General features: G+C 37.6%; 27 protein-coding genes, 1 long non-coding RNA gene, 1 other non-coding gene and 5 pseudogenes across 33 annotated transcripts; 20 read left to right on the forward strand and 14 right to left on the reverse strand.

Moving 5' to 3' along the window:
- Positions 1–1,976: 1,976 nt before the first annotated feature.
- Positions 1,977–5,652, forward strand: LOC137708435 (B3 domain-containing protein Os01g0723500). Its single transcript, XM_068447518.2, is given in 7 exon segments — positions 1,977–2,291; positions 2,666–3,140; positions 3,467–3,660; positions 4,147–4,636; positions 4,878–5,044; positions 5,140–5,395; positions 5,398–5,652. Coding segments are annotated over 7 exon segments (1,689 nt in total). The 5' UTR covers positions 1,977–2,213; the 3' UTR covers positions 5,427–5,652.
- Positions 5,653–7,320: 1,668 nt separating this feature from the next.
- On the reverse strand, positions 7,321–9,529 carry LOC137708444 (uncharacterized). The gene is made up of 7 exons (XM_068447529.2): positions 9,314–9,529; positions 9,119–9,188; positions 8,920–8,979; positions 8,620–8,734; positions 8,421–8,536; positions 8,018–8,142; positions 7,321–7,730 (listed from the first exon to the last, which is right to left on the reverse strand). Exons 1-7 carry the CDS (start codon positions 9,388–9,390, stop codon positions 7,592–7,594), a joined length of 702 nt encoding a protein of 233 aa, XP_068303630.1. The 5' UTR covers positions 9,391–9,529; the 3' UTR covers positions 7,321–7,591.
- A 10,180-nt stretch (positions 9,530–19,709) lies between these two features.
- LOC137716241 (putative transcription factor KAN4) lies at positions 19,710–23,511 on the forward strand. The gene is made up of 6 exons (XM_068455669.2): positions 19,710–20,881; positions 21,093–21,169; positions 21,478–21,517; positions 21,799–21,898; positions 22,893–22,995; positions 23,102–23,511. The coding sequence occupies exons 1-6, from the start codon at positions 20,365–20,367 to the stop codon at positions 23,276–23,278; spliced, it is 1,014 nt and encodes a 337-aa protein (XP_068311770.1). The 5' UTR covers positions 19,710–20,364; the 3' UTR covers positions 23,279–23,511.
- A 4,859-nt stretch (positions 23,512–28,370) lies between these two features.
- On the forward strand, positions 28,371–30,302 carry LOC137743793 (cytochrome P450 CYP82D47). Its single transcript, XM_068483734.2, has 2 exons — positions 28,371–29,470; positions 29,591–30,302. Exons 1-2 carry the CDS (start codon positions 28,523–28,525, stop codon positions 30,212–30,214), a joined length of 1,572 nt encoding a protein of 523 aa, XP_068339835.1. The 5' UTR covers positions 28,371–28,522; the 3' UTR covers positions 30,215–30,302.
- Positions 30,303–44,515: 14,213 nt separating this feature from the next.
- On the forward strand, positions 44,516–46,987 carry LOC137747892 (xanthotoxin 5-hydroxylase CYP82C4-like). Its single transcript, XM_068488024.2, has 2 exons — positions 44,516–45,503; positions 46,165–46,987. The coding sequence occupies exons 1-2, from the start codon at positions 44,538–44,540 to the stop codon at positions 46,786–46,788; spliced, it is 1,590 nt and encodes a 529-aa protein (XP_068344125.1). The 5' UTR covers positions 44,516–44,537; the 3' UTR covers positions 46,789–46,987.
- Positions 46,988–48,173: 1,186 nt separating this feature from the next.
- Positions 48,174–49,508, reverse strand: LOC137747998 (uncharacterized; the record flags this gene model as incomplete). The annotated part of the gene is made up of 4 exons (XM_068488115.2): positions 48,174–48,258; positions 48,345–48,687; positions 48,935–49,039; positions 49,187–49,508. Coding segments are annotated over 4 exons (795 nt in total), but the record flags the coding sequence as incomplete, so codon positions are not given.
- Positions 49,509–50,190: 682 nt separating this feature from the next.
- LOC137743930 (cytochrome P450 CYP82D47) lies at positions 50,191–52,160 on the forward strand. Its single transcript, XM_068483863.2, has 2 exons — positions 50,191–51,304; positions 51,412–52,160. Exons 1-2 carry the CDS (start codon positions 50,345–50,347, stop codon positions 52,036–52,038), a joined length of 1,587 nt encoding a protein of 528 aa, XP_068339964.1. The 5' UTR covers positions 50,191–50,344; the 3' UTR covers positions 52,039–52,160.
- Positions 52,161–60,430: 8,270 nt separating this feature from the next.
- On the forward strand, positions 60,431–67,530 carry LOC137728427 (strychnine-10-hydroxylase-like). Its single transcript, XM_068467473.2, has 3 exons — positions 60,431–61,403; positions 63,023–63,471; positions 67,183–67,530. The coding sequence occupies exons 1-3, from the start codon at positions 60,453–60,455 to the stop codon at positions 67,358–67,360; spliced, it is 1,578 nt and encodes a 525-aa protein (XP_068323574.1). The 5' UTR covers positions 60,431–60,452; the 3' UTR covers positions 67,361–67,530.
- A 9,954-nt stretch (positions 67,531–77,484) lies between these two features.
- On the forward strand, positions 77,485–80,980 carry LOC137719647 (strychnine-10-hydroxylase-like). The gene is made up of 2 exons (XM_068458685.2): positions 77,485–78,527; positions 80,225–80,980. The coding sequence occupies exons 1-2, from the start codon at positions 77,577–77,579 to the stop codon at positions 80,846–80,848; spliced, it is 1,575 nt and encodes a 524-aa protein (XP_068314786.1). The 5' UTR covers positions 77,485–77,576; the 3' UTR covers positions 80,849–80,980.
- A 4,674-nt stretch (positions 80,981–85,654) lies between these two features.
- Positions 85,655–86,652, forward strand: LOC137747886 (cytochrome P450 CYP82D47 pseudogene; annotated as a pseudogene).
- Positions 86,653–91,556: 4,904 nt separating this feature from the next.
- LOC137745918 (strychnine-10-hydroxylase) lies at positions 91,557–94,055 on the forward strand. The gene is made up of 2 exons (XM_068485953.2): positions 91,557–92,585; positions 93,356–94,055. Exons 1-2 carry the CDS (start codon positions 91,629–91,631, stop codon positions 93,977–93,979), a joined length of 1,581 nt encoding a protein of 526 aa, XP_068342054.1. The 5' UTR covers positions 91,557–91,628; the 3' UTR covers positions 93,980–94,055.
- Positions 94,056–97,251: 3,196 nt separating this feature from the next.
- LOC137747858 (strychnine-10-hydroxylase pseudogene) lies at positions 97,252–99,467 on the forward strand (annotated as a pseudogene).
- Positions 99,468–100,343: 876 nt separating this feature from the next.
- LOC137747788 (cytochrome P450 CYP82D47-like) lies at positions 100,344–102,490 on the forward strand. The gene is made up of 2 exons (XM_068487936.2): positions 100,344–101,406; positions 101,752–102,490. Exons 1-2 carry the CDS (start codon positions 100,408–100,410, stop codon positions 102,367–102,369), a joined length of 1,617 nt encoding a protein of 538 aa, XP_068344037.2. The 5' UTR covers positions 100,344–100,407; the 3' UTR covers positions 102,370–102,490.
- A 1,038-nt stretch (positions 102,491–103,528) lies between these two features.
- On the forward strand, positions 103,529–105,844 carry LOC137747674 (cytochrome P450 CYP82D47-like). The gene is made up of 2 exons (XM_068487833.2): positions 103,529–104,531; positions 105,024–105,844. The coding sequence occupies exons 1-2, from the start codon at positions 103,551–103,553 to the stop codon at positions 105,660–105,662; spliced, it is 1,620 nt and encodes a 539-aa protein (XP_068343934.1). The 5' UTR covers positions 103,529–103,550; the 3' UTR covers positions 105,663–105,844.
- A 1,108-nt stretch (positions 105,845–106,952) lies between these two features.
- LOC137747642 (putative serine/threonine-protein kinase PBL21) lies at positions 106,953–109,488 on the forward strand (annotated as a pseudogene). Its single transcript, XR_015956161.1, has 6 exons — positions 106,953–107,105; positions 107,365–107,930; positions 108,081–108,238; positions 108,495–108,571; positions 108,713–109,035; positions 109,135–109,488. The product of XR_015956161.1 is annotated as a putative serine/threonine-protein kinase PBL21 (transcript).
- A 449-nt stretch (positions 109,489–109,937) lies between these two features.
- LOC137707575 (protein JINGUBANG pseudogene) lies at positions 109,938–111,860 on the reverse strand (annotated as a pseudogene). The gene has a single exon (XR_015956459.1). The product of XR_015956459.1 is annotated as a protein JINGUBANG pseudogene (transcript).
- A 22,593-nt stretch (positions 111,861–134,453) lies between these two features.
- On the forward strand, positions 134,454–139,323 carry LOC137717719 (wall-associated receptor kinase-like 14). The gene is made up of 3 exons (XM_068457177.2): positions 134,454–135,637; positions 137,688–137,765; positions 137,887–139,323. The coding sequence occupies exons 1-3, from the start codon at positions 134,902–134,904 to the stop codon at positions 139,161–139,163; spliced, it is 2,091 nt and encodes a 696-aa protein (XP_068313278.1). The 5' UTR covers positions 134,454–134,901; the 3' UTR covers positions 139,164–139,323.
- Positions 139,324–141,378: 2,055 nt separating this feature from the next.
- LOC137709300 (allene oxide synthase 1, chloroplastic-like) lies at positions 141,379–143,392 on the reverse strand. Its single transcript, XM_068448389.2, has one exon. The coding sequence runs from the start codon at positions 143,193–143,195 to the stop codon at positions 141,600–141,602; it is 1,596 nt and encodes a 531-aa protein (XP_068304490.1). The 5' UTR covers positions 143,196–143,392; the 3' UTR covers positions 141,379–141,599.
- A 3,533-nt stretch (positions 143,393–146,925) lies between these two features.
- Positions 146,926–149,605, forward strand: LOC137708234 (tRNA-processing ribonuclease BN). Its single transcript, XM_068447271.2, has 5 exons — positions 146,926–147,074; positions 147,189–147,252; positions 147,626–147,952; positions 148,716–149,056; positions 149,175–149,605. The coding sequence occupies exons 1-5, from the start codon at positions 146,994–146,996 to the stop codon at positions 149,391–149,393; spliced, it is 1,032 nt and encodes a 343-aa protein (XP_068303372.1). The 5' UTR covers positions 146,926–146,993; the 3' UTR covers positions 149,394–149,605.
- A 1,655-nt stretch (positions 149,606–151,260) lies between these two features.
- On the forward strand, positions 151,261–152,835 carry LOC137728789 (uncharacterized). Its single transcript, XM_068467558.2, has 5 exons — positions 151,261–151,650; positions 151,764–151,841; positions 151,945–152,044; positions 152,132–152,265; positions 152,363–152,835. The coding sequence occupies exons 1-5, from the start codon at positions 151,288–151,290 to the stop codon at positions 152,600–152,602; spliced, it is 915 nt and encodes a 304-aa protein (XP_068323659.1). The 5' UTR covers positions 151,261–151,287; the 3' UTR covers positions 152,603–152,835.
- A 1,099-nt stretch (positions 152,836–153,934) lies between these two features.
- Positions 153,935–156,379, reverse strand: LOC137735055 (putative E3 ubiquitin-protein ligase ARI8). Its single transcript, XM_068474419.2, has one exon. It carries the CDS (start codon positions 156,192–156,194, stop codon positions 154,626–154,628), a length of 1,569 nt encoding a protein of 522 aa, XP_068330520.1. The 5' UTR covers positions 156,195–156,379; the 3' UTR covers positions 153,935–154,625.
- A 540-nt stretch (positions 156,380–156,919) lies between these two features.
- On the reverse strand, positions 156,920–171,655 carry LOC137735048 (exocyst complex component SEC3A). The gene is made up of 26 exons (XM_068474409.2): positions 171,499–171,655; positions 165,460–165,795; positions 164,528–164,598; positions 164,343–164,423; positions 164,115–164,182; positions 163,915–164,017; positions 163,461–163,606; positions 162,801–162,918; positions 162,182–162,286; positions 161,552–161,653; positions 161,311–161,448; positions 161,008–161,136; positions 160,830–160,910; positions 160,644–160,718; positions 160,111–160,284; positions 159,866–160,007; positions 159,649–159,713; positions 159,291–159,461; positions 159,128–159,207; positions 158,962–159,043; positions 158,546–158,643; positions 158,360–158,468; positions 157,840–157,908; positions 157,517–157,582; positions 157,350–157,439; positions 156,920–157,259 (listed from the first exon to the last, which is right to left on the reverse strand). The coding sequence occupies exons 2-26, from the start codon at positions 165,632–165,634 to the stop codon at positions 157,149–157,151; spliced, it is 2,649 nt and encodes an 882-aa protein (XP_068330510.1). The 5' UTR covers positions 165,635–165,795; positions 171,499–171,655; the 3' UTR covers positions 156,920–157,148.
- Positions 171,656–177,119: 5,464 nt separating this feature from the next.
- Positions 177,120–183,532, reverse strand: LOC148691026 (uncharacterized). The gene is made up of 2 exons (XR_015956761.1): positions 177,477–183,532; positions 177,120–177,187 (listed from the first exon to the last, which is right to left on the reverse strand). It is a non-coding gene; the product is annotated as an uncharacterized LOC148691026 (long non-coding RNA).
- Positions 183,533–186,311: 2,779 nt separating this feature from the next.
- Positions 186,312–189,803, reverse strand: LOC137739654 (putative E3 ubiquitin-protein ligase ARI2). Its single transcript, XM_068479308.2, has 6 exons — positions 189,297–189,803; positions 188,887–188,919; positions 188,504–188,783; positions 187,918–188,398; positions 186,917–187,465; positions 186,312–186,803 (listed from the first exon to the last, which is right to left on the reverse strand). The coding sequence occupies exons 1-6, from the start codon at positions 189,426–189,428 to the stop codon at positions 186,692–186,694; spliced, it is 1,587 nt and encodes a 528-aa protein (XP_068335409.1). The 5' UTR covers positions 189,429–189,803; the 3' UTR covers positions 186,312–186,691.
- Positions 189,804–192,067: 2,264 nt separating this feature from the next.
- Positions 192,068–196,266, reverse strand: LOC137747297 (protein DETOXIFICATION 33-like; annotated as a pseudogene).
- Positions 196,228–198,788, reverse strand: LOC137748707 (F-box/FBD/LRR-repeat protein At1g13570). The gene is made up of 5 exons (XM_068488894.2): positions 198,618–198,788; positions 198,441–198,517; positions 197,078–197,908; positions 196,819–196,974; positions 196,228–196,727 (listed from the first exon to the last, which is right to left on the reverse strand). Exons 2-5 carry the CDS (start codon positions 198,441–198,443, stop codon positions 196,449–196,451), a joined length of 1,269 nt encoding a protein of 422 aa, XP_068344995.1. The 5' UTR covers positions 198,444–198,517; positions 198,618–198,788; the 3' UTR covers positions 196,228–196,448.
- A 4,380-nt stretch (positions 198,789–203,168) lies between these two features.
- Positions 203,169–208,547, forward strand: LOC137708404 (protein DA1). Of its 2 annotated transcripts, none has more exons than XM_068447482.2 (12): positions 203,169–204,065; positions 204,658–204,809; positions 204,937–205,027; positions 205,367–205,601; positions 206,140–206,260; positions 206,352–206,435; positions 206,618–206,737; positions 206,860–207,072; positions 207,432–207,494; positions 207,604–207,722; positions 207,806–207,864; positions 207,979–208,547. In XM_068447482.2, the coding sequence occupies exons 2-12, from the start codon at positions 204,699–204,701 to the stop codon at positions 208,293–208,295; spliced, it is 1,533 nt and encodes a 510-aa protein (XP_068303583.1). In that variant the 5' UTR covers positions 203,169–204,065; positions 204,658–204,698; the 3' UTR covers positions 208,296–208,547. The 2 variants fall into 2 exon arrangements, with proteins under 2 accessions (XP_068303583.1, XP_068303575.1); XM_068447474.2 differs by having other exon boundaries at positions 203,240–204,065; positions 204,684–204,809.
- A 214-nt stretch (positions 208,548–208,761) lies between these two features.
- Positions 208,762–208,958, reverse strand: LOC137720502 (U2 spliceosomal RNA). Its single transcript, XR_011066529.1, has one exon. It is a non-coding gene; the product is annotated as a U2 spliceosomal RNA (small nuclear RNA).
- Positions 208,959–212,207: 3,249 nt separating this feature from the next.
- Positions 212,208–213,947, reverse strand: LOC137711748 (putative galacturonosyltransferase-like 1). The gene has a single exon (XM_068451003.2). It carries the CDS (start codon positions 213,740–213,742, stop codon positions 212,660–212,662), a length of 1,083 nt encoding a protein of 360 aa, XP_068307104.1. The 5' UTR covers positions 213,743–213,947; the 3' UTR covers positions 212,208–212,659.
- Positions 213,948–218,445: 4,498 nt separating this feature from the next.
- LOC137739731 (uncharacterized) lies at positions 218,446–220,187 on the reverse strand. The gene is made up of 2 exons (XM_068479419.2): positions 220,034–220,187; positions 218,446–219,446 (listed from the first exon to the last, which is right to left on the reverse strand). The coding sequence occupies exon 2, from the start codon at positions 219,442–219,444 to the stop codon at positions 218,737–218,739; it is 708 nt and encodes a 235-aa protein (XP_068335520.1). The 5' UTR covers positions 219,445–219,446; positions 220,034–220,187; the 3' UTR covers positions 218,446–218,736.
- Positions 220,188–222,320: 2,133 nt separating this feature from the next.
- On the forward strand, positions 222,321–223,646 carry LOC137714874 (fatty acid elongase 3-like). Its single transcript, XM_068454034.2, has one exon. It carries the CDS (start codon positions 222,522–222,524, stop codon positions 223,422–223,424), a length of 903 nt encoding a protein of 300 aa, XP_068310135.1. The 5' UTR covers positions 222,321–222,521; the 3' UTR covers positions 223,425–223,646.
- Positions 223,647–224,584: 938 nt separating this feature from the next.
- LOC137728025 (putative 1-acyl-sn-glycerol-3-phosphate acyltransferase 4) lies at positions 224,585–228,100 on the forward strand. Of its 2 annotated transcripts, none has more exons than XM_088686435.1 (4): positions 224,585–224,784; positions 226,353–226,955; positions 227,322–227,452; positions 227,580–228,100. In XM_088686435.1, exons 2-4 carry the CDS (start codon positions 226,384–226,386, stop codon positions 228,026–228,028), a joined length of 1,152 nt encoding a protein of 383 aa, XP_088542561.1. In that variant the 5' UTR covers positions 224,585–224,784; positions 226,353–226,383; the 3' UTR covers positions 228,029–228,100. The 2 variants fall into 2 exon arrangements, with proteins under 2 accessions (XP_088542561.1, XP_068323005.1); XM_068466904.2 differs by lacking the exon at positions 224,585–224,784 and adding an exon at positions 225,470–225,796.
- Positions 228,101–230,121: 2,021 nt separating this feature from the next.
- On the forward strand, positions 230,122–231,254 carry LOC137747218 (pathogenesis-related thaumatin-like protein 3.5). The gene is made up of 2 exons (XM_068487288.2): positions 230,122–230,228; positions 230,345–231,254. The coding sequence occupies exons 1-2, from the start codon at positions 230,186–230,188 to the stop codon at positions 231,040–231,042; spliced, it is 741 nt and encodes a 246-aa protein (XP_068343389.1). The 5' UTR covers positions 230,122–230,185; the 3' UTR covers positions 231,043–231,254.
- A 1,431-nt stretch (positions 231,255–232,685) lies between these two features.
- LOC137737785 (uncharacterized) lies at positions 232,686–239,287 on the reverse strand. The gene is made up of 16 exons (XM_068477342.2): positions 238,717–239,287; positions 237,452–237,949; positions 237,055–237,187; positions 236,812–236,925; positions 236,640–236,713; positions 236,492–236,566; positions 235,873–235,965; positions 235,713–235,773; positions 235,110–235,442; positions 234,840–234,966; positions 234,620–234,719; positions 234,367–234,436; positions 234,127–234,279; positions 233,913–234,008; positions 233,368–233,693; positions 232,686–233,256 (listed from the first exon to the last, which is right to left on the reverse strand). The coding sequence occupies exons 1-16, from the start codon at positions 238,777–238,779 to the stop codon at positions 233,011–233,013; spliced, it is 2,562 nt and encodes an 853-aa protein (XP_068333443.1). The 5' UTR covers positions 238,780–239,287; the 3' UTR covers positions 232,686–233,010.
- Positions 239,288–243,793: the final 4,506 nt, after the last annotated feature.

Genomic DNA, 243,793 nt, shown 5'->3' on the forward strand with positions numbered 1-243,793 from the left:
ACCACCTCACAATGGAGTGGCAAACTTGCAATTAAGCCAAGTTTACTACCCTCCTCTAAATGGCCGAATTTAAGGGGATTTATTGGGCTATTTGGGCCTTTGTGAATCATTATTCATTAAGTTGTCATACAACTTAAGTCAATGGACTTGACGTTCGAAGCTCATTGGGCCTTAAGGTCCAAAACTATCCCGAGGTCTTTAACGAACTTATTCGTTTGATTAATTAACATATTAATTAATCCTTGCCATAAATAATTAAACCATTTAATTATTCTTACTCATCTCCGTTGAATCTTCAATCTTTACCTTACACGGTGTACGATCCATTAGGTTCCTTTTAGCGAGGCAGTGGGCGATTCAAACTCTTTCAAATCGATTGTGAATTGGAACTTACTTTCAATTCTCCCGTTAGTGATAATACACTTTTAGGGCTTCCACAAACCATGGTTGACGCCTAGCAGCATGTCATGGTTACCCAAGCTAATCAGAAGAGGTGGAGAACCTATTCAGTTTTAGGATTACAAATGCAATACGGTCTTTCTCTAATACAATATTCTTGACCACATTGTTTGGTTTGATAGTTTATTCATGTCTACTATCCAATGTGAGTCTTGTGCTTATATGATTACCTTGAATGTGATTTGGAACACATTCCAACATCTCATTCATACTCTGGCCAGAGATTCTAAATCATATCATAGAGTATTCTCCCTCAAACAGTTTGAAGGTTAGAGATCCCTTGTTGCGCATTCACTTGCCTCCATGGCTAAGTGGCTTAACCCCAACGATGCCGTGGACACCCTCCTGATGGAGTGACTTTGACATAATCAAAGATTAAGGACCTAACCACAAGACAACTGTGATGCCTCAGGTCAAAAGACTAATTTGCATTATCCCAACCATGAGTTCTCATGTGACATGAATATGAGAACTCTTCGTTGATCGTGTTCAGTGAACTCATTCTCTATTGAGCACCTACATGCTTGTCTTGATGTCACACACACCAATGACTCGAGACTAGTCACTCTCCCTGAGAGAAGACATAGCACGTACTGATCTTAACGGACTGTCAATGCCCAATTGACAATCCTATGATCAGGAACGTTTAGGATGTGTCAACGAAAGAATGGTCTCATGAATCTAACTTCTTTAGATCGCATTCTTCCAATCACATATTCCTTGGACTTATCGTTTAAGCATATAACATTTATATGAGACGGCTCAAACAATAATCTTTGCCCTTAATATTAAACTAGATTAGTTTAACATGTGAAATGTCCATAAAGTATCATCATATGATTGGTTTTAGGGCACATTTCCAACACGTTGATCTCTGGATCGGACGGTATAGATCAAACCACGTCACTAGCTGTTGGATGTCAAATTCAAAATTTTTTGACCATTGGAAATCCAACGGTCTAGAAAACTAGCCGTTGGAAATCCAACGGCCCATAAACAAACACGTGGCCTCCCCCATCAGATCCCTAAGTGCACCTGCGCTGGCGGGTCACCCCCACGTTTTATTGTCGGGACGCGCGTCTATGTGTACGTGTTTCGCATGCGCTTGGCGCAAAAAAAATTTAAACTGGCCTGCGACGTTATGCTGACGTCAGCATGACGTCAAGCAAGTCGTCCTATGGGTTTGTCAATTTTGGGTTGGCCTGGAAACCAGCTTGAGCTGGGTGCCGTCCTATCCACATGGGCTGGAGGGGATTAGTTGGGTGCTGGACCAAAAATGGTGCTGGGTGCCGGCCTACAAGTCCCTGGTGGACTTGCTCTAAACGGATCCAAATTACCACCCAGGTGACGTGGCGCCACTCCATTCGATCAATTCTCGATTGCAAAATTAAGTATATCACTCGTGCGCACCAGATTTTCTGACACCCATTGCACGTGGCATTGTCAGTCAGAGACTTCGCAAAGTCACGCGCCATCAAGGGGCGTGAAACCAAGCTGCACGTCCTCCAACGAGCTCTACTGGCTTTAATTTCGTCTATCTAATTTCCCCAGAATAGAAAAAACAAAAAAATTGAAAAAAAAAAAAAAAAACCCAGTAATTTTATACGAGCACAAATAGCATCTTGAATTTTGTTCCTTTTTGCTTCATTAATTTTAATTCCAAGGGAAAATGTTAGGACCTATTTGGTTGCTCGGAAAATTTCACTGAGATTCTGGTTTCATTCTAGAGTTCGAAACTTGCAGAGCTAATTTCAATGGCAGAGGAAGCTCGGAATGTGAGGAGCCCTCATTTTTTTGCGTTTTATTCTGCTGATTTGAGCTCTGAAAGACTGGTAATTTTGTTCTTCCCTCTTCAGATTCTCCATTATTTTATCTGTTTGGGTAATTTTATTTTCTTCTGGGTTGTTGGGAATTAGGGTTAGTGTGTAACATTTGCTGATTAATGTTAAAGTGAGTGTCTTTGGATTTGGGAATTAGGGTTAGTGCATTAAAGTTGTAAACAGTTAAATTGTTTATTCCATATTGGAATTAGTAATCCTGCAAAAATCTTACTCTGTTAGCAAAACTCTTACTCTGTTACTAGAGAGACTCAAATTGTAAAAAGTTATCATTTTTGTATCTTCAGAGTTTAGCCAAGTTAAAATATTGGTGGGTTAATCTCGGTGTTTATTGAATTTTTGGATGGTGATGCAATGTCATGCTACAGAAAATCCCAGAAAGATTCATGAGACACATGGAAGGCAAAACATCTGGGTTAGTTGCGTTGTTCGGCCCTAGCGGCAGTGCATGGAGTGTTGAATTGATTGAACAGAATGGTGGTTTGTTCTTGCATCATGGGTGGCCGGCATTTGTGAGAGACCATTATGTGGAATGCGGGGACTTCTTGATTTTCAGATACGATGGTGATTTGCGTTTCACCGTGCTAATTTTTGATCAAAGTGCATGTGAGAAAGAGGCTGCATTTCGTTTTGGATACGGCCAAGACTCCAGGAACTTTGAGAAGTATATGTATATGGGACGAAAAAGGGGAAGGGAGGAGGTCGCATCATCTGGCAATAAGCTGGTTGATGGTGCGGTGAAGAAGATTAGAAACAGTTCGTCTCAATTCCGGTCAGAATGCATTAGTGAGGGTCGAAAAGAAGAAACTTGTTCCACAGAAAAAAATCCACATGAGAATCCTGGTAAGAAAACCAACTGATCTGTTGGCTCTTTCCACACAAAGGCAACTTTCTGGTCACCAGATAATTCTGCAGAGCCTGCCCCTTTCTCTTTCTCTCCTTTTCCCTCTTATAGCAAGTTGTTTGTATTACAGATAATTTAACTGTTTTGGAGTGAAAGGACGGAACGAGCCCAAGTTTTCATGTAATAAAATACTAGGCATAAAAATGAAGTTCACGTGCACTAAGCACTAGAATGTCAACACTGAAATAATGAGTTTAACTACGTCTGTGCAAACAAAACTGAATACATAGAGTTGCATTGGTGATATTTTTATTATTGCTTGCAGGTTTGGATGTTGTTTCGTATAAAGCAAAGGCATCGATCCAAAATATGTGTGGAAAAGGAGATGGATTAAATGTTAATGGTAGAGTTTGTATGCAGATGTCATCAGCTCATGAAGTAGCACCATCATTTAGCTCCTCTAACCCTTATTTCGTGAGAATCATAAAAAGTTTCAACATCAGTGGTTCATATACTCTGGTGGGTTCTTCCCTCTGGCTCTGTTGTTGTATCTTTTTCTTCTTATGAGGGATGTTTTGTTTATTGTAACGTATACGTGTTGCATCAAATCACCCTTTTGAGACACTGTCCCATTTTAATTATCTGCTCTTATGCATCCAAAAAATATAGTATTGATTCCAATTTGGCATCAATTCTTTGTCCACAATTCCTCAAACTGTGCAGAATCTTGCTTTAATGTTACTGTTTCCCGATGGAATTAACCACAATCACCCAGAGGTTGTGCACGTGGTTCCTCATTTTGTCGTTCAGGTTTGGGGTTTGGACAATGTCCACGGTATTCTGCTTTTTCTTTTTCACATGGAAGTCTATATGGGATTCAACTGATAGATTTATCAGTGTTAAAGATTTTTGCCTCTTTTTCGTGAATGAACTTTTGAGTGTGTTCACGCATGTGGTTGTGGGTGTGTATGAGTGATTTTTTACTGACTGATTTATGTTTTGCAGAATATCCCATATAAATTTTCAGTGGCACATTTACCAAACTGCAAAGTAAAGATTGTCCTTCAAAATTGGAAAGGAGAAAGTTGGACCGTCAATTCTGTGCCAAGTAATAGAGTGCATACTAGTCACACTCTTTGTGGAGGATGGATGGCGTTTGTTCGTTATAATGACATACAGCTGGGAGATATCTGCACTTTTGAACTTGTGCGTGAGTGTGAATTCCGTGTCCACATTCAAAAGGGAGAAACATCTAGTTGGTTAAGTCCGGGGCTAGCTGTCACTACGCATAAAACTATCAAAGGCTTGTCAAAGAAAATGAAAGGGAACTCTCCCAAAGTCCTTTCAAAGAGTATAAGAGAGATAGCTGATAAACTATCATCAAAGAAGGATCAAGATGCTGCTTTCATTAATGACACAAGGAAATATGGCAGCACATCAAGATCTCTTACTAAAGCTGCACTTGCTCAGTCAAAAGTTGCTAGTAAAAAGTTGGGTAAGCAATCAATTTCTTGCAAAGATGGGGCCATGTGTGCTATCCATGTTTTTTATTGAAATGGCATGAAGTTCATCTAGACTAATATGCTATACTTGTATCTATAAACTTAGGCTAATGTAATTAGATTTTCGACGTGTTTAAGAAACACATGATAATAATATTGCTTAAAGTGATTGATGTCAAGGGCACTTTCATTTTTCTAACTTAAATTGGTTTATGAACCATAAAATGGAGACAGTTAATCGCAGGAAAAAAGTTGTTGAAGATGAACTAGATTCAAAATCAAGTGGTTTGAGAATCAAGTTAACACTTGATGAAGAAAGAATAGCTCAATCTTTCACTTCTTGTTTCCCGAATTTTGTGAAAATCATGAAGAAGTTCAACATCAGTGGATCATATACATTGGTAAGCCTTGTCAATTCACGCACACATTTTTATATTGTTCTTTTGAAGATTGCTTTTGGATGGTTCATACTTATAGACTGGTTATTCTTTTGCAGAAAATCCCATACCAGTTTTCCACAGAATACCTCCCCAACTATAAAACAGAGATTGTGCTTCGAAATTCAAAAGGGGAATGTTGGACTGTGAACTCTGTCCCAGACTCGAAAGGGCGTGTGGTGCATACTTTTTGTGGAGGGTGGATGGCATTTGTACGCGGAAATGACATTAACATTGGAGATGTTTGCATTTTTGAGCTTGTTGGTAAGGATGAAATGCAAGTGCACATTTCCGGTGTTGGTAAAAAGGGATTTGAGGCGGACAAGGAACATCTAATGTAGTATAGCGATTGTGTAATCTACCGGAAATGTACCTTCTTTCTGACACATGATCCAGCTCAACCATCCCTTGTACGTGTTCTGTGGTGAGCTTTCCTATTTGCGTTTTGTTTTTCTCTGATCGTATTCTTCATGTCATGGCGACTTCTAACTAAACATTGGTAAGTGTTGTCATCTTCAACCTAAATCATCCTTTCCTGTTATGAATATGAATGTTAATAGAACTTCACTGAACATCTTTTGTGAGCGTAGGCGCTTCTTCCTTTCCCCCCCGGACACAATCATGTGGTTTGTCATCGCTTTTAATGTGTTTTCCCCTTGGTGAATTCAGTTTGGTATAATGCATGCTGCATTAAAGAGTAAGGTTTCTGCGTTTTTGGTATGGATGGAGAGTAACTGATTTGCTGGTGTAATGGTGTATGCTATACATTTGTTTAGGGTCACTACATTCTCAGGCATTGTTTTTGCTTTTAATTCTCAGTGTCATGGAGAAACTTGTAACGGTAATCGGATTTCACTCTTTAGAGTTTTCATATGATTGGTACGGCACTCTTGATGCAATCGACATGAATGATAGGACAGAGGGGGATATTGTTGGTTGAAAGATGAGATCGATGGTCCTGATTAATGCTTATTTACTCTTAAAGCATAATCGACTTCAGACTGGTTCAAAAGTATATGACAATTTGAATGGTTGCAACAAATAAGATGCCAAAGGAAAGACATGAAAACTAATACAGGCCGAAGAAAATAGACTAAACCAACAAAGTACCCAACACTAACCAAGAAAATTGTAACTAAGCAGGGCACTAAGAACGTTGACAAAGAAAAAAGAGCGTGGCATTAAACTAAGAGGCCCGTTCTTTTTGACCCTGAAGTTCAAGAAAATTGTGGTCATCTATCATTCGATCTTAATCAAACAATAGAGGAGAAAATACCAAAAAATAAATAAATAAATAAAATTGATCACATACCATTGGTTTAAAATCGTCTAGGAGAACAAGTCTGTAAGTGTGCACAGAGAGAACTGCAAGTGTTAATTTAGCAGAAACATCAACTGGATCCGTCTTGTTTAAACCGGAGAAATACATGTTTCATGAAAACGTTGAAGAAATCTAATCGAGGTATCTTGGTCAGTACTTCACACGATTCTGTTTCTGAAACAGTTCTAAAATGTACGTTGTGTTTTTGTTCTTCCATTGGTATTGACGATTTTCCTGGTTGCAGACGATTCTGAAGCATGTAGAGCGTTGCAGGGTTTCCGAGTGGAGAGACTGTAACGCTTCAAGATCTGACCGGGAGATCTGGGCCTGCTCAACTTCATGTCAGGGCAGTTCACCGTGTGCAGATGGCACGGGGATGGTTAGCTTGTGTTAGCACAAACGAGATTTCGCCTGGGGGCGCCATCGTTTTTGAGTTTGTGAAGCGAGGTGTGATGCAACTACATATTTTCAGGGGCAATGCGCTACTCACAGCTCCAGATGTCTCTAATTGAAGCCAATTAACTGCAAATTTGCATTACTTCTTAATGCAGTGGTGGCAACATCTGCTAGCCTGTTTAGGGTTTGAGGTTGCAATTGGATTGTTGTCCTTCTCCGAAAAGAAGGCATTTTTGCAGCCGAACGACTGCGTGACGGAAGACCTCAACGACCATGCTTTTGCAGACACTGTCAAACCCAAATATTTTGAATGGAACCAAAAAACAAACAGATTTCGTGCACCCCGAGCAAGACGGTGACACACCTATGACTAAATTGACACACAGCAACTAGCAATCTGTGGATCAGATCCCAATTTGTAAACACATAAATAGAAAAGACCGTACGACTCTGCAGAATACAATTATATCCATAAAATTCATGGTAAGATGTCAGTGTTCCAACACTCGCTATAGTGGAAATATGCGATATAAAAGTACGTTTATCTCCATCTTCAACCCAAAATCCGGGTGAGTACACCAGTAGAAACTGATATAAAGTTGCAACAAATACGCTGATGCTCTTAGATTGCAAAATCATTAAAGGTCTGTCGATCAAAATTAGATAAAAGAATAATCTCTACATACCAATGATTTAAAATAATAAAACCGAAGGGTAACCATTCGAAGAAACAGAGAACAGAAGATATTCTAATCCTGAAGACCTTTTCTGACTGGTAGTCATATGTTGGGGGGTTATGATTGGTTGTTTCGGGTAGAGGGTCTCTGACAATAAGCGAAGAGCTGCCAACTGATGAGGGCCATCAATAGAGAGGTACCTAGTTCAAACACCACCACATCCGGAAATTGCCAACACAGGCCTCGCCTCAGATAGCTGCATAAACGATAAGTGAGTTAGACAAGGGAGAGAAACTTAAAAAGAGTGCAATCTAGTTGTTACACTTGACAATTGATGAACGGAACCAGCCCTACCAATCAGAATTTGAAAACGAAAGAGAAAGGTAGGTTTAGAATTTGTGGGACATAGAGTTATCACTATTTTTAAGGGAAAGGGAAAGAAATACGTTACCTAGAGTATCAATGTGCCATAACGATGAGTAGATGTTAAAGGCAAAGAATTTTTCAAGCAGTGGTAGAACTAAGAGAAGTTAAGAAGCTGACCTTGTGATAGATGGCATGGTTGCCACAACTCCTGCACATACGTATATTAAAGGAATCATAATCTTAGGCTTGTTTTTCCGAAGCCACATCAAAGATCCAAATGCAGCAAGGGATATACTCAAGACCTGAATAAAGAGAGTGAACAGGAACTGATTAACAAAGATAGGCAAATTTAATCCATTAAAGAAGAAAAAAAATTTGAAGTTATATTAATGAAGTTTGTTAACATAGGACGTATAATTGAAGTATGCCTAACATGAAATCATTATGTCACTTTCAGGCTCCCAAAGTCAAAGGGGATTTTAGCATTCTATATCCACAAACCTATCAACGAGCATTCTGGCCGACCTGTTTGATAAGAAAACTACAATGTAAGAAACAAAGAAACGAAACAATTGAATACCAGATTGGCATTTGCTTCAAGGCCTTGGAGAATGTAATCCCAGGTGAATTCTAGTCCTCTAGCACCCACCCATAGCGGTGCCAATCTATGAAGAACAGAATCAGCAAAAGCCCATCCTGCAAATAGGGAACAAAAAAGCTTCAAAATTGTTCTAAAATGAATCAAAACTTATCATTTTCGTTTTCCACGCGCTACTCACCAAGTCCCACAGCTTGAAATTTATGATTCTGAGAGATATTCCTGTGGGTCAGCTGAGTCAAAGCATAGTAAAGTCCAGCAACGTCTATAAAACCGATTAAAGCTTTCAACAATTCCTGAAACCCGAAAAAAAGCATTAAGAATTTGCTTATTTCAGTCTAAATTTATAATCTTTAAATGCAACACTAGCCAAATTACGATAAAACTTCATCTACAAACATGGGAACCACCATGAACTTCTCGAAAATTGACATTTCTATTCGGAAAGATACATTTCAACTAAAACAAATATAGAAAATACCTGATACGGATCGAAGCTCTCATTGTCAGATACCTTCAGAAAAGTTGCCAAACAAACCAGCTGCAGAACACAGATTTAATAAACAAAAACCATTAGCAGCCATTTCTGTTGAAATTACATCAAATTACTATAATTTTACATAAAATGCGATTTTTCTAATCATATCAGTTGAATTAACCACGAATTAATACTAACGAACCTTCACCAAAGCTGTTCCGAGATAAACCAAAGCTGCTTTGATGGAAGTACCGAGCGTATCGTACTCCGATCTGCACAATTAAATCGCACAATCGAGTTAGGGTTTTGATTTGGGGAAGAAGACGAAGTGAATTGGGTGTGATTTGTGAGAGCGTAAAAGATCCGAACGAAAAAAAGAAGAGTAGGACGGGTGTACAGCGGCGTGGCGGAGTAGTAGACGGCGTGAGGGCCGAACGTCAGGATGGCGCAGTTGAAGAAGTGAAACACCGTCATTTCCTCCGTCTTCTTCTTCCTCCTCTCCTTCTCTCAGTCGAAGACTCTCAGACTTGGACGAAATCTCGCAGTGCGATCTCGATTCTCGACGAGAATTTGGGTGAGTTGAGGACCCGTTCGTTCGGATTTGAGCTTCGATTAACTTCACCCAGGCCCATTTCGTTTATGAGCCTCATTTACCAATTTCAACAGTATACTGGGCCTGACCAATGGAGTACCTGTTAGTGGTAATGGGCCGGCGGACAAACCGAAACATACAGATAACGGACAAAAGGTTGGTGGTTTTTTCATCCAAGAGAGAATATTGGTGGTTTAGGGTACCAATCGCAAGTAGTGGATTGTAATAGTGATTAGCGCATTTTTCTTTATTCTATTTCATTTTGAATTTAACTTTTTTTTTTTTCCTTCTCTGCTTAGTGTAGATCAATATAAAATTTCGCTTCTAATAAATAGAAAAAGATTAAATACCACTTGATATGATGCCAAAGGGCATCATATTAACCGTACATGTGTCAATTGTCCATAACAGATTTGATTGTGCTATTGGGTTTGTTGCTTTATTAGTTGTATTTGTTATAAATAAGGGCTTCTGTAAGAAAAACAATTTCCTTGACACTTGAGTGAAGGTTGAAAGAGATCCTATCACCACTTTGGTCACTATATCCAGATCAAAATTTTACTTTGGTCACTGTTCTTTGAATTTTAACAATTTGGCCATTGTGTTGTTTACTTGTGAGGCAATTAAAGCCCACCTGACTAGATTAAATAAAGGCATGAGGCCATCGAGGAGCTCACATAACATTCTAGAGCATGCCGTAGATATTTACCTCCCAATTACGCATATCAACGCTTATACTAGACGTAAATAACCAAAATGGTTAACGTATAAAAACGCAACGCAATAAAAAATTGAGTCATATGAAAAACACAGAGATCAAAATTGAACTAACATAGGGATCAAAATAGGATTCAAGCCCTTCTTTTAGTTAGGATCACTAATTATTAATTATTCATTTGTATCTCTCATTATTATCAAATGTCAATAAAAACACTAAATTTGTTTTTCGGGAAATAATTGTTATCTTATCAAATAACTACAAACACAAGAATTCGCTCATAGTGGACTCCATATTTCCTATTGAGAAATTGATCTCTTACCAGAAATTCCAGATTCCATGACTCTCTTTTCTGCCAAGGCCTTGACTGTTCACCAATTCTCCCTGACCACACATGGTCCACCATTATCTATAAAACTCTAGCTAGGGTTTATGCCATGACTATATATGCTCCAAAGAGAGAAAAAGATAAATTTTAAAAGAAAATAATTGCAGCCCACACTTGGATGCATGTAATTAATCTACTTATTTACCAGAACACTGCATATGAATGCATTTCTTAGTTGAAAGCTTCCATTTGTTTTCTTTCTTAAGTACCATTTTAAATTTGGTTTTATAATAATTAGGCTCTAATTGTGACCTGTTTTTTCTTCTAATTTATGTCTGATATTCTGCCAATTCAGGAATCATTTGACTGTTCACGTGGCATTTCCGGCCACAACACTGTACACAGTAAACATGAACAACGTCCTATTTCGTTTCTACTCTTTGATGTCTTTCTCACCAGTGTGATTATTATAATATTTAAATCTCTTGATACTAAAAGATAATAATTCAAACACGACCAATTTGATCTAGTGGATGTTTCAGGTTAGTGCCAAATGTGGATATATTGTTGGATGGATGTTGACGTTTAAGGTTGATGAGTTTTTTCCTCTATGCTATAGATGCGAAGCAAGACAATTGCCAGCACAGATGGGACACCCCTAATTCCCATATATATGAGTGTGAGAAAGAGTAAAAAAAAAAAATGGAAATATATGATGGTGCTTTGGAGGTTTGGAACAAATATAGATTAGCTATTTTTAGCAGAGATTGCATTTTACTCTAATCTAGTAAGGATTATATATAGTTACGACATGTTCTTCGTATTTAGGAGGAAAAAAATGAGAGAAACAGTGAAATATACGAGAGATCTTATGTGGTGAATGTATAGTTCTCTGCAATAGTCATGTATTATTTTAGTTCTCTGCAATAATCATGTATTATCTCATTTTGCTACAGTAAAAACGAATTTCATGCTAAGTATATGCTCCTTTATAGGGGTATATATATTTACTACAAATTTAAATTTAATTTGTGTGGTCCAGAGGACAACTATGGGGAAAATGAGGGAGAGACAGTGTCACGGGAATACACAAAGGATCTTTCCCAAGCAAACAAGAAGTTTATTTAATTCCAAAAGGGAAAAGAGAGCTGAGGATTTTAAGCGATTGGGATGTATGATCCCCATATACAACTAAAAGCTCAGCGGAAAACCATCAAATTTTTCATAATTGAAAACAGGACTAAAACGAGGGCTTAAGCTGCAGATGAACTATCACAGGTTCACTGCATGGGAAATGGAATGGAAAATGATGGAAAACTACGTTCGGAATATTAATTGAATGAAAGCGTTCAAAATCGACAGAATGGAAAGGGATTTCTCTTTTTCTTGGAAATTATTTGAAATTGAAATAAGTATATACATTCTTCAAGAAAAAAAAAATCTAAATTTTCATTACCAAGAACAAGAATAACAGGTGCCAAATAGATATTCTCCCGTGACCAACTTCTGGATCTGGAGGAAATTCACACAAAGCACAAATGAATTTAAACCCTATATGGTCGCCACACAAGACCACTAGAACCAGTAGTGTCCCGGAGTATATTTGTCACAAAAAACGATAGGCATGACAAACCTTAACACCTGGGCCGCCCATGAGGGTAGCCTAAGTAGGCGCCCGCCTAGGGACCCCACTTCGGAAGGACCCCCAAAAAAATTTTATATCCTGTAATTAACATATAAATACAAAAAAAGTAAGAAATATCATAATTCATTTGTTAGTGCAGTGAAAATGTTGGCTTCATTTTTCTTTGGGGTGTTGAGTTCCAAACACGAAGCTCTCTTTGCAATCTTTTTTCTTTCAACTTCCCATTCTCTCCATTTCTATCGAATGTTTAAACCAACTTCCCATTCTATCATTTCTATTGAATGTTTAAACCAACTATCATATGGTCTTAAAGATTGTACTTTAAGGTAATGAAAACTTTGAATTTTATATTTTTCTTTTCAATAACTTTTTATTCAATGGATTATTTTAATATTCAATTCGTTACTGTGATGTTGATTTTAGAAGAAAAAAAACACAAGAGAAACAATTGGTGTTAAATTTATTATACTTGTCAATTAAGTTTTATTGTTATTTGCTCACTGGATCATCAAGTTTTATTATTCTTCACTCTCAATCTTAAACTCTTGATTACAAACATTTAGTACATTTGTGTCTAAAAACGTGAATTGTGTAATGTTTAAATAATGTTTGTATATTTATTTTCCTTTGATATTAATTTTTAATGATATTTGATGTGAAAATAGAACTTTTTATGTATTTAGCGAATTTTTTTTTTTATACAAATCAATATACAAAGAACCGGAGATCAGAGAATTTTAGGGCCTAACTTCGAAGGCTCACCTAGGCCCCCGAATTCTCAAGGCCGGCCCTGCTTAACACGGGACCTTTACATAAAGCCACCGCAAAAAGCAAGGCCGCCTCAAATCGCCAAGGTGACACAAACTCACTCTAGGCAGTACAAGCACGAAACATAAATTAAACTGAAAAACCTAAGCTAAAGCCGATGATGTGTCTACGAAGGAGATGCAGGTACAGAGATGGCAAGAGGTGTGGGTAACAGGGAACGTGGGATGTTAGTTTTAGCAAGGACAACACACAGAAGGGTGGGTCGCAGGGGGGTTCCAGCCAAAGCCACTATCGTGGACCTAAACACAACGACAACACCACAAACCATAGCCGTGCATAAATCTGTTGGCACTAGAAACCGTTTTAGAATTTTTTGTCGGCCAGCGTGGGTCACAGTTGTAGCAAGGTCAATAACAGTAGTGTGTGTGGTATAGCGGTTGCCAAGCCAAAGCCACCGACGTGCGACGCTGTTGCCTGCCACCACCACGAACCAAGCAGCGGACGAATAATACTTTCAAGGGAAGCCCCATGAAAGCCCACGCTGCGGAGAGGAAATCGTGCCTTCAGATTTGGGCATCAAACCACCCCGAGCACCCAATCAAACTATTCCCGGGAAAAGCCCTTGGCCAACACCCTCGACAGTTAAGGACAATAAAATTGGCCCATTATCGTTAAGAAAGACAATAATCTGGCTTAACCCAACCAAAAAGAGTGTTGGAGATGTCGTTAGGTCAGGGAAAGGGAGAATGAGAGGACATACAGGATGCAGGAGAGGGGGTGGCGGCAAGAAGGCTGAGGGGAGATGGAAGAAACAAAAGGGGTGAAATAAGGGTGGGAAAAAGATGAGAAGGACTGCCACGGAACAACGGGCCGACGATTGTGTTGTTCCTAAATTTAGGGTTTTTCCAAGAATGCGAGAAAAGGTGCTGAGAGAGAGAGGACGAGTAGGAATGTGTGTATTAGCAAAAAAAATTTAAGAGCTAGAAAGAAACACATGCCAAAAGAATGATGAGCATGAAAACGTTTGTATTAGTTTCTTTTTGTAAATATATTTTCCTAATTAACTGACCTAACTCCTAAATAAATATCTATATCAAACTTAACTTCTAAGGCATGGAATGACATAGAGCTGACTGAAAAATCACACCGAACCATACAAAATAGGGTTAGACCTAATTTAAATACCCAATGGATCTCTACAGAGCTGTTTAGCTACCATCGAGGGTGAAGGTATTGTCCAGCCAATTTTAAAATGCAGAAGAAAGTCTCAAGTTTCAAGAGCTTGCGTAGGCTCTGAGCTCATGCGTTCTTCTTTTATTAATGTTTAATTTTTATTTGTAAATTGGCTTCCCTTTCAGCTCAGCTTGGTAAATCTAGGTAGCTGCCTCTCTGCTTTTGTTTGAAAAAACTTGGCATGAAGTTGCTATTGAATCAGAAGTGTTGGACCAAAAGTGATAAGAAGAACCAGGCCAAATCGAGTTTTCAAATGTTGAACCTTTTAAGTTGTGTTTGACTGCATTATTGTTAGTTTGGAGAATGACTATTGACATCCGTCAGCTTTTCCTTCTTCAGTAGAGCATCTTTTAATTCCTTGATAACGAAAAATGTTCTCAAAGGCATCGGGAAATTTATTCCAATCAGCCAAATTGGCCAGCGATCTTGATGGATGCATCATGCATGCATGCTTGTGTTTAGAGTACCGATAACATTTGTTTCTCTTTTTAGTTTTATAAATAATAAGATATGTACAAATGTTCATAGTGAGACAACAAAAATTTGCTACTGCAATGGAGTTACATGCACAATTAAGTAAATAACTCGTTACAAATATATTGTCGTCGAATTTTAAAGTATGCATTCTAACCCAATAAATTCAAATATTATCTATGACCAAATTAAATCTAATTAATTAGCATTTTTCTATAAATATTCAATATATGCATGCATGCATGTTGATGTGTTGGCATCGTCTTATTCTTTAAATGATGTAATGTCATGGGGCACGTGAGCCTAAACGGCGTTGATTTCGGTGATTCCTTCCTTTCTTTTTTGTCGTTTCATTGATACTCAAAGGAAGAGAAGGAGAAGGTGGCGATGTTCAAATCTCAAAGCAACACATGCTTGTATGGCTGTATCCGAATCTCACGAATCGCCATGAAGAAACTAATATTCTTCTCATAAAAATATGATTCTCCTGATTACTACATACTTTATACGTACAAGTTTAATTACCTCTACTAACAATAAGACAGTAATTAACTCAGTCCTGGTAATTAAAAATGGGTAAGGGTCGGCTTGCCCTGTTTTTTTACTTTCCAAATTTCTAAGAGTAGAGCTATTTTGCTAAGGAACCTTCTAGCTAGCTAGCTCTTAGAATGCCCTTAAATTAAGATAACTAATCCAGATTAACCCTAACCGTAACCCTAACCCTGTTAAGCTTGAACTGTTTGCCAGAATATTACGGTTAGGTTTCATTCACACACTATTGGTCTAGTGCACGTGAAAAGATGAAAACATTAATTAGAAATTTGTATATATAATTTTTATTTTGAGAAGCAAATAAACAGTAAAACAAAAGCAACATATATCTTTACAAGAACATGCATGTCTTGGTAAGCTATAAGTTAAATTTATGTTCAGCTTCTAACTTGGGATGCACTAAAACAGGAATTAACAAAATGCAAGGAATAATTAACACAAGAAGGCATCTCTAAGTAATTAGCAAAGTGTACTATTGCTTGTAGTTTATCTGTCACTTTTCTAAATTAAGGTTTGTCCTGCATATTAAGGCCAACTAGGCATGCAAATCTAAATCATGAATTCAAAGTTCATATTGTTGTTCCTCACTTGTATATCAGTAAAATATGTGGTGTAACATGAATATATTCCATTATTAGTATCTCTCGTCAAACAACATCTATCACGTGATGAGAACAATACTAATAACGAGGAGATATGCCTGATTGTATCAATAATCCCCTTACATATCTGGTCAAGGGAGTGTATATAATATTTGAGGTAGGTGGCGCATGATATGAAAATGAAATATTAGAATGTGCATTATTTTAACGTGGAACCAATTGGGGTCCTTGTCAAAAAGGGACTTAATTAAAAAGTAGGGATATGGTCAGAAGATTAAAATAGGTAATTAATATGAGAGGGTAGGGAGATGGTGTTATGAGACAAACTCATGGAATATAACTCAAGGAATAATATGGCAATGGCCCCAAGCATTTGACAACATTGCAAATGAACCCGTAGAGAGACATGTTGACCGGATATTCCCCTCAATACTTCCAACAAGATGAGGATTGAGGATATATATGTGATCATGATTCATCGAGGTGTGTGTGTGATCATGTACTTTTAATTAAGTTTAATTAATTAATTTAATACTAAAATAATTAGAGAGAAGAAATACAAAATTTTCTGTTCTTCGAGAATCTCGAGCGCATCAGGCGCTGACCGTGGCTTCGAAAACTATTAACAAATGATTAACGTTTTCTAGTCATCTTGTTGTTTCTGTAATCACGATTAATAAACTAATTAAACAAATCGTATAATAAAGAATAGGAAAAGTCATGGGTTTTTGAGTTGAAAGTAATATTATAATATTAAGCATAAAAGACCAATGGAAGAGAACAAACAAAGAGCCCATTGCCCAGACAAAGTCACGTCCATATGTCACGTGACCGGAAGCCATGTTGACGCCGAGGAATATGGTCTCTGAGATGAGTTTTGCGTATTTTTCTAATTTTAATTTTGTGGCATTCCACGCGCGGGTGGGGCTCGACAGATGGGTTTTGGCCAAGGAATACTTGGACACGGAGAGGGAATATTGGGGACGATCGAAGACCGTGTATCGGACAGATACTAGTCCTTGAAATTATCATCCTCACCTTCATCCACTTCCTTGTACACGCTCTCGTTTCCACACGCGCTGGTCCTTGCTTACATTGAAGCACTATATTGTGAAGCACACACTAGGGTTTCACTTCCTTTCCATCTAATTATGATAACGATTTTTTTCCGTGAATATGTCATAACAGCAAATGATTATGTTTTCAATCAATGTTTAATGATCATCATGACATTAAAAAACCAATCAGGTTGTGATTGTTTAATTATTCATATACATTGAATCAATATTAGTTTAATAACAAACTATAGTTAACGTAATACTTATTCATAATGTGCGATGCGCTCTTTAGACGATAATTGAGAAAACGGTACCATTTATGAGGCTATGACATGTACAACGAAAATTGTTAGTCACAAGTATATATAAACAAGAAAATGCACTTTATTTGACACAATGTGACACTCAAAAGGAAATCACATTAATTTTAGAGAAAAAAGACTAGAATCCATTAAAAGCATGAGGAAATATTAAAGATTGGATGAATAATATGAAACATAACAACCCTAACTCATAATAAGTTGGTTACATACCCTATCTCAATTCTCAATCTAAATGGAAACAAAAATGAAAATAACCAAATTTCGAAAGTATCCTTAAAAGTTTTATCTAGTAAACGAAGAAACTTAGTATAAAAAACTTATAGCTCAAGGAAAAACAGTGCTTTAAACGCAAGAACCGTTCTCATCTTCAATCCCAGCTTATTACGGTCTAAATAGGAGCTCAAAATCCAAATTTGCAATGCTTAAATCTTGCTAACAATTTTGCATTTGTCGAACTGTTCTTGAATTCGCTCCATCATGTTTTATGCTTCACTAATGCAATCCTAATAAGGAGGGAGGTGATTGAACTAAAGTACATGTGGAGCGCGTGGCATAAGGAATGTTTGAAAACCTTGAATACTTAGAAATGCATGTGGGTCTGCGACCCTGGTGTCGCCGGACACCCCAGCCACTCTGACACCTCCTCTATGCTTCATCAGAGCGGCCTGAGGTGTGCAAAAGGTGCCACCGCACAAGATCCCTGATTTAGAAGGGTCTCTAAATTTTCATTACATGTATACAAATGTATATAAAATAGATTAGATGCAAAAGACAATCTTATCTGTGGTTATAGCGCTAACGGTTTAGCTCTTCTTCCTTATAGCCCATGTCCTGGATTCAAATCCTTGTGATATTGCTTTGCTATTTTAAGCTTTTGCAAATTTGTAAACTTAAAAAAGGAGATAACAAAAACGCATCCAACGTGTATCGAACTCATGACCTTTAAAGGTAAGGAAAAAAAACCTAGCTGATCAAACAACTTATTTTTGTTGCAATAACTTTAATATTTTAGCTTTATAGATGAAAAAAATTGAAAAAAATAATAATAAAGAAATATAACATTAAAAAAAAATGAAAGGCCTCCATCCAAGTTTTGCTCAGGGCCGATCCTGTGCTTCATACTCATCTTCAATTCAATTCAACTCAACTCATCTATATATGCGCGCGCGTGTGTGCTCATTTATATTCCATTCCCTTCTTCATCATTTCGTTATTTCTAATTAGCTATGATTTAATCATATAGTGAACTAACTAATTAGCTTAATTAAAAAAATAAAGTAGTTAGCTAAGGTATTTGTTCATGGGGTTCGCACGCGTACAACTCGATTATGATCGACAAACTGGTATTGCCCACTTGGACCAGCGACTATATATTGTTCAAATTAAACTGGTTTCAAATATATTATGAGGGAGAATTGGCAGAGGCTGCAGCACCAGATCAGCTGGCAATTAATGTATATATAGTCGGTTTGATTGAGTTGATTAAGTAAGAGTTAGGGTTGGCCTTAGGCCCTTAGCCTTGGAAACAAAAAACTATTGTGCGATACAACCAGTTCATATAGTGAAAAACGAGTTTTACATTGATTATTTTTTGGATAATGCTAGGGAGATCAAAATTTTAAATTAAATTTTGTAAACCAAATGATGTGGATATTGATGAGTACAACAATATATTTTACACTAAGACGAGGTGAAGTTCGGCTAAGCCATGCAATGAGTAACCTAATTTGGTATCGAATTTGCCATCCACGAGATTCGGACCTAAGACCTCTCACTTACAAGTGAAGAGGAATACCACCAAACCATAGTACTAAGTATCTGTTGGATTATTACTTAAGTGTGATTAACGTGCTTATTTCCTATTAATAACACATCATTTAATTTAGAAATTTAGTTTCCCTTAACCTTCATTACTCTTATATATTCTTATTTTCTAGTCAAAACGAATCCACTAGGACTAAGAGAAAAAGGGTTTAGTTTTCGAGTTACGAGCGTCTCGGATCGGAGAATTCAAATCTGAAATCATGAAGTATACTCATATGCATGCCTCAAAACTTTGATCAGAACCAACAAATTGCACCCCGTAATGGAAGCTAAAGATGACCCTCAAGTGGTGATAATACTCACCATCTTATTTATTAATGTTGAATGAATTTAAATTTTGAATTTTAAAATTTTTATTTATTTACTATACATATTTCAAAATTTAAACTCATATACAGTGGTGAGTATCACCATTTCTTGACGGTGGTGAGAAACATATTCCCTTCTATAATTGTTAATTGTCACGTCTGGAAGAAAGAAAACGAATAAGGGCATAGCTGGAGTTTTGAACGGTGGATAATCTAAGGGCTGCAGTACTGGTCAGTCAATCCTCGTTCATGAATAAAATGGAAATATTCTAGTTTAAGGAAAATATTAAAATTCAACGAGAATTATACCTGATAGTAACAAAAAGAGTAAGTAGCGTATTTAAACAGGTCGCGATCCATCCATACATACATAACATCCATCAAAACCTAGAGAGAGAGAGAGAGAGAGAGAGAGAGAGAGAGAGAGAGAGAGAGAGAGTCAATTCCGTTTCCGATATTCCATTGAACAGTGCCCCATTTGTTTTCTCGAATTCCAACCATTCCCTGTCCCTGCAGAAACCTCCATTATATCCCGGCACCTCCTTTTCATTCTCTACCATAAAAAACATAAACCAAAATACCAAAAGACCAGGCTTCTCTCTCTCTCTGGCTCTCTCTAGCTGTAGAAACTGGAAAGCAGGAAAGGTCTCTGATCCCTCTGCACTCTCTCTTAAATACACAACTTCCCCTTTTCACTAACTTTTCCTGCATCCCTTCATCCCAAAAAAACTCTCTCACTTTCTCCATTTCCCTCTCTCTCTCTCTCCCCCTCTCTGACTAGTTGTTTGATCCTACTTAAAAAAGCCTATCTCCGGCTACCTACTTACTAATTTATATGTCTGATCACTTCCTCAACCCCAATGCAAATCATAAGGCACTCATGACCCTATAATTATCATACCTCTCAATCCTTTTTCCTTCATATTATTAATTTCCACATTTCTCCCTCTCTTTCCTGTTTGCTATAGGAATCTCTCTTATTGTTCCTCACCATTGTCACTCATTTTTCTCCCTGTGTACCTCATGAGTCCAAATCCTAGCATGATGAAAAAAATTTCTTTACCCTTGCCTGATCTCTCTTTACAGATCAGCCCTCCATCATCTGCGGATGATCTTCCATACGATATCGGAGTAACGAGAAAAGCACTTTACAGTACAGACAGGAGCTCAGCCACCGACTCCGGCACCAGCGGAAGCGATTTGAGTCAGGAACATGGCTTCTATCACCTTGAAAGGAGTGGCAGTTACAATCGTGCTTCGGCGGTTGAGGAGCCAAAGTTGAGTTTAGGGTTTGATGAAGGGAAAGATCATCATCACCATATGGCTAGTCCTCCTCCACGAGCCCTCCAAATGCCAAGAAACTTCAACAGTAATCATTACTTCAACCACCACCACCCTCAAATCTACGGCCACGAGTTCAAGAGAAGCGCGAGAACGGTTGGTGGTGTGAAAAGAAGCATCAGAGCTCCAAGAATGCGGTGGACTACAACCCTCCATGCCCATTTCGTTCATGCAGTGCAGCTTCTTGGCGGCCATGAAAGTAATCGACAAATCTTTTTAATTTCTACACATTTCTATTTAATTTCCAAGAACAATTAATTACAAGTTATACTGGGAGAAAGTGAATCAAACCCCTTGCAAAAAATTAAGATAAAACCCCTTGAAAACAGTTAATTATTAAAGTTATTTCAATGCTAATTCTTGTTTCTTATGTAATTGGTAAATTAATTAAATTAAAAATATGACTGCAGGAGCAACGCCAAAATCTGTGTTAGAGTTGATGAATGTGAAGGATCTAACCCTTGCTCACGTGAAGAGTCACTTGCAGGTGGGCTATATCATCACTGCTTACTCATGTGTCCTCAATCTTCTTTTAATTGTTTGATTTCAAACATACAAATAATGAAATTGGTCCTTCTTTGTAATTTTTCAAAGAGTTGTTATATCAATGTACCTTTTAACATATTTGTATTTTTACAATATGGGTATGATTCATTTGTAGTGGGGGGTAGAGAACAAAAGGGTGAGGACAAAAAAGCATCTAGGGGGGGTACTTGCAGAAAATGTGGACCTTTTCTAATTTTTCATCTTCTCTAATTTTTTTCTTCTATTTTTCGTTTGGGTGTTTTCATGCAGATGTATAGAACAGTGAAGAGCACTGACAATAAAGGAACAGGTAATTAGATTTTCGATCCGGCCCTCTCATCTTACAAGGACCCATATTATTGTTTATTTATCTTTCCATTATCTCTTTGTTTGGGAGCTTGGGGTGATCTGAGTGGGACTTCGATCACTTGATCCACTGTGTCCTCCCAAACTAAAACAAAAAAAATGGTTGAGGGCCGGGATATAACTGCACTGACGTTCAGTAGTTGTTAGGTAGCCAGTCCACTTGAATTATTTGCTCGGTGTCTGATAAATCCAGGGCATTGGCTCAATCTATTATAAATGTTGCAGGTCATGAAGGGCAAACAGACATGGGTTTGAGTCAAAATCCAGGAATCAATCCAGCACTTCAAGTCAATGGACAATTATCTTGTGAAGCTAATGCTAATAGGTGAGTTCTCTAGTTTTAATTTGTTTTTCTTGTACAAAACACTAAGTTAAGCGTATAAGGTCAGTTTAAGTGGTGATTAAGCACGAAATAGTGAGTTAGAATTAGAATAAATTCATAGTTCAGGTCAGACCAATAAGCAAAATCCTTCGCATTAATTACTTGGTTAATAAGTGGTATTAGTAAATGATTGCAAATGTTAACATACATGCACGAATTTTTACAAGCTAGTACTCTTGGAGATGGAATTTCTTTTGGTCCAACATGGTGGCTGTCTGTCTTTGTTAATGGTGTAGAAAAATATTTATTGCTGAAGTCTCAAAGCACTATGAATTTGATGAACACGGAGTTAATTAGCTAGGGTTTTTATGGGGAATGTAGGTATTACGTCTGTCCTTTAGAACGATCTCCACATCTCACATCCGTTGGATTGTGAATGCGTATTAGATATGATCCCAATGTGTACCAAAAGTCAAGGAAATTCACTGCAAATCTCAACGCTGTTGAAATCCGACGGTTGTGATATTTGACACAAATCACAAAGAATCAAAGACCTTGGATAGATTAGCTAGCTAGGGGTAGGCATGTCCAACCACTTGGCCACATCGATGCATTTTGTTGACTCCATTATGTATGGCAGGGAGAAATAATGCTGTTGTTGCACAGGACGTCTGAGTCCTGCTCTTCTTAGAATCTCAGTTGCTAGATCTCAGTTGCCGGTAACAAAGTGGCTTGACATGCATTTTGTTGATTGCGTTAGGTAGGGCAAAGTCACATTTTCTTACCCATAAAAGTAAAACAGATAAGGGCCTTTAATTTTACAATTATTGTGTATATGTTTTTTCTATAACACAACATATATCGGAAATTACTTTGATTTAAGCAAAGAACGATTTAAACTTAAATTTATGAGAACAAAAATATTGTTCTAACTAACTGACATAAGTCATATTTGTGTGATTATGTTTGATGACTAACAATATAATTTTGTGTGCAGAGGTTTGTGGCCTTCTTTGACGGAGATCACAAATGGGAGCTCTAATTTAAGACATGGACATGGTTTGACATATTCTCATTCTCCACCATCAAATGGCACCAAGGTATGCAAAAATAATCACAATTACTATATCAAAATTTTACAAGAAATTTGTGTATATGTGTGTGTGTGTCTTTATATATAACATTTTATTTATATTTGATATATAGGTGAAAGAAGAGGATTCAGGCCGCCGTCATGTGTATGCTCAAAGCCTGAAGGAAGGGCCGACGCTGGATTGTAGTTCCTTGGCATCGTCGGATATGTACCTTAATCTAGAGTTCACTCTTGGAAGGCCAAGTGCCGAGTGGACTGTGCTCAATAACCTCAACCTTCAAATGACTTGACCGTAGCTAGCTAATTAAGCTTTAAAATTAATCAAGTGTTACTTAATTAAACACTAGAGTTAATATATGTTAATTTGCCTCTTAATTTTTAGGCAGACGTCGAGAAAGAAAATATCTAATGTGCAATATCAATCACTTCATGTAACTTTCGATTCCATGTTTAATTTTGGGAGAAATTAGGTTCACATTCTTCTTTTTGTTACTCCATTAATTAAAATCCTATTCATTTTCAATTTTTTATCAAGGTCCTTGGTATTAATAACATCATTAATTATTTGAATAATAAAATATTTTTATTTTTAAAATATATTCCTTTAGTGTTAAAAATGTTACAATTAGTATATATATATTTATGGCTAAATTTTTTATCATATATTTTTATTTTTAGTTTGTACCTATTTTTAATTTGCAAATATTTTTTAATTTGTACCAATTTTCTTTTCATTTTTTATTTGTACCCATATATTAGTTTCTTTTTGTGCCCATATTTTTTAAAGTTTTATTTGTGTTTGTACCCATGTGTACACTTTCACGTGACATTGTATATTTAATCAATGATAGAAAAATTACATATTGTATATTTATGTTTTATGCCTAAACTATGTATCATATATTTATATTTTTAGTTTGTACCCACTTTTAATTTGCAACATTTTTTTTTTAATTTGTAGTATTTTCTTTTTAGTTTTATTTTGTACCCATGTATTAAAATATTTTTTAAAAATTCATTTGTACTCATAATTTTTTAATCTTTTATATGTACCCTAATTTATTTATAATGTACCCATTCTTCTTTATTAATGTACCACTTTGTTATATGTGAAATGTACCAATTTTTTTTAACACTATGGATATATTCTTTTGCCATTTATTGTTTCTTATTTTTGCATAGTTTTTATTCATTTATTCAATCAAAATGTTTGAATTTTTTTATTGTAACCGTTTCTAATAGTATTAATATGAGGGATTTTAAATTTATAGGATTATAAATCTCATAAAATATCAAACAATTAATGTTAAAACTATAAAAATATAAATATTAATAGTAATATAATGAGGTGTACAAGGTTAAGGGACTTTGATCAAACTTTGAATACTATTAAGGTTTTAATCAAATAATGTTAAGGATTAGAGACCGCATCCAAAGTATCCCTTAATTTTGTCTCTTTTTAACCAGAAACTTAAGAGGGAAATGCATGGTATAACATAAATTATGTAATTTATCCTTAGTTACATGCAACTCTTTGTTGGAGCCCACTCCTAAAATAATGCATCAAATTTTACCTGGACAAGTGATCACTCTAATTAAAGCAATCGAACCTTGACATACTCTCAAGGACATAAGCCGATTATCTAGTCATGGTGCCTTCATACAAGTTGGTTTGGAACTTTTCCTTCTTTACAAGAACACCTCCATGGAATTCGGGGATGGTTACTAGGAGGAGTCTCTATCATGGATTTCTTAGTTGAGTTCGATAAGGTATCATTATAAGATTTTAAGCGCCATGGAGATGGACTACCCTTAAAGTAATTAATAAATAAGAAAGTTGAAGATCCACCATAAAACCAATTGTCCTCACATTCTCACAGTAATGAACCTAAACCAAATATACAATAAGTCATTTATCAAATACTTTTGTTTATTAAAAAAGACCAAGCTAGTCCTAAGGTTGAAAGATGAAGCCAACCCCTAATCTCACCCGAGGCATTTTGTCATACAACCCAACCCCTAATAATATGTGATTAAGTTGGAAAAATATTGGTGATGTTGATGGTGGATAATACTAAACCTAAAAGTTCATCAAGACAATGAGGCTCGCCTAGGTCAACTCACTTCTATCCTTAACGCCTAGCACAATTAATTGTCCTTCCACTCTGCCTATCTTCTTGTGGTGTTATAACTATAAGGGAGACCTCTCTTCGCATACTGACCATCCAGTTAGTTTCACTTATGGGGATAATCTAAGAACATGGGGCGTAAGAGCTGACATTGATTATTAACATGCTTTTCCAACTCATATCTTCCTACCTCTAATCACATGAGTTCTATGTAATTTTGGTGAGGATGTAATTAAGGAGTTGTCCTGCATCAAAGTTCTCAAAAATCTGAGATTTTTAAGCAATTGGGTCACTCATACTCGTTTTGGGGTGGAACCCAGATGATTTCTTTTGGGTGAACGGGTGGAACCCCAGATTAGCTCGTGGTTTCAAAAGCATTATTGATACACTTAAAGCAGTTTGTGAGGATGTTGAGAATTGTTTCAAATCGGAAACATGTTCGGTTTCATAAGTATGTACTTTGTTTCAAATTGGGAGCCTGAATTATCCCAATGTCGGGCCCTGCATGTCAAGTTATATAAGCCGAGAAGAGATCCTCTTCGGATCTCTTCCACTAAGGTCATCGGATCAAGTGATCTGGACCTTTGAAATTTCATCCAATGACTCACCTGTTTTGATACTTTAAAAGCTATAATAATTTTTTACCATTGGATGAAATTTCAAAAGTTCGGATCACTTGATCCAATGGCCTTGGTGGAAGAGATCCGTAGAGAATCTCTTCCCATATAAGCCTACATGATTATATCAACAAAGGGCCCCCATAAGATTTAAAAATGTCTGACCAAAAAGAAATCGTAGTTAAAAGGCCACCGACGACCGAGTGAAAAGATTGAAATGAAGATATGAAGAAAAATAAGCGTGATGGAATAAGTCAATGGAAAATTGTGAAATGCGGTTCCGTGCATGATGCGGCCCCTCTTTTGCTCAGAAAATGGGCATGGAGTCTGGACGAAACTACAGACAGAGATCGAGATTACGATTTCTGAATTAAGCACCACCACCAACGCCAAGTCAGGTGAATTATTGAACTTATGTATGTTCAGTATTATTGACTTTGTTCATCATTTCAGTCTGAATTTTCGCTTCTATCGTTTTCTGATTTCACTCCATTTGGACCTCTATGTTTTCATGAATTTATGTTTAGTTTTGCGGTCGTGAGTTGGGGAGTTTAGTTAGCTTCCGCTATACAGTCTTTGAAAAAATTGCTTTGCTGTAGTCCACGTCCAATTACAAGTAATATCGCATACATGTTGGATATGAATTTGCTTTACTTTGAATCTTGTCACCATTGTACTATCCATAATATGCTCATTTTGCATTGATTTTGGACATTTCACCCTTAAATCTTTTAGAACTTACAATTTTGAAATTAATACTTCAAACTCAATAATTTAAAAGAAAAATAAACACCGGGCTTATTATTTGTCTTTAGAATAGAGAATTTATAACTAAAAATTAATTAAAGCATGACAAGCAGATACATCAGCAATTCTCTTCCTTGTTTAGCTATTGAATGATATTTTATAAACTTATATGGTAGTTGGTTTGTTGCTTTTAATTTACAATTGTATTTTGAGTAGTTTATTGGCACTAACCATTTGCTCTGTTCGATGTTATTATCAATAAATCATTTTCCCACATTCGAATCTCAAATTAAAAATTACTAAGATTTGCTCCCCCTATACATTTTAACACCAATTTGATGGATGGTTTATTTAATAGTTAAGAAGATTGTCCGTAAGCACATGTAAAGTTCTTTTTTTATTTTATTTTTTATTTTTAGGTGAGATTGATACTCTTAACTCGTCTTCTCATGTGTGACGAATTTTTAAGTTTAACACATGGATAACAGAAATTGGAAGACATAGAGCACGTGTGGGTGTCAAGCTTCACACGCGGAACACCTTACTCTAATACCATTAAAAAAATTGAAGTTTCACTATAAAATCAAACTTTGTTAGATGATAAAAGTTCAAAACAAAATGATAAAAGTCTTCACTCAATAAAGTGGTTTAACAGTTTGATTTCCGATCGATCCTGCCAGCTGCACCTATAAGAGCAATTCCATCCATTTCCAAGGGCAAGGGCGAGGGCTTCTCAGTTGCCCTTTAACTTCAGAAACCACCTCGAGCGGGTTAAAAGAAGGATGGCAATTCGTGGGCCACAAAAGCCCGCCCAATTGCCCCTAATCAAGCCCGGCCTTCCGCCAGCCACGTTCTGCTATATGTTATTTCTGGCGCGTGTAATACCGTGCATCTCGGTGAGTGGGCCAACAACTTCTGGTATCGTGCGACTCGCTGCAGCAGCTTCAACTAAAGAACCCAAGAACCTTATGATCTGGACTTTTATTTAACGGTAAAAAAAAAAAAGTGATAAAGTTACGATTATGCCACATGGCACATTGTGGTGCGTCAGATTTTATTATAAGAAAAATCAAACTGTCAGGATTAATCTAACCGCTAAAAATAAAAAAAAAATATAAATATCCAACCACTTTCTTCATTAGCCTTTTATTTTTAATTAATTATATTTGTTGTAAAGCTATACTTTGCTTTGTATTTGAAATTAAATCATTGGAGTTAGGTATGAAATTTTATTTTTTAAAGAATAAACTTACAAAAGTTCACATGTACAAGACATTAAAAAAAAAATTGTGAATATTAATCGCCTTGTCAAATGGGTGGAGTGGGACAAAGACAATTACTTTGCAAAGGGACAATTGCCTTGGCTTGCTTTGTCCTTGCCGTTCTCCAACTAGTATTTAAAATATCAGTATCCGTGAAAATATCAACAAATATATCGATATCAATATTGGTTGCTTTTGATTAAAATAATGAAAATTTAAAATAAAACTTTAAGGTTGTCAAACATTAGTTTGGACGAAATAAGAGTTTCTCAGATATTTAACAGATATGTCAGAAATATCAGTAATATCTATCGATTTTAACCTAAACTTAAAATTCTTCTGATATAAGATAAAGTTTAGACTTCATCCTTTATTTCTATATATGTCTCAAATTTTTTATTTTATTTTATATTTTCTTAGAAATATCGATCATATAAAAGAAATTTTAAATGCTATCTCCATTTGCTCTATGCTTTTCCATATTTTAAATGGTGATCAGCTCTCCACGTGAGTCATCAAAATTTCAGCCACGAATCTTATGTTTCCGTATCTCAAAGTCTAAGTTCGTAGGTAACTGAAGGTAACCATACTACAATAATTGAATATGTCTATTCTGAAGTGATAACTGGTCCTTCCAGAAGTTAATTAGTGAATTGTGATGTGATGTAAAGACATTATTACTGATGGATACAATTTACAAACAAACACTACATTGATAAAGAAGTTGTACGATTAGCCAATCTCCAAAAAGCCACAGATAACTGATCCTTCCAGCAACAATGGAATTCCATCTCCCATACCTAAATACTGCCATAGCTGGAATCCTTGCCATACTTGTGCTTTCCTACTTGATCATAAACAGGAAGTCTAGAGCTGCTGCCTCGCTTCCCAAAGCACCGAAGGTTGTGGGTGGATGGCCTCTGTTAGGGCACATCCACTTGTTGGCAGGACCCGAGCTTCCCCATATACTTTTGGGAGGCTTGGTGGACAAGTATGGACCGGTTTTTTCCATAAATGTGGGCCTCAACTCAGCCCTTGTGGTAAATTGTTGGGAGGCGGCGAAGGAGTGCTTCACCACCAATGACTTGGCTGTTTCCTCCCGTCCCAAAATCGTAGGCGTTGAACACTTGAGCTACAACGGAGCCTTGGTGGCGTATAGCCCCTATGGTCCGTATTGGCGTGAAATACGGAAAATAGCAACCCACGAGCTACTCTCAAACAGCAGGCTGGAGCTGCTCAAACATGTTCGAGTGTCCGAAGTAGAGATGAGCTTGAAAGAGTTGTACAAGCTGTGGATCAAAAGAAAAGGAGGCTCAGGAGAAATTTTGGTGGAGATGAAGGAGTGGTTCGGGGATTTGACACTAAATGTGGTGTTTCGAATGGTTGCTGGAAAGCGTTACTTCAACGTTATGAATGGTAGTTTGAGCGACGAAAAGAAGGCGCGGCGGTGCCAAAACGTCATAAGGGATATGTTTCACTACATGGGATTGTTTGTGTTAGGGGATGCTGTTCCGTGGCTTAGGCGGCTAGATATAGGTGGGCACGAGAAAGCGATGAGAAGAACAGCGAAAGAGCTAGATCGTATTGTTGTGGAATGGTTGGAGGAGCACAAGCAGAGAAGAACTCAAGGCCAAGAGCAGGATTTCATGGATGTAATGCTTTCAATCCTCAATGGAGCAGATGTTGTAGGATTTGACGCTGATACAGTCAATAAAGCGACATGTTTGGTATGTAGATACATATTCTCTAAATTAATTTGAATGATAACATTGAATTCATATCTATAAATTGCAATTATCAGTTTTTAAATTGTATAGAGCATCCTAATTGAAATTATAATGTTTCAGGCCGTGATTGCTGGGGGCAGTGACACACCCATGGTGACTATGACATGGGCACTCTCGCTACTTTTGAACAACCGTCACACCTTGGTGAAAGCTCAAGAAGAACTAGACAAGCATGTTGGGAGAGGAAGGCTAGTGAATGAATCAGACATCAGTAACCTGGAGTACTTGCAAGCCATCTTCAAAGAAACGCTGCGTATGTACCCACCGGCACCACTCTCTGGCATAAGAAAATTCAGCGAGGACTGCACAATAGGAGGATACCATGTCCCAAAGGACACTTGGTTGATGATGAACCTATGGAAGATCCAGAGTGACCCCCGGGTTTGGGTTGATCCGATGGAGTTTAAGCCGGAGAGATTTCTTACCACCCACAAGGATATCGATGTGAAGGGTCACAATTTTCAGCTCATTCCCTTTGGTGGTGGTAGACGAATATGCCCTGGAATGGGTTTTGCTCTTCAAGTCATACAGTTAACCCTGGCTAGTTTTTTGCATGCTTATGACATCTCAACTCCAGAAAATGCAGTTGTTGATATGACTGGGAGCCTGGGGCTATCGAACGTGAAATCCACCCCACTTCGAGTCCTCGTCAAACCTCGCTTATCTGAAAATGTTTATGGATAATAATAATAAACGTCAATAATGCAAACTATATATGATATTTGTGGTGTAAAATGTGACTCATAATGCGTTCTATTTTTTCAGACTTAAACCCATTAATTAGAGTCCAACTAAACAAATTTCCTTAACAAGCTTGATATATCAGTTTTTATAATCTTCGTATTCCTAAAATACCCTCATAGAATGTAACGTGCATTTGGTTTGACTTATGATTAATAATTAATTGTTGCATTTTATTGTTTTCAATGCAATTAAATGTCAACTAACCTATTATTTGATTAGGCTTCTTTTCTCATATTTTTTTTTTTTACCAACAATCACCAAGGGGTAATATAAATAAAAATATTATGGTGTTTTCCGTTTGAAACATAGACAAATAATTTGTGTCAAAAAAATTATATAAAATAATGTATCTATTTTTTTTCTTTTCATAGGAAATAATTTACCTATTTATATGTTAGTACATTTAGAGAATTTATCAATAATAGCCAAAATTTAACACTCAATTTCATAAATATCATTTTTTATAAATTCCTTCAAATATAGCAGAAAAACCACTTAAATAGACTTCAATACCCTTATAATTAAAACCAAATAAACATAAGAGACAACACCCTATTAGATTAGAATTAAGGAAAAATGAGAGGCACATTTCGTGATGTCAAACCAATTGTAAATTGGAAACAAAAAGAAGTCCTCAGTTGAGAAACTCCATGTCACCAAGAAGAGAAGAAAAGAAAGACTTAAAAGAGGAGTACAAGAAACAACGCGAGCAAAAATGTCAAGACCGTAGTAGTACCACCGACAAAAATTCTGATGTCAATGAAAATTCAGAGTCTAAAGCTAAGACGAAACAGAAGAGTAGAGGGTCTATGCTTGGAGGAGTTTGAGTTGCTGTAGACAAAACCAGACCATAGGGAGGTGGTACATGATACAAAGATGTTTGGGGCTTCCATCTTTCCATTTCAAAATATTGAATTCCTAGCTCCCCAAATTATTGCCCAACTCAACATCAAAAAGAGGTTGAAATTTGGGGATGATCTGTAAAACACGGACACGAATATGACAATACGATACAACATGACACGGTGATATGAAAAATCTCTAAAAAGTAGGATACGATACGCGATAGATACAACAATAAATTTAGATAATAATAAACAAAGATAAAAATATAATTTAGAACATATTTTGATAACACGAGATCATTCAAATTCAAGTTCATTTGATTTATTGGAGAAGAAAAGTTGGAATTCTAATTCTCCTGGTATATATAAAAGAAGGATGACAGTTGTATTCATAGTTTCAATTAGAGGTTACTCTTCATAATTCATATTCACTGATTTCAAATAAAGCTTTGTCTCTTATTAATATTTTATTTGAAAGTGTAAAAGTATTCTAAAAGCATGATACTTGTATCCCAAATGTGGGATACGTGTATCTGTCCAGTTAAAGTGTATCCATTAACCATCATATGTATCCAGCAAGTATCCGAGAGTATCCAGCAAGTATCATTTCCGAAAAGTATCGCATACGGGATATGCAACCAAAGTAAAGTATCCGGGCATCATAAGGGAGATGTAGATGAGTCTATGCAATTGTTTTGGTTTTTATGTGTAAATGGGTTTTGGATTTTGAGGGCATTTAGGTCTATTCATGTGAATTTTCTATTATATTTGAAAGATTTTATAAAAAGTGACATTTATGAAAGTGAGTGTTAAATTTTGGCTATTATTGATAAATTCTTGTACATATACTTAGAATAGAAATACTGCAAAAATAATTTACCTACCCCATAGGCGTGATATTGTAAATAAAAAAAATGTATATGATTACTTTGGATATTATAAGTAAATTATATAAGTATTGTTCATATAGGTAAATTAATAACTACATTAGTGAATTAGTACGTACTATAAAAATGCAGATAAATTAGCTTGTAACAAAAGGAATTAGGTAAATTAGTGAGTTTTAAAAATAGAGGTAAATTAGTTTGTATCAAAAGAATGTAGGTAAATTAGTTTGTATTAAAATATAAATAAATTAGTTTGTTTTAAAGGAATTTAGGTAAATTAATTTATATGTAGATAGATTAGTAGTTATAGATATTATTTATATTTGGAATACGTGGTTTTAAAACAGAAGCTCATTGCTCATTGGCATAATTAAAGGTGAGTAATAATAATATTTATTGACATATTTAGAGCATTGTGGCATAAGTTGTAAATATTTTATAAGAATATGTCATTTATTTGTCAACATGGTAGACTATTTGAATTTTGGGTTTTATTTGAATGTTTAATATAAGGTGGGTTTTCGTCTAGACAATAATAGTTATAAGAGTTTATATCTAAAGAATCCTAAAAATTTGGTTATATGTGATGTGTGAATTTAATCAACTAGACAAATGAAGATAGCTATGTATATGTTGACCCTAAAAAACTACCAAGCCTATGTGGCGCACAAGCCGAGTAATTAATAAGCTAACTACGTCCTGGGGCGTAAAATATGTTGATGTCGCGTTGAGCGCGCTGTTGACTTCTTGATCTTGCGACTGCGGCCGAGGAATGAACACGTCTCGACCTTCTGGTTCTAGAGCTTGAAGACAAGGCTGCTAGCTCTGTGAAGTTCAATATTAAATTCGGATTTCAATGTGTTGAACGTGGTAACCTGTAACACCTCACTTCGTCGAGAAGGTTGATGAGATGACATCTACCAACAAGGACTCGAAAATCCTTGTCGACCGAGACTTAGATAAATAACTAGTTACTCTCGAAGCAATGTTGTTTATCCAAACTGAAAGTGCTCCTCAGTTAGATGATTCTACGGCCCCAGTGCTGCCTCGATCGGCTGATTCTACGGCTCCAATGCTGTTTATCCAAATTGAAGATGTGTTGACGGAAAAAAGAAAATAAAAATCTCAAGATGTTTAAAAGGTTTGCGCAAGGTAATTTGTGTATTGAATTGGAGGGGCTCTTTTCGATGCACAAAGTCTTGTATTTATAGGGTTGGTATTTGCTTGGCACGGCTTGATGGTGTTCAAGCGCAACTCAAACTCTAGGAAGAAAGACTGATCGGTATCTATCCTTCCCATTCATGACTTTTCAAACAAAATAAAAACCTATCTTGGCTTATCACATCATATCAGAAGCCTAGCCCACCTAGGCTTCTTATCTCATAATCAAAACTCCATCAATGACCTTTAAACACATCTGACAACATCCATCATCATGTAAAAAGGCCTAGCCTATCTAGGCTTCTTATCTCATCATTATCCAAGACCATCAAACCCTAGGCTACGCCACGTGATAAGAGTCCTAGGCCGATATTTTTCCAACAACCATCCTAAAAATCACTTTCATATTTAATTATCTAATTATGATTTGACAACCACTAATATTTTCACAATATAAGGGTGAAACGATTTCAATTTAAGTATATTTTTACAAAGATGATCAATGAATGGTGTAGAAATCTAGGAAGATTCTCTCAAAAGTGGGATTCTTTATAGACTCTCTGCTACCTCATCTTTGTGAAACAATTCTCGTGCCAACATTATAAAACAATATACCAAAAAGATGAGCTAACAAAGAGTACATGAAGAGTTTCACTTTGAGAGTTGAGAGGATCTCCTTAGCATGTTTCATGAATGGTGACTTAGAAATGGATAATTTGGAGCATAAAATTTCTTTGTGCAATGTTCGACACAAGGAGCATGAAATTTCTATGTGGAAAGTTCAACACAAGTGGTGAGTGCGGACAAAGTTTCTATTTCAATCCACTATGACATGTCTCAAAGAATGGAGCCTACGGTTTCTAGATTCTAATAAATGTTGTCCCGTTTGTTCAAAGAAAATAAATGGTGCCCCGAGAAATTATCATGAATGTCAAATTCGAGATTGAAATAAATGAATTTCAATATATTACGTACAGTTCAATCCACTATGACATATAGCCGGATCACCCTTCAAGTGATAAGATCGAATTGTTTTGGGTGGCTATATACACGGACAATTATCTAGTATACTCTTTTTTTTTTTTTTTTTTGGTTAAAGATATAATGAAATTTAACTACAATTTTTTTATCATACATAAACGGATAGACAGCCCTCCAGTTCTAGAGGTGGATTGTCTGTCGTCTCATTTCCATACTCTCCTCATGCTCTTCTGTGATGTGTGATTACGATTAAACCACGTCAATATTTTATATTAAATTTTTTTTTATAGAAATAATAAAACAAAAAGTAATAGGAATAGAAAATTTTAACGTAATTTAACCGTGATCACACAAACAAGAAAGTATGAGAAAAGTATGAAAATAGAAGGGCAAACAATCCACCTCCTCCAGTTCCTACATAATCTGATTAAAAGGCTGATGTACTGTTTGATGTACCTTAATTTAATTATGCCACGCTCCCAACTTTACCTAGAGACTCTGTATTTAATTTGTTTGCTTGTACGTACAAAAGTACAGAGATTCATGACTGCATGCTCCATGCGAAGAATACTGTGTAACATATACCACCAAATTTAATTATGTCCTCTTCTGCTAAAACTGAGACTTGTCCAATCACAAATTTATGTCGACATTGTGGATGTGAGGATGTTATTGGGGCGAGAGAGGGAGCACAGTGTTAACTACTCTAAAATCTATGAACAGTGAAAGGACGAAGAAGAAGCTCTTAGAGAGAATATAAGAGAATATAAAGTTTTGTATATATTTTCTGATGCCATAAATGGCAGTTTACATTTGAATTTATAGAGCTGAATTTATGATCTTCATTACAATAATACCCTCAAATAACTTCAACCAATCTTACCGTTGTAACTACCTTAACTACCTAGCCACACATTCCAACGGATTATATTTTGTATTACTAAGTAACCATATCATCACAAATGATTATGGTTAATATTCCCCCCTCAAGCTAAGCTACTAGAGCTTAGATTGACTACCTTCAGACACAAGGATTTGAGAGTGAAGCTTCGAAGGAGTTGAGGTTGGTTTGCATGCCTTTGTGCCTGCTTTCTTTAGTAACTCATTTGTATACTTCGATTGACTAACAAATATAGATCCATCTGCATGGTCAAGCCCAACGACTCTTGAAGAAATCCACACAACCGTTCATTAAGATCAAGCCCTGAAGGTCCTTGAAGATCCGTTCATCATCGTTTATCCTAAGATCAAGCCCCGACAGCCCTTTGGATCAACAACATCAACAAATCTGCATCACTGTTCATCCCTAGACTAAGCCCCAACGGCCCTTTGGATCAACAACCCCTCCACATATCTACACCTTACGAGGATAGAATTAGAGGAACAAATTGTAAAAAAGATTGTAACTCCAAAATTAATACAAAATATTATTTTGTAAACGTGTTATTGTCTCATTCATCGTAGAAATATTCGTGTTTACAACATCATCATCATCATCATCTTCTTTCACAAATAGATTTGTGTCAAACATTGAGTATTGTTCATACAAGTAAATTATATGAGTATTGTTCACATAGGTAAATCATATGTGTCCAAACATCCCAATTACTCCTTTCATCCCCAACATCCTCTCCCCATGTCCGTGTCCCATGTTTGCCATTGTTCTCATCATCACCACTCCATTTCAAACATAAGCACAAACACATACAATAATCCAGCAATAATTTACCCATTTGAAAAACAATTTTTTTTTCTTTCCAAATCTAGACAAACAACCAAATTTCACTGTGACCCACTACCAATGACAAAGAATTTAACTAGAACTGGTGTCAGGTTCAAAACACCACGCGAGTGTATTTACTTTCCAAGTTTTACAAATTTCTTTCCATAAGAGTACAGATTTATAAAATTTGGCCAAATGATTGTAAATTTGACCAATAATGGTGGTTTATGTTGTTTAAAATTAACAAGGATGTCCCGAGTTCAAAATACTATGTGTGTTTTTTAAATTTCCAACTTCTACGATTTTTTTAATAAGAGTTTAAATTTATGGAATTTGACTAAATGATCAATAAGTTTAATCATAAACAATGTTTTTGTTGTTTAAAATTAATGAGATGTCCTCAGTTTAAAATGCTATGTGCATGTTTATTCTTTTCAGTTTTTACTAATTTCTGTTTTGTCGTTAATTTCTTTTTAATTACTGGCTAGTACTTATGTGGGTTGCAGTTTTTAAACATTCGTTCCAAGTCTAACCTTCAACAAAGAGTAATGCGTAGGCCAAATTTTTAGACCAAATTTACAAATCATATGACGTGTCACCGATTAGTTTAATTTAGTGCTCATTCATTGCTCGTACATATCAATTAAAAACTCAAAAATATCATTATATTTTAGTCCCATATTGACAAGGATAGTAAATAAGAAAAATACATCACAATTTATATAGAAACACCTTAAAAGTTCAGATAGAAGGAAAAAAAAACTCATCATCTATCTACTTGTAAGCCCGGGAGTTTTTTGGTTCCCTTCTGTCGCTACAAAATAAACTATTTTTTTCGTATTTCCAAATTATTAAGTTTGAAGTGTTTTCCCCTGAGCTTGTCTCAGATTTGAGCTTCATGTCCCTTCTCTACTTCCCTCTCTATCATTTGGCCGTACCTTTCCAAACCCAAACTTCCAACTCCCCTCACTTTTTCCCACTGCCACCCCCACTCATAATACATCCCCACCCCATCTTTTGCTCCAATTTGCGGGCTCCTAGATGAAAATGATTACCATATTCATCTCCCTCCTCCACTTTCCCTTCCCCAACCAGCATGCTCGAATTCCCTCGAGGCCAAGCGTTCTGCAGCATCGATCAAAGTAAGTGTGTTTTACATACTCCTTAACCTCACCTTATATCCATGTGTTATTGTGTTTGTATATATTTGCAGGGATTGGTGAATGAGATTTGAATTCGGTGACTATCTCTTGGTTATACATTTTCGGTGACAAAATTTGGGTGCGGGGTCCTTTTGGTTGCGGGTTTGTTACTTCTGTGCTACAATATCTAGGTCGAATTGACCATTCGGTCGTTTTTTCTAGTGTTGATGCCTCCATGGTTGCTGGCAAGACTTTCGTGGCTGGCGGGGGGCGTTGCGGTTTGTGGTTGGAGATTAGAGATTAAGGTTTTAATTTTTATTTATTTGATTGGACTGTATTTTTAGGTATCTGTTTCTCCTAATGTGTTTTGGGTTATTTTGCCTTTCTTTAGGTTGATGTGTAGCCTCCCTTATGCTTAATGAACTGTTCTTTTCGACAAAAAAAAAAAAAAAAAAAAAAAATTAGGGACGTAACATAGTACTATGGTGGATGCATGTTGAGTAAAACGTGGTCAGTGAAATTAAGTGACTGTCATCTAATTAAGGGAACTTTAACAAAAAAAAAACTATCAGTACTGTTTATTTTAACGAAAAATCACATTTTTATACTAAAAAGTCAATTATGGTACTATTCACTTTAGCCTTTATTTTGTCCTTATCGTTAAAACTCAAAGTTTTTAAACTCTTTTCATTAGTTTTTCTTATAATTAATCCTGAATGCTGTCAGCGTTATGTTGGGATGTTTTCAGCCTGATGTCAACGTAATTATTATTATACTATGATTTTATTAGCAAATTCGTATGGTTCCCCTTTGAAACTTTAAGGGAACAATAATTTTGGCAATTGTCAAACATAATTTCTTGACTTTAGTTACCCTAAAAGTTGGTTTTGTTGCTAGCCAAACAAAACCAGAAACAAACGAACCCCCAATTTTGAATTGCTTTTTTTTTCTGAGCCGTTGCGCTCCTTTAAATTTAGTTCTCTTTTCCCAAATCTTTCAATTTTCAATTTTCCTACAAATTATTTTGAATTCATACCGAAAAATCTGGAGAAATCATTTTCGCTTGCCGATGAGGAAATCTGGGAGCGAACCTCTTTTACTCAGAAAATACACTTGGAAGGGGGACAAACAGTGTAGAAAAAGGTATGTAGGCTAAAAAATATATTTGTTATTGATACGTGAATGTGGAAAAATGGAAGAGAATGTTTATGGAAGAGAATGCTTAATTTTTTTCATTATATTTCTCTACAAGATTACAAGGATATATATACATGATACAAATGTGTAGGTAGGACAAGGTAGCCGTCCTAGTGTGTAGGTAGGACAAGGTAGGACGGCTGTAGAGGACAAGGTAGCCGTCCTAGTGTGTAGGTAGGACAAGGTAGGACGGCTGTAGAGGACAAGGTAGCCGTCCTAGTGTGTAGGTAGGACAAGGTAGGACGGCTGTAGGACGGCTAGTGTGTAGGTAGGACAAGGTAGGACGGCTTGACGGCTGTAGGACGGCTTATTCTTCCAATAATAATATTATATACAATTACACAAGGACTCCAACCATATTCCTTATTTGTCTAACAAACAGAGTCTCTGCGGAGATGATGTTTTCTGAATTAAGCACCACGAATATAGACGAAGTCAGTACTATTCACTTTCTTCATCATTGGCAGGACAATTTTAAAGGGTATCAAGTTATGATATCTGGATTATTGGCAGGACTTAATCGTTTCAAATGATTCAAAATAAACTGGACATTGAACTGCGACGTTTATACGTTGAAGCCTGCAAATTCACCCAACCAAAAAGTTCCATTAAGCATCTCTGCAAAGAAAACGTAAACACACATATCACCTTTCACAAAAACAAAATAACAGTTTACTTTCCCAAACTAACACTTCAGTCGGAAACCTGCGTAAAAAGCTCCAGGTCGCTAGGAATGCATAAATCAACAACAACATGAGAAAGCAGAAAAGCCATGTATTACCAAATATCACCTATATATCAAAACCAGTTGGAATTTATTTTCAGGTTGGCGTTTAAGTAGGGTTTCAAACGTAACCAGTGTCCAACTCATTGCACAGATACTCGAAGACGTCAAAATCCAAGACTGAATTCAGAGAACCAAAACAGGACTTAGTAACTACAGACAACTGCTCCAATAAAATCCAAAATAAAATCTAAAGAACCTGAAATTCAGGCCTTAACTCACGATTAAACATATAATTCACCGACACTACAATAAACAAGGGATAAATTTCAAGAACAGCAGGAAACAGAGAAGGCGGGAGTCAAAGGGAACTCGCTGTGATCTTTACGAAGCACTAGGAAGTCTAGGCAAGAGGGCACCAGAACACCAAGTGAATAGAACACCGAAAGCTATAAATTTGATATGGCACACCATATTCGATTGAGTTTCATGTCATGTCAAATACAATTATACAACCCAACTAAATTGAGAAATCTCAATACGCACTTGCAAACAAGAAGATGACGAACTCAGCCGAACCTTGACATTTGAGTCCTAAATAAAGTTAACCATGTATGAGAGTTCATTTGCCTCATCAGAAGTTAGCAACCGAACACAGAAAGAAAAAGCCTGAAATGTTAAAGGCTTAAACATGGTAGAACTCTAACAGATGTCGAACACGGGTCACCAGACCATCATGAAATTCATGTTTCCCTAGATGCAATACCAATGCTTGTGTTATTTTACATTAAATCTGAATGCTTGTATCTAGATCTAATAACAAAGTAAATGAGATACCAATCATCAAATTATTCTAAAGGAATGACTTGTTGGTTTGTTTCATCAATCATCTCAACACTCCATTAAAATCTAAATACTTTCCTGTACTACATTGTGCGAGATAAAAAACGGTGATCCAAATACTTTGAAATTCTCAGTATTTTAGTTCTAATTTTCCGCGAGATTAACGAAAGTTTAATTTCTTTCATGCCACGAATCGTAGAATGCTATTCACCGCTCTAGACGATGATGAAGGATCATCATCGTTCTGATCCCACTGAATCGGTTTGGCCAAGTTCTGGAAAGGAAATGAATGAGAAGGAGAAGGTATTTTTACGTTGCCCAACGATGTAATGTATTCGCTTGGGAGCCCATTTCATGTTTAAACTTTGGACTTTGGCCCACAATTTTTATTTTTGGACACCCACAATTCAATTTATATACTTCTCTAGACACCTGTATAAATTGATAATATTTTTACATTATCTATAACTTTTTAAATTATTCCTACACAAAAATAAAGAAAAAAAATTTGGCACAACCATCTCAGATTGTCAGTCGATAATCCAACTCAACCCCCTCCCAACCCCTTTATTCTTCTTCTTCCGCCTTTCCTCATTCTTCTGCAGAAGTAGCAAATTCCAGTCCCCACATTGCCCATCACCCTCATCAGTTTTATCAAAATTAATGACAAAATCTATGAAGACCCATTGCATATAGAAATCGATGATAAAAGATATGAAGACTATTGCATATATAAATTTAACTAACTGAGTAACATTGTGGAGAGATTTTTTTATGTGGCTACAATATGTTATACCACATGTCAAAGTATAAGTGGAAATAATTTTTTTTTTTTAAGTCTTCATCCACTTGTATTACAACATGTGACGTACCAACCCGTAAAAATCTAAATACACTGAAAAGTTTCTCGTCAAACCGAAACCAATTTGAGGCTTTATGACATGGAAAGGGATCCTCTCTGGATCCCTTCCACCTAATCCTTCTCATCAAACAATCCAGGCCATTGAAATTTGATCCAACGATTAAAAACACGGCCCCACTTTAAAGTTATAATAACTTTAGTTGTTGCATCAAATTTCAAGGATCTAAATTGTTTGATGAAGAGAATTAGGTGAAAAAGATCCGAAGATCCCTTTCCTTATGACACGAACCAAAAACTAACGAGAGAAATATATAACAATTGTTTAGGGCATATCGGCCTGGTAAACACACACGTCCCTTGCCTTGGGCTTTAAACTAGAGAAGCCTCGACCACCCTAATAAATCATTTACTAGCTTCTTGTCCCACGTTTGGTCTTGTATATTAAATTTAAGGTTTGTATTTTTTTTTTTTTTTTTTTGGTGGTTTTTCACAAAACAAATTAAGAAATTTAAAATTTTCTTATTTATATATCTCTACTAATTAATGAAACCTTCTTTGTTCTATCACCAAAAAAATGATGGGCAATCATGTAATTTCATAGGTCCAAATTTTACTGTTTTTTATCGAAGTTTCACCTACATGTAATGTTAAAATACCTCAAATATTAAAAAAAAAAAAAAAAAAAAACCGAAAACAAAAACCTCCCACTCCCCCCACATTCTCGCTCTCTCTCTCTCTCTCTCTCTCTCTCTCTCTCTCTCTCTCTCTCTCTCCTTCTCATTTTCTAAAAAAATGTGTTCATACACACAAAGTGTGTAGGCAAATGCTAGTTTTTTTTTATTAAAAAAAAACGTTTTTGAAAATAAATTAGAAGTTAAACATAAACCACCCACTACCACTCAATATTACAGTTTGGTGATATTTCTCTTCGCTTATAAGTGAGAGATTCTAGGTCCGAATATCGTGGATGGCGAATTAGATACCAAATTAGGCTGCCCATTAACCACTCACTAACGTGGGGTTTTGTTAATTTTTTTTTCTTTCTAAAGTTTAAAATTTCAAATTCATTCAAAATGTTTTATATTTTAAATTCATTCAATATTAGTATTTGTCGAATTATTTTAATTCCTTTTAGTTCAATTCTAATTTTGAATAATTCTTTAGGGACAATTTATGGTATTTTGGATGTTTCACTATTTTGGGGTACTTCCTTTATATAGATTAGAAAATTAATGTCAAATTTGTTTTTTTTTCCTTAACCTAATGAAGTTTAACATAAGGATAATGTTAGGTAAAACAAATTTTTAGACCAAATATGTAAATTATTTGACATGTCACCAATACGGAATGAACACGTTAATCAACATTTAAGTAATAATTCAATTATCAACAATCATATCTTATCATGAATCATATGTTATGATCGTGAGTGACCCAAATAACTATTACGTTTCTTTCATTGAATAATTGATTCTTAGCACAAGAATTATAAGGTATACATTAGAATCATTATTTTAGTGAATCATAATCATCATTTAAAAGTCTAAAATTGTTGTCAGGCGTTAACTTAAGAATAAAAGAGTGACTGACTGTTACAAGCACATTTCATCCCGTTTTATTATTTAATTCTTTTTTTGGTATTGTTGTTAGATACCATTTAATTAATATGAATAATAAAAAGAGCCACACAAACTTTAAAATACTATTATTCTATTCAAATGCCATGACAAATTCAACTGTATGAGATATCAATACATGATTTACATGAATCCAATCATACAATCAAGGAGAATCAAATATACTGATTGATATTGTTTTCCAAATATATACTGTCCCTTAAGGTGGAGTGTGAATGTCATGAACATCCATCTTGCCAGGAAGATATCGAAATGTAGCTTGCCCAAATGGCTTGGTAAATATGTCAGCTAGTTGTTGTCCGCTAGGGATGTAAGATTTTGTAATAACTCCATAGGGTATCCGTTTACGAACAACATGGCAGTCGATTTCTAGGGCATGGTGCACTTATGAAAAACCGGATTAGCGACTATTTGAAAGGCAACTTGACTATCACAATGTGACTTCTCTGGTCCAAGATGATCAACCCGTAGATTAGCTAATAGAAACTTCATCCATGTAAGCTCAAATGTGGCAGAAGATGTGAGACAATATTCCACTATAGCAAAGGACCGAGAAACACTAGATTGTTTCTTACTCTTTCAAGACACAAGTGCAATTCCAAGGAATATACAATAACTTGTGACGGACCTTCTCGTAATGGGACATCAAGCCCAGTCCGCATCACAATAACCTTTTCTCGATTGTTGCATAAAGAAACTAAAAATATGAACTGGGTATGAAATATTTGCAGGTTTTGCACCAAGTAAACAAGCTTCGTCAAGAATGTCTAGGGTATATTTACGCTGGGAGATGGAAATACCTTAGGAAGACCAAGCCACCTCACGCCAAGAAAATATTTCAAGTGTTCATTATCCTTGATTCGAAAATGAGTTTGAAGGAATTGTTTAAGATCACAAATGGCCACCTCATCATTGCTTGTGGTGATTCTGTATCACACAAAAATCGGGAAGGAAAATCACTATGCATCTTAGTGCCTGAGTAACAGAACTGAGTTTGTTATTGGCGCACAAGCTAATTTGCCTAGCACGACCCCATGTATTGTAGTTGCCTCATTGAAGTGTTCAGGAAACCAATATATCCCCTGGCTGATCGGAGGCATGTAAAGTAAAGGGGTTTGAGACATTAGTGGACATCTCTTTTGATTTTGGGCTTTTTGTTGGTTCGACAACAGTGGCGATGTGGTGTCTATTGAGGTTGCAGAAGCGATGTGGGCAATCAAAGTCATCAGAAACGGTGCCTTGATACCACGTTGATAAGTGCTAATGCTAGGATTAGATACATGGAAGGAATTCTCAATAAATTTCTTTTTATTAATTTTTTTTGGCTTTTTAGCTAAAATGGTCTTTGAGATTGATATAACTCTTTAATTTGGTCTCTGAGATATGAAATTGATAAAAATGGTCCTTAAGTTTGTCTACCATCAATCATTTTGATATTTCCGTGAAAAATCTCTATTAACTAACGATAAAGTGACAAAAATACCTCAAGTTTTGTCAAATCATTTTGGCACATTGTTTATTAAATTGAGTGTATTTTTTTCATTTAGTCCTTATTTAACATAATTTTTTACAGAATGACGAAAATAATTGATGGTGGACAAACTCAGGGACCACTTCTATTGATTTCAAATCTCAGGACCAAAGTGAGGAGTTATGCAAATCTCAGAGATCATTTTGCATTAAAAAAAGCCATTTGCTTTTTCAATGAAGTACAAGTTTATACAATACAAATAGTATTCTAGGAAGTCAACTCTATGAGATATCAATACAGGATTTACACGAAGGGTAATGCTAAGGAGACTAAACTTTTAAACTAAATTTGCAAATCAATGATGTATCACCAATCGAAAATAAGCACATTAATCAACGTTAAGTAGTAATCCAATAATTAATAACCACATTATTTGATTTGCAAATTTGGTTTAAAAATTTGGTCTCCCTATGCAATCAAGGAGAATCAAATATACTAATTGATATTCTAATACTGAATGAGGCAGCGTTCTGTAAAGTTATTCTAATTCGTCACCATTCGAGCATTAGTGGTTATTTACTAGAAAGCTAGAATTAAAGGTTGGAGACTGCTCCAGATAGTAACCAATGCAATAATATTAAGGTTGGAGACTGCTCCAGATAGTAACCAATGCAATAATCGGCATGTTTCATTATGCCTAACCTACTGAAATCCCCAGTGGATTACTTGTATATAAATCAACCTAACAGAGCTTGCTATTTCATTGATTCCTTGCAACATTATTCCAATCATGGATCTTTCTATCCAATTAACTGTCATAAGTTTGCTCGTTTCCCTAATTTTTCTCATTCGCGCATGTCTTAAAAAAAATATGCAAGATTCCAAGTCTAGAGAAGCACCGGAACCCGCCGGTGGATGGCCAATCATAGGCCACCTCCACCTTCTAGGAGGCGGAGACCAGCTTCTTTACCGAACACTTGGGGCAATGGCGGACAAGTACGGCCCAGCCTTCAACATCCGCCTCGGCAGCCGCCGAGCTTTTGTAGTGAGCAGCTGGGAAGTAGCAAAAGACTGTTTCACAGTCAACGACAGGGCACTCGCTTCTCGACCCGCGACGGTGGCCGCCAAGCACATGGGCTACAACTATGCCGTGTTCGGCTTCGCGCCCTACAGCCCATTTTGGCGGGAGATGAGAAGAATCGCAACGCTCGAGCTCCTCTCGAATCGAAGGCTGGATATGCTCAAACATGTCAGGACGTCAGAACTCGACATGGGCATAAAAGAACTGTACAATTTGTGGGTCCAAAACGGAGGTTTACGACCTGCCGTTGTCGAGCTCAATCACTGGTTGGAGGAGCTGACGCTTAACGTGGTGGTTAGGATGGTGGCGGGAAAGCGTTATTTTGGCGCGTCGGCGAAATGCGAAGATGGGGACGAGGCGAGAAGGTGTCAGAAGGCGATTGGGCAGTTTTTTCATCTGATCGGGATTTTTGTGGTGGCAGATGCACTGCCGTTTCTTTGGTGGTTGGATTTGCAGGGGCACGAAAAGGCGATGAAGAAGACCGCGAAAGAGTTGGATGGAATACTCGGAGGGTGGCTGGAGGAGCACCGCCAGAGGAGAGGAGCTTCTCATGGTAAGGCGGAGGATGAAGGAGGTGATGAGGATTTCATTGATGTCATGTTGTCTCTTGAGGAGGAAGGGCAGCTTTCAAATTTTCAGTATAGTTCAGATACTAGCATCAAGTCTACCTGTCTGGTATGGTTTCTTTCTTTTTTTTAAAAAAATCTAGAGAAGCATGACAGTGTTGGTACTGTTTAAAGATAGTTTTTAAAATGCGCTATGAGGAATGTACTAATGCAGTTGCTTGCAAACAGGAAAGAAAATTTTAATTTTTTTCACATTACTACGTAAATTTTGAAAGCTCTAAAGAATTTAGGACTCTAAGGACTGGGAGATGAAAACTGTCTCAGTTCGAAATTGGGCGGGAAAATTGGTTGCCATTTAGAAGTGTGGCACACCACTCAATACTACGGTCTGATGGTATTCTTCTTCACTTGTAAGTAAGATGTCTTAAGTTCGAATCTTATGATTGACGAATTCGGTACCAAATTATATTACCGATTGTATGGCTTAACCGCATTCTCCTCTCATTTTAGTGTAAAATATATTATTGTATTGAAGAAAAGAAAAAAAAAAAAACAAAAAGTGTGGCAAACTTACCACGTAGGCTATTAACTGATGGTGACCCGAGATTTAAGATCATGTTTAAGTGTAACCTCAATATTGTGATATAAATCTCACTCTATTGACACACACTTACCACGTAGTCTATTAACTCATATTTTTTTTATGTTGAAAATTGATTATTTGTCATTTAATTACCTTAATTCAAACAAATTAAACATGGAAATTGTAGGCGCTTATACTTGGTGGGAGTGACACGACAGCAGGAACTCTGACATGGGCAATCTCATTACTCTTAAACAATCCCCATGCCATGAAAAAGGCACAAGAAGAGCTAGACCTCCACGTCAGCACAGAAAGACAGGTTGAAGAATCCGACATCACGAACTTGGTATATCTCCAAGCCATAATCAAGGAAACTCTGCGTCTGTACCCAGCTGGGCCCCTTTTGGGACCCAGAGAAGCTCTGGAAGACTGTACCGTAGCAGGGTACCGCGTGCCAGCCGGCACCCGGCTAGTGGTCAACGTGTGGAAGATTCAAAGGGATCCTAGGGTTTGGGAGAACCCATCTGCTTTTGTTCCTGAGAGGTTCTTGGAAAGCCATAGCCATGTCGACGTCAGAGGCCAACAATTCAATCTGATGCCGTTCGGCTTTGGCAGACGGTCGTGCCCCGGTATGTCGTTTGCCATGCAGGTTCTTCACCTAACGCTTGCTCGACTGCTGCACGGGTTTAAGATTGAAACGGCGTCGGGTCAGGCTATTGATTTGACTGAGAGTCCTGGTCTGACCATTCCGAAAGCAACTCCTTTGGAAGTTCTCCTCAGCCCACGTCTACCTAGTGAACTCTATCTCTAGTCAAAGCGTCCGAACAACAATAAAATTTGAACTGCTTAATTGTTGGTTAATTAAGGAGGTTTAAACAGCTTTTATTTTGATGTAAGATGTGTCTTTTCTTCTTGTCATGCTACAAGCTTTCGAGAGAGGAGAAAATGAATCCAGTAGTGTGGTATGTGGTATGATATTCTAGTGAATATGATCGTTGGTAATTTACTCATATATTTTAGATTCGAAACTATCTCACTTTTTAAGTTATTGACATAATTATAGGCCTTTTTTTTCTTGTTATTATGTTTTGAAAAATATAAAATTAAATTTTATTTAACCAACTAAATTACAAATTCTAATAGTTATAATACGAGCCTTCACATGATAATTTACATAATAATTAAAAATTAAACAGTAGTGTTATACAATATCGGATAAGTTTAAATAGTTACACCCTCCATTGTGATCAAATGGAGAAAGATAATCTCTTCAACCTGATGAACTGAAGAACGTCATTTTATTTCTAAGTGTTTAATTTTTAACACAAATATCTCACCACTTGTATAGTAACATGTGATATAGCACTTCGTGTTCCGAATACCCTAAAAACCTCTCCTATGCCACCTCACATTTTTATCACCATTCTTATTCCGGCTTCGTGACATATTCTGCCAAAAATAAAATGTTACGGAGAATCTAAGGCTGGTTCGATATGGGATACTGAACTGAAACCCTTGTCTCAATTCTCAAACCGAAGTTTTCGGGAATCCCAATTTCGAGACCAATCCCAAACCAGGAATCCTGAAATAGTTTCGGGATTTCGGGACAAATCAGGAATCCTGAAATAGTTTTGGGCTTTTGGGCTAAATTTAACCTTTTGAATATAAAGCCTCAACCTTCCATGTTTCCCCATGAACCAAAAGTTCTCTGCAAGAATGGGAATCCATGTCTTGAGGACAGAAAGTGACTGACAACATAGGGTGGAAGACTAAAAATGGTCTGGAAACCAACTTGGAGGAAGAACAACTTCAAAAAAATTTGAGATTACTAAAACTGTTAAATGTCGTGAGGAAAATCTGTTCTCCACTTATTATAGCTTACCGCGTATAATACTGTGCAATTCAAAAAAAACAAAACCCCAAGAAAGGGCATTCCATTCACCCAAACAGAGACGGCATTATCAAATGTAAACCATATCTATCAGAAAACTCCAGTTATAATGCATTACGATGATGCTTTAGACCAAATATGCTGATATACTTACATATTGAGAAGAGAATAACTTTAAACGAAACATAGTTGGCAATATAATAATTTCCTGACCAAAGGTTTTCTATGATATCGTTCTCAGATTGGATGTTAGACTCGGAAGAAAGATTAATAATAATTCAATGTTACTTGATGAACAACGGAAATTAACTGAAAAAGCTGTCAATTATATATTCTTTGGAGAACTTTTAAGAACCTCAATAGCACTAATACGAAATGTTAACCAATGCCCTCCCTAACATAGAAGTTATGACAAGTAATCAAATCAGGAATGCATTTAACAAGAGAAAAATGAAATGAAATAAAACGACATTTACCCGAGTAGACCCCTGCCTTGCCATGTTCTAGGTGTCATGGTGAAGTTGACTTGAGCACCTTGCCTTACAAGTATTACAGGTATCCCACGGCCCTGATTAGCTTGAGCCTCAGAAGCAAGTTTCTGCAACAAATTATCGCCATTTTCCACACTACCAAATTTAACAATCTGATCTCCAAGCTGCAAACCATCCTCTGCTGCTGGTGATGCATCAGATATCTCACCCACCAACGCAAGGGGTACGCTCACAATCACATCCACATCCATGGCATTGGTAGAACCAGTATGAACATTGGTTGAGGATGCAGATGCAACCACGTTGACAACTGATGCGCTTTGGCCATCTGACATCCATCATCACAGAAACATTAGACAAAAATGCAGGTGTCACATATCTTGATAGATACACAGTACAATATATATTTAGCTCCTATCTGGAAAGGCCAATAAATCTCAGAATTCTCAGTGCACAGGCACTCACTATCAGTACTCACACACACAATACATATCAAAACACGAAACAGATTAAACCGTAGAAATGTAACTTTCCTACCAAAACGATAATATGCATGTCGGGTTTCAAAAACCTACCCGAATCTTTGAGTGATGATTGTTTCGGAGTAACCCTTGCCGAATGCAGAACTTCTATGTTTCGGTTCAATTTCTCGGTAATCTCTTTGTGATCATTTCGCAATTCTGAAATTACAAGCAAGACCACAAAGAAAAAAAAAATACCAACATCAGAACCGCCATTAGAAGCAATAAACAAAGCTCCCCAATTTATTGCGAAATTTGACAAACCATAATCTAGAATTCGAACCCTAAATTAATTCCAAAATTTACCTGATTTGGGGGAGAATCGGTGCACAGTGCACTGGAATCTGGATGAAGAAGTCGAGAGAGAGATCAGAGAGGTGAGCGGCGCCGGTGGCCGTGGCTCTGCCTCTGTGCCGTGAAGGAAGGCTCCTCCACAGTGAGGGTCTGAGGGATGAGATGAGGTCGAGAAAGAGAGCGAGTGACTAAGTGAGGGTGAGGTCGAGGAGGGTGAGGTGAGGTCGAGAGAGAGAGAGAGTGACTGAGTGAGGCTGTGACTGAGGGTAAGGTCGAAGACGACGAGGACGAGGGTGAGGTGAGAGTGACTGAATCTCACTGTCTGAGTGCGGGTTTATTTGGATTCAACGGTTGAGATTAAATCTCAACCAAACGGTTGTTACAATTTTAAATATATATTTAAAATTAAATATATATATATATATATATTTTTCTGTTTGGTTTGGGATTACCAAATTAATGCAAATGTGAAATCAATTCTTGTACCGAAATTTCAGGATCAGTTCGATATTGGGTACCGAAATTTTCGAAATTTTCGATTTAGGATTTTTTCTGCTTGGTTTTGAAATTTTTTCGGTTCGATTTGAAATTTTAAGTTTTTTTTTCCACCGTAGGAGAATCAATGTAAAATCTCACATTGAGGTTGTTTCCGTAATAATTGTCTTGATAGAATACCACAATTTTCTTTCCTGATAAATTTTAGCTTTGGATTAGGATTCTCTTTTTTTTTTTTTTTTTTCCCATTCTCTCCTATTTGAACGGTCATGGTTAAGTCACGTCAACATCTTATATTAATTTTTATAGTAAGAGAAAAATAAAATAAAAGAATGTAAGATGAATGAATGGAAAGAGGAGAGAAGAAAATCTTAGTCTGTTTTTTTGGTAGCGATCAATTGGCAAGTTGCTTCCTCGGGATCAATTATTACAGATCCTTTGGATAAGTGAAAAGTATATCTGAGGCGCAGATTCTCTGAACTATGTTGTACACCCTTAGTCTGTTTTTTTGGTAGCGATCAATTGGCAAGTTGCTTCCTCGGGATCAATTATTACAGATCCTTTGGAGTAAGTGAAAAGTATATCTGAGGCGCAGATTCTCTGAACTATGTTATGGTGTACAATAAGTAAGAATCATTGGAGTGATAGATAACCAAGTAACCCAAGCTACAATTAATGGAGTTTTCTCTCCCATTCCTAAACACTGCCGTAGCTGGACTCTTTGCCATACTTCTATTTTCGTTCTATTTCATACAAAAGTTTAGGGCGGCTACCAATGCCAGGGGTTCCAAACCACCAAAATTGGCAGGTGGGTTGCCTCTGCTAGGTCATCTCGATCTATTCGGAGGATCCCAGCTTCCCCATATAACCTTGGGAGCCCTGGTTGACAAATATGGACCAATCTTCACCATCAAAATTGGCATCCACTCAGCTCTGGTGATAAATACTTGGGAGGCTGCCAAGGAGTGCTTCACCACCAATGACTCGATTGTTTCCTCCCGTCCCGCTACCCTAGGGATTAAGCACTTGAGCTATGACTTTGCTATGTTCGGCTTTAGTCCCTACGGTCCATACTGGCGCGAAATACGCAAACTTGTATCCATCGAGCTACTCTCAAACCGAAGGCTCGAGTTACTCAAAAGCGTTCGAGTATCCGAAGTGGAGATGAGTTTAAAAGAGCTGTACAAGCGATGGACCGAAAGAAAAGATGGTGGATCGTCGGGCGATATTTCGGTGGAGATGAAAAAGTGGTTTGGGGATTTGACTCTAAATGTGGTTTTAAGGATGATTGCCGGAAGGAGAGACTTTAATGTTGTTAATGGCAATTTGAATGATGAGAAAGAGGCAAGAACTTGGCAAAACGCCATGAGGGAGTTCTTTCGGTTGGTGGGAATGTTTGTGTTGGGAGATGCTATTCCTTGGCTTTGGTGGTTGGATTTGGGCGGTCATCAGAAGGCTATGAAACAAACTGCCAAAGCGTTGGACAGTATTGTTATGGGATGGTTGGAGGAGCACAAGCAGAGAAGAGCTAAAGGCCATGATCAGCAAGATTTCATGGGTGTGATGCTCTCAGTCTTTGATGGAGCACATGTTTCAGGCTTCGATACTGATACAGTCATCAAAGCAACATGTTTGGTACTCTAAGATTGTCTCTCTTTAAAAAGTTCAAACTAAATAATTAAATTTTCTCGGTTAAATTTGGTTTTAACTAACCAAGCGAATTATGATTCAATTATTTGTAGGCTTTGATTGCTGGAGGGAGTGACACAACCACGGTGACTCTGATATGGACACTCTCGCTACTTTTGAACAACCGTCACGCTTTGAAGAAAGTTCATGAAGAACTAGACAAGCATGTTGGTAAAGAAAGGCTAGTGAACGAATCAGATATCAGCAATCTTGTCTACCTGCAAGCAACTGTTAAAGAAGCAATGCGTTTATGTCCTGCTGGACCACTCTCTGCCCAAAGGGAATTCACCGAGGACGGCACGGTCGGAGGCTACCATGTTCCGAAAGGCACGTGGCTGTTGGTGAACCTGTGGAAGATCCAAACCGATCCACGGGTTTGGGCTGACCCGATGGAGTTCAAGCCGGAGAGATTTCTCACCACCCATAAAGATATTGATGTTAGGGGTCAGCATTTTGAGCTCATGCCTTTTGGTAGTGGTAGGAGAGCATGCCCTGGTATAACTTTTGGCCTTCAAGCGACGCTTTTGACTCTGGCTGGTTTTCTACATACGTTTGATGTCTCAACTTTGAAAAATGCACCGGTTGATATGACCGGAAGCGTTGGACTTACGAACATGAAACTCACCCCTCTCGATGTCCTCGTTAAACCGCGCTTGTCTCCCCAAATCTTTATGAATTAGTTACCCGTTTAGTATCCTTATACAGTCTGTGCAGTATGTATGTTCCATTTCTAGTCAGCATCTTAATTATTATCTGAATGTCTATCTATTGGAAAAACTTCTGGATATATACGTTTAAGACATATTTGCACATGAGGACATAATTAAATTTTATGGTTTGTGTTGCTCAATATTCCTCGCATGGAGCATGCACTTACTAGTCTCTGTATTTTAGTACGTACAAGCAAACTCTCTTACGTAAATTTCAGTTGTTATTTAGTATTATATACGTACAGTCTTCTTCAATTGTAATAAACCTGAATCTCGTGAATAGTGGGGTTAATATTAATTTATTTCCTCCAACTCTAGTGTAAATATATATGTGTATAACATGAAATAAAAAACTACTAATTTTAGTCATTATATCTTTAACCAAAATTAAAATAAAAGAAATGCTAGAGAGACTCTATTAAATATGGGACTCTATGAAATGTGAGACTGCGCATCTTATGTTTTTTGTATAATTCTATTTGGACCCTATTTTACACTATCGGTTCGAGTAATTGAGGCCGTTGGATGAGTAGAATTTTAGACCGTTGAATGACAAAATGGTTAAAATGATTTTCAATTATTGAAAAATAATATTATGATTTTAATCATGATATTATCTCTTAGTAATATATTAAATTACTATTTGTCTAAATCTCAATTGATTTGGATGATGATGGAATGGGGGTATTTATAAGGCACGACAACAGATAAATATGTATGCAGGTCTATGCCTTTTGATGTTGTGTTGGTTTTGGCCGCGTGAATGTGCTTTTTGAGACTATATTCTGTCTTATTATGCGTGCATGGCTGCACCTGGATCGATGTGGTGGAAATAAAGTTCTAATTGGACTAGGAGACAACCTGAGGGCACAGTTTCTAAAGATAAGGAAGGAAGACATAGGCTTTTCGAATAATGGTGAAGTAGAGTCAGATGATGATGGCATCTAAAAGATAGGCTCCTGCTTATCTTGAAAAAGTCTTTGACTGAAGTTCTAGTTGATGAGTTTGAATTGAAGTCAAATTCTACCCTAGTGGGGAGCTGCGCCAAGCAACATTTGCTTCTATAAATACAATGTAACATGCGACATCTTCAGTTTGGATTAACATCACTATTGCCGTAGAATCAGCTGACCCTGGAGTACCTTCAATTTGGATAAACAGCACTGAATCGAGGCCGACTGGTTACCTATCCAAGTCTCAGCCAAGAAGGATTTTTGAGTTCTTGTTGGCAGAGGTCATCTCATTAGCCTTTTCGGCGAAGTGAGGTGTTATAGATTATTGGGCTCAGCACATTGAACGTCGAGTTGTTTATGATTGGATATTCACAAATAAGTTTTAGAGTTCGGCATTCTGACGGCCGAACGACATTCACCATCAAGACATACATCTCTTTTAAGTAGTTGTGTATGTATAGTTTGGTGTCGATTCAGCGTGCTTACACTCTTACGAATATAATCACCGTGACCAAACCCAGTGCCGACGATCCGTGAACTTCGCAAGACTAGCAACCTTGTCTTCAGGCTCTATAACCTAAAGGCTGAGACGTGTTCCTTCCTCGGCCGCAATCATGAGATCAAAAAGTCAACAACACGCCCAACGAGACATCAACACATTTTACTTCTCGGCCGACGAGTTAGCACACCCCGTACACAACCGAAGGGCGTAGTTAGCTTATTAATTACTCGGCCTGTACGCCACGTAGGCTTGGTAGTTTTTAGGGTCAACAAATTCCTATATCAATATTATAAAACTTTGTGCAAAAAATCAAGGTTCTAAAAGATGCTAAGCGTTAGTCGAACGGTGGGTTAGGGCCTAGGTGATCTAGGTGATTTTATAAAAATTTATTCTACATTATAAAAAATATATATTAAGTTATAAAAATAAAGTAATAATTTAAGATAATTTTGAATGATTAGTATTTTTAAGTAGCATTTTGCCACAATGGTAGAAAGGTATAGAGTCCTTGCATAATAGTGTGGGTTCAAACCTTGTCGTTAGCTAATCTAACAAAATATATCGTTTGACAAAAAAAAAAAAAAGGGAATTGTTATTAGCACTCCAAAAATCTCATTACACACTCCAAACTTCCTATATTATAAAAGAAAAATACATTTGTGAGGATTGTAAAATGAGAATTTTGGAGTGCCAATAACACTTCCAAAAAAAAAAAAATGAATGATTAATAAAAATCTCAGGTAGTGGGTTAGGTGGTTCATAATAAAGGTAAAATTCTAACTGCATGCATCCTTTCCCATTTCATAAAACCCCAGAGGTGTGACCCCTCCCCTCCACCCCAACACTCGCATCACCCAAGAGACTCCCAAAGGAAGGATACCACTTTGACGCATTGAAAATCGAAAACCAAAAACCTTTTTCATTTTTTTTTTTAAGTTCTTTCCTTTTCCTCATTGCCTTCGTGTTTTTTCGTTTCCTCCTCTTATGCTTTTTCTTCTTTTTTTTTTTTATTTTTTATTTTTTTTATTTTTTTTATCTCTTCTCTTCTTTTGTTTGGATAGGAAGATTTCAGAGAACGAGAGTAGTGACAACTAAGAAAGTTGTGGTGCACAAAGACATGGAGTCGAAGCAGGTGAGAAAACTTTTGCGATTATGGGTTATGTTTGGACTTTCTTTCTAAGAAACCATTTCACTTTGACTAGACCGCCGCCTAGACAACTGCATAGACTGCCCAAGCCACCTAGGAGAGCCTAGGTGGGCACCTAACAGCTCCCCGATTTTCCTTAATGTTTCAGACCTAATCTCATCGGCACAACGATAGCTAGCGCCTAGGCAACCTTCTAGGCCAAATTTTAGAACACTGCAAAAGAACATGAAGTGACAGAAAATCTCACTTTGAGAGAGTTTCTCTAATATTTCTCTTAATATGTGATACCATGGAGTATGCTAAATAATTGTCCGTGTATATAGCCACCAAAAACAATTCCATCTTATCACTTGAGGGGGGATCCAGCTATATGTCATAGTGGATTGAACTGTAATATATTGAGATACACTTATTTCAATTTGGAAAATGACATCCATGATAGTTTCTCGGAACACTAAAGCATTTAGTAGAATCTAGAAACCGTGGGTTCCATTCTTTGATACACGTCATGGTGGATTGAACTAGTTAGTAACTACTAACTTTGTCTTGAACAATACCCACATAAATTTTATGTTACCAATTATCCATTTCTAAGTAACCATTCATTGATCATCTTTATAAAGATTCACTCAACTTGAAAATGTGGACATCTCATTGGTTATCAAATTATAGTTAGATAACTAGATGATTTTCAATTTCAATGAGTTCCTTGAAGAGTTGATCTTTCAACGATAACGTAAAAAATGATCGGTCCGATTATGAGAAATATTGGGAATGAGCTTATTAGATGAATGGTTAGCATCGTATTAGGTACACATTTAGCGCTAGATATTTTGTCTGTATATTCTACCATTCAATTCCTTAATACGTGATTATAAGTGCTTTTAGGTTAAAAAATAGTAATTTTACTCAAAACAGTAAGAGAACATGCAACATTCAAAGAGAGTGTCTTGTAATTAAATTCAAAAGCTTCTCAAATCATCAAGAATTGAAATAACAAACTAATTAAGGTCAACTTGATTATTTTACGCATCTCATGTTGGCGAAAGGGCAAGTTCAGTTGCTGCCCAACATATTGGTTTTGACTACGCCGCTTTAACTTGAATTTGCACTCGGAACAATTTGCCTAATTTATTGCAATTTTGGCTAAATAGAGAACAATAAACCAGAGTAGGACCAGATTTGACTGAACAGAATCAAATTCCCTAATTTATTGCCAATTTGGCTAAACGAGACTGGTGTAGTTGAATCGATGGGTTTAGAAGGGAGGTAAAGCTACGTTGAGGGTAAGGCTACACCAAAATTAGAGGCCAGAAAAACCGACTCATTTTTTGTGTGGTTTTACTTTATTAGTGTAATTTTTTTTTTTTAACAAACGATATTATTTACAGTAAGAAGAATGGATGGGCCTAATCTTGCAATGGACTAGTAATAATTTGGTTTAAATTCATTTTTGACAAGAATCGAACATAAAATTTCTCACTTACAAGTGAAGAATACCACTAAACCGTAATAGACTACTTTACTAGTGTGACTTGACATTCTTAAAAATATTTAATCGATCGAAATTAATTGACAGAAAATTTAAGTTATATAAATTTGAAGCTCGCAAACAATTCCTTAACACCCTTTAATTAAACTACAGTAATGGATCTCCCTATCGGGCCTATCACATTCCTAAAGCTCCTTCATAGGCTCGTAGCCGGACTTTTTGCCATACTTGTGTTTTCCTGGTCATAATTAGAGCATCTCCACCAGTTATTTTATTGCCCTTGCAATTGGGTTAAATTGCCTCCAACCCATAAAAACTTCCTCAACCGGTTCAAAATTGAAGAGGCAATTGTAGCAAAGGATTGTGCCCTTGCAAGAATCACACGAGCTTGCGCCCTTTCAATCAGCTGGAGGGTGAGGGTGGGCCCCGCCCATGTGACAGCCCAGCCCAACTACCCACGTGACAACCAATTTGAGCACACTGGCTGCAAACCGTTGGATTTCTAATAGTCCTTTCATCTAGACTGTTAGATTTCCAACGGTTAAAACAAATTAAAAACTTTGTAGCTCGGCCACATGGCGTTTTGTAAGCCTCTGATTTCAATAAATTAAAAAAATTCAACAACCAAGTTAATCCAACTTTAAAAAGTCATAAAAATTATTTAAAATTTTCAAAAACCTTACAAAGTTTATACTATAAAATCTTATAAAATTCAATACGCTTGTAAATTAAATATTTAAATTATCCAAAAATTTATGGTAATATTGATATGTGACGATAAGACGAAGAAAATATTAAAAAAATAAAAAGTATATCTATGAATAGTAATCATCCTTACATTTGCCCTTTCTCTTTCCAAACGGATGGACTTGCACAAAGACAGTTATAGTTTAAAGTGAATAGTAAGGACAATTTCATTGCCTTTGTCCTTCAATTGCCATAACCCTAGACCAATGGCTGTGATGCTTTTAGGGCTACAGCTGCCAATGCCAAAGGTTGCAAACCACCCAAAGTGGCAGGTGGGTGGCCACTAGTAGGAAACCTTCGCCTATTCGGAGGACGGCCCCAGCCTTCCCACATTGCATTGGGTGCCTTGGCGGACAAGTACGGACAGTCTTCACCATCAACATCGGTGTCCACCCCGTCGTGGTCGTTAATTCTTGGGAGGCTGCAAAGGAGTGCTTCACTACCAATGACTTGATTATTTCTTCACGTCCCCAAACAATAGGCGCTGAAATCTTGAGCTTTAACTATGCCATGCTAGGGTTTAGCCCATACGGCGCGAACTGGCATGAGATGTGCAAAATAACAGTCCACGAGCCACTCTCAAGCCGCAGGCAGGAGCTACTTAAACATCTATACAGGTTATGGACCGAAAAAAATAATCATGCTTAGGACAGAGTTTTCTGTGGAGATGAAGCAGTGGCTCAACGACCTAAATATGAACATGATTTTTAAGATATGGTTGCCAGAAAAAGATACTTTAATGTTACGAATGGTAGTTTGAATGATGAAAAAAAGGAACGTCGGTTTCATAAAGCCATGAGGGAACTCTTTCATTATATGGGAATGTTTGTGTTGGGGGATGCTGTTCCATGGCTTAGGTTTTTGGATATTGGTGGGCATGGGAAAGCTATGAAAAAAAATATGCAAAAGTGCTTGATAATATATTTCTAGAAAGGTTAGAGGAGCACAAGCAGAGCAGGACTCAAGGCGGGATGAGCAAGATTTTATAGATGCGATGCATTCAGTCCGGACAAGATGTTGCGCAATATACATCACTGGATGTTGACACCATCATGAAAGCAATAGTTCTGGTACGTATACCATGCAAAATCCTAAATTCACATTGGGATTCTAGAATTGCATTGCAAATTAATTTGAAAAAAGGTGAAATTAGTAAAAAAAAAATTAATAGTATAATGGACAAAATAGTTTATGTATCAGGAAAATTTATTTTTTTGCCCACAATGCTATGGATTGTAAAGTCTTGAAAGGTGTGCAAAAATCATTACTTCTTTTGTATTAAACAATCATATAGGTATCAAACAACTTAACTATGCCTTTGCAGAATATCATTGCTGGAGGCAGTGATACAACAACTATCCTTATGGTGTGCGCAGTCGCATTGTTGTTGGACAACCGCCAGGGTCTGAACAAAGTCCAAGAAGAACTAGATAACTATGTTGGCTAAAGGAAGATCAGTGAATGATTTAGACATCAATAATCTCATGTATCTGCAAGCCTTAAAGAAGCAATGCGGTTAACTGCAACATTCTCAGGTTGCAGGGAATTCACTGAGGACTGCCCTTCCGATTTGGAGGCCCAGAGAGGTGGTTCCACTTAAACTCAAGAACTGTACCCTAGAGGTATAGGAGGTGTCAATAAAAAGCATCAAACTGCATTTGATGGCTTATATGACATTTTAATCCCACAATATTGTCCTTTATATGCTAAATAAATGAGTGAATCTATTGTAAAAAAGACCAAAAAAAATAAAATGCTGCCAAAATTGACAAATCTTGACGTTACTTCCGTTTAGAAGGATTGTGCTGCCATTCACAAATGTATTAGGTGGAACATTGCTGCTGATGAAGTGATACTCTAGTAAATCTTCTACAATTTTTCTCTTTGATAAAGTAAAGCTTCCACTTTTGACTAATGAGCTTGATGCATGCTTTTTCTTCCACTTTTAACAAATGAGTATCACTTTCAGTCCACAAGAATGATTGAAAATAGTAAAATAGAAGAAAATTAAGGTTCCGTAGTGGAATTAATAAAATGTATGAAAAATCTAATTTAATTTTATGTACATGCGAAGGTTCCGGAAATCTTATAGTCCACAAGAATGATTGAAAATAGTAAAATAAAAGAAAATTAAGGTTCCGTAGTGAAATTAATAAAATGTAGAAAAATATAATTTAATTTTATGTACATGCGAAGGTTCGGGAAATGTTATGGTCCACAAGAATGATTGAAAATAGTAAAATAGAAGAAAATTAAGGTTCCGTAGTGGAATTAATAAAATATATGAGAAATACAATTTAATTTTATGTACAGATAAGGTTCGGAAAATGTTCAATATGAAACATTATTTCGCATCCGCAGATTCTACCTTGCCATTATTATAAGAAGGAATGTAATCGTTCATTTTATACAAGACAAATAGTATCTAGCTAATGACCTTATGATGAAATCAAGATCGTTGCACGCATAGTTTGAATCTTCACAGCACTACGGAACATACACTACAGGCAAATTGCACGCATAATTTGTCATATATGGCTGCGGCGCCTTCATTTGGAGAAAGTTTGAGGTTCGATATTCGGACCATGCGTCTCTGCGAACTCCAAATACAAAATTACCACCCCACTTTTCCAATTGTCATGCTAACCTGGCTCACCTTTTGGTCCAATCCTTCACTCACACCAACCCCAATCGCTCCCGCACAGAAGAATCTGCCGCTCACGTGGAATTGTGGCATATATTTTACAATGAGCCACCTGAGCCATATAGTATGTAATTTGAGTTAATTCACGAATATATATTTTTTGATGAATAATTCACGAATATATTGTACATGGAAAATTAAGGTTCCAATTCAATCATAGGATGGCCAAAGAACTTTAGCGTATAGTATAGATTCTATAGTGTATAATTATTCAGATAAATAGAAGGTATTGTGTCACATGCTCAACGAACGTCTGGGAAATCATTAGTGCAGGAGATAGATATATAGGAGATCACAAGCATCTATATAGTAAAATTAATTTTCGATTGAATGAAAAGAAAAATGAGTCAAACGTAATAGAACCTGGTCATCAGTTGAATCATTGTTTGAAATTGAAGATTTTGTTTTGTCATCATATTGGACAAGGAAAACTCATATAATGTTAGGTAGACCAACTTTTTAGATTATATTTGTAAATCACGTGCTTTATTGCCAATAAGAATTGAACACGTTAATCAATACGCAAGTAATAAAACAATCATCAACAACCACGTCATATGATTTATAAAATTTGGTTTAAATAGATGGTCTCTCTAACATTATTCATCTTTTCATTTTATGTTCTACCTTCTGATTGGTCATAAAATTTTCATTTCTCCCATCAATTAATATGCCTTGAGAATAAAAAATTATCCAGTTCAATCAAATCAAAGGCATCTAACGAGCCCATATTTCTCCTATATATATGTATGACAGGGCGCTAATAACACAAATCAACTTAAGCCTTCACCCCAGTTCAATAAAAATTCTGTCTAGATTTCTAATGATTTAGTTGCAGAATGGATTCCCTCCCTTATGCAAACTCCATCGTTGCTGGATTATTCACAATAATCATCGTGTCCTATTACTTATCACGAAGATGGAGAGCTGCCGATTACACGGGCTCCCCACCTGAAGCCAAGGGTGCGTGGCCTATATTGGGTCACCTTCCCTTGTTAGGAGGCTCCACACCTCCTCACATAACTTTGGGAGCCATGGCGGACAAGTACGGACCCATTTTCACCATCCGCATTGGCGTCTATCCGTCGTTGGTGATAAGCAGCAGTGAGATCGCAAAAGAATGCTTCACAACCAATGACTTGAGCCTAAACTCGCGCCCAAAGATGGCGGCTGTAGAGCACATTGGCTACAACTATGCCATGTTTGGGTTCGGACCATCTGGACCCTATTGGCGAGAGATTCGTAAGATCGTCACGTTGGAGTTGCTCTCAATCCGGAAGGTTGAGCTGCTCAAGCACATTCGAGTATTGGAAGTGAATACTTTCTTGGAAGAATTGCACAAAACTTGGAGTACAAGACAAAAGGAGGACTCGAATGATGGAGTGGTTGTAGAGCTGAAGCAATGGTTTGGGGACATGACGCTGAACGTGCTTGTCAGAATGGTGACCGGAAAGCGGTATTCGGTAGCTGCCGATGAGGATGAGAAGAAAGAAGCGCGTAGGGTTCAGAATGCATTGAGGGAGTTTTTTCATTATGCGGGGCTGTTTTTGGTGGGTGATGCGGTTCCTTATCTGCGGTGGTTGGATTTGGGTGGACATGAGAAGGCAATAAAGAAAACTGCGAAGGAATTGGACACCATTGTTACCGAGTGGCTTGAAGAGCATAAGCAGAGGAGAGCAAAAGGTGATGCAAAAGGAGAGCAGGACTTCATAGATGCGATGCTTTCTGTGCTTGATGGTGCAGAACTTGGCGGTTTTGATGCTGATACGATCAACAAAGCCACAAGCTTGGTACATATATAATTCATTAATTTGCATGCAAATAATTAACAGTAAAAGGCTGGACTTAAGACACTATAAACACATTAAGATTTTATTTTTTCAGTTTCATTACATAATTAAGCCAATTGCATGGTCTATAAAAGGAAAACGAAAATAATTAGACAAGAAAATTTCTAAATTTAAAATTTATATTTTAAGATCATATATAATTTTTTACTTTTTAATATTTTGTTGATTTTTGATAACTGTTTTGGATTGTCAATAACAACTCTAATTTTTTTTTTAATTTTAAAATAATCAATAGTATACAATGATTTGACATACTTCTCATATAGACATCATGTAAAAATGGAATTTATAATTACAATACATACTACGGTGGCTATCTAGAATGATTTTTGAGATGATTTCCAATTTTACATACGACTCATGCCGCATATTTGAGTGCTCACCGATATGTACACACAGTACAATTTTGTCTACTTATAAGGTGTGTTTTTTGTATTTGATTATTTTAGAATTAATTAATTTTAGAAACTTAGTTAGACTGTTTTAGAATAAATTAAATTGAACTAATTTATTGAAGTGTTTACCAATATCAAATTAACTTAGAAATAGTGAAAATGCTCTCTTTTTTAATTTTTTTTTTATTCCTTTTTCTTTTTTCATTTCTAGAACTCTTTATCTGTGTTTCTCCCAAGCAAGTCAGTCAAACGTTCCCCCTTTTCTTCCTCTGTTTTCCGCAAGTTGGGCAAGCGTTGCACAGACACTATTGAAATTATCACCACAAAAAAAAATGGAGAATCGCTTTCCAAATCCCCAATTCTCGTGACAAACCCCAACGTCTCTTCCTCCTGATCAATCCCAATTTCGTCTTCTCGAAGCTAGAACAAGTTCAAACTCGCCAATTCGAGTTGGCAGCCACAGCGAGTTTTCCGTCCAACTCCCTCTCTATCTTCCCTTTGTTTTCCAGTCCAAATCCCTTTCTCTCTTCCTTCTGGCACTTTCTCGTCTAACACCCTGGGTGGTTATCGGACTGGGGTGGTAACTATATCTAATATTTTAAGTCGTGCTGGAGCTGCGGTCACTGGAAAAGGTCTGCGGTCGTGTGGAAGACCTCTTTCCATCCTCTTTCGTCCATCTTCTCATTCTTCTTATTTTGTCTTTTTTTTTTATAAAAAAATTAATATAAGATATTAACGTAATTTAATCGTAATTCTTCAAATAGAAGAAGAGAGAAAAAAAAAAAAAAAAAAATGAATCATACTCCCTAACTAATACGCAACTTCCAGTCAGGATTAGCTAACATCAGTTAATGAGGCCCGAAGCCGAGGTGAGTCCAAGATAGCGTTATTAAAGTTAATTATTTACTGCATACAAGACTACACTAACTGTGAGTTCAATTCACTCTGGTAAAAGCTAGTGACAGTATACTGACACACTCTTAGTAATTAAGGTGGGACATATTTTAATGTTTAATATATATCTTCACCTAATTAAGACAGAGACTCAGAAAATTATGAATGTAAAGAAGAAAAATGTGGCCTCACTCTTACGTGTGTGCGTGTGTATGTGTGTCTCTCTTTATATATCCTTCCTAATTAATCAACCAAATATTCCTTGTGCAGAATATGATTGCAGCAGGTAGCGATACCATCATGGTGACATTAACATGGGTAATATCGTTATTGTTGAACAACTCGCACGTTTTGGAAAGAGCTTTAAACGAACTGGACACCAAAATAGGTAGACAAAGAGTTGTGGGTGAGCAAGATATAAACAACTTAGTCTACATTCAAGCTATTATAAAGGAGACGTTACGTTTGTACCCACCAGGACCATTATCAGGGCCGCGTGAGTTCACTGAGGATTGTACCATTGCTGGGTACCATATCAGAAAGGGCACCCGGTTAACCATGAACCTCTGGAAGCTCCAAACTGACCCGAAAAATTGGCCCAATCCATTTGAGTTCAAGCCAGAAAGATTTCTTACCACCCACAAGAAGGTTGATGTGAAGGGTCAACATTTTGAGTTGATTCCATTTGGAAGTGGTAGAAGGGCATGCCCTGGTTTGGCATTTGGCCTTCAAATGGTGCAATTTACGTTGGCTAGTTTTCTACATGCGTTTGAAATCTTGAACCCGTCAAGTACACCAATTGATATGACGGAGAGCTTTGGATTAACCAACAATAAGAGAACTCCACTCAAAGTTCTCATCAAACCTCGTTTGTCTTCTGAACTTTATGGATAATATATATATATATATATATATATATAACATTATATTTGTGATATGAATAGGAGATTTTTGTTGTTATTAATTATATACATTTATGTATTTGTAATCATAAAATCAATAAAAAGAACTGCTAGCAATAATGAATATTCAGGAATGGGCAAGTTGCATTTTCAATTGGACTAAAAAATACTTCTTTATTATATTTTCAAGAATAATGCTAGGAAGATTAGAATTTTAAATCAAATTTACAAATCAAATGATATGTAACTAATATGAAATAAGCATGTTAATTAACACTTAACTAATCATTCAATCATCAACGACCATATTATTTATTTACAAAATTTGGTTTAAAATGGCTCTATTTGGGGCATGTTGGCCCGGTTTTTTGTTTTTCAATTTGTTTGGAAAGAACCCACCCGTTTGCTAGTACACAAACAGGACAAAATAAAATGGTCCATTTCTAGTGTAGACGGCTGCAATTATTATAAAAAGCTAATTTTTACTATTTATTTAATCTAAATTACGTATTAATAAATGAAAAAATCTTAGTTATAAGAGAGTAAAATGACAGTTTAATCTTCTAGTATAAAATAAAATCATAAATAGTAATAAAATTTTTGCACAAATCAAATTTTACTGTTTATTTTTTTCGTCCTTCACTCACAAGTTATCATAAAATTAGAAATTTGTAAAACAAAATTCGCAAAATGCTGCGGATTACTGTCAATGTTGCTCTTTTCGAGCATCACCAGAATCTGGTTGTACTCCTATGTAAGTGGTGCATTTTGGGCCGTCACTAGATGTCGCTTTGTGTTTTGTGTTAGCATCCTTGGTGGCCAGTCTTAGCATGTTGGCAGCTTACTTCTTGTTTGGAAGCTTCATTGTTTTACCTTGGTATTTGTGGCCAAGCGAAAAACCATGTTGGAAAAAGCATATTTCTACCATCTTGTTATAAATAGGTCAAGGTTAGAGAGATAATCTTTTTAATGGTAGGTGCGAGGTAGATGTAAAATGTCACACTAAAACTATAGCACAAGAGGATAACAAATAAAAGATAGAGGAATAGATGATGTTACTGATCTTTTTCTCTCGTTCTCTTCTTCTTATATTTTTCTGTATCTTTTGATTGCAGTCGAGTGCTTTATTTATAGAGCAACTCGTATTACTACATTTGAAATTTACAACACACTTTTGACAATATGATATCCTGCATTCCCAAAGTCAGTTTTCAATCTGTTATGGGAATTGACAATTTTTACGTGTAGTCATAAACAATTCCAATGTTAAAAACCAATCTGTGAGGGCATTGAAAAACTCCACCAAAACACTGTGGGCATTCACTACCCATCAGCATTTTCAACACTCCCCCTTGGATGCCCACATATTAACATGAGTTGCCTCGTTAAAACCTTGCTTGGAAAAACCCAATGGGAAAAAACCATAGCGAAGGAAAAAGAGTACAACTTTTCCTGGATCGTTGATATAGTGTCAAGTATGCTTATGTTGCCTCGTTAAAACCTTGATAGGAAAAACCCAGTGGGAAAAATCCTAATCGAAGGAAAAAGAGTACAACAAGCATGTATCATGGATGCTCCCCCTGATATGTATCTCCCCTTGATTCCGCATTCTCCAAATTTAGCTGTTTGGTAAGTCGACGTAATCTGATGCTTTGCACTAACTTCTGAAACGTACACTTTGGTAGAGATTTGGTGAACAAGTCTGCTAGATTTTCATTCGAACGGATTTATTTGACTTCAATAATTTTAGCCTTCTGAAGCTCATGTGCACTGAAAAACTTTGGAGATATGTGTTTAGTCTTATCGCCCTTGATGAATCCTTCCTTCATTTGGGCAACACATGCTGCATTATCTTCATGGATGACAGTTGGATTGTCTGTCTTCGAAGTTAGACCACATGAATTCCGGATATGATGGATCATTGATCTTAACCAAGAACATTCACGACTTGCTTCATGTAAAGCAAGTATTTCTGAATGATTTGAAGATGTAACAACTAATGTTTGTTTGGTTGAGCGCCATGAGATTGTTGTATCTTCATTCTTAAACACATATCCACTTTGTGAGCAGGCTTTATGCGGATCAGAGAGGAAACCAGCATCTGCATATCCAATAAGGACCTGGTCATTTGTGGAGTTCTTTGAGTAGAAGAGACCCATGTCTGTTGTCCCACGAAGGTATCGCAATACATCTTTGATACCCTTCGAATGGCGAATTGTTTGAGCAGAGCTATACCTTGCTAACAAGTTAACTGAAAAAGTTATATCTGGTCTAGTACATTATGCTAAATACAACAAAACACCTACTACACTCAGATATGATACTTCTAGACCATCATCATCTTCTTTTGGACGGAATGAATCTTTCTTAATGTCCAAAGAACGAACGACCATTGGCGTGCTGAGTGGATAAGCCTTGTCTATACCAAATCGCTTCAGAATTTTTTTCAATGTAAGCTGATTGGTGGACCAAAATTCCACTAGCATAATGCTCGATCTGTAGGCCGAGACAAAATTTTGTTTTTCCAAGGTCTTTCATTTCAAATTCGCGTTTCAGATATTCAGCAATTTTATTGAGCTCTTCAGGAGTTCAAACTAGATTCATATCATCAACATATACTGCCACTATAACGAATCCAAAATTGGATTTCTTGATGAACACACAAGGGCAAATGACATTGTTGATATACCCTTCTTTGATCAAATACTCACTAAAACGATTATACCACATTCGTCCAGATTGTTTCAGCCCATACAATGATCACCTTAATTTGATCGAGAGCATACCTCGTGGTTTGTTACTTGTTTTAGGCAACTTAAGTCATTCTGGAACTTTCATATAGATGTCAGTATCTAATTCTTCATATAGATACGCAGTGTATTTTCGCTTGCCGATGAGGAAATCTGAGAGCGAACCTCTTTTACTCAGAAAATACACTTGGAAGGGGGACAAATAGAGTCTCTGCGGAGATGATGTTTTCTGAATTAAGCACCACTAATATAGACGAAGTCAGTACTATTCACTTTCTTCATCATTGGCAGGACAATTTTAAAGGGTATCAAGTTATGATATCTGGATTATTGGTAGGACTTAATCGTTTCAAATGATTCAAAATAAACTGGACGTTGAACTGCGATGTTTATACTTTGAAGCCTGCAAATTCACCCAACCAAAAAGTTCCATTAAGCATCTCTGCAAAGAAAACGTAAACACACATATCACCTTTCACAAAAACAAAATAACAGTTTACTTTCCCAAACTAACACTTCAGTCAGAAACCTGTGTAAAAAGCTCCAGGTCGCTAGGAAAATCAGTGCATAAATCAACAACAACATGAGAAAGCAGAAAAGCCATGTATTACCAAATATCACCTATATATCAAAACCAGTTGGAATTTAATTTCAGGTTGGCGTTTAAGTAGGGTTTCAAACGTAACCAGTGTCCAACTCATTGCACAGATACTCGACGACGTCAAAATCCAAGACTGAATTCAGAGAACCAAAACAGGACTTCGTAACTACAGACAACTTTTGGCCTTCAAGCGACGCTTTTGACTCTGGCTGGTTTTCTACATGCGTTTGATGTCTTAACTCTGAAAAATGCACCGGTTGATATGACCGGAAGCGTCGGACTTACGAACATGAAACTCGCCCCTCTCAATGTCCTCGTTAAACCGCGCTTGTCTCCCCAAATCTTTATGAATTAGTTACCCGTTTAGTATCCTTATACGGTTTGTGTAGTATGTATGTTCCATTTCTAGTCAGCATCTTAATTATCATCTGAATGTCTATCTATTGGAAAAACTTCTGGATATATACGTTTAAGACATATCTGCAGATGAGGACATAATTAAATTTTGTGGTTTGTGTTACTCAATATTCCTCGCATGGAGCTTGCACTTACTAGTCTGTGTATTTTAGTACGTACAAGCAAACAAATTAAATACGCAATCTCTTATGTAAATTTCAGTTGTTGTTTAGTATTATATACGTACAATCTTCTTTACTTGTAATAGGCCTGAATCTCGTAAGTAGCAGGTTTAATATTAATTTATTTCCTCCAACTCTAGTGTAAATATATGTGTATAACGTGAAATAAAAAAGGGTAAAGTACGAAAAATTACCTTAATTATTGGTGTTACGACACTTTCATACCTCATCTTTTAAAATTGACAATGTCATACCTCATCTTTAGAATTTGGTCCAATATTATACCTTTCATTACTTGACCGTTTACTTTTCAGTTAAATGCTGACGTGACTTGATTCGAAGCCCACTTTATGTTAAAAAGTTAATAAAATATTATTAAAAAATATAAAAAAATTTAATATTTTTAAATATTAAAAGAAAATTAAAAAAAAAAAACCCTCAGTAACCACCCCCGGCGGCCGCACTCGTGCCCGAAGAAGAGGAAGAAGAGGAAGAAGAAGAGGAGGAAGGAGGTCACGAAGGTTTCCTGATCCACCTTAATGGGATCTAGGTTTTATTTGTTTTTTCCCTCCTCCTCCTTCCTCCTCCTTCTTTTGTAGATTCGGATTTTTTTCTTCTTCTTCTTCTTCCTCCTCCTTCTTCCTCCTTCTTTTGTAGATTTGGGATTTTTTTTTTTTTTCTTCTTCTTAATCTTCCTCATTCTTCTTCTTGTGGGTTGTAAATTCGGGTTTTTTTCTTCTTCTTCTTCTTCTTCCTTCTTTTTTTTTCTGGGTTGCAGGAAGGGGACTAGAAGGGAGAAGAAGATGAAGATGAGGCAGAATAGAGAGAAGAGGGGCAGGGGGGAGAAATTTTTCTTAAGTATCGGGAACACCAACTCACTAGCGACAGTTGGTGTTCCAAACCAGAACATCAAACACCTGACCATCTCTCCCTCGAATGACGAACCGCAAACCAAAACCCCAATCTTTCTATCTCTTGCTAGCGTGCTATTTCTCAAATCCAGATATGAGTTTCCTCCGCCTTATCATTATAGGCAATTCGATGAACGGGTTAAATGATTTGATTTTTATTTTTTCTTTATAATTTTCTGGAAAAATGGGTTCAAGGAATTGGAATTGTTGGTTTTTCCAGTTGGACATTTTCTGGAGAATGGATTTGGGTGTCCTCCTGCTTGATTTAAATTGCACAACACCTTTTCCTGAAATTTGTAAATTCCCATTTTGGAGAATGGGTTCAATTATTTGGGATCTTTTTTCCCAATTTCTGGGCAGCAGCTTAGGCTCCTCAAGGAGACAAGGGCTGATATATAGGTACCAAAAAGTAATGGAAAAAAAACCCAGAAAACAAAACCGTGAACCCATTCTAATCAGAATCAAATGAGTTTTCACCTTCAAATGGGAACATAGTTGGTATTACCCCTAGAATTCGAAAAATGAAGTTCCAATCCTTGAACCCATTCTACAGATTACCCCAAATCTGTTGCTTTCGCGGTCCAATCTCTTTAATCAGATCGTGTGGTTGCAATTAAACACGACTTGTACCTTTCTTTTCTCTCTTTCTCCGTTGCTTTGCCTCACAAAGGACGCATATCTAAAACAGTCTCAAATATTAAGGATTAAAACGTATTGAGTTCTGATTCAAATGTTCTGTGTTTAGAACTTGAAGAGAAGAAAAAGAGGAACAAATTCACAACCCAGAATTAGATATGAAATTAAATCAAATTACAAAGTGATAGATGGATTAATTTATTTTTTTCAACTTCCAATTTCAGCCCTGTATAACTTAATTAAACAAAAAAAAAAAAAAAAGTTTACCCAGATGCCGATCCTCTGTGCCCAACAACCCTCACCCCCACCCATCCCCTTTTTGCTTCTCACGGCCTCACCTATTTCTCTTTCTCCCTTTCCCTTACTTTCTCCTTTCATCTTCCTTTATTTTTCTTTCGCCTCCTTTCTTTTACATCGGATAAGGACATACAAGAGGTCAGCGACCTCACTAATTCTTAGATTGGAGTAGCAGATTTAAGAATTGCAATTGCCGTCGACCAACCTGGGTCCCATGCCGAAGTAAGAGAAGGAGAAAACGAGGAAGTAAGTGAGAAGAGACGGGATGTCGCCGATGATTTCGCCGACCGTCACTGGAGGTAGATGGTTGCTGGTATGATGACGGCGTGGAGGGTTTTATGCGTTTGCTGGTCTACGTTACTGAGAGTTTTTCATATTAGGGTTAAATTAGGAATTGTGTTAACATAGGATTAACATTTGGCTATTTTTTTTTTAACTTTTCTTTTAATATTTAAAAAATATTAAATAAATTTTTTTTTTTTTAGTTTTTCATAATATTTTATTAATTTTTTAACATAAAGTGGATCACGAATCAAGCTATATCAGCAGTTAACTGAAAAGTAAACGGCCAAGTAACGGAAGGTTAACATCGGACCAAATTCTAAAGATGAGGTATGACATTGTCAATTTTAAAAGATGAGGTATGAAAGTGTCGTGACATCAATAGTTAATGTAGTTTTTGTACTTTATCCAATAAAAAACTACTAATTTTCGTCATCATATCTTTAACCAAAATTAAAATAAAAGAAATGCTAGAGAGAGACTATTAAATATGAGACTCTATTAAACGTGAGACTCTACGCATCTCATGTTTTTTGTATAATTTGTTTGGATCCTATTTTACACTATCGGCTCGAGTAATCGAGATCGTTGGATGAGCAAAATTTTAGACTATTAAATGACAAAATGGTTAAAGTGATTTTCAATTATTGAGAAATAATATTCTAATTTTAATCATGATATTATCTCTTAGTAATATATTAAATTATTATTTGTCTAAATCTCCATTGATTTGGATGATGATGGAATGGGGGTATTTATAAGGCTCGGCAGCAGATAAATATGTATGCAGGTATATGCCTTTTGATGTTGTGTCACATGAATGTGCTTTTTGAGACCATATTCTATCTTATTATGCGTGCATGGCTGCACCTGGATCAATGCGGTGGAAATAATGTTCTAATTGGACTAGGAGACAACCTGATGGCACAGTTTCTAAAGATAAGGAAGGAAGACATATAGGCTCTTCGAATAATGGTGAAGTAGAGTCAGATGATGATGGCATCTAAAAGATAGGCTCCTGCTTATCTTGAAAAAGTCTTTGACTGAAGCTCTAGTTGATGAGTTTGAATTGAAGTCAAATTCTACACTAGTGGGGAGTTGCGCCAAGCAACATTTGCTTCTATAAATATAGTGAAGGCAACATGTGACATCTTCAGTTTGGATAGACATCATTGTTGTCGTAGAATCAGCCGACCCCGGAGTACCTTCAATTTGGATAAACAACACTGCATCAAGGCCGACTGGTTACCTATCCAAGTCTCGGCCAAGAAGGATTTTTGAGTTCTTGTTGGCAGAGGTCATCTCATTAGCCTTATCGGTAAAGTGAGGTGTTATAGATTATTGGGCTAGGCAAATTGAACACCGAGTTGTTTATGATTGGATATTCACAAGTAAGTTTTAGAGTCCGGCATTCTGACGGCCGAACGATATTCACCATCAAGACATACATCTCTTTTTTTCCTCTTCTTTTGTTTGGATAGGAAGATTTCAGAGAGCGAGAGTAGTGACAGCTAAGAAAGTCGTGGTGCACAAAGACATGGAGTCGAAGCGGTGAGAAAACTTTTGCGATTCTGGGTTCTGTTTGGACTTTCTTTCCAAGAAACCATTTCACTCCGCCTAGACCGTCGCCTAAACAACCGCATAGACTACCCAAGCCGCCTAGGAGAGCCTAGGTGGGCACCTAACAGCTCCCCAATTTTCCTTAATGTTTCGGACCTAATCGCATCGGCACAACGATAGCTAGCGCTTAGTCAACCGTTTAGGCCAATTTTTAAAACACTGCAAAAGAACATGAAGTGACAAAATCTCACTTTGAGAGAGTTTCTCTAATATTTCTCTTATAATAAAAACTTCAATAATATGTGATACCATAGAGTATGCTAAATAATTGTCCGTGTATATAGCCACCAAAAACAATTCCATCTTATCACTTGAGGAGGGATCCAGCTATATTGCATAGTGGATTGAACTGTAATGTGACATCCCACATCGTTCAGGGGAGTGATCCTTATATGTATATTCTCATCCCTAACTAGCACGAGGCCTTTTGGGAGCTCACTGGCTTCGGGTTCCATTGGAACTCCGAAGTTAAGCGAGTAGCGCGCGAGAGCACTCGCATGATGGGTGACCCACTAAGAAGTTCTCGTGTGAGTTCCCAAAAACAAAACCGTATGGGCGTGGTTGGGACCCAAAACGAACAATATCGTGCTACGGTGGTGGAGCGGGCCTGGAATATGGTGGACCTCGGGGCGGGATGTGACATGTAATATATTGAGATATACTTATTTCAATTTGGAAAATGACATCCATGATAGTTTCTCGGAACACTAAAGCATTTAGTAGAATCTAGAAACCGTGGGTTCCATTCTTTGATACATGTCATGGTGGATTGAACTAGTTAGTAACTACTCACTTTGTCTTGAACAATACCCACATAAATTTTATGTTACGAATTATCCATTTCTAAGTAACCATTCATTGATCATCTTTATAAAGATTCACTCAACTTGAAAATGTGAACATCTCATTGGTTATCAAATTATAGTTACATAACTAAATGATTTTCAATTTCAATGAGTTCCTTGAAGAGTTGATCTTTCAACGATAACGTAAAAAATGATCGGTCCAATTATGAGAAATATTGGGAATGAGCTTATTAGATGAATGGTTAGCATCGTATTAGGTACACATTTAGCGCTAGATATTTTGTCTGTATATTCTACCATTCAATTCCTTAATACGTGATTATAAGTGCTTTTAGGTTAAAAAATAGTAATTTTACTCAAAACAGTAAGAGAACATGCAACATTCAAAAAGAGTGTCTTGTAATTAAATTCAAAAGCTTCTCAAATCATCAATAATTGAAATAACAAACCAATTAAGGTCAACTTGATTATTTTACACATCTCATGTTGGCGAAAGGGCAAGTTAAGTTGCTGCCCAACATATTTGTTTTGACTACGCCGCTTTAACTTGAATTTGCACTCGGAACAATTTGCCTAATTTATTGCAATTTTGGCTAAATAGAGAACAATAAATCGGAATAGGACCAGATTTGACTGAATAGAATCAAATTCCCTAATTTATTGCCAATTTGGCTAAACGAGACTAGTGTAGCTGAATCGGTGGGTTTAGAAGGGAGGTAAAGCTACGTTGAGGGTAAGGCTACACCAAAATTAGAGGCCAGAAAAACCGACTTATTTTTTTTGTGGTTTTACTTTATTAGTGTACTTTTTTTTTTTTAACAAACGATATTATTTACAGTAAGAAGAATGGATGGGCCTAATCTCGCAATGGACTAGCAATAATTTGGTTTAAATTCATTTTTGACAAGAATCGAACATAAAATTTCTCACTTACAAGTGAAGAATACCACTAAACCGTAATAGACTACTTTACTAGTGTGACTTGACATTCTTAAAAATATTTAATCGATCGGAATTAATTGACAGAATTTAAGTTATATAAACTCGAAGCTCGCAAACAATTCCTTAACACCCTTTAATTAAGCTACAGTAATGGATCTCCCTATCAGGCCTATCCCATTTCTAAAGCTCCTTCATAGGCTCGTAGCCGGACTCTTTGCCATACTTGTGTTTTCCTGGTCATAATTAGAGCATCTCCACCAGTTATTTTATTGCCCTTGCAATTGGGTTAAATTGCCTCCAACCCATGAAAACTTCCTCAACCGGTTCAAAATTGAAGAGGCAATTGTAGCAAAGGATTGTGCCCTTGCAAGAATCACACGAGCTTACGCCCTTTCAATCAGCTGGAGGGTGAGGGAGGGCCCCACCCATGTGACAGCTCAGCCCAGCCCAGCCCAACGACCCACGTGACAACAAATTTGAGCACACCTGGCTGCAAACCGTTGGATTTCTAATAGTCCTTTCATCTAGACTGTTAGATTTCCAACGGTTAAAACAAATTAAATATTTTGTAGCTCCGCCACATGATGTTTTGTAAGCCTCTGATTTCAATAAATTAAAAAAATTCAACAACCAAGCTAATCCTACTTTAAAAAGTCATAAAAATTATTTAAAATTTTCAAAAACCTTACAAAGTTTATACTATAAAATCTTATAAAATTCAATACGCTTGTAAATTAAATATTTAAAATTATCCAAAAATTTATGGTAATACTGATATGTGACGATAAGACAAAGAAAATATTAAAAAAATAAAAAGTATATCTATGAATAGTAATCGTCCTTACATTTGCCCTTTCTCTTTCCAAACGGATGGACTTGCACAAAGACAGTTACAGTTTAGAGTGAATAGTAAGGACAATTTCATTGCCTTTGTCCTTCAATTGCCATAACCCTAGACCAATGGCTGTGATGCTTTTAGGGCTGCAGCTGCCAATGCCAAAGGTTGCAAGCCACCCAAAGTGGCAGGTGGGTGGCCACTGGTAGGAAACCTTTGCCTATTCGGAGGACGGCCCCAGCCTTCCCACATTGCATTGGGTGCCTTGGCGGACAAGTACGGACAGTCTTCACCATCAACATCGGTGTCCACCCCGTCGTGGTCGTTAATTCTTGGGAGGCTGCAAAGGAGTGCTTCACCACCAATGACTTGATTATTTCTTCACGTCCCCAAACAATAGGCGCTGAAATCTTGAGCTTTAACTATGCCATGCTAGGGTTTAGCCCATACGGCGCGAACTGGCATGAGATGTGCAAAATAACAGTCCACGAGCCACTCTCAAGCCGCAGGCAGGAGCTACTTAAACATCTATACAAGTTATGGACCGAAAAAAATAATCATGCTTAGGACACAGTTTTCTGTGGAGATGAAGCAGTGGCTCAACTACCTAAATATGAACATGATTTTTAGGATATGGTTGCCAGAAAAAGATACTTTAATGTTACGAATGGTAGTTTGAATGATGAAAAAAAGGAATGTCGGTTTCATAAAGCCATGAGGGAACTCTTTCATTATATGGGAATGTTTGTGTTGGGGGATGCTGTTCCATGGCTTAGGTTTTTGGATATTGGTGGGCATGGGAAAGCTATGAAAAAAAAAAATGCAAAAGTGCTTGATAATATAGTTCTAGAAAGGTTAGAGGAACACAAGCAGAGCAGGACTAAAGGCGGGATGAGCAAGATTTTATAGATGCGATGCTTTCAGTCCGGACAGGATGTTGCGCAATATACATCATTGGATTCTGGTACGTATACCACGCAAAATCTTAAGGTACCGTTTGGTACGTGGGACGGGACGGAATAGAGTGGGACAAGGCGTTCCGTCCCACGTTTGGTGCACCTAAAACGGGTGGAACGAGCTGTTCCACGGGATGAGTTTTGGGTGAATTTTCGTTCCACCTCACTCCCTTGGAACGACTCGTTCCATATCCGTGGAACACAAAATTATAACTTCTCCGTCTCCTTCTTCTTCCTCCTTGTTTCCATCCGAGGGCATCTTTGCTCCCGCTCCGTTCCGTTCCGTCCTGTCCCGTTCTGTCCCGTCCCATTCTGTTCCGTCCCGTCCCATTCCGTTCCGTCCCGTCTCGTCTGCATACCAAACGATATATAAATTCACATTGGGATTCTAGAATTGTATTGCAAATTAATTTGAAAAAAAGGTGAAATTAGTAAAAAGAAAAAATTAATAGAATAATGGACAAAATAGTTTATGTATCAGAAAAATTTATTTTTTTGCCCACAATGCTATGGATTGTAAAGTCTTGAAAGGTGTGCAAAAATCGTTACTTCTTTTGTATTAAACAATCATATAGGTATCAAACAACTTAACTATGCCTTTGCAGAATATCATTGCTGGAGGCAGTGACACAACAACTATCCTTATGGTGTGCGCAGTCGCATTGTTGTAGGACAACCGCCAGGCTCTGAACAAAGTCCAAGAAGAACTAGATAACTATGTTGGCTAAGGGAAGATCAGTGAATGATTTAGACACCAATAATCTCATGTATCTGCAAGCCTATATTAAAGAAGCAATGCGGTTAACTGCAACATTCTCAGGCTTCAGGGAATTCACTGAGGATTGCCCTTCCGATTTGGAGGCCCAGAGAGGTGGTTCCACTTAAACTCAAGAACTGTACCCTAGAGGTATAGGAGGTGTCAATAAAAAGCATCAAACTGCATTTGATGGCTTATATGACATTTTAATCCCACAATATTGTCCTTTATATGCTAAATAAATGAGTGAATCTATTGTAAAAAAGACCAAAAAAAATAAAATGCTGCCAAAATTGATAAATCTTGACGTTAGTTCCGTTTAGAAAGATTGTGCTGCCATTCACAAACGTATTAGGTGGAACATTGCTGCTGATGTAGTGATACTCTAGTAAATCTTCTACAATTTTTCTCTTTGGTAAAGTAAAGCTTCCACTTTTGACTAATGAGCTTGATGCATGCTTTTTCTTCCACTTTTAACAAATGAGTATCACTTTCAGTCGACAAGAATGATTGAAAATAGTACAATAGAAGAAAATTAAGGTTCCGTAGTAGAATTAATAAAATGTATGAAAAATATAATTTAATTTTATGTACATGCGAAGGTTCGGGAAATGTTATAGTCCGCAAGAATGATTGAAAATAGTAAAATAGAAGAAAATTAAGGTTCCGTAGTAGAATTAATAAAATGTATGAGAAATACAATTTAATTTTATGTACAGGGAAGGTTCGGAAAATGTTCAATATGAAACATTATTTCGCATCCTCAGATTCTACCTTGCCATTATTATAAGAAGGAATGTAATCGTTCATTTTATACAAGACAAATACTATCTAGCTAATGACCTTGTGATGAAATCAAAATCGTTGCACGCATAGTTTGAATCTTCACAGCGCTACGGAAAATACACTACAGACAAATTGCACGCATAATTTGTCATATATGGCTGCGGCGCCTTCATTTGGAGAAAGTTTGAGGTTCGTTATTCGGACCGTGCGTCTCTGCGAACTCCAAATTCAAAATTACCATCCCACTTTTCCAATTGTCATGCTAACCTGGCTCACCTTTTGGTCCAATCCTTCACTCACACCAACCCCAATCGCTCCCGCACAGAAGAATCTGCCGCTCACGTGGGATTGTGGCATATATTTTACAATGAACCACCTGAGCCATATAGTATGTAATTTGAGTTAATTCACGAATATATATTTTTTGATGAATAGTTCACGAATATATTGTACATGGCAAATTAAGGTTCCAATTCAATCATAGGATGGCCAAAGAACTTTAGCGTATAGTATGGATTCTATAGTGTATAATTGTTCAGATAAATAGAAGGTATTGTGTCACACGCTCAACGAATGTCTAGGAAATCATTAGTGCAGGAGATAGATATATACGAGATCACAAGCATCCATATAGTAAAATTAATTTTCGATTGAATGAAAAGAAATATGAGTCAAACGTAATAGAACCTGGTCATCAATTGAATCATTGTTTGAAATTGAAGATTTTGTTTTGTCATCATATTGGACAAGCAAAACTCATATAATGTGAGGTAGATCAACTTTTTAGACCATATTTGTAAATCACGTGTTATATCGCCAATAAGAATTAAGCACGTTAATCAATACGCAAGTAATAAAACAATTATAAAAAACCACGTCATATGATTTATAAAATTTGATTTAAATAGATGATCTCTCTAACATTATCTACCTTTTAATTTTATGTTCTACCTTCTAATTGATCATAAAATTTTCATTTCTCCCATCAATTAATATGCCTTGAGAATAAAAAATTATCCAGTTCAATCAAATCAAGGGCATCTAACGAGACCATATTTCTTCTATATATATGTATGACAGGGCGCTAATAATACAAATCAACTTAAGCCTTCACCCCAGTTCAATAAAAATTCTGTCTCCAGATTTCTAATGATTTAGTTGCAGAATGGATTCCCTCCCTTATGCAAACTCCATCGCTGCTGGATTATTCACAATAATCATCGTGTCCTATTACTTATCACGAAGATGGAGAGTTGCCGATTACACGGGCTCCCCACCTGAAGCCAAGGGTGCGTGGCCTATATTGGGTCACCTTCCTTTGTTAGGAGGCTCCACACCTCCTCACTTAACTTTGGGAGCCATGGCGGACAAGTACGGACCCATTTTCACCATCCGAATTGGCGTCTATCCGTCGTTGGTGATAAGCAGCAGTGAGATCGCAAAAGAATGCTTCACAACCAATGACTTGAGCTTAAACTCGCGCCCAAAGATGGCGGCTGTAGAGCACATTGGCTACAACTACGCCATGTTTGGGTTCGGACCATCTGGACCCTATTGGCGAGAAATTCGTAAGATCGTCACGTTGGAGTTGCTCTCAATCCGGAAGGTTGAGCTGCTCAAGCACATTCGAGTATTGGAAGTGACTACTTTCTTGGAAGAATTGCACAAAACTTGGAGTACAAGACAAAAGGAGGGCTCGAATGATGGAGTGGTTGTAGAGCTGAAGCAATGGTTTGGGGACATGACGCTGAACGTGCTCGTCAGAATGGTGAACGGAAAGCGGTATTCAGTAGCTGCCGATGAGGATGAGAAGAAAGAAGCGCGTAGGGTTCAGAATGCATTGAGGCAGTTTTTTCATTATGCGGGGCTGTTTTTGGTGGGTGATGCGGTTCCTTATCTGCGGTGGTTCGATTTGGGTGGACATGAGAAGGCAATAAAGAAAATTGCGAAGGAATTGGACACCATTGTTGGCGAGTGGGTTGAAGAGCATAAGCAGAGGAAAGCAAAAGGTGATGCAAAAGGAGAGCAGGACTTCATAGATGCGATGCTTTCTGTGCTTGATGGTGCAGAACTTGGCGGTTTTGATGCTGATACAATCAACAAAGCCACAAGCTTGGTACATATATAATTCATTAATTTGCATGCAAATAATTAACAGTAAAAGGCTGGACTTAAGACACAAGCTGGACTTAAGACACAAGATTTTATTTTTTTACTTTCATTACATAATTAAGCTAATTGCATGGTCTATAAAAGGAAACGAAAATAATTAGCCAAGAAAATTTCTAAATTTAAATTTTATATTCTAAGATCATGTACAAATTTTTACTTTTAACAATATTTTGTGATTTCTGATAACTGTTTTGGATTGTCAATAACAACTCTAATTTTTTTAATTTTAAAATAATCAATAGTATACAATTATTTGACATACTTCTCATATAGACATCATGTAAAAATGGAATTTATAATTACATTACATACTAGGGTAGCTATCTAGAATGATTTTTGAGATGATTTCCAATTTTACATACGACTCATGACGCATATTTGAGTGCTCACCGATATGTACACAGAGTCAATTTTGTCTACTTATAAGGTGTGCTTTTTGTATTTGATTATTTTAGAATTAATAATTTTTATGAACTAAATTAGGCTGTTTTAGAATAAATCAAATTAAACTAACTTAGTGAAATGTTTACCAATACCAAATTAACTTAGAAATAGTAAAAATGCTCTCTTTTTCTTTTCTGTATATATTTATTCCTTTTTCTTTTTTTCATTTCTAGAACTCTTTATCTGTGTTTCTCCCAAGCAAGTCAGTCAAACGTTCCCCTTTTTCTTCCTCTGTTTTCCTCAAGTTGGGCAAGCGTTGCACAGACACTATTGAAATTATCACCACAAAAAAAAATGGAGAATCGCTTTCCAAATCCCCAATTCTCGTGACAAACCCCAACGACTCTTCCTCCTGATCAATCCCAATTTCGTCTTCTCGAAGCTAGAACAAGTTCAAACTCGCCAATTCGAGTTGGCAGCCACAGCGAGTTTTCCGTCCAACTCCCTCTCTATCTTCCCTTTGTTTTCCCGTCCAAGTCCCTTTCTCTCTTCCTTCTGGCTCTTTCTCGTCCAACACCCTGGTTGGTAATCGGACTCTGGGTGGTAACTATATCTAATATTTTAAGTCGTGCTGGAGCTGCGGTCACTGGAAAAGGTCTGCGGTGGTGTGGAAGACCTCTTTCCATCCTCTTTCTTTCGTTCTTTTTCTCATATTTTCTATTTTATCTTTTTCTTTTTATAAAAAAAATTAATATAAAATATTAACATAACTTAATTGTAATCGTTCAAATATAAAAAATAAAAAAAAATAAATAAATAAAAAAAGAAGAAGAGGGATTTAAAAAAAATAAAAATAAAAATCATCATACTCCCTAGCTAATACCCAGCTTTCGGTTAGGATTAGCTAACATCAGTTAACGAGGCCCAAAGCCGAGGTGAGTCCAAGCTATTGTTATTAAAGTTAATTATTTACTGCACTAAGTACAAGACTACACTAACTGTGAGTTCAATTCACTCTAGTAAACGCTAGTGACAGTATACTGACACTCTTAGTAATTAAGGTGGGACATATTTCAATGTTTGATATATATCTTCACCTAAATAAGACAGAGACTCAGAAAATTATGAATGTAAAGAATAAGAATGTGGCCTCACTCTTACGTGTGTGTGTGTGTGTATGTGTGTATGTGTATGTGTATGTGTTTGTGTGTGTCTATATATATATCCTAATTAATCAACCAAATAATCCTTGTGCAGAATATGATTGCAGCAGGTAGCGATACCATCATGGTGACATTGACATGGGCAATATCGTTATTGTTGAACAACTCGCACGTTTTGGAAAGAGCCTTAAACGAACTGGACACCAAAATAGGTAGACAAAGAGTTGTGAGTGAGCAAGATATAAGCAACTTAGTCTACATCCAAGCTATTATAAAGGAGACGTTACGTTTGTACCCACCAGCACCATTATCAGGACCACGTGAATTCACTGAGGATTGCACCATTGCTGGGTACCATATCAGAAAGGGCACCCGGTTAACCATGAACCTCTGGAAGCTTCAAACTGACCCGAAAAATTGGCCCAAGCCATTTGAGTTCAAGCCAGAAAGATTTCTTACCACCCACAAGAAAGTTGATGTGAAGGGTCAACATTTTGAGTTGATTCCGTTTGGAAGTGGTAGAAGGGCATGCCCTGGTTTGGCATTTGGCCTTCAAATGGTGCAATTTACGTTGGCTAGTTTTCTACATGCGTTTGAAATCTTGAACCCGTCAAGTACACCAATTGATATGACGGAGAGCTTTGGATTAACAAACAATAAGAGAACTCCACTCAAAGTTCTCATCAAACCTCGTTTGTCTTCTGAACTTTATGGATAAAATATATATATATATATAACATTATATTTGTGATATGAATAAGAGATTTTTGTTGTTATTAATTATATACATTTATGTATTTGTAATCATAAAATTAATAAAAAAAACTGCTAGCAATAATGAATATTCAGGAATGGGCATGTTGCATTTTCAATTGGACTAAACAATACTTCTTTATTATATTTTCAAGAATAATGCTAGGAAGACTAGAATCTTAAATCAAATTTGCAAATCAAATAATATGTTAGCAATATGAAATAAGCATGTTAATTAACATTTAACTAATAATTCAATTATCAACAACCACATCATTTATTTACAAAATTTGGTTTAAAATGGCTCTATTTGGGGCATGTCGGCCCGGTTTTTTTGTTTTTCAATTTGTTTGGAAAGAACCCGCCCATTTGCTAGTACACAAACAGGAGAAAATAAAATGGTCCATTTCTAGTGTAGACGGCTGCAATTATTATCAAAAAGCTAATTTTTACTATTTATTTAATCTAAATTATGTATTAATAAATAAATAAATCTTAGTTATAAGAGAGTAAAATGACAGTTTAATCTTCTAGTACAAAATAAAATCATAAATAGCAATAAATTTTTCGCCAAATCAAATTTTAGTGTTTATTTTTTTCGTCCTTCACTAACAAGTTATCATAAAATTAGAAATTTGTAAAACAAATTCGCAAAATGCTGCGGATTACCGTCAATGTTGCTCTTTTCGAGCATCACTATAATCTGGTTGTACTCCTATGTAAGTGGTGCGTTTTGGGCCGTCACTAGATGTCGCTTTGTGTTTTGTGTTGGCATCTTTGGTGGCCACAGTCTTAGCATGTTGGCAGCTTACTTCTTGTTTGGAAGCTTCATCGTTTTACCATGGTATTTGTGGCCAGGCGAAAAACCATTTAGGAAAAAGCATATCTCTACTATCTTTAGATATAAGCTCATACAATACTTATTTCTTTGACACAATCCCATATCATTTTAAACATCTAAATAAAACCTAAATTTAAAATAGACTGTCATGTAAACAAAAAAATACTTATTATTTTCAAAATATTTACAATTGTGCCACAACAGCCTAATTATGTTAATGAATTTAATTATCTACCATAATTATGGATAATAAGGGCCTTATTATTACAAAAGTATCTACTTTGTACTTGTCTTACCATCATATGTTTCATTTCTTTTATTTGTTTGACAATCATTGTAGGTAAATTATTTTGCATGTATATATTTGTTTGGATCCGAATTTACACCATCGGCCCGTACAATCAAGGTCGTTGAGTGAGCATAACTTCACACCGTCAGATAAAAAGTAATTCATTTTTTTTTGTTAAAGGATAATATTATGGTGTTTTATCATAATTATCCTTTAATAATAATTTATTAAGAAAGATGAGATGTGTATTTCAGCACAATTCAAATTAATTTGGGTGTTTTGGCGTGTGAATATGTGGGTGGTGGGATTTTGGTGGTGATGTGATAAGCCTAGGCTGTGATGATGACACAAGAAACCTAGGTAGACTAGGCTTTTTGTTTTTGCATGGTGATGGAAGTAAAGGTTTCTGAGGGTTTTCTTAATAAGATCAGAAGTCTACGTGGGATAGGGTTCTGATGTGGTGTAATAAAGCCTAGATAGGCTTTATTTTAGAAGTCACGAAATTTGAAGGCCACGAATCAGATTTCAACGAGTTAGAGTTGCAATTAGACTCTACACAATTATTTAGATGTGCCAAGCAAGTACATCAGTCTTACAAATACAGGTGTCATGGCAACGTAAAGGCCTCCTCCAATTGAACACATAAATTGTCCTGTGCAAACCTCTCAAACATCTTGAGATTTTTTTATTTTCTTTTTTCGCCGACACACAGCACTGTGAAGGTAACCGGCGAACATCTTCAGTTTGGATAAACAGCACTGTTGCCGTAGAATCAGCCGACCGATGAGTACCTTCAGTTTGGATAAACAGCAATGCATCGAGGCCAACTAGTTACCTATCCAAATTTCGGTCGAGAAGGGTTTCCGAATCCTCATTGGGAGAGGTCATCTTATTAGCCTTCTCAGCGAAGTAAGATGTTACGAGTTACGACATTTGGCACATCAAACGCCGAGTGATTTTATGATTGGACACTCACAAGTGAGTTTTAGATTTCGGCATTCTGACGGTCGAACCACATTTACCATCAAGACATTCATCTCCTTTGAGTACTTGTGCCTATATAGTCTAGTGTCGATTTGACGTGCTTAACTCTTACAAATATAATCACTGTGATTGAATCCAACGCCGACAATTTGTGAACTTTGTAGAACTAGCAGCCTTGTCTTCAGGCTCGAGAACCCGAAGGCCGAGACTTGTTCCTTCCTCGGCCGCAATCGCAAGATCAAGAAGTCAGCAATGCGCTCAACGCAACATCAACAAATTTTACTCCTCGGCCGACTAGTTGGCACGCCCCGCATCAACCGAATGACATAGTTAGCTCATTAGTTACTCAGTCTGCGAGCCACGTAGGCTTTGTAATTTTTAGGATCAACAGTATTAGGCATATTTTGTTATAATTATATATAGTCATGCAAATAATTTATCTATATTTTTATGTAAATTATAGGTAAGTAATTAATTTTTGGATCAATTGGCTAAAAAAATTATTTATTTTGTAAGTAAATTATTTTTCATGTGATATTACATATATACTAGCCACATTTTGTTATTATTATATGATGTGTGCAATCAATCAACTTTCTTTGATTTTGTAGGTAAATTGTTTTATTTATTTTTTTTCAAAATATAGATATTTAATTAATTTTTAATAAAAAAATATTTATTTATTTATTTATAGGTAAATTATTTTACATGTATTATTAGATAATTTACCAGGAACTTATATTGTTATTATATATATATGTTGTGCAAAATAATTTACCGTATATTATATTTAAAATATTGATAATTTTGAGTAAAATAACTTTTTTTTTTTAATAATTGTAGGAGATATTGTGACATTCCACATCGTCCAGGGGAGTGGATCCTGTAAGTCTTATATGTATATTCACATCTCTACCTAGCATGAGGCCTTTTGGGAGCTCACTGGCTTCGGCTTCCATCAGAACTCCAAAGTTAAACGAGTTCGTGCGACAGCAATCCCATGATGCGTGACCCACTGGGAAGTTCTCGTGTGAGTTCCCAGAAACAAAACTGTGAGGGCATGGCCGGGGCCCAAAGCGGACAATATTATGCTACAGTGGAGTCGAGCCCGATATGTGGTGGGGGCTCAGGCCGAGATGTGACAATTTGGTATCAGAGCCAATCCCTGGCCGAATGTGTGCCGACGAGGACATCGAGCCCCTAAGGAAGGGTGAATCGTGACATCCCACATCGCCCAGGAGAGTGGATCCTGTAAGTCTTATATGTATATTCCTATCTCTACCTAGCACGAAGCCTTTTGGGAGCTCATTGGCTTCAGCTTCCATTGGAACTCCGAAGTTAAGCGAGTTTGCGCGAGAGCAATCTCATGATGGGTGACCCACTGGGAAGTTCTCGTGTGAGTTCCGAGAAACAAAACTGTAAGGGCGTGGTCGGGCCCAAAGCGAACAATATCGTGCTATGGTGGAGCCGAGCCCGACATGTGATGGGGACTTGGGCCGGAACATGACATATATTAATTTACTTGTTAGCATCATGTAATTTTTGTTATTAAATGCATAGGAATCATGACATTTATTATTATTTTTTTTTTCCAAACCCGTATAAGGTATATGAAGACATTCAATTGAATGAGATAATGTAAAATAAATGTATATAGTAAGTGAGAAATCCAAAATCAGTGTTATTAGGGGTAATAAGACATACAAAAATACAAATTTTGCCAGTCAAACTTAATTATGGATATTGCTTAGTTGGAGCCTAATTATTGGTTTTTTTTAGTGAAATTTACTGTGATGGGTTTTAGTTGAAGAAAATTGAATTATGAGGAATGTATTCATATTGCTTTAATTATTCACAATATGAACAGTATTCACAATATCAACAGTGAATGCTATGTGATAGTTTTTATCACAATAAGAACACTGAATTTTCCCTCTTTGTGTCTGATGGGCTTGTGTAGCAGGTTCCCTGTTATAACTTATTTGTTATATTTATAGCATGTGAATTAATGTTATTACGAATAAGCTAGGGATACTCTGCATCAGTAAATATTTCTCCACGTACTGCGGCATAGGATTCGTTTAATTAGTCCCATCAGGAATTGCATCACCCTTTCTTTTTCATCTCCATCATTGATCTTTTTCAATCCCCCACAAGTGCAGGTTGGAGATTCATTGTAGGATGGTAATGTTTCGTGTAGTAAACTGAGATTGATTGTTGCTCCTGTCTATGTTTGGTGATTTCCCTTTGGATCTGGTAGATGCGCGAATCGTTTCCCTGTGAGTAGCGATTTCGCAAGTCTGCCCATACATCTGCCGCTGATGTGTAATAAGAAACGCTGGTCGCGATGTCATCATGTACGGAGTTCAGAATCCAAGCAAGGACCATGTTGTTGCATCTTTGCCATGACGTAAACTGCTTGACAGTTTCAGATGCAGGTTCAATGGTTCCATCAACCAAACTGAGTTTGTTCTTCGCGCTCAAGCTAAGTCGCATAGCACGACTCCATGTATTGTAGTTCACGTGTTGTGGAAACCAAGATATTCACATGCTGATCGGAGGAATGTAAACTAAAAGGGTTTGACTCACCAATAAACAGCTCTTAACAGGGTAGTTAGGATGGTGGCAGGAAAGCGTTATTTTGGCTCATCGGCGAAATGCGAAGATGGGGAGGGACGAGGCGATGTCGGAAGGCGATTGGGCAGTTTTTTCAACTGATTGGGATTTTTGTGGTGGCAGATGCACTGCCGTTTCTTTGGTGGTTGGATTTGCAGGGGCACAAAAAGGCGATGAAGAAGACGGCGAAAGAATTGTATCAAATACTCGGAGGGTGGCTGGAGGAGCACCGCCAGAGGAGAGGAGCTTCTCATGGTAAGGCGGAGGATGAAGGAGGTGATGAGGATACTAGCATCAACTCCACCTGTCTGATATGTTATCTTTCTTTTTCTTAAAAAAAAAAAACTGAAGAAACACAACACTGCGCTAGTTGGTACTGTTTAGAGTTAGTTTTAAAAACACTTTGAGGAATGTACTAATGTAGTTGCTTGCAAATGGGAATCCAAATTACAACGTAAATTGGGCAGGAAAGTAATGATTGGATGGGGGTGTGTCTGGTTGCCATTTAGAAGTATGGCACACTTACCACGTAGGCTATTAACTGATGATAACAGGTAGTTGAGATTTATCATGTTTAAGTGTGATTTCAATATTGTGATTATGAATCTCGTCTTATTTGCAGTCCACGAATTACGTACTTCAATACTTAAATAATTACAAATTCATGTTACCAGACTCGGAAGTAATTAACTCATACATTTATGTTAAAAATTGATCATTTCTCATTTCTCATTTTTACCTTAATTCAAACAAAATTAAACACATGGAAATTGTAGGCGCTTATACCATAGCAAGGTACCGCGTGCCAGCTGGCACCCGGCTAGTGGTCACTGTGTGGAAGATTCATAGGAATCCTAGGGTTTGGGAGAACACAACTGCTTTTGTTCCTAAGAGGTTCTTGGAAAGCTATAGGCACATAGACGTTCGAGGGCAACAATTAAAGCTGATGTTGTTTGGCTCTAGCAGACGGTGGTGCCCTGGTGTGTCGTTTGCCATGCAAGTTCTTCACCTAACGCTTGCTCGTCTGCTGCACTTTTAAATTGAAACTGCGCCGGCTCAGACTATTTATTTGACTGAGAGACTGAGAGACTGAGAGTCCTGGTTTGAACATTCCAAAAGTAACTCCTTTCTCCTCAGCTCACGTCTACCTGGTGAACTCTTATCTCTGGTCAATTGTCTGAACAAGAATAAAAGTTGAACTGCTTAATTGGTTAATTAAGGAGGTTTAATTAGCTTTTATTTTGTTGTAATATGAGTCTTTTCTTTTTGTCATGGTACAGGCCATTATTGAGAGGAGAAATCGAATTCAGTAGTACATGTGCAAGAGTGGCTTGTGATCGAATATTTTAGTGAATATAATATTTGTTTTTACTTATGCATTTTGAATTAAAAAATATCTCATCCCTTAAATTATTATAATATTTTTAAATTCTTGTAGTCGAATATTTTAGTGGATAAAGTCTTTGTTTTTACCTTTGCATTCCGAATTCAAAACTCTCATCCCGTAAAGTATTAAAATAGTTTTGAACTTTTCTCATCTTCTTCTTAATAATAATATTAAAATAAAGTGTAAGATTGAATTTTCGTAAAATATGTTGTCCTTAACATCTATTTATACTATCTCTTTAATAGAGATATGATCCACATACGATGGCAGACCTTACTTTTATTACATAAATAATACAAATGATGGTCTAAATGGATCATAAGTATAGCAATACTTATTTTCTTAACCAAACTGAGTTGTCAGTTTTGGTGCTGTAATATGAACTTCAAATGGTTGTTAACATAATAAAAGAAAAATATTAAATAGCTAGTAGTGATATTATCGGATAAGTTTAAATATTTACACCCTCCATTATGATCAAATGGGGGAAGATAATATCTTCAACCTAATGATGAACTGAACGTCATTCCGACAAGCATGCACCATGGCCCATGGGGAACCTATTCAACCGTGATGTGCTTTTTCTCGATCGGAGCAGTGACTTTTCTCAGCCGCGTACAAAAGTCTTTGCTAAACATAATTTTCTTTCCTGATAAGAACATTTAACGTAAAGTACTGGTACAGTGATCAATTATTTCATTTTGTTTTTTTCTTCTGGTAGTGATCAATTTGCAGTTTGCTTCCCAGGCATCAATAATTACAAATCCATTTGCTTTCTATGACAGTAACAGCTTATAGAATTTGAATTATTAATGTGTTTAATGTTATCTGTATATTTTAACTAAAAATCTATCAATCTTTAATTATAAATTATCTTAAACAAAACAGAATTTCTTTGGCAAGCGACAAACCTATATACGAAAGTTGACCTAGATGTAGAAATCTCTAAACTATGTTATCGTGTACACTAAATAAGAGCTTTGTAGTGACAGATATCTCGGTCGGAGCAATGACTTTCTCAGCCACGTACAAAAGTCCTTGATAAACACAATTTTCTTTCCCGATGAGAACATTTAACGTAAAGTAGTGGTACAGTGATCAATTATTATTATTTCATTTTGTTTTTTTTTTTCTGGTAGTGATCAATTAGCAGTTTGCTTCCCAGGCATCAATAATTACAAATCCATTTGCTTTCTATGACAGTAACAGCTTATAGAATTTGAATTTTTAATGTGTTTAATGTTATCTATATACTTTAACTAAAATCTAACAATCTTCTGGTTCAAAAAAAAAAATCTAACAATCTTTAATTATAAATTCTCTTAAACAAAACAGAATTTATTTGGCAAGCGACAAACCTATATACGAAAGTTGACCTAGGTGTCCCATTAAGAAATCTCTAAGATATGTTATCGTGTACACTAAATAAGAGCTTTGTAGTGATTGATATCTCAGCCTTAGTGGCTTAATCCAAGCTACAATTAGTGAACCTGTGGAAGATCCGTTCCGACCCAACGGTTTGGTCTGACCCGGCGGAGTTTAAGCCGGAAAGGTTTCTCACAAGCCATAAGGATGTTGATGTCAAGGGTCGGCATTTTGAGCTCATGCGTTTTGGTAGTGGGAGAAGAGTATGCCCTGGCATAAATTTTGGCCTTCAGATGACGCTTTTAACTCTGGCTAGTTTCCTGCATGTGTTTGAGATCTCTGCAATACATCCGCGAACCATTGATATGAGCGGAAGCTTTGGAGTTTTTGACGCGAAATCTACCCCACTTGAAATCCCCCGTCAAACCACGCTTGCCTCCATATCTTTATGAATAGAATTGGTCACGCCATAAGCATAATAAAATAAGATAGTCGCACCATAACGCCTAACAAAAGTAAAATATTACACACCCGGCATATTGTAATTAAGGTGACAAGGGCCAGTCGTGAAACTTTCTCCTTCCCTAAGTTACTCTAATTGTTATTGGGGAAGCCCATGATTTCTCTCTGAAATAAGTTGTTTAATTCTGCTTGCTTTCTAAAATAAGTTGTTTGATTGTGTACAAGAGTTGCTGCTTTCTCGCCTGCTTGCTCTCTGAAATAAACTTGCAGTTTGCTTCTTCATTTTTTTGTTTGTTCACTGACCAATGCATATTTCTTTTAGTTGTCTCTTTTTATTGACTTGGTGCCACTACCAAAGACATTTGCATTAAAAAAGATCTGTTATATGCAACTTTATATAATCAGTTTTAGAATATGTATTTGAATGCATGATGATTTGGTGTTTAAATAATTTAGTATTCGGAACTGTAAACCGGTAAGAACCGAATCGGAACTGATGTAGACTGAACGGTACGATTTTACTAATAAATTTAAGTAGAACCGCATCGAACCAAACTGTTGATATTTTCTGATTTCGATTCCGATTTAGGAATGGAACCGCACTGTACCCACCCCTAGGTACAGTAAAGCTTCCACTTTTGACTACTGAGCATGATGCATGCTTTTTCTTCCACCACATACTATAGATGACAAGAAAAAATTGAAGATAACGAAAGGATCTTTAATATCCAGTTATGATGGAACCGCACTGTATCCACCCCTAGGTACAGTAAAGCTTCCACTTTTGACTACTGAGGATGATGCATGCTGTTTCTTCCACCACATACTATAGATGACAAGAAAAAATTGAAGATAACGAAAGGATCTTTAATCTCCACTTATGGTGGTGTTTTGTGTGACTATTCAGTTGCCTAGTTTGCACAGCACTTTTTCTTTACTTTTTTTGTCTTTTTGGCTGTTTATTCTTGGAACAATACTTGGTTACTTAAAGAATATGAGTATGAACTCTTATTTAAAATTCTTAATATTGTAGCAAATGCATAGACGGTGCGCAATGCTTTTACCAATACCGTTCATTTGTTTTTAAATAGTTTGATGACTAAACGACCTTAATTTTAATTGATTTTTTGCAGAGACAGATCTTTAAAAAAAATTTCCACCCCACTTAAAAACCATTTTGTCCCCTTTTTTTTTATTTGAAAACGAAAAGATTTTGCTTTGTTTGAAAACAAATTTAAAAAAAAAAAATAAAAAAAACGAAAAACGCACCCATGGTGGAGGTAGTGGCGGAGGGGGACTGCCACCGTCGCCGGCACCATGGGCAGGAATGTCCCAAACCTGACACATCATATATACCGAGGCAACAAGTGATGATGTGTGGGATTGTCATCCCTAGACCGATGGATGCCAACTGCTTGACATGCCTAGATGGCTTGACAAGCAAGTAGCATCATCCCCTATATAGCATACACAAAATTCTATAAATTAACAACGAATAATTTTGAAAAATTTTAAAGAAGAATTCCTATTCATCTCCGAATATTTAAGTATTGGTTTTTTTTCTTCTAATGGCCCCGTTTTGGGTTTTTAATGAATATCACTTTTCAGCAAAAATAAAAATCTCTACTGCTTAACCGATGAGGACCTATAGTCATAGGGCATTAGGCCAATTCTTGCTGTTATAATCTTGATGCTGCCTTATCAGACATGGGAAGGTAAATACTATCTAATTACTTTGGGATAAGTCAAGAACGTTGAATGTTCTGAGTGTATTAGGTTTGAGTCTTTACATATCTCCAAAAGTATGAAAATTAAGTATATTGACTAGAAGCTAATGGATACAAGTTTGTTGATTATTCAACAAGATAGAATTCTATTTGATACTAATTAAACTACGTTTAAGTTTGTTGATTATTCAACGAGATATAATTTTATCTGATACTGATTAAACTGCGTTTAAGTTTGAATCTTCAGAGCAAACATTCACTATGGAAAATATGCTACAGACAAATTGCACGCATAGTTTGTCATACATGGCTGCTGTTAAAGGTGACAAATTAATTTATTAAGTTAATGTAGGTACCTATAAAGACTCGTTTAAATTGATATCATTAGAATGTAGAGATGAGATTCGTAATGACGACGATGGTATAAAGTGAAATCAAATTAAATGTTTAACTAGTACCCATTAATAAGTCATAGGGCATTAGGCTTATTCATGCTGTTATAATCTCGATGCTGCCTTGTTAGGCATGGGAAGTAATCATTCATTTCATAAAAGGTAAATACTATCTAATTATTTTGTGATGAATACTAATTATTTTGTGACGAATCAAGAACGTTGAATGTTCTTAGTGTATTAGGTTTGACTCTTTACATATCTCCAAAATCTGAAAATTAAGTATATTGACTAGAAGCTAATGGATACAAGTTTGTGGATTATTCATCGAGATAGAATTCTATTTGAAACTGATTAAATTACGTTTAAGTTTGTTGATTATTCAACGAGATATAATTTTATCTGATATTAATTAAACTGCGTTTAAGTTTGAATCTTCAGAACAAAAACTCACTATGAAAAATATGCTATAGACAAATTGCAAGCATAGTTTGTCATGCATGGTTGCGGTTAAAGGTGACAAATTAATTTATTAAGTTGATGTGGGTACCAATGATAGGTATCAAACGGGCCCATATTACTCCTATATATATATATGTATGGCGCTAATAACACAAATCACTCCACCAAGTTCAATAAAAATCCATTTTGTCTCTAGCTTTCTAATGGTTTAGTTGCAATAATGGATTCTCTCCCTTATGCAAACTCTATCACTGCTGGTTTATTCACAATAATCATCGTGTCATATTACTTATCACGAAGATGGAGAGCTGCCAATCACAAGGGCAAATTATCACCACCTGAAGCCAAGGGTGCATGGCCTATATTGGGTCACCTTCCTTTGTTAGGAGGCTCCACACCTCCTCACATAACTTTGGGAGCCATGGCGGACAAGTATGGACCTCTTTACACTATCCGCCTTGGCGTCTATCCGTCATTGGTGATAAGCAGCAGCGAGATTGCAAAAGAATGCTTCACAACCAATGACTTGAGCTTAAATTCACGCCCAAAGATGGCAGTTGTTGACCACATTGGCTACAACTACGCCATGTTTGGGTTCGCACCATCTGGGCCCTATTGGCGAGAAATTCGCAAGATCACCACCTTGGAGTTGCTCTCAAACCGGAGGGTTGAGCTGCTCAAGCACATTCGAGTCTCGGAAGTGACTACTTTCTTGAAAGAATTGCACAAAACTTGGAGTACAAGACAAAAGGAGGGCTCGAATGATGGAGTGGTGGTAGAGCTGAAGCAATGGTTTGGGGACATGACGCTGAACGTGATTGTTAGAATGGTGGCCGGAAAGAGGTATTCAGTAGCTGCCGATGAGGATGAGAAGAAAGAAGCGCTCAGGGTTCAGAATGCATTGAGGGAGTTTTTTAACTTTGTGGGACTGTTTTTGGTGGGTGACGCGGTTCCTTATCTGCGGTGGTTGGATTTGGGTGGGCATGAGAAGGCAATGAAGAAAACTGCAAAGGAATTGGACGCCATGGTTGGAGAGTGGGTTGAAGAGCATAAGCAGAGGAGAGCAAAAGGTGGTGCAAAAGGAGAGCAGGACTTCATAGATGCGATGCTTTCTGTGCTTGATGGTGCAGACCTTGGCGGTTTTGATGCTGATACGATCAACAAAGCCACAAGCTTGGTAAATATATATAATTCATTAATTTGCATGCAACTAATCAACCATAAAAGACTGGAGTTAGACACCAAACACATTAAGATTTTATTTTTACCTTCATTACTTAATTAAGCTAATTGCATGGTCTATAAAAGAAAATGAAAATCTAAACAAGAAATTTTATGTATATTCTAAAATCATGTACAATTTCTTACTATTAACAATGTACTGTCAATTGCTGAGAACTGTTTTGGATTGTCCTCATTAATTGTGTTGGTAGTGTGAGGAGGGACGCTTTAGCATTCGGTGCGGCGTCTTAGTTTCTGTTACCTCCTTGCACTACCCATTCCTAGTACTGTCTATTTGCCTCTTTGTAGGCCTTCCTGTTTCTCTTCAGCATCTTTGCCCGGGTGTTATTTATCCTGTCTTCAAAAAAAATAAAAATAAATAAATGATATAGTGATTAATAGTACAATGATTTTGACATATTTCTCATATAGACATCATGTAAAAATGGAATTTATAATTACTTTCACTACATATTGGGGTGGCTATCTAGAATGAATTTTAAGGTGATTTCCAATTTTATAATATTTGAGTGCTCACCAATGTGTACAAACAGTATAAGTTTGTGTACTTAGTAGTTAAGGTGGGACATATTTTAACATTTTAATGTATATTTTCACCTAAATAAGATAAAGACAAGAAAATCATCAATGTAAAATTGTACAGATGTAACCTCACTCTTAAGAATTTATATATCCTAATTAATCAATCAAATATTCCTTGAGCAGAATATGATTGCAGGAGGTAGTGATACCACCATGGTGACATTAACGTGGGCAATATCATTATTGGTGAACAACCCTCACGTTCTGAAAAGAGCCCTAAACGAACTGGACACGAAAATAGGCAGACAAAGAGTTGTGAGTGAAGAAGATATAAGCAACTTGGTCTACATCCAAGCTATTGTAAAGGAGACATTACGTTTATACCCAGCAGCACCATTATCCGGGCCACGTGAATTCACTGAGGATTGCACCATTGCTGGGTACCATATTCAAAAGGGCACCCGGTTGATCATGAACCTCTGGAAGCTTCAAACAGACCCGAAAAATTGGTCCGATCCATTCGAGTTCAAGCCAGAGAGATTTCTTTCCACCCATAAGGATGTTGATGTGAGGGGTCATCATTTTGAGTTGATTCCATTTGGAAGTGGTAGAAGAGCATGCCCTGGTTTGGCATTTGGCCTTCAAGTGGTGCAATTTATGTTGGCTAGTTTTCTACATGCTTTTGAAATCTCGAACCCATCTAGTGCACCAATTGATATGACGGAGAGCTTTGGGCTGACCAACATGAAGGCAACTCCACTCAAAGTTCTTATCAAACCTCGCTTGTCTTTTGAATTTTATAAATAAAAGAAGAAAATATATAATATTATTTGTATGAAGAAGAGATTTTCGTTGTTATTGATTATATACAGTTATTTGTCCATCTCTATGGTCATAAAATCAATACAGATGTTATGAGTATTTGGGAATGGGCATATTACGCAGAGTATATTGACTTTCCCTTGTAACACTGGCAATAAAAAAGTAAACCAAAATAGTAAAATACCTCTTTATTACATTTTTTATTGGGCTCTATGTTGGGCCTATTGCATTCGGCTTTTTTGTTTTTCAAAAGAACCCACCCATTCGCCAGTACACAAATAGGACAAAATAAATTGGTCCATTCCTAGACTCCCAGTCCAATTTATGTGATTAGGTCTCAACCGTTTATAAAAAATAGAATTCTTTCATTTCCTTTTTCTTTTCTTAAAAAAAAAAAAAAAAAAAAAAAAAACTCTTTCTCACAACAAAACCTTTCTAGACTCCAAGTCCCTCCCCATGACAACTTTGACCCTCTATCTCTATCACATCCCAGACCAGCTCCGCCGTAACACGTTATTGTCCACTTTGAGTCTCGGCCACGCCCTCACGGTTTTGTTTCTAGGAACTCACGCAAGAACTTCTCAATGGGTCACCCATCCTAGGAATGCTCTTGCCCAAACTCACTTAACTTTGGAGTTCCAATGGAATCCGAAGCCACTGAGTCTCCAAAAGGTCTCGTGCTATATGGAGGTGGACATGTACATATAAGGCACATCACCCCCTCTCCGTTGGTTGATGTGGGATGTTACAATCCACCTCTTTAGGGGCTCGACGTCTTTGTTGGCACACTCGCACCACACAGCAGAGTGGCTTTGATACCATTATGCCACATCCTATACTGGCTCCGCCGTAGCACGATATCGTTCACTTTGGGCCCCGGTCACACCCTCACGGTTTTGTTTCTGGGAACTCACGCGAGAACTTCCTAGTGGGTCACCCATCATGGGAATGCTTTTGCCCAAACTCACTTAACTTCGGAGTTCCAATGGAGTCTGAAGCCAGTAAGTGCCCAAAAGACATCGTGCTATATAGAGGTGGGCATGTACATATAAGGCACATCACACCCTCTCCGTTGGTCGATGTGGGATGTTACAAACTCTCTATTTCTTGTCCAGCGACATCCCACCACACCTTCAAATTCATCTTCTTTAGTCACCTCGCATAGTCAAATTCATTGCCCAATTTCATCTTTCACCTTCAGCTCGAACAAACTCTCTCTCCCCTCGACCCTCCATTACCCATTCCGCCATCAGGTAGCCGTCGACCACCTTTCTGGCTTCACCCTCTCACAAATCGACGAAAATCGCTTTGTTTCAGTTGTCGACGTAGAGCTCCATCAATTCTCAATTAATTCTCTCAATTCGACTGTCAATGTTCAAGATTTAGGGTTTTTTTATTTTCAAATTAGGGGATAAATTAGGGTTTTTTTATTTTTGATTTGGGGATCAATTTTCTTATATTGCACATTAAAAATGTTGTTGTAAAATTTATCCATTTCGTATATTTGAAAGTCTTGTAGTCCCTTAAATTGATGACCTGCTATATGTGAGACTTTTTCTAGGTTAACGTGTACTTGCACAAGTTGGAATAAATAGTGTGATTGGTCGAGAGACTTTTTCTAAGTTTGAAAGTCATATTCCCTTACGTTGATGATGTGCTATATGTGAGACTTTTCCTAGGTCGGCGTATACTTGCACACATGTTAAAACAAATGGTGCGGTTGTCGTTTTGGGACACAAAATAATAATTTAAAAAAAAAGATAAAGAAAAAAAAGCTTTATCTGAATTATTTTATTTTATTTTTAATTATGATAAAAAACAATGGCATGTGGCATCTAATTTGTATTAATGTTTAATCAAAAGATAATGCTAGAGAGATTAAATTTACAAACTAAATGATGTGTCACCAATAGGAATAAATAAGTTTATCAACGTTTAAGTAATAAATCAATCATCAACTTTCATATCCTTTAGTTTTTAAAACTTTGTTTACAAATTTAGTTTACATAGCATTATCTTTAATCAAAAGTCAACATTGATCAAAATTTAAAAAAAAAAAACCAAAAGTCAACAATTTGTACATGTTTGAACTAGCACTTAGGAAAACGAGACACCTGCCTTGTAACAGCAAATGAGCCAATTTATTAAAGAGTAATGTTGTTCATACCATCTTTTTATATCACATTTTTATACAATCTTAGATGATATTTGATGTGAACAGCTATATTATTTGAAAAATTTGCAAAACACAAGGAAAGGAAGGAGAATCCTCGTATACCACAATCATCATTTAATTAACTAGTTTTTCTTAATTATGAATTTATTAAATAATGAACTAAATTTAAAAATCTGATTAATTCAAATGAAATGGCTGTCCACATCAAATGCCACCTAAGATGGTATAAAAATATGATACAAAAACATGGTATGAATATCATTATTATTTATTAAAAGCAAAGGAAATAAACATCATCAAAAAATATGTTGACAATTATAGACGTTGAAGGTCCACTTCTGCTTTAGCTGCTTTTATAGAAGTTGGAGGTCCACTTCTTAAGCTGCTTTGTTAAAAATTTATGGGGATAAGCCTTTTTTTTTTTTTTAATTATTAAGGAGAAGAGAAGCGTTTGAAATTATTAAAATAATTTTCAATTGAAGGTCATCTTTACAAAAAAAATTCATTTTCATAGGAGATTGTTTCGTCATAAATATTGTTTAGTTATACGAATGTATTCAGAATTCTTCAATTCCAGTGTTCAAGTATGGTTCTTTACAACATGCACTACCAGACAAACTAGCCGTTTCAATAGAACTTGGTTAATATTGTCCTCCTATTTTGATTGAGGTTTTCTTCGGATTCCTCTCTCACAATCTATCGGGATCAATCAAATCAATTTACATTATTACATTTAATGTACTCGTTTCCATTTTTAGCACAATGAAAAATCATTTCATAAATAGAAGGTCACAACAACTATATCATAAAATTTATTTTCCATTGAATGAAAAGACATATGATACAATTGATCATTAGAATACAACATCATCATCAATTGGATCACTGATTAAAACCCAAGATTCTGTTTTATTAACATACGTGGACAGGAGGAAAGCTAAGACCTTTAAATCCTATCATCTAGCTTTTAGTTGGTTAGTTTTTTCTTTTCTCCCATCGATATGTCTTGAAAATAAAGAATTGTTCATTTCAATCCAAACATAGGGTATTAAACGAGCCCATATTACTCCTATATATATGCATGACAGGGCGCTAATAACACAAAAAGTTGCAATAATGGATTCTCTCCCTTATGCAAACTCTATCACTGCTGGATTATTCACAATAATCATCGTGTATTACTTATCACGAAGATGGAGAGCTGCCAATTACAAGGGCAAATTATCACCACCTGAAGCCAAGGGTGGATGGCCTATATTTGGTCACCTTCATTTGTTTGGAGGCTCCACACCTCCTCACATAACTTTGGGAGCCATGGCGGACAAGTATGGACCCTTTTCGCTGTCTGCCTTGGCGTCCATCCGTCGTTGGTGATGAGCAGCAGTGAGATCGCAAAAGAATGCTACACAACCAATGACTTGGGCCTAAACTCGCGCCCAAAGATGGCGGCTCTAGACCACATTAGCTACAACTACGCCATGTTTAGGTTCGGACCATCTGGACCCTATTGGCCAGAAGTTTGCAAGATCGTCACCTTGGAGTTGCTCTCAATCCGGAAGGTTGAGCTGCTCAAGCACATTCGAGTATCGGAAGTGACTACTTTCTTGAAAGAATTGCACGAACTTTGGAGTACAAAGAAAAAGGAGGGCTCGAAAGATGGAGTGGTTATAGAGCTGAAGCAATGGTTTGGGGACATGACACTGAACGTGATTCTTACAATGGTGGCTGGAAAGCGGTATTCAGTAGCTGACGATGGGGATGAGAAGAAAGAAGCGCGTAGGGTTCAGACTGCATTGAGGGAGTTTTTTTATTATCTGGGCATGTTTTTGGTGGGTGATGCGGTTCCGTATCTGCGGTGGTTGGATTTGGGTGGACATGAGAAGGCAATGAAGAAAATTGCAAAGGAATTGAACGCCATAGCTGGAGAGTGGGTTGAAGAGCATAAGCAGAGGAGAGCAAAAGGTGATGCAAAAGGAGAGCAGGATTTTATAGATGTGTTGCTTTCTGTGCTTGATGGTGCAGACCTTGACGGTTTTGATGCTGATACGATCAACAAGGCCACAAGCTTGGTACATATATATAATTCATTAATTTTTGCATGCAAATAACTAACCATAAAAGGCTGGAGTTAGACACTGTAAACACATTAAGACTATAAAATGAAACTGAAAACATTAGACAGTAAATTTTTTGAAAATATATGATTTTTCCATTTTATATATAACTCATGCAACATATTTGAGTGCTCACCAATGGGTGAAGGTATAGATCATCTTTTTAGACAATATTTGTAGAACACATGATGTGGCAGTTGATGGTTAAATTTTTTCTTCAAATCTTTAAAAATGAAATCTAACCATCAACCGTCGTATCATTTGATTCACAAAATATGATTTCAAAATATAGCTATTCTAACATTTTCCGCTCACCAATATATACAAAATTACAAACAGTACAATTTTGTCTACTTAGTAGTTAAGGTGGAACATATTTTTTAATATATATTTTCACCTAAATAAGATAAAAACTCAGAAATTATCAATGTAAAGAATAAGAATGTATAGATGTAGCCTCACTCTTAAGTTTATATCCTAATCAATCAACCAAATATTCCGTGGGCAGAACGTTATTGCAGAAGGTGGCGATGCCACCATGGTGACATTGACGTGGGCAATATCGTTATTGTTTAACAACCCGCATGTTCTGGGAAGAGCCCTAAACGAATTGGACACCAAAATAGGCAGAGAAAGAGTTGTGACTGAGGAAGAGATAAAAAAGTTGGTCTACATCCAAGCTATTGTAAAGGAGATGTTACGTTTGTACCCAGTAGGACCATTATCAGGGCCACGTGAATTCAATGAAGATTGCACCATTGCTGGGTACCGTATTCCAAAGGGCACCCGGTTGATCGCCAACCTCTAGAAGCTCCAAACTGACCCAAAAAATTGGCTCGAGCCATTCGAGTTCAAGCCAGAGAGATTTTTTACGACCCACAAGGATGTTGATTTGAGGGGTCAGCATTTTGAGTTGATTCCATTTGGAAGTGGTAGAAGAGCATGCCCTGGTTTGGCATTTGGCCTTCAAATGGTGCAATTTACGTTGGCTAGTTTCCTACATGCCTTTGAAATCTCGTCGAGTGCACCAATTGATATGACAGAGAGCTTTGGAATGATCAACATTAAAACAACTCCACTGAAAATTCTCATCAAACCTGGCTTGTCCTCTAAACTTTATGGATTAAAAAAAAAAAAGGAAATATATAGTATTATGGTCGATATGAAAAAGAGGATGTGTTGATAATATGAACAAGGAGAGATTCTTGGTATCTGTTGTTGCATCTCTCCCTCGTCATGTTTGTTGCAATAATATATAAAACTGTTATATTGTAAAATACAAAATATATTTCTGTGCATCCTACATACATCTAGCTACTTGTTACCGAGGAATTAGTATCCTCTTCCTTTTCATTTATTTAAAGTAATAATAAGGCTCTTCTTTTGTGAAACTTTGCAACCTACATCTGCTGTTTAAATTAAATGAGTACAATTTCTATTTTTTATTAAGAGCACCAAACACTAGTTTAATTTAGTTTAGTTTTAGAATGTGGATAATTGTATTAACATTTGTGCTTCTTTTTTTGGTCAAAGTATATTAACATTTGTTCCTTAGCTTTGCTATTATCTTATAGATAAGAAATACTTTTCCTGAATAAGAACATACATAAAACGAAAAAGATAACCTAGCTCATTAATCAAGTTAATTTGAACAATTTGTTTCCTTCATCCCTTGATTTCGTACATAATGTTTTAACAATGTTATTTAGATACACAAAATTAACTTTAACTGCCAGCAACTTTTGATATAAGTAGATTTCAAATACAATGTATAGGGACTTAAAAAATCTGCACATCATAAAATCAAGAAATATTAAGGATATACAGTTACTTTCCTGTAAAAGTAAAGGATACGCAATTAAACACGTGTTCATGGTCCCACAACATGCAACAATCAACCTGTACAATTGGCGTACATGCATTAGTGTTGCGCTAAATTATGCGCACAGAGGACACTTCGCAAACATGCATGCTGCCGTTTTTGACAACACCAGAAAGTAAATGTTCTCTTTCATCATCTTTATAAGAATCCTGTCTCAATTTCTGTGAATTCATTCCTCCCCACCAACTCTCTCAAGTTAAAAGAAATTTTTAGTTGCGACGAGAACATAATTCATCCTCCAATGTTACTGATGGAGTTCCCTATTCCATATCCCGTTTCTTTCCTAATTATCCTTTTGACATCTCTGCTATTGATCACAGTTAGGAGGTTTAGAGCTGCTGCTGCTGCCAATGCCAAGGGTCCTAAACCACCTAAAGCGGCGGGCGGGTGGCCTCTAACAGGTCACCTTCACCTATTCAGAGCTCCCCAGCTTCCTCCCCATATAACCTTGGGAGCCTTGGCTGAAAAGTACGGACCAATCTTCACCGTCAATATTGGCAGCCGCACCGCTCTGGTGGTAAGTAGTTCGGAGGTTGCCAAGGAGTGCTACACCACCAATGACTGGGCTATTTCTTCACGTGCCCAAACTATAGGCGCTGAAATCTTGAGCTACAATAATGCCATGCCAGGGTTTAGCCCTTACGGTGACTACTGGCGTGAGATGCGCAAAATAATAGTCCAAGAGGTACTCTCAAACCGCAGGCTGGAGTTACTTAAACATGTCCGAGAATCTGAAATAGAGCTGGCCGCAAAAGAGCTGTACAAGGTATGGACCAAAAGAAAAGATTATTCAAAGGACAATGGCTATTCCGGACAACTTTTGGTGGAATTGAAGCAGTGGCTCAGCGACTTATCTCTAAACGTGATGTTTCGTATGGTTGCCGGAAAGAGATACTTTAACCTCACGAATATTGGTAATCTGAGTGATGAGAAAGGCGAACGTCGATGTTACAAGGCCTTGAGGAATCTCTTCCGCTATATGGGGATGTTTGTGTTGGGGGATGCTTTTCCATGGCTTAGGTTTTTGGATTTTGGCGGGCATGAGAAGGCTATGAAAAAAAATGCAAAAGAGCTTGATGATATGGCTATGGATTGGTTGGAGGAGCACAAGCAGAATAGAACTCAAGACGATCGAGATCATCAAGATTTCATGGATGTGATGCTTTCAGTCCTCGACGGACAAGGTGTCTTGCAACAAGCACCCTTTGATGTCGATACCATCATGAGAGCAACCGTTGTGGTATGTACTATGTGCATGTTTTATTTATATTCACATCGCCATTTTATTTTATTGATTAGTAAACAAAAGAACAAGAAAAAAAGAAAAATCACAACATTCCATCTTTTTAATAGAAATATAACCCATTAATACAAGTAGGTCTCACCTCCATATTAAAGTAATACAATATGGTGTAACAAATGTACTCTCCCTATGCCATATTCTCCTCAAATTTCATTATTCACAGTATACTTTTCTTCTCAATTTTGCATAGATATACCATATACTCTTAAGGACACATTTGAGACATTTATGTGCTCAATGAGTTATTTATTAGTTTCAAGAAAATTAACTATGATTTGGCAGAATTTGATTGCTGGAGGCAGTGACACAACCTCTTTGCTCATGGGATTCACAGTCTCATTTTTACTGACCAACCCCCAAGCTCTAAAGAAAGTCCGGAAAGAACTAGACGAGCATGTTGGCAAAGGAAGACTAGTGAATGATTCAGATATCAACAATCTCGTATACCTGCAAGCCACTATGAAAGAAGTGTTGCGTTTAACTTCAACATTCCCAGGCTTTAGGGAATTCACTGATGAGTGCACTGTAGGAGGCTACTATGTTCCAAAGGGCACGTGGCTGCTAGTGAACCTGTGGAAGATCCACACTGACCCGCGGGTTTGGGCCGACCCAACTATGTTCAAGCCGGAGAGGTTTCTCACTAGCCATAAGGATGTTGACGTTAAGGGTCAGCATTTTGAGCTTATGCCTGTGGGTAGTGGTAGAAGAGTGTGCCCTGGCGTAAACTTTGGCCAGCAACTGTCGCTTTTGACCCTGGCGAGTTTTCTGCATGCGTTTGAGATTTCAGCTGCAGCAAATGCAACATTTGATACGAGCGAAACCTTTGGAGTTTCCAACGTGAAATCTACCCTACTTGAAGTCTTCATCAAACCGCGTCTGTCTCCAAATCTTTATACATAAATATATAAAGATTGGGCCAGCTCGAGAAATTTCTCTTTTATGAATAAACCAGTAATGGTAACCTTGTCGAAATGATATTGACAAGTATTAAGGAGGACCAAATGACTATTATATCTCTTAATATTAAATGAATTTCATATATAATTTGCTATTTTTTTTATCGGACGTATATAATTCGGTATAATAACAAAGAGTGATGTAGATTTTTTTTTATCAAAAAATAGATTTTGTTAGATTAGATATTGACGGTGTTTGAACACAGGCCGTCATGCAGAAGAAATTTTTAGTTGTGACGAAAACACGGGTGGTACACCACGTATTTTTATATAAGTGGTGGGAAATTCTATTTTTTAAGTTATTAACTTTTTAACACACATATCCCACCATTTATATAACGACACATGGTATATCATTCCGTGTGACGGTCACTTTGAAAAATCTCTCGTCATGCAGAGACTCAACACCTTTTCACCGCTCCACTCCAGTAAAGGGCCACTTACAAAAGTAGTTAACTACAGCAGAAGATCCCAACCAGCTCAAAACTGTACCCATAATCTGTGTCCCATTAATTAAGCCAATATGCATTTACCAAATAATTTCACCGGAGCAAAAGGACAATTATAGCATATATAAAAGAAAAATTACAATTCAATCAAAATTTAACCATTTGTAATTTCCTTCATCCATTGATTCACTATCACAATTGCAGGACAACAAAAAAATCTGGAGGTTAATAAACAGTGCATATAAAAATTCCTATTAGCAATGCCCAGGAAGCAAAACTGCAAAAATACTATAAATCAAAGATAGATAATTACCAGATTTGATGGCCTGGCCAGTACTTGGGATCTTCTTCATGTTGTGGGCTTTGTGGCTGCTGCCGTAGCGGTCCACAGATGATCACAACTCATGATTAGCTTTCCTTGGGACGGTTACGAGTCCAGGAACATCCAGAATTCGACAATAAATAAGAAGGGATACAGAGTTAAACGTGAAAAGCATGAAGGTGGACAATTGGCGCGCATGCATCCAACTAAGAGGACACTTCGCACACATGCAGGGTTTTGATTAATTTTATGAGATCAGCACTCAGCTTTCGTGTTAATTTCCTCATCATATAAGGATTTCTATCTCAATTTCTGTGATTTCCTCCCTCACCAACTCTCTCAACTCTTCCTCCAATGGCGATGGAGTTCCCTCTCCCATATCTCGTTTCTTTAATTGTTCTTTTGACATCTCTGCTTTTGATATCAAAAAAAATTCAGAAGAAAAACCTAACCCTAAAAAGTGGGCCACCGGAGGCGCCAGGATCATGGCCGGTAATAGGGCACATCGCGGTCATAGGAAGAGGGCCGCAACCGCCCCACGTAATCTTGGGCAACATGGCGGACAAATATGGACCGATCTTCACTATCAATCTGGGCCAGCACAAAGCTCTCATTGTGAGCAGTTGGGAGATGGCTAAACAGTTCTTCACAACAAATGACAAGGTGTTCGCCACTCGCCCGAAGCACTTGGCGGGGAAGCTTTTGGGGTACAATTATTCCATGTTTGGGTTCAGTCCCTACGGCCCTTACTGGCGCCACGTGCGGAAGATAGCCACGGTGGAGCTACTCTCGAACCACCGCTTGGAGCTGCTCAGACACGTCCGCGAATCGGAGGTGAATGCTTGTACGAAAGAATTATATGATGAGTGGGAGCGAAACGGAGGGGAATCGGATTGGGTTTTGGTGGAGATGAATAGGTGGTTTGCAGACGTGACTTTGAACATCATGTACAGGGTGGTTGTGGGGAAGCGGTTTCTTGGGGCGGCGACAGTGGAGGAGAAGGAAGAAAACGAGAGGTGCCGAAAGGCGTTGAGGGATTTTTTGAGATTGAGTAGTGAATTTGTGGTGTCGGATAAAATTCCGTTTCTGAAGTGGCTTGATTTTGGAGGGATTGGGAAGGCCATGAAGGCGACGGCTAAAGATCTTGACGTTGCGCTTCAGGGATGGTTGGAAGAGCACAAGCAAAAGAGGAATTCTAGGTCTGAGTTAAATTCTGGGAATGTGAAGGATGAGCGTGACTTCATGGACACGATGCTTTCCGTCCTTGGTGATGTCAGTGCAGAAGGGCTTCCGAGTACAACTATTGCTGATACAACCATCAAAGCTACTTGTCTGGTATGTGTCTCTCTATGTCAACTTCTTATATATATATATATATATATATATGGGTAAGGATCCATAGCACTACATTTTAGACACAACTTTAGACATGAATTTTTAACCATTTGATTGGGGCATTAATGGCCAAGATTAAACCTCAGCCCATAGAAAAGTTTTCTATTAATTAGTTGTAGCTCATGCCCTATTATGTCTTCGTGGTTTAGTTGCAAGCTGCAACTATATATGAACTGATATCCTACTCAACGGGATTTGTAGCTCCAACAATTTCAAGATGTCAAGTGTAGCCGGGCTTAGATGGTTATGTACATTCACTTTACAACTAAGATCTGTGTTGCGTATTCAAACTTGTAGATCATTCGCTCTGCAACCAAGCCGTGAATTAGGCTCTTATATCGCATGTACTGAAAAAGCGATATCTTGTGTAAAGCAATATGTGGGTCCAGAACTCATATTATATGTTAGGATTAACTTTTGTGCTAATTTCAGGCTGCTATTCTAGGAGGGACGGATCCCACAACAGCCGTATTAACATGGGTTCTTTCTTTACTATTGAACAACCGTGAAGCCTTGAAGAAGGCTCAAGAAGAATTAGACAATCAGGTTGGGAGGGACAGGCAAGTTAAGGAATCAGACGTTAAGAACTTAGTCTATCTCCAAGCAATCATCAAAGAAACGCTGCGTTTATACCCTCCTTCGCCACTCTCAATACCACATGAATGCATCGAAGACTGCAACGTAGGTAGCGGTACTAACTACCATGTCAAAACAGGCACTCGTCTTCTTGTCAATATTTGGAAGATTCATCGGAATCCAAACGTGTGGCTCGATCCTTTCCGATTCCAACCAGAAAGGTTCCTCACAACTCACAAGGATTTTGATGTTAGGGGACAAAATTTTGAGTTCATACCATTTGGAAGTGGTAGGAGAATGTGCCCTGGAGTGTCTCTAGGTCTTCAAGTTGTGCAACTTACACTGGCTCAGCTCCTTCATGGTTTTGAAATTGCAACTCCATCAGATGAACCTGTTGATATGACTGAGAGTTCTGGAGTAACCAACATGAAAGCCACCCCGCTGGAGGTCCTCCTCACCCCTCGCCTTCCTGCCAAACTTTATGAAATTAATTAATTAATATTGTTGACCCTATGATAAAACAATATATATTTCGAACAAATATATGTGTTTGTCTCAATAAAGGAATATATTTCATATACAAGAAGATAAGAAGCTATATTGTATTAGTGTTGGACTTCTTTGTATGTGGTATAATATTTTAGTGGATATATAGGACATGTTGGGTTGCCATCATACATTTCGGGTTTGAAATTCTTTCTTGTAAATTATTATAATAGTTTATAACCTTCTGCCTGCTGGAGGACAATACCGAAATTAAGTAATAACATATAAAAAAACAAATTGATACTTTATTTACAAAATATACTTGCAATACAAAAATGAAACAGTAACCAATTAATTGCAGAAAATAATATAAATAACACTAACTTGATTGACAGATAGAGGTTAGCAGTGCTAAGTCCTTCGGACAAAATTTTCATCCCACTCTTGTGCTTGTGGTTCTATGACGTATGCCCGATCAAGATACAACTATCTAATTTTACAACCTACACCGAACTATAGAATTCTGGCAAATTACTTCTGTGTGTTTACTCTCTTGGAAACTTTTGTATGGGAGATAAAGAAAAGAAGAAGATGATTCTACGTTGAAAATGAGTGTTTCATACCATTTCAAATACCTCTTGAATGTATCTAAAAGTAACATCTCTTTCACCTCAGTAGTGTCTCTTAATCAGGACGTTTTTAATATTAATTAAAAAATTAATTCGAAAATGAGTGTTTCATACCATTTCAAATACCTCTTGAATGTATCTAAAAGTAACATCTCTTTCACCTCAGTAGTGTCTCTTAATCAGGACGTTTTTAATATTAATTAAAAAATTAATTCAAAATTAAAATTAATTAGTATTCACGTGGCGTCCAATCTCACCAATTATCGGCCGTTTTAATAGGCAACTTAATGGAAGTGTGAAATACTTCCAAAATTATAACTTTAAAGACTGAGACGAAAAAAAACTTTATGTATGAAATATTTTAAACCAAAAAACTTTAGGATAATAAATTGAGATTCACCCTTTATATTATATCAACTGTTGATGCTTGATAATTTGCATTGCTCAATCAGGGTCTGTTAACCAGGGTTAGCGTTAGCGTGTTATACGATCCGCCTCGAACTCCCAAGTTTTTCTAACGAACAGAAGAAAGTCACACACAGGGTCCAACTCCAACCTACTGCACTTCGCACTTTCTACAACTTTGAAAAATAAATCCAGATAACTCAGCAGGAAGGGGCACTGACTCGGGAGGAAGCAATCAATCGTCAGAGAAGACGGCACCGCGAATATGGGCGGAGGCGCCGATAAAGTAATATTGGCGGTGAAAGCGGAGAAGGTGATTTCGAAAACGGCATTGGCCTGGGCGCTAACTCACGTCGGCCACCCCGGCGACTGCGTGACATTGCTTGCTGTCTTCTCCGCCATTAAAACCGGTAATTCGGTTTGTAAATTGTAAATAAACCTTAGTTCTGCTACTCAATTTGTGTTGCTAACGTTGAATTTGTACGAGGCACAGGAGAAGGTTCGTCAAAGTTATGACACACTGAATTCTCTGTTTCTTGTATATGAACCGAATCCTCTTTACGAAGGATCACAAAGATGAGACTGCAGATTAAATGATTTGTAGGATCCGTACCAAGAAGTCGAGACAATTGAAGAGAGGCTTGTAAATCTTTCTAAACCTCGAATGTCATCTGTAGTTACTACTCAAGACTGTCTTTTGGATCTCCCAAAATTACGTTGTTGATCATGGAAAACCCCCAACTCCCCAAAATAGTAAAAATGACTGCGAATATGCACGATTTGATCAAGATATAAGGAAAGAAAAATATGAACTGAAGGAAACCCCTAAGAAAGGCTACCTCATTAACTCTAGCATCAGGGATGCTGTTTCTCTGGGCAGAACCTCCTCAACGCTTCCCCCATTATGCTCTCTATGCCAACACAAAACACCGGTCTTTGGCAATCCTCCGAAGCAGTTCTCTTACAAAGAGTTGGAGGATGCTACAGACGCATTCTCAGATATTAACCTCTTGGAAGAAGGAGGTTTTGGTGTGGTGCACAGGGGAGTGTTAAGAGACGGTCAAGTTGTTGCTGTGAAGCAGTTGAAGTTTGGTGGATGCTGACTTCTGCAGAGAAGTGCGAGTATTGAGTTGCGCACAACAGGGGAACGTTGTGTTGCTGATCGGGTATTGCATTGAAGGCAATGCAAGGGTATTGATTTACGAGTACATCCGCTACAACTCGTTGGATTTCCGTTTACATGGTGTGCACTTTTGTTACTTCATGCTTTTGATTTCGAACATATCCACAGCTCTTTTCAATCTCGCAGACTTGACATTCTCTTTGTATAAATATACTGTCTTCAGCTTTATGGACTCAGTTTTCTCATGGTCTTATTTTGTTTGAATGACAGGGAAAAGAACCCTTCTGGATTGCGAATCAAGGCTAAAGATAGCAACAGGAGCAGCCCGTGGTTTAAGATATCTGCACGAAGATTGTAGAGTGGGATGTATAGTACACAGAGACCTTCGGCCCAACAATATCCTTTTAACCCACGATTTTGAACCTCTGGTACTTAAAACTGATCCTGGAATTTTAAAGCATATACTTCAACAACAACGTTCCCTTTCCCGTGAGAGGTCCTATTTCTTAATTTAGTATTTCATCCATGATATCCAACGGTCACAAATTTGTTCGCATTTCCTGTGTGCAATCAAACTTTTAATCTTCTGTTATCGTTCTTAGAATATGTTTACATTTTAGTACATCTGTACTAATTGGAACGTGCTCAGATGCTTTACAGTTTACACGTTTGTTATTTGGTTAGGTTGCGGATTTCGGGCTTGCTAGATTGTACTCTGAATGGGAGATGAGCAGTGAGGACCGTGTGATTGGAACTTCACGGTACTTTCTCGTTTCTCCCCGTCCTACTTGCTATAGGCCCTAGATTTCTTTTGTACAAAAGCAATGCAATTATATCTGCATAATGAAAGAAAAAAAGAAAAGGAAGTGATTCCATCTGATCAAGCTCAATGTGATCTGCAGGTATCTGGCACCGGAGTATGTGGATGGCGGGCAAATTACACATAAAGTTGATGTGTACGCATATGGAATAGTTCTGTTAGAGCTTATGACCGGTCGAAGAATCACTGAACTACAACATGCCAAGGGACATTGTTATTTAGAAGAATGGCTCCACCCCCTGGCTACATTAGAGCCACACCACATCTTACCAAATCATTATCAGTTACTGGATCCAGACTTGGCCTCCTATGAAAATCCTGACTTTCCCAATCAACTACAGGCAATGGCTCGTGCTGCTTCTCTGTCTGCGCCGAGATCCTGACTCTAGACCCCCAGTGTCAAAGGTTCGTTAATATCCTGGCTTAGTTACCAACTCTGTTCCAAATTAATATCCGTTTCGGGGGATAAAGTTGTATGAGTTCAAATTGTGTGGCTTTGTACAGGTGCTGAGAGTGCTAGAAGGAGGAGATCCAGTTGTTCCTCTGGGCCTAGACGTGAACACAGCCAGCAGTAGAAGTGGCCATTCGCATGGCCTAAGCTCGCCGCAACCTGAAGCTAGGGGAAGCCATTCTCGTGCATTATCACATCGAAAATGGATTGTCTTTTGGGTTATGGTTTTTTTTCTATACAAGCGATATTGCGGGAGGAAAATCAAAATTAGGGCCTCGAGTGCAGTTTTGAAGCTCTTTAAGACTTAATCAACCGAACCGAACGAGTTTACAAGTCCCTTGCAGGGGTTATGACGAGAATTCGACGATTTGTATTGCACTTTGCAGTTTTCATGACAGATTGACAGATTTTTTACTTCCATCGTTGTTTTGAGTTACAATATAAAGTTTGTAAAGTTCTTTTACGTGTATATCAGAGTAACAAATTTGTTTGCACAACTTTAATTACAGTAAAGATATATATTTACTTGATTGTTTGCCAAGTCTTTTAGTTCTACGATTTTGCTTCCCGTCAAACATACTCAAAAGAACCGGCCACATTTATTTTTGTCACTGAAAGTCTAGCTTCACAAAATATTAATCCGAAAGACGAGGGACCAATGATTTTGAAAAAATTTTAAGATCGTTTGCGGTGAATCGTCTATTTATTTATCTAATAATCAAAGTGAGTGAACAAGAAAGTACATCGTAAAATCATCTTTAATCGTTTAAAGCTTAACTTTTTAGATTTAAATCTTATATTCAAATCACTCATGTGAAATCATCCATAACATGCAAATCACGTCTTTCTTGAGAGATTAACAAAGAAATGGAGTGAAATTAATTTATTTCTCACATATATTCCCTTCATCGCACACTCCAATCCTTTCATCTCTTACTCTTCTCAGTCAACGCCAATAATCAACGATCCAAATTCCAAACATGAAGATTAAAAAAAAAATTAAAAAAAAAACTCCAAATGTTCACTCCTCCAGGTGTCATTCTCTCCACGCTAGCGAAGAAAACCATCTTCATCGGACACGTGGCGCAGTTCAATTGCCCAATAAGACCGAAAACCAATCGGGATCGTAAATAATCAGAACCTCCTGTTGTGGCTGCTGCCCCGACCAGCCGACGACGAATAACTCCCATCCGACGGAATCGAAACCGCATCGGACCCAGTGCGCGGGTGACCCATCGCTCCCAGCTCCGGCGCCTGCTCCGACACCCCCCACACCTTCACCGACTTATCCAGACTCCCGCTGTACACAATCCACCGCTGCTCGTTCGCTTTACTCGCATTTACATCCTTGTCCTGCTCCACCGACAGGCACTTCACCGGCCCCGTGTGCCCCGCCAGAACCGACAGGCAAGTGTGGATCGTGCCCTCCCTCCGCCACACGCAAATCGTCTTGTCCGCCGACCCGCTGAACACCAAGTTCCCCGCCGCCGCCAAACAGAGCACCGCCAGCTTATGCCCCTTCAGCACGCCGCCGTGAGACAGGTGCTTCTCCCGTTCCCAGAAATTTACCAACCCGTCTGACGACCCGCAGTAGATAATCGACCCCGACGCGCTGGCTGCGAGCGCCGTCACCGCGCTCTCCTGCTTCAGCAGTGTTTGCGCCAGAGTGTGCTTGATGATCTTCCCGCTCTGCTCCCTCTTCCAAACTTTAACCGTCCCGTCCGCCGCTCCCGTGTACACCATCCCCTCCACGCTCGCGACAACGGAATTCACCGCGTCGTCGTGGGCATGGATTGATTCGATGCATTTTGAGGTTTCAATTCGCCACACTTTTAGTGTCCTGTCCCATGATGCTGAGTAGAGAAGCTTCTTGTCCTCGCTGAGGCTCAGGCACGAAATGGCGTCGGAGTGCTTGATCCAGAGCGTCTTCTGCCGCCGCACCTGAACGTAATTGCTGGGTTTAACGGAGTATTTGAAGATATCCATCATCGTGGGCAGAGTCCCTGCGCGTTTGTGCACGCTTGGGTCTTTTGATGATACCCGCCAGACCCGGATCTTTCCGTCTTGGTGACCCGTGAAGAGCTTGTCGCCTGAGATGACGATAGCTTTCACAAGTCCGCTGTTCGATTTGAATCCGCTGAATTCTTTAAGATTCTTCCAAACTCGGATGTTCTTGCTGTCCGAACCGGTGTACAGCAGGTCTCCTTTGGCCGCGAGGGAGTAGATATGGCCTTCCTCGCGGAGGAGAGACCCAATTAGGCCGTTCTGGGGGACGTTGGATTCCTCGAACGGTTGCCAGGGTGACTTGGAGAAGGGGGAACTGGAGGTGTTGTTCCAGGGAGACATTGTCATCGGAGAGCACTCTCCACTCATTCGGCTCGAGTCGACAGAGCATGCCGGGCCGAGGGCGGATGCGCTGCTGTTCCGCGCTGGGTATTCTACGTTGAGGTCGGTCACCATGCCGGCTGTGGCGGAGATGTTGGGGGCGGAATGCGTGTAGTTTCCAAATTTACCCCGATGTACAGACTCTGTCTCCGCGAACATCCCGCCGTGATTCACTTCAAGGGAAATTTTATTCAAACTCAATTGTTTTCTCAATTTTAATCACCCGCATCCGCGAAACTGATTAATATTAAAATGGAATTTAAATCAAGCCAAACAAAAAGATTATGAAGATTTTAAGATCTGATTTTAGAAAGATGTGGTTGTTAATTAATGGTGGGAGGAGAAAATGGAGAGAGGTGGCCAACTGCTTAAAGAATGTGAGCAATTTACGAAATGAACAACAAAAGGCGGGAGATGAGAGCAGCGGACTATATAAACATAAATAGGGATTTCAGCACCGTTGTGATTTTGACACGTGTGGGGTGGATACGTAGGTGTTGCGTGACGAAGGTTTTTGCGCGTCCCGGAGAATCCGGGTCGGACGCTCAGAATAGCGAGTAAGTGTGTGTGTTTGGTAATTGGGATTGGCTGTGATGATTATACGGTTGGGGTTGGACTTGGGTGGTATCTGTATATTTGCTATATTTGGGTGCTTTATTAGGTTGTTTTTCTTGGCGTTTTAGGGTTTTTTTCACTTATATATTATGGGAATTTTTATGCTCACCACCCTCAAATGATGGTAATGCTCATCTTCCTATTTATTATCGTTGTATGAGTTAAACTTTCGAGATCTGTGTAGTGGATAAACATAAATCTCAAAATTGAAACTTAGCCGATTTAGGGTGATGAGCATTACCACCACTTAGGGTGGTAAGCATTACCACCGTTTAGGGTGGTGAGCTAATAAACACCCATATATTATAGTGCACTTTTACTGAATGGTCTAAAGAGAAATGATAAGGAGACTCTCTCAAAAATAGGACTCTTCAAGGACTCTCTATCACCTCATATTTTTGCATAATATTTTATATATTGGCACAGGAATTAACATTAAACTGTGAGGTGACATATAGTCCATGAAGAGTCCTACTTTAAGAAAGTCTTCTTAACATTTCTCATGGTCTAAATCCAATGTAAAATGGTTGTTTATGATACATAATTTTGTCATAATTAAGCACACACCGTCCTTTAATTACCATCCTTCGCTTGCCAAAGGAAGAAAACATGTATAGATTAGAAAGGGCACCGCCCTTGAAAATGGAAATAAACTAGGGTAGATTGCAAGTGAGCTAAAGTCCTTGCTAGTTGGAGGATTGAGATAATGAGTTAGGTATTATACTAAACTTAGCGTTAATGAGGAGTTGTAATTGTAATAGACTTGAATTTTGATTGAATTCTCTTAAAATCTTAGAGGGAAAGACTAAATATGTTAAGGCTTAAATTAAACTATGAGATCTCTCCAACTATTCTAAAATCTATCACTTTTTGAAATTTGTATAGACTTCTTTTGATCCTGATTGAATATAATTAGTGGCAGAGTCAAAATTTTAACATAAAAGAGACCCAAAAGTCTCAATGTAAAACACTCTTCTAATTTTACAAAAATTATTGTCGTGTGGTGAGCAATATATCACCGTCGTTTGGATCTACTATGTTGTCATTTTCATCATCCTCTTTATTAAACCTAAACTCCATGCCTTTATAACTTTCTTCATCCTCAAAGCTCATGAGCAACAAATTGCTTGAACTCTACCAATCTCAAATCAAACCCGCTTAAAAAAATTAAACAAAAAACTTCAAATTGAGGCCCTAAACCTATAAAAAAAAACCTTGAAAATTATAAACATAATACGTTTTCTGCGTGAAAAAAAAAAGTTGTCATAATGGACTTGGGACTTCGTGGTCCCTTCATGACTTTTATATTTAAAATTCTGATTCAATCACAAAATCTTTTGAGGACCCTAGTGTAATGTTTTTGTAGGCAATCAAATGTAGCCAAGGTTTCGTGGCACTCGGATGTTGGTCATTGCATTTGTCTTCCTTAATTTTTTTTTAAAAATATTAATATCGTGTTATATTTAAATATGTAACGACATTTTAACTGAGACATGTGATAAAAGCAATAGTTGCTTCATATATGATCATAATTTCTTGGAGGAAAATGCCAGTGACCGTCTTCTAACTGCAAATATGTTATACTTTTACTACCGACCATGAAAAGTGCAATACTATTTTACTGTTGGTGGCAAGCATGCATATGCTGCTAGAATGTCAGCGTACGTAGATATATAGTGGACTTCCTTTACTTTAAAGTTAAAATTTAAAAAAAGGCATGCACTAACTTGCAGGCAGTTGGAAGTTGGAACGATGATGTCCATTTTCTCTATTTTGCATGAACATGGATGGTGATATCTAACAAAGAATTAAACAACCATTTTAGTAATTAATTTCAGTTTCGTATTTTATATGCATTGTTTTGAGTTCGATTCTTGACGACAATGAATCACACTATAATGGTCAAAAAGAAGTTGCAATGTTTATATGAGTTTTTCCGAATCTTCAAAGATGTACCGAATGGCAAAGTCACCAACTGATCTCTTTTTTTAACTATTTTAGTAAAAAAGATAAACAAATATCAATCATTGACATCCAATTAAAAGAAATCATCTCCATTAACGAACCACAATACTATAACCAAACCATGGGCACACATGCACAGTCCAATAATCTTATGCAAATGTGAATGTAGGGAAAGGGCAAAGCTCAAGCTTGTGGAATAGGCTCCATCTTGGTCCACCATTAAACTTAAAAATGCGATGTTAGGGCACATTCATGAAAGTGATCGATTTGTCGCAACAATATTGAGCCATTGACAATTCTGATTATCATGAACGATGCATATTGACAAAGAATCGACACATCATCATTGGGTAGTACTACAAGCAATCAACAAAAATTTATCATTTCATGGTGCCGTAAAGTCTGAAGAACAAGTATCGTATTAATATATCGCTTCTAATTATCACATCCAAGCAATATTTCCTAGCTTGGTTGCACTCAAACGTCATTGCTTAGTTTGGATCCATTAACTGTTGATCATATATATATAATAATAATAATCTCTACTAATTAATGAAACCCTCTTTGTCAACTAAAAGAGGGTGAAAAGACAATTTAGTCTTTTATCACACAAAAAAAAATGATGGGTAACAATGTAATTTCACATGTCCAAATTTTACCCTTTTTTATTGAAGCCTCACATACCGGTGATATTAAACTACCTCCAATATTAAAATAAAATAAAATAAAAAACCTCCAACTCCCCCACGTTCTCTCTCCCTCTCTGATTCTCATTTTCTAAAAAAATATGTTCATACACACAAATGTGTAGGTAAATGCTAGTAATAATAAACGAATCTCATTAGGAACCTTTAAAAGTCATCTTAACCTAAAGGGCTAAATATAGCTCTGTCCATATTTATAGCCCTACAAGAAGTTATTTTTTAATCAACAGTATCAGACCATATTTATATATCATTTTCAACCTAAGGTCTTAGGTTCGATTCTCGCTCAAAGTGAATTTGAACCACATTATCATGGCTCGTCTATTGTGATATTTAGTCCACTCCTTAAGTGTATATCTAACATATGTTAAAAAAATAAAATAAAATAAAATAAACGTAATTCCTTATTAATTATCAACTTTAAATTTACTCTTTAGTTGTATTGGTGAAACTTTAGATAAAATGAAAATATATAAAACCCCAACCAGAGGGGAAAAACATCATTTTCTTTTAAAAGCCGACTGAAGAACCAGTCTTTCTTCTTTCTTCAGCCTGCCATACCAAATGCCCAAATATTTCCACGCCACATAAATCAACCAAGTTTCCAAAATTCCCAAAACTCAATTGAATTCAAATGAATCTCTTGCTTCTGTATTTTACTGAAGGAATGTCCAAGACAAAGAACTGGGAAGAGTAGAGAGTACGAAAGAGAGAGAGAGAGAGAGAGAGAAGGAAGACAATTGAAAAGAAAGAAGAGAGAGACGGGAAAATAAAAGTGGAGCCCAATAAAATTACCCCGGGGCTACCGGGCTTGCTATGTTTGGCTAGCATGATGGTCTTTGGTCCGCTGACAAGGATTTAACCCGGTGCTGATTAGGATTTGGCTTGGTTGTTGGAGACGGGTTTTTAACATATTCCGGCTATTTTTTAGCTTTTGATCTTTAATCCTCTCCATTAGTGACAACTTAACGTCTCATCCAATTGCCCCAATTGTTAGGGCGTTAAAGCTCACCTTATAAAATCTTAAAAATAACAAGGAAATTGGTTTGAAATGTAGAGGTCGAATCGAATACTTTTCTTTCTTTTGTCCCAAAACTATAGGATAATAAATCAGAGGAGCTGCTGATCACCATAAAGAATAGGGTAAACCACAAAAAAAACAAGAAGCCATAGCCTTCCATATGGTTCAACAAGTGTGAGTCATTCGATATGCGACGATGTCGTCCTTGCTCCGTCGTTGAAATTTCTTGGCAAGACAATAAATGGTGGAGAAAAGTAGCATTTTATTTTACCACTATGAAATCAAGTGGAACATGACGACAAGATGATCAGTTAATGAAAGAACCCTAGTTCCTTGTTTGTACGTGAAGGTCCGAAGAAACCCTAGTTTTCTGATGATGGCAAACGGCCAAGAAACCTTTCGGAAAGAAATTGTAATGGAAGCTGGTAGTTTACTAATTTGTTAGGGTTCGGCAAAGACCGTTGCTTTCCGTTTGAGGCCGTAGTCGCTTACGAATTCATTGAACCGGTTCTTACCCAGAAGAGAAAGTGATTTGACCCGACCAAAAAAGGTTCAAACTGCAAACCTGGATTAATCCGTGATAACATGATGCAGATCTTTCATTATACGTATGGCACGGCCATTCATACTGTAACACGTGTGAGACCAAGTACCGAGGAGAAAGGGTCTTCTTCCCATATGCCACGTATACGGTTTCGGTATTTCTGTCGCTTTCTGAAATTCTGTGGTTTTGGGCACTGGTTTTGAATTATTGGGGGACTTGGAATTCAAGCATGCGCTGTATAGTATATATGCAAACCCTAGGACCGTTTACTGAGCAATATGTTGGGAGGCCACGTATTTGCAACTTCCTTACAAGCATAATGCTATAAAACATGGTGTATAGTGTATGAGGTAGTGACGACATTGCCTACATTCTCGTCAATGTGGTGTTGTGTAAGTGAAATTATGTCGTTTAGCCAACTTCAACGTATTTTCAAATTTGAATAACGAATATTGGTTCACAATCAAATAATAAATGTGTTTGCGATTGATTCAAATATTTTACAATTTTCCCTAGCACAAGTGAAAGCTAAGTAAATTTTGTGATTTTACTTATAACACATTGCATGCTTTGTAATTTTCAAGCTGATTTTACATAGGATAGTACCATCCACACATCTGTTTTGTTTCTCATAAACCTCTCTCAATTTCTCAATCATCGGATAAATGAATTGAAGAAAATCAATAACAAAAAATTAATAAAATATATGAGAAATAAAAATTAATATGTGAATAGCATTTTCCTTGTACGTTATGCTTTTTTATTTTGTTATTGTTCTAACTCTTTGTGGTAGTGGGATGCACGTATACGAAACAACACTGTTTTTTTTCTTCTCTTTCAATGTACCTAGCCTACTTATTTCTACCCACCAATGAACAAGATTGTTGGCGTTAATTATTTGTCTACAATGTATTAATGTGTGTATTTTTATATTGTATAAAATAATCAATTTCTTTGAAGTGCTCAGCCGCCAATCGACACTTGTCCTTCTAAGGCACTAGTTATGAAGCTTCTCACTAATTCTGATTAAATCGTTTAACTGCAATCTCAGTTAATTAAGAATATTTTCTCGCTCTCAAGTTTGAATTTTCTCTCTTTATATTTCTCAAACCCACATTTTAGATTCACAGTCAAAAAGAACATTTCCAAAAAATAAGGATATGTGATGAAACTTTATCACCATCACATGATCAGAGTACAGAAACAAAGGTTTTTTCTTCTCTTCTCTTTTCCCATGTTACGACATGCATGTACGTAATTGATTTTCCATATTTAAGAACTCATAATGCTCTAATATGGTTTAGCCATGTTTCTTATACTCCAACTGGAACTAATCACTGTAGACATCGAAATTTCAGTAAAACAAATGTTCACCAATGCATTAAAGTTTTGACGTGTCAAGGCATACATGGCATACGCCACGTGTTGTACAAATTGTACACATGGTGTGTGACTCAACAAAATAGGAAGAAATACCCTTGAAGGATTAAACAAGTTTTTCTTCTCATTTTTGGCAATGACAAGGCAAGTACATTTCAATCCATTGAGGATCAAAACAAGTTTTTCTTCTCATGTTGGGCAATGACAAGGCAAGCACACTTCAATCCATTACGGATCAAAGTAAGTTTTTCTCATTTGGGCAATGACAAAGCATACACATTTCAAGTTTAAAATGGTGTGAAGTGGGAAATTAGGCCATAAGTTAGACCACTTCAAGTTTAAAATGGTATTAAGTGGGAAATTAGGCCATAAGTTACACCACTTCAAGTTTAAAATGGTATTAAGTGGGAAATTAGGCCATAAGTTACACCACTTCAATTTCAATATTGCATTAAGTGGGAAAATTAGGCAATGGTGCTTGGAAAGGAAAAAAATATTTTGTGGTGGTGATTCATTCTCAAAGCCTATAAATAGGCTTCTCCATCAAGGTATCAAGCATCAAGGAATTCACAAATACATTTCTCTACTCCAAAATTAGAAGAGAATTCCCCAAATCGTTGAAGCTTTGAAACTCCAAAGCTTCCAACCATCCAAATTCCCAAGAATTCCGAAGGATCAAGAAAGCACTCTTCGTTCTTCGTCAAATCCTCCTTCAAGATCAAGCCCCAACGGCCCTTGAAGAACTCCCACCAACTCAAGATCAAGCCCCGACGGCCCTTGAAGAAAGTGTTCATTGTTCATCAACTGTTCATCCTAAGATCAAGCCCCAACGGCCCTTTGGATCAACAACCTCAACAAATCCACACATCCAATCGTTCTTCAAGATTAAGCCCAAAAGCCCTTGAAGATCCGCTCATCCATCAACCTTCAAGATTAAGCCCAAAAGCCCTTGAAGAAATCCACACAACCATTATTCAAGATCAAGCCCCGACGACCCTTGAAGAAGTCCACACAACCATTATTCAAGATCAAGCCCAAAAGCCCCCTTGGAGAAACTTCCCTCAACCTTCAAGATCAAGCCCCAACGGCCCTTGAAGAAACTTACAACTGTTCATCCAAGATCAAGCCTCGACGGCCCTTGGATCAACGAATCTACATCTTACGGAGATAGAATCAGAGGACCAAATTTGAGAGAGATCGTAACCCCAAAATCATAAACACAAAAATATTATTTTGTACACGTTATTCTGGTTTCTTGTTTCAAAGAAACTTTCGTGTTCACAAATTTGGCACGCCCGGTGGGATTATCTCTACCTCTCATCTCTGTCTCCGTTCAAGATATTTAAGCACAGTCCATGGCTTCAAACAAAGAACAAGTCATGACTATCGGCACTACCTCCATTGAAAAACAGTTGGTTCAGATGAAGGAAACAATTGCAAGGCTGCTAAAGACTGCAGAGGAGAAAAACTTGCAAACCGCCGAACTCATCAACCGTCTGGAGGCGCAACATGGCGTCAAAGTGAAACCAAGCTCTCTTCCAACTAAGAAGACCGAAGAAGGCTTTAACCCAAATGCCTACGAACTCATGTCAAAGGCTAGGCATGACTTTGCTTCCTCTTCAAATCTTGGAAAGAAGGTTTCAAACACCGTCAACGACAAAGATCGTGACCTCACCAAAACTCAAAAGAAGTTGAAGGAGCATGGTTACGGAGTTGACAACAACCAAAGCACACCTCCAAAATCAATGGCATCAAGCAAGGGACAAGCTGTTCTTGCAACCACCAAGGGAAGAAGCATAAGCACTTCCGCCGCAAATGGAGCATCCATTGGTGCCACAACCACTTCTCAACATGCCGCTGCAAAGTTGGTACTGCTAAGCAAGCAAGAGCAGCATCAAAGGCGCGAGTCGGTCATCCACCTGACCTTGATGGGGGCACCAAAGCATGCTATTGAGGCACACAAGATGACACCCCAAAATGGCCAATGGGGTTCTTCATCAGCACTATGGATGTCTGAAGGAAATTCATGTCTATTGGTTGCACAAGTCATGACCATCGGCGTCACCTCTGTTGAAGAACAACTGGCTCAAATGAGCGAAGCAATTGCAAAGCTTACACAGACTGTGGAAGAGAAGGACTTGCAGATTGCCGCACTTGTCAACCAACTAGATGCGCTGCCCGACGTGAAATTCGACCCAAATGTTGGCCTATTAAAGAAAGAAGTCGACGAAGAAGAGGAGCCTCCAGTGGAGAAAGTCGAAGAGAAGCTGAAGCTAGACCAAGCAACGGCGTTCATGGAATCTCTCTCTATCCAGCAGCTACAGGAGATGATCGCAAGCACTGTCAAGACACAGTACGAAGGAAGCTCGCATGACTCCGTACTGTACTCAAAGCCTTACTCCAAGAAGATTGATGCTTTGAAGATGCCAAGGGGTTATCAGCCCCCAAAATTCATGCAGTTCGATGGAAAAGGCAACCCGAAACAACATGTCGCCCATTTCATTGAAACTTGCAACAATGCTGGGACAGAGGGAGACTACCTTGTCAAACAGTTCGTACGTTCGCTGAAAAGTAACGCTTTTGACTGGTACACCGACCTCGAACCCGAGTCTATCAACAGTTGGGACCAGCTAGAAAGGGAATTCCTCAACCGTTTCTACAGCACTCGTCGTACTGTAAGCATGCTAGAGCTGACCAGTACGAAACAGTGGAGAGATGAACCTGTCATCAACTACATAAATAGATGGCGCTCCTTAAGTCTGGATTGTAAAGATCGGCTTTCTGAAATCTCTGCCATTGAGATGTGCGTTCAAGGCATGCAGTGGGGACTACACTACATCCTTCAAGGCATTAAACCACGAACATTTGAGGAGTTAGCCACCCGCGCCCATGATATGGAGTTAAGCATCACCCGTCATGAGAAGAAAGAACAGATCGCCGACTACAAGAATGACAAAGTTTTGGGGCCCAAGGTGGATAAGGCTGCGTGGAAACCCACCAAGGAAGCAATGACGGTCAACACAACTCCAGTCAAAACCCATACACGAGGCAAGGCGATTCAAACCGAAGCTTTTCGTGATCAAGAGATACGTAGACGCACTTTGAAGGAGCTTGAGGAGAAGACATATCCATTCCCCGACTCTGACGTGGTTGCCATGTTGAAAGACTTGCTTGACAAAAAGGTGATCGACCTACCTGAGTGCAAACGGCCGGAAGAGATGAACCGTACTGACAGTCCAAGGTACTGTAAATTCCACCGCTTCATTGGTCATCCGACGGAAAAGTGCTTTGTGCTAAAAGATCTCATCATGAAGTTAGCTCAAAAAGGGATCATCGAGCTAGATCTTAATGATGTGGTGAAGTCAAACTATACCACCGTCACTTCTGGCTCTTTGAACTCAAAATCTTCACCTCAACCGCTGGGGGCATGCTCCAAAACCATGTCAGTCACGTCAAGTAAAGTTGAAGGATGGACTTATGTCACTCCAAAGAAAATGCACAAGAAACATAGGTCTCCTCCACAAGTTCACCAATCGGAAAGAGGGCAAAGCAGCTACCGTCAACCTTCAAAGCTACATGAAAGTGTTGAGGATGAGGAAGTTATGACACAAAGATCGTCCGTTGCCATCACAATGCGCGATTTCTTCCCCAAAGACTTCTTCAATCACTCGGTCAAGACTCATTGCTATGAAGATTGCAAGGAATGCCTCTCTAAGATCGTTTGACACATTCAACCAACGCTCCTCGTTCGCACGAGCCTAAAAGGCGACAACCAACGCTCCTCGTTCGCACGAGCCTAAAAGGCGACAACCAACGCTCCTGGTCCGCATGAGCATAAAAGGCAACAACCAAAGCTCCTCGTTCGCACGAGCCTAAAAGGCGACAACCAAAAGCTCCTTGTCTGCACGAGTTGAAACTGCAAACGACACCACAAGCTCCTCGTTCGCACGAGCCTAAAAGGTGACACCAAACGCTCCTTGCCTGCACGAGCTGAAACTGCAAACGACACCAAAACGCTCCTTGCCTGCACGAGCTGAAACTGCAAACGGCACCAAGCTCCTTGCCTGCACGAGCTGAAACTGCAAACGGCACCAAAACGCTCCTTGCCTGCACGAGCTGAAACTGCAAACGGCACCAAACGCTCCTTGCCTGCACGAGCTGAAACTGCAAACGGCACCAAAATGCTCATTGCCTGCACGAGCTGAAACTGCAAACGGCACCAAACGCTCCTGGCCCGCAAGAGCATAAACTGTGTACGGCAAAATCATCAAAAAAAAAAAAAAAAAAATCATCACTCATTTGAACTACGTCATGACTTGATCCCTCCTCAACCAAGGGTACGTAGGCAACTTGAAACTTCAAAACTTCAAGTACAGTCACATCATCAAAAAAAAAAAAAAAAAAAAAAAAAAAAAAAAAGAGGAAATAACACATCTTGGTGATGTATATGTTTTATCTGTATTTAGCACAATACACTAAATAAGTAAAGCATGTTCATTGATCTCCGAGAAATTACAAGTGCGTACAAAAAAAAAAAAAAAAAAAAAAAAGAGATGGAGCTTTCATAAAGGTTGTTCACGTGAAGCCCCACTACTTGGGAAAACTACAGAAGCGGGAGGCATCAAAGAAGAGGCCTCAATACTTGGTGGAACGCTAGATGAGCCAGGAAAAAGGTGCCTCTGGAAAAAAGCAGCAAGCCTTTGACGGTCACTTTGAATTCGACCACTGGATTCTTGCAGCTCATCAAGCTTCCTCTTCATGCCCGTCGAATAGTTATTTGCAAGCACATGCAAACTTCTATTCTCGTGCTTAAGCTGTTTGATCTCTTGCTTAAGAGTTTCCACCTCCGCCATCAATGATTCCACTTGGCGGGATCGAGCAAGTAGGCGTTGGCCCATGTTGGACACAGAGCCTGCGCACTGAACACTGAGAGTTAGGGACTCTTGAACGGCCAACTCATCGGACCGTTCTGAAAGCAGCCTACTATCTTTTGGAGTGAGGAAGTTCCTAGCTACTATCGTAGCTGTTGTTGCGTCCTTCATCACAGAATCTTCACCTGTCAAAGGGCCATTAGAAGATAAGAAAGAAGGGCACCATACATTTACCTGACGCGGCGCACTCGGATCACTGCTGAGACTCAAATCTAAGCAAATGTTAGACGGGTTAGCCATTGTCAAAAGGTTAAAAGAGAAAGGTGGATGGAGTAAAATCAGAAAGGGCCGAAGACGATTTTCACAAACGGGCGATCTTCAAAGTGTGCATGTTGGAGGTAATCGATACCTCTATAAAAAGCCAAGGCGACACGACCACCGATTCAAAAAATCGGATTTTCCTGCGTGAAGTTCGGCGACGCTTTCGCGGCTTTTCAGATAACGCGTTCAACTTTGTCAAAAGATCTCTGACAAAGTTGAAAACACGTGAAGGTTATCATCCCAACTACGCGCCTTTGCCAACAAGCGTGGTGACAGAGCCGCACCCGTGACTACTTTTTCGATGAGGCGCTCGCTCAGAAATCGAAGAGACGCTTGTTAAAAAATCGAAGAGACGTTTGTCGACAAGGGTAAAAGAACATAATCACCACTTGCTATTGGGAAATCCCTATATATGTCGACCTTCATCTTTTATGGCAAGGCATACCTGAAAAAAAAAATGCCCAACTCTTCCTCACCTCTGAGGGCGCACTCCCAGCAAAGCCTTTCGAAATACTCAATTTTTTCTTCTTCCCCAAAGAAGATACCAGATGCCTGGAGTACAGATGACCCAGGAGGAAACGGTAGATTGAAGTATGTGGAGACAAGCACAACAAATACATGTGCTGATCCATTCGCCGCTTCTTCAAAAGCAAAGGTATCTCATATCATCAAGGTCGAAAGCAAAGGTATCTCATATCATGCTTTTTCCTTGTCTTTTCCTTTGTCCTTGTTCTTACTCGCATGGCAAAGTGAAAGAAGCAATCAGCCGGCACTTGGAGTCAGTCTTCCGATCTGGAACCGACTGCCTGGAATCTATTCCCTGGTTGCTTACCTAGCGTTGCTCTCGAGTAGTCATCTTCAACGGTTGATACACTTCCAGAGAAGGGACCACTTCTGCAAAGGGGAGCAAGTAAGGCAAGTGAAAATGATACATTAAAGCATGTGGAGACAAGCAACAACTGCATATGCTGAGCTATCCTCTAACCCTCTTCAATACGAATTGGAGAGATTGAACAAAGAAACAGAAAAAAAGAGTAAAGCTCAAACCTTCGGGGGAGACCAAAATTTCCTGCTGCCCAGTTCAAGAGTAGCACAAAGGAAAATCAACGATTGGAGGAAACCAGAAAATCTTCCAGTCGAACTCAAGATCAAGCCTCGATGGCCCTTGAAGAAATTTCCTGCTGCCCAGTTCAAGAGTAGCACAAAGGAAAATCAACGATTGGAGGAAACCAGAAAATCTTCCAGTCGAACTCAAGATCAAGCCTCGATGGCCCTTGAAGAAATTTCCTGCTGCCCAGTTCAAGAGTAGCACAAAGGAAAATCAACGATTGGAGGAAACCAGAAAATCTTCCAGTCGAACTCAAGATCAAGCCTCAATGGCCCTTGAAGAAATTTCCAGCCCAATTCAAGATCAAGCCTCGACGGCCCTTGGGTTGACATCTACATTAAGGGACTTCAAAACGCATCTTCTACACGTGACAAGCACATGTCTACGACGCGCCTTGAAGTGGGGGCATTTGTAGACATCGAAATTTCAGTAAAACAAATGTTCACCAATGCATTAAAGTTTTGACGTGTCAAGGCATACATGGCATACGCCACGTGTTGTACAAATTGTACACATGGTGTGTGACTCAACAAAATAGGAAGAAATACCCTTGAAGGATTAAACAAGTTTTTCTTCTCATTTTTGGCAATGACAAGGCAAGTACATTTCAATCCATTGAGGATCAAAACAAGTTTTTCTTCTCATGTTGGGCAATGACAAGGCAAGCACACTTCAATCCATTACGGATCAAAGTAAGTTTTTCTCATTTGGGCAATGACAAAGCATACACATTTCAAGTTTAAAATGGTGTGAAGTGGGAAATTAGGCCATAAGTTAGACCATTTCAAGTTTAAAATGGTATTAAGTGGGAAATTAGGCCATAAGTTACACCACTTCAAGTTTAAAATGGTATTAAGTGGGAAATTAGGCCATAAGTTACACCACTTCAATTTCAATATTGCATTAAGTGGGAAAATTAGGCAATGGTGCTTGGAAAGGAAAAAAATATTTTGTGGTGGTGATTCATTCTCAAAGCCTATAAATAGGCTTCTCCATCAAGGTATCAAGCATCAAGGAATTCACAAATACATTTCTCTACTCCAAAATTAGAAGAGAATTCCCCAAATCGTTGAAGCTTTGAAACTCCAAAGCTTCCAACCATCCAAATTCCCAAGAATTCCGAAGGATCAAGAAAGCACTCTTCGTTCTTCGTCAAATCCTCCTTCAAGATCAAGCCCCAACGGCCCTTGAAGAACTCCCACCAACTCAAGATCAAGCCCCGACGGCCCTTGAAGAAAGTGTTCATTGTTCATCAACTGTTCATCCTAAGATCAAGCCCCAACGGCCCTTTGGATCAACAACCTCAACAAATCCACACATCCAATCGTTCTTCAAGATTAAGCCCAAAAGCCCTTGAAGATCCGCTCATCCATCAACCTTCAAGATTAAGCCCAAAAGCCCTTGAAGAAATCCACACAACCATTATTCAAGATCAAGCCCCGACGGCCCTTGAAGAAGTCCACACAACCATTATTCAAGATCAAGCCCAAAAGCCCCCTTGGAGAAACTTCCCTCAACCTTCAAGATCAAGCCCCAACGGCCCTTGAAGAAACTTACAACTGTTCATCCAAGATCAAGCCTCGACGGCCCTTGGATCAACGAATCTACATCTTACGGAGATAGAATCAGAGGACCAAATTTGAGAGAGATCGTAACCCCAAAATCATAAACACAAAAATATTATTTTGTACACGTTATTCTGGTTTCTTGTTTCAAAGAAACTTTCGTGTTCACAATCACCTTCAACGGTCATGTAGGTAGTATAGTTGCGTAATCGTGGATCCCAAAGAACCACATATGTATGGGCATGTAGCCGTCTAAAAAGAATTTTACGGTAAATTTCAAATAATTATTTTCTGTAAGTTTCATCAATACTCAATTGGAAAGATCCATTAGTTTGGTATGAAACCAACGTAATTTTTTTTAAGGTAATAAGAAATTATTAAGAACTATCAAGAATGTACATAGGACAAGCGTGTCGAATATAACTAAGAGGTCACACATGCAAAAACAAAAACCACACAAATTCACAACTACAAATTAACTCATCATGCAAAAATAAAATTCCTGAACCACCAAGGAGACCGATATCTAACCAATAGGAAAAATAACAACCTTGTGAGTCGTAAAACCACCGTAATAGCTATTGGAAAATTTAATAATAATATTATTATATTAAATTTATTAATTGAATGGAAATAAGAAGTTGAGCCTTTTGGTAGAAAATATGTCTACTTAAATAAAGTGTTGCAACTTTTAACTCTTCATGAATAGTCACATGCTTTCCAAAGAGGTATCTCACATTTAATAAATAGGGAAGCCCCTTATAATCACTGATATAGCAATTATAACTTTTCATTGTTTTACATAATCATATATAGAGTGTACTAAATATTAGAGAGTCTCATTAAGTCCATATGAGAGAGTTTTCAACACAATCGTGGTTCATGGAGCCTTGTGATTTTGAGTGCTACTATTACAATGACGTGGTCGTTGTATCTTGGGAGACATGCGCCGATCGACCATGAGCACCGTAGTGGGACGTAAACTTGTCTTAAGGACAGAGTGTCCAACACTTGCCTTGACCGTATTTTCAAGTTTTTCTAATCCATTATATCATGTTCATTTAACATTGGTTACTCATGTACATGCATTATTGTGATATATAATTGCATGAATTATTTCTTAAATTTTTATGTGATTTAATATAGCAATTAGACCCTAATTTTTCCAACAATAGCAGCATGAGGAAAAGGTTGCACCAACTTTGATAGTCTTGCAATTGTCAACAAAGAAGCACTGCTATGAGTCACCTCCAACAAATGCCCTACTTCTTCCTCATAGTCCTTTTTCATACACACAAACAAAACAAAAACAAAAACCAACCTTAACTATGTATAATAGTTGTTGCCTAAAGATCTGAACTTGATTCGTAAACCATAGCCATCACAGAAGCTCTCCTCGATAAAATGAGAGAGCGAGCACGATCACGAAAACTCTTGTCACAACAACGAAGGAGTGATTACAACCAAAAAAAAAAAAGAAAATAGAAAGAAGAGACTAAGAAAGATTGTCGTCAACCCAAGCCAATGGCCTGGATAGACGGCTGAGATGTTTTTCCTTTAGGTTATTTCTCTAGATAGCGGCTATGTGGGAATCGAAAACAACGTAATTTCGTAGTTCGTACTCATCCCTAAACCCTAGTTTGGTATCGCCTTGTAGTTTGTACATGTAACATGTTCTCCCCTTCCTTTTCCCAAACCCTTGCATGGATAAGGATTAGTACAAAAGTCGAATGTCCATTAGTTTCCCATAATACTTGGGAATAATGGGCCTATCTGTGATCCATGTTATATTAAATGTTGGGCCCCTTCACCTCAATCTAATATCCTTCTAAAGTCACTAAAAAGTTGGTCTTTTAGTTCAAGGTATTATTAGAAAGGATTAAAACATGAGAAAGTTAAATAATTTTTCATTTTGAAGGGATTGAAATAGAACAGTCGAGTAATTTTGTTGGTAATCACACATCGTGAGCTTGATAAAATAATTTACAATAATTATTTGGTTTCGCTCGTAATTTCATTAAGGCATTTTAAGATAAAATTTCATTTTTGATAAGCTGACAGGTGGTTAAGTTAAAGACAATATCATTAATGAACCATTTTGCATTTCTCTATAAATTTAGACAAATTCATCTACTACTTCCAAATTAGAAAGTTTTTTTTTTTTTTTTTTTTTTACTTATATCCCACTATACCTTGAAAATAATAGTTTGTACGCTACAAACCAATCCTATACACAACACAGGGCCTAACAGAGTTGTTACATGCACTTGAAAATTTCGTCATTCACATCTTTGAAAAATAAAGAACGAACCAGTACTAAAGTGACTATTTTGGAGTGTAATGAATACTATTTTTTTTTTTTTTTTTATAACAAAAACATACAAATTTGATATGACGGAAATAATCAAATCCAACAGATATAGATAAATCCAAAACAAAAGCAGAATCGAATCCTTCCAAAAAAGCGATCAGAGATTGACAGAACCCACTAGCCATGTCCCATTAAAAATTGAAGATGCTTTGTGTTGCTATTCATTTATTCTTACATGATATGTGACTTACTGTATCACTTGGGTTTAAGATATATGGTAGCATTTGTTGCACCATGTCTCCTCAAATTTTTCGTTGAAAAGGACAGTAACCGACCTTGTCAGAAACCATGGATTTGAGTGTGCTGTGTGTCTCTGAAACTCTGATGTTCCCTGCAACCTACATCCTTGATGTTCTCTGAAACTCTGCCGTTACAAATATTATCTGATTTGAGAAATTATCTCACTCACTCTTAAGTCCCATCTTCCGTTCGTCCTTTCCACTTTTAACTTCTCACTTAGCCAAACAATGTCTTCTTCCTCCTCCTCTCCGCTTTCTAACCCGAAATACTCCGTGTCACAAACTGTGAACATCACCGGCATCGGTTTGAAGGAAGAACAAAAAGAACCTGCAGAAACTTATGAGCATAACTACGTGAGCAGCCATGTGCATATAAAACCCACTCACACCTCCCAACCCCTAGACAAAGAAGTCGTCTTGCGGCGCATCCGCCAGCGTAAGCTAGTGAACAGAGTGCGAGCCGCTCTTCAAGCCCTCCTCAGCTCGCCCTCCTCTCCCTCAGTTCAAGAAAACAAGTGGGTCGATGATGCCTTTGCTGCTCCTTGATTTATTAGGTCTTAGCCGCCCAAAAATATACGACTTCGCTCGCGTCTGTGAAATATGTCAGTACTAGTCTAGGGTTTTGATTCATTTCTTCTGCACCAAATACGTACGTTGTTATTTTGTAGTTTTGTACTGTTTATAATCTCCGTTTGCACGTAGACTTTAATTTATGGTGAGATTTGAATTTATCTGTTACAAAACAATTGCCTGTTTAGATGAGTTTTTAGTTTTTTGCCTTTTTATGTGATTACCAAAGAAATTTTAGTTAAACTCTCCGTTCCGGCCCACATAACTTGCCCCAAAATATTAGGGTTTGTTCTTCTTCGGCTTATTCTTTTGTTCTGTTCAAGACCATCTGAATCACTTAGCTAGGGTGAACAAAGAATTAGGCCCAAAAAAGAGCGAGGAGAAAAGTTTGAGTAGGCATGTCAATCACATCATTCATAAAGCACCACGTCATTCATAAGGCATTTTGGATGAAAAAAATGGTTCTTGTATTTTAGTCTTGTTTGTTGGCCACTCTCTAGTATCAAAATCTGTAATTTTCCACTTTTTACATTATAGTCTCAATCAGAGTGGGGCTTCTAACGGGCAAAGAAAGAAAGACCCCTACACATCCATTCATTTATGCCTTCTTTCTGAAGATTCATTCCTTTGGCACGGAACCTTCACTCAATCTTCAATCAGGTCAGGCATACTATGTTTGATAGTTGAAGCATCCCTTCTCTTATAAATATAAAGAAGATTGTCTGAATTCTACATAATCTCCCTTCATATGAGAATTACTCTAATCAGACAACCTTATCTTATTAAGAAATGATAGGTTAAGTAAAACTAAAACAATGGCCCCCAATATTATTTTTCTTCCGATCATGTTAATAAGAAGCATCCGTGAACTTAATCTAGTTTAGTCTAAATGGTTTGTGGAATCCATTGACGTATATGATGAGCGTGCCAAGTTGCTAGCTTAAATTAATTTAATTTCAAGAATCACGCGCTTTGGTTGCTACTTTAACGTACTTATTCACTTGCTTCAACTATCTCGCATTTTTAATGTTGATTAAAAAGTCATAGTGGTCCACTTCTGCTGTATAATAATTAGAGGAATTGTATCACTTAAGTTGCCAAATTAAACACTCCTCAACTTTTATTTTTTTTAAAGGGACGAACTGGTACTTCGTGAAGGCAGTCTATCCTTCTGGAAGTCGGGTCTCAAATTTATCTTGTATAGACATTGTTCTAAAAATTTTTGCTTAGGCGCTTAGCGGCTGATCAATGCCCTGATTAATGTCTAGGTGTTTAAAAATTAAGAAAAATGACGCCTAAACTTGCTGAGGCGCTTGCCTAGACCGCCTAGGTTGCGACTCACTTAGGCAAGAAATAGATAACTTTCATTTTGTATTTTATTTTTTTAATAAATTGTAAGAGACTTGTTAAATACTTAAATGAACACACATTATATGCTTGTTCCCCATGCTTTCTTTATATTCCAATACTTCATAATATATATGTCATTCTTTATGTTCCAATACTTCTCTCACTTCTCTTCATCTCTATCTCGTTTGATCATCTCCCTTCTTTCTCTTTCCTTCAATTATCTCTTACTTTCTTTCCTCCTCTCTCCTCTTTCTCCCTCTCCTGTGACCCCTTCTTTTTAGATATCCTTGTCCAATTTAAGTCGTAAGATTTAAAAATTTTAAATCGCAAACCAATCACGTTTTTGAGTCTTAAGGAAAATTGTTTTCAAGAAATATTCTTAAGAAATATTTTGAGAAATGATAAAAAATTTCAAATAGGATACCAAATAGGCCCTAATAGATTTACTTAAATCTACCTAGTTCGCCTAAGCGCTAGGCCCCAACCCACCGCCCAACTAGCGCCTTAGCGTCTTTTAGGACCTTATGTATAGGAAGAAAAAAAAGGTGCCATTTTGCGTTTTTATTTAGTGTGTAATTTGCATCACATGGATGTTTTGCTATGCTAATGCTTTCTTCATCAATCGAATACATTTTACTTCATTGGTTAAAATTTCAAAGCTATCTTGCAAAAGAATGGAGAGTTGGATGGAGATCTCAATCATAAAATACAAGCTGGATGAATGAAGTGGAAGAGTGCATCCGATGTGCTGTGTGATTATCTTATGCCACTAAAGTTTAAGGGAAAATTTTATAAGATGGCAATAAGGCTAGCAATGTTTTATGGCACGGAATATTGGATGGTGAAGCATCAACACAAACATAAAATGAGTGTAGCGGAGATGAGAATACTTCGTTGGATGTGTGGGCACACAAGAAAGGATAAGATTAGGAATAAGGATATCCGAGGTAAAGTAGGAGTAGTTGAAATTGAAGGAAAGATGAGAGAAAATCGGTTATGGTGGTTTGGACATGTGAAATGAATGCCCATTGTTGCTCCGGTTAGAAGATGTGATTACGAGACAAATGTTCAGGACCGAAGGGGTAGATGAAGACCTAAGAAGACGTTGAAAGAGACTCTAGGAAAAGACTTAGAGTACTTGGATCTAATGGAATACGTGGTACAAAACCGAGTACAATGACGTTTTAGGATTCATACAACCGATCCCATTTAATAGGAAAAAGTTTTGTTGTTATTGCTGTGGTGGTTAAAATTTCAAAGCAAGCACCAATAATGTAATATGAACGTTCACAACGAACACACTTACACTAATATTTTTCGTCATCCATTACAATTTATAACTAATTAACTCTTTTTCATTCATCAGCAAAACTGATAGGTTTTGGTCTGATGTGCCTTTCAAGTTTTGTCAAGTGCCCTATATTCTATCAGAAGGAGGTGCTAGAATTTGCATCAGGTGGTTAATGGCCTGTCTCATATGAGAAGAGATTCTCTTCGGATCTCTTCCACCAAGTTCATCGAATCAAGTGATTCGAGTCTTTCAAATTGCATCCAATGTCTTATTTGTTTTGACCTCTTAAAAGTTATAATAATTTTTTACTGTTAGATAAAATTTAAAAGATCCGAATCATTTGATCCGATAATTTTAATGAAAGAGATCCGAAAATGATCTCTTCTCGTCTCATATATCTCTTGGGGTTGATTAAATATATCCATGTAATTTATTTCGAATTACGGAAATGGCATCACCACTGCTGCTCTCGTGATCAAATGTTTGAAAAGACGCAAATTATTTCAAACGTAGACAGATGCGAGATTCTAGAAACACCAACCGTGACAAATTGGATCAGGAAGACAATATGCCTGCATGAAAGCTACATATACAAAAACAATAATTCTGCTATGGTATTTATTTTTTCCTTTTAATTGTTTTCTTCTTTCTGTTCTTAACGTCGCTATCGTTGATGACTGGATTAGTGAATAATTTTGGTTAACTGATGTTTGTATAATTCGTTAGATATGTCGGATCAGAATATATTAGTAACATCAACTCTAATTTTCTAGAGCTAGGAAAAATAGTCATTTATTATTAATATTGTTTTAAGTAACCAACTACTCAAAACAGTCAAAGTATGGGATTGGGAATAATGGATTCATATGATTTCACACTCTAGAGACTATGGACCGAGCAATCTAAATCATTCAATTTAAATCATGCGGTTTCATTAGTCTCATTTCACTGCCCACTTCACATACAATATATATCTCTCTCTATCTCCAACGTCCATATATCTCTTTTACTCTCTTGAACCGTCTAGATTGCTGGTCGGTGAGTAAAGGGGAGAAACTCAATCCGGGAATAATAAGCCACTAATTTTATTCGTGAAATTGCGTGTGCATTACAAATGCTTCCGTGTAACATATAGCAAATTGGTGTTATATTATATGAATCGTACATTATAATACGATATATAATTTTCAAAGTCCAAAGGTGAAGAGCCCACTTCCACACCCACCCCCATCGAAGGCTGTAATCTTCTGTGAAAAATAAGATTGATGATCATGAAAGCAAAGATATATTGCCAAGAAAAAACAAGAAGAATCATAGCTGCTGACAAGTGATGTCCATGTCAAATTTCAGCCTTGCCATTCGACTCTGATTTCTTCTATTTAAGCTGTATATACGTACATATATATAGTTTCTTTAAGTGAAGAGATGGGGATTGGTTGTGGAATTTCCACATCGAATTTTAATGATTCGAACCGTTTATTTTTTAAGTTACACTTTATAGATATCTTTGCAAAATATTAGCTAAATCGGAAATATTTGATGCTTCTTGTCGTCACAATTAAATAGGCAAATAATTTTGTATTTAATTGAAATTTTTAATAGATGATTTGTGAATCAAAACTTATAAAATAAATGGTTCAGATCGTTGAAATTCGATGTAGAATGAATCCCTCAACTAATCTCCAATTTAAGGAGAAAAAAAGGGAAGTTCCTTTAAAATGCATCTCCAATTTCACGAGTAACATAACACGGAACATGATGTATCAATTAGTAAGAATTTCGATAACACATAAAAATTTCTCTTATTTAATCTTAAAAAAAAAAAAAAAAAAAGTGAATAGTAAGAGTATTAGCAAGCGTAAGCTCAAGAAATCAAAGCCTTCAAGGTTGCCCAATTTGACATGAATTGAACCAAGAGCTTTGACTTCTCCGCTCATCTTAAAATGTGGTGTGGACTCTTGTGCAGGCAGAGATTACGTTTAAGAAACATGCATTATGGTCAAAATAAAGGACAGCTGTAATATTCACGGAATTCTGATAAGAACTGAAAAAAAACAAAAAAAAAAACACACCCCTCGATAGCCGAAGAAATTAATAGTCATAATATTAAAATTGAGTTTAGAATTTCAAAAATATTTCAAGATATAGGTGATTGGGCTAGAAAAATGGACATACGTAGTCTTGGTCAACACAAAGATGTTTCCCTCCAATTGGGGCGTACGTAGTTAACAGGTTGCGGTAACATGTTAGATAGTTAAACGTTAAGAAGAAGAGAATCAGTGGGAATTGAAATATTTGTTTAGTAATACTATTGATTTGGGCTAAAAAACAAAAAAAAACAAATCCAGTTCTCACTTTTTGGTTTTTAATCGAAAGTAATTACCAAATAAGATTTCAGTTTTTTTTTAAATGAAAACTAAAAATGAAATAGTTATCAAACGGCTACTTAGTAATACAATTTAGTAATTTTCTTCTTCATTTATAATGATAAGTCTTAGGTTTGAAGGTGGTTTATGACGATTTTGATACTAATATATTCTTCTACACCTTAATGTTAATATATCTTTCAATACGCATAACAAATTTGAAAAATATCTTCTGTTAAGTTTATAAAATATTATCATCAGTGCATATATTTCTGAGAGCTTATATTCATATCCCTCCAAATAATTTCTTCCACACCTGTTTATTTTTTTAATATTTTTGACACATCACTATACTTGATAGAAAAATATTTAAAAAATTAAAAAGAGTATGAAGAAAGTTTTTTAAAGTGTGTGAATATAATCCCTCATCTCTCTTGATTATATCTTCTAAATAACTAATATTTTAATACATTGCATGTATGCGTTTCAGTGCTCAACATTCTAATACAAATAGATTAAACTAGTTAGTCAAAAAAGCGTGCTCGCCTCCTTACGTGTAAGTTTGAATTTTGTTTTGTAAATACCATAACTAGTACCACTCCAGTCAAAATTTAGTGTCAGATTTTCTTCATTATCTTTAAAAATGACCTCAAATTGTTTTTTTTTTTTTTTTAAATAAAGAAAGCAATTATAACCCACTTTACAAGCGTTGTTTCTAACTCAAACAATAGTTTTCAATATTAATTTGTTAAATAAAATAGCTTAATTACTTATAAGCAAATACAATGTCTCTATTTTTCCAACGTGAAAATTAAGACTCTCAAATCAAATTTTAATCCTCCTTTGTCTCCTGTCCTCAAACCAAATTTTCCTTCCGAGTTTGAAACCGAATTGTTTTGTTATTTTGTAACGCCTATTTCCTTTCCTCGTGGGAAAAAGTTAAGGCAAGACCTGTGTCTTAATTAGAATCGTAAGCAGCAAACTCTTCTCCCTCTCGCACTCTCGTCTTCTCCTTCTTTCCTCAGGTGGCGTTTGGGTGGTCGATCAGATCATGTTCGAAACGCCGGCAGTTCATTGCTTGAAGAATCAAAGCTCCCACATTTAATTCCCGAACAAAAAATTTAGAAACTTTGTAATCTTGTTACCTACTTGGTATGAAGTATTTCACCCTAATTGTATCCGTACTTGTTATTCCACTGCTCACCGTCCATGCAGCAAATCGCTGCAACCAAGCGTGCCCGGGTTACAGGCCCAGCCCGATTCAGTACCCTTTCGGGTTCTCATCGGGCTGCGAAATCCGGCTTAACTGCATTCCAAACGGAGGAATCGCAATCGGGGAGTTTCCAATCCAGTCCATAAACCAGGACAGCATAAGAATCAACCTCAAGAGCCGTTGCAACCGACCCCTCCACACCCTCCGCAACTTCTACAGCCGGAAATACGCCCCGACGTCACGAAACGCGATTCTTCTTCAGAACTGTACGGAAGGGACGGCGTCGAGCAGCTGCGAGATTCCCAACCTTCTGGTGCAGGCGCGGTTCGACGCGCCGTCCAATTGCAGCTCCAACAGCCGCCTCAGCTGCTACGCCGAGACCAGAAAGGATGTCCCATTTTTGGACTTTGGGAGCGTCGAGAGGAAGGATTGCAAGTTCTTGCTGTCGTCGATTTCGGCGCCGCCGCAACTTTTGAATAGCTCGACGCCGGCGGCGCCGGTGATGCTGGAGGTGGAAGTGTTGGATTTGGGGTGGTGGCTTGAGGGTACTTGTGGGTGTGACAAGAACGCCAATTGTACGACCGTCGTATCGCCAAATGGGACTGAAGGGTATAGATGCAACTGTAAGGAGGGGTTTCGTGGAGATGGTTACGTTGCTGGGTCAGGCTGCTGGAAAGGTAATTACTGATTAATTACCGATTGATTACTTCGTAATTACTTATTAACTCTTATTCTTCCTCCTCTTGCTTATTTGATCATTTTTTTTTTCAACTATGAGGTTGGTCTATGATTTTTATAGTACTCTTTCACTCTTCATGCACACCCAAGTTCATTTTTCACGTTTGAATCGAACAAAACAATGAAAAATCAACGAATAAAAATAAATAGTTCATTCATAGAAAAAAATTAATCTGCGGAAATCATTTCCCATGAGCAAACCCTTCATCATATTTACCTCTCAAATTTTAAATTGATTTTGTGCCCTTCCATTTGTCAAATTTTTCTTAATTTTCCATAAAAATGAATCCTAAATGAACAAAAATAACCTTCAACTTGACAAAAAAATTTATAACAGAGAATAAATCGACACATTTTAGAACTTAGAGATTCAAAACCAAATTGAAAGTCGAAAAAGCACATCGAATGAAGGCCATAATTTCATGGTGCATTGCTAAAAAGTTTCAAAAAAATAAAAACACAAGATTAAGGATAACCAATTAAAACAATCCAAGGCATGCTTAGGGTCCTACCTTATATTGTTTGACTCATATTTTTGGGATCACATTCATAGGCCACCCTGAAACGAAAAGTCTATGAGCTTAGATGCAAATTTACTTTCAATAGATATCATTAGGTTGGGTAGGAGACTAAGAACAACTCGCCACCAAACAAGCATAGCAATTATTTTGTTACATTTTTGTGTGCATTATTTTGGATTTGTAACAATATTTTATTTTATTATTTAGCAGCCATAGTAGACTATATATGGTCTTTTTATATTTAATATATAATATATTGCACTAAAAAGTAAAGATTTTAGTCAATCACACAATTAAACAACTCTTAAATTCTATATCAAAATTTTCATTAATGAGAATCAAATTTAAAACATCTTAATTACAAAAAATAAAAATAAAAAAATTACGGACTGTATTGCTATATAACAGCACAATGATTTTTAAGTAAGGAAAATTGAATATTTAACGAAATGGGACCGTTGGTAGGGCCCATTGAAAATGCACTCGGGATTCATAACGTTATGCCTCTTGCCTACTCAATTTGTGGGACCGGTCCATTATGTTGGGGGTCAACTTAATCCAATTAGATTATCCTAAGAGAAGAGTTTTTTTTTTTTTTTTTTTTTTTTTTTTTTTTTGAAACTATCTACACATTTATTTTTTATTTAAATTTTTTTTGGTCAATTTTTATCATTTGATTTTTTTTTTCAATTTTTCGTTCCAGCTCAACGACAAAATTATAAGAAATGTGTGAGAGTTGTATGTGGACCTTTCCCTTGTTTTTTCATTTTTGGGTTGGTTAAGAAAAAGAAATAGATATTATTAGGCCCAAAAATAAAGAAAAAGATATAAGATGACCCCATGGGTCTCCCTCAGGATGGGCTTGTTTCACCTAATACGGTGTGTTGGATGAGACTTTTATCATATTTTAATGATTGCGTAGAGAAGTTTTGATTCTGTTACCTATATCTTTAAGTATTGCAATGACCTTAATTAGCAGGAAAATATAAGATTAATGACCCTCACAGGGCCACGAAGGCGTCTAGCTCGAGAGAGATTTCCCTATATTTTAGGATTTTACATTTTAAGTCTCCTCTCTAACTCAGAGTTGGTGGGCTTAAAATGATGTTCATTTTTGGTGTGGACAAAGAGAGGTCAAGTCATCGGCCCATTTAATAAAACATGAATTAATGTACATGGCATTTACGATAAATTAGTAATACTATATGGCATTGACGATTAGAACACTTTTTTTCTTTCTTTCTAAAATACATAGTGCAATCCTAATTTGATCAAAAGACCCAACAGATTCATTTTCATTTTTTATCCTAACTTGTTCAATCTCTTAGGTAATTTGGGAAACTTCTATATTCATTTTATAACTCTAAACTCGTCTCGCTGATAATTTAAATGACTAACACCAGATTAATCCTCATAATTTAACAAATGCAAGGCTTAATTATGTGACTTGTGCTCTGTAAATTGACAGTCTCATCGACTTGCAACCCTGCGAAATACTTGTCTGGCCAATGTGGAGGAAAGACCAGGTTCATCCTTTTGATTGGAGGTAACTGATTAACTCCTCTTTTAACACCTTAATCCGTTTTTATTTTATTTTAAACAACGATATTCTACTCTAAGGGGAAACATATATTCGTTCTTAATATGAGAATTTTTTCCTTTCTCAGCCGTTTTTGTTGGAGCTTCATTGATGATCAGTGTGGCTCTGCTATGCTGCTTCATTCGCCGACGATCCAAGCTGAAAGAGAGACACAGCACGAAACGCCTTCTATCCGCAGCTACGGGCAACTGCAACATTCCCTTCTACTCCTATAAAGAAATCGAAAAGGCCACAAATAGCTTCTCCGACAAGCAAAGGCTGGGGACCGGAGCCTACGGAACTGTTTACGCTGGTAAACTCCACGACGAATGGGTTGCCATAAAGAGAATCAAACACAGAGGACACGAAAGCATGGACCAAGTCATGAACGAGATCAAGCTCATTTCCTCTGTAAGGCACCCGAATTTAGTCCAGTTATTAGGTTGCTCCATTGAACACGGTGAGCAGATTCTTGTGTACGAGTTCATGGAAAATGGGACATTGTGTCAGCATTTGCAAAGAGAGAGAGGGGAAGGAATTTCTTGGCTCTCACGCCTGAACATTGCCGCTGAAACTGCTCAAGCAATATCCCATCTTCACTCCGCCGCTAACCCGCCGATATATCACAGAGACATCAAGTCGAGCAACATTCTTTTGGACTGCAAGTTCAGATCCAAAGTAGCGGATTTTGGCCTTTCAAGGCTAGGGATGGCGGAAACCTCCCACATTTCAACGGCTCCGCAGGGGACTCCGGGTTATCTTGACCCTCAATACCATCAGAACTTCCATCTCTCCGATAAAAGCGATGTCTATAGCTTTGGTGTGGTGCTTGCTGAGATCATATCAGGGTTGAAAGCTGTAGATTTTAACCGCCCACCGGATGAAGTAAACTTGGCAGCTCTAGCAACTGACAGAATCGGAAGGGCGTGTTTAAATGAAATCATAGACCCCTTACTCGAGCCCTGTATGGATGACGCTTGGACCCTTTCGTCGGTTCAAAAGGTCGCCGAATTGGCATTCAGATGCCTTGCATTTCACCGAGACATGAGACCGACAATGATAGAAGTGACAGCTGAGTTGGAGCTCATCAAGCTAAGCAGATGGCCGTCTTCCGAAGAAAACACTTACACAGCTTCATCGGAGGGATCCTCCCATTGCTCTCCATCTAGCGTGAGCGAAAAGCCTCTGAGTATTACCAAATCCCGATCACTTCGAAGCGTCATTGCGCTGCAGAATGGAGATGCCGGTAGCTTCAATTCGAGCGAAAAGTTAAAGGACAATTCACCGGTCTCTTTTCAAGATACGTGGTTAAGCGAACGGAGCTCGCCTTCATCGAACAGTTTGCTGAGTAATGTAATTCAGTGACCCTAAAAGGTGATCAAACAGTTTGCTTATAGTTTCACGTCAACATGTTCATACCATCAGTTTTAATGCAGTATAGGGGAATTTTCCCTTCCTCATCATTGTTCAATATGTACTGATAAGCATAAGCTTTTAGGGGAAATAAAGAATTGTTTTGTTGTCATGTATGTGAACTCATTTTCTTTTTTTTTTCTTTTGGAGTTCTTAGTTAAAATTACAGAGAGTAAAAAAGTTGTAGGCTGTTTCGTGATGTTTTGATACTTTAGCGGAATCATGATTTCAATTTCATCTAGGGCAAAACTTATATACTAATTTTTGTTGTTTTTCTTATGCCGTTGTATAACCATTTTGTTTGTTTTCACGCTTTTTCAAAACTACAAGCTTGTTTGTCAACTAATTCCAGTTTAAGCAAAAATTTAAAAACTCACAAATTAAAATTTTAATTTCTCAACCAAAAGGTAATTAAACTTTTAGTTTTGTGTACTAGTGGAATATATGTTGCATGAGTAGGGTTGCAACTCGGACAGGTTGGGTGGGTTAGAAGGTCAACCCAATCCTAATCCAACTTTTACAATTCGGGCTCGGGTTCAGGTTGGGTTTCATTCGAGTTCATTTGGGCTCGGTTTAATTGGGTTAGGATTTACTTGGGTTGGGTTCAGGTTACCCAACTTTTTCAAGTTTAATCTTGTAACAACTTAGTTTCCAAGAATTCCAACAAAAAATTAAGCCAAGTAGCATCAAGGCTATCTAACTTTAATTTCATAAATCAATCTACTATAAAGCTTTTGGATTTAGAGACTACGAATATAGACTGACTAATCAAAGCCTCTTATTCTCTAAAAGCTTAAGTGATTATAAAGGGTAATTTATTAAAAAATATATATATTATAAAGGGCATTGGATTTTGAACTTGGCTCACTTGGGTGTAGTATGAGCATTAATTGATATGGGTTACAATTTGGTTAGATTGGGTTTGGTTAGTCGGGTTGGGCTGGGTTAGGGATGGATAAGCAAATGATAAACCCAACTTAATCCAATCAATGTACAGGTTGAAATTGGGTTGGCTTCGGACGGGTTATAACTAAAAAAAAAAACTCACTTGTTCGGGTTTAAAGTCGGATTGGACGTGAGTAGGTTTGAATTGGCCCAACTCAAGTTGCACCCCTAGGCATGAGTAAAAGTGGGAATGTTAAAATGAAAAGGTAAGTGAGAAGATTGTTAACACTCCCGTTAACACTCCTTTTTCTTCTTTGGGTGTGCTTTCACTAAACTTAATTTAAAACAATAAAGCAACTATTGTTCTGCAATTTTCTCAAATACAAGATGCAAAATACTCAAGAATGAGCATTTACAAGAATTAAATCAAAACACTGTCACGTGATGTTGTAATTTCATTCAAATTGTAACTTGTGTAATTTTTTTAATATTTTCTAAAAATGAGACGGATAAACCATGTAGTCTACAATACTAACTCACACATTGATGCCTAGGGAAGTCTGAAATGCCTTTATGACTGTGTATATTCCTAACCTCAGAAAATATATACTGCCGCGATGAAATCACAAATTTGTCTTTTAAAAAAAAAGTCTACACTTTTACCATGTGTGCTATTTACTTATTTATAATAAGTATAAAGTATCTTATAAGACAAAAAAAAAAAAAAAAAAAAAAAAAAGAGTATCTTCATGTTGTTTGATATATGATAGAAAATTATATACAGCTATCTAACAATTAGTGTGATGAATTATTTCCCTTCTTTATGAGACATGTGGTGATAGTTTATGTGCAAATCAGTTTCAATTGCAATCTGACTATGCTTTTACCTTTGTAATTCAGCCTTTTCAGCCAAACATACATGAACTAGTCACATCCACACCCTTCTTGTGGGTGTCATCGCAAATATATCCGCCTCTAAGCGTTTCACTTGTCATGATCAATAATACATATATTTTTTTTTTTTGAGGCGAAACAGTAGAATATTAAGATCTTCGACTTCTTGATATCGTTCTTAATTCTTAGTATCGTTGTACAAGTACCTCACTCAAAACCTGATTATTTCTTGCGTGTCAATGAAAATATATTAGGAAGAATAATAATTATAGAGAGATTATATTCACACTCCAAATTACTTATCTCACTAATATTTTCTACATACCACTAACACTTGATAGAAAAATATTAAAAAGGTATAAAAAAAGTAATTTAAGATGTATGAATATAATCTCCCTAATTATAATTTCCCACATTTAATTATATTTCTGCAATCCACCTTGCAAATCATAATATTACAATTTTCACATGTTATGCGGATCATCACTATACAGAAAAGTCCCATATAAAGCCAGTCCAATATCCCACTTATCCACTAATAAACAAAAGAAACAAAATCTACAAATCCCCTAAAAAATAAAATAAAAATAAAAATAAAAAACAAAAAACTCAAAAGCTAGCTCTTTTCATTGACGTCACAGTAATGGCAGCACCCAACGGCGACGGCGCCACCTCAATCTCAAACGAATCATACCGGAGAAAAAACTCCACCACCAAAAGCCTCGAAGCCAACACGCTAAAGTCCTTTCCAGCACACTGTTTGTTCCCGACCGTCGGACTCTCCGTCTCAGGACCGTTAGACCACAGCACGTGCTTCAACAGCTTCTCCCCGTCCTCGCCGACGAACCGATCAGGGACAAACTCATCGGCTCTCTCGAAAATCCTTGGATCTTTGGTTGCGAACGGTTGGAATCCGAACAGCAACTCCCCTTCTTTAACCTTAAACGCCGCGTCGTGGCTCTCGATCACGAGATCCGTCTTCGCCTTTCCGAACTGCAACGGCACCGGCGGCTCGATCCTGAACGTTTCGTAGACCACAGATTTCATCAATGGCATTTGCTCCATTGCGCCCATCGTAATTTTTCCGCCGTTGGATCGGACGGCGGTTCGGATCTCCTCGGCCAATCGAGTGTGGAGCCCGACACCGGCGCGCCCAATCCACTTGATCATATTGGGGAATTGGAACTTCATCCCGCCGAACGAATTGAAGCACGTGGCGAATAACAGATTGTGGCACGCCTCGTCACGTGAGACACCCAGTCGCTCGGCCTCGTCGAGCACGTGACCGGAAGACTGGTAGAAGAAATCGTAGAGGCGCTGGTAATCCTTCTTGATCAAAAATGGCGGGAGCCGAAAAGAGTGGATAATGGGTTCTTCGATGAACTTCGGGAGGCCGAGGATCAGAAGTGGGGCCAAGTTAAACAGGACCCACTTTGATACAAGCTTGGGTCCGTCGACCCCAAGTGGAGTGTCGGCAGGGTTGGCCCCGTACAGCGACCGGGCCAAGAAGTTAAACGCAGCCTGATCGTTGGCCGCGACGAAGTTGGCTTTACCTTTTTCGGCGAGACTGGCCTCCAGAGTTTCAAAAAGCTCCGTGTAGGACGAGTGAAACTCGGGTAGCACCGAGTCGCGACTCGACTTTAGGAGGTAGAAAAGGACCCGCTTCAGCTTGTCGTGCTTGGGCTCCGACGGGTCGAGGTAGGAAAGGATGCGGTAGCCGCCGGTGAGCTCCACGGAGGGCATATAAGTTCCGGTAAAGAGGTCCTTTTTTTCGACTTTCGAGACGTCGAAGAGCACCGGGAAGCTCTTGCCGTCGAGGAGGGCGACGACCTGGGATTTGTAGGTGATGGTGGGGCCCGGCGGCATGTTTACTCGGAACACCGTTGACTGGTATTTCTGGATGCGGGACTTGAAGAACTCGTCCCTGCCCTGGTTGTAGAAGTAGTCGAGGCGGTCGCTGATGGGGCCGACGATGGGGAGGCCGTAGTCTCCGGGGATTTTCTTGAAGGGGAGGGATTTCGTCCGGTCGGACTCGGGCGGGTTTGCTGAAACAGAAGAGGAGGAGGGGGATTTCTCGGAAACAGAGGCGGAGATGGGACGGACATGGCGGCGCGTGGAGGAGGAGTTGAATAGTGGTGATTTTCTTGATGATCGGGTTGGAAACTGTAGTTGCAGAGAAGGGAATACCAAAGAAGTCGAAGCCATTGGAGGCGGCCTTGACTGTCGGTTAAAATGATGAGAAAGTTCGTGGGTGGGTGATGGTGGGTGTTTGGGTGGCAGCTTTATTTATAGTGGGGAAGTTGAGTGGGAAGACGGTGGGTTATGGGAGCCCAAAAGTCAGTGTAGATTATCAAGGAGGGTCGTGGATGCGTGCATTAATTGTATAGGTTGCTTTGGTTTGAGTGGCGCGAAATAGGAACCCACGTTGAAAATTAGAAGAACACGTATATTCATCTTGTCTGTGCCAACCTTAGTTGAAAATGCACTGTGTCTGCAGCACTCTTCAGGTACCGTTTGGTACGTGAGACGGGACGGAACAGAGTGGGACAAGGTGTTCCGTCCCACGTTTGGTGCGCCTAAAACGGGTGGAACGAGCTGTTCCACGGAACGAGTTTTGGATGAATTTTCGTTCCACCTCACCCCCCTAGAACGACTCGTTCCACATCCGTGGAACACAAAATTATAACATCTCCGTCTCCTTCTTCTTCCTCCTTGTTTCCATCCGAGAGCATATTTGCTCCCGCTCCGTCCGTTCCGTCCTGTCCCGTCCCGTCAGCATACCAAACGATACCATGTAACAAGTTTGATCTACGCGTAATGCATACAATTGGGATTAACAAGTTTCTTTACTTGTTTGTTTATGTAGTGAATCCATTCATCTAGGAAAAAGAAACAATTTCTCATCCATGCAAATCACATGGCATATGCAAAAAATAACTTGTCGAAAACACAAGAAAAACAATTTCTGCACACGTGTAAAATTATGAATCTATGAATTACATGAATGTAAGAGTGTGTACTTCGACAAGAAAATGCCAAATATTTTCCCTTAAAACAAATTAAGTTACAAATGTTCAATCAAAAGTAAAACTGGAAGAACACCAAATCAATAATAAATCGGTTATCAGTCTCTTTTGCTTATACTACCAATTCATCCAATTAAGGTTTGTGCATATTTTTCTTTTATGTTGAATTGTATTTGGTCTAAATCGTGGTTCTTGTTACTAATTTGTTCTCTCATTTGAAAAGTTATCTTGTTAGTAAACGTTAACTAATAGGAAAGGAAAATTTGCATGGAGCATGCCAAATAGAAAAAGCCTTGCATGGACTAAGATCCGTCAACATTCAATTTCACTCAGCGCTAAAGTTGAGTTGTCGTTTTTCTTATGCTTCCTATCTGAACAAGTCTACCCCCTCTCTCGATCCTCGTCCATGAATATTGCGCGTGGGTCTAACGACTTTTGTCAACCACATACCGATGACGGAGTTGAAAGTCATGGCCATAAAATTGTGCGTTTGAAAGTCAAAGCGAATGCTCATTTTTACTTCCGGCGACGCGATACCTGAGGTATGGTTTCTCACTGCGTGCCAATATTGCACGCGCATGTCACGTGACCGCCGTCCATTTAGCAACTGTACAGCGACCCTTTTATTCACTTGCACTAGTTTGGCCGGTTGGGGAAAATGTGAGATTTTGCCTAACTAGTGATTGAGTTCTCTTTCACTTTCTTTGGTCATCGATGATCTTCGTTTAACTTTTAAAATTTGGACAAGTTAAATGTAACTATACCATATCCTACTGCCCTAGGGTTGTCGTAAAACATAACTACGATCATTCATTCAGATTATGTATAATATGTAGATTCGTAACAGATTATGTGACGGTATGACGATCGTGCTTAATATAGGTAGATATATAACACAAGCCATGAAATTAATGATATGCATGTTATTCAATCAAAGATATTTAAATTAAAACCCTCATTAATTAATTGATCAATGATATGCATGTTATTCAATCAAGGATATTTAAGAGCCACCAAATTAAAACACATGATTCAACAACTATCTTCATTTATGGAAACAAAGTCCCAACAAACACTAAATTTAAGTTCTCTCCTTGTGAGAGATTTTCTCTCATTCTGAGAGCTTTTATCACTGGTGCGTGAGTATCATCCGCTTCGTTTTTCTTGTAGCTGCTGGCCCTAGTTATGGCCAAGGTCGGGGCAGTCCTTCTCTTCTCCTTTCTCTTTTTCCTTTTTTTTTTTCTTCCATTTCCTTCATCTTCTGTTTTACTCTGCCCAGTGGCTTGTTTGCCACTTAACCCCATGTGCATCTGCTTTCTTTGACTTCAATCCCTTTTCCAACTTTTCTCATTTCTTCCTTCCTCCACTTTTCTCAACACGATTTATTGTGCTTCTCCCATAAGGTGCGTAGAGTTTTGGCTCAGGTGGTCACACCACATCCTTCCTTTGGTTTGCCTTTATTGGCACTGTTGCTAGTGGATTTTTTCCCGCTGGCTTCCTTCAATTTGCGGCAACTACTGCTGTGGTGCTCTGTGGAGGAGTTTGAGGCTCTGTTTGGGGTCCGCTTGACACCGGTCAGTTTGGAAATTTTCTCCCATTCATCAGCGTTGTATCCAACAACCTCCGACAAATTTAATTTGCCTCATTTAAGAACGATTTCAAAATATGAAATCAAATAATGCTGAAATTATGTATATATTTATTCCCTAATCTCTCGGTAGGTGAAATGGAGAGCTCAACAAGAGTTTCCTTGTGACTTGAAGGTTCATTTGGCCAATTACGTTGATGGACAATACAAAAGATAACAATAATTAAAGACTATCAAATGCAATTTAGGTATTCAATTTTTGGTATAAGACTTCTTGCATTTTGTTGGTCTAAGTTCCTTGTGGTGATTCTTAATTAGTTAGCTAGGTGATAGATGGTACATGATTAATTATGGACTCGTTTAAAAGTGCTTTTAAAATTGTTGAAAACGTTTTTAGAAAAAATATTTTTTGATTCAAAAATCACTTGAAGTGTTTTCTACAAGCAACACATAATTAAAATTAATGGTATTCTATATATCGCTTTACGTCGAATAGAATCTAGTATTTGTGTATATTACAAAGAAACTTCCTTACACCAGTGAGGCCATACCACCCTGTTGAATATTTTCACATGAAGTATGTGATGACTTGAGTTACCGCTACAATATCATACTTGGTGGTTGAAAACCCTTCAAATAAATTATGGGTCTGTAGGTCGTAGGCCGAGCAGTGTAATTATTATTGGGCCAAGCTTTCATCAAACCCAACCATATTGAGCCTACTTTAAAATTTGTTAATACAATTGGGCTAAGCCCAGCTCACCTCTTTGACCGTTCGACATTGAGGCCCTGTTTGGCAGATCGGATAAAGGATCGGATAGGATTAATTATACGGACTCGGGTGTTTGGCGTTCACTCGTACTAAATAAGCGCCGGATTAATTTAACCGGTCGGATAGGATAACACGGTACACACCCGCTTAATAAAACCAACCAAAACGCCCGGATTATTTAGTCGGGGAAGAAGAATATGGGAGAGAAAGGGAGGGAGTTTGGGGGGTGTGGCGGAGAGAGCTGAGGAATAATTATTTGGGATTCTTCTACCGTCGGGGAAGAAGAAGGGAGAGAGAGGGAGGGTGTTTGGGGGGTGCGGAGAGATCTGGGAACAAAAAAATGATTTCACTTTTTTAATTTTTTTTTTTTTTTTTAAAGTTTGATTCCTCCTATCTAGTATAATACCAAACACAGTATAAATAATACGGTCACTAGTCCGATACTGCACCAAACACCCGACTAATTTAGTCAGTACTATCCGGTGGCTATTTATCATATCCGACAGAAATAGTCAGTACAGTCCGAGCTGCCAAACGAGGCCTGATGGTTTAAGCCGATTAATACAAAAACAAAATACAAAGCAGGGAAACTCTGCTTAAACCCTAAATCCCCAAAAATGGAGGTGCAATCAATCTGTCGCGGGATTCCCATTTCAAATTTCGGTTTCACCAACCACCGCATACTCCCTCCTCAGATCGTAAGCAAATTTCTGATTCATAATTACTTCGAAATGAAATTTTCTGTTTCAATTTTGTCAACATTTCCATGTTTTTAATTTAATCACCGATTTTTGTGCTGTTAAATTCCCTAGGTTTTCGCAGGCCACGCCGGGCGGAGGGATGAAAAGCTCCACCGTAGCGGAATTTCTTCCAAATGTACGCTTACTCTTCGCCTTAATCTCAATTTATTAGGCTCGGAATGTTTTCTTTCATTTTTCTCTGCGGCCAAACAGGAGTTTCATTTATATTTAAAGTAGGGCCTGTTTGGGATTTTCTTCTGGGAAGGATAACGTGCTCTGTGACGACCAAAAGTACTTTTGATTACGTTTGGTATATAAACTTAAAAGTGCTTTTGAGTCATAGAAGTGTTTAGTGGAGAAGTGATTTTAGTAAACACTTAGTAAGGTGCATCTAAGTGGAAGTACTTTCTATGGAAGCAGCCCCAAATGGGCCATTAGTCTTGCCTGTAACCAAACAAAAAAAAGTATATGGTCTTGCTTTTGTGTTTTAACTGGAAGAATTGTTTCAGCATATTTGAACAGAGGAGCTATTAAATGTGTTTCAAATTCTAGTCGGCATGCGAAGTTGGAATTCTCAGGAGGGGATAGTTCTAATGTTCCTGTTAAAAAAATTGATGGGGTGGAGCCTTTTCGGGGTAAATCGGGTTCGATTTCGTTCTACGGTTTGACACACCAGTTGGCAGAGGAAGGCAAATTGATTTCGGCCCCTTTTGATGAAGAGAAGGGCTCGTTTATTTGGTTTATCGCCCCTGTTGCTTTGATTTCATCGTTGATTCTTCCACAGTTCTTCATTGGTAATGCAGTTGAGGCCTTCTTGAAGGACGAGACTATCGTAGGTATTCACTGGACCAAGTTTTTGTTTAATTTGATTAGGTTTGGACTTTTACTCGTGTGATAGTGGTTAACAAGTGCTTGATTCTGAAATGTATGACAGCCGTTAGCAAATGATATAGGTTGGTAGGAATAATTTGGTTTTATATGTGCCTGCACCATATATTTGTGATACAATGTGATTTTTGTTTCAGAAGATAAATCACAAATTGTTGTCGGTGCCATAGAGGATAGTCTAGATCGATTCATAGATAGATTTCTATCCGGTATCTCTGTGGGTAGAGATAAGGATAGGGATCCATCCAGATCTTGATTCACTATTTCCTTTTTTTTTTCTTGATTCTGATTGATTGCCTTTTTGTGACGACAAGTTTTAAATCTTAATGCAGCCTGGAAACATCTTACCAAAAGATGGTGCCTATTTTATCAATGAATTGATTTGCAGTAATCCGATAGATATTTTGATAAGTATATTCTTCCAATAGATAGTTTGTATCTATTGATTTGCAGTAATCCGATAGATAGTTTGTATCTATTGATGTTTATGGGAATGAAAGCATATTGGAGTTTGATTTCTGTGGACAAGTTGAATTGTTTGGTGAAGTTTCTACTTGTATTAATCTTCTGTATACCTAACACTTCAATCTCTTGACTTTGATATCCCCGCCCCTGTGGTTTTATTTGCATAGCATAAAGCGGCTGCTATCATATGTCTATGCTTTACTCAGAAGAGAAAATAAACTAATATTTATTTTTCTTGCTATGCAGAAATTGTGACTTCATTATCATACGAGGCTCTATTCTATGTGGGTCTTGCAATATTCCTGCTTGTAACTGATAAAGTGCAAAGGCCCTATCTGCAGTTCAGTCCAAAGAGATGGGGTCTCATTACCGGCCTAAGAGGATACTTGACATCTGCTTTCCTCACCACGGGATTCAAAGTGATGGCTCCTCTGTTTGCTGTTTATGTAACCTGGCCATTGCTTGGCTTTCCGGCCTTGATTTCTGTCATTCCCTTTCTAGTTGGCTGTGTTGCTCAACTTGCATTTGAGACGGTTCTTGAAAAGCGTCAGTCATCTTGCTGGCCTCTAGTTCCCATTATTTTCGAGGTAGATATAGTTTATTGAGATCCATTAATGTTGTTTGTTTTGGAGTTGAATCCAAGGCTTTTGGCATCCATTGGAATTCTTCTGTTTCCTAAGCTGATATTTTGGCATCTATGTGCAGGTTTATCGACTATATCAGTTGACAAAAGCTACTTCCTTTATCCAGAATTTGATGTTTGCCATGAACGGTCTTCCTACATCCCCCGAACTGCTAGAAAAAAGCGGTGCACTTTTTGCTATGATGGTAACCTTCCGAGTCGTCAGCCTAGTGTGTCTCTGGTCGCTGACGACATTTCTTTTGAGGCTGTTTCCTTCCAGACCCGTTGCAGAGAAATACTGATGTTTTTATCCGACGCTGTATATTGTGATTCCGGGTTCGTTGCTCGTTTAAGTTGTGTGTAATCATAAATTTGATCGTCTTTGTACTTGATTCCGGTTTAATTAGATACTCTTGGACGATCACGGTTACGGGTGTTTTCTCTACCAGATTTGTCGAATTTTACTTGTATGTTTTAAATTTTGCCAATATAAAGAAGATGAGGTTCAATCTAAGTCGATTGCAGGTTCAATCTAATGTGAAGAATGATTAGAGCTTGCAATGAGAAAATAGGTGTGAAAATGCTGCGTTGGTGGTTTTGTTTCTTTTCGGGCCTGAGGCCCCAAACAAAAGGCTGCGTAAATGGAGGCTATCCAGGTGCGGTCTCTGCACTCAAGGTCGGAACTCAATCAATGGTGCCTTCTGTCTTGAGAGCTGCTAAGTTACAAATTGGAGTAAAGAAATGTGGGCTTTTAGATGTCAGATAGGCTAATTTCAGCTAATTTCTGCTGGAGTGGAGTAATCTAGGAAACATATCTATATATATTGATTTTGGTATGGCGTAATTAGTAACTAGTTACTAGGTTTTCAAATTGCCTGCACCAGCAAGATTCAGCATTGGTATTCATTCAATTGTGATGTATTGGTTATTTAAAACTTCATGCATTGCATTCACATTCTCTCATTTCCTTGTCTCAACTATTTGACACTCAGAAATTTTCAGGCGGGGCAAGGGCGAACTGGCAAAGTCTTGCAAGGGCCTAGCAACGGAATTGGTCAACTGTATAATTTTGTTGTTACAACAGCGAATAGTGTTTATTGTGTAGTTTGAGTCCAAATGATGTAAGTCTTGGCAATCGTCCTTCTCAAAGTCAGAGCTATCGTGAGCGATATTTTCTCTTACGGCTGTATAAGAGTATACCTCAACACCAGAGTTAGTGGTGGTGTCACTGCAGAGGGAACCATTGTAGGATGTCGATGGTCCTTGTTTCGTTTATGTGATGATTTCTTATAGGCAACTGGCATGCTTCTTTCGGCTATGCATGGTTTGCTTGCTTGTCTGCGCTGTTCCCCTCTCCGGCGTCTCCACCTTATTTCTGGTTCCTTTTTGTGTTTCCACAACTGCAAATGCATCGGTAGTGATTTTCTTATGTTCCGTATGGCACCGGGCGGCATGTCATGGAATGCATTGAGGTGAGAGTCGTATTCGCAACTTTTACTTGTGTTCAGGCAAGCTCCTGGTAACGTTATAAAAGATTTACCGCCGGTAATTTTCAGAATGTTCTGAAGGCAGAGGGGTAATTTGCTGGCTGTCTGTTTCATGTGGCGCTGAGACTTTCCACGTAACCTATTTCTTTTCGTTGCTTTTGCTTCGTCTTTTTGCGCGCATGGTCCCCCTACTACTCTTCCATCCGCCAAAAGCCGAAAGCCCAAAAGCACAAGTCAAACCCACAACACAAGCAAATGGAATATGAATATAGTGTTCCCATCCGATTTGCATCGTGCCTTGTAATTCCAAATTTCCAAGTTCCCCAAGCCCTTGTGGGAGAAAATATCCTCGTTCCTAAATTCCCAGCGAGAAAATTATCCCACCAAACACACGGTCGACAAGTGTTCGGTCACCTCGAATCGGAGTGGTGCCCACACGCAGAGCACGTGCCGACGGCGAGCCATTACATTAGAGTCTTTGATTGGTTTTGGTACGTCCAAATTGTTGGGAAGAATTCAAAGTTCAAAACCAACCTCTCCAAGAAATAGGCAAAAAGCGAAATGCCTACTCCATGCAAAGACAAAGACCAGCTAAGATGCCACGAATCTTCTGTTTTCCTTCACACGACGAACCACACTAGCTACAAACTTATATATAAACCCCACCAAAACCAACCAGAAAGTTTCAGTCGTGTTATCAAAGGGAGCAATGGCAGCCACTAGATTAATGCGCACGTTTAAGCCAACGACTTTTCATTCCTCCTCTTCTTCTTCGTCTTCATTTTCTCCGCCATCAACGACCCTGAAGTCTTTGAGCAAGGGCGGAAGAATAAACGGAGAGAAGGGACTTACTAGGAACGATAATGATAGTCACGAGAGGAAGCAAATGCATGCAGTAGCTGTGAAGGCGTCGGAAAAAACGTTGGCAGAACCACAAGTCGAGAATCGGGGAGGATTACTCGTAGAATTGGCTTCCCTGGTCGGAAAGGCCAACCGTGCTTTGTCCATTCTACTGAGAACGGCTCTCAGACCAAAGTCTTTGAGACAGCAAGTCCAGATGTTCATTGAAAGGGTAAATATGTCCGTTACATGCATGTTCTCATTGGTCAAAAGATGTTTAATTTTATGTGGTGATCTAGGGTAAATATTTTGAATGAGTTAGTTATAAATACTTCATTTGTGCAGGGGATAATAGACTGTCGATTCTTTACATTACTTGCAGTTGCGGGATCTTTACTCGGTTCAGTACTGTGCTTTGTAGAGGTGAAATTTCCATTTTCCCTTTTTATTTGATTACATTACTTGCAGTTGCGGGATCTTTACTCGGTTCAACACGTGCTTACGTTCAACGTTTATATGAATGCAGGGTTGCTTTATTGTTCTAGAGTCATATTTCCGGTATTTCCATGCCTTGTCACACAAGGCGGATCAAGGCCATATGGTGCATCTTCTTATTGAAGCCATTGGTAAGTAAAGCACCCACATCTACATGTGATATTCATCCTAATTATGCCTAATTATATTTGACTATGATTAATTCTTGTAATTTACAGATATGTTCCTGGTAGGAACCGCCATGCTTATTTTCGCGGTTGGGTTGTATGCCATGTTCGTCGGGTCAAAGGCCGCGAAAGAAAGAGGACCGCGGTTTTCCGACTCAAACTTGTTTGGTCTCTTCTACATGAAGGTACCTTTCAGTCACTTTTTACATGATGTAAATATCTTCTAATATTTGTACCAACATAGACATCATTTCTAATTCACGTAATTTATAAACATTTCAGGCACCTCCAGCATGGGTTAACATGCAATCAGTTTCGCAAGCGAAATCAAAAATAGGGCATGCGGTGGTAATGATACTGCAAGTGGGACTGCTGGAAAAGTTCAAGAGCATACCTCTAGTTACGCCGCTGGATCTTGCTTGCTTTGCTGGATCTGTGCTTCTTTCCTCTGCTGGTATCTTCCTTCTCTCGAGACTCTCTGCCACTGCAAGCCCCGCTGCAACTGGTGTACATGGAAGATAGATCATACAGCTAACTGATGATGATGTCCACAAACTAGTGCATTGGTTTATTAATTAATTTATAACCCCATTATTTTTGTAGCATGTACTGATCAATATATACCGTAGCAATACTTAGATCGAAATATTATACCTCTGCAACCGAAAAAAGAATTGTACTTCACCCAGAAATGGAAGACATAGATATTGAAATTCAACCATGATGAAATTATAAGGTTGATGGTCAGAAAAGTATTCATGTTTGTTGATTTTCCATTAATATATGTATATATATCTTCCCTTGTTGGCCTCATTTCTATATTCGTACGTTCTTATCAACTATATATATTTAGATCTCAGTCTCAGAGATATTCCCAGCACACACGGTACAAGTGGTGGCGGAACCTTGGTTGATGTAGGTACAACGATCACAAGCCCAATAGTTCCCATAACTAGGGTTTATCTCCGAGAGGCCACCCTCCAACGCTCTAACCAGCTTGTCAAAATATGCAGTCGCCTTTGTCAGTCCCGTCATCTTTAAACGTAAGTCATGGAAACTTTCCTATGGAACTTTCGCGGAGATATACTCTTGTAGGAGCGCATTGGTGAAGCCTCTCGAGGCTGAACACTGCGTGCCGTAGCAAGTGATCAAATAGCTTCAACTTCAACAGCTCATCCTCGGGGATATAGTACCCATATGCATAGCTCCACCGGAGTATCTGCCTACCTTCAATGATCTGTTTCCAGGCCTCGATAATGAACTTGAGCTCAAGATCTGATTGACATTGTATTTCAGAAATAGTTGAAATATCGTCACTTTGCAACCTATTGAAATCCTCCATAGCTTTTTTCTTTGAAGATATATTGTTTGCCCAACGTTCATAGTAATAAATGTACTTCTCCAGATATTTCTTTGCCTCTTTCTTTCCCCTATCTTCAGCCACAAAATCACCACGGTTATAACTGTGGCAATGACATTTTTTGAATTCGCAGAGACATAACCAGCAAAATCGGAACCTACAAACACTGCATCTCATAACATTACACCCTCCGTCTTTATTGATCGCTCTTTTGCATTTGGGACAAGGCTTGGTGTTCCCAAGTATCCATTTTGCGTTGTGATGTTCATCCTTGTTCTTCGCAATCCACTAATTTGTTCTAATTTGGTGAGATTTTTACTATTAATTAATACTCATAGGGAATTAGAAAGGGAAGTGTTATTGGCACTCCAAAAATCTCATTATACACTCGTCACAAGTGTATTTTTCTTTCCTAATATATAAAGTTTGGAGTGTAGAATGAGATTTTTGGAATGCTAATAACAATTCCCATTAGAAAAAGCAAAGTTGTAATCTCATCGGGAAAAAAGTTGATCTTTTAACATTTAATTTGTAAATTTGTAGTTACGGCATATTGTAGCCTTCTCAAAACAAAATTGTGCATGCCTTGTGAAACTCTGTGTTAGTTCTTCTCGTCCCACCGATCCTGAATCCTCTTCAGCCGAGACAAGAAAATGCTGCAGTTCGCTCTCTGCACATTTGTCAAGCCTCTCCAGACTAAACTCTATGTGGCCTTGCAAATGCTCGAATAACCGGCACCTTTGAGTTCAAACGCCCATTTTCGGGGATGAAGTAGCCGTACGCATAAGTCCATCGCAATACCTGCCTACACTCAACGGTCCGTGCCCACACATCTATAATGAACCTGAGCATACAATCTTGACTGGCATTGTGTGTCGGCAAGTTTCGTGATCTGCACGCTTTGCACGTTATGTAAATCCTCGATTGCTTTTTGCTTTGAAGATTGATTGTTTGCCTATTTTTCATCAATGTGGGATTCATCATGAGAGAAGATTGATAAGAATTGTTGTTGTTCATACTTGTGCGGCCAAGCCAAAATCCCTCACCCCTTCGTATAAATATATCGTTGTATACCGTAAACAAAACCAACAGTATTGGATTTAGCATTTATTCTCAGTTTTTGTAGATTCAGAGAACAACACGAAGCTTAAAGTAGCACATAATCAAAGAGTTCATCTTCTTTGATTAAAATTCAGCAGGCAATGGAGACTCTGAAGAACACGTAACACACATGGTAGCAGAACTGTCATTGACATAGGTGCAGAGATCACAAGACCAATAATCCCCATACGATCTTATCTCCGAAAGGTCATTTTCCATAGCTCGCACCAAGCTCTTGAAGTAATTCCTAACCACAACGGTCAGTTGGACTACCCTCGCCCGAAATTTGATGAAATCTTCAATGGATCTATCCGCGTTGACATGCTCTTCTAGTTCCACTTCTGCACATTGATGGAACTTTTCCAACCCGCACTCTGCCTCGCCTTGCAAGTACTCAAAAAACCGCCTCTTACCATCCTCATTTTCAGGGATGTAGAACCCGTATGCGTAGCTCCATTGCAACACCCGGCGGCATTGGATTATCTCTTGCCATGCCTCGGTTACAAAACTGAGAATCGGATTGGTTTGGCGATACTTCTTATCAAGTTTCTTCAGATGGACATCTTGCACAAGCCGAAAATCTTGGAGAGCTTTTTGCTTGGAATCATGGTTTGCTATCCAACGCTCGTAATGGTGGACGTATCTGCCTAAAGACATCTTTGCCATCTCTTTCCTTTTCTCACTCGCATTGCTCTTCACTCCCTCCAGGTAAGAATTACACAAATGGCTACGGCTCCACTCTCCGAGGCATATCCAGCAGAAATCGAACCTGCAGGGTGCCCTGCATCTCATGTGGTTACATCCTTGGTTTTTTTCGATGGGTCGCTTGCACTGTGGACAAGGCTTGGTGTTGACAAGAATCCAATTCATATTTTCGGACTCATCCTTGTTCTTCGACATCCACTTGGCCACAGTTTCACATTTCACCGGACTGTGAGCTTCTTCAGAACAATTCCAACAAAATATATACGAACAAAGGCAGGAAACATCACAATTAGTCTTATTGCCACCAACAAAATCTACAGCATTATCACAACCAGGAGCAGGGCACCATTTTATCTTCGTCTTCCGATAACTCTCTTCAATGTAAGACCTCACAAGGTACCGCGAAAACTTACCCTTATCGGAGTCAATGTCCGCCAACAGAAAGATCATATCCTCCCCGACAGCAGCACCACAACTCGGATGCGGACATTTCAGCGACAAACATCCAAGACCGTCATTGTTAATTGACTTACTAACATACCCTCCCCAACATCCTCCACAATAAAAATGGCCACAAAAATTGGAGCTAATTCCACGATCACCACCAACAAATGTTTCAAAGCAAATTTCACAAGTAAACGAACAAACATCAGAAGACGAGGTTTGAACGAGTGGGCTTGTTTTTGTTTTCTTAAACAAGCCTAATCTTTTTCGAACCTCGTCTTCCTCCTCAAACCACTTGTCAAACAACTTACTGGTGTTCCAATTACAGTGTCGGAGTAAGATGATAGCGGTGGCTCTGGACACGCAAAGTATCGAGCAGACCTCTGTGATTTCATGGAGTTGGCGCTGGCTGATGTCTGCTTGTTTCAAGATTGTGTAGGGAAGCTGTTGCGACGCCGTTTGATCGTCTCTGAGGAAGCTGTTGAAGTGGTGAGCAGAATCCATGATGGAGGAGTTGGAGGCAAGGGCAAGAACTGGAAGAAAAGCACCAACTATTCCATGGAAAAAGAGAGATTGGAGGATAGTGCAACGAACTTGCGGGTTGACCTGGTCATTGACGAGTGACGACTGACTTTTATAAAAGGTGTCAATGTATATCCTTCAACGGACGGACGGAGGAGAGCAACGTTTTGTACAAGTAAACAAACATACATGAAAACAACTAACACACATCTTTGTTATTGGCATAAGGTGATTTATTGTCATATAAGTCTTTCTTTTAAGAGTTATTTCTGATTGCTTTTGCAAAAATTCACAGAACACGAACAAATCGTACAAGTCACAAGTTGTGTGAATGATGCGATATTTTAATTTTAACACGATATTTTGCATACACAGTACGGAACTACAGATAGTATTATAAGCCGTGCAGACTTACCACATTAAGTCGAAAAAATCACTCGCCTAATCCATTATAATCCTTTCATTAGAAAGAAGCCACGAAAATCCGTTCTAGCTATGCTTTATGCCGCAATGAATGGTAAGTCGACTTCAAAATGGCTAATAACATTTTCTTGCTGCACATACAAAAGCTCTTCCGAAAAACCATTATCTAACCTACTTTCACGACATTTTATCTGCTGCAGAAGCTTCTTGCAAGACACTTGAAATGGTGAATAATATTCTCCTTGAAATCATCTAAAATAATAAGGGGCACACGGGACGACAAATCGTGGGAACAGAAAAATATAGCAACAGAACATCTGGTGTGACAATGATACATATGTTTTTTCATCAACATCAACAGGACACACTCGAAAAATCTACATTTTTTAATAAATCAAATTATAGGACGACGTTTCCAGAAAATGAAACAGAAAGAATGGACGGAAAAGATTACGGCAAGCTAAATACATCCCTCAATAGAGGCTATCAACATGTACAATACAAACTCTCACTTTACATGGAAGCCAAAAGGTCTCTCATTTCTGTTACGCTATGAATGGTCTCTGTCGGGTAAATCTTGGCGACGAGTTGCGCAAAACTTTCATACTTGTCAAGGAACTCCTTCTGTCAAAATCCATGACATCCATCAGATATGTTCAATGGGAAGGCGAAGAAACTCTTCATGTTTATGAAGACGAAACTATTGTTACGTACCTTGCATTTATCCCATAATGAAGGCAGCAGTTCTTCTGACGTCATGTTTTTCTGCAACTTCTTGTACATTGCAGTGATGGACTTGTCAAGCTGTACCAGGAAAATCCATGATAGTGTTAGAAACGAACATTTACAGATGAAAATTTCGGATGGGTAAATCAACTCACCCCAGATAAACTTGATCTTATCACCTTCCGCAGATCCATCTTTGACAACCCTAGCTGGAAGGGGATCTGCAATGAAGGAAACTGATATCAGCCATTACATTCAGAGAAGACTTTGAAGATAAATAACTCCACATAAATCATTTGGGCAACTACATTATAACAGTTCATTCTCAGAATGGGCCAAAGATACTGTTCATGGAGTATATCAATGTGCAAATCACTGGACAAAGTTTCAAATTAACCGGGAGTATGACGTAATTAACAGAGGTTTCATTTTTCCCAGTTAGATCAGATACGGATAATTCAGATACCAACACACTAACCTCTTCTGGTGCAATTGTATACATCAAATCCTCTATTCTTCGAGCAAACTGGAAAAGCCGTTCAAATTGCTGCGAAAAGAAAACAAATGAGGGCATATGTAACCAAAAATGTGTCCAAACTGTATGTCAGGCTTAAGCAAGAAATCTATGCCAAATGGGCTGATTCTTCACAGGCTAGATGCCTTGATGAAAACTTCAGTGTTCCTACGAACATAACTGTCTCGCTTTCACCTGGAATATTATGTTTCATACAGATTCTATATTGTCTGTTTGTTCAAACGCTTTTTCTACCAGTAGTTTCTACTGTACTGTTAGTTCACCTGAACATGTTTATTCACACCTCCCCTTTTCAATATGAAAAGAGAAATAGCTAAAAGATAGATCTGCCCTTATCCTATTTTTACCATTTATCATATAATATCCTAAAGCTAGATCTGCATTGTCTATATGAACATGATTCTAAAAGGAACAGGGGGTAGGGTGGGAAGAAAAAATTATATACCGCATCGGGATAACTTACATTGTATATGATCATGCTGATATGGCGTGTGCAAGCTTGTTCATAAGCTTCACTTGCCTGGTGATAAAATTTGGCCAAGGTGGGCACAACATTTGCTAGGTCATACAAACTGCAAGCAAACTTCAAAAGTGAAGTCACATGAAAAAAGAAAGCATTGATCATAGTAGAAAGGAAACATAAGGATACCTATTCTGAAACGCAGCGTAGTTCTCTAATAGAAAAAGATCAGAATACTTTGGCTCTGTTTGTGCAATTTTCTCCAATGTCGCAAACATTATACTAACCTGTCAAACAATTGATCTAACGTAAGAAAAGTGGAGATGCATTTCTGGTAAAACATCAGACTGATAGACAATCAAATGTTATCATCATCTACCTTCACACAACCAACAGACTGCAAGGTTTAAGAAAAAGAACGTTGCCTTCTGAATTCAAACTTGAGCAATCAAAAGTGTGATAACTAAATAATAAGCTTTAAAGGCATAGTATATAGGACGAATACTAGCACGGTGTATGAATTATGATTGAATCATAATTTTAAGAAAGCTTCCTCATACAGTTTGAACCACCATAAAATAATTTTCAGAAGAAAAAAAACTCACAAATTTTGTGTACGCTTGATCAACCAAATCCCTAGATTGTCCCTGGATGTACTGCTCCATTCGTGTTGCCAGAGTAGCAAATCTAAGTAGAAGGGAGGTTAAGCAAACATAAGCAACTGCTTTGTTTTACACATATGGTAAATGTGGCCAAGACATGCCAGTTCACCTTGGGATGTATGATAAGACACCCATTTGTCTAACGTTGCGCTCGTTTCTTTCAATCTGGCGGCAAGCTTCATCAACAAACTGCAAGAAGCATACATGGGTTCAGAATCTTCAGAACATAACCTAAAAAATATATGACCACAATCACTAACACACAAACTTACGTGACTGAACTGCACAGAAACTCTTGACTCCAGATCACCAAGCAAGAGACGTACAAAACCTGCTGCATCAGCTTTTTGACCAGAAAGATAGCGCTCTGTAATCCCATGCATTGATATGCAGCGTAAGGGATCGATCTTGTATGCCCAGTCCACAACGGCATAGAAGTCTTCCTGAAAACCAGATTTATTGGCCTCTTTTATTGGTGAAAAACAAGGAACTTTAACCAAATAGTGCATGCTGCTATGCAACTAGCCATGACCAGAACAGTTGAACTGGTGGTGTGTGCAAATGAAGCCCAAGCAAAAGAAAAATTCACGAGCAGCTGCAAAAAATTAGGCAACAAGTTGTGCACATTACCTGGATTCCATCAAGTAAGTCCTGAAGAGATTCATTTAATGCTGCAAGCTCTCCTGAACTTTTGCCTACAAAATTAGACAATCATATAAAATGCGAGAGAGAGAGAGAGAGAGAGAGAGAGAGAGGGAGAGAGAGACAAGCAGAAACATCCCATTGCAGACAGTGTAAAATATGATCAAAAGTTCATAGGGAATTACAGCATAGTAGTGTAAATTACCAGCTTTGCTATCATTGTCATCGATGTCCATGATTCCCAAATCATCGTCATTGGTGTCATCATATTTATCTCCATTAGCAGTACCCCCTGGTGGAACAAGTGCCGGAACTTCAAAGCACATAAAGTGTGCAAAGAAAGAACTCTGCAATTGAGCCATTGCAAAATAGACATTTAATACGGAGATATGCATTATGTAAATATGCGTTATGTAGATCAAAGAAACTATTATATAACTCCATTTTAACCTCATCTACAAGGAGTGGGATAAAAATTGTAAGCATCTTGGAATAAGCTTCAGAAACAGTAGAAGTGTCCGCAGCATTCACATTTTGACCAGACCCAGTAGAAGCTTCAAGCCAGACGGTTGGATTTCTTGATGCCTTTGTACTAGCACGAAGCTCATTTGCAAATTCACGAGCCTGTAGGTATCAAATTATATACTCAAACTTTCAAACTGATCAAACTACTTAGCTGCCTGAGGATTACAAAAGTTTATTTTGAGAACAAGAATTATTTAATTAGGTTATTGATGCAATGTTGAATCAAATCACCACCATTTTAGTTTAAATTATTACAAGTTTATTCTATATTGAACGACCAAACTATATCACAATCATATCAGAAAGTCTGGTGATCAGATGGAAAACCAAAATCTGGTTGCTCATGAGAAGGTTCTTCATTTAAGACAAAATTAAAGATAACTGATAAAAGCAGCAACCAAATAATACATTCTAACACATATATATGTTAGAATAGAATATAAGGTTGTGATTCTCACCTCGCGACGAAGAAGCAAGTTAAGGGAGCTACAATATGCTTTCCTCAAAGCCCCCATGCAATTTTTATCAAGACTCTGAAAATGCAAAGCGGGGAGAATAAACTTAGGAAAACACACACCGGTACATATGCACAAGTAGAAACAACAAAAATCCTAATAGTTAATGCAATTAAGCTAAAATTTGACCTTCAGATGTTGCAGAAGGCGAGCATACGTTCTGCATTTGTACCGTAGATCAGCATGATCAGGCCTTTTCAGCTGCCCCCGCTATTTAAAACAAGCACAATAGTGAGCATTAAGACTTGTACACTGGAAATGAACAATTTCGAATATAATTATAAAAGCCCAAGTGCCATAAGTCCACCTGAGAAAAGTAGCTCTTGTCGCTTATCATAAAATCCACCAAACTAGCAAAGTAATTTCGCAAGAACTCAGAAGCTCTTCTGACAAATGTAGATTTCAATTTTTCAAGTTCTGCTCGCTTCTCTTTAACCTTTAAGAATTTCAATTACAACTATAAACACAATGGGGTTTCCAATATCAAAAATCAAAACAGCTATCAATCTAGCACCTCCGTAATGAGAGGGAACTCTAAAGTTCATACATCTGGCCACAAATTGTTGGAAGAAAAAAAAAATGAAACAAATGTGAAGGGCAGAATGCATACAGCCCGCATATTTGCATAGATGGGATCCAAGTTAGGTACTTCAAGACTGCGTAAAGCACCAGCCAACCACTCACATGCTTCTATGTTTTGAAGCATACGTGCTTCATCGAATGAACCTCCTGTCAAGCATGCTGCATACTACACAAATGAAACGCCATTAGAAAGACAGTAGGCCTAAACAAGTTGCCAAAGTTAAAACTAATCAGTTATCTCTCACAGCTAAAAATGATGGAAAACATACCTGAGAAGGAACACGCAAACCTAGAAGAAGCTTATCGAGTTCATAAATGAGTGCCCTATTATTTACAGATTGCATCTCCAACTTGTTATTGCGGGTTTCTATCTGGACATTGCAACAGAAAAAAGTTAACCGGCATTCACATAAAAAAACATTTATACATCCAGCACTAGTATCATAAAACTATGTTATGACATGGCATACAGAACAACCATTTATTAGTCAGAACTGTGAAGAAATTAAAACGAACACAGAACTAACATCAAGACACTTTTAATCAACAAGACTAAACAAAATACCATCAGAAGGTTTCTTGGGAAAAAAAATTAAATTAAACAACTTTATATTGGATGTCATATGGTAAAAGTATAAGGGGGTAAAGGAAACTAAAATCAACCACAGAAATTATCGTTAATATTTTTACATACAATGCCATAAACAAGCAAATGGAAGCTTTGACTAGATGTACATGGCTAAATTCGTCGACTTAGACAGTATGTTTGTTCCATTATTCATAAGAATAAGATGAAAAAATTATTCAAAAAAAAAATTTCCCCTGAACTGCATTGGAAATAATACTGTAGTCCATAAAAGCGGAAAATCTAAACACTTAAAGGTAGCTAGACTCCCTACCGATTCAATGTCTTCTCTCATGTGTCTGAGTTTCACATTAAAGATTCCTAACCATTCATCCATGTCATCGACACAATTTGTTGCTGCTTCAAGCCCTTGCAATACCTACAAGGCCCATAAATAAATATATAAATAACAACACATATCTTCAAGGAAATAGACAACCACTAATTAATGTCCTAGAAGCAGGTAAAAGTAGCTTGCACAGCAATCTTACAATGACAATGTTAAAGCAATGTATGCAAGTAACCGAAACAGATGAATAAAGTTTCTCAGAGTAAAATAGCAACACGTTTTATGCAAAAGCAAGTTGAAGAATGTAAACAGGACAAGGTCAGAAGATGAATGAGAGAACGTCCATGCTAAAAATCAATAACTAGCATCCTTAGACCTGTCGAGCACCATTTATATCATAGTCACATGGGTGACAAGACAAAAGACTTTGACCGTATTGATATTGAGAGGTAAAAAATGAAGATTGAAAATCTTGACTTCGTTTGGGAAGAGTGAAACCAAGCAACAAACAAAGAACATAAAGGACATTAAATTAAAAACATAAAAAAGAAGAAATGCAGCAAACTTCATTGTATTAAACAAAACTGAATAACAATAGAGTCACCTCGTCTATCAAAGGTTCACTTTCCAAAATGGCATGCACATTTGCTGCTTCCAAAGCCAGAAGCTCTCTCTTCAACCTTTCAGAAAATGCTTCTGCTTCACCAATACCCATGACATAACTGCATAACACACCCACAATCAAAAGAATTCACAACTATATCAAGATATTTCCAACGTAATTCAACTAAGGAGTGACCAAGAGCACCCTATAAAGACATGGCATTTGATGCCTGCCATTTGGAAGTTGTCAAACCCAACCAGTAGATAACATTCAAAAACAGAAAGTCATAACTGACAAGGGCGGGACAATTTAGGATTCCCCAGTTGGTCATTGAACTCTTGGCAAGCATCAATGCAGAAGGTATCATGAACTAAGCAGGTACTAAACCAAAGTTCTGTCTATCAGTCTAATTTCTAATCAGGAAATGACATAAGACCTTTGTATCGGGAGACCACCTCAAACAAAGGAAAATATAGTATATAGCTATGTTTTCTGATAAAAGAAATTACAGAAGATCTTCATAACAATCAAATAATTCTACCTTTGCAAACAGGCATCACTTCAATTAAAATCTTATGGTACCAATATCCCCAAAAAGGACAATGAAACAAAGCATAAACATTTTCTTCGTCACATCAGAAATAAGGATATGGTACATACGTTCCCAAAAGTGCCTCCATGTCCTCTTCCTCAGCTTGGGAGACAAGTTCTTTTTCAACAGTTACTTTCAAGTCACTTTCAGTTACTGTTGATGCAGCAGGTCCCTCTTGCTCCTTTCCTTGACTAGTGACTGCCGGTGTATTTTCCTAAATCATTGTTTACAAAAAGTTGGCAAAAATTAACTGCAAATAATAATTTAACAAACTAACAACTAATAAATAGAGTTTCAGCAGCATGAAGCCAAAACTAGGAGAAGTGTATGTACTAATAATTCTATGCAGTGACAAAACAAAACAAAAAGAAAAAAAGAAATTCACATTGACAGAAAATTATCTTCATAAAGTTGTAACCATGATTAGTGATTCCAAAGGAAGTGAAATCTTCAATTACAAATATCATGCGATCTAATCTGTACATAAAAACCAATACAGGTGTATAAATTCATCATATGCACCTTAGCCCAAAGAGCCATCTCCACGACATCTATACCAACAACTTTAGGAAGATGACCCAGTGCATCTTTGCATATGTTTAAAATACAAAGTAAAAGCCGGTTCCTACACAGAAAAGAAAAAGAAAACCAATTATCAAAATCTTATCAATTTGTTTACTGGAGGATAACATCTAAATAGGTGTATGTTCTCCATGGCATACCTGTCATCAATATTTCGCATGGTCCATTGAGGAGGAGCAACACTTTGACTCCTAAGATTATCAAAACCCTACAAGAAACTCAGTCAGACTAAAATGGAGGATGGGACTGAAATTTTTCTCAAACATTGTTTCTTGTTTTTCTTAATTGACTGAACCCTATTTCTTTGCACCACAAATTCCCAGCATGTATATAGAGCATAGACACATGGAAGATGGAGCACTACCTACCAGAGTAAAAGTACACCCACTAGGGTCGTTTGTTAAAACCTCCACCTTTGAAAGATGCTTTAGTTTGTATAACTTTGCAGGCTGCAGTAAAAGAAAATTTCTGAGTAATTGCAAATTGTCATCCAAGTCCCTAATTAAGCCCAACTTTACAGCAAAAAATAGGACATAGCTGTTAAGGACTTCACCTCAAGGACTCCTCCAGTAGAATATTTTAAGACTCGAAGAAAGGCTTGAGTCCTCTGGCCTTTGGTTTTTACTGCACAAACAACAAAGGGTGGTCACCAACACAAATTAAGTAGGACTAAGTGCCCACAGTGATCTGCATCTGCCTGAATATTTATACTAGAGTGGGAATTTGTAGTTATGCACAAATATACGGGCCATGACCTAAGCTAGGAAAGACGAGTCTTTTAATTTCCCCTCATGTGATATTGAATGGTTGTCACATTTTAGAACAATCAGATAGTGTAGTAAGAGAAGAAAAGTGTAGTAGTATCCACTATCCACTATCCATTATCCATTATCATAGTGATACATTAGCGGCGAACTTCGAGTTATTAAAAGTGTAGTAAGAGAAGAAAAAAAATGTAGACTAACCCCTAGAAAACCCACAAGTCAGCTCACAATTCTCGAATCAACCTCACTGATAAAAATCATTACTGCACCATCAAATGCTCGGAAAGTAGATAAATGACTCGGCAAGTTCAAAATTTTATTATCTTCCCTATAAGATTGACCAATGCATACAATCTTGTGAATAAAACACATCAGTTAAAAGTTATATTTCTTGAAATTGCCCAGTCTAAGCACCCAAATACATTACCATCCATTCAACCCCATTCCGATTATCTTTCGCAATCTGGAGACCCTAAACCCTAGTCTAAGCACCCAAATACATTACTATCCATTCAACCCCATTCCGATTATCTTTCGCAATCTGGAGACAATATAATCAATCCAAAAGAGTGAAAATAAAACATTCTAACAATTAGACAAGTGAAAACGAAGTCTGCAGTGTGAATCTTTACAAAAGCTCAATTTCCCTTCCAATTTTCCACAGCGCATACAGTTTAATCGATTGAAAGTACAGGGAGGAAAATAGAGTTCAACTGCGTACCGGAAAGTGCGAGAACCCTAGGTTTGGCCATGTCGCGGCCGAGCTTATGGGTCTTGCCCCAGATCCCACGGCTCTTGGCCACGCGGATGGACATAACGACGCTCTGCTTGGTGCCTTCGATGGCGGCCTCGCAGGCCCGCCGCAGCTCCTGGTCGTCTGCGCTCGATTTCGCCATCGCCGGTGGTGGTGCTGCACTAGGTGGATCTCAACCGGACTCTGCTGTTATATAATGGTAAAATAAAAAGACTGCCGGACAAATACAAATAAAATAAAATAAAATAAGAAAAGAAGGTACGAGACGAAAATGCGAAAGGATAAGGCCATCTCGAAGGAGGGCTGGGTGGTTCGGTATGAGATCCCATACCGAAACCCTTTTTCCGATTCTCAAATCGAAATTTTTGAGAATCCCAAATTCAATACCAATCTCAAACCAAATTTTCAGGAATCCCAATTTTCGGGAATCCTGAAATAATTTCGGGATTTCGGGACAAATCGGGAATCCCGAAATGCTTTTGGGCTTTTGGACTAAAATTTGACATATTATGTTTTTGGGCTAAAATTTGACATATTATGCTTTTAGGCCCAAACTGCCAATTTGTTATTTAATTTTATACTAATTTGCCCACTGCCCACTGCACAAATTTGATATAATTTCATAAATTAAGTTTCAATCTACCCATTACCCATTTGTGTACAAAATTTCAATAATAACAAAGTTTCAATCTGCCCACTACACATGAATCATGCATGTAATAAAAATAAATTAGGTACCAACCCAAAAGTAAAAATAATAGTTACAAGCCAAGGTTTTAAAATAAATAAAGTAACAAACTCAAAAGCAAAAATAGTAGTTACAAGCCAAGGTTTTAAAATAAATAAAGTAACAAACCCAAAATCAAAAAAATTAGTTATGAGCCAAAGTTTCAATAATTAAGTTACAAACCAAAAGCTAAAAAGCAAAGCTTAAAGTCTATAAATATTGTTGGCCTCTTCGGCCCCTTCGTCCCCTTGATCTTGTTGATGCTTGTGGTTGCTCCCTTCTTGTTGGTAATTGTACTCTTCCCCTTGATGTTGATGGTTGAGTCCTTCCCCTTGCAATGGGTGGTCGTGGAGGTAGTGATTGATTTTGACGTTGTTGAACTTTAACTTGGAGTGGTCGAGGAGGTGGAGGTGGCATTTCATTTTCTTGTGTTGTATTCTCCTCACCTCCTAAATTAGTTGTGCCTAAAACAATAAACCACAAATCATTTACATTGAATTATAGTCTAATAGATAATAAATACTAAGAAATTAAAAGAGGAAATTAAATTGTTTACTTACTTCTTTTTAAGCGTTCAAGCTCCTTATAGAAATGGAATTTGTCAAGTGTAGGCTCCTTGTAGAAACAAAATTCTTTTCCTCTAAGCCAATCACTTGTACACACTAAAGCCTCAACCGTTTTAGGTGTTAAGGAAGTTTTAAAATGATCAACAACTCTCCCACCAAGACTAAAGGCATTCTCACTAGCAACGGTGCTACTAGGAAGGGCCAAAACATCCTTAGCAACTTTACTAAGAGTTGGATATTGAGCACAATTTCCTTTCCACCAATCCAAAAGATTGAAACCCTCATATGTTAGGCTTTGATGTGGATCATTGAAGTACATATCCACTTCATTGGCTATCTCATTTTGTTGTGCCTCCGCTCTCTTTCGTTGGATCTTCTTTGTCATCCTTGAAGCAACATCAATATCTACAATCACACCCCCCACATCATCTAGTACAACACTTGATCTTTGCTCCACATTTGAGGTAGCACTACTACTAGTACTACTAGTACTACTACTACTAAAGACCACTCCCTTCTTGTATGCATTATACAACTCGGTTACATAGCCTTTAACCCTTACTTTCTCCTCCCTTATTTTGTCTCATCCATAGCCGAGCTCTTCTAGATTTGTCTCCAACATATCAAATTTGTACCTAGGGTCGAGTACTTGGGCTACAAAGAGAATAGGATTCACCTTTTCAATGTGACCCCAATATTTGTCAAACTTGAGCTTCATTGAGGTAGCCACACTTTGCAAAGTGGCATTAGAGGCGTTTAAAATTTGTTCTTGTATCTCCACTTGCAAGGCAATCACTGTACTAAGTATTAAGTGTGACGTTGGAGTAAGGGTTGCACTCAATGTCAAGGTGGCATCATAAAACTTTTTAAGAAAGTGAGCAAAACTCATCGATCTTTCCCAATCATTCACCTCCGGAGGACCCACCCGCTTGGTCTTTGTTGTCACCCCATCAACCTCTTTCGAGACCTCCTCTTTAAAGTAAGCAATAAAAGAGTCACACTCAAAGACCATCTTAGAGAACACTTCTTTAAACTTGAAAGCACTATTAAGCATCTCATATGTGGCATTCCACCTTATGACAACATCAAAAGGGATACTTGACATCCTATCAAATCTCAACAAGACACAATATTCCCTAAAAGACTCTAACCTTGTCGGGGATGAGTGTATAAACTTCACACAATTTCTTATGGCATCAATTTCACAACTAAGCTCCGTCATTCCATCCTTAACTATCAAATTGAGGATGTGACAAGCGCACCTCATGTGCAAGTGAGCCCTGTCAAGTAAAAGAGTATCATTTGACTTAAGTCTTCTTTTCATGTATGCAATGGCGGTGTCATTTGCACTAGCATTGTCAACGGTAATGCTAAACACATTGTCAATGCCCCAATCATTCAAGCAAACCTCTAGACATCTTCCAATATCATCACCCTTATGAGAAGTAACTTGGACAAAGTTTAGGATCCTCTTATGCAACCCCCAATTAGTGTCCAAAAAATGGGCTGTGATGACCATGTAGTTTATCATTTGAATTGAAGTCCAAGTGTCGGTTGTAATACTCACTCTCAACCCCTCAATCACACTTTTTATTTTAGCCTTCTCTTCAACATACAACTCCAAAACCGCCGCCGCCACCTCATGCCTATTAGGAAGTTTGTATTTTGGATTCAAATCACGAATAAAATCTCGAAAGTCTTTTTGATCAACCACCCTAAAAGGCATCTCCGCTATTATAATCCACCTCACACATCTTCTATCAAGTCTTTTTTGATTGAAAGTGTGAGTGACAACCGGACCTCCCATCCTCGCTTGTGTCAATGTAGGTTGCTTCGGATCCACATTCTCAAAGAGACTAGAACCCGGGCATTTCCTCAAATGCTTAAGAATTCCCGTCGTCCCATGAATTATAGGGTGTGCCGGTACTAAGAGTTTGCAATGCTTGCATTCGGCCATGAAAGATTTCTCCCCATTATTATCGGTGATCGTTACCCTTTTAGCATCATTCCACGCCGGACTTGGACCCTTTCTCCTATTGCCCTTTTTCCGAGAAGGACCCTCCCATTGTCTCACTGCTTCTTCTTCTTCTTCTTCTACTTCCTCTTCCCCCTCTTCCCCCTCTTCCCCATCTTCTTCTATTTGTTCTAATGCAATATCCTCCTCCATATCCGGATCATCATCCCAACAATCTTCATAATCATCATTATGCAAATAATCTTGAGGTGAGGGAGTGCCTAGTTGAAAGGTACCACTAGGTTGGGTTTGTTTTCGTTTTCCTAATACCGAGACCATAGGTGTACTAGATTGGCTACTAGACTCGTCCATCCTAACAAATAAAATAACAATGCACATTAATATATCACAACCACAGTTCAGCATATATTCAAATTCTAATCAATAAATAAAATAAATGGTAAACTACATAAGCAATTAAACTAATATTATCTATATTTGGTCTATATTTGGTCTTCAAATAAGCATACAAAACTATCTAACTACATAAGCAGTTAAACTAATATATGGTTTATGGTTTGTTATTTCATTAAGCTATATGAATAAAAGATATATTATCAGACCAAAGCACCAAACGAAACAACGTGGTATCTCATTTATGATGTATGATTACAATTTATAAAATCAGACCAAAACATCAAAATGAAATAACATGTCATCTCAAGAGTATCAACGATAGACAAAGAGAGAGGGCTTACCCTGATGTTAAATTTCTTCTTTATCTGTGTTCGAAAGTACCCCAAATACGTTCCTAGTGAAATGGTGAAAGCAACCGCCAAATATAGAAAGCAGTGCTTCTTGGTGACAATGAAGGCAATGCAGTTGAGAAGGACAAGAACAACAAGGATCAAATGAAGAGCTCCCTGGGAAACAATATACTGATACTCAGAATCTACCTAAAACAACCTTATTTACCCAAAAAATCCAAATCTTCGAATCAAAACGAGCTGAAAGTACACGGGTTGTTCAATAGTTTTCAATCTAAAACATCCTCAAATTCTCCTTTCCACAGATAACATACAAAAAGCAATCACAAAAAGGATAGAATTACAAACCTGTAACGAACAAGGACCGAAACCAGCTCGTCTCATGTTCTTCCCAAATCTATAGCATGGGCAACTGCAAACATCAAAATACATTGCAAAGATTAGTCAACAAGTAGTCAAACTAAACAAGCAATTCAAATTCTCAACAAAAAAAAAAAGGAAAAACGCATTGACGCAATTAATTTCTTGACTATTTTTGAATAATTCAACGACATGCAGCAAATATGCATCTTCAGAAACAAAAAAGTCAAAAAAATGGAGAGATTTTGGCTCCCCAGTTATTCGAATTTTGAACAATATAGAAACCAAAAACAAAAGGAATCGTCTTTATAGCAAAAATTAAAACTTTTTCTCAGGAAAACAAATTATGGGGAAATCACAGCTATCATCTCTGCTACCTATCAGTTTCGTAATCACAGCTACCATCACTGCTAGAATCCCTGAAGTCACTATCACTGTCCTCATCTGGTTGCCTATCAATAAACGACCATCAATCTTTGAATAACATAAATGAATGAAATAAACCATTCATGTTTTGACAAAAAGCAAATATGTAAACTAAAGTAAGCAATGGGCAATAGTCAGTATACACTGATTCCGTTAAAAGTATATATTCTGATGCAAGGAGTAAACAAACATAGTAATCCATGAAACCCGTTTACCATAAGTGCACGCACCATACAATCAAGAACAACAACAAATTCTCAAATTCAGTTTTGGATTTACCTCTAAGTAAATGCAGGACAAAAATCATTTTGCAAAGAGATAACGGTACACTTATCATTGATTCACTATCATGAAAGAAAATACAAACAATGCATGCATTTGACTATAACCAACTAGAACTATATCGAAATTCTTCTAAACTACAAAAAAAATGATAAATCGAATTAAGCCAAAAGTATGAAGTAAAATGTATACTTTGTCTTAGTTGCCAATTTCGCAGAGCAGCCGTATATTTGAATGCCGGACAGGTAAGTGACGTAGTACTGAACCACAGAGTCACTGTCATTCAAAATCAGAGGCACTCCTGCACCATTAAGCACTCTACTCCTTGAAGGACTCCCATAAATCCCCTAGAACAAAGTATGGCTGATATTCCACGTTGCATGTACTCAATCCTCTAATCGTCCTCTGCAACCAAACAATTAATTACAAGATTAACAAAAAAAAAAAGCCCCAAAAAATTACACAAATTAGATTCAAGCAAACACCTTGGAGAGGTACTGGGCGGGGACAGACGGAGAGATCGACTGCAAGAATCGCTTGAGATTACTCAACTTCAAGCTCACAAACAAATTGAAATGGGTGATTCTGGTGAAGCCGTGAAGGAAGGCTGCTGGAAGTAAGGAAATCGAACGGAAGTGAAAATTGAAATGGGGATCTAACCTAAAAACAAATGAACGGCACATATTAAATCTAAAACAATGAACGGTTGAAATAATTCTCTTATAATGAAAAAATAATATATATATATATAATATTTATTTCAATTCGGTATGGGAATACCAAAAAAATGGAGATGCAATACCGAATCCCATACCGAAAATTTCGGTTTGGTTCGGGATGACATACCGAAAATTTCGGGAATTTTGGTTTGGGATCGGGATTTTTTCAGTTTGGTTTGAGATTTTTTTCCAGCCCTAGGAGGGCCAAAATGCTCATTAGTTCTGCAAAAAAATTATATTTTAATAAATAATGTTAAGTTCTATTTTATATAATTTTCAACCGAACGGGTCAAAAGATTATAGGTCAAATATAATCTTTTTGTCACGTTCCGATCCGAGCCCCCATCACATTCCGAACTCGACTCCACCGTAGCATGATATTGTCCGCTTTGGGTCCCAACCACGCCCTCACAATTTTGTTTCTGGGAACTCACACGAGAACTTCCTATTGGGTCACCCATCCTGGGAATGCTCTTGCGCGAACTCACTTAACTTCGGAGTTCTGATGAACTCCGAAGCCATTGCGCTCCCAAAAGGTTTCGTGCTAGGTAGAGATGGGAATATACATATAAGGCTTACAGGATCCACAACCCTAGACGATGTGGGATGTTACAATCCACCCCCCTTAGGGGCCCAACATCCTAGTCGGCACACTTCAGATCAAGGATTGTCTCTGATACCAAATTGTCACATTCCGGGCTCGACTCCACCGTAACACGATATTGTCCGCTTTGGGCCCCGACCACGCCCTCACGATTTTGTTTCTGGGAACTCACACGAGAACTTCCTAGTGGGTCACCCATCTTGGGAATGCTCTTGCGCGAACTCGCTTAACTTCGGAGTTCTGATGAACTCCGAAGCCATTGCGCTCCCAAAAGGTCTCGTGCTAGGTAAAGATGGGAATATACATATAAGGCTTACAGGATCCACAACCCTAGACGATGTGGGATGTTACAATCCACCTCCCTTAGGGGCCCAACGTCCTCGTCGGCACACTTCCGATCAGGGATTGTCTCTGATACCAAATTGTCACATCCCGGGCTCGACTCCACCGTAGCACGATATTGTCCGCTTTGGGCCCCGACTACGCCCTCACGGTTTTGTTTTTGGGAACTCACACAAGAACTTCCCAGTGGGTCACCCATCCTGGAAATGCTCTCGCGCGAACTCGCTTAACTTTGGAGTTCCAATGAACTCCGAAGCCATTGAGCTTCCAAAAGGCCTAGTGCTAGGTAGAGATGGGAATATATATATATATATATATATATATATATATATATATATATAAGGCTTACAGGATCCACACCCCTAGGCAATGTGGGATGTTACACTTTTGATAAAAGAAATCATCTCCAACCAAGGAGGCCAAAAAGTGATGGATCAAACATAATTTATTATTTTAATTAAATTAATATGATTACTTAAATTAAACTATCATATAAAAATAAGATTTTCGAACATATTTTAAGTGTCATTTGTCGCCAAATGAATAAACATTCGGATTTCTTATCTTTATATAATCTTAATAATTTTTGGGTTAGGATTTCGAGTGACATATTTCGCTAACATGAGTAATTCTCCAGATTTCTTATCTTTATGTAATCTCAATAATTTTTCGGATAAAATTTCGAGTGACATGTGTCGCTAAAGTGATAACTCTCCAGATTTCTTATCTTTATGTAATCTTAATAATTTTTCGGATAGGATATCAAGTGCCACGTGTCGAGATATAATTTGTTGTGCAAATTTTAGATAAGATTCTTATTTACGTGACACTTCTTATCTTCAACTTCCAATGTTAATAAATTGGCTGAATATTGGGGTAGAATTCACACACCTCCAAACACCTTCACTTGTTCGAGAACTACCTTTGACACTATCTACAAAAACCCATATAAAAGCCCTGCAAAGAGCTTCATCTTATTTTTGGGTCCAAGCCCTTCCTTTCATTGCAGATGTGCCCATTTGAAAATTATTGAAAAAATTAAAGGAATCATTATTGGAATAGGTAAGAGAATAGAATGTGAAGAATTGAAATAAAATGAAGTAAGATAGGATGAAATGGTGAAAAGTATGTGAAAAATGGTGTACGAATGACTTAGTATTTATAGGAAAAAAAATTAGAAATTTTTTTTTAATTCGTCAAAAAAAAAATTAAAATTCCAACGGTAACCTAACGGCAGCATGATGTTAGCTAGCTGTTGCTAACTAACGCTAGGTAGCTGTGTGGCATTCAAATTGGATGAGCAAGAGGGTTGGCAAAATGTCAAGCTTGACATTCTGGCACTAGAGGACTGGGTTATAAGGCTGGTGGGCTAGCTGCTCTTGGCTAGCCCTTTGGCGTGTCAAAACGAACTATTTTTAGCCCTATAACCTTTTGACCAAATCGGTTGGAAATAGCCGAAGTTAGCATTCAGCAACCTTTGCTCAGTCAGCTGGGTGTACGGAAGTTCCAAGTTTGAAATAAGAGGACTCGAAATGCGTCGAGTATGGGTCTAACGTCAAAGGGTAATAAAAATTAAAAGGTTAAACTCTGTTTACTATCCTAAAGTTTTATGGTTTTCAACATTTAGTATATCAAGTTTTTTGTCGTCCCAAAGTCATACCTAAAGTGTAAATTTTGGGACAGTCTTATACATTCGTTAGTCAAACTGTTAAGTCTCCCATTAACTGTGATGTGGCGGCCATATGAACAATGATTGAGCGCCACGTGTCATCCATGTGGAAATTAAAACATAATTTATTTTATAAAATAAAATAAAAAATTTATATATTTAAAAAAAATATATATTTTTTCATCTTCCCTAAATCCCACCCGTGCCTACCCTCCCATCACCCACACATCTTCTACCTCCTTCAACCCTCTCATTTCCTTCTTCCCTCTGCAACCCGCACCTTCTTCCCCAAATCCCACCTGTGCCCACCCTCCCACCTTCCCTTCTCTTCCTCCGCACCCAGTGTTCTCCCTACCTTTTCAACTCTGCACATTCGCCATCTTCCTCCTCCCTCCTCCACACCCAGTGCTTCCCCCTCCCTCTTCAACTCCTGCACTTTCATTCTATTCTCACCATCACAAAACTATAAATAAATAAAAAAACCACATCCCAAACCATCAAAAATTAGAAACCCACGAAATTCAACATCATCAAATTGAAAACCGATGGTGAAAAATCTGGTACAGGTCAACCCAGATATGGGTTTGGTGTTGGATCACGATGAGTTCACTCCCCTGCATCTGGGTGTGATCAAGAAGCGAGTTGCGGTAGTGGTCGAGTCACACCGGCAGCGACTCGGATTTTGACTCAGGGAGGCGAGAGTGGGGTTGCACTTGTGTGTGAAGCTTCACAGGCTGAAGATGTTGACGGTTTTGGTGGAATATACAGGGATAGGGAATTGAAGGTGGGTGTGCAGAGGAGATAAAGGGAAGGAGGGGATTAGGGGTTGAGGTAGGAGTGGTGCGAGAGAAAGAGTGTTGGGGGGTGAGAGAATGGGTGGGTGATGGGAGGGTTGAAGGGTGGGCACGGAAAAAAAATCATATATAAATACTAAAAAATACATGTTGCCGTCAGGGTTTGAACCATTTCCCTGCGGGTTGGGGTTGGTTGTTGCAAGCCAACTTGACTGTAGGTTTTGTGTTGTTATAATTGTACCAGTAATTTATTTATAGGTTTCTTATGTTTAATGCTTTATAAAATTTCTTAACTTTACAAACCCTAGCCGTCTCACTCCCATTTCATTTCAAATCTCAAACACCTCTCTGTTCCGTCTGCTGCTTCCTCTTTGCCTTTGTTTCTCTCTCTCTCTCTCCCTCCTTCTCCCTCTCATTTCTCTCTTCCTCCAAATCACTCTCTCTCCAGTCTTCTCATGTCCTCCTCGCGGATTCCTTCTTCCAAATCATGATTTTCCCTCGCCCTTTTCGAGATCTGACGAAAAGAGGAATTGAAAGAGCTTGCGACGATCATGGCGATATCACTGCAACAAAGGTTGTGGTTTTATTTATTTGTCAGTTCATGGGTTTTTAATTGTAGGGTTACCTATTTGAAATTTATGTAATTTAAGGTGAAAATGTTTGTATTTTTCTCTAAATATGTTTTGGAATTTTCTAGATCTATTGTGGACTTGACTATGAATTTGAATGTGGGCACTGGGCATGCGCTATTGAAGTCCGATTATGGTATTTAGAAGAACCGAGTTGCTTCTTTTTTTTCGATTTGCATCGATCAATTAATTTGTTGAGTTATTTCATGATTTTGTAAATTTTAAAGTTTTTGAATTTTGAATTCTAGCGATGTACATTTCCTTGAAGAATATATGTTTATGTATTTGCTTAACTTTTGAAAATTTGAATTCATTCTGCTTGATCACAAGTAGTTGAATTACTTGAATATATTCAGGATTTTGAGGCTCTCAATTCTCTAATATATGAGAATTGGGAGGTTGATAGGTAGGTTCCTTCCATTTACATCATTTAAAAATAAAAATAAAAATAAAAACCAAAAAAAACCAAAACCGAAACCAAAAAAAATCAAACTGAAAAAAAACCGAAAAAAATGAACCGAACCGAAATTTTGGTTCGGTTTCGGTTTTGGCAAAAAATCGAACCGTTTTGAACTGAACCCAGCCCTACCAGTGAGCTCCCAAAAGGCCTCGTGCTAGGTAGGGATGAGAATATACATTTAAGGATCACTCCCCTAGGCGATGTGGGATGTTACAATCCACCCCCCTTTGAGGCCCGACGTCCTCATGGGCACACACGCGACCAGAGTTAGGCTCTGATACCAAATTGTCACATCCCGGCCTTGGGCGGATCACCTCCCGCCCCCACTCCACCACTGTAGCACGAAATTGTCTGTTTTGTGCTTACCATTCCTCACGGTTTTGTTTTTGGGAACTCACGAGCAACTTCCTAGTGGGTCACCCATCATGAGATTGCTCTAGCCCCCTTTTCTCTTAACTTCGGAGTTCCTAAGGAACCCGAAGCCAGTGAGCTCCCAAAAGGCCTCATGCTAGGTAGAGATGGGAATATACATATAAGGATTACTCTCCTGGCCGATGTGGGATGTTACAGAAGCCCTTCCTATTTAATTACAGCCAAATTATCCCCTTATTTTGCCTAAATGGAATCTGATTCAATTTTAACTTTGGACTGAAGGTTAAGGAACTATCAAGAAATTATAGGAGGAAAATTCTCTACCCTTCTAATCTCTCTATCCTTCCATCCCCTCCTATTTGAACGATCACGGTTAAGCCACGTCAACATCTTATATTGATTTTTTTATAGAGATAATAAGACAAAAAAACAATGTGTGAGAAAAGGGGATGGAAGATGATGAAAATATATGGGTAGTAGAATCCTCCTTCGAAATCATAAACACGAAAGGCGTGGAAATATTTAGCTTATCACTTATTTGTTTCTTTGAAATAATGATACAATGTAAAAAATAAATTCATTAAACTCGTCATCCAAAAGATTTCAAACTATTACATTTCACTTACAAATATAAAATGACTAAATCGCCTTTGGTGAAAATGTTTTTAAAACCAATTTTTAGTACAAATCTAATAATTTCACCACAAACGCATTTTAAAAATATTTTCAAACGATCCTTATAAATTTAGTAGAAAACATCCACGTTCGATCCCCTTGCCCACCTATATTCCCATTTCCTACTTATGGGGGAAGGGTCAATTGCTGATATTTTAATGTTTTGATATTCTCATCAACTTATTCTCCCTATCTTAGGTACTGGTACTGTACTATCTTCCTATCTAAGTACTGGATCGATACTAAAGTGCTTTAAAAAAAATGGGTAAAAAAAAAAAACCTAAGCTTAAAAAGATATTTGATAAATATTTAAAAAATAACTTATTTTCACAATTTTGAATAAAAAAACCTGAAAATATGAAGCAACAATTTTCACAATACAGCAGAATCAAGACTTTTTTTCAAAACACAGCAATACCGAACCAGCCCTAAACTGAATCCCGAACTGCTGCCGGCGTGAGTTGCTAGAAAATATTTGGGCCAACATGTTTGCGCAGTTACTCCTTTGGATCAAATTGTTACCGAAGAAAGTAAAAGCGTGTACAAGATCTTGCAAGCCCAAAATAATAAACGGGCCAAAATATAGGCGGCCATAACCGAAAGAGAACACACTCATCAATCACATCATCTGTATAAACTTGCAAAAGCGAGCATTACAGAAACTAGGAATTTTTTAACATCTCATTGACTCTTAATGTTCACTAAGAAAACCAGTTTACTTCTTATGAGCAGCACCAGTTTACTTCTTCATTTATCTTCTATCGCCGTCATAGTTGACGTTGATGTTTTCTTCCTCCAAGGCCATCATGCTTTCAGTGTGCCAGGGGTGCCGATGCTTTTATTCCCCCAACGGCCTACAGACGCTTTAGCTCTCTCCGGTTTGCACAGGATGCTGAAACAGGTTTTCCAGCGCAGTACACAAACAGATGCATTATACACCCTACAAGTTCCACATCACTTGTTAATGCAACAAAGAGCAATGCAAGGACGCAAGGATTCGAACCTTGATCTTCTCAGGTACACCTTGTAACTTTTACAAATTACAAGCTCTGAGCGCTCTACCATTTTGAGCTACATCCCTCTAACCTAACCTAACCTAACAACAAATGCACACACAGCAGAGTAAAGAAACGAATCAAACAATTTGTTATTCACGTTTTTTCTTTTTTGCATGTTATCCATGTTATCCAAGACATACGAGACAAAACAAATCATGCAGCTAAACCTATTCAGGCAGTACACAAACTTGATCAGTGAAAATCTTCCAAACAACAACATAAAGAGTAGCAATAAGAACAACTAATGCAGATCTCATTTATATCAAACGATCAAATGATGCATGACGGAAAACAATGTTAAAAACAAACAACAAAATCCAGTTCAAGAGAAATGTATTAGAACACGAAATAAAACAGAGTGCTTTTGACATAAAATATATCATGATGTAGCCAAATATCATGCATGTCATTTAGCATTCCTTCATTCCCTTATGTGCTTTGACCTTATTTTAGCTTTATAGTCCAATTCAATGTCTTTAGACGCCAATTGCAGACACCCATCAATTCACTGTAAATTATTGATGCACTTCATGCGGCTCCTTTCAGAGTCAACCCACAATTAAGAATATTAATCACTTTGATTAGTTAAAATGTTAATCCAGGAACACTATTTTCATCCCTATCTTCACGTTGCACATACAAAATGACAAAGACATTTACATTACTTTTTGAAATACAAACTGCACAGCTACAACGTCAACAATAGACCAGATATAAAGCCGAATTGGATAGTGATTACATTAACACTGCCAAACTTCAATGCAAAAGGAAAAGACGACTTTCATACCACTTCTATTTCCATCATCCAACTTTGAATCAAGTAAGACATCACCTTACATCTGCATAAGTAATGCCACCACCAACAATAAAGTACATACAGGAAATATAAGACATTATCAATGACATTATCTATAGAAAACAACCGTACTCCACGACATCTTCAAAGAGCAGTTCCATCAACATGATTATGACACACTGCACTCATTCACGAAAAGAAAAATCCATACTGCATGATCATACCCCAAACATTACTGCCAGATAGTTCGCATGTTAAACAACAACTCTATGAGTTTCTAGCAAGGGCCCTCTGCAGGAATGCATCCACATAGCTGCCAGACGTATGAACTCTTACAAGATAATAAATAAAACGATAACTTGATAAGCCAGAAAGCATGAACCTCTTAATTTGCCTTAAACTCCCAAAAGAATTCTGGCTGGCCTAAGTAGAAGACATTGAGTCAGCCCCAACCCCAAACTCCATGATACTTAATATTATTCAGCACAAGGCCACTGCAAGAAAACATAGTTGTTGAAACAAAACCAAAATTCACGACAGTTGATGTAACAAAACCAGAATCCATGATTTCGGTCCATGTGTAGTGCCATCTTTAGAAGCGGACCATACTCCTCTAGGATCCAATGAAATAAGGCTCCACCCAATCACTGCATACATTTAGAATCACATCTTACAGCGCTTTAAAGAAAAAACTAATCACAAGAAAAGAAGCATCATACTCCCTCTTGAAATCAAACCACAGGAGGGTAATTGAGAAGACAACTGCATCTGAAATGAAAATGCTGGATCTTATCCAAGGAAAATTCCTTAATTTTAAATAGCCAAACAAACTTCAGCATCTGTCAAATAGTAGTGAATCCCATCATTCGTACATCAGGCTGCAGTATTTGAACATAAACCAAGCCAAGATGCGTAAAACCAGAGCCAGAAAACAATGAAGCCAAGAAGCGTAAGCCAAAGACAGTCTTTCTATGAAAACAGTGAAGGATAACAGATGAATAGCAAACCAAATGTGAGGACGGTTCCATAAAGTAGACATACGAAAGACTCCAAGCTAAAAAATTCTGCACGGTAAACAATCCCCAAGCAATACGAAATCAAATCATAAGCCCAGAACCCAAACCCCTTCAAAAAGCAGTATGCTCCCCTTCAACAAAGTTGAACCCAGACAGAAGTTGGGATGTCTCTGCATACAAAAAGTACTCTCAAACATAGAGCAACTTTATAAACTAATAAAAGAAAATAAAATCATAAAGATCTCATAAGAACAACAACTTAGAATAGAAAAAAAGGCCAAAGAGTATCTGACTCCATCCTAAAAGCAGGCAGCTCTGTTTTTCATTCAACTGAGTGAGACAAAAAGAGTTTGGCATCTGCAATAGAACAGTGACTGTATAATGGTTCAGCATCTCAAAAACCAAAAACAAATTCATAAGACAGGAACTATGGAAATCCCCCCTTTCAGAAGCAGCCCACTCTCCTTCACTAAACTTGCACAACACATACAAACTAATGTCGGGATGTGTCAGCATAGAAAAAACATTGCTCAAGCAACTGAAGCCAAGCAAAGAAAAGAAGACAGTAACAAAAGACCTCAAAAGACCCCCTCTTAAAAGTCGACTGCTCCCCTTTAATGAGTTTGACTCGATCCGAAATAGAAAGGCATCTGCACAAATAACTGCTCAAACAATTTCGCAAAGCTCTAAGAAATACGAGATCAAGAAATAGACCAAGAAGTAGTAACCCCTCTTTAAAAACAGGCAGACCGTTGTCATCCGACACTCTTGAGACTTCATAAACAGGCCATTTTGAAATCGATCTGCAAAAAACATTGTTCCAATAATTGTTCCAGATCTCAACCAGGAGTTCGATATTATATCAAAAAGCCCCTCAGACTGCCCTCCTTCCTTTGCTTGCCATATACAGATGATGGATAGAATGTGTCTGCGTACAGAAACAATGCTCAACCCATGACGCAATGTTGGATACAACATCTAAGAATGGACATTTAAAAGATAAAGGAAATCCCCCTTAAAAGCACCCCTTTCTCCTTGAACAAAGTGAGACTTCATATCCAACCTTGATTTAAAATGCATCTGCAAAGAATATTGCCCAAATAATGGTCGACATTTCAAAAGCTCTCTAAGAATAGGAGATGAAAACATAAACCAAGAACCACCGAACCCCATTCAGAAGCAGATAGCACATCTTTCTTTGACCGAGTCAGACGTCATAACCAGCAAATTTTGGGATGCATCTGATAGGAAACATTGATCGTTGATCAAATAATACTACAAGATAACATAAACCCAAGAAATAAGAATTTAAATCATAATCCAATAACTAATCAAACCCCCTCTTGGAAGCAGCTTGTTCTACTACAAAGTTGGACCTCATTTACAGACGAGTTGGAAAGTGTCTGCATACAAAGACATTACTCAAATAGTAGCACAAAACCATACTCTAGGATAAGAAAACAAAAACATACGACAACAGAACCCCCGTGAATATTCACTGTTCTCCTTTAATGAGGAAGGACTCCAAAAACAAGTCGCTTCAACGTATCTACAAACAAACAATAGGGTAGGCACAAATTGCTCAAATATAGAACCAAACAAAGCCCAAGAATAGAAAGCTAAATCAGAAGCAAGAAGAAAGCACTTGAACCCCCAACTAAAACCAGCGCATTGTCCTTCAAACGTGAGATTCCATGAACAAAAAACATACCATCTGCAGAAAAATCATTGTCAAAAATGGTGCCAGATGGTAAAAGCTTTTAAAAAAGAAGATGATAACGCATGAGCCAAGAAACACCAAACCCTCCTCTTATACAATCATGCAGCCCTTTTTCCTTTGACTGAGTGTAAACAAGAAAATTTTAGGATGCATCTGATAAAAACAGTGATCTTTGATCAAATAATGATTCCAGATGGCATAAATCTCAAGAAATAAGAAATTAAACAAGTCAAGAACCACCCAAACCCACTGTACGAAGCTGTTTCCTTCAACAAGGTAAGAATGTGTCTGCATACAGAAGCGTTTTATTCTCAGACAACGTAGAAAAATATTTACTCAAAAACAAATTAACAGGATTATAAGACAAGAGAACCCCCTCTTAGATATCGGCATGCACTTCTCTCAACTGCGACTCCTAAACACACTTAAGACATCAGCATACAGAGAAGTGGAAAGCTGTCTGCATGAATGAACTTACTCAAATATATCACCATACATATACATATATATATATATTAAGACATAAATTGGAGCAATCCATTTTCTTTAAACTACCAGTCAATTTAAATTTGATCCGTAAAACATTGTTCATAAGCCAATAAATAAATAAACGTGAAAAAAGAAGCACCAAACCCATTTTGAGCAACAATCTTACTCCTAAAAGACGCAATAATCAACAAAGACGTTACAGACTGGAACGAGCACAAAGATACTTCTATAAACCAAATTGCATTGAAGAACAAAAACAAAGGCAGATTGACCAAAACAAGGAACCTTGTACCACTGAGGACTTTTAAAGGAAGGACATAGAAATCCATAATAAAGGACATTTAACAGAAACAATAAACCAAGAAGGGTTAAAGGAAGGACAAGGGAATTAGGATGCATCTGCATAAGAAAATGCCAAAGAAATAGCAGACCTTGAGAACAAAAAACGGAATCTGAAAGAAGACTACAAGCAAGAAGGTTGATAATACCATACGCGTTCCAAGTTTACTGAATTTATTCTGTCAATAGAAGGGTTAAACAAGAGGAAAAACATAATATGATTTTAAACAAAAATTTACGAGTTCAGATTTTTTTTTAAAATTTAAATGGCATATGATCCGACCTCAAACCCATCAAAATATTAGTCGAGTAAGATACCTAACCCTCCTGCCTAAAACCATCGATGCTGATTCAATCTGGTAAACAGGGCCTGCAAATTAACAACGTCGTTCCACATGTTCAAAAGGATGGGGATCGAAATTTCTAAGTTATTATGAACTTTTGGAAGAAAGAAAAATGGAAGAGGTAACCCCCAACGTATAAGGTAAATTTAATGATCTTCCGCTCTTCCGCTCCGAATCAAAACCCTAGGGACACAAAATCTGGTAAACAGGGCCTGAAAATTAACAACAACGTTCCACTTATGCCAAAGGATGGGGATCGAATTTCTAAATTATTATGTTATAAACTTCAGAAAGAAAGAAAACGGAAGAGGTAACCGATGTGGTGCAAACGCATAGGTAAAATTGATGATCTTTCCCTCCGAATCGAAACCATAGCTAAACCAATTACTGGATCCGGACCGCCTGGGACAAGAAATCAAAAAACCGCAAAAGCAGATCAAGAAGATAAAACGAGACCTCAATCCAACAAATTGGAAATCATACCAACATCACAAAATCTTGTCCGGGAGACCGGGATCGGTATAAAAATCCCAAATATTCACAAGCTTCAAACGTATTAACTTGGTAGAAAAAAGGCCATCGCCAACAATCCAGCCAAACCCTAAAAACACACCAATAACACTACAACGCAGAATTAATCAATCCCAAGAAGTCGAAACCCGGAGAATTTAAATATTTAAAGGGAATTCAACCTTCTAACATCGTCAGACGACTGGGATCGAAAAATTTTAACCTGGAAAGAGAAAACGTCATCGCCAAGAATCCAGCCAAACCTTAAAATCACACCCATAACGAAACGCAATCCCATAAAAATCAACAAACCCAAACGGAAGAATCGAGCGGAAATCGAAATCTAAAAACAGAGACTTCACACAAGCACAGAGCGATGAAACCTGATCGCCGACGCTACACCGCTCAAGGGCGCCATCCGAACAGGTGAGATGGGAGGATGCCTGAGGGGGCATTTATAGGTATAGTGAGTGAATACCAACGGCTGAGATTAAACAGTGGTGGAAACAATGGACGGAGGATATTTAAGGTAGAAAGGGTAAGTGATTAGCTGTCAACACGGTTTCGCTTAAGTCGGTTATTTACGACTTGAAACCAACGCAACTTTTCTTATTTTTAAAAATATTTATTGATTTTTTCCCAAAATATATAGTAATAATGTCCTTTTGTGGTGAGGTTCATGTTGGGTTGGACTATGACTCCCTCCTACACGTTTTTTCAGTTGTCATTGCTACACGTTATTATTATGGCCGCGCATTTTTTCAGGACCAAAACTTTGGTAGGTTTGATCATTTTTATTTTACCAATAATGGTAAGAATAGTGTTTATATGTAATAAATATATTGGTATTAATATATATATTGGTAGGGATCAAATCTGCACGAAAATGCATACACATACCTACTCAGATAAGTGTAGTCTGGAAAGTTTATCAAGAGAAATAATCTGGACATAGTGGCTAAGGATGAAGAGGAATCGGATCCCCTCCGAACCTAAATAAACTGAGTCTAGGATCAAATGATCCGTACAGTTGAAAATTGATTAAACGGCTACAATTATTATAACTTTTAGAGGACCCCCTTATTATAACCATTTGATCAAATTTTAACAGTCCGGATTCTTTACTCAGGAAGCTCATATTATTTGGGTCCGAAGGAGATTCGGTTCGGATGAAGAAACTTTCTCTTTTCTTTTGTGGGAAGGAAGAAGAAACTAGAACATGAAAAAGGACAAAAATCATTGTAAACCGGGCTGCTCAACAACCCGGATCCGATCAATTTTGTTGCCTGAAAAAGTGATTTTATGAGCTCACTGGGCCGCAAGTATGAGACTTATAAAACAGTGAAAACAATAAGCTAAACCAAATCCCAAATGTACTTACACATTCATGTCGTGTTTGTGTTTACAGGATCAGAATCCTCTCCCAACCTCCTAAGCTCGGGAGAGAATCCTAATCCGTGTTTAAATTGATCAACACGTAAAATGATAATATTAAAATACACCATTTTAATTTGAATTGGTTTTCAAAATGAGTTATAAAGTTCACATTGTCCGCTTTCTTGTCCCTATAATGCTCACTAGTATGTAGGCTTCATAACTACCACCGTCATCCATGTCCCCCCTTTCAGGTGCTTAATCTAAGTTTTGGGGATAAATGGGGTTTTGGGAGGGTTCTAGCCTTCTAGGGTGCCTTGAGTAGTTAATCTTCTATGTTTAATTTTGTTTAGTATGTTGTAATTTTTTGCTCTTTTAATAATGATTAGAAGAGTTATTAGCTTTGTAATGTTTGGTCTATCGTTTGGCCGAGCGAATAAGTCAACTTCAAAGTGGATTTGTTGTGCAAATAGTTCGTTATGACCCATGGGCACTTGCCTCTGTTCCTCAGATGCAATTTGATCCTTCTACGGTCAAATCTCAATATGTGGAAAGCCTTCGATCCCTTCCTTACGAAAACATCAATTTTTATTTGGGTAAAGACAATATCTCTTTGTTCTTCGTACTATTGATTGTATTTCTGATTCCTATTTGCATTTCAGTGGAACTTTCTCGTATTGGAGCTTTTGAAAGTGTATTAATTCATATTTTTTGCCTCTGAATATCTAAATCTCAATTAAATTGCGAGTTTTTTTGCACAGCAACTCTTGCTAAAAATAATTGCATAAATGAATTGGTAAGCAAGCTACCTTCAACATCGTTAAAATCCCTATCAATAATACTATAATAGGATGGAATAGCGGAAATATACCACACCAATTCATTATGCATGAATGATGAGATACCAATAGATAAAGAGCCAATTTCAAGATTTAATGGAGGGTCCATCTTTTACGAGGATCATCAAAATAAATAAGAACACTATTTCTACGAAAAATATAAATATCACCAGGCGACGAAGTTTTCTCTTGTTCTTAAATCAGTAAGCTTTGTCGCCTGGTGATATTCGTAATAGAAGAGTCATGTCGATACGTCTGGGCTTGTTTGGAGAGATCGTCACAAATAATTCAAGTGTGTTGTTCACGTTACATAAAATATTCAGGGACATCAACAATGCAGTTCATCCAACTGAGTCGTTTTTTCATGAAAATTGCTGTACAAAAATTAAAGAGCATTTAAAACAAAAATTAACCACGGTTAATATAAGACAGCTGGCAAACTACTAGGAGGGAGGTGAGCATCCACCAGAAACATGGAGTAAATTATAAGAAAAGGATCCTCGCAGGATCCTTTTTCTAAGGATACCAGGGATCCCGTGATTTCACCTGTTCATTAAATATCGTGTGGTTAGTTTTTCGTTAGGTACTATTCATATTTAATTTTAAATTTTAAAATAATTTCTGACCGCACGATATATAATGATCGTCGGATCCTTTTCCTAAATTATAATCAAATTGGATTTGGATCCTCTCCTGAGCTAATGGAGAGGATCCTCCTGACCAATCATCGTGGGCTGTTGGATTTTTATCCAATGGCTACAAACAGGAGGTCCCTTTAAAGTTATAATGATTGTAGCCATTGGATAAAAATTCAACGGTCCATAATGATTGGTCAGAAGGATCTTCTTCCTTAGCTCAAGAGAGGATCCAAATCCAATCAAATTTGATGTTTTACACGACACGTTGCAGGACTTCAAATCATACATTTAGACAGGCCTCAACACTTAAACACAAGAAGATATAAATAAGTAAGTTTGAACACGACCAGTTATCAACCCGACAAATTGGATAAAAAAAAGGGTTAAAAAATCTGATAAAAAAATAGGTTTCTAAATAGTAATGTTTTAAATCTAAACTCATGAGGTTAAATGTGACTGTTGGAAAAATGCAGTTGGTAACAAGAACAGAGCACCCTAATTTAAGATGTATACCACAAGCAGAGCACCATGGCGAAACTCACATTTGCAGGCCTGCTCACATGAGGGAGTCTCCAGTAGTTCGTCACCGGACACATCAGCATCGCATTTCACCCGAACTCTCAAAGATAGACAAAGGTTGACAAGGTTCTGTTGTTATTTTTCACCAAGTTCTCTTCTAGTCAGCTACCACGAATATCCATACCGTTCGAAGTTAGAGGACGTGGTGTCCCTAGGAACCGGTAAGTTCTGAAGCTTTCTCCACACCGTTCGACTTGTAAGAAGCAACACTGTGCCTTGTCCACTTGAGGGAACCCAACAAATCATTCTCAATGCAATCGTACCTGTAAATAATCCATACGCGTCAATTCTACATTAAGATAAAGGTTTGCAACACCATCTCCAACAAGATTTTTGAAGACCAAATGGGAGAACTCAAGTCTTAAAAGAAACTTACAATTTTGCGCAGAGCTTATCAACAAGCGTAGAAACATTTAAGATCCTGATTTTCAACTCCCTAATTTCATCCGGCGAATACTCATCAAAAGGCTCCTCTATAAACTTAGAAAGCTTCTCCATATTTGACTCAAGCTGCTGCTGCTGGTCCTCAAATAAGTTTTGTTTTATGGTCCTTTCTTCTGCCGTCATTTCATTTTTGCATAGATCTTCGCTAAACATGTAATATGCAAACGGATAGGAATATGAAATAATCTGCCTTGATCTGAAGAGTCTGTTGAGTACATTGGTTGCCCAGCTAAAATCTGTACGTGTAAATTCTCTTTCTACCAAATGCGATATTTTTCCTTGTATGCTTTGTTTCAGCTTTGATTCAAGCTTAAGAGAATCGATATGAGCTTGATAACGGTTGTAGTAGTGAGTGTAACGAACAAGATCGCTCTTGGCTTGCTCAAGAGTCATCTCCTCGTCTTCTTTGAATCGCCCACAACTGTGACCCGCAATGGACTCTGCATTATGCTCGTAACCAGTTGCGCCACCACAGAGCCAACTGTCAAAACACGTATAGGAACAAACTTTAAAGCAATATTATCAAATGCACTCCATTCAAAAGAAATGGCAGTAATGATTCATCAAAAAGAAGAGTGACAGAATTATAGAAGCTCCATTTTGAATCAATGAAGATTTTAAGCCACACTCTGTCTTACAATACTGCTTATCGCAATGTCATAGAAGATGACACGTACATTACTGAATGCTTTAAACCAATAATTTTATGTCCAAAGCCTAGTCTATAAGCAGCCAGTCTACGAAAAGTCACACATCAACGTAAACTTCACCTTTAGCATAGCAAATCCTAAGAAAAGGATCCTACCCAGGTAGAGTTTTGAACACTGCTGGACCATCTAAATGTACGAAATGTTCCCCAAACCAGCCCCACAATTCCCTAAACGTAAGGGCACAAGAATAAACAAAATGCAGAAAATATATATAAACACTCACCAAAAATGTTGTCCACAGACACAAGTAACTAGATTGCATCCTCCATTCTTTTCAACCAGCTTGTGACACTTTGGGCAAGGCTTCGTATTGACTGCAATATAATTAACCGTCTCTGATTCATCTTGGCACTTCTGACACCATAGTTTCCAAATTTGACATGAACACGGGGAGTGTGCTTCAGATAAGCAATTAAAACAGAATTGAAGCGCACATGCACATTCAACCTCGCAAAGTTCATCTTCCTCAATGCGTATGGCATTTCCGCAGTGGGGAACACTTGGGCACCATTTCACCATTCTATTATCATCTATATATGATTCGAGAAGAAAACGCTCAAATTTCTCTGCTAGATTAGGATCTCTTGCACTGACTAGATTTCTGATTATGGATTCGTCACAAATAGCATTGCATTTATGTGCCATGCATTTAATGCGTCTACTCTGCCCGTCATTTATTTTCACAATAAAATGCTCTGTCCAACCTAAGCACAATGGTAGACAAAACGGATTCCATTAAAAGGAAACTATAATCACAGAATGCGTACATTGCGTGAAAAAATATAGAAGATGCAAAGGAGAGTACTTACATTCGTTGCAGAAGCAGTGACCGCAATCCATGAGTGTCACCTGATCAGCTGGCATTTCGTCCATGCAAATACCGCACATAACCTCAGAGGGCAACTGTTGTGAGACATTGCTATTGTGCTCCACCAACGTCACACCTGCTTCAGCATATAATCTATCTTTCCCCTTATCTACAAGCACCGCAAGCAGATTGTCAACATCCCACCGATAATGGATGAGTAAGGTTCGGGCATGGTTTTCTTTCGATGATAGCACATCCATTACCCTCTGCACGTCGTCCTTCTGCACATTTTAATGCCAACATTTGATATAATTCTATTAACAAATACATAACCACCGTAACATCATACAAAATTATCCCAAAATAATTTACAGAACTCCATACCTGTGCAGCCAAGAGAGATTCTTTCGGAATGACCTGTAAATACAAATTAAGATGGCATCAGTAATTCAATTCAGGACGAGAACTTTCACAGTTTCAAAGTATCGAAAAAATCATGATGCAGATAAGCTAAATTGCAGGCAACAAGAAATTAATTTGATTTTAAACACAAAAAAATTGAGAGAATATGAACCCAAATTTCACTAACAAATACAAAAACACAGCTGCAAGAAACCACATTCTCAGCAACCAAACAGGAAGCACACCCCTTTTGTGGTTAGCGATAGAATTCGAGAAAAAAGAAAGGAAATTTCCTCCGAAAATCTCAGAAATTCGCAAAACAAATAAAATCCCAGGAAACGAAATTCACAAAATTACGATCACCTAACAACGAAATTAAAAATCATCGCTACCTTACTCCTCGGAACCTCAGGCGGGAGAGAGTCGTCATTCTCGACGTATTCCAACAGCTCCATGTTCTGGCGATCATCATCCTCGTCGTAATACTCCTCTTCCTCGCTACTGACGTAATAATCGTCCTCCATTTCTATCTCTCTCAAACCCAAAAATCAAAATTGGAATTGCAGACGATCAAGGATTTTCACGAGGCCTGATCGACGAGGGGAGGAAGAGAAAAATTTCAGGGAAAATGAAAAGAAAGAAATCTTCGTGGGGAAGTAAAACCCCTTGAAAGATTTGATCTTTTTTTCCTTTCCTTTTCTTCTCTTCCTCCTTCTCCCGTCAATAACGATGAGAGGAGAGAGAGAGAGATGAGAGAGAGGAGATAGGGCAAATTTAAACGAAACTGAAAAGGGATTTATATATATGGAACAGTTCCTCGTTTTAGATAATCTCTCCCGCGGTGGAGATCAGTCTTTCCTTGAAACAAAATCACGGGATAATGGCGATGTTTAAGGTATATGTCTTACGATGGGATGGATGACTAATTTTTACTAATTTCCATTTTCTAATTTTTTAATTTTTTTTAATTATTTTCATTTTCTACGTAATCGGCTCCTCGTCATACCTGATAGCGTGAGTTTGTAATTAAACATAACGTTAAAGTAATTGTTTGCATGATTGATGAGCTAAGTAGGTGGATGATTCATTGTCACCTAATGTTGAGGTCAAATTAAGCACGTCATGAGCTCTTAAATTAATAGATAATATGCTCTTAAATTAGTAGCGTATGCTATCAAATTAGTATCAAATCACTTTGCCAGGCCACAACCTTTGAAATCACAATGGGCTCGTCATTCACTATTATGGCTTATCTTACCATTTTTATTATGTTTGCCCATTTAGAATAAGAAAGTCATGTATTTAAAAACAGAAAGGAGGAAAGGTAAGGTATCGCGTAGCACGCCTAATTGATATGATTTTTTTTTTTTTAAGTATTGTAGTAATAAAAAATTATGAAACGCAAAATTTTTCTTATTTTGAATACGTTACCAACTACTACTAAAAAAATTAAAAAAAAATTAGAAATCAGAATTACTTCAATACTCATTTTTAGAAATCATAATTACTTCAATACTCCTTTTATGTAGATAAATATACGAGACTTAATGAAATGGGTTTGGGCTAAGTCTATTTTTAACAAAAAATCATGATATACTTTTATGTAATTAAAAAGAATTAAATTTCAAAGAAAAAACAAAAGTTTAATAATAAAAATAAAATAAAAAAGTAATAAAAACTGACGTGTATCACACACACTATTTCTAAAATTGAACGGTATTACAATATTTCTGAAAACTGAACACTATTTCTGAAAGTTGAACATTATTTTTGAAAATTGAATACTAATTATTTATAAAATTAAACACGAGTAATATACTATTTCTGAAACTGAACACATGTACCATATTATTTCTGAAATTGAACACGAACACTATTTTGAAACTGAACACAGATTGGCGTGCATGACTTACCTACTCGAGGTTATATTCTGCAATATCTCAAGCAAGACAATTTCATAGAAATTGATGTAGATGTTGGATCCTCATTTGTGGCGAGTTGTATCATCTTTTGATTTTTATCAAAGACTAGGCTGCAATGATGAGGAGAGAAGAAAAGGAGGGGGGTGTTGATCATTATCAAAGACTTCGCTGCAATGATGAGGAAAGAGGGAGGGGGAAGAAAGAAGGGGGACGCATGTCTCCAACTCCGCGCAGCCAAGCAGCCGCGGACGGCAGTTCTCCAACTCCGCGCTTGGCCGCATTGCCTCGTTTTTCAGTTCTGAACACAAAACCGTAACCGAATCGCTCGTCTGGTTTCTCTAGGACGGGATGTTGACCTTTGTCGGGGTTGATGCCAAAGTACATACCGCGATTGGAAACTTAGGCTTTCGTTTATTAAGGAATTTAAATTTGATCGTGACTTGAAAAAGGCTACCGCGAGTCGATAGTGACTGGGTAGGGACCCTCCATCTTAATATATTAAGTAACGTGGATGATGACTTTGACTCGAAGTGTGTAAGTTGAATTCTACGTGTTTGTTCTTTATTAGCGTATTCATCTTGAAAAGGTAATGGTGTAAACACCCACTTTCAAAATTATTTGAGCTGCAGACAAGACAGTTCACGGGTGATCAAAGCATAAAAATTTTGCAACTCCATTAAAACTCTCGTCGTAGCTGTGAAAGTCTTGTCTTCTTAAGGTTTTTAGTTTCACTTTTAAGTCGTAATAAGCTACAAAAACTGAACATGGATGCGTTTTTGGCATTGTTTTTTAGTCTATTGTGTGAGAGGTTGTGGTTTAAAGTTTGCTTTTAGTTGCGTCGTTGTGTCACTTTAGTGGCTGAATCAAGGTTTTATAATTGTTCTTCACAGAGTGATTTTCTCCAAATAATTCAGTTTTGCGCTCGGATTCGAATTCATCATTTATCGATCATTGGAGAATGTACTCATTTTTGCGAGCTTGTTGCTGATATTATTGAAAACTTTATTAGAATTGAATAACCAACACCATTCTAAATACAAACAAAATCGACGCCTCACTGGTTTTCTCTGCTTCTGAGTTCTGGCAATACCAGCTATCCGCTATTATCCGTTACTTCTGGGGTTTAGCATCAAAATCTTTGCTTAGCGCAATGCCAATGCATAACTGCACTGCCGATGGTTTCTGCAAAAGCTCCGTGTGACTGTCACCCTTTAATTAATTTTGATGTTTTCGTCTTCAATTTACACATCTGCATCTCTTCCTCCTCCTCCCCACTTAGCGACACGGCTCTCTGCTTCATCAGCCTGCACATTTGGTGACATAATTAGTATCGGCTTAAGCAAGTTAACACGATTTAAGGTTAATCAAGAGGAAGGACTTAATACTTCTTTCTTCCAGTTAGTTATGGAAGTGACTACTATCAAAATTATGGTTTGCAAGAGAATGCCACCAATCATTCCTGACCAAATACCCTACAAAACAAGTTCGAAAAACGCAGATTAGGAGAGAGATTAGATTTATGGAATTGTTGATCGTACTCCAAAATAGTAAGTCGTCTAATTGTATCACCTCGACTCCAAATTTAAATGTGAATCCAAGAAGTATTCCAGCCGGCAATCCGATAATGTAGTAACACCCAATGTTGATGTATGCAACAAGAGACTGCCATCCAGCGCCAACAGCAACACCTTCAGAAACAAATTAAACAAAACAAATTGTCAAGACAAATAACACTTAATTGATAGATAGATATATATATGTGTGTGTGTGCATGTGTACGCGAAAGTCTGGGTTAGTTATGTGGTTAATTGTAATTACCAGATAAGACTGGTTGAAGGCTGTTGAGGAGGACCGTGATTCCAAGAAATATTGCAAGTTTAGTAGTTTCCTCCGCGACAGCTTCACTGTTGATGAAAAGCTAGGGGAAATAATCTCTCGTCGTGTAAACTACGATCATGCAGACGATTCCTATAGCGATGGAAGTTATCGAAACTACTATCACTGCAAATTTGGCCCTCTTGAAATTACCAGCTCCAAGTTCATTTGATACTCTCACGCTGTTTGTTTTGCAACATATAGCATATAGTCAGAGAAAATTTAGGATATCACATTCCGTATCAGTCGAATTCATGACATGATCTTTAGTTGTACCACAAAGTCAACAAGTTACAAAAGGATTTGTCAGATGAGAACATAAGTAAATAAGCTTACCTGATTGCAGCATTGAACCCTAGTGCAATCATTGCATCCCATCCATTTATGTTCATGCTGCACAAATGAAAAGAAATATGAGGTCAAAAAGTGAATTCATAGTTCTGTACAAAATATGTAGATGATTAAAGCAACTCACCAAATAGAGATGGCATCAACTGGGATCAAGGGGTTCGTCAAACGGCCGGTTATAACCACCAGCACCATCAAGTACCAGAATTCCAAGCTGCAATTATACAAAAACCTTAGTACGACAAAATTCTCAGTGTAGGATGTTCATTCTTTAATATAGAGGGACGTGCATCAAAATTGTCGAACATGCATAGACAATACGTATGCAGATAATATCGACACATTACCAATGACGTATATATTAACAGTGTGTTACTCATTAACGAACATAACCTTGCTCCATAGCCGGACTACTCACCACAACATGACAGCAGAAGATAAAGAGAGCCTAACAAATCCCCACAAGTCTGCAAACGCAAGCCAAGAGAATCCACCCCAAGCACCATCTGACTTGGTGATGAAGATGTAGAGCGACTGGCCAATAATGATGAACCACCAGGAAACGTCGAGTGTGATCGCTGCCCCAGTCAGACCCCACTCGAGCTTAAGTATCAACAACCAACTGAAAAATGCATGTTCTACGAGTACTGCAGCTGAGATCCAGGCCATCACACTAACTTTGCTTTGTGCTTGTAAGAATTTCTGAATTGGAAAGTTGAGGGCGTAGGCGAACAACTGTGGAAGCATCCACACCGCAAACTTTCCTGCACCGCAAAAGCCCTAGTAGTGAGATTTTTCTCCTACCTACCCATACATAAGACCATTTCCAATCGAAGGAGAGCAAGAGAGCTCGTTTTGCCCTCTGGCCCTCCAAGTAATATTTTAATGAACAGTGCAGGGCAATATTTCTTACCATCTCCAACTGAGGGCCAAAGGGCCATAGGACTCGTTTTAGCCATGTCACAAAAAACTATCTCCAACCAAGAGCCAAATGGCTATAGTATGGAATGTGAAAAATTGAAATAAAATTAGGTAAAATAGTATGGAATGGTGAAAAATGTGTGAGAAATGGTGTAGGAAAAAAAAATTAGAAATTAAAAAAAAAAATCCAAAAAAAAAAAAAAAAAAAAGGGCTGGGACAAACCCTAAAGTGGGCTGGGCAAATGGAAAATAACAAAAAAAAAGTGGGCTAGCCAGCGGGCTGGCTGAAGATGCCCAGCCGGTTGCCCTTTTGGCCCTTTTTTGTCCCGTGGGGTCCACGAGCTCTTTGGCCTAACCCTCGGTTAGAAATGGTTTTCGGGGTTATTTTCGGCCCTCTGACCCTCTGGACCCTTCGGTTGGAGATGGTCTAAACGACAAATGTGGGAAGTTAACCAAAAACAAACTAGAGGAGACTTTCCTCAAAAACCAAATCACAAATGACAGCGAGAGGTTCCTCGAACCACATACAATGGTATTTAGACGAGATATGTTCTAAACTAAAATAACCTATAGAAAGTGAACTCAAATTTGGATATAAGAAGACGGACGCATTGCCCTGCCAAACTCGTCTAACTAAGATTTTTGCTAAAAATGCGATTATTAATTTTAAGGAAAATGCTAAGGAGACCATCATTTTAGATCATATTTTGTAAACCGTATAATGTAACAATTAATCATTTGATTTCATTTTTAATAATTTAAAAAATAAATCTAACTATTAAATGTCATATCATATGATAAACAAAATATAATCTACGAATGCGATCTATTTTTATCATCACCCTTATTTAAAACGGGAGAAGAGAAAAGAGAAACTTTCATTTTTGGGCAAAAAGTTAGTTCGGCCTTGAGACTTGGGGACCAGCTAGTAGAGTACGTGCTACACTGCCGGTATCACAAATTAATTTTGCATACACATAAAAGTTAAAGTTTTTTTTTAATTTTTTTGTAAGTTTGTTGTTATTTGACGTGAAAAAGTTCAAAATTATTACAATAATTTAATAATTGCAAACTCGTGACGCATGAGTTTAAGTTTAACACTTTATCCGTTAGGATATTAAGCTATGAGCATAATAGAGAAAATAACGTATCATTCGATCATAGACCATTTTTCTTTGGAATTCTATTTATTTATTTATTTAGTTATTGATCAAGGGAATATATTTATTATTCATGTAATTTTTTTGGGGTCATATGCTTTCATATGATGTGATTCAATGACATTTTTATTTGTCAATATTTAAATATCATTATGAAAAGATAAAAACTAAAACGCGGCCAAAAAGGAAATATCACCAACCAGCGGCCTCAGAGATCTCAGTGGTCTCTCCAATAAGCTCGAGAATAGGTGGGGACCACACATAGATGGGGACCAATACACAAGCGGACACCACCAGAATGATCCATGATCTCTGCATGTACACCCCCAACATCCTGATCTGGCCCGCACTGTATGCTTGCCCACACAGCGTCTCCAATGCGCTACGGTTTCTCCAATGACTTAGTTACCTTTCTCATGAAATCCATGCCAACGCATACAAATCACATGCTATTTAACTATCGCATTCTCATATATATATATATATATATATATAATATATATAATATAATATAATGTAACTGGCTTTTTGTATATTTATGACCTCTATCGTCTTATAATTCACAAAAAATTTCATATTACCTATTATTGTCATCATTTTCAACTTCAGGTATTCATTTTTAAAGCAACTCCATTCTTATAAATTGTCAATATATTGGATAATTGAATCCCCTAATCCTCCAAAATCTACTCTAGCCCATGCCAATTGCCCCACCTAGTGGGTGGGCCCTTCTCCCACAAACCAAGCAGTCAGGCAAGAATGGCCTGAGGCCTTACTTGAGGCTTTCTGACGCCAAGGTAATGTCAACATGAACATGTGACATCATCCACGTTACTGTTATTGTTTTTTTTTTTTTTTGCGCCAGTCGCATGGGCTTCACCATTCGGTCAACTAGGTTGATAGAAGCATTAGTTTCGCTAGCTGAGGCAGGAGGAACTCTTTAGTCTTTTCAGCAGTGAATATGCCAAAGAAATTGTGAGTTTTAATGTCAATCTTGAAAAATTGGGCCGTTTAGAGTTGCCAATGAGAGATTTTGCTCCTTTTTGGGTGCCGGTGGGGGTGTTTAATGCCAGAGTGACTGCTTCAGATGTCCCGGATATATAAAGGAGCTGACACAACCAACAAGCCCACGCCATGATTGCCATCCCCTAACTCTCTATACATTATGCAATGTTAATGCCAAGTGAATCCACATCTCAGAGTTTACAGATATGACACATTTTGTTCAGACAAACATACGTACATCATAAACATCTCTACAAAACCCACATTCATTCCTGCAAGCAAATCCTCTTATCTGTCAAAACTGATCGATGAATCATGGGTCCTCGTAGACAATCTCTGCCTGCACCGAGGCACGCCTAAACAGAAGCAAAGCTTTAACCATCTCCCAAGCACAGTTGACGGATGCAGGTTTCACAGTCATCCTCTCGAGCACAGGTGAACTCAAAAGTAGAAATCTGATGAATTCCAGTTCCAGTTTGGTACCTGAGATGCCGTTGATTTTCACAAGTCGTAGTCGGGTGACTGGGCATTTCCAGTTTACATCTAACTGAAGGTCAACTGTTCCCACAGCAGCAGTGTCCTCTGGGCGGACCTGCATAAAGGAAAATGTCTACGATAACATATTCTTGAACTATGACAAAGCCTACTTTCATTCTTGCATGCATCAATGGAATAAATCTCACCAAAATTTCTACTTCTTGTAGTGCGGGAGAGCTTTTCAAAATGCATACAGCAGTCAAGACCTCATCCAAATCGTTGAAGCTTATCCGTAGAGAAAGATAGTTCAGAGCAAGACATGGTTTAGGCAGCCTTCCTGGCAAGGCACCAATAGCCAAATACTGGAAAGAAAAAGATGCATAAGATAACACCCGACCAATATACTCAAATTCCCATGGTCATGTTAAATGATCACTAAGAGAGTGAAACCACACAACCAATTACCTTTAAAAAGTAACTCTGAATTTCAAGTCTCTGGATACCAGGAAGGTGAGCAAAAAACTTGAGCAGATTGCTTGAACTGCTAGGAAGCCGTCTAAAGGAGTTGCCAACATGGTCATACAAACCAATGGACACTACAGCAAGATTTGAGGTATTCTTGAAATTAACATCCTCAAATTTACCTCCAACGTCGAAGAATTGGAGATTTGGCGCATCAATGTTGAGATGGGAGAAACCGTCAAAGTTCATCACAGTCAACTTCTCAAGCAGAGGACAGCGAAGAATCATATTTTCAAAGACGTCTTGGGCCAGGGTAACATGCTGAAGGTCAAGGCTCTTCAAACTCCTGAAGCCTTTGAATGTCGATGGAGGTTTAAGCAAACAATTGAACAACTCTAAATGAATCATATCCTGGCAAGAAAACAAGCATGAGGGCATCTTGTAGCGCTGCCCCTTCCAAATTTCAAGTATGAACTCTTTGATTGAGCTTCTTGACAGATGAAGAATCCAGCGATCAATATCAGCAGTGGCCAGAAAGTCCCTCTTTGACAGCTTGAACTTGTGTACGGGGCCAATGTGAAGTAAAAGCACATGATCAACAATGTTGACCAAGGTTGATTGGTTTTGAGGCGACACACAGTGGTTATCAAACACAAGCTGTGGAAGCCTAGCATATCTGTACCTCCACTTGGTCGACAAAACACTTGTTCGCACCGCCTCCCTAATCGGCAAATGTGACAAAATTTGATCTATAACATGACACGGTAGGTTGCTAATTCTATCCAAATCCATCTCCATAATTTTGGAAACGGACTTGGGGGTTTGTCTTTGCTTCTGCAAAATTCAAGTAATTAAAAAATCATTAGATTCATACAATGACCAGTTTCTAGATCATTTAGACTGCAAGTCTGCAACTTTCTGTGTTTGAGTTTGCGGAGGGAGACAAACGACTGTTAGAACTTCAAAAAAAAAAAATGGTAGATTAAAACTAAAGGAAATACAAAACAATATTCAGCTTCTTATCCACAACTTAATAAGAAGCGCAGCAGATTAGGGTTAGGTCAGTCGGCTAGAACAGTACGCCCGTTCCAATGCATACAAGTTCGAATCACCCTCCCCGTAAACTAGAGTAATTTAGAATATCGTATGTCAAGTAAAACTTCCACAGAAATGCAACTAATTCTTCGAAAAAGTAAATTAAAAAACAAACCCTAATTCCCTTCAGGCTACCATGAGAACAATACAGAATCACAAGAAAAGCATACTTAACACACAAAATTGACAAAATTGAATGAAATTATTAAACAAAATTGACAAAATTGAATGAAATTATTAACATTACACGGAATTAAATCAAAAGGTTCACCATTTCACTTCAATTTTGGTCCAGAAACATGGAGAAATTGAGCCGGGATAGCTCCTTTTCCGCGATAACTGCGAGGACTGCACATCAACCAGACAAAGACCAAGAATTTCAGAAATTTGAATCAGGTAAGGAATGCAATCATTCCGAGTAAAAAAAGAAAAAGAAATTATCACGTACAAAATTCGAAAGAAAGTAGTGCGGAATAAATGCACTCGCCGCGCAGACGCATGCTTCCAGAGCCCGACGGAGGAAAGCATTTATCGTACATCAGCCTTAAATCATTTTGATTTGGATGTCTGAAATTGTACTTGACAAGGGAATAACAAAGATCTAAACATCTTAATCGTTTATCGTACATCATACAGTTTTAAATCATTTTGAATTTTTTTATTTAAAATGTACCTAACGAAAACTAACTGTATGATGTACGATAAATGGTCATAATGTGAGGATCCATAGAATCTCAATAAAGAGGATCCGGCAATGATCTTCAAACTAAATGATGTCTCAACAATAAGAAATGAACACGTTTACCAACTCTTAAATAATAATCTAATCATCAATTTCTATGTTATTTAGCTTACAAATTTTATCAACAAATTTAATCTCTCCAATATTACTCTTTTTTAACGTGTAATGTTGTTGTCCTCTTTTTTGAAGAACTTTTAATTTTCGTAGTACAGTAATTCCGATAACTAAATTTTTGGCTGGCATGGGAATTGTTTCCTCAAATTTTAATTATTTTTCGAGAGTTTAATGAAAACTCTGATGAGACTTCCATTGTGTACAGACCGGATTTTGTTCAAGACGCAAGACTGATGAAATCAAAGTGCCTTCGCATTCCTATGGAGCAATAGACAATGAACAACATTCACACAGTTCTGATCATAAGCTAGTGAAAGTTTATATTTGTTTAAAACTTAGTAAATCATTGTAACTTGCGAAAATTTGACCTACATATGGGATGCATCGAAAACGGCTAAATTTTGCATGTATGAATTCCAACAGTCGCAATCTAGCTGTTCAAATATCATTGGATCTCATTCACCAGTTAGTATAGAGAAACTGAATAACTTGTATATAAATAGAAATTTTGAATTTACTTATTCGTGTATGTATTTCCACCTATGTATAGATAGAAATTCCTAGTACGTGGGCCATTTTACATCTCTTGGACGGAAGAAAAAAAATCAACAAAGCCCAAAGACAGACCCAAAGAGAAACCAGACTTCCAAAAGGAGCAAAGATTGTTGTGGTATTTGTACTAATTGTATAAGTTTTAAATAATGAAGGTGGTTTAAACTACGACAAGTCCTTAGTTCGATTCTTAGCACTGATGAAACACACAATAGTAGTTAAGAAGAGGCTGAAATGCCTCAGTAAGTTTTCTCGACCTCAAAAAATATGAACTGTCATGACAAAATCACTAATTGATTTCCTTTTTGTAAATAAATAATAATAATGAAAATGGTCTAAAAAGTTATTTATTTGTTTTGAATTAGTTTAAAATGTCGTCTGGTTTGTTTCACCTAATTAAGGACCATTATTGTTGACATTGACCATGACAACATTCGGATTTGCTTAGATAAGCAACCTATTAAAAATTAAACTGCAACTACACTATGCACTTGGACACTTTCCCTTTTTTTGGTCGAAGAAAACAAAGTCCATCGCAAAATGGTAGAAGACTAAATCTATATGCATAAATGGTTGACCTTTTATTTTGGGTAAATATACTGTTTTGTTGACATAAACAATTAGTTTTGCTTAGTTGAAAACATATTAAGTTATACTTATGCGATGCAAATGCTTAGATGATGTACAGTTACAGTAACTTCGATAATAAGTTGTACTTGATCGTAATTTATTATAATTATATATGTAGGCAGGTCTTTTATCCAAATGGATACCTACTCTTGGTAAAAAATGAAGATTAATTGTGAGGCATACTATATATAAAATATAAACGATCCAAACCGTCTATTTTTCAAGTTGCACTTTTATAGATCGCCCTTGCAAAATATTAACCAAATAAAAAAGGGGTTTTTGAACTTTAATCCTTCAAGAAAATTAAAATTTAATAAAAACCTGGTGTAAGATTGAATATTAATTTTAGTCCCTTAATGTGCACTTAATTCAAATTCATATTATATTTTTGTTGTTATATTTAATAGATAACTTATTTAATGTTATTACCTTAAATTTTAAATTTATTATTATACACATTTTAATTCATTAATTTTATTGAACTTTCTTTGACAAAAAAAAAACAATTTATTTAACTTTCTGTAATTTGTGTACCTAAACGTCTATATCATAATATATTTTACTAAATTAGTGTACCGAAATGTCTGTACTTAAATATATTGTAGTGAATTAGTGACACATAGGAAAATATGTAAAAATATAAGTGTACCGAAAATTCCGTACCTAACTATATAATACTAAACTAGTGTACTGAAATGTCGATACCTAAATATATTATACTTGTGACATCCCACATCGCCCAGGGGAGTGATCCTTATATGTATATTCCCATCCTTACCTAGCACGAGGCCTTTTGGGAGCTCACTGGCTTCGGGTTCCATCGGAACTCCGAAGTTAAGCGAGAAGGGGGCTAGAGCAATCCCATGATGGGTGACCCACTGAGAAGTTGCTCGTGAGTTCCTAAAAACAAAACCGTGAGGGAATGGTAAGCCCAAAGCAGACAATATCGTGCTACGGTGGTAGAGCGGGGCCGGGAAGTGATCTGCCCCGGGCCGGGATGTGACAATACTAAACTAGTGTACCGAAATGTTCGTACCTAAACATATTATACTAACAAAGTGTACCGAAATGTTCGTACCTAAATATATTGTAATGAATTAGTGACATATAAGAAAATATGCAAAAACATAAGTATACCGAAAAATCTCTACGAAAATATTTTCTTATATAAGATGTTTACCATAATGAGAATTCAAATTTATAATATTTTCATAAAATTTAAATTCAAAAAATTATAAATAAATAAAAAAGAGACATTGAATACATATGCTGACATTAAATAGAGTCTAGGGACTAAAATCAATTTTTAATCTTGGATAAGACATTTTCCTAAACTTCATCTTATTTAGGGATTAAAATCTAGTTTTCTAAATAAAAAATGTTAGCCAAATCGAAAATGTTTAAAATTTCATCATGACAATGAAATGAGTAAATGATTTCATATTGATTTGGTTTTTTGTAAAGATGATCTGTTAATGAGAACTTAAAATATAGACGATTTCGATCGTTAAAATTCGATGTATAATGGACTCCACAACTAGTTTCCATTTTACTAAAAAATAGGAATTCCTCTGGATAAATGGTATGTATATGTAAGATACCTTATCTTTTGTTAAAAGTAAACAAAGATACCATTTTTCTTGCTTTGGTCGGGTGAACGGAAGTTGTTTCACATTGTCACACACCCTTTCATTAACAAAGTAAAACCTAAAAACCAATGGCACGTGGGAAATTGACATTTTTTTTTTCAAACTTTGATATTTAATATTATAGAAACTAATTTCATATAAGGAGCATATAGTCGATGACGAATTCAATGTATGATGATTTGTAAATGCATGGATAGCGACTTATAATAATTAAATTAAAACATAATTATGTCAGTTTAGAGAATTAAACACTTAAACAATGATGCTGCATTATACTTTGACTTGGTAATTTTGGTTTTATAATAGGAAACAAATTATTAAGCTCAAACATACAATGCATGAACCCAAACCGCCAGATTTGATTTGGTTTGATTTTTCTTTTAATTATAGCGCAAACCAAACAAGATTGTACCGTTACACGGTTTGACGGTTCATTATTTGCTCGCATTTAGAAATAAATCCACTTCATTTACCTGATTTCATGGTGGTGACACTCTCATGTGGCTGCTCTGCCTCTAGTGCCCAGATTTGTGGCGGATCTGCTTCTTGCCTCATGGTTGCTACGAATCTGCTTGTGTGGTGAAGTTGCAGGTGGTCTTCCTTGGTGTGTCATTGTCCTCCGCTGAGATTAGGGAACCGGTGGATTCTATTCTCGGAGTAGTGTAGATTTTTTTTGTGCCACGCTTGGCGGGGTTTGTGGTCTGGCCTATGAGTGCCGGCCTGATGTGGTGTCATCTCCGTGCGATTATTATGTGGTCTCGCCTTTCAGTGGTGACTTTTTGTGGTCTCGTTCTCCTACGATGCCTTATTGTGGTCTCACTTGTGATGACTCTATGTGACCTCGTCTTTATGTGATGATCAATATGTTTTTCCAGTTGTTAATTTATTGCTTATATCATGTTCTTGTGACAAATTTGTACTGGAGACATATTGTTGGGTAAGGCAGTGTTTTTGGTGCCGTTTAGGGGTTTTATTGTTGTTTGTTTACTTGCGCAAATTTACTTCAGATTAATTTTTTGATCAATGGAGCTTATGTACCCAATTGGCTACCATTGTAATTATTTGTAAAGTTCGATGAAATATCACTATATCGATGCTTGTCAAAACAATAAAATAAAATAAAATAAAATGATCAAAATGAAACAGGTATCATTGTCAAAGAGATTCATTGAAAATAAAATCATTATAACGACTTTGTACAAATTAAAATAAAATCATGTTATAAAAACCTATATAAATTAGGTTCAACGAATGCTTCAAACATTACTACTCTTTTTGTCTATATAAACGTAATCAACTGACAATTCCATCCAACAATAATGAATCGAGAATGATAGTATCATGTAAAATCTTAATAAAAGCGCTTTTTACAAAATTATTTTTGTATTCTGCAGACACTTCCAACCAAAAGTTCTTCCAAGCGTTTTTAGTTAAGTCACGTTTGCAAAAGTGCTTTTATCCAAGCAAGCCATAGAATTCAGCTTCTATTTTCGGATTCCTTCCACTTTTTCCTTCTCACAGATGTCTTCACAAAATCCGGCTTTTCTGCTCTTTTAAGTAGTTAGTTTTTAACTTTAAACCCCCCAAAAGGACATTTCTTTCTTTCTTTTTCTCTTCCAAATTTTCCTATCATTTGTTAAAGATTAGATATTTAATTCGTTTTCTTTCCGATTCCTCGAGAACTTTCGAAAGGGTTTTCTCTGATATATTTCCCCAACTGGGTTTGATGAAAAATTCGTCAATCCCATTTGGGGCGGGATAAAAAGTCAGTCGCTGGAGTTTTTACCGTTGTTTTTTTTTTTTCTTTCAAAATATTGTCTTTGAATTTCCGAAAACTGTTCGTGTACTCCACCATTGAAATTGCTTCTGGGCTTTCCTTTTAATTTTAACACGTGAAAGATATTTAATTTTCTCCTCCTTTCTTCTTCCCATTTTTCCTCTGCCAGATTCTGCTCTGAATTTAAAGAGTTCAAGGTTCAAGCTTTTCATTTTCTTTGTTCCCTTGCCTGCTGGACTAGCTTATATTTCATGAACCCAGGAGAGAGATAGGGAGAGAGAGGGAGAGAGATGGAGGAGTTTAAATTATGTAAATTTTGGTTGTGAGCTGTAAAAAAAAATGGTGCTTTTGATCGTGTTGGGATCTTGTCTGATCTGGTTCTGCTCTGTTAGCATTCACAATTCTTGCAAAAGTCTCTGGATTCTTTTGGAGGTGACTCACTTCTCCACTATTTTTTATTCTCTGCCTTTTCCTTTTACCTCAGATTAATTGGTATATGTCTTCAAGTTAATGAAAGAATCTCTCCCCTCTCTCCTCCATAAATGGATGTTTTAGTAATAATTGACTAGGCACGCCTGTATTTCTGCGTATTGAAGTCATAGCTTGAACATTGTGGGGTGCTAAAATGCGTGGTGGGTGAATTACTTCTGTAGTATTACTTTTTTTTTTTTTTTAACTTTGTTCTCTTGAAGAAAAATGCAATCGGTGATTAATTAGTTATTAGAATTGGGATGTCCATGCAAGATTTGCAAAATCCACTTTCTGGAATTTGAGGTGATGAAATTAAATAGGTCATGCCATCAGGTTATGTCCAAAATTTTCGGTTTTTGTATTGTTTTGCACCTGATTGGATTTGTTTGGTTACATGAACTCATGAACTTGCACTGGCATTCTGGTTTTATTTTTATTAATTCTCAGTAATTTTGTTTCCAGATGTGACTGTTATTTAGCATGTATTTTCTTTTCTGTTTTTTTTTTTTCGCTGTTGATATTGCATTAACTCAGATGGTGTTTTCATATTCAGTAAAAAACTTGATTGACTATGAGCAGATAACCTTACACATTATGGGTTGGCTTAGCAAGATTTTTAAGGGCTCGAGCCACAAAATATCGGAGGAGCGTTGTCATGACAATAATGGCGAGGATCCAGATAGCCATGAACCTTCTTGTTCAGGGGTAATAACATCTAACCCTTCTTGATATTATGGAAAATGATCACTTTATTGAACACGAGTTTCTTTCTAATCCTCATTTGGTATGTTTGAACTCCTTTAACATATTGTGGTGGGAAACTTCCTTGTAGGAGGTCTGGTCAGAAAACGAGAATGAAGATATAAATCGTGCTATTGCGCTCTCTCTTTTAGAAAAACACCAAAAAGGGAAAAATGTGGTTGGTGAGTGATCTTTCCTATCGATGATATATATATATATATATATATATATATATATATATATTGTATGTGTAAGTGTGTGTGTGTGTGTGTATGTGTGTCTTTCTTCATGTGTGCTCGTTTAGGCATTGCATCTTTACTCGGTTTCTTGTGGTACTTTGACTGTTTACATTTACATATGAAATGAAATTATTGTTTACTAGTAGTGGCATTTTGAATTGTGCATTGCATGATGATAGCTATGGCTTCCATTTTGTGGCAGAGCTGTTCGTACATTCTGTTCGTTCTTGTACTGTCAAATGATTCAGTATGAATCAATAAGAATTTCATATTCTTGGATAGGTTTTGATTCTCAGTTGCAAGAAGATGAACAACTTGCCAGAGTCATACAAGAAAGTCTGAATGCGGAGTCTCCTCCTCGACATGGAAATGGAAATGGAAATACGTATCAACCTATCCCTCCTCCCCGACATGGAAATGGAAATGGAAATGGAAATACATATCAACCTATCACTCCTCCCCGATATGGAAATGGAAGTTCATATCCCATCCCCATGTACTACCCAATGGGCTCCAGGTACATGATTATAAGATGGACAACTGTAGTCACATTTCAGTGCTATTTCTTCCTTGACGTTGCTTCACTGATTGATTACCTCATGGGTGTAGAATGGTCTTTGAAACAACAATATGTAATTGTCTGAGGGCATCTCATTTCTAACATTTTCTCAATGCTTCTTTGTATTCTCAGTCATTACCCTTTATCTTGCATACCGTGAATTCCTATTCTATGCTTCTGTTACTTTGTAAATTTTGATTTCTTTCGCTTGGACCTGATTGTGTACAATGATGGAATTTTGAAGTCACTGTGTTTAGGAATGACAAATAAAAAAACTTGAGTTGATGGCATGTTAATTTGAAATGTTAACAATTTATTCAGTATGTAGGATGTAAGTGGTGGAATTGTAGTTGCTTTTCTCCACATCAACCACACTGAGCACCAAACTCCTCTTGATGCACCGATAATTCTCTGTGGAACTTAACATTACATTCCATATTGGTCCTTTTCTTATTTCCCATATTATGGCACTGAGTATTCTCATTCTTTGTCATAGGGTTTGTGCTGGTTGCAATGCTGAGATAGGTTTTGGACGATATTTAAATTGCATGAATGCAGTTTGGCATCCAGAATGTTTCCGCTGTCGTGCATGCAACCAACCAATTTCTGATTATGAGGTGCCAAAATAGGTTTAATTTCAGTAATGGTTCTTTTGCAAGATAACTTTTTGTTGTCCAATTTATCTTTCATATGTTTCATTTTATGTAGTTTTCTACATCTGGGCATTATCCTTACCATAAAGCTTGCTACAAGGAGAGCTACCACCCAAAATGTGATGTTTGCAAGCACTTTGTAAGTATCACGATCTGATTTGATTTTTAAGTTACGACGGTGATAAGAGGAAGGACACATTACAGCTGCTAACCATGCCTCGTTGAATTTTATTTTAAGTTGAATATTAAATGTCGAGAAATAACTCGTATATGATTTGTTGATAGTTGTTCTTTGTTTTTATAATATACATCTTTTGACAGATTCCAACAAACCCTGCTGGTCTTATTGAATATAGGGCACATCCATTTTGGGTCCAAAAATACTGCCCTGCTCATGAAATTGATAATACTCCTCGGTGCGGCAGTTGTGAGCGAATGGAGGTCAGTCGGAATAAATTACTTTTTGCAGTTATGCCACGAAATATGGCTGACCCGATTTTTAAAAGAAAAAGAAAATAGAAAGCAAAAGAGTTTGTTACAAGATGTCTATTCGTTACATGCAGGCCCGAGACACAAGATATGTACCCCTTGATGATGGTCGGAAGCTCTGTCTAGAGTGTCTGGACTCTGCAGTCATGGATACCAGTGAATGCCAACCCTTATATCTTGATATTCAAGAATTTTATGAAGGTTTAAATATGAAGTTGGAGCAGCAAGTTCCACTACTCTTGGTTGAAAGACAAGCGCTAAATGAAGCAAGAGGAGGAGAAAGAAATGTAAAGACATTCGGTTAAAACCATATCCTTTTAGTACGAAAGTAGGACAGTTTTCCATGGTCATAATTGGCAAATCATGCATTGTTAATCGAAAACATTTTTCTCATTTGTCTCTGATAATTACAAAACTAATGCATATGAAAATCATTCATTCCATTGGTTTTATGTTATTGACATGTTACAGAAACATATACGTACAAGTTTCTCTGGAGATTTTTGGAATTCTCTCCAATAATTTGTACAGTCCAAACATCACACTTGCATCCTGTCGTATTGTTATCTACTCATCTTCTGTTGAAGGTTTTCTTTTTAAGCTTAGAGACAAAATCCGACTTTGATCAACTTTTTGTCGTTTCCAGGGCCATTATCACATGCCTGAGACTAGAGGGCTTTGCCTTTCTGAGGAACAAACTATTAGCACGGTGAGAGTTTTATGAATATATTATTTTTGCTTTCTACGGCGGTTGATTTTTTGTAAGGTATCTTCTCGTGGGTTAGCAACTTATATTGTATGGATCCGGGAACCACCAGATTTCAAGGTGGCCACGGTTTGGGGCAGGACACCAAGCTGCGGAATTGATAACAGAGCCTTACAAGCTGACTCGTCGCTGTGAGGTGACTGCAATTCTAATCTTGTATGGTCTTCCAAGGTGCGTTTCTATCTATTTCGTTTTGAGGCACAATTGTAACTCCTGGCTGAATTTGTTGCGTGACTAGAACTGTCTGCGTACAGGTTGCTGACTGGGTCTATTCTAGCTCACGAGATGATGCATGCATGGCTGCGGCTTAAAGGTGCTGTTTAGATGGATCCATGTATTTGTTCGTTTAGTCCCATTTCTGCTAATTGCGAACTAAAAATGGCATCAAAATGAAAATTACTGACTAGATTCTCAATACTTATTGAAGGTTACCAACCTCTTAGGCAAGATGTCGAAGAAGGCATCTGTCAAGTTTTAGCTCACATGTGGCTAGAGGCCGAGCTTATGTCTGGCTCAGGCGGCAATGCTGCATCAACCTCGTCTTCCTCCTCTTCCAGGACATCAAAGAAGGGTACAAAATCACCGTTTGAGAGCAAGCTCGGGGGGTTCTTTTTGCACCAGCTTGAAACCGACATGTCCCCGGTATATGGAGATGGATTCAGGGCCGGTCAACAGGCAGTGCAGAAATACGGGCTTCGAAGTACCCTAGAACATATTAGAATGACAGGGCTGTTTCCTTATTGAGGACTGAATCTGAATCCTTGAGTTTATTGGGTGCTTCTGAATCTTTTTTTTTCCCACATTGGTATAGCTTCTGCCTTTCATATTAGAACCCAAAGGCCAAAAGTGCATAGGAATTGTGACTCCACAGTATCTGTTAGGATGCTGGATGGCATCTTGTGGTGACAGTTAGAGTTGAGTATTAGTATAAATGGTATATTGAAAGAGAACAAAAGGCAGTTAATGAAATTGTATTGTTGTTCTCATGTTCTGTTACTCTCTTTGTACAATTGTGGAAGATGTAGAATAGGGTTCTAATAGTATCACATGATTTTTTTATTGTGGCCGTAATGTCATGAATCAATTCAGAGATCATATCATCGAGATCAAAAATCTGTTTCGGAAAGCCAACTCAGAGATCATATCATCGAGATCAAAAATTTTGCCAAAGTTTCGAGGACTTGTATAAACAACAATTCGAACTAGTTTTGGAGGGTGCGTCAGGCCAATGCAGTAGTGCAAACACAAAGGCCACACACCAGAGCCCCAGCAACTAGCCACTGTAACAAACTCTTTCCTTAAAAAAATTAATTTAATATCAAATGAGTCAATAGCTCACATATCAGATATTAAACTGATAAAAACAAATACTACACTTAATCTTAGCCAAAAGGTCGAGAAAGATATAAGTTTCGCTTTAAACCGCATTCGGTTTTATACACCATGCTGCTTCTGCAGATTGCCGTACTTCCCGATGTGGGAACTAAGTACTGCTGCTGGCAAAGTAAGTAGCAAATATTTTCCAAAAAAAAAAAAAATTAAGTAGGAAATTCTAAAACTATTGGGATCGCAGCACACATGAGAGTTCCATACTTCCATGTGAAAGCAATTCTATTTGTGGACTCCAATATCTTCTCATTTTTTTATACTTTCCGCAGATTATATTTAGCAGACACAATGGGACCTTTGAAATGGAGCCTTCATGTGGACTTTGAAAACTTAAATCATTATCTTTTTGAAAAGAAACAACGTGATATCATTGATAGAAACAACACACCAAGAATAAACTAAAGTATGAGCAATAGAAAATTAAGCGAGTTGAACTGTATAATAAGATTTCATCTAACAAACTATATCATTTATTTTGTATTCGTAGTCGTGCTCATAATAGTTAAAGGGAAATTGTTAAAAGGAATCGAACTCCGATTAGAAAACGGTAGTTTTCAATGATCTCATGAATGGATCGTCGGTAATTTTAGCATGACATTACAATCCCTAAATTTCTGGATCAATTAAGATAATCAGAAACTGTTGACATCAATTAAAACAGTTAACAAGTACAAGCCAACCTTCGACTCTCAAAATAAAGAAGAGAAAGTCAAGTCGGATCTTTTAAATTTGTATAGGGGTATGCGTCATCTTAAAAACGTAGACTTAGAGGCACCTCCAAAATTGACAGGCAAAAAGAATATGCCACGTCCAACATTAGTCCACTCCTCTCTGCGAACAAATATGGGAACACCTCCATGTGAAGAAACACATAAGTTTTGCAGCAACGGAGTCTCAACTCAGCCATAGAAACCGTAGCATAAACAACGTTTTGGAACAGTTCAAGTCTTTCATGCGGATTTCACATGTGGATTAAGTTAGTTATAATTTACAAACACAGTTAATAAAGAAGCATACCCGTCTATTGTACCTAAAGTTGAATCTCTCTTTTCGTAAACCATATTCATTTAGATATTGTCACATGCAAAGAAAAAGCTTGGTACTTTTTTGGTTGATTGTGACTTGGAGCAAAGCCATCTTTTTTTTATTATTTTTTTTGGGGTCAAAGGAACAAAGCCATCTACGTTGGAGTAAATTCATGGGGTCGTGGCAGGCAAAAGTGATTTGAAACGTCACTGTAGCTATTTACTGAAACATCATTTTAAACTTAGGTACCGCCGTTGATCACCGCTTCTCCGCCGTGCATCACCGCAGACTTCAATTCAAACATCAGTTCAAGTAGTAAACAAGTGATTTCAAAGCCACCTGCATGTGAGCTTTTGAGAGAGTATTCATTCATCTTCTTCTCTCCTTTTTTTTTTTACACGTTTAAAAATTTGATGTTTTATCATAAATTAAAGGAACTTTAACGAAAAGTTTACGGTACTATTCACTTTATCCTTTATTTTGTTGTTATTGTTAAAACTCAAAGTTTTCAAGTTTTTTTCATTAGTTTTCCTTAAAATTAAGGATAGTGTTATTCACACAACTATTTTTACCTCTAACATACCCTCCTTGTTACTTTTTTGCCATTTATATTTTTCAATTTATTTGATCTAACGACCAAAATGAGAGAAATGTGTGTGAAGAATGGGTGTGTACGGAGCACCATCCAAAACTAATTGCCAATATAACAAAGAGTAGTCCAACTCCGTATAAAGTCAATTTTTTCCCTTTGTGAGACTTATACTCTCAACACACGTATTTTAAGAATTTTGAACGTTAATTGGAATTATTTTTTATTAAAACAAATACATTATACACGACGTAATATGTTTCTATATCCAGGGTTGTTGTGATGATATAGTGTTTAAGTATAATTATCTATCATGGACGTATTAAATCATGCTTCATATCTCCTATATTAATTGGTTACTTTAAATGGAAGAAATCAGCCTGGAATATTTGATTGCAGAATCAGTAATTAATTAAGCAACCACCTACCTGCGCGTTATTGAAAGTATTTTTGCTCACCACCATTTAGTGAGTGTATGCTTATTACTATATTTATCATCGTTAGATGAGTTTGAATTTCGAGATTTGTATACTGAATAAACACAAATTTCAAAATTCAAATTTATCTAATGGTGATAAATAAGATGATAGCATACACTACATTAAATGATATTGAACAAAAATACACTCTGTGTCATAAAGACTGAAGCTACTTATATTCCTAATTATTCCTATTAATTAATTGATAATAAATACGTTTTCAAATCCAAAAGCAGACAGCTTACCGTAGGATCTCTGTTCTGTTTCCGAGTCCGAACTGCTCCCTGGCGTCGTTAATTCTAAAACCTAACCTGAAAGTACGTAGGACCCCCAGCCCCTGGGCGTACCACGGTACCCCTGGCTTGTCCAGCTCGTTTCCCGTACTGATTTTTTGGCCTAAAAAGTTTGCCGCGTGTTCCATTTTTTCTTATGACTTGCTGTCTTGCCACCCTCTTTCCTTGTCCTTTTCCCGCTTCCACCGACACTTCATTCCTTCAGTTAAATATCACATATTTTTTTTTTCAACTTTTAAATAAATAAAAATGATTAACAAGAGTTTGTTTTCTAATTTAATTAAAATGAAAAGGGTTTCGAATAAAGATCGTACAGGTTGGCTTTGAATGATATCGACATTATGATTACAGCTTGATACGTTTAAGTTTTTATTTTAAAATTTTTAAACGTTATATTATATATACATCAAACTGTAATATAAAGATAAAAAATAAGCAAGTAGCGATTTAATTCATGTCTATCCTGCAATAACGAAAGCTCCAACTTGCGATGGTATTGTGAATTGACAGTAGTACAATAATCAAAGTTCCAAAATTTCATATGAGCGACGTTAGCGTTGAATTATTTGAGATAGTTTGTTCTTTTTACAAAGACACAAAATAAGAAGAAAAGACTTCAACGACAGCTGTATTTAATGTAGTTTGAAAATGGCTCAATAGTACTTATGGTTCAATAATACGTATGTCACTGACTATGACTCGTTAGACACTCTGGGAAACTGCACAATCTTTCTAAATCAATCATAATTGAACGTAGTTATCAAATACAATTAACTGTGCGAGAAGAGAGATTTGAACTCAGAATATGTAAAGGATCCTTCGACAGTTCGATGCACATCTGTCGAGCGTAACTTATTAGCACATGCAGTTAAAAATAATGTTGAAAACATATTAAGGAGATTTTATTGACGTTGATCAACAAATTGAAATCAAAATTACCATGAATTAATTAAGCCACCAAAAACAGCTCTTTTGCTATACGTGAAAAATTACAGACGCCTGTATTATACAATTATATGCATTTCAACGCATAATATTGGTGACAGAAATTCATGAACGTTGTTCCATTTATTTCTTCTTCTTCCCCTTCTTTTTTTTTCTTTTTTTTTTTTTAATTACTTAATTTTCTCCCCAGATACTTTCAGTATTTCATCAGCTACGTACTTTTTTTCATGTTCCTGAAATAATACCTGTAGTAGTAGCATAATCTACAAACAAATCGCAAAAGACTGATCATCTCCGAGAGCTCGCTCGTTCCCCAAAACCACGACGCGAAATTCACAGTCTCAGTCTGTGACTGCAGGCTTCCACAAGACGGCACCGTTGTCCGCCTCACGAATCCAGAACAAATGGCGTTTCCAAGAGATCGTAAGGAGCCCAGAGAGCATCGAGCGGGCAGGGCCGATTGGCCTCCAGCCGGGCCCACGGCTTCCCCTTCCCGCTCCAATGCAGCAGGCTCACTGCGCCCGGATGCAGATCCCGACAAAGCCCCCTGAAGTTATCGCCGCCGAGCCCGTGCTGGTTCCAACGGTGCTCCACGGGCGCGATTTTCCCGGCGAACACCAAAAGAAACGGCGGGAGGGATCCGAGCTCGTAGATCCGCATTCTCTTCTGGAGATGCATCCACTCCTCTATTTTTGCGGTGTGGTCGCCGCGTCGCCACCGGTCGAGGTCGATGACCATGACGCCAGTGTTAAAGTAGCAGGCGTGGCGGTCGGCGAAGGTGAGGGAGAGGGAGGGGTTGGACCAGAAGGCAGACGTGAAGTAGGAGGTGAAGTTGGCGTTGCAGTATTCCGGGGCGGCGAGGACGGCGCCGCCTCCGAGGGAAGTGGCAGAGAGCTTGGCGATGTCGTCGACGAGGATGAGGTCGGAGTCGAGGTAGACGACGCGGCGGACGCAGAGGGGGAGAAGGTCGGCGAGGTAGGATCGAGCATAGTTGAGGGGGCAGTCGAGGGCTGAGCGGATGGAGATGGAGATGAGGCCGGAGACGTGGGAGTCGTCGAAGGAGTAGATTCGGAATTTCAGGTAGGGAAATGAGGTGGAGATTGTTTGGCGAAGGTGGGAGGCGTTGGCGGCGGCGGAGGCGACGAAGTGGAAGACTGCGTTTTGGGGGCAGGAGGAGTGTTGGAGGATGGAGAGGATCGCGGCCATGGAGCCGCGGATGTAGGCGGTATCGAGAGTCATTGCCACGTGGACTGCTTGAGGAGAGCAAATCATGTGGCCGTCGTCTGATCCGTCGGGGTCCACGTCATCGTCGGGGAGGGTGGTGATTGAAGGGCAGTCTTGGGAGTTATAGAACTGAGGTGCTTCTCTAAACTGTTGAGCGGTCATGGTGGTGGCGGCATGGGTTGCCATGGCGGGGGAGAGGAAGAGGAGGAAGGGGAGGAGGAGGAGGAGTGGAAGTGGGGTGGTCATAATTTGAAAGGGGAGGGAGTGATGTGATGAAACGAGATCTGTACTATTTTCTGGATGATGGGGTGCAGATTTTAAGTTTTATAAAGGGGAGGGGGGTTTTAAACGACACGCACTTTTGGGGTTTTTTTTTTGTAAATAAAAGAAGAAGAGAGGGGATTTGGGAATTTGGAGAATTGGAATGGAATGAAAGGGATGGGGGGAAGTGTGTGCAAGGCATGGGAAAGGAGGGGGATTAAAAGAAAATACTTCAAGGGAAGGGTAGGAGGGGAGGGAGTCGTTGGGTTCACATTAGTGAGTGAGATACATGATATGATGATACATCTCTTTCTTTTAGTTCAACCTCCTACATCTCATCTTTTTCACTTTGTTTCTTTTTTACCCTTTCGTAACTTGTACATGAATTTTTTGACAATAGAATGTTGTACATCTTTCGATGTCAAATCGTCATGGAGAATAATTAATATGCTCGTGTTAATATGTATCTGATATCATATCACCCTCAATTCGTAAAATATCAACTATACCTTCCAACTTATGTTATAATGTTTTGATCAAAAACACGTTTTAGTTGTGACACTGGAAAATGTTTCCATCTACTAGAGTTTAGGGTTTAGGCTCTTTAGGGTGAGGAGATCCATTTGACAGTTAAATTACTAATTATGTCATGGTAGGTAAGGAGATTCAAGTGTATTTTTCAGCTTTGATACATTGAAAAAATAATATCAATCTGTAATAAAAATGTGGCAAGTGGTAATTTTATTTATTTTTTGGTTGAAAAGGGGGCTAAATGTTAATAGTCCAAACAAAATTATTCAATAAAACAATCTAGACCATGTCAAATAATTAGAATTGGTTTAATATTTTTTTTTTTTAATTTTTTTGGTCAAAGAATTGGTTTAGTATTTCAGTTTGGTTTAGGGATTTTGCAAGACTGTCTTTTACATTAACGACTAAGACAGTTCACCAAAATCAACTCATTAAGTAAGACCTAGATACATTAATCGCAATGGTTGTGATAATCTTGTCTAAATTATGTTTTGGCATCGAAATAAAGAGAAATTTTTAATTATGACGAGAAAACGGATGATACACTAAATGTTTTTACGTAAGCAGAGAAAAATTTTATTTTTTAAGTTATTAACTTTTTAACACATATATCGCATTATTTATATAAGGATACATGTATACTATCCCGTATGATGGTCACATTGAAAAATCTCTCCGAAACATTATCACTTTTTTGATTACCTCTCTAAACACAGAAAACAAATTCTGATCACAAATGTGCATGAAATCTTACAGATAAGAAGCAACTAGAAGTTTAAAGAAACTATTATATTTTGTTTGCTCATCTTATTAATTTATGAACATAACTTGCGATAACCAAAAGCAAAAATGATGAAATATAATGGATTTCTTGCCGGGGAAAAGTGCGGCGGCCGGAGAGGGATGCAAATGTGAATCACACCCAGTCACTTATTGCTTCTCTTTTCTTACTAGTACGGATGACAGAACAATCAATCATCACGTTTTCTTTCTTTTTTCTTTTTCATTACAATCGTGAGTCGTACCCAATCAATTTCTGCAATAAAAAACCATGTCTGGAAAACTTTTGTCAAATTGCGTGGTTATTTGTCGATGATTCATCAAATCGAAGAATTCTTGTGTACAGGCGGGATACAAGAGGACTTCTGCAAGCAATGAGCGGAGTTCTTCAGCTTCAAAAAACAACGGTTGTTAATGTCTCTTTAGTTAATAAAATTTTGGGTGGTGACTGTGAAAAAGTAACCAGTCATGGAATCATGTATATTATTTTTATCATGCAGCACGTTTCATTTGATGAAAGAGATACTGAAATAGTAAATAAATCTCCGATTAAGCGGTGGAATTTGTCAACCATCCACTTGTCCTCCTCTTAAGAATGAATATTCTCATCATTTTTTTTTTTAACTTCGGTTCTTTCCCCTTATTTTCTTGTTAATAATACCTATCAAAGTGTTGATATATCGTAGTCGGGGAAAACTATTTTTGAGCTACCAACACCTCCAAGTGAGAAGCACTTAAAAACCTAGAAGAAGAAAGAAACTTGATGCTTCGAGACCAAGTTTTCTACTAACATACTCCAGATATGTCACACTCTTATGCTCAAGGAGACATGGAAAGTTCGATTGTATTAAACTATATAATTATGCGGTCGGAGAGTTAATTATACTTTAATCATTAATTAACGAATGTATTAGTGTAGATTATACGTGTCGTTAAGTAGATTTTAACTCGTACATTCCCTTAAACATACTAAATAAACGATCATTTTTCCTTTCTTTTCTTCTTCTTCTTACCACCTAAGCATGCTACAATTCCATCTGTTTTTCCACTAGTCAGCAAAAATTAAAAGACGCGTTTAAAACACTAATTAAAAAGCATTTAATTAAAATTCTTTTTTTAGATTGTGCTTTATCGCAGGGACAGAAAGTAATTATGCATATGCATTATAGTGCGGGTTTAATCATCACCGATTTCTTTACTCTCTAACAACTAACTATTTAACGTACTAATGTTACTGTTTGTTAAAAAGAAAAAAAAAAAGTTAAAAACACTTGGTCGGGGGTTATATATAAATGAACATCACCGTCACCATTCATGTATATGTAAATCAAATGCACACAAAAGTCAATATAAATGGAAAGCATCGTTATCACTATACTTTAGTCTATGTCATGCATGCTTCTATAATTTAAAAGAAATTCATATCATCCATAAATAATGTGTCACGAACTCTTCTCCATGTCTTTTGTATTTCATATCACAATGATTTTATTTTATTTATAAATCACATAAGCGGTTTCACTTCTAATTAAATCGAAATTTTTTATGATTAAAACTTCCATGCTCAATATGTTGTGTAATTGTTTAAACGCAAGTTAAAAAACGACACCAATAAGTTATTTGCTCTTAAATTTTAACAAAATATTATCGTTGACACTCTGAGATACATAAACACGGAAAATGATCCTCGCCGGATCCTTTTCCTAGGGATCATAGGGATTCCATGATCCTGACCGTTCATCGTATATCGTGCGATCAGTTTTCATTATGTACTATTTATATTTAATTATAAATTATAAATTTTGAAATGATTTATAGCTGCATGATGTACGATGAACCGTCGCGATCACATGATTTTTAGGATCCTTAGAAAAAGGATCCGATGAGGATCCTTTTACACATAAACACAATTGTTAATGTATGCTCTTATTGTTTTACACCGAAAATAAAAATGAAATGACATAAAGTACAATTACTATTTCAGAATGCTAAAATCGAATCATATTTTGAAATGTCAATATCACCCCGCGAGCAATGTCTGATAAATAAATGTGTACATTGAACAGTTGTCCGTGGTCACGCTCACCGACAACCCCGAAACGTGTGGGGGTGGTAAGAGGAAACTTAAATGAAAGTTCATTTACGGACGCACGGACGCACGGAAGCACATGCTTGATGCTTGTCTAGAGACTAGGAATTTTGGGCTGCTTGGACTATGTAATTAATACATAAATATTAGGTCAATTTATTCATAGTTTGGAACATTGAAAAGGATTTTTTTAGTTAAAATAGTTTATAAGGTTGTCATTTTTTTTTTTTTTGATTTTTGAGATATAAAATCGAAAAAATTGATTTCTGAATTTGTCTTTCGTCAATCATTTTAATTATTCTGATAAAACTGATCACTTAATAGTATAATTTTGTACTATTAAGTGAAATTAGCATTATAACTGGATTATTGTAATCGGAATAAAAATGTATCGGTGCTGCTCGGAACACATACTCAAAGAAATAGAAATCGAGGTTCGTGTGGACGGCTACCGTCGGGGAGTCAAACTTTAAAATATTCAGAGGCGACTTTAAGGCCTCTTGCAATGTATTTATTTGTTTTAAAACAGCTGGAACTTAGACCTTTGTAAATAATACTTTGGGTCTTGGTTCTTAAATCTTACTCTGACGAAATAGAATGATAAGAGACAGCCCATTGGACGGTTATGAAGCTTCCAGGTACTTGCTAATATGCTTAAAAATTGCTTGGGTTTTTCTTCATAATTAAGTTGACTGGCTTGTGGTAGCAGCTCAGCCTGTAGTATTATGATTGAGTAGTATTCTTCTCTATTCATAAGTCGACTAGTATTCTTTTTTATTTGTAAGATTTGATTACGAACTATGGTCGAGTAGCATTTTTCTTTATGCATAAGTCGAGTGGTTTCTTCTCCATTTGTAATATTTGACTATCGTGAACGACAAGTTTGATCGGCCTAAATCCCCAACCCCTCAGTAGAAGTATATTGTTGTTTCTAAGAAAGAGGCTGTGAAGAATCCCCACAGACAAGGCGAGGCCCAGATTCTTTGTTTTTAGATTCTATTGGCGTTTGATCAGTTGCATTTCATGACACTGCAAGTATATATGCCCAGTCTCTTTCACAATAAACTACATGATTGCATAGAATAGCTGGAACAAGTGTCCACAGGATAGAAGATGGATGCATGTCTACTCGATTAGTCGATCGGATCACTCCGAAGAGAAACTAAAATCTGGACGAGAAAACCAGTCGACAACTTACGTTTCAAACAACACAATGCATGAGATTTACGCAAGGATGGCACACATCGAATTATCAAGTAATGGACTGGCACAGTAGGAACTGGCATACTGTTGAAAAATACAAAGCTTGGTCATTCATTGAATGTAAAGTTCGCTAATAATCCAGTACTTAAAACGAGCAATACGTTGTCTGGAGAGAATCTCGAAAACACAGTTACCACGATAATGTTAACGACAATCGCCATGCTGTGACAACCAGGCAAAATCTACAGCATTTCAGACAATAGTAAAATATGAACACTTACCCTGATCAGAACAAAAAAGATGAACTAGCAGATATACAACCAAGAGGCTGAGCACACCCAAATACCGATATAGCAACTTGAGATTGACATTCAAACTACTGCCAAGCGAGAGCAAGAAATACTGAAATAATAACAATCATACACAACACCTTCAGTCTATGATCTTGCTGTCCCTGACCTGTACCCCTGTGCAGATGGTGCCTATTTGCATGTCCGCCATGAAATGTATTTGAGAACCCATGAGGTAATCCAGCACTTGCACTGAACATGGCGGCCTCAGGAAACCCATGTAGCGGAAAAGTGAATAGAGACGGGATAAAGCCACCGATGGCTGCAGAAAATGTGAAATTCCCAAACCTTGTGGTTGCAACTGGTGCAAACCCGCCCAAACCTCCCATCCCTCCCATGAAACCAAATCCACGGGGGGCAAAATGGTTCTGTTCTGGTGGAGGAGCAGTTTCAGGTCTTTGTCCTGCTGGACGGTTTGGGATATTAATACCAGGAATTGACTTCGATCTTGGGTCGGTTGATGTCTTCCCCCTTCCGTATAAGGGAACCAAACTCTCCTCCTTTATGAGCGCTTTGCAAACAGGGCATTCCTGAGAGTGGGAGTGAATGTGGAGCCACTTATAAAGGCAAGGCCAGCAGAAGAGATGGCCGCATAGGGTCACAATTGGGTCTTGGGCCAAGTCAAAGCAGATATTGCATTCGAAGTCACCAGCGTCACTGTTGTTATTGCTACTGCCGGAGAATGAAGGCCCTTGGGACGACCTACTCATTGATTCCCCGAACCCACTTACCATCTCTGGACAACCCTAAATGAATTAGTTCATGAATATCGAAACCAGCCACTGAAACATCTAAATTTCCTTAAACCACTACAAAACAACATCATCATTTCAGGCAATCCCCAATTACACCGACTTAACCCAGACAGCAGTTAAAATTCCCATCAAACATCATGAATGAAAAGAAAGAAGAAAAAAAAACCCTAATTAAATGATTTAATATCTTCTTACAAAGAAATGGAAAATCTCTGAAAAGTCAGAAATCCCAGAAATCTGAACCTCAATTTAGTACAAAAAATCGCAATCATTCCTAATTCATAACGAATTTCTGAAAACCTTACGAAATTTGAATCAATTTCTCTTGAGATTTCTGATAATTTAAAAGTAATCGATTTAGTCTCAACAATTCGACTTTAAAATTGACCGATTCAAATACAATAATATCTTCCTAAAATCACAATTTCATACGCCAAATTCACCGATTTAAACATAAAAGTTGAAATTTACATCGATTCAAACAATCCGATCGAACAAAAAACAAAAAATTCACACAATAATCCGAACGAATACACGGATTGAAATTATCGTTGGGATCGCTACTGACCTTCACATAGAAGAAATGAGGTGGATCGAATCGCAGTCAATCCGAGCACCGGCGAGATCTCCGTTGACGGGAAGGAGGAAGAGTAGAGAATTTGGTGCTTGGTGGGCGATGCAATTTTGAGGCGGGTTGAGATCTCCGGACGGGAGATTGTTTTTATGCCCACCTGGCGGCTTCTGAGTGGCAGATCGTGACTCCTCAAATTTTATCCGTTGGATTAGATTATAGATTCTGATTCTAAAATCAACGGTGTCAACAATGAATAATATTGAGAGGTTTTTGGGCTCCACTAGGCCCATGATATATTGGTCTTGGGCGAATTCGTCATAAGTGTTGGGGTTTTATCATAATTTGGTCCGGTTTTTATCGTCTCTGCCGCTCGTTGTTGCCTCTTTCCTCCTAGAACCGAACCGACAGAAATTGACGAATTGGACCCCGTCCCACTTAACGGTGTCGTTTGGTGAACGAATTGAACTGTGTCCACACACATCTCCTAATGGTGAGAAGAAAAATAGTCAATGATTATTTGTTTTAATTTTTTTAGATAGCGAATAATGTTTGTACTTTAAACCACTCCAGAAAGAAAGGCACAATTCAAACTCGAGTTAATAGAACGAAAATATATATATATATATATATATATATATATATATATATCAACTAGGACAATTAACTATTTAATTTAGATTTTAAATTAGAATAATACTTGGCTACTAAAAATAAGTTGAAGTTTCTACTTAAAATTGTTCATTGTTGATTAATAGAATTTCGTTTTTACAATCAACATTATTCATATTATAAATCATAATGTAAAGATTATCTCTTCAAAAAATCAATTAAAATTAAGATCGTTTAGTCATCAAACTGTATAAAAACAGACGAACAAAATTGATAAAAGCATTAGAAACTGTCCATGTGTTTGCTACAATAGATAATTGTACAAATGATTCGTAATATGAACAGTTCTAGTTATAAACACAAAATTCGGTGACTTGAACACAAAGAACTTTAAGTAAAAGTTTTTATTCATCTTTAAATAGTCAAGCATTGTTGTTTCAAGCTTCTGGGAATATAAAAAGGGGTTAAATAGGAAAGATTTTTCAGTGTGACCAACACACGAAGTGGTACACCACGTGTCACTATACAAATGGTGGGATTTGTTTATTAAAAAATTAATAACTTAAAAAATAAAATTTCTCATCACTTATATAAAAACACGTGATATACCACTCATGTTTCTGTCATAATGAAATTTTTTCGTTAGACAGCACGATATCCAACTACCAAGGATGTCTTGTAGTTGTGGTGAATGTTATTCTCGTACGTCGTTTTATGGTACCCGATGCAGAATTCAATTAGAAAAATTATCTATAACTACTTTCGTTGCCCACATAAATTTGACGTGCATTTCAGCAAAATATCTTTCTAATAGGATGCATTTTCTGTCAGTTATTTTTTTCACTCACTGACACTACTACTTAAATCCAAATGACGCGAAATATGTCGCCTCGGGAGCTTTATTTTTCTTTTGCGGGATGCGACACCATTAGCTTGATAATTCAATCAAAGATTGCCAAAAGCATCTATTATTCAAGAGTGATTAGTAACAAACATACCAAAATAAACACATTCAGAATACTAAATGTGTTCTTTACAATATTTAATTAATGAGGTATTTGCTTAATAAGAATCTGAAAAGCAAGGAAATGAAATGAAACCACCGAATTCTTCTCGTGTATTGAATTGCTAGTTTTAAAGAGAAATCAACCTTTTTGAATTTCAACGTGTTAATGAACAAAACATAATTATAATTTGAAATGATTCACATATCTATAATTTAGTAAGCAACCTTCAAAAAGATAACTTTGTATTTTGTTAAAGAAGCGTTGCCTTCGATCAAGAGATATTCAAACTCAAATGCAAAGATAACAACAATAAACCATTCTGATCTACTTAATTACGGTCAAGGGTGCCGTTAAAGCGCATTTTGAACAAGAAAAGCATTGGAGAATCACTCGGAGCAACTATTATTTCATGGTAAAGAAAGGGTCAAAACGCTCATGTGAATCATGTTGGAAGATTACCAGACGCGCTCTAATCGTCAAGTTATGCTTTTTCGCAGGGTCCCACTCCTTATCTCTCTCTCTAGATGGATGGCAAACATATTGGGCAAATCAAAATGCGAAAACAAAAAAGCCTTCAACGCCAAGACATCGACGTCCACCACAATCAATCAATTAATTAATAATATTATTATTTGTTGCGTTTATAAATAAATATATGGTAGGCCGCTGCCTACTGGCATATTAGTCAATCCAGCACAAAAAAAACCCAAAACCGACTCACAAGTCACAAGAAAAGAAACTTCCGCGGTCTGTCCTCCTCCTCCTCCACCGCATAATTCCGTATGTCCCTTTATATTCCCGCCGACCTCCGCCAATCTCAATTGTTTTTCGCTGCCGCATTTCGTCCAACACTTGAGACGTAATCCATGTCGCAGACCATCAAATATTGGCTATCGGAGCACCCAACCATCTTAAACTTCCGCTGGAGCACCACCCACTCATGGGGCTCCACCTGGTCCTTCCTCTTCACCGCCATCCCCGCCTACATCGCCGCCGCCGCCGCCCTCCACCTACTACTCACCCTCTTCCGCCGCCGTGACCGCCCTGTCCCGCTCGGCCCAATCCCTGCCGTCCACAGCCTCTGCATGGCCCTCATATCCGCCGTCATCTTCGCCGGAATCCTCGTCTCCTCCGCCGCAGAGATTCGCGAAACCCGCTGGTTCTGGCGGCGCACCAAGACCACCCCTTTCCAGTGGCTCCTGTGCTTCCCGCTCGGCACCCGCCCTTCCGGCCGCGTCTTCTTCTGGTCTTACGTCTTCTACCTCTCCCGATTCCTCCACCTCCTCCGCACATTCTTCAACATCCTCCGCCGCCGCCGCCTCACCTTCTTCCACCTCTTCAACCAGTCCATCCTCATCTTCATGTCGTTCCTCTGGCTCGAATTCTCCCAATCGTTCCAGGTCCTCGCCATACTCTCCACCACTCTGCTCTACTCCGTCGTCTACGGCTACCGGTTCTGGACCGGAATCGGGCTGCCCGGCGCGTGCTTTCCCTTCGTGGTGAACTGCCAGGTGGTGCTGCTGGGCTGCAACTTGGTCTGCCACGTCGGCGTCCTCTCCCTGCACATTTTGAAAGGCGGCGGGTGCAACGGGATCGGTGCTTGGCTTTGCAACTCCGTCCTCAACGGCGCGATTCTGTTGCTGTTCTTGAAATTCTACGTGAAAATGTATTTGAAGAATTCAGCGGTGGTTGATGAGGTTGTGAGTTCGCCCACGCATTTGGGATCTGAGTCGGAGTCAAGGCCCGTGGTTAAAGAAAAGTATTGTTAACGATAAAAATTTAGTTGCACAGAAATTTCGATAAAGCTGTCTAATTAGATTAGTTCTCACATCCGTTTGGACAAAGCAAAACTCCTCGCGAACGGTGTGATTGGGCTGCCCTACCCAAGCTAGTTCCTTGATTTAGCAGGTTCTAGGTGTAGATGGAAATAAGCTTCATTGTGAATATGATATATTTTTCCTTAAATAAATTTGAAAGTTCTCTATTTTCCATTGGAGAGGACAAAACCCTAGGGTTGGATTTTTGTAAGGGATTTTATGTTTGCTATTTGGACTCTGATGTTTTCATACACAAATTAACGAAAAAACTATACAAAAGTATAAAATTGATGAAGGGCGGCTTGGACAGTCTGAAGGATTGCGTATCTACTTAAAATCGACCCTATTATTTAGGGGTTTATGTACTTTTCTTCTATTCATGCTAGAAATTTTGGTGGAGACAAGAATCGAACGCAAGTTAGTTGAAGTATAAGAAATTTTATACGCTTAACCACATTTTCCTACCATCCTCATGTTATTTTGGTTGTTGAAGGTTCCACTTGAATGGTCAACCAAATGCAGCATAAAAAAATTAAATTATATTTTTGGAAGTCCTATGATAATTGATGATTGGATTCATTCTTTAAATTATTAAAAATAAAGTCAATCCCCGGGGTGGTTAATTTTTTTAAGGTATAATTACATCACCAGATTGCTAGTTGAATGCAATTCTTTTATTTATTTTAATCTTAAAATTTTCCACTTTGAGCCTTTGGCGTGACCTAACCAATTACGGCATTCGAAAATACTAAATTTCAAAATTCCGGAAATACTTGAATTGAAATTAGAATCTCATGATTCCGATTCCATCCGTCCGAAAAGTAGAATATCCTAATCATGATTCCTAGCAAAATTTGGTGATAATTTGGGCCTAAAGGCCCAACACAAAACAAACTACAAATACAGTAGAGCCCAAATCCAGAAACATAAGGGCTAAAAGAAAAGCGAAGGAAAACCCAATTCATAGTTAAGGCTGAGAGTCAAATTCCCCTGTTATATAGCAACCATTTTCTAACTTGATCGCATTTGTTTTTTGTTGGATAAACCTGGATTTGATGCAACCCAGTTTTATTTTTTTTTAATTTTTTTTTTGGGTTCTTTGTCATCCAAATTCAATCCGATCAGCCCCGACGTACTTTGATTACCTCTATCAACCTTCATCAACGCCGGCCGTGGCTTGATCACTAGCAACTCAATTTTCTCCTTGATTTTCACGATTGCACTCCCTTTCCTACCAACATGTATTTGGATGAATCCAATGTTTAGCAACACATGACATTGTCGACAAGTATTATCGAGCCACAAAGAACAGGTACGTGTCTTCATATTTGCCCTAAAGTTTTGTTCATCCACATGTTTTTTTTTGTTTTGCACTTTGTCTTCTTGATCTTGATCACCCGCTGACATTTGAGTCTTCCTGTTCTTGTGATTGATGACTTTTTTGGTCGGATTAGATCTTAATTTGTAGCTGGTTAGTCTTTCGTTTGTTTGTTTGTACATTGTCAATTCTTCATTTTGGTTTCCATAACTAGAAATGTTCTGCTTTTAATCTGATTAAGTCAGTCAGTTATGACAGTATATGTGTCTTTTCATGCTTAAGTTTCAACCTTTTTTGCTGTACGTAAAAGTAAATTGAAGTGTCGCTTTGTCAAAAACAAAAAACTTGGATCTTCTCTGCAATTTTATCCCTTCAGATATGGATGGATTCGTTGAGGCACATCCATCAGTCTGCTGCTCAACTTGCATCAGACTCCATCGCCAAACAGCACTCGTGATTCTCGTAGTAGTGAAAACTAAGATTGCTTTTCTTTTTTTCCACTTAATATTTTTTTTTTTTCAGATATATCAAGGAGGAAGCTAGTAGATTTGTTGTTTCAATCAAATTATCGAATTTTGTCGTCCAATGTATTTTATTTTACACCAACCAAATTTTATCCAACAAATCTAACATCTTTAATTTAGCTTTTTGACTCGTTCTCGTTTTCTACAAAAATAAATACTTCCATATTCGCACTTAATTTTGCTCATCATTTACCTAAACCGGTAAACAAAAAAAGACATCATCCCAAACGACTTACACAAATAGGCCGAGTTCTAGCGATCCTGGAAATATCATTTGCCTATTTATGATATTTTCCTTTTTGCTCATTTAGCGACATTGTTTTTGGCATTTATATTTTTGGTGTAGTTATATATAAATGGCCTTTTATTTTTGGCCATTTTTTCAAAACCCGCTTGTCTTTTTTTCTGGATTTCTTCAACAACACAAACGTACTCTTCGTTCTCGGAGAAAAAACTTCTCTCTAACTCAACTTTGGCATGAGGTATCAATATTTTTCCCCAGTTTTTCTGAATTTTAAACTCCTTTACACACGTAAATTGTTTTGTTTTCCCTTATTTTGTGTTTTGAGATTGAATTTCTACCTTTATAATTGTTCGTGATTATTTCTCAATTACCCAAAATGTAGTGGCATCGATGTGTGAAAATTTAATCATCACAACCCCTTTGTTTTTCATACCAGAGATGCCTTGTCTTTGTATCTTAAGGATGAATTAGGGTTTGAAGGTTTTCTTTAAGGAATTGTTATTGACATGTCAATGAAAAGTCACTATATGAGTTTCTCCAACTTGTGAGGATATATTAAGATATGGAAGTCTCCCTTCAAAAATTGTTATTGACACGTTAATAAAGTCATCATGCATTGGTGGAATTGCAAACTATTCCAAACTGCATGATAAATAAAGCTCCAATTTTGTGCCACAATTCAGTTTATTACATATTTATGTACAGTGTTATTTTGTTTCTTAATTATTACGTTCATATTTAAATTCAGGGACATGTGAAGTAAATTTCAAAACCACATTTTATTAATATTGCAGCTGCATTGAGGGAGGTTTTTCCTGGAACGAGATGGATGTTTGCAGTCCCTTGAAACCAGATTGTAAACTAAAACACAGGCCTTTGTCCCCTCTTAGAGTTGTGAGGGGTGTCTTATGTTTAGTAGTATTTCTCTCGACAGCGTTCACGATTCTTGTCTGTTTTGCTCCAATCATTGCTGTATTATTGCGCCTTTTGAGCATACATATCAGCAGAAAAGCAACCTCCTTGCTCTTCGGCATTTGGCTGGCCTTGTGGCCCTTCCTTTTCGAGAAGATCAACGGCACGAAAGTGGTTTTTTCTGGTGACACCGTGCCACCCAAGGAACGGACGCTGCTCATTGCCAACCATAAAACCGAGGTTGATTGGATGTACTTGTGGGATCTCGCGTTGCGTAAGGGGTCTCTCGGACACATCAAGTATGTGCTAAAGAGCAGCTTGATGAAGATACCTGTTTTCGGTTGGGGGTTTCACATTCTAGAGTTCATCCCGTTGAAGAGGAAGTGGGAAGCTGATGAACCGGTTATGCGGAAAATGCTTTCATCATTTGCTGATCCTGCAGACCCTCTTTGGCTCGCCATTTTTCCTGAAGGAACTGATTATAAGTACTACTTTTTACCCCCTCTATTGTTTTTATCAATGCATTTGTATGTACTTTTAGATTATTAGGTTGAAGTTAATATATTCAGGTTATTAATCTCCATTTGGTTATATAATTAGCCCAACTATAACACAGACATTCTGCACTGAGAATTTCTGGTTACAGTATTGCCTTATTTTTTATGTACCTCTCTACAATGCCACATAAGTCTTGGACCCCCTTTTTTATATTGCAGAAACATTTCCAAAAACATTGGTTGCATCTCATATTTTTCGACATGCAACCATCTACATTGCATGCTAGGGTTTGTATTTATTTGATTTAACAGATGAATATATGAATATTTAGTTTTCTTTTTGTATCTATACAGTGAAGAAAAATGCAAAAAGAGTCAGTTGTTTGCTTCTGAAACTGGACTTCCTGTACTGTCATATGTGCTGCTTCCAAGAACAAAAGGCTTTTGTGCTTGCTTGGAAACTCTAAGAAGTTCTTTGGATGCAGGTTTTTTATACAAAACTCCACTCTGATTTTTCCACAAAATTTCTTACCGAAACATTTTGAAAATTGTGTGCGCGCACGTGCGCGTATTAAACGCACATGAGCCCTGATGATCTATATTGTGCTGCAGTTTATGACTTGACGATCGCATACAAGAATCAATGCCCTTCGTTTCTAGACAATGCGTTCGGCGTGGATCCATCAGAAGTTCACATACATGTTCGGCGCATCCCTATCGAAGAGATCCCCGCTTCTAACACCGATGCAGCCTCTTGGTTAACAGAAGCATTCAGGCTCAAGGACAATCTACTGTCCGATTTTGACGATCAAGGCCATTTTCCTAATGAAGGAGGAGAAGAAGAGCTTTCTACATTCAAGTGCTTGGTAAATTTTATCTTGGTAATTGTTTTGACTATCATGCTGATTTACCTAGCCATTTTTTCATCTGTCTGGTTTAAAGTATACATCGGTTTATCATGTGCTTACCTTGCCACAGCCACTTATTTTGATTTTCAACCGATGCCAATTTTAGACTTTGTTCAAGCAACATGTGTTTGCAATAGAGCAAGAATTGAATAGCAATTACAGGAGAAATAAAATGTGCAAATTACCAATTTTTGAAGTGTTTTTGGAATGTTTACTGTTACTATATATTGTTGGACTTGCACCTGCGTGTGTTGGCTGCCAAATTTCTTATACCGAAACAGGAGAAGAACAACTAGGACGTCACCGTAACGGTTTATTCCCATCCCAACCTAAGTAACCAGTCATTGTCTTGAGGCAAGCAATAGATACAAACTTCATTGTTTTAGTCACTGCAGCACATAATTTAAGGAGAGCTGCAAATTTTGCTAGTAGCATGCTATTGCTCGGGGATTCTTCAGTCTTTGAAACCACATAAATAGATCTACAAGTAGACCACTTGAAATATGTAAAGTTGGAACTTTGGACTCCCAGGAGAGACTTGTCATTGTTTTACAGAATTGCTGTGAATGTCTAACATCTTCAGCTTTGGATGTTATCTTCCTGCAATGAGTTAACTTGTTTTGTACAGTACAAATAAAAAGAACAGCGTCTTGTTTGAAGTGCTTTCAGTGCTTCTGATAATATTCGATAGAAAAGTTAAAGATGCTTACATGTAAAAGCAACTCGGATCTTTATTAAATAATTTGACACACAATATAAGTGTTTTATTTTTTTTATTTTTTTTTATTTTTAATTTTTATAAAGAAGTATTTTCTTACACAGATAAAAAAAGAAAAATTTGGAGTTATTCTCGTCTTTATGCTTAAAACAAACAAGAGAAACTTGCATACAATAGGAAACAATCAAACCCTGACAGTGCCAACAATTAAACGAAAACGCATTTTGCATGGCTCTGCTGTAAAAAATCATTCGTTTACCGTCTGCCCACTCATTGCTTTTCTCAAATGACGCCTAAATTTGATCTTTGTGACCAAACATTGTCTTTCAATAATTGACCAACCGTTCAGGCCAGCTGACTAGAGTAATGTGTCTGCGTTATTATTCATGTTCGAATGACTCTCCTTGTATGTAAGAATAGTTTAAATATATATCATCTTATCAAAGAATCAAGTCATCATTAGCCTTTTTTCCAAACGGGAAACGACTAAGGCCCAAGCCATTCGTTTTGTGATGTATTTATACGGGAGGGATGACACATGTCATGTTTACCCTTATATATATATATGTGTGTGTATGTGTGTGTGTGTTGTGTTCGTATCAAGCCACAAGTTGATTAACACGCAAAAATAATACAATGATGTATTACTAACATACAATAACTCATACCATTCATCACAAATATAAGAAAAATTATCATTTTATTGATAAAACATTTAGATGAGCAGTGTCAATAGTGTACACATGAGGTCCTATCTTTGCTTCAAGCGTTTACGTGTAATGTTCGAAATTGTAGCCCTAAAAAAAAGTTGTTCTAACGAGGATTGATTAAAGGCAAAGTTTTTGCTACCACCATGCATTCAAAAGAAATTAAAATTGAAAGATTGTGTCATTTGTATATGCAAACCACTAAACGGGATTCCAAGAAACACACATCCCACCTCAAATCTTATGCGCATTGTTTTATTTACCAAATTACCAAAAAATTACCAAATTGCTAAAATGGTTGACACGATTACACATCAGATATTACTGTTCAGAAGCAAAGAAAAAGTTAAAGCTAAATAACCAATAAGGTACCTAAATAGGAAAGTGGGGATGTGGATTGTTTGCTCTCCGATTTCCATACTCTCACCCCATGTTCTCTTGTTTGTGTGGTCACGGTTAAGCCACGTCAACATTTTATATTTCTATTACTTTTTATTTTATTATTTCTATAAAAAATTAATATAAAATATTGACATGACTTAACTGTGACCACACATCACAACAAAAAAGTATGAAGAGAGTATGGAAATGAGAGGGTAGAGAATCCACCGGAAAGTGGTGAAACAAAAGATTGCACGCCAATACTTTGATGACATGGCGAGCTCCCATTGGTGCATTACCCAGTAAACGTTAGTGCTTCCGGAGCATCGGGAAACACCCCACCATCTTATACCACGTCACGGAAAGAGAGGAAGAATTTAAAATACCAAAATTAGCCCTGGAACACGCGTATAAATAACAATCGCCAAGCAGAAGCTCACACCACCAGATCAGATTAAATCGTAATTTCAACAACTGCCCTCGACTCTTTCTTCGTTTTCAGTTATGGCGATTAAGCTCTATCTTCTTCTTTCTCTCCTCTCGTTAGGTACGAACCTCATCCCTCTCAACAACTAAACTCGATTGATTACGGTAATTAATACAGTGATTAACTTAATCTCATCAACTTGTTTTTGTTTCTGGGTAATGTTCCTCTAAATGCAGCTGCAGGTGATGTAGTGTACGCGACACAATTCACGCTCCAAAACCGTTGCACCTACACAGTCTGGCCGGGAACTCTCTCCGGAAACGGCGCTGCAATTCTTGGAGAAGGCGGTTTTGCATTGGCCCCGGGTACATCGGTCCAGCTCACCGCCCCTCCCGGCTGGTCCGGCAGGTTCTGGGCGCGAACCGGCTGCACCTTCGACGACGCAGGAAATGGAAACTGCGTCACCGGCGACTGCGGATCGTTAAAATGTGCTGGCGGTGGCGCGCCCCCTGTGACACTAGCGGAGTTCACAATCGGGTCCAACCAGGGGGACAAGGACTTCTATGACGTCAGCCTGGTGGACGGTTACAATGTGGGTATGGGGTTGTGGGCCACCGGCGGAACCGGTGACTGCCAGTACGCGGGGTGCGTGACGGACTTGAACGGCAGCTGTCCGGCGGAGCTGCGGGTGATGGATTCGGGTTCTGGGGTGGTGGTGGCGTGCAGGAGCGCGTGCGCGGCATTTAACACGCCGGAGTTTTGCTGTACTGGGGATCACGCAACGCCGCAGACGTGCTCGCCGACGCAATACTCGGAGATGTTCAAGACAGCGTGCCCTACTGCGTATAGCTACGCTTACGATGACGCTTCGAGCACTTGTACCTGTTCCGGGTCGGACTACTTGATTACATTTTGCCCAGCCGGGTCATCATAAGCTAATGATCCATTAATCTGCAGATTCGTATTGGTAGAAATTAAATTTTAGATATGAAGGACCCTTGTACTTATGGGTTTAATTAAACCCTTATTTGTTTTCTTGGGAGACTAATTAATCGGTGTATGATGTTTCTCATATGATATGGCTAGGGTTATGTAGCAAATTTATTATTATTAATATTATTATTACATCTCTACTAATTAATAAAACACTCATTGTCAACCAAAACCTTATAAAATTATTAGTTTAACCCTCTAATTAAAACAGAACATGAATAAGAAATATGGGGCAGAAATGTAATTTCACACAACTAAATTTTGCTGTATTTTTTTTTTTCAAAGTATCGCCTACATGTAATTATAACATATCTCTAATTAAAAATAAATACAAAATAAAAAAATTCCCACTCTCACATTCTCTATCACTCTCTTCCTCTCTCCTTCTATTTCAAAAACAAAAATAAAATTTCTCACACAGTTATTATTATGTTAGAAATTTTATGACCAAGTCTCGGTGTGTGGTTATGCTCGCTTAATTATTTCTCGAATTATAGGTAGATTTCTCTAGTTGTAATTCTCATTCATCTTCGTTATTGTGGATCGTATCATTTCTTTTTTCTTTTTTTTGTAAGTGTTTTAGTTAGCAGCTTGATTTAAATTTGATTCGTTACGTGGATTCTTCCCGTTGCAATTAGTTTAATATGTTATGATTAGATTGGTGGTTAGTTAAATATGTGATTAGCAGACTCCTGAATCTCAAAGCTCAAAATTGAGGGAAGAAGAAGAGAGAGAAGAGAGAAAGGAGTGGTAGTTTGCACATATATTTTTAATTTTTTATATGTTTTCTGTAAACAACGACGATCATGATTAATAAAAAATGTGTGAGGCTAAAAGTATATGTGCTTATCATTTCCGACGATGGAAATAGACTGTCATGTTCATATGCATATGATAGATATCTATAAAATTTCATGCTCTTGCATTTGCATATGCTTGTCTTAATTTCCAAAGCTAAATGATGGTTGGCGCATGGTTTCTCTTGTAAAGAGAGATTATGTGGTTATAACTACAAGCCTTTCACATATTTTTATTTTTTTTCCCTAGTAATATACTAATTAATTTGAGAATCTTTTCCGACCATTTTGAGCCACTCTAAAACGAAAACTTGAACCGATCGAGGAAACAAAAATTACTAAATAAGTTTAGGACATTTAACTTGAGTTTGGGTTTGGTATATCAACTGAAAAGATGCCTTACGAGAACCGTACTTGAGGTTTTAAATCTGATTTCCATAATACGATGCAATAACACTAATGAAACACATCAAACTAACGATGTTATTGAAAAGGAATCCAACCATCAACCGCCACGTCTTGTGGTTTACAAAATATGGTTTAAAAAGATGATCTATCAAGCTGCCCCCTCTGGCTAAAACTACCCTTCTCTATGCCATGTGGACGTCACATGAGCAAATTTCACGGAACAAACAGAATTCAAGTAACGTGGGATGAAAATTGAGTTTCAGGAGATTAAGTGGCGAAATTTAAGCTATAGGAGGAACGCGAGTTCGATGTTGAATTCGGGGCGCGGGGGTAGCGTATAAAAAAAAAAAGCCACATAAAAAACGCTAAAGTTCCGAGCTAAGTCCGAAATTCAAAGGCTTTTTCTTCCTTTCAAATTTCAAGGCCTTGGGCCAAACCACTGTGCAAACAACTCAACAAGCTTCTTTCCCTAATTTTTTTTTCCCTCTTTTTGCAATCCCCCTTGCATATCTAAATTTCTCTACAAGCAGCCTTCATCTTTGAAAGCCACAGCTCACCTACCCGGCCCAACTTTTTTTTTTAATTTATTGGGCCGTGCTGAATGGAACCCTAACATCTAACAGGCCCAGCATTAAAATGCCACCACCTTTACCCTAAAATTACAACCCTAAAAAAATTACTAAAAAAAAAGGAAATAGAACTGCCTATTTTTTTACAGACCTCCCTTTTGAGGAACTGTTGCTTGAAAACCAACTATATATGCTGCTAATCCATGACGTTCTCATCTCACTAGAGCCTGTGCATTGCCCTTGTGCTTCGTCTTTACTACTGAATAGGGTTTGATCCAAGCAATCGAGCGAAGCCCCGCATGCCGAATTGTACGATTGACAAGCTGAATAGCAGACGCGGAGCCTGTTGTCCCCGTCCTTGTCACACTTTTGAATTGATATCTGCAAGGACACGGTTGGATTCTTAGTATTGGAGAGAGATGATAAAGGCGAGTGAAGGTGATGGAGAAAATGAGAAGGGAATGTCGGGTTGTGGAGTGGGAGGCAACTTACCCAGCAAGCCAGCTGCTTCGCGGTCATATCACAGTAGCTGGTTCTGAAAATGCTAAAAAGTTTCCGGGCGCCACCAGGAAACAAACGGTGGTAGTTGGGCATGACCACTACATCCTCAAGCTGCTGCAATATGCTTGGTTCACTGGGTGCACAGTGCTGTCCGTCACCAGAGTTGACGTTTTCCAGCACATCTTTACAAACTTTAAGACTGGACTGGAGCATGGTGCTGTTCTGGCATGAGTAGCCTGCATAGTCAGAGCAGCGGAATTCACACACTCCATCATCACAAACACCTCCATGAAGGCTGCATTGCTCATCACAAACCGCTGCATTCCATACACGAGCAATGTTATCAGAAAACAGCTGATAGTCATAATATTAGCGGTCATCGTGAACATGACACGGTGCAAAGAATTTAGAAGGTGGTCCTAAATAATTCAACTGGCATCAGTCAAGTGCCTGAAAATTAGGCGATCATTCTCGAGTTGGCTAAATTAGCCATACAGACAAACTGGAAGAAGAAAAACGAGAAAAAGAGTGCATACCAGTGGAGCAGTCAACACCAGTGTAGCCTTTATTACATTCACACAGCCCGTCAGAAAGGCAGCTTCCACGTCCATTACAGTTGCTTGGGCAGGTGCCTGCAAATATCATAATTTCAGTAGTGGTTCTAGGTAAATGGTGCATCATAACTTGGTATAACATTGCATCTTGCGTTCAATACGATAAAAACCATGAAACCCTATATGAGGTGCTTACGTTTACTACAATCAGAACCATGAAACCCTAGAAAACAGTGACATCTTCCTTCAACACAGTCTCCATTGAAATTGCATGACTTTGGACATTGTCCATTTGCAGGAACTAGGGCTTTACTACAGAGTTCATCATACGCCGGGCATAGCAATTCCCCTGAAAGAGGAATATTTCAAGCTTTAATCATGGTAATGCACATGGAAAGATTAAGAAGGAAAACGATAGATAGAACAGCATCATTACCATTAAATCCTGGGAACTGAAGGGGTCCACCAGCTTCAGGACATACTTTCCACATACCATCCACAGCAACCTGAAAATCGATAAACAATTAAATATGAGACAAGAAGATTGCAGGGGAAATAAAATATGAAGCAGCTTCAAATATAAAGATAACGCTTGTCTATTTTATGGTTGATAAAGCTACTGCAATCCCCAATGTGCACCCAATAATCTAGAGCAGATGAAAAAGAGCACAATCATTGGAATAACATACCTCTAACGAATTGTTAATACATCTGTGCTGATAACATCCATTTCCTTGGGTCATAGAACCCCGTACAAACCCTGTACGTACCAAGGATGAAGCCATACACCTACAAATGACAAGATGAATAATCATTAGCAACATCTTGCAATTTATAACTGCATCCAACATCTCAATAAGAAAGCAATGTTCCTATTTTAGAAAGGTGGAATTGGCTTTGAAATCTCACCTAGAGTTACTTCCTCGTACTTCACCCAACATTCTGTCAGGTGGTCGAGCGCTGTTAGTGTCAGTACATGATCCATCAGAGTAGGCAACGAAATAGGTGCAATAATCAGCCAGTGGGGACTGCCCACCTGAAAAGGTCATAAGAAACAGAACTCACATCAAGCTTCAAACCAGGTATTATGGGTAACTGATATTACAATACCCCAAATGATGAAATGCTTATTAACCAGTTCAAATATGATACAGTAAATTACAAATGCAAAAATTATACCCTTGTTAGCGTGGGGAAAATAGCGTGCCCACTGGGGTAGGTCTCCACTGTAACTTACAATTGGACAGTAACCTTCTGCTTCTCTGTTGTATGTACATCCTGACGATTGGGTTGTGTTGCAGTGATATGCCCCCTTCCAGAAATTGCAAGGGGAAGTAACAAATTCAGTTCCTTGGTTGCGGCCCCAATCAAGAGTGTCCGCCATACTATAATTAGCCTGGTACCATCCACTATCTTCTAATAAAGCAAGTGTCATTTTTGAAACCACAGATCTTGTATCCACCGACCCCGTCATAATTTCATTCATTAGAAGTCTTTTCTCCCAGTGTGACCCTGAAAGTTATTAGATGTACAATGATTATTAAACATTTAAATGCGATGTTGGTATAAGTCGTTTTTTTTTTTTTTGGTAGGCGAATCTGCTACAGTTCTTACTATCTATCAACTGTAAAGATTCTCTTTTTGGCATTTCAAACTCTCCTGAATATAGTACATAAAAATATTGCTCCTCATGTTATATAACTGATCATCCATAAATTTTAACTAAAGTACAGCATATTGGTGATACAACATCTGCAGCATAGCATACAACTTTTAGAGTACCTGATGTGCCACGCCCTCCACCATCTTCTAGCTCTAAACCCGTGAAATTCTCAGAGAATGCCTGCCAGAAAAATATTCAACCATTAATTTTCTCTGAAAATATATAGCTTTCTTGAGCAGCACAGCAAATCCATGCACAATAAATAGAGTAGATATTTACCGCATAATGATATCTTGAATGCATGACTACACGTGGAAGAACCACACGAGTCACCATACGCCCAAGCTTTTCATCCATTATTTGTTCTGTAACCTATAAATTGATAGCAGGTAAAATTTTGAGGCCAGAGCGTAGATTAACTTTCCATAATCAAGCATCAAAGAAACAGCAATGCTTTTCAAAAATAAATTTCAGAGGACAAGTACAAAAGGAAAATCTAAATGTTCCTAAAGGCTCTTATGCAGATCATGAGCTATTGTCTGTGAAATGTTGCGACAAGACACGAGGATTATGCTTTCGAAAGAAGAAGAATAGTATTTTGGTACATTGAATACGATTACAAAGTAGCATGCTGGTTAAAATTTCACTCAATTGACCATACACTAGTATAATGGGGCAGACTGATAAAGGCAGAACTCAAATTCTAGTCAAGGAGTGTATCTCATTTCTTGCAATTCCAAAGCACCTAGATGGATACAAATCTTATAGGCCTTAAGAATGGGGGAAAAATGATAATGGCAGAGATGTACTATTTGAAGTTTCCAAAAGTTTAAACCAAAATACATAGATTTCAAGAGGTTGTGAAGGAATATTTTGATGCATTAGTAATAGTCTTTACCTGACTACGCCTTCTTTTCCTCTCATCCCTAAAATGAGCAAATGCATGGGGATCAAAACCAAGAACATGCATAACCTGAAAGGATCACACATTTTAATCAATAAGAAAGCACATCCATGTTTTCAAATTTCATTAAGAGCCAACTGACCTCATGTATGAGAGTAGCAGAAAGTAAAGTTTCTGCTTCAGCTGTCAAATGGCGAGGAGCAACATTTACATGTCCTGTCCCCCAAAAATATAAAAAGATACTATCAGTCCTGATTTATATTGCAAGAAAGGCACAAGTATGTCTAGGAAACAATGCTCAATGAACAAATTACCAGCAATTGCACGGCCCCATTGATCACGTTCGCAAGCCACTGCCCATGCAAGGGTGTTCCCAGTGGTAGGTCTTGTTGTCACCAGAAGAACCAGGTCTGCTTCAGCAACACCCTCTGTAAAAGATCAACAATATGGTTAGTAGGATACTAGTGTATGTGCACATAATGAGACTTGCCACAAAAAACTAAAATCAAATGAAGCAATGAGCTTGATACACAATGGCCACCCTGCAAGTAAGATACCTTCAACATATTCACGTGGTAGTTGTACACCTCCATCCTGGCCGCATGCTGAATACCCACTCAACCGCAAGTTCCCCCTCACAGGTTCAACAGCTAGGGCTCTCTTGAACCAGTCTGCTGTTTGCCCTAGAGCCTGCATTTAAATACTTCTGAAGATTAGTTTCATGCATGCTTCAATTTTCCCGGACCGAATAACATCATTATGTATCATTGCCAATACACTCATCTACCATGTGCAAATTATATCTACTATGAACTGACATAGAAACTGTTTGATTAAGCAGAATCCAGAGACAAGAAGCAGCATGAACAAAGTAGAATAAGAACAACATACAATGGTTGCATGAAGTACTAACTCGAAAGAATAAGACAGGTGGATACCATAGGACAATCTAACCTTGCGGAGGCGTTGTCTTTTGTCCTTCCCAGCTATATCATCCAAAGTGCAGTTATACCAGCAATCACCAGAAATTGGAGGATCACCATGAGGATTACAAGAAGGAGAGCCAGGAAGAGAAATAACAGGAGGCTCCCCAAGCTTCACAACATCACCAACATTACGACAATCTCTATCAGGAGAGTGACCAACAGCATCATAATTTAAATATATTCTAATAGGCCTTTTAATATCCTTCTGCTGTACAGAGTACTTGGAAATTCCAAGTAACGCCCTACCCTTTTGGTGAAGGGGTTTTGATACACCAGACCCCTCATACGCCTGCGGGGTAACAGTGTACACTTTGCGACCAGGTTGCCTGCGCTGTTTGATTATCTGGTCATGAATGCAGGAATGTGAAACAATGCTATCGGATAACAATTCTGGGCTTTGCCCTTGCAGAGTGTTTTCTTGGAGTGATGCATTACTAGCTTGCAACCATATAAACAGCAATATAACCTGAAGCAAAAGAAAAATAAAAACCCACATTTGTCAACGAAGCTAGCAAATTTAAACACCTCGGTTTTCAAAAGAGACCCAAACTTAATGATGACACAAATCGGAGGGGAAAGATCAACCACTCTACACACAATCCCAATACATTCACAAAACCAAAAGAAGTGGCCGATCTAACATATATAGTCTCGGAATAGCTAAAACGGATATCAAACTACGAAGTTTCCAAATCCTAGTAGCTCAAATTAGCACAAAAAGTGAATGCCACTGTTTCGTCTCGCTTCGACCCGAATCTGCTTCAACATCAAAAAACATAAACACTAACAATTGACCAAACCCAACCCACAGATCAGCCTAAAAAAAAAGAAACTGAAATGTGACCCCTCAGCCCATAGTGAACAGTTTCCACAAAAGGAAAGTTTAATTAGATGGAAGCATAAACAAGCAAAAGCAAATAGCTTGGAAAGTGGAAATCCATTCCGTACTAAACACAGCTGCTTCCATGAACCTAATCAGAATAAAGGAAAGCCCTAACCCGCTGTTTGGTTCCCGGGAAAATGAAATAACAAAAAAAACAGATAACAGACAACAAATTTAGGGTCATTGCAGTGCCAAAATCCCAAATTCTCCCATCCATTCCCGCAATTTCTCAGCAACCAAACACACCGTAAAGTCCTAAATCAACTTTTCCAGGAAAAAAAAAACGCAAAAACTTAAAACTCCGAATCGTCTAAGTGAAAAATAAAATTGAAAAAACTGAAAGAGCTGACCTTGACGACGACGACGGCGAATCTGGGAGAAGGACATGGACTACGCCGCATCATCACCTCCATGAAATGCGGGAAACTGAAACACTACGGGCATCGATTCCATCAACTCGCCGGCGATTTTCCGAACGGCTTTAAAACCCAGAAAAATCGCTGGCACTTCTGCATTTCAATCGACCCAATAATTTAATCAACAAAAACAATCTACTTCCCCTTTAAAGGGAAACAAAAATCGACGGAGACCCCCTTTGGGCTTTTGGGGTTGGATTCGACCTCCAACAGCGTCGTACAGTGTGGGTCTTAGGTGCCTCGAGAGCATAAAAAATGCTGCTACTATCGACGACTGATTCGAACGAGGAGCTCTCTGGTGCGGCCACTGAAAGCTTCGGTCTTTCGGGAATGCGAAGAACGCGGAATCAGTGACAGTGGAGGCGAAGAAGACGAAGAGGAGGAGGAGGGGAGGGAGAGAGAGAGGAGGAGGAGGAAGAAGAGGTGCGAATGCTACAAAATCATGTGGATTGGGTGAGGGTGGGTGCAGCTGATGATTTTATTTAATCCTTTTTATTTTTTGATTGAGGAATTTTTATTTTTTTAATTTCCTTTTTTATTAGGTCAGTAATTTGAAAAAAGGTGAAAAGCAAAAGGACCACCGTGTTGGGTAGAATTACGTTAGGCCCCACTCAACGTTTGATAATCTCGTTCATTAATTCTGTGTGTCTATTAATGTTAATGTCGCTTTAACATTCCGTAATTCGAAACTCTTTTAAATTATGTTTTGTTTTCTGGGAAAATGTTTGGCAATGTTTCCTGAAATATCTAAGCTTTATTCCACCTTGCCATCTCAAGTTTAAATTTGGTTATGAGCTTCTTAAACTTGTAATTCTTTTCAATCATTTCATATTGTTGTTTTTGCTTAACTCCAAGGTGAAGAAACAAGCCCATTAGATTCTTCCATCTCGCTAACTTAAAAAGGGTGTCTCGCACTCTTACCTTGCTTTTGGCACCTTCTACTTGCATTCACGACCTAAGGTCCGATTTCAATCTGAACTAAATCATCATATCCAAATTTGGATCGGCGGCTTCACCACGTAGTCTTTACTTTGTAACCTCTGGGGTGATGTATATCCAAGGGCTCGAAACAATGTATTTATTGTCGGAACCCTTGTCTACTACGCTCTGAGACGCTCGAGAAAACTTTACTTTACGAAGAAAAAAAGTTAAAATAATGGTGAAATTTACTGCAAATGTGTAGTTTCAACTCAACTTCATTTTATTTCTTATCATATATCGAAATATTATTAGTTCTTTTTGTGAACATAACATTATATTTATGTACATCTCACTACAAATTGATCATATGCTCTACACGTGATCGAATTAACTAAAAGTTATGATAAAACTTACAATTAAAGCAAGAATGACAAAACTAAAGTTTAAAAAAGCTTAAATTGAAATTTGAAAAATCGAGATCCAAAGCCAACCGAACCGGGCAAATACATAAAAGTTTTTGGTTTGGTTTTATGTGGTGGAGTGGTTTTGATTAATGTGTAAGCTAAAAGTAAGGAAGCTCATATTTTTTTTTTTCCCTTTAAAAATGTAAGTGGATCAGGTCATGATTCATGACGGTCCACCACCGCAACATGTGGATTAGTAAACTTATCAATTATTAAATTATTCATAATATATATATATATATATATATTTTTATTGGTGGTGTGGTGCATCATATTTATTAATAAAGCAATGATTAAGTACTTAAGAATAAGTAGAAACTTCTACTTAGAATTCTTCGTATTTGAATTACAGAGTTCTGTGCTTATTGTTAGAATTGTTCATATTTTGAATTACTTTGCAGAGATCATTTTTTGCAAAAAAAATGAATTAAAAAAAAGTTATTTAATCAATCTATTGCAGCGATTACATAAACGATTCGTAATGTTTTTATTAATTTCGTTCATCTGTTTTTATACAATTTGATGACTAAACGATCTTAGTTTAAATTGATTTTTTTTTACAAAAACAATCTTTATGGTCAAAACTGACGTAAATTTATTCGAGCACATTCGTTCAATTGTTTGGTTAAAATACATTTACAAAAATATGATTCCTGGCAAAACATTCTTACATTTCTGTGTGCAAAACATGAAGCAATATTACCATTATTACAGCTATGTGGGTGAAAAGAGTAAATGCCCGACAATCACAATAATTTATACACAAAATACAATAATTTATCGATAAATGTTATTGGCACTCCAAAAATTACATTATACATTCCAAACTTTCTATATTTGGAAAGAAAAATACACTTGTGAGAAGTGTAGAATGAGATTTAGAGTGTCAATAACACTTTCTTAATTTATCAGCTCAATGCTTTCTCTTTGTTTCAAGTAGACGGTTCACGTTTGTATTGATTTTTTCATTTAAATTTGAACTTTACGATCTTTGGATATTTAAATCTGAAACTATAAGATTTTTGGATTAAATTTAGTGTATTTGTAGAAGTATATTAGTCTATTTTATTCACTGCAAATGAATGTTTTAATGATTTAGATTTGTCTAATTTCTTTCAAGGAAGAAAGTTGTGCTAAAATATAGATGGGTTGAATCGTTAAAATACATTACGAAATGAGCCTATAAAATAGTTATCAAAATGTGTGTCAATAATACGTGTCTCCAAATTCTAAACCATTAACTTAAACCAAATGTTAATTATACGAGTCAAATTTGTGGATCTAATTAAGTCAACCAAATCCAGATCTTAAAAATGGTAGGATTTGATAGTGTGGGCAGGCCAAAGTATAAAGTTTGATGTGCTTATATATTTACTGTTATCTGAGTGACTGCTCCTCGGAGAGATTCAGAAAATTATTGATAGTTGGGTACACATACACTCATAAGTCCATGCCTACAAATCTCAATCTCATAGAGTAAATATTAACTTGGTCAAAAATTGGAAACTCCGACGGTGTCACAAAAAATTATTGTCAATGTGATGTCTAGGCCTATCGAAATTATAATTTCGTTGGTCCCTTTCAACTCGAACAATGTTGACTCCCAGACATATTTGATCCATTGCATTATATAAACTGCAGAAATATATCGATTCTTTTCGTCAAAGATCTACACAGAAAATTAGACTAAACATTCATGATTTATGAACACGAGATTCACAACAAATATTATAGTTAATGAGATACTCTCGAAAAGTGAGACTCTTTATGAATTTTCTGTCACATCACATTTTAATATTAATACTCTCATGTTAACAAAAAACAACTGACACAAGACATCCTAATAACTACAACAAAAAACAACTAACACAAGACATCTTTAGGCGCACTTAGTGCCTGTGATTAAAAAAAAGCCTCTCGCACGCACGTGAGCGTGCGAAGAGGCTAGTAATACATTGTGCCAAAAACATAAGATGATAGAGAGTTCATTGAGAGTTTTACTTTTGAAACTCTCCCTAGCATTTCTCTTACATGTAGTACCACACAAAAGATAAACTCAAAATAGGTAGTTATGAAAGGTTTTATTCTTTTGTTTCATCATAAAAACCGAAAATTAATTAAAACGTGAAAGAAGCGAACGAGAGTCGAACTCTTAAAATTGTAATATATGTTTGATGATTGAAGATATAAGTCGTCGAATATGAAGTTTTGAATCACAAACTACTCATCTCTTGTCAGTCATCATTCTTAGCTTGTATATTGTGATACTTAAACTTAACTGTGATTTAATAACGTTGTAATTAAACGATGATCGGTACTAAAGCTAGCCTAACTTCTTAAGGTGGCATTGAACATTGGAAAGGGAATTAGGGCAAGAAAGGAACTTTCAAACCAGCTTGTAATATATTATACATATATATATCTGAAGTAAAAAAAGGTATGCCAAAGTGTTGGGTTGGAACAATTCTTGGTTGAATGGGATGATGGAAGCAATAAAGAAAAACCTCAAAACCAATAAAAGACCTAAACCCAGGAATTTCTTAGGGGAAGGGCATAAAAATGAGAAGGGCAGTTGGGTTTGGTATTTTGCTGACCTACATACTCGGCTTAAGTATATTTATTAATTTATTCATACTTTGACCTTCTCTCCCTCACGAATCACATTTGCTTAATCGAAGTCTAATTAGGTTGTGTTCCCTTAATTATATTTTATTATATAATTAGGCATAAACTAATCTATCATTGTCTACAAAGGTGGTCGCTTACTTATCTATTAGTTAGAACCTCGTCCAACATATCAAAAATGAATATTAATATAAATTTTTTATTAAATAAAATTTTATTGTTTGATTTTTACTTCTTGTTTGCTGATTACGCATCATAGTTTGATCGAGTACTGTAAATGGTCCCCGTTAGGTATACTGCCATAATCTCATTCAGATTATGTCGGAGAGCTGAAGAGGTGATATTTTCTGATCAAGCTACCATGGATGCAACAAACTAAAATGGTACGCATAGGTCGGCAATATATTCAAGAAAATTCAGAAAAACAACTACCTACAACTAACAATCAAGGGTTAAGAATTTTTAGAGGGGTGGGATACTTTTTTGGGTTCTTTAGATTTAAGCTCTTGCAATTCTTAAACTATAGACAAAAACCCACATATATTATAACTTCTAAATAAAACCCAAATTTTAGATATGATGTCATGTTTGATAAAAGATGTCCATAAATTTGTGTTTATTTACAAAATCATGCCACCAAATCTCTTATACGTTTCTTTTTAGACATTTAATTTGTTTAATATATTTTTAATTTTGTGTGAACTCCTCCAATCCAAAACCTAATTAGATCAAATATATACGGACATATATTCTACATTTATGTATACTATTACCATAAAAAGAAGTAGGTAAATTAATTTTGTTACAAGTTTAAAAAGTTGGCACATTAATTTTCATGTAATTATACGGTAGGTAAATTATTTTCATAAAATTAAACAATAGATATTGTTTTCAAAAAATTAATTTTCATAGTAGGTAAACTATTTTCATGTAATTATACTATAGGTATAAAATTAAACAATAGATATTATTTTCATAAAATTAATTTTCATAGTAGGTAA

The sequence above is a fragment of the Pyrus communis genome, chromosome 15 (genome assembly GCF_041283825.1).
Source record: "Pyrus communis isolate YQ-2024b chromosome 15, ASM4128382v1, whole genome shotgun sequence".
NCBI classification, from domain to species: domain Eukaryota; kingdom Viridiplantae; phylum Streptophyta; class Magnoliopsida; order Rosales; family Rosaceae; genus Pyrus; species Pyrus communis.

Excerpts from the sequence above, each read along its gene's own strand:
- LOC137717719 (XM_068457177.2), top strand. The coding sequence starts at position 134,902 with ATGAAGTATTTCACCCTAATTGTATCCGTACTTGTTATTCCACTGCTC. Across the intron at positions 135,638-137,687 it reads TGGGTCAGGCTGCTGGAAAG|TCTCATCGACTTGCAACCCT; the intron begins GTAATTACTGAT and ends GTAAATTGACAG. Across the intron at positions 137,766-137,886 it reads GTTCATCCTTTTGATTGGAG|CCGTTTTTGTTGGAGCTTCA; the intron begins GTAACTGATTAA and ends TTCCTTTCTCAG.
- LOC137747788 (XM_068487936.2), top strand. The coding sequence starts at position 100,408 with ATGTTACTGATGGAGTTCCCTATTCCATATCCCGTTTCTTTCCTAATT. Across the intron at positions 101,407-101,751 it reads TCATGAGAGCAACCGTTGTG|AATTTGATTGCTGGAGGCAG; the intron begins GTATGTACTATG and ends ATGATTTGGCAG.
- LOC137747892 (XM_068488024.2), top strand. The coding sequence starts at position 44,538 with ATGGATCTTTCTATCCAATTAACTGTCATAAGTTTGCTCGTTTCCCTA. Across the intron at positions 45,504-46,164 it reads GCATCAAGTCTACCTGTCTG|GCGCTTATACTTGGTGGGAG; the intron begins GTATGGTTTCTT and ends TGGAAATTGTAG.
- LOC137739731 (XM_068479419.2), bottom strand. The coding sequence starts at position 219,444 with ATGGTAAGTGGGTTCGGGGAATCAATGAGTAGGTCGTCCCAAGGGCCT.
- LOC137708234 (XM_068447271.2), top strand. The coding sequence starts at position 146,994 with ATGGAGGTGCAATCAATCTGTCGCGGGATTCCCATTTCAAATTTCGGT. Across the intron at positions 147,075-147,188 it reads GCATACTCCCTCCTCAGATC|GTTTTCGCAGGCCACGCCGG; the intron begins GTAAGCAAATTT and ends TAAATTCCCTAG. Across the intron at positions 149,057-149,174 it reads TAGTTCCCATTATTTTCGAG|GTTTATCGACTATATCAGTT; the intron begins GTAGATATAGTT and ends ATCTATGTGCAG.
- LOC137743930 (XM_068483863.2), top strand. The coding sequence starts at position 50,345 with ATGGAGTTTTCTCTCCCATTCCTAAACACTGCCGTAGCTGGACTCTTT. Across the intron at positions 51,305-51,411 it reads TCATCAAAGCAACATGTTTG|GCTTTGATTGCTGGAGGGAG; the intron begins GTACTCTAAGAT and ends AATTATTTGTAG.
- LOC137716241 (XM_068455669.2), top strand. The coding sequence starts at position 20,365 with ATGAGTCCAAATCCTAGCATGATGAAAAAAATTTCTTTACCCTTGCCT. Across the intron at positions 20,882-21,092 it reads GCTTCTTGGCGGCCATGAAA|GAGCAACGCCAAAATCTGTG; the intron begins GTAATCGACAAA and ends ATATGACTGCAG. Across the intron at positions 21,170-21,477 it reads ACGTGAAGAGTCACTTGCAG|ATGTATAGAACAGTGAAGAG; the intron begins GTGGGCTATATC and ends GTTTTCATGCAG.
- LOC137739654 (XM_068479308.2), bottom strand. The coding sequence starts at position 189,428 with ATGGAGGACGATTATTACGTCAGTAGCGAGGAAGAGGAGTATTACGAC. Across the intron at positions 188,784-188,886 it reads AATCTCTCTTGGCTGCACAG|AAGGACGACGTGCAGAGGGT; the intron begins GTATGGAGTTCT and ends TAAAATGTGCAG. Across the intron at positions 186,804-186,916 it reads GATAAGCTCTGCGCAAAATT|GTACGATTGCATTGAGAATG; the intron begins GTAAGTTTCTTT and ends GATTATTTACAG.
- LOC137735055 (XM_068474419.2), bottom strand. The coding sequence starts at position 156,194 with ATGGATTCTGCTCACCACTTCAACAGCTTCCTCAGAGACGATCAAACG.
- LOC137728427 (XM_068467473.2), top strand. The coding sequence starts at position 60,453 with ATGGATTCCCTCCCTTATGCAAACTCCATCGTTGCTGGATTATTCACA. Across the intron at positions 61,404-63,022 it reads TCAACAAAGCCACAAGCTTG|AATATGATTGCAGCAGGTAG; the intron begins GTACATATATAA and ends TTCCTTGTGCAG. Across the intron at positions 63,472-67,182 it reads AGGGCATGCCCTGGTTTGGC|TTTTGGCCTTCAAGCGACGC; the intron begins ATTTGGCCTTCA and ends ACTACAGACAAC.
- LOC137747218 (XM_068487288.2), top strand. The coding sequence starts at position 230,186 with ATGGCGATTAAGCTCTATCTTCTTCTTTCTCTCCTCTCGTTAG. Across the intron at positions 230,229-230,344 it reads TCTTTCTCTCCTCTCGTTAG|CTGCAGGTGATGTAGTGTAC; the intron begins GTACGAACCTCA and ends CTCTAAATGCAG.
- LOC137743793 (XM_068483734.2), top strand. The coding sequence starts at position 28,523 with ATGGAATTCCATCTCCCATACCTAAATACTGCCATAGCTGGAATCCTT. Across the intron at positions 29,471-29,590 it reads TCAATAAAGCGACATGTTTG|GCCGTGATTGCTGGGGGCAG; the intron begins GTATGTAGATAC and ends ATAATGTTTCAG.
- LOC137747674 (XM_068487833.2), top strand. The coding sequence starts at position 103,551 with ATGGCGATGGAGTTCCCTCTCCCATATCTCGTTTCTTTAATTGTTCTT. Across the intron at positions 104,532-105,023 it reads CCATCAAAGCTACTTGTCTG|GCTGCTATTCTAGGAGGGAC; the intron begins GTATGTGTCTCT and ends TGCTAATTTCAG.
- LOC137708444 (XM_068447529.2), bottom strand. The coding sequence starts at position 9,390 with ATGACGGTGTTTCACTTCTTCAACTGCGCCATCCTGACGTTCGGCCCT. Across the intron at positions 8,143-8,420 it reads TTGAAGCAAATGCCAATCTG|GTCTTGAGTATATCCCTTGC; the intron begins GTATTCAATTGT and ends CTCTTTATTCAG. Across the intron at positions 7,731-8,017 it reads ACCATGCCATCTATCACAAG|CTATCTGAGGCGAGGCCTGT; the intron begins GTCAGCTTCTTA and ends TCGTTTATGCAG.
- LOC137711748 (XM_068451003.2), bottom strand. The coding sequence starts at position 213,742 with ATGACCACCCCACTTCCACTCCTCCTCCTCCTCCCCTTCCTCCTCTTC.
- LOC137745918 (XM_068485953.2), top strand. The coding sequence starts at position 91,629 with ATGGATTCTCTCCCTTATGCAAACTCTATCACTGCTGGTTTATTCACA. Across the intron at positions 92,586-93,355 it reads TCAACAAAGCCACAAGCTTG|AATATGATTGCAGGAGGTAG; the intron begins GTAAATATATAT and ends TTCCTTGAGCAG.
- LOC137737785 (XM_068477342.2), bottom strand. The coding sequence starts at position 238,779 with ATGGAGGTGATGATGCGGCGTAGTCCATGTCCTTCTCCCAGATTCGCC. Across the intron at positions 235,774-235,872 it reads ATTCAAGATATCATTATGCG|GCATTCTCTGAGAATTTCAC; the intron begins GTAAATATCTAC and ends TTTTTCTGGCAG. Across the intron at positions 234,720-234,839 it reads GTACGAGGAAGTAACTCTAG|GTGTATGGCTTCATCCTTGG; the intron begins GTGAGATTTCAA and ends TGTCATTTGTAG.
- LOC137748707 (XM_068488894.2), bottom strand. Across the intron at positions 196,975-197,077 it reads TTCAGAGTTACTTTTTAAAG|TATTTGGCTATTGGTGCCTT; the intron begins GTAATTGGTTGT and ends TTTTCTTTCCAG. Across the intron at positions 196,728-196,818 it reads TACAAGAAGTAGAAATTTTG|GTCCGCCCAGAGGACACTGC; the intron begins GTGAGATTTATT and ends TCCTTTATGCAG.
- LOC137709300 (XM_068448389.2), bottom strand. The coding sequence starts at position 143,195 with ATGGCTTCGACTTCTTTGGTATTCCCTTCTCTGCAACTACAGTTTCCA.
- LOC137719647 (XM_068458685.2), top strand. The coding sequence starts at position 77,577 with ATGGATTCCCTCCCTTATGCAAACTCCATCGCTGCTGGATTATTCACA. Across the intron at positions 78,528-80,224 it reads TCAACAAAGCCACAAGCTTG|AATATGATTGCAGCAGGTAG; the intron begins GTACATATATAA and ends ATCCTTGTGCAG.
- LOC137714874 (XM_068454034.2), top strand. The coding sequence starts at position 222,522 with ATGTCGCAGACCATCAAATATTGGCTATCGGAGCACCCAACCATCTTA.
- LOC137708404 (XM_068447474.2), top strand. The coding sequence starts at position 203,973 with ATGGTGCTTTTGATCGTGTTGGGATCTTGTCTGATCTGGTTCTGCTCT. Across the intron at positions 207,073-207,431 it reads CAAGAGGAGGAGAAAGAAAT|GGCCATTATCACATGCCTGA; the intron begins GTAAAGACATTC and ends TGTCGTTTCCAG. Across the intron at positions 207,723-207,805 it reads ATCTTGTATGGTCTTCCAAG|GTTGCTGACTGGGTCTATTC; the intron begins GTGCGTTTCTAT and ends GTCTGCGTACAG.
- LOC137728789 (XM_068467558.2), top strand. The coding sequence starts at position 151,288 with ATGGCAGCCACTAGATTAATGCGCACGTTTAAGCCAACGACTTTTCAT. Across the intron at positions 151,651-151,763 it reads TCCAGATGTTCATTGAAAGG|GGGATAATAGACTGTCGATT; the intron begins GTAAATATGTCC and ends TCATTTGTGCAG. Across the intron at positions 151,842-151,944 it reads CAGTACTGTGCTTTGTAGAG|GGTTGCTTTATTGTTCTAGA; the intron begins GTGAAATTTCCA and ends ATATGAATGCAG.
- LOC137735048 (XM_068474409.2), bottom strand. The coding sequence starts at position 165,634 with ATGGCGAAATCGAGCGCAGACGACCAGGAGCTGCGGCGGGCCTGCGAG. Across the intron at positions 158,644-158,961 it reads ATCAAGCGTACACAAAATTT|GTTAGTATAATGTTTGCGAC; the intron begins GTGAGTTTTTTT and ends ATTGTTTGACAG. Across the intron at positions 158,469-158,545 it reads TACGCTGCGTTTCAGAATAG|TTTGTATGACCTAGCAAATG; the intron begins GTATCCTTATGT and ends GTTTGCTTGCAG.
- LOC137728025 (XM_068466904.2), top strand. Across the intron at positions 226,956-227,321 it reads CCTGAAGGAACTGATTATAA|TGAAGAAAAATGCAAAAAGA; the intron begins GTACTACTTTTT and ends GTATCTATACAG. Across the intron at positions 227,453-227,579 it reads AAGAAGTTCTTTGGATGCAG|TTTATGACTTGACGATCGCA; the intron begins GTTTTTTATACA and ends ATTGTGCTGCAG.